Below are 288,358 nucleotides of genomic sequence, written 5' to 3' on the forward strand. Positions count from 1 at the left end.
CCTGCTTATGATCTTTCCTTTCTACTCAAAGAGTCCCTTTAACATTTCTTGTAGGGCTAGTTTAGTGCTCATGTATTCTTTAACTTTTGTTGGAGAAACTCTTTATCTCTCCTTGTATTTCAGATGATAGCCTTGCTGGATAAAGTGTTCCTGGCTGCAGGTTTTCTTCTTGTAATGCTTTGAATATATCATGCCACTCTCTTCTGGCCTGCAGAGGTTCTGCTGAAAAATCAGCTCATATCATAATGGGGCTGCCCTTGTATGTAAATGCTTTCCTTTCCCTTGCTGCTCTTAAAATTCTCTCTTATCACTACTTTTTTTGCCATTTTAATTAGTCTCTGTCTGGTGTGGACCTCCTCCAGTTGTTTTTACTGAGGACTCTCTGTGCCTCCTGGATCTGGATTTCTGTTTCCTTCCCCCAATTCAGGAAATTTTTAGCTATTATTTCTTCAAATAAATTTTTTGGATGCTGGCTTTTTTTTTTTTTTACCAAGTATAATGCCTTTCTGCCTTTCTGATTCATCCGAGTTGTTATGTGTATCAGTAGCTAATTCCTTTCATTGCTCAGTGATATTTGTTACTGTGGATATACAACCATTTGCTTAGCTGCTCACCTATTGAAAATGGCATGTGGGCTAATACTGGTTCTTGGCTATTACAAATAGATACACTATGATCAATGATGTATAGGCTTTTATGTGAGTATAAGTTTTCATTTCTCTAGGATAAATACCCAGGAGGGTAATTGCTAGGTCATAGGGTAATTGTATGTTAATTTGAAAAGAAATTGCCAAACTGTTCCTCAGATTATTTCTACTGTGTTAAATTTGTACCAATAATGTACCAGTTACATTTGTACTAGTTTTTCTGCAATCTTGCCAGAATTTGGTGTTGTCATTTTTTACTTTAGCCATTTTAATAGGTGTGTAGTGCTGTCTCATGGTTTTCATTTTGCATTTCCCTGATGATTATGAATTGGAACATCTCTGCATGATTTGTTTGCAATCTGTGTATGTTCTTTATTGAACTGTCTCTTTATGTCTTCTGCCTTTTTTCTAATTGGATTTATTACCTTAACATTGAGTTTTGGGTTTTTTCTTTAATTTAATCTAGATACTGTTCCTTTGTTGAATATGTGGTTTGCAAAAATTTTCTTGCAATCTACAGTTTATCTTTTCATCCTCTTTACATGGGCTTTCAAGGTACAAATGGCAAACACCCAACTTAACAAATTTTCTTTTTAGGGATCATGATTTTATGTCAAGTCTAAGAGCACCTCACCTAATCATAGATCTTGACATTTTTCTTCTATAATTTTTCTAAATGTTGTATGTTTTATTTTAAATCTGTAATCCATTTTGAGCTAATTTTTGTTAAAGTGTGAAGTTCAGGTCAAAGTTTGTTTTTTACTTATGGATGTCCAGTTGCTACAGCAGCATTTGGTAAAATGGTTATCTTTCCTCCACTGAATGGGCTCTTGCACTTTTGTAAAAAAAAAAAAAAAAAAAGCACATTTCTGTGAGACTATTTCTTGGTTCTTGCTTTGGTCCATTGACCTACATGTCTATCCCTCTGCCCATACTATACTGTCTTGGTTAGTATAACTATACAGTAGGTTGTAATATTGGGTAGATAGGATGAATCTTTTATTATTGTCTTAGAGGTTCTTGAGATCTGGAATGAAAAAGTTAAGGTTTATGTAGCATATCATTAGGTCTAGTTTTGTAGAAGTTTGTGATTAACTGGCAGTGTGAACCTTTTTAGACTTATTACTAGTAAGTAAAATAAAACTTTGATAAGGATTAGATACCTTTTATATACTTCTTTTTATGAGCCAGAATTTAAAGCTATACCCACATTATTCCTTTTTGTATTTTATTGTAGTAAAATATGCCTAAAATGTAACTTAACCATTTTTAAGTGTACAACTTAGTGACACATTGTATATTCACAGTGTTGTGCAACCATCACTACTATCCATTTCCAGAACTTTTTCATCATCCCAAATAGAAGCTCTGTATTCATTAAGGAATAAGTCCCCAGTCTCCCCTCCCTTCATTACCTAGTAATGACTATTGTACTTGGTGTCTCTATGAATTTGCCTATTCTAGATACCTCATAGAAGTAGAATCATACCATATTTGTCCTTTTGCGTCTTGCTTATTTCATTTAGCACAGTGTTCCAGATTCATCCATATTGAGCATGTATCAGAATTGCATTTCTTTTCATGGTTGAATAATATTCCAGTGTAGTATATACAACATTTTGTTTATCTGTTCATATGTTTATAGATGGTTGGATTATTTCCACTTTTTGGCTTTTTATATTTTTTAAAATTTTAAAATTTTACAGAAGCATTATGAGATAATTATTATATTCCTTTAATCTCTTCAACAGAGGTGAAAACAGATGCCTGAAAGTCTCATAGACATCAGGTAGCTTTGAATGAGTTTGAATTGATGTGTATCTTGCACCAAAGAGACACAAATCATTAAATAAATGATCTTTAAACATTAGGAGGTGCCTCTCAAAAATGAGGAAAGAGTCTGAGGAGCCTCTGATACCAACTCTTGAAACCCCCAAATTTAACCAGGGAAGCTCCCCCTCTATGTGATTTACATTTTGTTTGAACAAAAGATATGTATCTAAAATCAATGAAAAGAAGTGCTTTAAAAGAAATGAAGATCCTTTCTGTCTCAAAATTTAGAAATTTCTGACAATATTTATATTACTAAGGAAGAAATGCCTTAAAGTATGGAAGGTGACTGTACAACTTAGGACAAGAAAAGGGTTACAGTTATCTAATTAAGTTGGAGAATCTTTGTATGGAAAAATTGCACAGTATGCTCCAGAGATTACTCAGTCTCCTATCTTGTGCCTCTTTCTGGGTCATTTCTACCTTACATCACCTTTGAGCTATTTTACAATGACATTTGTAGAAAATTGGTGATAAAGCAAATAATTCTTATCCAAAGAAATACAAGTGAATCTCATCTGGTGGAATGCAATTAATTATTATCCTGTGGAAAGATAGTTTTTCACATTCTTATAAATGCATTTCAGAATTCTGATTGAGCTATGTAAGTGAGGTCAACATTTTACTGGTGGTAGCATCTTAATGGATCTCCCATTGATGAATAATTTAAAGTCCTTTACAAATGTTTATTTTATATTTGTGTGAGTCATGCTATTTCTCCCCCCCTTTTTTTTCCTTTTATTAGTCATTTAATTAACACATTAATTTGGAGTTTAGGTAACTAGTCCAAGGCCTGGAGGTTAGTTCTTGGCCAAGCCTGGCAGAAATTCCCAACAGAATGAAATTCCGTCTTAGGTGCCCAGAGGAGCTTATAAAAACCCTCACAGAATTCTAAGTTGCACAAGCAGCCTCAAGATGTCCTGACTTCCTTCCATATTTGTCTTCACAATGTAGAGAATGAAGTCAAAGATCATCAGCTCCACCAACATGCTCAGAGTCATCCAGCAAGGGACTTACAGACTTAGAGGCAATTCCAAGACTCAAATTATATCTCTTATCCTCACAGTAAGAGAATTCTGGCCTGGACTGGAGTTTTCCATGTAGGCGCAAAATATACAACTTTTGTAAATCTAAGCAGAGGATGTTTGGAATAGACAGAAAAGGAGTTCTGCTGAGAGAATCACGTTTTCTGAACTGCATGAACACATTGACCCAACCCAAGCAACAGTTTGCCTCCACTTTCATAAATTTTTACCTTGAGATGATTGAAATAACTTTGTGACTTTATTTCTGTCATATAAGTTATTCATGTAGTTGGTTTTGTGATAAATAAATATTGGCATCCTCAGCATTTTAGGCTAATGGTGTTGAGGCAAGTATAATCAAAATGGGCTGCACTATTTAAAATGTTAAAGTTTATTCTGTATTTTTGCCTTATAAATAACCTGGGAGGGTGTTAAAGATGAACAGAGTTAGAACTGAACCTATCAATAATGAATCAGAAGACTTTAACTTAGAAAATTCACTTTAACTGTGGAGGAAATAAATGTTTTCATCCGAGAAGGAAACAAAGATCATGGACCTAAAGTACTAGATCATTTTCTCAATAAATATGCTATAGATAGCATAAGTGACATTTTAGTAGAAATGCAAACTTGTTATTATAATTTCATCATGGGTATCAGGTAGAATACAAATACTCAAAATGAAGAAAATAAATATATGCATCTAAGTCTTGTTGGTATTGTTGCTTTCACATGGTTTCTCATTCTGGCATACAGAGTTGTTTTTATACCTTTTAATAGTCCCTCTTCCTTCTGAATACTTACCCTGAGCTCCCTCCCTCTCTCACTTTGAACCTAGATGACTTAGGCATTTGTGTCATCACTGTAGAATTCATAGCAACCTTACACTTGTTCATGTAGTTACTCATTCAACACCATGTATTGAGAACCTTTATGGACCAGGGTCTGAGCTGAGTATTATCACTTGACTTGGGTCTTGAGGGATGAAGAGTAAAGGTAGCAAGAGAATATCAGGAAATGGCAGCAGCATCTGCAAAGGCATAGGATAGTGAAAGGACATGGCATCTTTCAGAAAAGTGTTGATACTTAGAGCATAAAGAATTGAGGTTGGAGAGAGAATATGCCATGATAAATAATCTGGTAATATTGTCAGTTAAATTACCTTATATCTTTTCTTTCTAACTGGATCATATGTGCCTGGAGCCTAGAGATGACATAGTGTATTCTTGATTTTTTGGATGTTTTTATATTAATTCTTGGATGTGGCGAATGAAATAGGGTAATAATGTTGTGACAAGTATTGCTGAGGGTCTTTCAATAAACATTCTTTCCTTTCCCCCTGTAGAGAATCCCCACATTCCGGCAGGCATATGGTAAGACAATGGTCTGTAGATGGGTTTGTATGTGCGCACATGCATGAATCCACATGACCATAGTTTCTAACTCAAAGGTCTCTGCACAGCTGCAAGCCCATGAAAGCATTGACTTAATATTTTGTTCTCTGCTGTTCCTCAGGACAGTGCCAACCATGTTGCAGGTATGGAACAAACCTTCGTTGAGTTGATTAAACAATTTATTCAGTGAAGAGAGTTGGAATGATATGGCTTTGTAAAGAAAGAAAACCCTTTCCTCAAAAAATGTACAGCTTTTAATTCAGAGGACATCACTGGAAACTAAAAAAGGGAATTCAGCAAACAGGTTGAGATATTACACATTTTCCTTCACATGTGTTGGAACATGAGGGTGAAAGGTATTCTCCAAGTGACTCATTTCCTGGGTAAAATGGAAGAGAAAATGATAGATGGAAAAATGGCACAAGGAAGATAGACAAACTTGAATGTCAAAGAGAAAAATAGATTTCAACAAAGAAAACTGCAGAAAGGACCAGTTAGTTGTTAGTTGGATAATTAATCAAAGAGCACATTGTGGAAAGAAAAACTGCACCGGTAAGACTATAAAGAGGAGGATGGATCCTGACGCTCTGGAGTTTAGGGTTTTAAATCTGTATGACTGTGTGTGTAAGCGAGAGATTCATCATATTTTCCCAATGCAAAGCTAAGGTGCTGAGGATCAGGCCTCGAGTTTGGTTTCGTATGAGCATTTTTAAAAGAGACAAGGCCAGATTTGCCCTATTTTATGTTTTTACTATTATGGTGAAAACTGAATTTATTCAGATAAACTTGACAGAATGTATTATTAAAATACTCAAAATAATTAAAGGAACTCACCAGTGAGACAAAACTGTGGAAAAATATTTAATAAGGGTACTTACTGTGTACTGACACTGGGTGGTACTCTATGAAGGGGAAAAGTGATGTAGAAGACAGGAGCAGTTCTTGCCATAATGGATCTTCCATTCAAGGGAAAGAGGGAGTGAAATACACACACACACACACACACACACAAATTAACTGAAGAAATTAATAGCCACTTACTCCTGCTTGTAAAAGAAATGAACAAAAAGCAGAGGGGGAGGAAGTGATAAAGAGTGAAGGAATCCTCTTGAATAGCATGATTGTGAAAGCTTTTTGAGAAGGGGAATTTAAGCTGATACCTTAAGATAAGAAGGGAGTGGGGGAAATAGAGTTCCTGACATAGGGAATAATATGTGGAAGGTCCCTAGGGAAAGAGCTTTCTAAGTCCAGGATTGCAGAAAGCCCACATGTGCAAGTTATAGTGAATCAGGAGGAAGGTGGAAAAAGATGAGCTTGGAACAGAGGAGAGGGTAGACCATGATGGGCTCATAATCCATGACATTGGAAAGCCACTGGAGGAGAACAAAAATAGGGCAGTGAGCCCTCTTCATTGTTTGTGAAATGAATATCGGAAATTAAAATATACTTACTTGTTCAGCAATACATCCACTCATTTGAGTCCTATTTAGAAAAATGCCTCCTGGAAATGTATTCATATTTTTTGCTAAGCCAGAATAAGACTACTGTACTTCTGTATGCAGCTGGGAGCAAAATTCATAGCTGTATATAGGTTAACTATATTGTATCCCACCCCCCTTTTTCCCTGCATGCATTCATGTTTTAGGGGAAATGATTTGACCTTTGCTAACTCTGAATGCACAAGTTACACTGAAATTTTTCATTCTGCAGATTTTATATGTATTTACCTCGATCTAGAGCTGAATGTTCTGTGATATTTGCTTTCTTATAGCAGAAGGTGAAATGACAGGATAAAATGATAAAACTACTTAACTTAAGTGACTTACCCACTTTCTGTTCTTAAGGAATCAAGTTTTGGTATAAAGTAGTATTTCCAGAAATTGTTGTTTGTGCATCACAGACATAATTTTGTAGTTTCTAAGTATTATTATTTGCCTTTTCTTGAGCAATGATACGTAAGAAACCACAGGTCTAATATGCTGGTTATATACTTTTAGTGCACATTAAAATGAATGCATGACAACACCAAAAATCATTGCTTATCATTTCTCAAGTAAAATTATCTTGGGTATCACCCATGTTTCATAAAACGTAATTTAGGGAAAATTTGACATAAACAGATGAGGCTGTTTTGTCATAGAGCCCAAATGTGCACCTACACTACCCTTTGGGTGGACAGACACAGCATCTGTGCCTTCTAAAAAATCAGTAGCAACAAACCATGACAGAAGCCTAAGCAGAAATTAAGCTAGACCTATTCTAATAATCTGTACTCCCCATGAACTGCTGAAGCCTGGGGCAACTCAACACAATCTGTTGACAGTACATGAATTACTGTTGGGCACTCTCAGCCAAGAGAACCTCCAACTTCCAGTTCTGCTCAAGGTCACTGGAAATAACTCCTTAACTACACTGATCAGGAGCTCATGACTACAGAAGGCGAGGGAAGAGCAGCGTGACTCATATGGATGGGCCCTTCTCACCTCTGGCTTCTCCATGTAAAACATGCTTGGTTACACAGAAGTCTTTTGCCTACAGGCAATTAAGAAATTAGAACAATTGAGAAAGTAGGAAATAAATTCACAGTTAAGAGCAAGATTCACATTGAGCCTACTCTGGATGAGGTAGAGAGTGTCTATCATCAAGAAGGTAAGCCAAATATTAATTGTGCTGAAATTTCATCAGAAGTTCTCCTTTAACTCTCTCTCCTCAAGGGGCAGATGTACAGTTTGTCATATTAAAAGGCAGAAATTCACTTGTTAAGCCTAATGTAACCTTGAGAAACATTCTTTAAAACAAAGTGCTCCGAAGATCAATAGCATTACAAATGGGAGGCTGAGCTAAAGGTTAGGAGTAGAATGTACCATCATAAGCTCTAATGGGGCTTTCTAATAATTTACTTTTCTCTTCCTTTTTTAGTAGGAATCCTGTTTCATGGTCCTCTTTCCTTTCTCTTGTTCCCTTTTCTGTTATAGTTAGACTATATTTTAAACTAGTGCATCAGGGAATTTTAGAGATACACCATTAATGTAGAAAAAATGTCAGAGAATTACAAAGTGTCCTTGTAAAACATAAAAACATGAAAATTTTAACCTCTCTGTTTTGTCTGTGCTCATTTTAACTTAGCAAACACTTGTGGAGTGCCTAGCGTGCGCTATAGTTGTTGCTGTCAGTTTCAAGATAGAAAATGAATGACCTTGACCCTTAATCTGAAGGAGCTTCCAGTCTATAATGGGCTGTGCTGATAGGTGTAGGAGTTACCCACCAAGAGCTTAATGACATGGTGGAATGTGATGTGAGCTCTCCGGAGGTTTAGAAGAGATGTCACGCCCTTCTGTACTTGCTAGTTCTGACCTCAAGAGTATTGGTGGTAGCTTCACTGAGCTGTAACTCTTTACCTAAACTTCAAATTTGTTATACCCATTTAAGTTATATATTCACCTCTGGGCAGCCAGGGAAACAGGAACAACCCATACCTAACACTTAATAGAATTCATAAGTATACCACATTGAGCACATGCTAAGTTGTATAAACACTCCTCATTTTTTTTTCTTTTTTAAGAGAATCACCTTTGAGTCTCTATGTCACTGGATGCAGTCTTCTATCCCCATTTTGAACCCCTGATGGTCAGTTCCACATTACTGTGACTGCCCCCGTTTCAGGGTTCAGAATCATGAGACACACTCAGTGTTTTTTTTTTCCCCAATGGAATAATAGTAAGAATCTGAAGCTCAGGATATATAGGGAAATGTTGACAGCTTTCACAAGGAGCTGCAAGGAGACTGGTTCTGAGAAGACTTTTTATGGAACTCACTGTTCAGTGTTTTAAGTGTTTGATATGGGTCATCAAGATGCTAAGGGATATGGCAGTGTTCCCGGAATCATAATCTGTTCATAGTTTAATATTGTCCTGTCAAAAGTACATGCAAGACAAAATCTTTTTTGATTGGTATTTGGATTAGAAAAGACAGAAGATCAGAAAAGGTGACAGTGACTATAGAGTAGCAATATGGTAAGATAGGTCTTCCTTATTTCTGTCAGCAGCAGGCAGCCGGGCATAACCTGTGATCACTCTTTGATTTGACCTCACAACAACCTGACCCTAAGACAAGAGGAACTCTGAGAGGTTAAGAAAATTTCCCAGGAAAAGAGAATCGTAAGGCTCAAAGCCAGGACCGTGATCTGGATCCCATCTTCTAGCTCCATTTTCTTGTCGTAAAACCACAATCTCTAAGATGCAAGCTCTACCACATTAACCAAGACATTAGGTCCTGCCAAGACTGCCCTTTCTGTGAACAACAAAGACCCATCCACATCATGTAAAAGTACTTTTGCTAGTCAGACTTTCTGAGGCTCTTCTTAGCCATTATTTCCATAGTTTTGAGTGATTCATTTGATTAATTAGAAAGGAGCTGAGTCAGCCATCTTCTACTTGGTTGCCTTTTTGCCCTGGCCTAGGATCTATTTTCATTGATTGTACTTCTCAACTGTTCACTATTATGTTGTCAAATATTGTCATATTAAGTGGTTGAGTTCCATACAGTGACTTAAGCTGCACTGAAGGGAACTGCGTTAGTCAGAAATTTGTCATAATTGGACGTGAAACCGAAATGCTTACATACCATCATGAGCAACCGCTACAGTCTGTTTTATCGTTGAGTGGCCTCTGGTCTTCAGCAGTCCAGAATGTGTGCCCCTCTGTGCCACCATGTCTTTTCCCCCACTTGAGATTAATACGTGTGCGTGTGTTGATGTATGTATTATACATACGTGTGCATATGTTCTTGCGTACTGTGGATGTGCATGGATATTTCAGCTGATTTGCTACTGGTGGAAGATTCTATGAAAAGGTGCTGTTGTGAAAGAAAAATTAAATGGAAAAAGAATTTGTGCATGGTTTGAGAAAGAGAGAAATTACATGTTTTTAGTGTTAGCGACTTGACAAATGTCAAGTGTCCATATGATCAGTGAAAGAGAAAAAAGGGGAAACATTAGGGACATATCATTTCTTCCTTAGATTCTCTTTCAGAGATGAACTATTTCAATACCTCATTAGTGGATATCAAGGGTGGTACAACATTTGTCTCAACATAATGAACTGGTATCATTGTGATAGGGGTATATTCTTATCATTTTACTAGTTTAATTTGGGTGGTATTTTCTTAGCTGAAAAATGCATTGGACACAATGGTGAAAATGCCCCCAAGGGGCAAAAATTGGTTCTTAAAAGGACAAAAATCCTACTCTTTTTGTGTATCAGACATAGATATACATAGAAAACATACATAAACACATATATGTATATATGTATGCATATTAAAATTTTTATGTATATCAACGTTATCTGGGTATATCTGTGATACTAAAATTTCATAGTGGGGGCAACTTGGAAAACAATGTCTAAAAAGTCTCCTTAGGGAGTGATAATGAAAAAGTGGTTGAGAAACAACACTCTAGACATAGTGATCTTTTTTTAAAAATGTAGATCCCCAAAATAAGTCTCGTTATAATCTGTCCCTATATAGAGATATTATATTATTGAACATATTCCCTGTGTTGTACATGATATCCCCATGACTTATTTTATAGCTGGAAGTTTGAATCTCTTAATCCCCTTTACCTATTTCACCTGCCCTGCAACACTCCCCTCCCCAAGAAAAAAAAAAAAAACCACTTTCCCCTGACTGGTAACCAAAAGTACCTATGAGTCTGTTTCTGTTTTGTTTTTAGATTCCACGTACAAATGAAATCATATGGTAATATGTTTCTCTGACCACTTTTACTTAGCATTATACCTTTAGGTCCCTCTATGTTGTTGGAAATAGCAAGATTTCATTCTTTTTTATACCTGAGCAATATTCCAGTGTGTGTGTGTGTGTGTGTGTGCACGTACCCCATATCTTTTTATCTATTCATCTATCAATGGGGCATTAGGTTGCTTTTATAGCTTGGTTTTATAACTATTGCTACATAAACATAAAAATGCATATACCTCTTTGAACTGGTGTTTTTGTTCTCTTTGAAGAAGTACCTAGTAGTGTAATTGCTTGATTGTAGGGTAGTTCTATTTTTAACCTTTTGAGGAACCTCCATACTATCTTCCAGAGTTGCTTCACCAGCTTGCATTCCCACTAGCAGTGCACGAGGGTTCTCCTTTCTCCGCATCCTCACCAACACTTGTTATTTCTTATCTTTTTTGATAACAGCCGTTCTGACAGGCATGAGGTGGTAGCTCATTGTTTTGGTTCACATTTTTATGATGAGTGATGATGAGCATCTTTTCCTTGCCTGTTAGCCATCTGGATGTCTTCTTCTGGAAGATGTCTATTCAAGTCCTCTGCCCATTTTTTAATTGGCTTGGTTTTTTGATACTAAGTTGTATACGTCCTTTAAATTTTTTGGATATTAACCCCTTATCAGACACATGATTCGCAAATATTTTCTCCAAGTTTAGGTTGCCTTTCTCATTTTGTTGATGATTTCCTTTGTGTGCAAAAGCTTTTTAGTTTGATGTGGTCCCGGTTGTTTATTTTTGCTTTTGTTGCCCTTGCCTGAGGAGACTAGTCCAAAAATACTGCTAAGACTGATGTCCAAGAGCTAACTGCCTATATTTTCTCTAGGAGTTTTATGGTTTCAGGTCTTACGTTCAAGTCTTTAATCCACCGTGAATTTATTTTTGTGTATCGTATAAGGTAGTGGTCCAGTTTCGCTGTTTTGCCTGAAGCTGTCCAGTTAGACATAGCAGTTTCTAAGGTCATTTTCAGGGCTATCTTTCTATGATTATGGACTTTCACATCTTGGATGTTATTATTATTATTATGATAGGATTAAAGAAATTGAGGTAAAGAGAATATTTCAAAAACGAGCAATGCAACATCACTAGCAATACCAGCGACGCGATTTACAGGTTGTGGACTTGCTCGGTGTGGTAAGAAGTTGGGAGGAATTTAAGAAGGGTAGGCAATTTCATTCCTTTCAAATCTGAAGATGTGTTGATTTGCATGGCAGCTAGAATCTGGAGCTAGGGGTGAGGTGGAAAGTACTGGGCAGAGACCTGGGAGAATTTGTGATAGAATTCATTTGTTAACGTGCCAGGTTCTGTGTATCATTGTTAAAGTTTAAGAATATTTAATCCTAAATGTTTGTGCACTCTTATCTCATTTCTTTGATATATTACATAAGCAATTTCAAAAGGCATAAAATAAAAAAAGAAAATGACAAATTGGTAATCATTTTATATTGCCCTGGTAATTGCATGCTGCTTTATGAATATAAAATAAATAGCCATTGATTTGTATTCTTAACTTGTAGTGCAAGTCAAGTTGAAGGAGTTAAAAATGAATTTCAAGGGCATCCTTTTGGCTTTTTGAAAGGGATGGTGTGTGGCGGTATGCTCTTAGGGCTCTTCAGTTTATAACCGTAGACATACACTGTTACAGCTACACCACTTTATGATTTATAGATGCTTTCAGAAATACAGCTTACACTGTTAATGTACTTAGAAAAGGCTAGTAAAAATCAGAGTCCTGCCTCCATAAAATATAAGTTTCATTACCTGACTCAGGGAGATGAGTGTCTCTCCACTTCTGAACACAACTCTACCACTCAAGCACAAGTCACGGATCATTTATTAATGTAAAAATGACGAGAATAGATGGAAGAGGACAATCACTAGTCCAGTTAATTAGCAAACAAGGACATATACAAACATCACTGGAAAGTGTGGTTGTTTTTATTTACTTATTTAATAGAGAAAGAATTGAGTCATGAAATAAATTTAATGGGATCCTTAAGATCTAAATAACGAAAATCAGAAAAAACAGGTATGAGAATGAGTATTATTACCCTTTTTTTAAAAAAATTCCACTCCAATTATCATATGGTTTCACTTATTTGTGGAACATAAGGAATAGCATGGAGGACGTTAGGAGAAGGAAGGGAAAAATGAAGGAGGGGAAATCGGAGGGAGAGATGAACCATGAGAGACTATGGACTCTGAGAAACAAACAGGGTTTTAGAGGGGAAGGGGTGGGGGGGATTGGTTAGCCCAGTGATGGGTATTAAGGAGGGCACATACTGCATAGAGCACTGTGTGTTATACGAAAACAATGGATCATGGAACACTACATCAAAATGTGTTGTATGGTGACTAACATAACATAATAAAAAAAAATTCCATTCCTTTGATTGTCAGTAAAAATTGTAAGAATTCTTAAACTAGAATGCCTGGTATGAATTAACAGATACTGAATGAATGCAAGTCTAGATTTGGCATCTGGGACTCTTGTTCAGAACATTATCCCTGTTTCACAGTTAACTATGGCTCTCTCTTCATTTTCAGGTGACATTTAAAAATGTCATATTAGGTATATATAGGACTTTATTTAACAAATATTTGTAGAACATTTATGCTGTCACTAGGATATTTATAATTTTTTTCCAGAAACATAGAGAGTTTTTTTTTTTTTCAAAGCTCATTATGCACAAACTTCTTTTTGTTTGTTTATTTGTACTTTGGACTTCTAACTGGGGGATCGATGTACAACTTGAACAATAAATTCCTAATTTTTTATTCATTTCCTGAGAGCTAATTGTAAGAGATTGTGTGTGCACACCCATATGTATGTTCTGCCAGATACCAAGCCATATCTTAGGTATATTATTTAGCGGCACTTCAGGCTCATGAAATATATTTTCAGGCAGATTTATTTCAGATTGCAAAAAATTTTAATCCTGCTATTGAAGAAATAGTTGTTTCTATGTAAGGATGATAAATTTGTTTTTCTTTAATAATTTTATCTATTTTTGCCACCAGTAGGCCTTGTTAACTCCCCGAACTCTTAACATGAAATGCCATTCACCAGGAATAGCAGTATTTATGATAGGATCCAGAAACTGAGTTGGCTCTTTGAATTAATTTGTTTTAGAGTTCTTTATCATGCTTAGCATTGCTATGAAGTCTGACAGTCTTCAAACTGACCAAATTAATTTTGTGGGTTTGGGATTTGATCCAGATCATCTGAATCTAGATGCCTTGCCATCCATGTTATCCTTTAAAAATGGTTATTTTAGCTCAATGGACACTCCTAAAAAATTCACATATTCTACTTTTAAAATCTGAATTCTTGTAGGATCCCTTCAAAGCTGAAAAACTCGATGTATCATCCAGATGGACTACATAAAATGAGCATTTGGTATTTTGAGTAGCATTCTTACCTCTTCAATTGAACTGGCTACTTTCAGCTTCTGTGTTAGCCACAGAGAGCACACTGCTACTGGGTAAGGTGACTCTGTATGTAAGTTCATCGTGGGCAGGGGGTGGTGGGCGGTGGTGACAGTGATGGGGTTCTTTGGAGTCAAGAAATGAAAGGAAGAGGAAGAAAAGAAAGCACATAAGGGCACTTGTGTTAAATATGTGAATTCTGTTCTCTGATCAAGTTTCTCAATCGAATGTCAGATAATGGCCTTATTATTCCCTACGTTTATGTGCTATTTTTATGGTTCTCCTTTCTTCTCTGTAATATTGGGGCAGACTCTGAGAACTTCCCGGGATATTGCAAATGGAACCTGCACAGTAGTAGTTTTGTTCAAGTGAGAGGAGAAACAGAACCAGGGAGGGAAGCTTGGAAAGAAAATTGTACTCACGGGTAAAGTCATGTTATTTTTAATCTTAGAAGGCTGATTTAAAATGAAGGATTGTTATGACGACAGTAACTATGACTTGCCATATTATTTCATATCTAAACTCACTTTAGGTTAAATCTATAATTGGACCACCTGGACTAGAACCATGAGGGGCCTTGGTTGTGAATGTGTGTTTGACAGCTTAATTCTCTTTGGAAATTTTCATGTAAAAAGGCTTACATTTCCTCAGGGGACCAAAAGCAGTGGCTTAGACCTGCGAGGGCAAGAATTCCTTAGCTTTGCATCTGACTTGCTTGATCTTCCTTTGCTTCTCTGTGCTCATTTGTAAAATGTGAATTGAAGAATTAATTTACCTCTCAAGGTAATATCAATGGAACCAAGAAAAATTGTTGTAGAACGTTTTGAATATATAAAGACCTATGTAAGTGTCAAATTATAATGACAAACTGGGTAGCCCAATTATCTATTATAACACTTCCCACTGTTTGATTAACCAAACAAAGATTAACCATATTTCTTAAACAGCATCCTTCAAAAAATGTGCAGCTTGCTCCAGTAGACTGTCACACTGAAATTTTAATGGCAAAAGGTGTCACATCTTGACAACCGTTAAAGCTTGCTTATGTTTATGAATTATATTATAAAAAGTCATTTCATTTAAATTACAGGTTCTGAGTGGAGACTTGATTTTTATTCAAGACTGAAGTCTTTATATTACATTGAGCCACACTTTGCCTTAATTTGGTGACTGGAGTAGAACCCAGGTCAAAGTTGAACTTTTGTTCTATTTCTGTTGTAAAAATGCCAAACCTAATTCACTTTAGAAATGAGATTTTTCCAAAAATATGGTAGGGTGGTTTTTATGTCATTCTAGGAAAATAAATCATTCTAGGTAAAGGAGTAAATTTGTTCTTTTCTTTCTCTCTCTCTCTCTCTTTTTTTTTTACTCCAAACAAATTTGTGTTTGTTAAACTTGATGTACACATAGATAGGCACCATGCCACCTGTTTTGAGTTTATAATTTATCTTGTTTTCCAAACACAAAATTCAAATATGATTGGACCATGAATGGTCAACACGGTGACCTTCTACTTCGTAAGTAGAAATTGGTAAATGAAAATTCAACCAGACTTCAGATCAATCTCTACTGATGGGTAAGTGATTCTAGATGTTTTTAAAGCCTGTTTTAAAAGAGTCAACATCATAAATAGTTTACGCTTAGAATGTGGTCATTGATAAAGTGCTGTACCTTGCAAATCTGCATCCAAGGGCCCAGCTGCCTTCAAATTCATATACCCATCAGTATGCCATAAATAGTCTCTGCCTTTGGGCTAACATGGTTGTCTCTGCAGATAAGAGTTTCTAATGCAGTCTCTCCTGAGAAGAGACATAGAAAGATGCTATGATTCACAAATTTCCTCCTGTTCATCAATCAAAATTGTTTTTCTCCGTGGCTATGAGAGGGCACCAGGCACTTGAGGCAGAAAGTGAGAAGATAGTTTATCTCTTAGCCACCTCAGTCTTTTGTTAGAAGATCAATTCTGAGTAGAAGATAGAGTAAGTTCAAGAACACATTGATTTGTTGAAAGGTGATGGTAGATGCACGTCATTAGACATTTGTGGAAACCCATAGAGTGCACAACACGAAGAGTGAAACCTAATATAAAGTATGGACTTCAGTTAATACTTAGATATCAGTATTGGCTTATCACTTCTGACAAATGACAACTGTCGTGATGAGCTCCTTTTGTAATATATTTTAAATTGTACCTATAATGTTATTAACAAAAATCTTTGAGATTGCTTCAGTCTTATTAATACTTGAATCCTATGGTTGTCCCATCCAGGAATGTTATCACTCCACCATTTAAAAAAATAATAAATAAAAATTTCAAAAATATATACGTGATTGAAGACCTTACTTAAATCTCCCTCTTCTGGAAGAGAGGGAACAGATTAATTGCGCGTCCATTCGGTCAGAGTGATGCCAGTTGCTCATGACTTAATGCTGAATCTTCTCGTCGTTCCTGAATAACAAATAGGATCCTACTCACGTCACATATCAAAAATCAAATCCTTTTACCCAACTGGGTGACGGGTGTGAAGGAGGGCATGGGATATGATGAGCACTGGGTATTACACACAACTGATGGATCACTGAACTCTACCTCTGAAACTAATGATGTTCTACATGTTGGCTAATAGAATTTAAATTAAAAAAATCAACAGATGAATTGAACACTACACCTGAAACTAATGATGTACTATATGTTGGCTAACTGAATTTAAATTAAAAAAAAAACAAACCCTTACCTTTTTTTTTTTCATGGTTTGGATGGGAAAAATCATAAAACTATTTTAAAAATGAATATGATGAAAACAAAATGAAGATGAGTTGATTCCAAATCCAGATGGTAGACTTGAGTGCATGAATTCATCTCTCATCTCTCTTTGGACTTGATGCAAATGAAGGTATAGAAATATTTTTTAAAAATTCATAAACAAAAATGGATGTGAGTGTATTTACAGATGGAACCGTCTGGAAATATTAGTAGGTGTATACTTTATTGTTTGTGTAAACATCATTGTTTATACCTTCTTTAAAATTTAGTATATTTGGTAACTCTTACTGTATTACTACATACAGACCAGACTTCTTTGTATGCTCTCTGGTAATGTTACTCATTCCCCATCGATGGAAATTTAGCTATTTCTAGGTTTTTGTTTTGTTTTGTTTTTCACAAATAAAAGTGTTTCAATTAGCTTGAACCATAGCTCAGGTGCAAGTGAAAGAACATTTACTAAATGAATGATTAGAAGTGAATGTTGGAGTCAAAGGATATGTGCATTTTAAATTTTGATGCTGTTAATTCAGCAATGGCCTATTTTTATAAAAATCTAATGTAATATTCTATAGGTTTGGTTGACACAAATTTACGATGAGTGAATCTAATTGAATTACTAGAGAAGCCAATGTTAAGACTGTGCATTACTCCAATGCATGTGGAGTCTTAACTCAATGTACAATACGTAAATAGTTATAACAAAATGTCACAACATAACGGACAGCTTCCATCATGATTTCCCAGCTGAAACCATTGTGCCATTGTGAATCCACTTAGGAAGTTGCTTTTAATGTATGAGAATTCTGCTTTTAGATACACAGGCAGTGTTTCCAGCTTAACTGTGTTTCTGAAGATAACTAGAGTTTGATCCATAGTGGGTTTGGTTCACCTTCTCACTCCTTCCTACCTGACTGCTTCTTTATTCATTGTGATGAAACCTGATTGGAAATCCTTTTTCTGAGAAGCCAAGTCATAAATGTATTTCCTCCACCTCCATTTCCATTGGAATGGCAAAGTTAAGTTTGCAAAAAAAAAAAAAAAAAAGAAAGTAATTAAATAAAAAAAAGTCTGCCTTGTGCTGAGAAATTCCTCCATGTACCAATTTTTGCCCCCAGGCTACAAGTTTGTGTTGTGAATCAGAGCATTTTCTGGCCCATGTCATTTTGATGGCCGTTGAGGGTAATGGCTAGTGCAGTTATATGCACCAGGAACAGCAGGAAGCCCCTTCTCCTGTTGGCTCTGCTCTACAAAACTCTGAAGTAAGAAGGAGACTGTGATTATAACATGTACTTCCTAGGGGACACCATGCAGATAAAGTTGAAAACCACCATCTGGCTTCTTTAAGAGCTATGCTGAGGCATGCCTAATGATGGTAGCTCTGGTAATATACCCCATACAGTCTGGCAACAGCACAATAATTGCTTTTAATGCATGGTATGTAGGTCATACAGCTTGATTCAAGCGAACTCTAAAGATTTGCATTCTCTTGCTTTATTAAAAAACATTGAAATAGCCTACGTTTCGCTGGGAGAGTGACCCTAAAAGCACACATGGCCAAATAGTTAAGCCAAACAACATGCTTGCTTTATATATTAATGCACTTTTCTCTACAAAGAACCAACCCTTATAAAGTTTTAAGTGAACTGTGAAAAGTTTATGCTGTTATTATCCAAATGTTCTTTAACCCAAGGTTAACCGTGGTAATGTGAGAACAGACGCCACGAAGTCCTGACAGGAAGCAGTAAGTCTTTGTCTGCACAGCCAGGAGCTTGCCCGCTGTTTTCCTAATGTGACAATGTGAACTCACACAGCTCAGAGCCCTGCTTTGCCATCCAACCTCAAAGGTCTTTGATGAAAAAAAGCTGAAAATGTTCTGGAGATGCTTGGAGCTTCTCGCGACTCTTGGCTCCTTGACTTACTCCATAATGTTTAATGGGACAAGTTCTCACCTTGTCCTTTCAGATGGGGGGCCTAATCTGGGTGTGAAGTTTAAATTCAGTTCGAGCTCTAGTCCCAGATGAGCTTTGTAAAGCAGCCCAGATAGAGAAGCATTTTTTTCACTGCATGCGCAGACACCAACGTTTAATTTCAATTTATTTTTAAACTTCATTTCTTCAGGGATAAGTTTTATGCAACAGCATTTACTGAGTGCTGAGTACAGGGCAGCAAGACTTTTATTCTCTCTGTGAGCATGGATGGTGTACTAGAGGGTGATTCATACAGGCTCACACTTCAGTAGAATTTCATTCACTTACTGCTGTGATGCTCTATGTTTTTAGGGGTTCACAAGCCAAAAAATTACTAGCTGTGGGTTCCCCAATTGCCCCAAAGAATTGGAGCATGCTATTACCTTCTCATATCCACTCCATCTATTCCTAGCTTCCCAGATGTATGCTTTAATCTAAAATCTTTGGGATAGAAGGGTCTTTGCCTAATGCTGGATTACCATCTGCTGTCAGTTGTACGACCCTAGGAAGGAGAGGAGAGAGAGTTACAGTTGGCTGGGTCTTGGGTTTTCAACTCTTGTGATGTGCCTGGCATGGCTTGTGGCCCTTTTATATATACTATCTTATTCAGTCTTTACAGCCATCTTACAGTGTAGGGTTATCATCTTTGTTTTAAAGATAAGGACAGTGGTTCTTAACTGATGTACTCAGAGCATTCCAGTAGTAAGTGGCAGATCTAGAATATGACCCCAGTTTATCTGCTGCCAAAGTCTGTGCTGGGCTTTATCTGTGAAGTTCTACCACCTTCCAACATTCTATCTGTCTTGGACCAGTGTGGACAATTGGGGTGATGAGGAAGAAAGCTCAATGTATTATTTTCCATTATTGATAACATTCTAAATATACACATAATATAATTGTAGAATGAAAACCTTAAATTACACTTTCAACTGGTACCTTGTAGTTATCTCTGGATAGTGAGATCACCAAGGGTTTTCTTTCCTTGTACTTTTCTATGTATTTCTAAGTTTTATGTATGGAGGATATAATTCTTATAATTAAAAAAATACACAAGAAATTATATATTAAGATTTTCAGCCATGGGTGATAATTTAACCATTCCACGATTCCTCGAAACAGCAGCAAGTTACGTGGTATAGTTACCCAATTATGTTTTTTGGTAGTTATTTCCTATTGTATAATATTTATAGCTAGAATGAAGTGACAAACTTTGTTTCCTTAGATTAATACTTTAATTCTTCAAAGTAGTAACATTACATATATATATATGTGATTATATATAGTAATGTTACTATATATATATAGTAATGTTACTACTTTGATATATATATATGGTTATATATATATATATATATATATATTTATATAGGTATATATGTATTTATTTATTTTCCAGACATATTGATATAGGAAACTATGTGAAAAAAGTACCATGGCCCCTATCACACTGTTTCTGTGTTCCAGAAACTGAACCAATTTCTAAAGGTACAGAGAGGAGACATTTGCAGTAAAGCCACTTCTGCTTTTCTGTTTAGCACACTAGACCCCCAAAGCATATTTTCCAATATTATTGAGAGGAGAGAGTGTGCCATCTACACTCCTGGGAATAAAAACAAGTTTCCCACCTCTGTGCAATTGCAAGTCAGGGCTTAAGAACAGCATTCATGGAAAAATAAATTGTGATTTGTAGAAGATAAACACTAAGGCTTGGAAGTCTTTCATTGGACATCAAAATACTGTAATTATTGGATATCATGAAATAAAATGATATGCACCAGAGGTTAGGCTAGCTTGGTAATGGGTGAAGATTTTAGAAGTATTCTCTAAGATGTCATAGTTTGGAAGTGTTGGGGATTTTGTGAGAGTCAACAGGAAGACAGAATTAGGAAACCCATTCGAATGGGATTTTCATAAAGGCAATAGTCTGCAATCGTGTTCCTTAGCATCCTTAGAGATTTGTCTGGATTCTCCATCCAGCTACAGCTCAACTTCCCATTGCCTGCCTTGATTAGAAGTCAATCCTTTGGAGCCTGGGGAATCTCAGGCTTTCTCAGAGTTGAGGGGTTTCACTTTGGCCTGCTGTGCGTAGTGGAGGGAGGGCTCCATGCTGGTGCTGAACTTGACTTGAAGCTTCCTTCAAAGTGAAAAATGTAGGATGACTTATGAATTCTATGTTGTCACATAGAAGAAGAAACATTCCTACAGGCATCTCTCTTCCCGTGAATATTAAAGCTGACTGAGGAATCAAGCTGAGTGAGTTAGCCGTGGTTAAAAGGATCACAGTGGATGACCTGCACGGAGCGTATAGGCTGTAAGGAAATTGAAGTACCCCAGTGCCTCCCTCTGAGCTAGTTATCCATGATTCACCGTTGCATGTTTGGAATCTGTCCTCTGGACCTTAGTTTATTTTTTATCTACTATCCCTCAGATCCTCATCTTACTTTTTGACTAGTCTGCTTTTGGACCCCTGTTGCTTTCTTTTTTTTGTAAGATTTTATTTATTTATTTTAGAGAGAGAGAATGAGAGACAGAGAGCACGAGAGGGAAGAGGGTCAGAGGGAGAAGCAGACCCCCTGCTGAGCAGGGAGCCCGATGTGGGACTCGATCCCGGGACTCCAGGATCATGACCTGAGCCAAAGGCAGTCGCTCAACCAACTGAGCCACCCAGGCTCCCATTTTTTTTTTTTTTTAAGATTTTATTTATTTGACAGAGAGAGACAAAAACCATATGTCTTCTTTTATTTTAATAAATAGCTTTCATAGTGTCCTGCAGAAGATACATTTATGAAAAGGCTAAAACATAACTAGGCACCATCTTATTATGGGCAAGTCAAAATGAAATTATTGGATGAAATTAGACTCTCTAGATCATAAATGGAAGAGTTCAAACACATTCATGCTCCGAGCCACACTTGAAATAGTGGCAGGTTTAGTATTCCATTCATTAAAATATCAAGAGAAATTTTATCATTTTCTAGATAAGCTTCAAGTGTTTGCAGTTCAATAGTAAGATATCTTTTCCTTAGGTCAATTAATGGACATTCTTTAGTTCTTCTTACAGCTTCATTTTGCACACTCTCCAGTGAACGATTTAAGAAAGCCAAGGATTTTAAGTTAGAGATGATCCACAAAATATACGGAAAAAAAAAAAAAGTCAACTGAGGATATGGGACAATCAACATTAACTGGAATTCGCGCAAAAAGAAAAATGTCCAAAATCACAGTAATTGTTATAAATCTCTAACTTCCCATATTTTGAGTTATGATTCCACAGGGCCACTGATTTAATATTTGGATCAGAAATTTTGGCACAGGTCTCCCCAGAAAAGAAGTGTTTCTGGTGAAGTCACTTTGGGCTGTCCTGTGAAATAGCTATGTGTAAATGAATAGGATGGCCATTTCATCTAGAGCCTAGAGCAAAGCACTCAAACCAATTGATAGAGAAAGAAAGCAACGGGGGTGGGGGGGGTGCCTGGGTGGCTCAGTCGTTAAGCATCTGCCTTTGGCTCAGGTCATGATCCAGGGTCCTGGGATCGAGTCCCGCATCGGGCTCCCTGCTCAGCAGGAAGCCTGCTTCTCCCTCTCCCACCGCCCCTGCTTGTGTTCCCTCTCTCGCTTCCCCTCAGCATCTTCATCCTTCATGTATCTTATTACCATTTCAGGCACTCTTACAATTTAGACTATATTAAATTCCTGACATTTTAATGTTGGCCCTCCTTTTGTCTCCTTTTCTAAATTTTATGCACAGTTGCTTGTGTTTATTTCTTCATTTCAGACTGAAGACACAAGCGGTTTATTTTCATGCTTTTTTTCTCAATATAGTGTTCAGTTGCTTCTGTTGTTTAATCAAAGAATCTTAACTGAACATTATTGAGATGGCTAGTTTATGAGAGGATCCCAAAACAGTTGGGGAGATCACAAAAAATAGTCTTATTTGACTTTATGGGTCAAACATTTTGTTTCCTGTCATTTTGGTATGTTAAATTGTTGGGTCCTATTGTGTATTCAGCATACTTAATGGTGGCAGGAAAAAATGGCTCTACTGTAAGATAGTTGGACTGGTAGTATATTCAGATACTTTCTGCTATTCAATTTAATAGCTAAAGGACTTCCTGCTATGAATGTGGATCTTCTCTTTGGAATCTGATCTTACTGTTTTTGGGGTCAAAATTTCTCTCCTTTTCCAGGTGCAGTCTATGGGATGTCTACTTGGATGTAAAGTACCCTTTAGAAGTAGGTGACTCCTCATATAATACAGCTAAAAACAGTGAGTGTTTCTTTTTAGTTGGAAGGGCTTTCGAAAGGTCTCTAAAATCAGCTTTGGCTCAAAGCATGAGTGAGTTTGAACTTTTCTGTTAGTGTTTTACCCAATCTAAGTTGATCAAATAATTTTGTAATATATTGTAAAGTAATTCTTTGCTGATAATGTTAACTTTCTTTTCCTCTACATACAAGTAAACTTTAGGTACTGTGTATCGACCATTTTCTCCTGCTCTTGTTCTAATATGATTCAATTAATTGCAATTATATGACCAGTACAAAGACTCTGTTTTCACAGACTTTAAATGTTCTGTCTTCTCCTAGCCCTCTTGGTTAGATGGGCAAATTATTCCATTTCAATAGATCTGTCTTGGCTCACTTTTAGCTTCTCTCCTATTTATTTTCATCTTGCAGTTTTTTTTTTTTTCTGCTAGAAGAATGCTTTGTTCTGGCTATATTATTATTTCTCACTGAGACTTTTGTAGTTCCATTTTTATGAGATATTTTAGTTTTGACCTTTAGTCATATTTTGCATTTAGACCTCAAAAGCTAAATTTATTTAGATTTTTTCCCTCAAAGATCTTATTTCTAGGTTATTTATCAAAGGATGATACTCAAGATGGCTAAAACATGGGCCCCTCCACCCCACCTCTGTAACTGCTACTGTGAACACCTCTTTGACTTTTTTTAAGGGATATCATTGCATTACTTTCACATTTTAAAAATCCTTTTGAGTATTTCACTTCTTTCCTTTTTTAACACTCATAGTCTTATGTGAAGGGAAATATATTTCTAGGAATTTCTTCAGTTAAATTCACTTTGGTCTACTAATTATTTACTCGGAAACATTGATTGGCTCCCTGTCAGACTCCTTGGTCTGACATTCAATATGGTTTCTGCAATATGCCTTTTTATATAGTTGATTTTGTTTTTTCTCTGGTAATGAAATCTAGTTGGACTCCTTATTTTGTTTTGTTTTTGATTATGTCCTAATTTTGTAGCTTTAATAAAGCTTTCTCCCTACAGAATTTCTTCTTCCCACTTAGACCCTCTCTTCTCCTCTTTTCTTTAGTGTATCCATAATGCAAGGTCTCTGGGGCCAAGAACCACAGTGCTGAAGTCAAAGTCATGGGCCAGTTACCTTCATGCAGGGAAAAAAAAAAAAAAATTCAAAACACAGGTTTACCCTTATTCGGGCTTTCTTGGCTGTGCATGCTGTTGGTTCCTAGGGAACAGCACCACATTCTGTGGGCAGTTCAGTATTACCCACACCACCAGCCCAGACAGAGAGACAGACACCCCCTCCCCCCACACACACAATTTTCAAAAAATACTCATGTAATAATTCCTATAAACAAACCTTTGGCTTTTTGTCTATACTGTTTTGGGGTACTTTTTATGTATTTTTTATGAAAAGAACTACGTAGATGGATGTGCCATACAGAGTGCATGCCATCAGAAATACACATGCTTTGAAGTATAACTCAAGGGGATAGTGTTCAGATAAATAATCAGTAGTAATAAATAAAAGCCATGTCAAAGTTGGGGAAGAGGTGGTGGCTAAGTGTAGAAATGATGAGAAGAGTGGCCCACAGGGACAAATGGAACTGTATTAGAGCTCATCTCTCTGTCATCATGCCAGCAGCAGTGCTGAAGAGTAGCTCTGGGGGAGGTAAAGAATGTACCCCCCCACACAAAAAAATCTCCATTAGTCCTTCCTCCGTGAGTTACCATGAATGAGTCTAAAAATGCCCACATTGCCCCCAAGCTGCTACTTAAATTCTGGAGCTTTCTCTAGTGACCCATACATTGGCTACAACCACTAGAAGTAACAAAATGTTAAACAAACCAAAATGACCCAGCTCAATGGATGTTTTGTACTTTGATATTATATGAGGGCCATGTTGTTGAGCCTGTGTATGTTTCCAAATTTATTTTCCTTTGGCCATCCTCCCTTCCCCACTAACTTATGGTGAGGGAGTAGGGTGTACATCAAGTACATTGCTACATTCTTTGCTTCTGTTTTAATTCAATACAAAGAGTTTCTAGAGAGCTATATAGCTACTTAAACTTGATTTAACTAAGTTATTGGTAGAATTGTCTTTCTGCTGCCAATAGTTAGCCCATTTATCCAGTATTTATTGACTACCTACTCTGAAGTTCTTCTGAAACTGAGTGAGCCCTTTGGATCTATAAGCTTCTGTTTGTTGTTCACTCAGGAAAATTTGGAAACCCTAGACAGCCTGTATTTCTTATCTACTTGATCTTTCATACTCCCTCATTTTCATTACTTTATTTCCGTTAGAATAACACTCATGATTATCCTTAGCACAACTGATAGGACTTTTTTCAGTGTCTATTCTTACTAATTTTAATGGATTATAAATTTATTGAAGATTTCACTCTTTTTCTATTAAGTCAAATCGTTGAGTTTCCATTGTACCCTGAACATGTTCTTTTTTTGTGTCCCATGGTTCTTGATTCAAAAACTACTTGTGTTCGTTCTCTCTCTTTTGGGGTGGACTTCTGAAATCATATTTCTTGTTTATGATCTGCAGAGATAGAATGTCGTCACAGATTTGGAGGAATGTCTTGGTCTTTTTGTTGTTGTTGTTGTTGTTTTGTTTTGTTTTTCTAGTATTTCCTTTATTCTCCATAAGAAATCTATCTAATTCCAGTGCTTCCCAAAAGACTGGCAGCATAGGAGGTCCTTAGCTCCTTTCCATTGAGATCTAAACTTGAAGAAGAGGAAGATAGGCTCAATCATTCTTGAATCTCCTGCCAAGCAGTCCTTTCATGATAAAACACTGGGCTGACATGGACTTCTCTGTGTTGAGTGTTGAGGTTTCTAACTTTGTGCTACCGCAGGTGTGGCTCCCAGAATATTCCCAGTATACAAAATATTGGCTACAGGTCCACAAGAGATAATTAAGGAAATCGAAAGTAAGACTTTTGAAACTTTCATGAAAAAAAAATGACCCTTAGGGTAATTATATGTCTGTTGAGTTTAATTGTTGAAAAAGTAGTGCCTTAAATTTTGTATGATGGGTGGTGACTTGAATTTGCTAGGTAATTCGTTTTTATTTTAATTTTCTTCAGTATTATTCTGCCACAGATTGGAAATTTTAACAAAATGACTATACTGGATCCTCACACAAGATAATTTGGAGAAACACTGGTCTAAATAAGCAACAGAATACTCAGCAGTTTGCTTTTTATTCATGAATTCAGAACACTGTGTTCCTATGCTATTCCAGTCTTGAAATTCTGCTGTCATTTCTGAATGGCTATAGGAGAAACAAAGGGAAGGAGGAATGGCTCATAATATGGCTGATTCAGAAGATAAATTACATGGATTTTGAGGAAGAGCAGCTTTTCATTGGGCAGCGGTGATCTTGCATGAAGGAACTGGAACTCTGCTATCAGGGTTGTATTTCCTTGCCTTAGCAGGGTTTGGAGAATGCATTCGGTCTATGCCCTTCAGACCTAGTGGAGTGGGTTAGAGTGAAAAATGGATTTTTGAATCTATCCCCAATGAAGGTGTGAATTGATATCCAGCCCCAACCTGGGACTTTGACAAATTGTCTACTTTTATTTCTATTTCCAGGAATTTTCTCAGTTATTATGTATTTGTTTGGATTCATGGATATTTTATCAGAACCATTAGGAGGGGTCTGAGAGTCAGCTAATCTGCTCCCTTAGTTTTACAGAAAGACTCCCAGTGTAGTTTATAAAGGACACCCCTTTTTTTTCCTTTAGTCACAAAGAAAAAAATGGCTACCTTGTGTACTTTCTTTATGAACACATTTCAGGAGATGTATTGAAGTTTCAGAAAGGAGGAGTCTCTTCATGGCAGAGATTTCTAGCATGGAGACAGCTCTGTTAAGAGGAACTAATGATATATTGATTAATGTGAATTGAGCTCAGGGTTATCTCTTTTTTCTTCCTTCATCTACCATCTTACTCTGACACTTTGGGTTTTTTAGTATTGAATTTCTGCTTTGGAGCAAAATTCGACTTTCTAATAGTCCTTTCAGTTATATTTATCTGACATAGATAAGATACAGACCCTGTTGGATCATGATCTTTGTCATCCACAGTAATCCCCAGAATCAGCCGACTTCAGCGATTGATAACGTTATCCATTATGATTTAGCTTGAGAAATACGCTATTGCCTTTTACAAAAAATGTAAACCTTTTCTGAGTGTAAATAAAACTTTCCCTGAAGACCTACCAATAGGCATAAAAATAAGCCCAAGTTAATGCTCGCATACTGGAGGCTGGAGGTAGTGACAACGAAATGTCATAAAGGGCTGAATTTGAAAACCCTCGGCATGTGGAAAATTGATTGCCTTAGCTGCTCATGCATTTTTCTGGGGAATAAGAGCCTCTCTCTTTACTTTGGAATTTAACAGCCTTTCAGTACACCTGCTGTCTCTCGCTCCCAAACACAGATGCAACCAAATATTAAACAAGAAGCCAATAAAATTAAGTTTAATCTAATATTATGAATGTGTCATACTTGCCAACCTATTTTTTTGAATTGATTGCCTGATTCCTGAACACTTGGAGGTTTTTAGATGTCCTGAGTATCCCTGCTCCGCCCCCGCCTCTGAGCAGCTGTCCCTGCTGATATTCTTGAACCCCTTACCTGACATTGCACTATCAAACTCTGTTCAGCACACTGGAAGGTGGAGAAAACTTCCAACTCTTCTAGATGATGCAACAGAATAGCAATGAATGGTAAGAGCACAATGGTGTGCTAAAGTAAAGGTAAATTCCCTTCAGGCTTCAAACTTTGAGGAACTGATTTTGTGTATTCACCTAAACTCTAAGTGTGTATGATCTTAACTGAAAGAAAAGAAATTAAATGAAAAATAACCTTTGATAGGACTTAAGTTGATCACCTCATTTTGACATTATTCATCACTGTCAAAACATGATTTGAAAGCAACCAAAAATGGTGTCACCAAAATGTTCTCATTTTAGTCATACTAGTAGATATTAAATTTTGATTTGTAAGATACTTAAACTTCATTCATCTCAGCATCTGTGTCAGTGTATCTCTAACAGACAACTCTCATTTTGTCCAAACAAAATTGTAGACGAGAGAGGGAGGAAAACTGAGGGTGGGATCTTACAGTATGGTGGAAACAAATAGTTTTATTTCAGTGTAAAATCGGCCCCTTGATTTTAGGGTAGATTTGTGATGTGGAAAACACTGAAACAGAATCCTAGCATGAACAACCATAGCCCCATGTGGTCGGAAACAAGAAGAGAACAGGAAGCTTAGTGCTTGCCAAAAAAGTTGCCTGTGATGTTTTAATTTTAAAAGGCATGCATGATGCATGTGAATGAGAGTGGTATCATCTAAACTTTAGGGCTTCTTGGCAGTCATCAGCTCTATCAATATTAACCTTGTCTGTGCATTGACATCAGGAATGGAAGATGTTGTCCATGAGGGTGGGTGGCCCCAAACCATTGAAAACAACTGGGTCACGTATTCAAAGCTTCAGCATTGCCATTTCTGTAGCTCAGCAGGGTTTTCCAGAATGCTTGGATTTCTAGTGCCTTTATTGTACTGCCTCCTCAAAAGTTTGCCAACTTTTAAAAAAATGCAAGTCCCAGAAGGGCTTCTATCCCCCCAAGTGGTGGTCTTTGCAATTTTGTGGCAGTCCATTCACAAAGAATTGGTTTCGTCTCTTAGGTTATTTTATTTAAAGTCACAGATCGGTACGCTTCAAGAGTTCACTTTTTTGGTTTGTTAGTTTTTAGTTTAAAATCAACTGAGTATATCTCTAGGTCTTCCTTCTGTGCTCCAAGTCAACCTGATGAACAAGGGCTTACTGTAACATCTACACATTGTATCTTCTTTTTTTTAAAAGATTTTATTTATTTATTTATTTATTTATGAGAGAGAGAAAGAGAGAGTGAGCAGGGGAGAGGCAGAGAGAGAGTGAGACAGAATCTCATGCAGACTCTATGCTGAGTGTGCAGCCTGATGTGGGGTTCGATCTCACAACTGTCTGATCACGACATGAGCCGAAATCAAGAGTCGGACATTTAAGTGACTGAGTCACCCAGGTGCTCCTACACATCAGATCTTCTTAGTAGTTAAGTTGCTAAGTGATTCAGGCAAAATGCATTCTTGTGACATGAACCACATCGGCACCTACCCTGTGTAGGTATTCAAGATCTTCTGAATTAAGTTGATGCATGGAGCCATAAAACTCCTATTACTCTCATATGTCAATTTGAAAGTATAATTTATTCATTAAAAGAAAAATAGATGTTTTATTATTTTTTTAAACGTTAGACCATAGATTAGTTCCTTGTTCTGAAATGCACATATTTTTAAATGCAGGAATGTAGCTTTTAAAAATATACATTTTAACATAAAATGCTAAATCAAGAAAAGACTTTATGAATAGAAGTCTGAACAGAAGTATACATTTTACTCATTGATTACAATATTCTGGAGTCAAGAGTGATCTTAGGTAAGTCAAACAGAAAGCTCACAAAAATACAGTGATTAATTTTTGTCACTTTATCCTATCACGTAGTCAAAATACTAACTGAATATGTTAAGTAGTATAGATTTAGCCTGCATTGCACTTCTAAAGTGCCAAAATAATAGTTCATTTTAAGAAAAGAAAGTCTCTTAAGTAGAGTCCAGCAAATAGGATGAAATTTTAATTCATTGTGTCACTAATGTTTAGGAAATGATTTTATAATTTTTGACTTGCTTAGCTATAAATTCTGACAGAGAGCTACATGAAAATATATGCAATTGCAAATAATAGAGTGTTGCATTTATAGATTTTAGGTTGTAATTTTGAACATGGATATTTTATCCTATGGAAACTATGCTGTATATATTGTATTTGGCTACTAGAAGAGTCTAGAGAATCTTAATTTAAAAGGTACCTAAAATTGCTTGAGGTACCAGTAATAACACCAACACCAAACTGTCACTTCTGACAGCACTTGACTCTGAAATAGTCACATTTCCCCTAGAGTTCAGGAGCCAATCCCCTTTGTAGAAAGTGTGAGCTGAAAGTTGACCTGTCATCCAATTTTACTTGATAAATGAGAAAAGTGGACCTCAGAGAGGTAAGCCTTACTTAAGAGAAATGGTTAATAGTGACGAAAACCTAAGTTTGCCAGCATCTAGTCTAGTCCTTTTGTTACTGTATTATTTAGCTAAGACTACCAGATCCGGGTTACATGTGAAAATTTTTTGCACAACATTTTGAATGGTAAAAATCATGATTTTCCTTGGAAATATAAACTACCTACAGGACTAGAGTATATCAAAGCTGTATTCTAATTAACAAATATTTCTTTGAAAACATTTATTTATTGCCTGTTTTGTGCCAGGCTCTGTGATGGATAGAAATAAAAGTAAGACCCGCTCCTATGATGTCTAGTGGAAAATTACGTCTTGAGATTTGATAACAATTAATAAACTACCTACTGCATACTCTACATCAGGAAATGATGTTTTTTATCCCTTTAAATTTTGTACGCAGTTAAAGATAAAATATATTCTCATATCTTGCTCATTATAGTAGCCAAGATAGGGAAGCAACCTGAGTCCATCAGCAGATGAGTGGGTAAAGACAATGTGGTGTATGTATGTGTGTGTGTGTATGTACACACAATGGAATATTATTTGGCCATAAAAAAGAATGGAATTTTGTCCAGGATGGATCTAGAAGGTGTTATGCCAAGTGTAATACATCAGCCAAAGGAAGACAAATACCGTGTGATTTCACTGATATGTGGAATTTAAAAAAACAAAACAAATGAACAAACAAAAGAGAAATAGACTGATACAGAGAACAAACTGGTGGGTTGCCAGATGAGAGGAGGGTTGGGGGATGGGCAAAATAGGTGAAGGAGATTAAGAGGTCTAAGGTTGCAGCTATAAAATGAATGTCATAGCGATGAAAAGGATAGTATAGGGAATACAGTCAATAATATTACAGTAACGTTGTGACAAACGATGAATAGACTTACCATGGTGATCATTTCACAATATACATAAACACTGAATCACTAGGTTGTACACCTGAAACTGCTATAACAACTATATTTCAATACAAAAAGCTAGAATATGTTTTCAAAGGTGATTTCTTTCTCTTCCTCTTAGATCCCCTTTATTATTTGGACCTGATTTGTAAAATAATGAAATAGAATAGTTGTACCCCTTTACATAGTTCTTTTGACCATTTTCTGGAAGCTGGCAAGATGGTTTAGATGGTGCAGCACTGTGGGATAATATTTTAAAATAAGCAGGAATATTTTGTCAATCATATTAGGTTATCCCTTACCTTTGCATATTTAATCATTGCATCTTTTGCAATATATAAAAATTTAAATCAATTCAATTCCAATGACCATCTGCCCACTCCCTTCTGGGATTTTCCTTTCGTAGAAAATAACAACTAATAGGAATTCATTTGGAAATGGGAAACAGAAAAGACTCACTGATATTCTCAACCAAACCCAAACTGATTTTTGAACAAGGACTCTGAGAAAAAAGAGTTAAAAAATCAGTAGTTCTTCTGTCCCTGATTGTGGATAAACAGGTTGGGATAATCATTAGGACCCTATCTTAATGTTGTGCTAATTTTAAAAAGGCATATCTAGTGATGATAATTATCTTTTAAATTATTCACCTAAAATGTTTTTCAAACTCCACCAAGAACAAGTGACAGTTGAAATAAATGCTTAGCTCTATTCCATGTTAAAATCTTCACTTTAGTAATGTTCTTCTAGATGTACTTATTCTTCTCTAATGACAACTGTGAATTTATCTTAACTTAAAAAATTTAGTGACTCTTTCTATAGACATCAACTCACTTGTCCATATTAATTAACTGACTAGTTTTTACTCAGGCACAAATGAGTTGTTTCAATTAACCATAATAAGTTGAGAAAAGAAACTATAGAGTTAGAAGGCAAAACTAGATGGATTCCCCTACACCCAACTGTCAACTAAAATTTAACTTTGGTGGGAACCAGAACACACTTGACACCAGAAGTATGGAATTATGATCTGTTTGTTGTAATTTTACTATTAGAATCTGTTGGAAAAGTGGAATATTTATCATCCACCTATAGCTAATAGATCAAGTTAAGTCCCCAAAGAGGACACTAAGATAGCCTGTTCCTCCACCAAGGGAAACCACCACCACCATGTTGAGGGATTAGTAACACCTGGAATGCAGCAAACGTCCTGAATAATAAAGTAATACTGTTTACAGGTGGTTTAAGGCATGTGTTCCCACATGGGTTGGAATGCACAGAACCGTGATGGGGACTGTGCACATTTTACGTTGTAACAGTTCAGAATTGGTGGACACGGCCAGGAGAAAGTTTTAAAATACCGATTGAAAATTAAACAGTTGTTGGAAAAGCCCAGATGAACAGTCTTTTGTTCTACAAAGAGGTGATTATTCTGATGGAGCCTCCTTGAATAGGTTAGGTAAATGGATTTTCAGAAAGTTCCTGAAACAGACAATAAAGTTATTTGTAATTTCATCTTCCTGGGACAGATCGTTCTTGGATAATAATAGTAAATTTATGGAAATGTAGACAGAAGCTCTGTGGCCGTTTATAGATCCAGTTCTCAAGTATTTATGGCTGTAAATATTATTAAAATACCTATCAATAAACTTGAAGTTCTATTTTCTAATTAGCTGATTACTATGTAATAGTTGTCATTACTAATAAAGATTACCCAAGAGGATTGATACCAGATCTGTGCCCTGAGCCACGTTTAGCCAGTGGAAGTCTGGGAGTAACCCTGTGAGGGCACGGGGACTTCATGATGGTTCTCTCTATAGATATTCATATATGGTTTCGGTGGAACAATGCGATCACATCCTTCACAAGACAAAGAACGTAAGGTTTTTACCACCCGTTTAGAATCTTCTAGTCTGTAGAAAATTAAAAAAGAAGGATTATCTTCGTTCACTGCTTGAGAAATCAAGTGATTTTCTTTTCCCCAGGCTGAAAGACTGAAGACGGGCAGGTGGCAGAATAAGAAGTGGGTATAATATCAGTCTCCAGTTTTTATTCTAAGGAGGTAGTGGCCATACTTCTTTACCTGTAGCAACTTGGACGTGTTTGTTTAGAGGCTGATAGAGAGCTGTGACCCTTTCTCTTCTCTCCTGCTCTCTGCTCACAGTTATAGTGATGTATTAGGTGTTCCTTGGCATAGCAAAAGCTTTCAAAAACCTACTTGCTTTTTGTTTTTTTTTGGTCAGAGTTTGAGTGCCTTTACAAAACAAAACAAAAGACCTCCTCTGGCCATTTATATTCCTGCTGTTGAAATTGCAATAGTGCTTTCCAGTTTCTTTCTGTGGCTTGCTCCTGACTGCCCATGCAGGGAGAATGTTGCTTTCAAACCTTATTAATATTTTTTACTTACATTATCTCAAGTAGCCAGCCAGAGGATAGCCGCGGCTCAGATGCATAAGCTGCATGCACGCACGGAAAGTGAATTGAAAGGCTGAGGGCATGTTTGAGATTAAATAATGTAAGCCAGTGTGCCCCTCCTTCTTCCAAATGTGCATGGCCCTCGTGTTTGCTTCAGGATCGGCTACTTGCTTCAGTCTCTCACTCTGCATGTGTGGGTACCATTATATTGTCACTTGAAGCTCTGATTTCTAAGAATGATTATCAATGTAGAAAAAATTACAATAGGGAAAAAATGATTAACTCACATCCCTGTTCATGCATTCACTCCTATATTTTTTTAATGTTCTGTAACAGAATTAATAGCATGTTGACCCTGGAGAAGCAGAAAGTGAAACTCATCCCCAAACTGGGTTCCTAATGAAAAAAAAAAAATCATAGGATTTTATTCTGTTTATCCGGTCAAGAACCTCACATACCTTCATTATATTTTATATAATGGAAGTATTCCTATTTACTTCTAGTGCACAGCAGCATTGTTTCTTTCTCTCTTTCTTTCTTTCTTTCTTTCTTTCTTCTCTTTTCTTTTCTTTTCTTTTCTTTTCAACTATAACCAGATGGAAGCAGCTTCCCTGGATTGAAAAAGCATATACTTCCAAATCTCTAAATTTCAGTCCCAGCTCTGTTACTTATCAGATATGTGAGGTCGAGCAAGTTACTTAACTACTTAAAGATGGCGTTTCCTCATAGGGCAGCTGGAATGGTTGCATCTACTTAACTGGGTTGTTACGAGGTTCAAATGAGGTGGTGCTGGTGGTGGTCCTTCAGTCTTGTAGATCTGATCCCTTAACCGTGTCTGGCATGTAGTAGGTACTCAATTAAGGGTGAGCAGACAGAAAACGTGCTGCCCGTGATCCACAGAAACTTCCTCATGGCAGATGTGTTGAATGTCAGGGGAACAGGGTTTCAGAGTTTGCATCTTGTGACTCCCACATTTAACTAGTAGGGAAAGTGGAGTCCAGGGAAATCGAGATGCTTGCTCAGAGGAATTCATCCTGGTGAGATGGAGAAACAGGACTTTTCTCCCGATGTTGGGGGGCTGGTGCCATTTATATTAACCATCTGGCTGTGTGATCCATGAAAGTCGTATTTTATTTTGAATGTCATTAGGACTGCTCTGAAAAAAACATTCATCTCATCATTTGTTAGTTTCACTGTGGGCCAACATCCGTTGTGTAGTAACGCATGTTAACATTAGTCCAAGTAGTACAGATAATGAAGACTCCACTCAGACACTGGTTCCCTGAGTCATTTACACAAAGTGCACTTACTGAGTACTTGAGTGCCAGCCATGTGTGTAGCTATAATAACTTTGATGCGGGCCCAGGGAACACCCTAAGGAAAGCACCAGACCCCTGGTGGATGGATGTGAAAACAAATGACTTCACATCCTAGCAAGGGCTCTAAAAGGAGGACAGGGTGTTCTAGGGGACAGAAGTCAGATTGTAAAAGAGAAATAGGAATCTTCCAGATGGATGGGGCGAAGGACAACCTTTCAGTTACAAGGAGTAAGTAGCAGGGGCCCAAGCAGAAGAATCCATCAATATAAAATAATGAATAAACTAAGTAACTTTGGTTGGGTGGAGCTTCACCTTCAAAGGAACCAGCAGTGGGATACAAAGCTGCCTGAATCACAGGAGGCAGATCCTGGGGAGCGCCTAACATTCCGTGCTGACGCGTTTGGCCTTTATTAGAGAGCTTTACATTTCAACATATTATTTCAACAGTTAAGTTGTGGAAAATAGCCATCAAGTCCTCTAACAGGAATTCAGGACATTTACAAGATAGTTGTTAATGTAGTCACCAAACATTTATTATGCATTGGCTTGGTAATTTGAAGGGAATCTCTCCAGAATGATAGGACTCAGAGGAAAAAAATTATTAGCCTGAGGACAGCGAAAAAGCTATTGAGAAATGAACTTTTGACCTCAGCGACCACCATTAGTGCCCACAAGGAAAACTTACTGGAGAAGTGTTTAAATGTGATGGAAGCATGCATTATTCAGTGAAGTCTAACAATGCAAGAATCCTTGTTTTTCACTTGGTCAGACATAGGAGTGGTAAGGTTCTATGTGTTCTTTTTGGGTTGGGGAAAGGTACTCTTCCTTGAATATATTATTCCCTCAGGGTATCCACAGTGAGCCCAAGGTGATAAACCCACAGAACCCAGGAACGGGAGGAAAAGGGCCCAAATATTGTCACACTCCCTTCCATGCAGCACAGCATGGATTTTCCTCTCTGTTTTCCACTCTGCAGAGAAGATTATGAAAACCAATATCCTGTCATGATTTAAATTAATACTCGCTTCTAGTACATGGCTGAAAGTGGTACCCAGGAGTTTGCCGCCTAAGGAGAGAAGGAAAGACATTTGAAAATTAATGACATCATTGTCTAGTAGAAAGGTAACTGAGAAGCAAAGTTGTTTACATAAAAATGGGTATTTTTAAGGGAAGAAAAACATTAAGTAGTAATAAAAGCAGAGATGCATCTGTTCTGTATTTTTCCTTTTGAATGTGTTCTCCCCATCAATTTCAACAAAGAAGGGAAATTTTTCAAGTATGTTTATCCCCCCACCCCCAATCCCAACAGGACTTTAACTGGCAATATAGAAATGCTAACAAAGAGAAAAAAACAACAACAAAAAACAGGGCTTTAAAAAAATGGTTAGAAACCAGAGATGGTTGCCTAAGAGGTCTGTCTTTGAAAGTCTGGCTTCAGATAATGAGAAGAAAAACTCCAATAAACCTTGTTGAGTTTCACATGCACATTTAGAGCAATTCATGGGAGGGGAAAGTAGATAATCAGGCTGTTTCACATACAGATTAAATCTGGTAATTACTGATGTGGTAATAACATACGATCTAGAATTTTTTTTTTTTCAGTAAACCTTTCAAAATTATTTCAAATGGGGTGGGACCTTCATTTCTCAATCTTATCTGGGCACAATAAAGAGCAAAGAATAATACTGGGTCCGTGATCGTGGGTTTTGCTTCCCTGCTCTGCTTCTGGATGCATTTGATCAAGCCTCTACTCCCATGGGTGCCTTTCTGGTTCTAGAAGTTGGTGTCACAGAAACCTGTTTTATTAGCAAGGGTGCACTGCTGGAGATTTTCACAGTGGGATTGCAGGAAGCCAGAGGCTGTTCCGGTCTCCCTCCAATGGAATGGAGACAGAGGGGCGCGGGGGTGACTTGTTTTCCCCAAAAGTCCTCCAGCCTCATTAGTCAGGAAACCAGAGCTGCTGTGTGTCTCCCTTTGACACTACAAACGTCATCTCTCCGATTCCAGACCCACCCTGGGAAAATCTCCCTCACAGAGTTGTCCTAAGGATGACCTGAGGTCATATGGTGAGAGCAATCTTTAAAATTACACGTTTGGTTATTTCCCAAATGGGCTCAGATCCTCCCAAGGATCGGGAGCAGAAAGGGTTTGGCAGTTAAAAATAAACAAAAGCAGAACACAGTCTTTGATTGCCCAGAGACAAGAAGTGAACCAGGGACTAAAGAGAAAAGAATTCCGATTCACACCTTTAGTTTTAATCTTAGGATCCAATGACCTGGGTGGCTTTTCCAGGAAAGAGTGGGGCCAACAGACTTCTGCATCCCAGAATTGGTGTGGGTTTAGGCAGGTATTTGCACTCTAGCCAACATCTTTACTTCATGGGTTTCAAGGTTCTAGTCCCACTTCAATGCAAGAATCACAGAAGCCTAGAAAAATGATTTCATTCCTTCTGTGAACCAGAAACATCTATGATTTTCTGTGTTTCTTTGCTACCTATAAAGCAGTGGCTCGTGTTAACAAGATTGAGGCTGAGTCTTTGTAAAAGCCCTTTTGTCCTTGTAGTACTCATCATAGCTAGGTAGTTCCCATACCAACTTCCTGAAGCATGGTACCTTGCAGCCTTTGATGTATGGTCTTTCAACATGGAGGCTTATGGGGAACATTCTTGAATCTATTTGTGTTATTTTGCAAGCAAGGAGGCAAAGGGAGGGAGAAGGAAGGTCAAAGTGGCAAATAAATGAGTAAATGACTAGTTTGTCAATTGTGATTTTGGTATCTGCCAGTTTGGCTAATGTCTCAACTTTTGAAAACACTTGGTGGAAACTTCTTTGTTTTTAATCAGTCATGAGAAATGAAAGAAGAGGAAATGGTTATCTACAAAGTGTAAAGCACATTTTCCTTGGTGCTGAATTTTAGTCTGGAATGAATTTTTATGACCACATTATAAACCTCTGAAAATAGAGTTTAGTGGAAGTGCCGAAACTGCCTTAAATATATTTTACTGGCAAATGTGCTCCTGGAATGATTTTTGTAAAGGTAAAGGTATTAATTTTATGCAATCCATATGTATGCATGTTTTAAAACATTTGAAGGGTTACTTATTTTCAGCATAACTAACACATAATCAAAGATGGAACAGAATGATGTGAAGAGTTTTTCAAGAAGAAATTACACATGCTGTCTGTCAAAGGTCCTGCATAATTCATTTTATTCTAATACTGTGGTGCATTTAGCTCCTTACAATGTAAGCACTGGGGAAGATAGATCAGTCTGGTATGATTCCAGAATTTCCTCCTTAGAGACCAATACCCATTTCATTTCTGATGAGAGTATTCAATCAAAGTGTGAAAAAAAAGTCTCTTTTCCCATCAGGGTGTATGTGGTTCTAAATTTAATGATTGATTTGAGAATTCAGAAACAACAAAAATGGATTTTTCCACTAAACAATATCATGTGTATTGAGTGATAGTTGAAAGAATAATAAAAAGTTACGATCTGTATATGCAGTATTTTAACACAGGACTCTGCAGACAAATTCTGATAATCAAGTTTAATTAAAGTTTGAAGGAAAACCATATCTCCCATAATAGACGTCAGATTTTCCTCCATTTTAAGGTGGTTGAGACTGATTTGGCCATGTTGCTATGGGGAAAAAAACTTTAAGCTTTTGCAAGTTCTCTTGCTGCCAAGGCAAGAAATACCAACTGAGAAAACGTACAGACCAGAAGTAATTCATAAGCAATTTTTGTAGGAACTTTTAAAGCAAATGTTGATTTTGGCTATTTCTGAACTTAGATGCAAAAGCAAAGAAAGAAGGAAAAAGAATAAAAAAGAAATCCACTGTTTAGGTAGATTATGGACAAAGTGTTTAAGTGGAAACTTATTAGGAGAAGTAAAAGTGAACTCTTTTTGATAGAAGTCTCACATAGACTGTGGTCTCAGTGACTGAACCCTCATCATCTGTACCACGCTTTGTTTTGTATTTGTTTTGGGCATTGTCCTTGAGGAGAGAAGAGGACATAGTGGGTTATGTTGAAGGAGAGGTGAGTTATCTTAGGTGTCTCAAGGTAGTAGCTGAGGAGCTATGAAAATGAATTTACTCAAGCTCATGAAATGACTTCAGTATTACTGAAAATAGGATTTATTCTGGGTGGTTCTGAGGAGGAAGTATGAGTACCAGTGGTTCTAGGTAAGCCAGGTGGATTTTGCCTCAAAACAAGCTAGAACTGTTTAATAGTTAGAGCTCTTTGAAGCTGGAAAATGTCACTTCATGAACTAGTGTGTTCGTTTTCTGTCCCTGGAGGCTGGAAAGAGAAGCTCAGGGGCTTAGTAAGAATTAATGAATCCTGTGGAGTGCTAAATCGAATGCTACCTTGGAGTCTTTCTGACTGTGATGACCTAGGTATCTTTGAGGTGGCTCTTTGCAGAACCCCTCCTTACTGGGGAGAGTGTGTTGGTAGAATACGTCAACACTGATCCATCCTGATTTACTTCCTTTGCTAAGGGTTTGAGCTTTGCACGCAGCTGAACAGGTCCTTGGAGTATAAGAAAGTAGGGGCTTTGCCCTTTGCAGAAAATCACTCAAGGAAATCTAAAGTATCCTTGCACCTCAGATTCTACTCTACTCTTCTTTGGGAGAAAGGGGAATATTAAGATAGACAAAATGGTAGAAAAGAAATAGTGCAACTTACAATAATGGATAGTTGATTCCTAGGATTATCTGGGTCACTAGCTCTTACTGTTTTAGTTACATCTTAATAAAGGTTCTAGATGTCAAGCCTGCCTGTTGTAAACCTGAGGCTCCATAGATTTGCACCTCCGCTTTGACCTAGGGTACTCCCTGGTGCATGGGCAATGAGTTTCCAGAAACAGTTTGTCCCTTTGATGAGCAGGACTGGTATGAGAATTTGGTGTGATAATGAAGATAATGGCTTATTGTAGCCACTTTATACATTCTATTTCTGTTGTTATAAAGGTTATTATTACTCAGCTCCAGAAGCTATAAGCAAATACCTCCCTTTTACAGTGGATATCAACACTGACTGCACCGTCCATTAAGCTGGGTGCTTTGTACTTTTTTTCATTGATCTATAAATTCCTACCACTTGAGAGTTCTCTGAAATGATATACAGATAGGTTTGTCTGTTAATCATAGGTATCCAAATTCAGATCTGTACCGTATTCTCTTTGGAATGTGTCTTCGCCTTTGGTGCAGGTTGCAGACGTGAGCTTTCTCTAAGACTCTTCGACCCAAGATTCATCACCTTTGTGAGTTTTTGAGTCTGTATCTCTCTCTCGTCTAAACAGTTACATTAATCTTATCAGTTGATAGTAAGGCAATTCATGTTGATACAGTGTCAAAGATGTTACTTTAGGCAGTAAAACCATTTTAAACTTCCTTTATTCCTTTTCATTGTGTGATTAAAAGAGTGGCCCTGTAGTTGGGGGAGAAGAACATACATTCACAAGTGAATTTCAGTAAAACTTTGTGTTTCCCGCTATTTCTTTTTAGTTCTAAAAAGTGTGTATCAGTAAGGTGGATTATATAATTCTGAGTATATTGACACACAGAAACTTGACAGTGACAAGTCTTATGAAGATTATATTTGAATTTCTTGAAACAGCGTTTTTTTTTTTCTTTGAAAATTATGTTGGTTAACTATTAAAACCAATAGTTTTGGGCGCCTGGGTGGCTCAGATGGTTAAGCATCTGCCTTCGGCTCAGGTCATGATCTCAGGGTCCTGGGATCGAGTCCCGCATCGGGTTCCCTGCTCAGTGCAGAGCCTGCTTCTCCCTCTCCCTCTGCCACTCCCTCTGCTTGTGCTCTTCTGTCTATCTCTCTGTCAAATAAATAAATAAAATCTTTAAAAAAATAAAAAAATAAAAAAAAAAACAATAGTTTTAGTTTGGTCCCTTGTTTATACTGAGCTAGGAAATATTTTTTCTTTTTTTTTTTATTGAGGTAAAATTGGTATATGACATTATGTAAGCTTCAGGCATATCACATTGTAATTCAGTATGTGTATACACTGCAAAGTGATCACCACCGTAAGTGTAGTTACCATCCATTACCATACAGTTGAGTACCATCACCATCACCATACATTTAAAACATTTTGGGCCTGGGTCCTACTCTATACCAATTGCATCAGAATCTTTGGAGAGAGAGCCCCAGGCATTAGCATTAATTTTTCTGGGTAATTCTCACACGAAGTATCAAGGTTCATGGTACTATGTTATTGGATGCACCATACATAAAGCCAAATATATAATTGTAGAATAAAGACTATTTGATTTAATGTGAAGTTAGCCAGAAATCGCTGATCACTAATTTAAGTCAGTACAAGAGATCAATAAGAAGAACGAGCAAGCAGAGTGATTTCCTGGTTTCCCTTCTTCCTGGGATGTATACATTTAGAAGTGAAACCCAGTGGTGGCTCTCCTGAACTGAACATAATCCAGTAAACCAGAATGTTCCAAGAAACAAGATCAACACTCTTGGAATTAGGAATTTATTGGGTTAATTTGTGATTTGGGCCAAGAGAAGATGCTTCCTATGAAGTATAATTCTCCTGAATATATATAAAATATCAACCTAAAACTATTTGTTAATGTGTAACAAGAAGGGATCCTCAGGAAGGTGACACCTTCTCTCAAGCCATTCAGTTTTTGTCCCATAACTTGGCCCCATAATAATCAAAAGGAGTTGTGGGCGCCTGGGTGGCTCAGTTGGTTAAGCGACTGCCTTCGGCTCAGGTCATGATCCTGGAGTCCCGGGATCGAGTCCCGCATCGGGCTCCCTGCTCAGCAGGGAGTCTGCTTCTCCCTCTCCCGCTCCCCCCTCTTGTGCTCTCTCTCTCTCTCAAATAAATAAATAAATAAAATCTTTAAAAAAAAAAAAAGGAGTTGTAATATGACAATGTTGGTTTGTTCAAAAGGAACGATTTTATGAGAAGAGATGTGATCCTAATACTGACAGCCAGAAAGGGGTGTATTTGCTATATACTGTAAGCTAATAAAGAATTTATTATAACCAACTATGATATCAGTAGTGAAGCAGTCCCTCTTGGAAATAAAGCTGACAATGTATCGTAGTATGACTGATACTTAGAATATTTCATTGGTATCTGACACATGTCCCTATGTCAGAATTGTGATATTCTTTCATAAGTTAGAATGTCACCTGGTTGTGTAGTCTGCTTTGCTGTGCCTCCCTGTTATCCACTCCCCCAAATAATAGGGCTTGCTACTAGACATGGGTAATGAGGAATAGGGATTTTGTGGTTTGAAGCAGGCTCCCTGTGGAATTCCTTTGAACTACAGAAACCCTGCTACTTGCTGTCTTTCTTGTTTTTACCAGTTTAGCACAAACGTTGCTTTTCAATGAGACTACATGTTCAAAGCAAAACATAAAATTGTGTTAGTTTAAAGGACTCATTAATTTCCTTTGTACTCCAAATCCTCCGTATTAACAAATGCAATATGCTGATTCTATATTCAAACTTATTCCATTTTGGCTGCTATTAACTTCAAAGGAAATCGGAAAAAGTGTAAGAGTATTAAATTCCTGTGTTGAAAAATTAATACATTACTGACAACTGACCCACTTTTCAGTTCCTCTATTTTATGAAATTTTAAAGTTTTTCTATTTGTAAGACAGATCTGTGCTTAAACTTGTACCAGGATCTTGCTCCCTTTAAGATGAAATCTCCTGCCATACCAAGTCAGTGTTCTGGAAATGCTTGTGGCATGGTTGTTTTAATAGCACCCTCAAAATCTGATTGCCATCCTGGGTGTGTGTGTGTGTGTGTGTGTGTGTGTAAGTATTAAGCATAAAGGTATTTGATATCTAAAATGATAAACTAGAAACAATAGTTAATTTAAAAAAAAGGACTTGGTTTTTTGTTGCTGCTCTTAAAAATTACCCATTACTTTAAATAATTTGTTACCATTCACCTTATTGGGAATTGTCAAATATTGAGAATGAACTAATATTATTTAAACATTATATCGATACTGAACTAATATAATTTAAATATTAATAACATACAAGTATAAATATATGTGTCATGCAAGATTATCTCTTAGTGGTGGAATTAACCAGATTATCAGTTTAGAAAAACAAATCCAAATAGTTGGCCCCAAATTAGTACAACTCTAATGAATCCATTTCAACGAATTTTCCCTATGATGAACTAAGTTTGGTCTTTTACAGTGACAAATGATAAAGGATAAAAGGAAATGCAGTTGCTAGGTGATATCAATAATTCATTCATTTGATACTAAGCAGAAAGTTTAAATCCCAAGATGATATGACAGTTTCTGAAGAATATCTGTATCTAACATAAAGTAGACGTCAATTTCTTAGGATGTCTTTCTTCTGTATGAATGTAAAATAAATACCTTTTCTATAAAACACATTTAAAAAAATCTGTTTTCTAGTTTCCTCTTGTAATTTATCATTTTACTTTTACATTTGTATAAACAAACAAACCAAAATCATACCTAGGCAAAAACTCAAATTATCGCAACAATTTTTCTGTCATTTCTCATGGTGCTCCTGGCAGAGTTGAAGCTCATGATTGTGTTTTCAGAATCATTTCACTTGAAAATTGGTACATCTTTCCTAACTCTAAGTGTCTAGACGATTACTTTCGGTGGTGGGGGGGGGGGGGGGGTTGAATATGCTGTAAAATCTGAAAGGTTTTTCTCCTTAAAAATAATGGAGACTAAAAAAACAAAATAAACAGAAAACAAAAAAAAAAAAGTAAAAAAACAACAACAACCGAGACTGTGCTGATGGTTCAGAAGGCTGGTGAAGCCCCCGTGTGCCACATCCTCTACTGGGATTCAGGGACAATGCTCTTGGGAGCTCTGTCTTCATTAATAATGTGGTCTGTCTTACCCTTCAATTAATGAGTAGAATCAACTAAAATGTTTACATTAGGTCTCAATGGCATTTCTACTTTCTCTCTTGCCCCATTACTTCCTGACTAGATATCACCTGTGAAGTTAGGCATGCTGGCTCTTTCCCTTCTCTTTATGTTGCTTTTTCATGACTTTTTTCTCCCCATCAGCTGAAAACACTGCAGCCCCCAAGAAGGGTGTGACCCTGAATAAATTAAAGCATTCCTGAAGCGCTTAACGAAGCAGACATTCAAATATGGTAGAGATACAGCAAACTTGAACCCTGGTCTGGTGAGCTGAAAAATATTAGGGGTCACGTGGAAACCTCAGGCTGCATTAATGGGATAGTCACTAATTACCTCCAAGAGATGATTTTCATGTAGAAAAGACAGCCCTAAGTCACCAGACCTGCTTATTTTTCAAAAGAAGCCCATGTGCTGGTATTTTATGTAAAATTTCCCAACATTTATATTTTGGCTTAATTTTTAAATATTCAGGTTAAAAATTTTTCTGTGGGCAGGATTTGGCTCGGAGCATGAAAACTTCCTCTAGAAACCAGGAAATGTTCATCAGTGGATTATTCTCGTATATGTTAGAATACATAGTGATGACTGGCATCTCTATAATTTTTTTCCCCTCCTTAGAGCATGAGTATATCTTGGAAGTAGTAGGACTAGCTTTTGCCATCATTCAAGTTGGTCCATGACTATATTCTTACCCGCTGCATGAATCTAGTCAGGTTCTTTCTTTAAATTCTCTTACAGTTTGTTTACACACAGGAGACTAAGGATGTAGCTAGATAATAGATCACCTGTCAGCACCACAGAGTTTCTTGCATTTAAATACTTGTTTTTATTTTTGTTTTGTGTTTTTATTGTTTTCCTTGAGTAAAACCACAGAATCAAGAGCTTTCTTTGTTTGTACATGACAGCACAGGTTAAGGGCTGAGTTGCAGACTTCTAAGTATCTCTTCTGTTGGAATCTGAGGACAACACCTCTGTCTAAGCAGTACTGATCTTAGCAGTTCAAACTCAAGTTAGGCTCAATTTTCATTGTGTCACATTATATGCAGACATTGGCTTTTTAGCTTCTATATCTCTCCCCTCTTGCTCCAGCAAGATGAGCAATGATTTATGATCCCTAGGCCTAATGAAAGGTTTCTTGGGACATCACTTGACCAGTTTTCCAGTTGTGTTTTAGAGGTAGGGACAATGGTGGGGAAATAGGAATTCAGGAGCTTTTAAAGTGGTCACCATTACCAGATTGTCCTATTTCCAATGGTTTCTTCCAAATTCTTACTTGTCTCTTAGTAATACTTCAGTCTGCTCATAATCGTTGAGAACAGCTGGATTTGATGTTGGAACAGATTTCCTCAAACAGATTTTTCAACACAGTCGTAATTCAGTTAGTGGCTGGGAGTTAGACAGCCACCACTCTGGTCAGAATTTTCTAAGATATTTGAGTTATTAAAAAAAAATGTTAGAAAGTGTGTTATTTTTTCCTCCCTCTTGAAAGGATTCTCCAGTCTCCCCACCCCCACAGACATTCTTGCTTCTCCTGAATCTTTCTCTTATGATTTTGGTCATTTATATTCCTTTTATTCTGCCATTTCCTGGTTTCTTGTCATGTTAATAATTTATGGAAAAGTGAAAAAAAGGCCTGCTCTCAATTTTAAATCAATCTTAGGAGACTCTAAAATTCTCTGTAGGGAACTCCACTCAGGGCACACTACTATGCCACATTGTCATGCCCAGAGCTTGCCTAAATGTGACAGGTGAAACTAACATCAGTACCAAGTAACAAAGGCCAACACAGGCTAGGTTACCTGGATTCTAACAGAAGACAAAGAGAAAGCTGGTTGCTCAGTCTCATGTCTACCATCAAGGTGGTAAAGAGAGGAGAGATCATCTCCTCACTTTCTCAACTCAAAGAAGCAGTGATAGATATGATTGGGTATAATCTCAGCACTGACTGGCTGACAAAAAGATCAGATATTTGACTGACTTTTCCTTCTCTTTCATCAGAAGAGTTTGTGAGTAAGAGCAAGGTTGGAGTTAGGAACACCAGTCAGTTTATTAGCCCAAGTGGAAGGTGATGATGTGGGAGATTAAGGCAGCATGAAATAGGGCTAAATCGATGCCAAGGAATGGAGAAATAGCTAGAGGTAAACTCTGCTTCAATATGTGGAGAAAAATGAGTTAAAGCAGATTGTCTAGGATGACTTGTGAGTCTCTAACTTTAGAGACAGGACTGCTGGTTATGACAATCCTGAAATAGTGAATACTCTTTGGGGGTTCTAAAGGTTTGGTGGGGGAAGAATGAGTTACATTATAATGTACTGAATTTGAGATATCGGTGATGCTACATCCAGGTAGAAGCAGCCAGGAAAAGGTTAAATCTCAGAAAAGAGGTTTAGGAGGATATATACTATGGAATTACCAGAAGAGGACAGGAAATTGAGGCCATGACCAGTGTATGCACGGAAAATGTTGCATTCCAAGGATCACAAACCTTAGAGGAGTTGATAAGAGGGAGGGGGGCTTGTAGGGAACCTGAGCAGTAGCCCGTGAGATGAAAAAATAATCACCAAAGAATGCTGTCTTAGGAAAACATTTTACAGTGAAGACTGTGGTTTTAGGGTTATGAGAAAGAAAGAACTGGAAACTCAACAGAATTAAGAGGGATTTTTCATTTTCCTTATTCACTTGATGGTGTGTGCATGTTTTAAGATGGGAGCAATTCACACAGTGTTTATAGGGTATGGGGATGGGAAGCAAGGGAGACAGAAGAGAGGGAAAGCATGAAGTTACAGGAGAGGAAAGAAGTAGCCAAGAGCAAGTCTCAGAGGATGACTGAGTAGAGGTGAAATGAACCATCACGAGGCATAGCAGGCACTGACAAGAAGGGGGTTTGCAAGAGTGGGGATGATGACCTGCTTTGGTGTAGGAGAAAGAAGTGGGGGCCATTTCTTGATAAGTAGAAAACAGTGTTTGCTGATTGGCTGGGCTCAAGGAGATTCATGATGACTTGGAACGAGCATTATGGGAAATGGGAGAAGCTACAGAATGTGGTCATTTAAAAAGAATGGTGAGTGATCCTAGGGAGTATTTCTGTTATTTCATATTAAAATTAAGGGAGGTGATAAGGAGAAAAAAAAAAGAGGTAAGGAGCCCATTGGTGTTGAAGAGCTGGTGCAGGGTGAAGTGCTCACTAGTAGTGCTCAGACCATGGGCTTGCAGAAGCCTGAATGGAGCTCCCAGTAACTGTGTCTATAGGGTCCTGAATGTCTCTTGGGAGATACAGACCAATTCTAGGACTCTGTTTAAGATGGTGATTTCCTGCAGAGTTCCAACTGCTTTGAGCCTTGGGTGCAGTTTGAAAAGCTCATGACCAATAAAGAAAGACCTTCAACAAGGAAAGAAATGGGAAAACCATTTATATCAACAAATTGGTAACATTGCCCTCTAACATATCCATTAAGTAATTAGGCACAATTTCAATGCAGGGAATTTGTCTCGGTGTCTTTGTTCACTTGGAACTGATGAAAAGTGCTTTTATTCTGTTTGCTTATAACTTCAGCAAGTCACTTTTGTTCTGGGGACTTCACCACATCTTTCTGGCTCACTCATCTGTGGCTGAATTTAATGAGACCTACATCTTGCTGTGAAGTAGGTTGTGGAAATTATTGTAATGATTATTAAATCATTTCCCCCAGTCCTTTTAATCTTTGAAATGTTTAATTTTCCAAATCCCAAGTCATCTGGTAAAATGAAAAGACTGCACAAGCAGCAGAGCTCCCCTACTTTGGCCTAAGGTGCAGATTTTCCCTCCCATCTCCTTGATATTTACCGACATCCATTATGGAAATTAAAAAGCATCAGTAACCCACGTCATGAGGCTCTTGCTATTTGTGTGGAGATATGAGTTTGAAAGTTGAGAAGGGAAATCAACACAACACATCAAGTTTGTCAAGGCAAAACGGTGAGATGGTGTATAAGGAAAATATTTTGAAAGTCCACAGTTTTATTACTTGGAAATTCATATATAAGGAAAAATATATATTATATATTTTTGCGGAATCCTGAAGATACTTATTTTTGAGTATATTACTGACAGCTTGGGAGTTGTTGTTGGAAGACATTTGGAAACTTACTTATAGCCTGTCAATGTTATATTTGACCTAAGATAGCAAGTGACAAAGTAAACTCTACTTGTGAATTTGGAAAATCTATTCAGTTAAGTTTTTCTGGAAGGACCTATTTGTTGTGAAGTGACCCTGATACACACCCTTGCTCTCTTAGAAATGGTGTGAATGCCTGCATTTATGCAACTTCTCAAAATATAGGAAAATGTGAATACCATTGCAGCTCATTGCCAAATTTATATTTTACTTTAAATGTAAGAGCTTGAAAACATTGTCAAAAGCAGATCTTGAAAATGCTACATATTTCCTTCCGTAAGTAAGGCTAAGTGAGGAATGATTCATTCCTGCCTGTAAAGTTGCAAAAAATAAATATTTGATGATATGACAGTCATCTTTGAAACAGGCTGCTTTTGAGAAATTCATTAGATTCTTTTATCACTTTTACTTAGAGAATATTGAAATTGCTTCTGTAACTATCAGTGGTTACTACCAAAGGCAGGGGAAACGTGTTATGTCAGTGTGAAACCAAAGTGCAATTAAGGTGTGGGACTGTGTACATAATTTAATAATTTTTCTTGGCTTTCAAGAACTTCCAGTCATTGCCATGTCAATTCCAAAGGATTAGAAAAATAGCAGTGCAAAAACCTTATTATGAGAAGTTTGCCAATTACAGCTGTCTTTGACTGAGCAGTGAGACTGAACTGATGGGAAATAAGCAGAAACCAAATTGATTATTCTCTGCTACTCCCTGTTAAAACCTAACCCTAAGCAAATAAACTTCTTTTGCTAAATAATCCTTTTCTTGCCCCTGGGTGAAATCAGGTGTATCACAAAGTGTTTATGAACTTTATTAGATAAAAATTCTCCACTTCCTCTTAGACTCAAAAATGGTTTTATTTGGATTATGATGTCCCTGGCAGAATTAATCACATAATTCCAATCTTGAGTGGGCTTTTGGAAAGGGGGAAGGTGATAGCTTTTTGTCTGTTTCTTCCTCTCTTCCTTCCCTACACTTCTCTGCAGGGAGAGGGATTTAGGGGAAAGAGGCACAAGCTTAGGTAGCAGTCATAGTTATAATCTGTCCTTGGTTTTCTCTTAGCTACAAGCTCATGGGATAGTCAGGGTTTTCTAAACCATTTCTGCTGTGGGACCCTTGACTGTAGGTTCCTTGGGGCAGGCAATACATTAGGTTCTGTCTTCTGTCAGGCAATACATTAGGTTCCAAGTCTTTCCAGTTGGCCACAGATACCTGATCCCTTAGCTTGTATGTGTGAACTCCACACAGATTTTCTTAGTTTGGATCTCTTTACTCCTTTGGGCAATCTTATTGGGTGATGTCCCCTTTAAAATAAATGTAGGCTGGTCCCTCTCTTGGGCCAAGCAAAAACTCACACATTCTTTCTTTTCCACAGAAGGAAGGGCAGCAGCCTACTAGTACAGCTCTGATTCACTTTGCCACCTGAAGCCAAAACTTCAAGGTACAAGGTACTCCAGGTATAAGGAAGAACCCCTGCCTCCCTCGATGTTGGGTATGGTATGGAAATTAACATAGAATACATTTTCCCCCATCTTGTCAACTCTCTCTCATTTATATATTCTGGAATTGGAACATCAAAAATGCTGTTAAAATGTATTTTATAATCTCTTAGCATGTCCTATATAGCTGATCCAGCACCTCTTTCTGGAATAGAGGTTAGCAAACTTTGACCTCCTGGCCAAATCTATCTTGGTACTAATTTTTTGTATGACTGGTGCTCTGAGAATGACTTTTATAATTTTAAACAGCAGGGAAAAGAATCAAAAGAAGAATATTCTGAGACATGTGAAAGTCAGGAGCAATCCAAATTTCAGTGTCTATAAAGTTTTATTGGAAAACAGCCATGGCCATTCATTTGCACGTTGTCTGTGTTGCTTTCCACATACAATGGCACACTGGAGTGATTAAACTTGATGGACTGAAAAGTTGAAAATATTTACTATCTAGTACTTTTCAGAAAGGGTGTGCTGATCCCTGCTTTAGAATGTGGTATACTTTCCATCTGTTTTATTGTTCTTGACTATCAAGTTTCAGATGAAAGAGTAAAAGTTCCATTTTAACATCCTGTTACTCTTCATATGAAAACCGTCAAAATGCTATTACTCTCGTAACTTACAATTCTTGAATCTTACCATTATCCACCGAGATAGAGATGTTTAAGAAGACCGACAAAATGCTATGCTTTATCATCAGGAATATTCTGGGCTGGAAATGTGTACAACAGACTTACAGAATCATTCATAACATACTACATTAACTTGTATGGCAACCCAAAGCTTAGGATCAAAGCATAAGTTACTCTGAGCCTCAAAATTGGCAATGCCTATGGGATGAGTATGCTAGACCTGCTTGCTTGGTTTCAGTTGGGTTTGATTTCTTCTTAAAGTTATAAAAGGGTAGAAATTTATGACCATGATGTCTCAGCAGTTTAGATTTGAGTATGTGATCTATATAAAGAAACAAAACAGAAATCACAAAATGATAACAGATGAAAGGAAATGTTAATTTGGGGTGTCATAAGATGGGTAGAAATTACCAGCAGCCCTACTGGTAATTCCACAAAATAATTTAAATGATTGTTTCCAGAATTTGAAGTTTGACATAACTGGCTATTAACTATATGAAAACTCTTTATAATTTAGGCCAAAGATAGAAATATAACTTTGTTCTGGCTCACATAGACTACTTGATAGTTTCAGAGTGTATCCCTCATTTTACGTTCTTTGTATATTTGCCCAGAAGCTTTCCTTAGACCAGAGGCACATTGGCCACCCTGGTTTCTGCCTGTTAAAATCCTGCCTGGTCTTTAAGACTGAACTCAACTTATCTCTGCTGTGATGTTAATTGTGCCCTCTCTTTTTCTCTCATAGCACTTTATTGTTACTTCTCTTGTTTCAAAGTCATATTTTGATTTGCTATATAGTTAGTTTGCATATGTATCTCTTCCTCTTGTTTCTGAGGGCAGGAACCCTATATTAAATGTTTTGCTCTTCACCACAATACTGGTAATTAGTAGGTTTCATAAAAACTAACTACAGAAAAAAAGGCAGACTTGGGGCACCTGGGTGGCTTAGTGGGTTGAGCGACCAACTCTTGATTTTGGCTCAGGTCTTGGTCTCGGGGTCGTGGGATCAAGGCCCACGTCAGGCTTTGAGCTCAGGCTTTGCGTGGAGTCTACTTGAGATTCTCTCTTTCCTTCTCCCTCTTCCCCTCCCCCCACTTGCTCACTGGTGTGTGCTCTCTCTCAAATAAATAGATAAAATCTTTAAAAAAAAGAAAAGGCAGACTTTTAAGGTTAATAAGCTATTTAAGTTTAATAAAATTTAAGCATAAGTCAAAAAAGTGACTATTCATGTATGTTTCTATGCAACGTTATGGTTTATATTTTCTGTTTTTTTTCCAGAAAAATCAATTTTGCCATGTGCAATTAGCTACTATGTATAATACAGTTACTGTGCAATGAAAGCTTTACTACCCTGTGGATTCTCTCTCTCATTATTTATTTATTTTTAATATTGGAAGGTAAATCTGAGGGAGAATCTTGAAGAGTTTGGGGGATAAAAGGAAAGAGTCTCCTGTATGCATCTATATGAGTTGAACTGATTCAGAAAGTCCAGACGTCATTCATACAGATGAGCATGCAGAGTACTTTCAGATGACGTGATGTTTCTAGAAACAATGATCTATCTACTTTCAGTGGGGTTTGAGTTGTTGCTGGGCTTGGTTTGGCTAAGTAAGCTTTGCTAGAGTACTCTTTTGCAAGACATTGTAGAATTTCCTTTATGGAGTTCTTTCAAGATTTAAATATCTACATTCTGCTCAGGATAGTTAGAGGCCCAGAGTCCTGCATAAAAAAGTAAAATTGGCTATGTAGTTGGTAATTGAGTTCCATTTAGCCAGTGCGTACAATCTGACTTGATTTTATTTGTCATCTTTATTCCAAAAAATGCCTCTATTAAAATGGCACCAAATTGTTATATAAGGACACTAGTCCTAAAAAAAGAGAATTTTTTTAAGAGACCATGATAGCATTTCCTGACCAGGTATTTAAGCCATATATTGTGGACTGGTTGAATGCTAGTTGAGTAAGTAAAACGACAACAAAGTAGAGAAATAACAGCCTTGTGAAAGTTTAGGATGTTTGCTCAAATCTCTTTATTAGTATCTATTCACATCAAATTACCCATATTTCCTTATTGTAGGCGTGTTACAAAAAGAAAAAAATGAAAAACATAGGAAGCCTTTTTATCTTCTTTTTATTGACTTCACATTGAATATGGTCATTATGCAGACTTATTTGGGATTTTCTCCGTCTCATACTCCAAGAATAGCCAAATGATTTAATACAAACAGTCATTGGTTTTGAAACTTTACTTTCAACACTGTTCTCTAGACAAGTCATTTAATTTTCATACTTTAATTTTTTCATTTTCCCAATGCTAGGACTATGACTGTTTTATGGGAATAAGTGAAAGTCCCATCAAATTTTATTCAAAATAGATTTGAATTTTTTAAATGAAAGTATGAAGGCTATATTACTAGAGCGTCGTTTTATGTAATGACAACATGACTTATTATACTCGTCTCTTCCAGTGTGTAAATCATATTGTTATTTGTCTCATCCCCTGCAATGACATGCTTGGAGGAAAGTAGGCATTTTACTCAGCATAGTCCTATTCACGTGTTTGTGGACAGTCTGGAAGACCTAACACCCATCCATCTTGCTATGTATTAGTTTGTGTGTGGAAATGGCTTGTCTGAAACAATGCATTTTGGAGAGCGATGATTTGCTCCCTTTCTCTGAGGGATACAATGGGGGTGGGAAGCATCTGTGTGAGAAATACACTTTCTTTGTTGTGATGCAAAGATTTAAGATAGAAGGTGGAATTTAATATGATATAAATGTTATGATATGAATAATGATGTAAAGTTTCTGTGGATTACTTGAGGGGTTTTGTGTGTGTGTGTGTGTGTGTGTGTGTTACATTCCATTTTTGTCCCTTGCCCTTTCCTCATTTCATGTTACACATGAGCAATCCTTTGTTTTAGGGAAGTTTATCATTATATAACCAGCGAAGTGAGGTATCAGATTTTGGCTTTTAATTCTAAAGCTGTGGTTCAGGTGTAAGATAGGAAGATTGGAAGGCTATGCATCCAAGCAGAACAACCTTCCCTCTCAGGAGAGATGAAGATCCTCTGAATTTAGGAGAGGGAGGGAAGATGAGAAGGAATAGAAGAGTAAGACACTGAAAAAAGTCTCTTGGAAGGAGATGCTGGAAAGCAGAGATCTTTCCTCATAGTTGCTGAGGGGATTTCTTCTTGCAGGCTTGCCACTCCATGAGCACACTTACTGAGATGCTGCCCTGGGGAGATGAAGAGGAAAGGAAATGAAAGGTGAACAAACTGAGTTTACTCTGCAGGGTTCAAGTTCAGCACAATCTAGAAATATTATATTTTACATTTGTAAATGGAGTGGGACTTCCAGCTAGAGAGTAAATGCACTTTTTACAAAATGTAAGAAGTGAAATTTCTTGCACCCCTCTTTGGGTTTCACATGCTATTAAGACTTAACTGTCAGAGTCCATTGAAGGACAAATAGCAAAGGTGACTCCTCAATATTTTTTGCTTTTATTGCCTGTCCTTTGAGTAACACCATGCTTCTGACTTTCTTCCACCGGCTCATTTAGCTGTCATATTGAACTGAACACGTAGCTCACACAATGGCCATCACGATCATGGTACATTCCACCCTATATGTATACACGTGCTATGCAGTGTCCTTCCATATGTTTTCCTTTCTTGGTAAGCAAAATGTGTTGACCTTTCTTGTGTATAATTCCCTTAAGGCATTATAAGGTCATCTCATAAGCCAGGCAGGTTCAACTTGTATTTTTCTGTTTTGACATACATGAGGAATCATGTATTTTCATATCTGTCATAATAGCTGACTAGGGCATGATTCTTAATTCTTGAGTTCAAGGGTAAGTATATCAAACTTGATGGTGTAAATGTAGAACATAGTCTGGGTGGGGGGAATATTTCCACACTGGCTTTTGATCTCACATACCACCACCCATGACCTTGAATCCTTAGCAAGGCATTTCTCATTATGGGATACATGGGGAACAATTACATACTGTGGAACAATTACTTGAGCATTTGCATTTTAATTGGGGATTTTTAAAATGCTGTGTAATTTGTGGAAAAAAGTTGATGTGATTATATATTAAAAAAAGATTTTTTTTCAATAAAGGGGAGGTATAAAATTAACGGCCTAATGATCAACTGAGACAAGAAATGTGTAACATCTAAAAGTAATAAGGACATCCCTTTGAGTGTAACCTTTTTAAAATTTTGCATTCTTATTTAATACTTCAGTTATATACCTTCAGACAGTATATAATTCAATGTTAGATGGATGATATATACATCTGTATGTGTGTATAATTATACAAATATGTACAACATATACCTTATTATATACTATATATACAATGTATATAAAGATGCACACACACTATATATATACACTTATATATATATCAAGGGCCATTGCTTATTATTCCCTGAGTTCTCCATTATCATCCATGGTAAGGTTCTTGTTTTTGAATCACTTGTTATATGATTAGAATCCTTTCTTAGTTGTTTTTCTTAGATTCTTCAATAACCATCACATTTTCCTTTTTCCTGGATAGGTGAATGATATATTGGCCAAGTATGGAATTCCAAAGTTTCAGCTCCCTTTTTATGACTTGTAGATATATTTACACTCTCTTCTAGCTTCGTGGACTACAGAAGAATAGTCTAATATCAGTCTTTTAGCACCATTTTGGTATGTTGGAAGTGAAGGATATGGGCCATTAAGATCTAATAATAGAAGGCCAATCTCAAATACCCCCTGGCATGCACACATCTCATAATACTCAATTTTTCCCAGTGCTCAGGTTTTAAGGTTCTTAGCCAGGGGCTCCAAGCCTGGTCTCAGGTAGCCTTTCTCAGAACCAAGTCATCTCTTATATTCCAGCAGCCAGTAGACCTAGGCAAGGAAGATAGATTGGAATTATTAATGGACAAAAATGGAACTGCATATGATCGCCATTTTCATCCTCTGTTCTATTTCTTTATTAATTCTGTCTTCAATTTTAAAGAGATCAAACTGTTTTACTTAGTCACTGCAAACTTAGACTTATTGCTGAGTTAATCACTTCTGTGTTCCATAAGTTAGTTGTTGGGTAGAATGTAGTCTAGACTCATGCTGTTCTACTGAAATCTCCAACTACTTCTAACCTGGCTATGGACATATAGGCATAGCTAAACCTAGTTTCACCTAAGCAGGTCATAAGTCTCAAGTGAACACTTCTCAAAATAGGGAAAATAATAATGCACTGAGGGTAGGAAGAAATTGAAGAGCAGTTCTAAAAGGCCCTTAGAAGTAGTTTTCCTTTGAGTGGGCGTGACGCTAATGGAGCAGATAATAAACTCTCTTTAGGTGCCAGAGAAGCGCTGTTTTCTATTTATCAGGTATTTTGAACCAGGGTAGTTCCCAGGCATACTGAAGAGCATACCAAACTTGGCTGTTACATTTTCAACACTAGAAATAGGGCAGAGTTGCCCATACAGATGCACAGTATTGTTTACACAACTAAAACAACCATTACATTACGATTTTCATTCTCAGTCTTATCAGATTAAGATACAGAAATAGTTGTGGAAGTTTTCTTCTCCAAGGGAAATGATTTTAGAACAACAAAATAAGGAATATGATTTTGTGGACATGCTCCTTAACACATTTTATTCAAATGCTGACTATCTGAAAAATGGGGAGTATGTGAAGAAGGAAACACCTCACGCCCATGGGATGCTCAAATACTAAATTCTACTGCTTCTCACTTTAGCGCTGGTGAGCACTGCTTTGTTTAGTATATTGACTCCAGATGTTGTGAAGTACCCAATTCTTTTAGGAGAGCTCAAATTTCCTGCACAATGGCACATGGTTACACTTTCTATGTAATACACATGACCCGGCACCATAATTAATGGCTACAACATGTATATCTGAAACAGTACTTGTGGTTTTTCCCAAATAGGTACCACTCAAGCTACTGGGGACTGAAAACCTCAGTGATGTAAAATTAGAGGTAATACACTGAAATATTTGAACTATACCCCCACACATATACATTGAATATTTCCATTCTCCCCCTCATTTAATCCTTGTGAAAATCCTTTAAGTGTTGTTATTACCTGTCACATGCCTAAGATTACACAACAGGTGCCAGATCTGGGATATGAGCTCAGTAACCTGATTCCAGAATCAATGCTCTTCACTACCTCACAAGCTTTGAAGCTTTCCTAAAATTAACCTGCATCCCAGTTTTCTCAATACTGAAACAGGGATAGGTAAACTAAGGTCAATAAAGCACTGAGAACCCGGTACATATGAAGCATTCAGTAAATAGCTGTTGTTGTTATTACAATAATTATTAAGTATATATTATGTCAGGTATGAAGCTAAGCATCTTATTTAAATATATTAGAAGATATTAATTAAGGAATTACAAGAGTGCTCTGTGCTAGCAAGAAGTGTAAGGTACCTTGAAAAAAATATGATGAGGGCTTAATGTAATCTTTAGGTCTGGGAAAGTTTCCCCCTGGAGGCAACACTTCAGCTGTTTACTGTAAAGTCAACAGGAATTGGTGGACTGGAGAAGACCAGAGAGAAGAGTAATATATAAAAATACTATAGGGGGGCGGAGCAAGATGGCGGCAGAGGAGGAGACCTAAATTTCATCTGGTCCCAGGTATTCAGCTAGATAGGGATCAAACCATTCTGAACACCTACAAACTCAACAGGAGATCGAAGAAGAGAATAGCAACAACTCTCTGAACAGAAAAGCGACCACTTTCTGGAAGGTAGGACGTGCGGAGAAGTGAATCCGAGGCGATATTCGGGAGGATAGACGGCGGGGGAGGGGCCTCCGTCGGCCGCTTCTGGCAAGTGATAGAGCCGCGGAGCACAAAATCGGAACTTTTAGAAGTCGGCTCCGCTGAGGGACGTCACTCCGGTGGCGAAGTGGGGGGTGGAACCCTCGCGGGACAGTGTGGTCTCAGGACCCTCGGGGTCACAGAAAGACCGGGGGTGCCTGAGTGCGGCAGAGCTCCCAGGTATCGGAGCAGGGAAGCCGGCTGCAGAGACGGAGCCCAGGCGCGGGCTCTCAGCTCGGGGTTGTCATAAACCGTGATCCGCGGCACAGTCGGGCCACTGCTCCTCCAGCAGGGACCCAACAAGCGGCAGATCCGGGGAGACTCCCCTTCCTCCCCTGGGAGGAGCGGCGTGGGAGCGCACCACAGGGATCTGCTGGGTTTGGAGACTCCACCCGGGGTCGGGTGCCAGAGATAGAAACGCGCGGTCACAGGCCGGGTGAGCACGGAGTGCGGCCGGAGACCGGGGAGACGGGAGTGACTGACTGCTTTTCTCTGGGGGCTCACTGAGGAGCGGGACCCCGAGTTCTCGGCTCTGCCGGGGCGGAGACTGGGAGGCCGCCATTTTCACTCTCCGCCTCCAAAGCTGAACGGAAAGCTTGCAGGGAACAAAAGCTCCCGAGAGCAAACCCGAGCAGATTACTTAGCCCGGACCGGCAAGGGCGGGGCAATTCCGCCTCCGGCAAAGACATTTGGGAACCACGGCAACAGGCCCCTCCCCCAGAAGATCAGCGAGAACAGCCAGCCAAGACCAAGTTTACCGATCAATGAGAATGGCAGAACTCCAGCGCTAGGGGAATACTGCACATAGAATTCATGGCTTTTTTACCATGATTCTTTAGTGTTTCAAAGTAAATTTTTTTTTGAATTTTTCTTTTTCCTGTTTTCAACCAACATCTTATCAATCACTTTTTTAAAAATATTTTTTATTTTTCATTTTTAGAGTCATATTCTATCCCTTCAGAGTAGCTAACCTTATTTTTGGTATATATATAAGTTGTTTCTCTTTAAAATTTTGGGATACAGTTTCTTCTAACAGACAAAAATATACCCTCAATCTCTAGTGTATGGCTTTGTTCTAGTCTCCTGCCTGATCACATTCTCTCCCTCCTTTTTTTTTTTTTTGTAAATCCTCTTCTTTCTTTTTTCAACCAACTTCTTATCAATTCCTTTTACAAAATCTTTTATAATTTTCATCTTTACAGTCATATTCCATCCCTTCATCAATTTGCCCTCATTTTTGTATCTATATAAGCTTTTCTTTCTTTAAAATTTTGAGAGGCAGTTTCTTCTAACAGAAGAAAATACGCCCCAAATCTAGTGTGTGGCACTGATCTATTCACCAGCCTGATCATATCTGAACATATTCTTTTATTTTTTTTTAAATCTTTTTCTTTATCTTTTTTTTTCTTTCCCTTTCTTTTCCCCCAGTTTCAGGTCTCTTCTGATTTGTTTAGTGTATATTTTTCTGGGGTCGTTGTTACCCTGTTAGCATTTTGTTCTCTCATTCATCTATTCTCCTCTGGACAAAATGACAAGACAGAAAAAATCACCTCAAAAAAAAGAACAAGAGGCAGTACCAACTGCCAGGGACCTAATCAATATGGACATTAGTAAGACGTCAGAACTAGAGTTCAGAATGACGATTATAAAGATACTAGCAGGGCTTGAAAAAAGCATGAAAGATATTAGAGAAACCCAAAGAACTAAAATCTAACCAAGTTGAAATAAAAAAGGCTATTAATGAGGTGCAATCAAAAATGGAGGCTCTAACTGCTAGGATAAATGAGGCAGAAGAGAGAATTAATGATATAGGAGACCAAATGATGGGAAAAAAAGAAGTTGAGAAAAAGAGAGATAAACAACTACTGGATCACGAGGGTAGAATTCGAGAGATAGGTGACACCATAAGACTAAACAATATTAGAATAATTGGGATCCCAGAAGAAGAAGAAAGAGAGAGGGGGGCAGAAGGTATATGGGAGCAAATTATAGCAGAGAACTTCCCTAATTTGGGGAAGGAAAAAGGCATCAAAATCCAGGAGGCACAGAGAACCCCTCTCAAAATCAATAAAAATAGGTCAACACCCCGACATCTAATAGTAAGTCTCAGAGACAAAGAGAAAATCCTGAAAGCTGCTCAGAAGAGATCTGTAACCTACAATGGTAGAAACATTAGATTGGCAACAGACGTCTCCACAGAGACCTGGCAGGCCAGAAAGGACTGGCATGATATATTCAGAGCACTAAACGAGAAAAATAGGCAGCCAAGAATACTATATCCAGCTAGGCTGTCATTGAAAATAGAAGGAGAGATAAAAACTTCCAGGACAAACAAAAACTAAAGGAATTTGCAAATACAAAACCATCTCTACAAGAAATATTGAAAGGGGTCCTCTAAGCAAAGAGAGAGCCTAAAAGCAACATAGTCCAGAAAGGAACACAGACAATATACAGTAACAGTCACCTTACAGGCAATAAAATGGCACTAAATTCATACCTTTCAATAGTTACCCTGGATGTAAATGGGCTAAATGCCCCAAACAAAAGACACAAGGTATCACATTGGATAAAAAAACAAAACCCATCAATATGCTGTCTGCAAGAGACTCATTTTAGACCCAAAGACACCCCCAGATGGAAAGTGAGGGGGTGGAAAACATGCTAATGGACACCGAAAGAAAGTTGGGATGGCAATCCTTATATCAGACAAATTAGATTTTAAACCAAAGCCTGTAATAAGACAATAATAAGAGTTGAGGAAGGACACTATATCCTACTTAAAGGGTCTATCCAACAAGAAGATCTAACAGTTGTAAATATCTATGCCCCTAACATGGGAGCAGCCAATTATATAAGCCAATTAATAACAAAAGCAAAGAAACACATCGACAACAACACAATAATAGTAGGGGACTTTAACACCCTCCTCACTGAAATGGACAGATCATCTAAGCAAAAGATCAATAAGGAAATAAAGATTTTAAATGACACACTGGACCAAATGGACTTCACAGATATATTCAGAACATTCCATCCCAAAGCAACGGAATACACATTCTACTCTAGTGCCCGTGGAACATTCTCCCGAATAGATCACATCCTAGGTCACAAATCATGTCTCAACCGGCACCAAAAGATTGGGATCATTCCCTGCATATTTTCAGACCCCAGTGCTTTAAAACTAGAACTCAATCACAAGAGGAAAGTCAGAAAGAACTCAAATACATGGAGGCTAAAGAGCATCCTACTAAAGAATGAATGGGTCAACCAGGAAATTAAAGAAGGATTAAAAAAATTCATGGAAACCAATGAAAATGAAAACACAACTATTCAAAATCTTTGGGATGCAGCAAAGGCAGTCCTGAGAGGAAAGTATATAGCAATACAAGCCTTTCTCAAGAAACGAGAAATGTCTCAAATACACAACCTTACCCTACACCTAAAGGAGCTGGAGAAAGAACAGCTAATAAAGCCTAAACCCAGCAGGAGAAGAGAAATATTAAAGATCAGAGCAGAAATCAATGAAATAGAAACCAAAAGAACAGTAGAACAGATCAACGAAACTAGGAGCTGGTTCTTTGAAAAAATTAACAAGATCGATAAATCCCTGGCCAGACTTATCAAAAAGAAAAGAGAAAGGACCCAAATAAATAAAATCATGAATGAAAGAGGAGAGATCACAACCAACACCAAGGAAATACAAACAATTATAAGAACATATTATGAGCAACTATATGCCAGCAAATTAGGTAATCTGGAAGAAATGGATGCATTCCTAGAGATGTATAAACTACCAAAACTGAACCAGGAAGAAATAGAAAACCTGAACAGACCTATAACCACTAAGGAAATTGAAGTAGTCATCAAAAATCTTCCAACAAACAAAAGCCCAGGGCCAGATGGCTTCCCAGGGGAATTCTACCAAACATTTAAAGAAGAATTAATACCTATTCTTCTGAAACCATTGCAAAAAATAGAAATGGAAGGAAAACTTCCAAACGCGTTTTATGAGGCCACCATTACCTTGATCCCAAAACTAGACAAAGACCCCATCAGAAAGGAGAATTACAGACCAATATCCCTGATGAACATGGATGCAAAAATTCTCACCCAAATACTAGCCAATAGGATCCAACAGTACATTAAAAGGATTATTCACCACGACCAATTGGGAATTATTCCTGGGCTGCAAGATTGGTTCAACATCCCCAAATCAATCAATGTGATGCAATACATTAATAAAAGAAAGAGCAAGAAACATATGATCTTCTCAATAGATGCAGAAAAAGCATTTGATAAAGTATAGCATCCTTTCTTGATCAAAACTCTTCAGAGTATAGGGATAGAGGGTACATAATATCATAAAACCATCTGTGAAAAACCCACAGCGAATATCATTCTCAATGGGGAAAAACTGAGAGCTTTCCCCCTAAGTCAGGAACACGGCAGGGATGTCCACTATCACCACTGCTATTCAACATGGTATTAGAAGTCCTAGCCACAACAATCAGACAACAAAAAGAAATCAAAGGCACCCAAATTGGCAAAGAAGTCAAACTCTCACTCTTTGCAGATGATATGATACTTTATGTGGAAAACCCAAAAGACTCCACCCCAAAACTGCTAGAACTCATACAGGAATTCAGTCAAGTGGCAGGATATAAAATCAATGCACAGAAATCAGTGGCATTCCTATACACCAACAACAAGACAGAAGAAAGAGAAATTAAGGAGTTGATCCCATTTGCAATTGTACCCAAAACCATAAGATACCTAGAAATAAATCTAACCAAAGAGGCAAAGAATCTGTACTCAGAAAACTGTAAAATACTCATGAAAGAAATTGAGGAAGACACAAAGAAATGGAAAAATGTTCCATGCTCATGGATTGGAAGAACAAATATTGTGAAGATGTCAATGCTACCTAGAGCAATCTACACATTCAGTGCAATCCCCATCAAAATACCATCCACTTTTTTCAAAGAAATGGAACAAATAATCCTAAAATTTGTATGGAACCAGAAAAGTCCCCAAATAGCCAGAGGAATGTTGAAAAAGAAAAGCAAAGCTGGTGGCATCACAATTCCGGACTTCCAGCTCTATTACAAAGCTGTCATCATCAAGACAGTATGGTACTGGCACAAAAACCAACACATAGATCAGTGGAACAGAATAGAGAGCCCAGAAATGGACCCTCAACTCTATGGTCAGCTAATCTTCAACAAAGCAGGAAAGAATGTCCAATGGAAAAAAGACAGTCTCTTCAACAAATGGTGTTGGGAAAATTGGACAGCCACATGCAGAAGAATGAAACTGGACCATTTCCTTACACCACACACAAAAACAGACTCCAAATGGTTGAAAGACCTCAATGTGAGACAGGGGTCCATTAAAATCCTAAAGGAGTACACAGGCAGCAACCTCTTTGCCCTTAGCTGCAGCAACTTCTTCCTAGAAACATCGCCAAAGGCAAAAGGAAGCAAGGGCAAAAATGAACTATTGGGACTTCATCAAGATAAAAAGCTTTTGCACAGCAAAATAAACAGTCAACAAAACCAAAAGCCAACCAACAGAATGGGAGAAGATATTTGCAAATGACATATCAGATAAAGGTCTAGTATCCAAAATCTATAAAGAACTCATCAAACTCAACACCCAAAGAACAAAGAATCCCATCAAGAAATGGGCAGAAGACATGAACAGACATTTTTCCAAAGAAGACATCCAAATGGCCAACACACACATAAAAAAGTGCTCAACATCGCTCAGCATCAGGGAAATCCAAATCAAAACCTCAATGAGATACCACCTCACACCAGTCAGAATGGCTAAAATTAACAAGTCAGGGAACGACAGATGTTGGCAGGGATGTGGAGAAAGGGAACCCTCCTACACTGTTGGTGGGAATGCAAGGTGGTGCAGCCACTCTGGAAAACAGTATGGAGGTTCCTCAAAAAGTTGAAAATAGAGCTACCATACAATCCAGCAATTGCGCTACTGGGTATTTACCCCAAAGATACAAATGTAGGGATCCGAAGGGGTACGTGCACCCCGATGTTTATAGCTGCAATGTCCACAATAGCCAAACCATGGAAAGAGCCAAGATGTCCATCGACAGATGAATGGATAAAGAAGAGGTGGTATATATATACAATGGAATATTATGCAGCCATCAAAAGGAATGAAATCTTGCCATTTGCAACGACGTGGATGGAACTGGAGGGTATTATGCTGAGCAAAATAAGTCAATCAGAGAAAGACATGTATCATGTGATCTCACTGATATGAGGAATTCTTAATCACAGGAAACAAACTGAGGGTTGCTGGAGTGGTGTGGGTGGTAGGGATGCGGTGGCTGGGTGATAGATACTGGGGAGGGTATGTGCTCTGGTAAGCGCTGTGAATTGTGCAAGACTGTTGAATCTCAGATCTGTACCTCTGAAATAAATAATGCAATATATGTTAAGAAGAATAAAAAAAAGAAGGTAGCAGGAGGGGAAGAATGAAGGGGGGGAAATCGGAGGGGTAGACGAACCATGAGAGACGATGGACTCTGAAAAACAAACTGAGGGTTCTAGAGGGGAGGGGGGTGAGAGGATGGGTTAGCCTGGTGATGGGTATTGAGGAGGGCACGTTCTGCATGGAGCACTGGGTGTTATGCACAAACAATGAATCATGGAACACTACATCTACAACTAATGATGTAATGTATGGGGATTAACATAACAATTAAAAAAAAAGAAGAACATAGGAGGAAGGGAAAAATGAAGGGGGGGAATTGGAGGGGGAGACAAATCATGAGAGACGATGGACTCTGAGAAACAAACTGAGGGTTCTGGAGGGGACGGGGGTGGGGGGATGGGTTAGCCTGGTGATGGTTATTAAAGAGGGCACGTACTGCATGGAGCACTGGGTGTTATACTCAAACAATGAATCATGGAACAGTACATCAAAAACTAATGATGTAATGTATGGTGATTAACATAACATAATAAAATTTTAAAAAAGTAAAAAAAAATACTATAGATTCATTCTGGGGGTGGAAGATGGAGGGTTTCCTGGTCCTGGTTAAGGACTCTGGGTTTATTCCATGAGTAACTAAATGTGCTTACAGGATTTCAGCAGGAGAGTAACCGATACGGATTTTTAAGAGCTGTGTAAAGAATCGATAGAGCTAGACAAGAGTGGTTATGTAGAGGTCAACTAGGAGTGTATTTCAGCAGCTGTTATGAGAGATAATAGTGTTGTAAATAAGGGTGGTGACACTAGGGAGGGAGATTCTTTGTGGATTCAAGAACCATCTAGCACGATGGTAAAGAATGGATTGGCAAATTGCATCCTCATGTCTAGTTGTTTTTTTTTTTTCTTCCTGCTTGCAAGTAAAATAGGACTCATGTAGTTACTAATCCTGGGCTGTATTTATTTCTTGGTTATACCTGCCTCTGTAGCTTCCAACCCATCTTTCTTGTTGTCTCCTTTTGCATTCACATTTCCACACTCAGCTTTAAACCTTCCCCCATTGCCATTGCCCTACCCTTTACTTACTTCCACCTTCCCACTTATACAAGGAGATTCTGGTATTATTTTGGGCAAGTATTTTACTTGATAAAAATTAGGACACCTGAGTGGTTCAGTCAGTGAAGCGTCTGCCTTCAGTCAGGTCATGATCCCAGGGTCCTGGGACTGAGCCCTGTGTCAGGCTCCTTGCTCCCTTTCCCTCTGATCTCTCCCCTCCTCCCCCAACTCATGCTCTCTCTCTCTCTCTCAAATGAATGAATAAAAAATCTTTAAAAAATAATTAAAATTTTTGAATGAAAAAAATTAAAATTTTTGAATGAACACACACTCTGCATCCTAACATTAGAAAAAGGCCTTTTCAACAAAAAACAGTTGTCCTTAGTCTTTTTGCATAAAGAGAACTCAATAATCTGGTCCCATTCACTGACTGAATAAGCATATGAGAATATTCTACTCATTTCTACCAGTAAGGTAGAAGTCATATTTTTTTTTATAGGTTGAATTAATATTCACAAGAGCCTTTTCTACTAGACTGATACCTTTACTCTTTCTCATTTATCATTAAAGGGTCAGAATGGTTTTAGAGCAAGAGTACACAATTAGGCCATACTTAGGAAGACCAACTTGCATTGGTAAGAAGGATGACTTGGAGTGCAAAATAGTTTTGAAAGTCTACACTAACAGAGAAATATTGTGGTAAACAGAAAAAAACTTAAATTCAAGGTTATGCAAATTTGTATTTGAATTTTGCCATGGTCATTTATTTGACAGATATATGAGTTTATATTAGCTATGATAGATGAGGTAGATTTGCAGAGGTTGTCAAGGGCCAAATTATTTTCAACCTTTGAGCCATGGTGTGAAATACAGCCTTTATTTGAAGTACGGCAGGATGATACTAGAAGGCTTTAACAGGGAAAAAGCATTATTTAAGTTCTAAAAGATCACTGCAGTATTTAGAGTTAAAGATGATGGATTGGTAGAAACCAAGACTTTGTAAAAAGAAAAAACGTTGGGAAACCTGATCTTCAATTAGATACTAGAAGGTACTGTGACTAATAACCCCAAAATGTGATCACATAAAGTAAACAAAGTAGAGCTCTTATAACATTAAAACATGAAACTGGAATAGAATGCCAACTAAAAGGATTGGATAATTTAATGGAGAAAAGCTACTGGGGGAATAGCACAAAAAAAGTCAAAGGCATACAAAACTGGAGGTAAAAGACAAGGAAATCAGAAGGCTGTTTCAGCAGGTCCATTCTCAAATTATTGGCATTCTAAAAAGAGAAAATGGAAGAATAGAGATTGTCAAGGACCCAAATGTCTCAGAGCTAAATGTTCTGAATTGCCAGACTTAAAGGATTTACCAAGTAACCAGCACAACAGATGAAAATGATACATACCAAGGCACATTCTGTAAAGTTTCAGAACACTTGAGACACATCTTCCAGAATTAACCAGAGTTTCATGCAAATTATGAGGATTGCAGTGGCTTCAGACTTCTTAGCAGCAATATGTAAACTAGACAGTGGAACAATTCTTGAAAAATTCTGAGTGAAATGTTTTCCGTTCTAGAAGCTAGAATATTTTACTCTAAATTACCAATCAAGACTCAAGATAGATAAATAGATTTTCAGATATGCAAGTTATTAAAATTTACCTCTCCTGCTTTCTTTCTCAAGAAAGTTACTAGAGGATACCCTCCATGAAAATGCGGAGTAAATCAAGAAAGAGGAAGCATGGGGTCCATGACACAGAGCACAAATAATAAAGAGTAGCAACAAGAATCTTCCAGATGATAATGAAGGGGGATGCCAGAATGCTATCTGTGTATGAGGTTCAAAGTCCAGCTGGTCCAGATAGAATAGGTGAGAAGAAAGAAGTGATAGAGATTTCTTTAAGAAAAGAAGTTACAATTGAGAAAGCATAAAATGTGTGTGAATGTATTGAAGGAAAATCTCACAGCTGGGGAAGAGTGGGGGTTAAATTTATTGTGAGTGTGTAAAATAACCAAACATCCATGGCTTGGCTATGAGTAGCATTCATGCAGTCAAAATGATATAAATTATATATATATATATATATATATATACACACACACACACACACACACATAACCAAAATTATGATAAAAATATGTCAGAAGGATGAAGGTATAGAAAGTAAATGTGTGGTTTCTGGAGGGGAAGAGCCAAATCCTCATTCTCTTCAGATGGGAGTAAATACATAATACCTCAAAATGAAAAATCAAGAAGTAGTATGAGTATCATGATTGCCCTTGTCTATAGCTAGACTTACTATTCTACTTTGTGAAAGAAGTTTATTGGGGATCCAAGGTATGAGAAAGTTTGCTCCCCACATTTAGGACTCTCATGACCACCCACAGAGGAAAAAACTGAGTAACATAGTGGTTAGTGGCCACGTTAATGCTCAGTCAAGAATTACATAATTTTCAGTGAATGGTTTAGAAACAATAATAATCAAGCAGTGTCTCTCCTTCTCTGCTCACAACCCTACTAATATGATAGCTAACTTTATAAAATAAAGTTCATTATAGTGTTTATCAAAATGTGTTTTGAATTCCTCAGTACCATGTTTCTTAAAAAAAAGCAAAATATATTCCCTTTGGGAGAAAAGAAGTAGCATGTTATATACATATTTATATGTAAACACACACACAAAGGTAAATAACAGATGAATTGAAAGTGATTATGTCTGAGGAGTGTGATATGATTATGAATTAGGGAACTTCTTTTCTAATGAAACCGGTGGAATTAATTTCTTTCTTTTACCCACTTACTTATGTGTACAACTGATAAAAGTTACAACTGCATTTTTCCAACTATGACTCTTCCTATTTTGTTAAAAGTGGATTGGGGTAGACAGAGACAAAGAATGGGAGAATGGATGGTTTTGCAGTCTTCAGGGGGATGACAATGCTGTTAATCCTAAATAACACCAGGGCACTGGAGCAGTAGATGTGGGAAAGTTTCCAATTTTCTCTGATTACCCAACTCTTAGAATGGATGATGGTGATAAAATGCGAGTGGCATCAAGAGAGTGGTAGAAATGAATTTGTTGAGAATCGATCTTGGATTGCACTTGCAGATGAGGGAAGGGGGAGAAAAGGAAAAACAAGGGGTGACTGGCAGTTTGGTGGCCTGACCAACTGCGGGGATCATAGTCCTGTACTGAGATGAGAATAACGAAAAAAGAAGTGGTTGTAAGAGACAATCAGGGATTTTGTTTTGGACACCGTGTGCAGATGGCATTGACAGCTAGACGTCCTAGTCTAGATGAAGTAGGCACTAACCTTCCCTTCTTCCCTGTGAGGTCCCGAGCTCCTGAGTGCCAGGACTCACTCATTTTCATTCCTTTTTTACAGCCAGCACTGTTAGGGAGATAGCAGCATTAGATCTAAAGTTCATAGTTGTCTGTAACTCAGTAGTGATAATGGATTCTTGTTGTTTCAATCTTTCCCCCATCCTAGAAGACACATAATAATTCTTGTCACCTAAGTTCCCTGAAGGAATATTGCGAGCATCAATAAGATATCTGTAAAGCATATTGAGCTTTTGGGGGAAGAAAGCTGTTTTATAAATTATGAAGTATTAGAGTGTTGACAGGCTGTGAGGTGCTGGCTGGTAATATTCACTGCCTGTCCAATCAAAAGAAAAATGTAAAACATTAGATAAAAAGGTGGACCTGTCTTAATGTTGTGAGGCTCTTTTCTTGGTCCTCTTCTCCCCCTTGGCCTTGCCTTTTCCCAGGAGTAGCACTCTTAGATAAAACGCTAATACTCATGTGTCTAGGGAGGTGGGAGGTGGGAGGGAGGGATTTAATTTACAAAGTGACTTGAATGGAGATACTGTAATACTCGACAGTTGCCAAAGGTGCAGAGCTAAAAAAAAAAAAAAAAAAAAGGAAAAGAAAAAGCAAGGAATGCATAAAAATTTGATGAGGAGACTGCCATTAACTGCCTTTTTTTCTTCTGCTCTGTTTTAGCCTCTCTGCGTTTGCCCTATTTCTCTTCTCTGTGTCTTTCATGGGCTTCCCTCACTCCAGCAATACACAAGCAGATTAGGAAGTTCGTCACTCAGGTCAGCGTGTTTAAATTTTCCTGATATTTCATATTCTGTGACTATTCCCCTTGATGCAAAAACTCGGGGGCGCTGGACAGCTTCGACGGACATATTCTCAGAATCTGATACTGCAGCAAGCAGTGGGTTTACAGGACAGTGTTTAAAATGACCTAATTTATACAGAAGTTCCTTTTCATTCATTTGCCAGTGAAAAACTAAAAATGAGAGGGTGATTTGCAATTTTATAAATGTCAAAAAAAAATAGAAAGCTTTTTCAACTCAGAGCATAAAGGAATCCCTACTCTCTGCTTAGTAGTTTGGCCAAGTTAACTAATCTAAGTATAATTTTCTCATTTATCGTGTACCAATAAAATGGAACCTATGCATAAGCTTTTTATGAGGGTTAAATGAGATAATTACTAAAATGTACTAAGTATAGTTCTTGTTGCTTTCTGTTTATACTGCTTTTTAATTTTTATTACTTGTCTTAAGGATGTTTTCGGCTTATATATTTATTTGGTATTTATCTCTGACTTAAGAGTAAACTGTGCTATGCAGTGTGTGTGCGTGTGTGTGTGTGTGTGTGTGTGAAATTTATGGGAGGAAGAATATGAGCTGTTTGCATTGGTGTACATGAGGTGAGATTGGTCAAGAGAGAGGCAATTCAGTTAGCTAAGGGTGAACACTTTTTAACCTTACCCTCAATTGAAAGTAAGTGTAAAAGAAAAAACCATGTAAGTTATAAATACCTTCATAGAGTCATATAATGACAGCTGAAAAGTTCTTTCCAAATGGTCTGATCAAACCTCTACATGTATTTTGGAAACCCTGAGATGTTAAATCCCCTTCTAGGAGTACCAGTTAAGGGAATTTTCACTGCACCAGCATTTTATAAACAAATTCTGCTCAAACTTAGTCTATGTGTGTTATTGTGGAGTTTAGTTTTGTTTTAATACATTTTTCCTAGAAAATACATAAAATACATGTGGGAAAGTAGAACATTGAATGATCAGAGTAAATGCAGATTTTAAAACAAACCTACCAAATAATCCAATCTTAAATTGGCATTTATCCCTAGAATCTCTGACTGCCCATTGAGTCAATGTAACTTCTGTTCTAAACATTTAAAGTTTAATGCAAACCCGTTGTAAAGTTAATTTCATGTGTTGCAATAAAGAGGATATAAAGCCAATAAAAATGAGGTCCAAACACTTCCCCAATCATATTCAAACTATTTAAAGGGGAAGATTTGGTAGAATAAGACTAGTCAATAATAACAAAGGTACAGAAAATAAGTAAATAATGGATAAGTTTTCTTTAAAAAATAGATCTCAAATAAGTAATATAACATTGTACCTTAAAAAAACTAGGGAAAGAAGAACCTATCAGACTCAAAGCACATTGAAGGAAGAAAATAATAAAGATAAAACAGGAATCAATGAAATTGAAAACAGAAAGTAACAAGAAAATCTTTGAAGCCAAAAACTACTTATCTGAAAAGGTTGATATTTTGCTATCTTTTAAGGGTTAGTCTTTCTGAAGCCTGTAGTCTTCTAAGGGTACTATCTGTACTTGTCCCCCTGAGTGAGCGCTTCTCTAAATTTTACACCCTGAGGACCTGACTCACTTTATTACTATCTGACCACCATTCACTTTGAGCTAGAACCCCAAATGTCTAATGCTTTCCAAATGATAATAAACTGTTTACTAGACCTCAGAAGAACTTGAAGTTTGGTTTCTCATCACCTGGGTATTGAGGGAAACTTCAATCTAATAGTGGAGTGATGTGGTTCTGAATTAGCAGCTCCTCTAAGTGCAGGGCAGAAAGAGATATACTCCAGAAGATAAGGCTATAGTCCTGGACTTTAAATTATTTCTGCAAACATTGTTTCCAATATAATGTGTGGTAAGTAGTCTAAGTCACATACAATAAGGAAACAAGGGAAACTACTTTTAAGAACTGTCAGAAATAACAGGCAGCAGAAACAAATTCTCTAACCTATGGATACATCTTAGAAATATAATGTTCAATGAAAACAGAGCACCTAGAAAAATACATGAAAATAACGGAAGAGTACAGAAGCAAGCAAAATTTAAAAGTAAAATTTAAGCATACCTACAGGGGTGATTAAAGAACATTTTTAAAAAGTAAGGGAATGTGACACACAAGAGACGTAGCCTTGGAGAAGAGGATAGGATAATGGGATAGGGGAAAGGGATGTAGACATTGAGAGTGTTCTGGTAGTGAATTCACAGGTGGTTATTAAACTTTTATGTTTCACAATTAACATATAGGCTACTTAAAATAGTATGTGTATATTTAAATATATAAAGGAGGTTGAAAAATAATAAACTTGAAGGACAGTTAATCTGGAACAAATTATTATTAATACATTCACAGGCAAGGAATTGTATTCTAAATTAATAATGGCTTTTATAAATCAATAAGACAAAAAGTACAACAGTGGAAGGTTATATAATAATTTTAGACAAATTTTATAGAAGTAAACATTAGTGTTTATGCAGATTAGAATAAAGAGATACCATTTCAAACCCATCAGAGTTGCAAATATTTAAAAGGGTGATAAAATATCAAGCCTTGGTGAGTATTTGGATGATAGGAATTATCTTACCCTGATGACAGAGCAATAAACTGTTATAGTCATCTTAGAGAGATATTTGCCAAAATCAAAGTCAAAATGTCAAGATTTTATGACAGTAAACATATTAGCAATCCTAGATCTGAATGTGTATCTTACAGATACTTGTGTAAAGATATTTATTTCTACATTAGCAAACATAAATAATTGTGGAATATTCATGTAATGGGATGTTATATATATGTTGAAATAAACTAAATTTATGTATTAATAGAGATAGATCTCAAAAGTAATGTTAAGTTTAAGAGTAAGTTACAGAAATACATAAACAACATAAACATTTATACAAAGATGTAACAAGAACACTGACATGATATATATTTTATGAATCTATTCATATTAAATGTATACAAACCAAGAAAGATTTTGTCTATCATGTTTTATTTGTTATAAAATATATCTGAGGGAAATAGAGCAAAATTTTAGTATTTGTTAAGTCTGGGATGTGGTTCATGCCTCTTTGTAGAATTTCTTAATTTTCTGTACTTTTAAAAATGTTAAATATATATTAAAGAAGCCTTTAAGAGATTGATAAAATGTTCACATGTATGTTGAAAAGCCCTCCTCTTTATATCTATGCTGTGAAAGTCAAAAGTTAGGTGAAAGCTACTTGTCATGCATCACGCATAAATCTTACTAGAAAAATGTATGTAAGGAAGAACAATAGATGTGAAATATTCTTTGCTTTCCTTTAAGTAAATAATTGTAGTTACAAATGAAATGTTGTTCATTATTGATAAATCATAGTTTAATATAGTTTTAGTTTTTTCAAGGTAAAATCACAAACTTAAAATATTTACTATGAACTTTTGATCCTGTTTGAGGTTGATTTAAGTGTCCTTTTTTAAGACTCATTTTTTTGAAGCAAATAAAGGCTTTCTGTAAACTTCAAATTTCTCTGGACATTCTAGATGGGTAAAATAATTTTCTCATAGATTCAGGAGTTAAACTGATGAGATGTTTAAAATAACATTTTCAAAGACCAATTTTCTATTAGCCTCTAAAATATTTCTTCTCTTTCTCTTATCTCCCTAACCACCGTCAAGACTGACTAGTAAGATTCACCCATATAATAAAGAACTAATCCACATAGTAAAGAATGTGAGTGTGTGTGTGTGTGTGTGTGTGTGTGTGTGTGTGTTTATGTGATGGTGATTGTGAGGAGTAGTAGGGGGTCTGGAAACTCCCATATTACACTGTCTTTATAACAAAGAGATTACATAACTACTAGCTAAGTGACAAACAGTAAAATGACAAACTATTTTTTATTTATTTTTTTAAAGATTTTATTTATTTGATAGAGAGAGAGCACAAGCATGGGGAGGAGGAGGGAGACAGAGAAGCAGGCTCTCTGCTGAGCAGGGAGCCCGACATGGGCCTTGATCCCAGGACCCCGGCATAATGACCTGAGCTGAAGGCAGATGCTTAACTGACTGAGCCACCCAGGTGCACCAAAAATGATAAACTTTAAATAAAAGTTTATAAAAGCAAATACACTTTTTTTTTTTATTCCAAGAAAAACACACCAATTAAGATTAATAGAAAGTAGCTTGGCTATTGCAAATATGGAGATCAGATTTATACAAATTTAATCTGATAATTGGGAAATACAGGTGCCTATCTAGGCATAACCTGCTCCCCACCCCCAATGTAATAATGGATCTCCTTTGGAGCAGTGGTCCAGCTGGAAGATACTTCCTCACCTCAGTTGCCATGAGGAGTGACTAATGAGATACATATGAAAACCATTGGGTGGGGTTTCCAGAATAGCTCTTTAAAGGGCTCTCACTTGAACGCAAGAACAGTTGTTCCCCTTACTTTGCTGGAAAATGAATGTGATAGCTAGAAAATCAGCAGCCACTCTAAGACCTTGAGAGTGGAAGATGTATGCTTAAGTTGGTGGTAGAGAAGAATGATAATAGAAGCTTGATTCTGTAATGACTTTGTAGAACTGCCCTACCAGGACTGGACTATTTTACGTGAGAAAATAAACCATTATTTTCATAAAAACAAACAAAACCCCAAACAACAACTGTAGTCATCAGGACTTGGTTACTAACAATTTTATCCAATTCCTAATTAATACACAGTCTGAAAAATTCATAGTAATCAAGATATAACCCTCATATGACTGCATCTTCATTTGTGAGAAACCTGGTGGGGAGAAGATAAGGAATGGGATTTTATCTGGAAGTTAAAGTGTTCTAGAAGAAAATCAGGTGATTATGATAAAATATAAAATTCCTCGCATAGTTGATATGATGAGAATTAGGAAAGACGTTGAATAAGCTGATAAAGGTAAATGAACCTTTGGAAGTTCAAGTTTTTGAAGAATGAAGACCTTTGGTGCTCAAAATCCCCAATTTTGTAGAATTTTCAGGAATACAGGGCAGATGAGCAAACCATTGAAAATAAGCTAGAGGAGAGAAATGTCAATGATAAGGATAAAACTTTTAAAGTTCAGAGAACACAGGCAAAGCGATTTTCAACTGCTGAAATTTGCAAGCAGAATTTTTGGAGGATAACAACTTTTATTTATGTGTCATGAAGAAATAATTTACTTTAGAAATATGCTGACTACACATCATTATGAAAGCATACTGTGTGCTATATCAATAAAGAATAGGGAAAATCATAAAGATCATACTAATAAGAGAATTGAGACCCCGTAATAATTTCCCACAACTAATTATTATAGCAACTAGGAATAGAATTGACTTCTAATAACCATATGTCATAGAATTTATGTATTTTCTAAAATATCTCTTTAACATATTTTGTTTTGGTAAAAATACAGTCTTATGTTTAAATGCAATTTTTAAAATTTTACTTAATTGTCCCAATTCTCTAGCAATGTAAGAATAATTTTATATTTAATGGAGACTTCACTATTATTTGAGATATGTATATCATATGTTAATTTCAATTCTAAAAAATTTCAAAATTATAAACTGAATATAAGATAATTAAAGAAGTCATAGCTTTATGATATTCAAGTTTACTTATGACACTAAGGAGAGAAAACACAAAATGTCTGCTCAAAAATTTCTTAACCATTTGTCATAATCAAAACCAAAGCAATGAGAAAAAATCTTCTAAAACTTAAAGATATTTTTACATAGTTTGGATATAGCATTAAAGGCAAATCAGTCTTTTTCAGAGACCAACTAAGTAATGAGTAACTTTTAGGTCAATTATGCCCTTACACAAAGAGGAAACAAGCTAATTTACAGCAAGTCTAAACAAATGTCTCTAGCATTAACCTTCACTGCAGTTTTAGCTCAGGAAAATTGCAGAATGTACAGAAACAACCAAACAAGCAATATCTATTGAATTCTGGCAGAAATGGTATAACATTTAGTCAGAAAATTCTAAACTTTGTCAAATTCTGATATACCCAAAGATCTTTGGGGGCTTATTTAATAGGTACTTCTGCCGTTGTTGATACTCTCGTAAATTCTATACTGTTTTAAAACAGATCACCCTTTTTGTGCTCTAGAACAATTTCTATAACAGAGATTTTTCTATTTCTTAAAAGTTTGAATATACCACTGATAAAACAATTAGGGATCAAATACTTTTTGGACGTAATTCTTTGAAAAACATTCTATATTTTTCCATGGTCACTGGAATATTGATATTTTATTTTCTTTTAGGATCAGTTTTAATCTATGTTAAACCATATGTTAAAGTTTTCTCCTCTCTATCAATTGATGTCTTATTTAGAGTGCTCTGACCTATGAAAAAAACAACTCACTAGTATAAATCCAAACAAGTGATGAATCAAAATTATGAATTAAAGAGTATGGTTTTTTTTGTTACAAGAATTGTGGTGAGCATGAAATCTACTTAATTATAGAATTAAAATAATAGAGATTACAGTTACAGACAAGAATATAAATATTATAAATCTTTAAAAAGTAAAAATAATTTGAGAAACAAGATGATAGAAATGCAACCAAGAAAATCAGATATATGATACATTTGATTGATTTGAATTTATCTCCCAAGGCTTAAAATGTTCCAGAGTTTCAAAAACAAAAGCAATAAGAACAAAAACAAAAATTAAAATTACACAAATACAACATAACCCATTAGAACAAACAAGCTAACAAAGAAGCAAACAAATAATCCTTCACCCAGATTAAAAAATAAATGTGGCCATTAGTTCAGAAGTTTGTTTCTACCTTTTGAGTATTACAGAGAATGCTACTATGAAGGTTTGTGTACAAATCATTGTGTGGTGACACATTTTTATTTCTCTCAGGTATAAAGGATTGTAATTACTAGGTCATATGGTAGTTCTGTGTTTAACATTTGGAAACTGCTAAGCTTTTCCAATGTGACTACACCATTTTATAATCTCACCAGTGGTATATAAAAGTTTCACCTTCTCTACATCCTCACCAACACTTGTTATTGTCTATGCTTGTATTTATAGCCATTCTAACGGATGTAAAGTGGTTTTAACTCTTTGTGGATGTAGATCTCATTGTGGTTTTGATTTACATTTTCCTAGTAAATATTGATGTTGTGTATCTTTGCATGTGTTTATTAGCCATTCCAGTATTGTCTCTGGTGAACTGTCTCTTCAAATCTCTTGCCCATTTTTGAATTATATCTCTTCTCCACTTTGTGAATTTTCTTTTGACTTTCTTAATGGTTTCTCTTGAAGTGTGAAAATTTAAAATTTTGATGTGGACTTATTTATTTTTTCTTTTAGTATTTATGCTTTTGGTCTTATATCTGGGAAACCATTTCCTAACCAAAGATCAGGAAGATTTATTGCTATGGTTTCTTCTAAGAGTTTTATAGTTTTAGATCTTACATTTAAGTATATGATTCATTTTGTGTTCATTTTTGAGTATGGTGTGAGGTAGGGGTTAAATTCATGGTTTTGCATGACATATCCAATCATTCGAGTACCATTTATTGAAAGGCGCTTTTTCTTCTTCATTGAATTTTCTTGGCAGATTTGTTACAGTTCAGTTGACCATAAATGTAAGGGCTTGTTTCTGACTCTGAATTCAATTCCGTTTATTTATGCCCATCCCCTGCTGTCTTGATTATTATTGCTTTGTAGCAAGTTTTGACATAAGGAATTCTAAGTTCTCAAATTTTCTTCTTTCTCAATTGTTTTAGCTATGCTAAGTCCTTTCATTTTTATATGAGTTTTCACATCAGTTTGTCAACTTCTTCAAAAAACGCAGCTATGACTTTTGACAGGATTGTGTTAAATCTGTAGATCAATTCAGGGAATTTTGCCATTTCATATTAAGTGTTTTGATCCATGAACATGGGATGGCTTTCCATTTATTTGGATCATCTTTAAAATTTGTCAACAAGGTTGCCTAAGTACAAATCCTGCACTTAACTGGGTTAAAATTATTCCTGAGTATTTTATTCTTTTTGATGCCATTTGAAATGGAAACTGGTTTCTTCATTTTATGTTTAGATTGTTCATTGATAATATGTAGAAATCCAGTTAACTTTTGTATATTGGTCTTCTGTGACATTGCTGAGTTTATTAATTTTAGGATCCTTAGGATTTTCCATATAAATGTTATGTTATTTACAAATAAAGATAGTTTTCTGTCTTCCCTTTAAATCTGGATGCATTTTATTTCTGTTTATTGGCCATTTATTCTCAAAACAATTTTTAACAACAACAACAAAATTCTACTCAGTTACTTAGGTCCTATTTGTCCTTTACCTCCCCTTTCTGTTTTGTGAAGGGGGTGATATTGGTGGATATTTTTTGTTCTGCTTTTGAATACTTACAGCCGGCCAATACATCAATATAGAAATCCTCTTCTAACTTTATGAGGTCATTATTACTATTTTGTTATTGTGAAAAAGGGACCAATGATCAGGAGTTATAGAATTTGATATTTAAAGTCATTATTGTTACTTTGTTATTGTAAATAAAGAACCAGTGATCAGGAGTTATAGAATTTGATATTTAGGTGGTAAATTTGAAATTTTGACCCGGTCTCCTTCAAGCTATGAGCCATGCTCTTCTCAGTACACTACACAAATTTGCTTTATAGTTGCTTAATAGGTATTTATTTATTTTCTGAAACAAAAATAAGTCTCTGCCATGAAATTAATATAAAATAATTTTGTGCAATATAAATTTTTCAGTGTATCAAATTAATTTTGACTGAGTTTTCCCTGTTCTTTTTTTTCTTTCAAAGGAAAAAAATGTCCAAATTTTAGTATCCTGACCTTGTTTACGTTACTTGGTTGTCAGAAGTAACTGTTTTTTTCCTTCATGCTTGAGCAGATTCATTGCTGCTTTATACTTCACTGAAGCACTACAGCTATAAGAACATTTTGATGAGGAAATAAAATCCGTTGAATTGAGTTAACCATTGCCGCAGTCACAAAGTCTCAGGGCAAAAAAAAAGCAATAATCATCTGGCACCCTTTCATGAATGAAAGAGCCCAGGAAAGTGTAGAATAATAAATTCAACAATTTGAAATTAAACTAATAGATAGTTTAGTGTTAGCCTTCAAATGAAAGCGTCTCAAGATTTTACAAATCTATTCTAAGTCCTTACCTCGTACCAAAATGATTGCCTTTGTATTATGCCACATAATTTGTATAACTGTTGACCTTAAAAAAAAAAAGACAAAACAAATGGGGAATAAAACTATAAACAATACAATAACATTAAATATATGAGGATTAAATAAATATTCTTGAAACAAGGATCAAAGTATCCTATTCTTTTGTACCATTTATATTCTCTTCAGAGAATATTTGTCAAAAATGTTATCTATAGATATTGTTGCTGTACACTATAATATGAGTAGGCTAAAGGTAGTATAATGTGGTTTCTGGTGGTTCTTTTTTTTTTTTTTGTTAGAGGGGAAAGTGGGGAAGGGGCAGAGGGAGAGGGAGAGAGAAAATCCCAAGAAGGCTCCACCCTCAGTGAGGAGCCTGATGTGGGGCTTGATCTCATAACCCTGAGATCATGACCTGAGCCAAAATCAAGAGTGGGGTGCTTAACTGACTGAACCACCTGGGCGCCCTTCTGGTGGCTCTTTATGGACTTTAGGTATTACCTGCTATCATTAGAATTCTTTGCTATAATTGTGAAGTTGTACTTTTATTTAACTTGAAATTATCTTACTTTTTACTTAAATAGGTAAATTTTAATCAGTGTAAATGTATATATTTAGCCATATATTTATATACACGTATATATATATGTATATATATACACTCATACACAGATACATATTGCTAATGTCATATCATAGCTGTCACATAAAAAATAACTCAGCACTTGCTTAAAGTGAAAGTTTTGCTTTTGGTAGACTCAGGACCATTTATCACCAGTAACATGCATTCAGTACTTTGGATAAACACTATTGTAGATCTACCCTTTTGTCCAAATAGCTACACTGGCAAGGAGCAGGAAATCCCAGCATGGCAGTCATGAAACATTTTTGTGTAATGAGGGTAATATTTTAAGCAATAGATTAATGAATAGGTTTGTGGAATTATGATGGTGGGACCAAATGTCAAAGAAAGGTCTTGCAGTAGGAGAATAAGGAAAATGGAGAATGGCACAGAAAAACCTAGTCTAGGAACGTGCCAGAGTTTACCAGTGGATTTTTTTTTTTTTAAGATTTATTTATTTATTTATTTGAGAGAGAGAGAGAGAGAGAGCAAGAACCAGGAGGGGGAGGGGGAGAGGGGGAATCCCAAGCAGACTCCAAGCTGAGTGTGGAGTCAGACTCAGGGCTCGATCCCAGGACCCTGGGATCATGACCTGAGCTGAAGACAGATGCTTAATGACTGAGCCACCCAGGCTCCCCAAGCCTGTGTTACTTTGAAAGTTCTAAATGGATAGCAGTGTTTCCACTGCCCTTAGGTTTGGGTTATCTATAGTTTTAAATGTCTGCTAATGTTAAAGAATTTTTCAGTTCTGTTCATCGTGTCTCATTAGGACATAGGTGACTTTATTTTAAAATTAAACTGGGCTTTTAAAGACTATTTTTCTGACAATATACAAGTTGTACATAGCATACCAACCCTGCTGGCTATTGCATTTATAAAACATCATTATATGATAGTTCAAGGGCTGGGCAAAATACTGCTGCAAGGATTATATACTCTTATTACATTTAATGTAATGTAAAAATATGTTATATTTCAAGTAGCATTTATCATGTCATGAGTAATTTTCAATGCCATTAACAACCTTAAAACAGGTAAAGTCATGCTGTGGTGCCCATATGAGATGTCCAATAGAAAAAAATCAAATTATGATCGATGTTTGCAATCTTTATACCCCAAATAGCATTTATTATGTGCAGCCCAAAGATACACACTATTGAATTTAAAATAGATGAAAGACTACCTTGTTTTCAACAGTGCTGGAAGATTCATATGTACAACCCTAGTTGAGGCCACTGGTGGAGATTGATATTTGTCATTATTATAGTAATTTGAATTCAAGTTCACAGCCAAATATAAAGGGAATTTTTTTCTTCCTTTGAAGATTTGCAACCTTACAATAGCAAACAAGCAAACCCATCTGTTATGATATGGAAAATACTTAGTATTGTAGATCTCAGAAAGGACAGATGAAATAATACAGTTTTTCAGAGCTTATCCAAAGTACTGTGAAACTTTTCTGACCTACAGCTCTACACCATATAATAAGAGATGCAGCATGACTTTTTAGGACAAAATGTGCCTGGGTACTCGGGCCCTGAGGAGGCAGTTGGTTACAGGTGAGGTCCTAGAGTCAAAATTCTTGGAGCGCATCCTCGTTTGACCACTTACTAAGCTGTAACCCTGAGCAAGTTACTCAGTGACTTTACACTTCAGTATCTAATTTTTAGATTTGTTTAAAATTAAATGTCATTATAGTTGCAAAGTACTTATAAATAGTGTAAATAATAAATGATGACATTTATAGACATTTTTACTTTAAAGTTTCAGGTTATTTTTCTGCTCGGTATTGTGCTGAATATTCCATCGGTATTCACTGATCAACTGATTGTAGCCTAGGTTGGCCCAGTGGGTTTGCTTTGTGATGGTTCGTTTCCAAACAGATTGCTAACGTGTAGGGTGGTTTGGATGATGACTGCAGCTTTCTTCTCATTAAGCTGCTACTTTTCACTGGGAGGAAGACATGGAAGAAGGAGAATAGGTGTTGAGTCTAGAGGGTATGCAGTAGGGGCTGTAAAGCTACTGAATATCTCAGTCCCGATTACCTGGAACAGTTGGTCTTACGGACATCAGCTTGGGACACGAATTAAAAACACGCTTCTACATTAGTCAGGTAATTATGTAATTGGCTGTCTTCAGAAAATGACTTCAGGTAATTTTCAGGATTTTGCACTGGTAAAAAGACTTCGCCTCCCCTGTACCCAGCCTCTGAGAAAGAACAAATTCGTGAACGTGAAATACTCATCTAATAGGCTGTACTACATTGTTATCAATGGGTTGTAATTGCAAAAAGCACACTCATTTGTGAATAAACTTTCACGCCTATCGCCAAAATAAATCGTTAGCTCATGCATCATTGCCAATCCCTCTTTGTAATTTCTGAGCAGATATTTGAAATTATAGGGAAGCAAATCCAAAGGAACATTTCAGGGGTATTTTAATGAAACGGCATCACTAAGTCTGCTGATGTATCAGGCACTGGAAATACAGAGAGAAGCACAAGAGATTTTCTTTCCTTGGAGGAAGATAGCACCCACAATATTTTATGATGAGGTCTGAGACACCTTATCTTCCACACCATGACCAGTGCTCCAGCATTGCTACGTGTATATATATGGGCCAAGATTACCCTGGATCTGCTGCTGAGCCTGCGCCTGCTTGAGGGGCATTAACTCATTCTCTTCCCACAGTAACACTGGAGAGAAGTACCATTTTGTCCCTATTTTATTTTTATTTTTATTTTTTTTTAAAGATTTTATTTATTTATTTATTAGAGAGCGAGTGAGAGAGAAACAGCATGAGAGGGGAGAGGGTCAGAGGGAGAAGCAGGCTCCCCGCTGAGCCGGGAGCCCGATGTGGGACTCGATCCCAGGACCCTGGGATCATGACCTGAGCCGAAGGCAGTCGCTCAACCAACTGAGCCACCCAGGCGCCCCTGTCCCTATTTTACACAAGAAAGAATGCTATAGGAGACAAAGGAACTCTGAACCAAATTTGTTATCTATATTTAGCAACTGAATAGCTCCATAAACAACTCCATAAAATGAAAAATGACCTCCTCCCAGAGTTACGTTATTTTCTCATCCGTGTGTTATTCTGACTCAATTTACTTTTATTTTCACTTAATCCTGTTTCTTCAAAAATGCACCTTTAAACCATCTCACATCTTATTTATGAGGTAGGAAATGTATACAGTTTTCTCCATTGGTTTTTGTGATGCAGTAGCCTCCTGGGCTTCCCACCTCCAGCCCCTCCCCCACCAACTTTTAAGGACTTCTTTAAGATATTCTGCAGATTCCTAACTATCCATTGAATACAGATTTTCACATGGCTGGAGACAGTCTCCACTTTCTGCCCTATATGCAATTTTGTCCTTAATTTCTAGCAATACACAACTGAGTCATACTTTATTATCTCTTGTTCTGTTCTCGCTTTGGAGTGCAAAGCTAATATGTTTATCCATCTTTTAGAAATCTCATGGTGGAACTTTACCAATTTACTCATTATTTCTATCCCTGTCTTCCAGTGAAAGAAAACAAAAGTATGATTGTCTTTCAGTAAATAATGCCACCATTGAGCCACTTTGTCAGCCTGTTAGAAGATGCCTATCTTTCCTTCACTGTACTTTCCATCTCCATCTCCGGAGCATTCCCAGATCCATCTACTTTTCTTGATGCCCATCGCCAACACTCTAGTTCAAGGTACCTAGCACACTTTCCTTGCACTTCTGAAAATACCTCCTAACTAGCTGACCTACAAACATAAGCTCTGACACTGAATTCTAGTACACTGAAGTCAAAGTGACCTTTTCAGTGATAAGAATCTTCTCAGTGGCTTCTGGTACCGCCATTGATAAGGAGAGAAGACTCCTTAAAATGGCCCACAGGGTCCAGCATTGTCTGGGTCCTAACAGCCACTGTTAGTTTCATTTCCTTATAGTTATTACGATCCTCCCTGCCCCAGGACATTTCCACATGCTCTTCCCTCTGCCTGGAATGCTTTCTCCCCAACGCTCTATCCCTCTTTGATTAATGTAAGTCTGTTTCATCCTTTATGTTTCTTCTGCCTGGATCAATTTCCCAGTTATAGACTGCTATGGTATCATGAACCTTTAAGTCATAACTTTTTTTGTAGTAGCAAATTTGATATGTACATGTTTTTATATATCTTTAAGATTTTATTTATTTGAGAGAGTGTGTGTGTAAGACAGAGCACAAGCAGGGGGAGTTGCAGAGGGAGAGGGACAAGCAGACTTCCTGCTGAGCAGGGAGCTAGACGCAGGGCTCAATCCCAGGACCCTGAGATCATGACCTGAGTCGAAGGCAGATGCTTAACTTACTGAGCCACCCAGGTGCCCCGATATATATACATATATATTTTTAATTTAATGTTTTACTAGATAGATGAGAAGTAATTGTACAATACAAAAGTTTTTTCCTGGATTTATAAGTAATTTGGTGGCAAGTTGGTTATATAAATTTATGTTATCTATAGCAGAATACACATTATGTATTTAAATAAAGTTACCTCTGATTATTTTTGAAAGTAGATAGGGGTAAAAATAAATCCTTCTAGAGTATGCTACATATGATACACAATACTTCTCATTTGAAGAGCTCCTGTTTCTTTATCAGTTTGGAAAATGATACCCAAAGGTGACATCTGACTACAGTTTAGAAGTTTGGAGAAAGAGTATATGCTAGATCTGTGCTGTTCAGTATGATAACCAATAGTCACACATGGTTATTTATATGTAAATTTAAATTTTTTTAAGTTAAATAATTTAAACATACAGTTTTTTGGCTACTGTAGCCAGAGTTCAAGGACTTAACAGCCACAACTAATTAGACAGCGTAGATATAGAATATCACTGTCATCCCGGAAAACAGTCACTCACAGTATTGCCCTAGACAGCTCCTACTCAGGATAGAAATGTTAAGTGAAATTAGAAAAAAACATAACTGAAGGATTTCTGAGGTAAAATTAATTGCTTTCGAAGCAAGAGCTCTTAGAGAAGTTAGAAATAAATTTTAATGAATTTCCCTTAAGCAGTTTGTGCTGGCTTGTAAAATACAGTCGTATCTTTCTGAAAACCCCTTTCTCCTCAGAGAATTCTATTTACAGATATGTGAAATTTTCCTGATGATTTCTACAAGGTAAATTGAATAACAAATTCAAAACCTACCATTACACTGAAGAATGCAGTTATAATAAAATTGGACTTAAAAAATGCTAGGTTCTAAGCTTTATCTTGAAAGTATGTTCTTGTTTAGAATTTAGGGTTTTCTATTAAAAATGTGTTACACAGATAAGACCTCTATCCCTTTCGTCCCTGTTTATTTTTATAAGGGACTCTTTTCACATCTTTTCTTGTTACTAGTTGGGATATTGGAAGTCAAAGTCAGAAGGTACACTTTAATTTCCCACAGAATAAAGTTGAAACTCCACATGAAAACTTTTAATGATATGAAATCATTCATTTGACGTTTTCACCAATCCTGTCCTTTGTGTTAAATCTAGTGCGAGATTCTAATGGGAAGGAGGAGGAAGCATTATCTGGGAGAAGGAAGGCACTGCACAAGACAAAGTGTTATAGGGTAGAGGTAATAGTTTGAGCAAAGGACGGAGAGGAGAAATGTATGTAGAACTTCACATGACTCAGTCTGGCTGAATTATGACATAATTAGCCCTATGTGTATTTTATGCATAGAGAAATGGATGCAGAGTAGAAACATGCTCATGCTGTTGTGAAGAGTTACTATCAGAGAACAGAAAAGCAGAAACAAAATTCCTTGAGTGTGAACCCACTGTTTATCCCAGTAAAACTTCATTTCCCTAAAAGACGGGAAGCCACTAGAGACGACACTCATCAATATTACCTCTGAGAAGTGGGAGATAGAGAAATTCTTTGGCACATCAGATTAATGACTTGGATTCAAGAGTATGACAGTTGGGTTGGAAAAGGTTGCACAGGATGGGGCACTGAATTTGAAATTGGAGCAACTGTGCCCAAGTTCTCGCTCTGCCTCTAGCAGCCGTGAAACCGCAGACTGGTCTTCAGTCTCTGGGTCTAAGTAATTTAGTCTGTAAAGTAGTCCTAAAAACAGCAATATCCAGCTCATACAGAGGCCCTAGATGAACTGGATTTTCAGAGGTTCCATATAATCTAGAGTTTTATGATATTCCCTAGGGGCTAAAAGTGGATATATCCCAAAAGATGGAACCATGTATGAATAGATGAAGAATCAGGAAGGAGTATTTGGGGACAGATGAGAATGTTAGTGTGGTGGGAAAATAGGATGTGGATACCTGTGTGCCTACCAGGTCAGTGGGAGTTGGTGGAGTGGTGAGAGATGAAGCTGAAGAACTATTTTGAGGTCACTGAACCGAGTACACCCAAGGATGGAAACTTGCTATGATCTCTGTGTTGTTGGTGGCCTAGCAGTGAGCCCACACACTTACAGCCATGCTTTTGAAATACATAGATGGATGGATGGATAGATGAGTGAAAGAGTGGATAGATGGATATTGAATACATTTAGCTGAAGTAAGAGCGTTATGTCTAAGGCTCCTAGTTTTAGTTTTACTCTTGGGCTAGTTAAGGTACTAGGAGTGTTTTAAAGCAGGAAAATCATGTGGCCAAATTTGTATTTTTCAGAATATAGATGTCCGTGTTACAGAGACCTGGCTAGAGAAAGGGGAGAACATAGGCAGGGCAATGAGAGGGAGGTTTTTATATATTCTAGACAAGAGATGTTGAGTCCTATAAGTGGGAAAGTAGAGAAGAAATGGAATTTAAGACCGTTTTACGCAGAGGGAATAAAATGTGTAAAGATGTTTTTATGGGGCAGGAGACAGATATGTGTGAGCCATATGAATCTCTTCATCTGGAAAAATGATGAGACTTTGTCTAAATCATTTCTAAATGTATTCTGATGTTAAAATACGTGACCAAATGTTATCACGGCAGCAACATTTTTTTTCAGGTAATTCTCTAATAATCTGTCCTTTTCCACTAAAACTGTGTTCTGTCTGCTCCCTTAACCCTCTTTGGGTTGTAATTGACTGTTCACTTGCTTATACTCCTTGCTAAGCTGCGTACTCTTTAAAGGTAACCACTATATCTTGTTCATTCTTTTATCCCCAGTATCTAAAATAGTGCCTAGCATTTAGTTGTTTCTCAAAAATATTTCTGAAATAATACATGAATAAATGAATGAATGAACTTCTAACTAGGGGAAGCTTTGGGATCCTGTGGCTCTCTCAGGAATTTATAGCTGCAACCCAAAGTGCTGAATACCTTGAGTTTGGTCTCCATTTTGGCATCATCTCTACGTTTTCTGTTGTGCCGGATTCTGGGGGACTAAGACCCTTTGGAATGACTGGAATCTTCTGGCACCGACTTTTTTCCTAGGATACTGTCTTTTCCTCCAAAGAGGTGTCTGAGAAAAAGGAATATGCTAGGCTAGTTCCTTCTCTGAACCATCCTTTTCTGGGGGTAGGTAGACAGGAGAGGGATTTTCCTGAGATCTGAGGACTGTGAGGGCGCCCCAGGTTCAGGGTGCATATCAACTCTTCATCATAACAAAAATATTATGGAAAGCAAAGCGAACAAAAAGCAAAGCCTAATGAACTTGGTGCTTTGTAAGTTATACTTCAGGATTACTTTCCAATGAGATGATGTTCTTGGGTGATTATGGGTAAGTCAGGAAATACACAGTCACATTGGCAGTACCAATTCATCTCTGTTGCAATAATTGAATTGGGGGTTAATGAATACTATGTTGTAAACATCATGTGGTGCTTTACATCTTTTTAATAGCCAAGTTTCCTGGTTTCAAATAAATGAAGTACATTGCCTTGAATGTTGAAATAAAAATATTTCAAGACAGATTCTCTACTACATGCTTTAATGAATTATTTCACACTAGGGATCCATAAAATAAGTACCTTTAAGAAATAGCAGTTTTGTTTTAATGGAATTTTATATAATTTTTTACTGAATAAAAACTTACTTCTTTTCAAATTTACATTTGAGATTTATCTATTTGAGTTTGTCCATTTATTTAAATTCTCTGGTACTGCTGTGAATATGACATTTATTAATATTACACTTTATTTTTGTTTGTTTTGCTTTGTTTTGATTTCAGAGATGATGTGTCTAAAATGAGAACTTAGGATGGATGCTTTAATATTACCAGTGATGATACTTAGTATCCCAGCAGAATGGCTCTCAAACTCTGAGGGTTAAGGCACAAAATTAGCATATGATACATGAAGTTAGAGATTTGACAGGGCAAGATTAGGTTATTTCAAAGTTTAAGCATTCTCTAGACCAGAAGCAAGATTCAGTAGTAGAATTTGCCTCTGTTCTAATGAGTGACCATATTAACAACCAAAGAAAGAATTAATACACAAAGAGGGAACAGTCAATTGCAATGTAAGAAAGATGACTCCAAAGATGAATGTGTTGACTTGCTCTTCCAGTAACGTGCACAAGAATGGGTCACTGACAAACTGCCTCAACTTGCACGCTCTGATAGCAGAGATGTGTGATGCAGCCATTATGTACTCATGGTCATAGCCTGATGCCATGGGCCATTAAAATAGTGCTGTGAATTTTCACTGTTCTGATTCAGTGTGTACAGAGAAAAATTGGATTAAAATTTGGTTCTCTATTACTGCATGATAAACTACATCAAAATTTAGTAGCTTAGAATAACAACTAATTTTCATGGTTTTACTGGCTGACCAGGAACAGAGGGGAAGTTTTCACTTGAAGTTTCTTATGGTAGTTGGGGTTGGGGACATTTGAAAGCTCACCTGGACCAGACGTCATGATACTCTCTTCATTCACACGTCTGTCTTACACTTCAGTTGAGGGACTGGCTGAGCATGTCTTTCTCCTTGTGGCTTTGCTGCATGTCTTGCTTGGCTTTCTTCACAGCATGGTAATCTGAGGTAAGTCAGATAGTTTATATAATTTTTGACTTCCCAGAGATAGAATTTCCATAGATCTAGGCAGAAGTTGTAAGACTTTTCATGACTTAGCCATGGAAGTCATATGACCTCACTTCTGTCAGGTTCTGTTAGAGAGAAGTCAAAGGGCAAAACCAGCAAGTCCCTTGGAAGCCATCTTTGGAGATTAGATACAACAGAGGGTTAAAACCTAGAGGAATTTCTTGAGGTATTTAGGAAATAACACCCACTTTTTCTGTTTATTTATTTTCAGATTAATTATAAAAAAATACAGAGACATGTACAAAAACAATACAAGCATTTTAGAGCAGTGTTGAGTGAAAAGTAAATCTTACCACTGCTAGATTTCCTAATTTCATCTCCACATCACTCATAAGCATCTTTGATTGCATTTTTCATCATAATTATAAAACAAAATAATGTATTCATAGTTCTGTTGCTCGATTTATCACTTTAGAAAATATATTCAAAGTCCTGTCTTCAGAGATGGATAAAATGATGTCCTTTATGTGTTTTTTCATCTCCCTTCCACACAAATCTTATTGTAGTTTTATTTTGTTTATTGTTCTCTTCATCATTTTTCACAATATATTTGACATGCTTAATTAAAAGTATAGGTATTTCTTGGTTCACCACTATTAAAATAAAGAAAATTATTATACTTTATAATTTCTAACTTTATGCTTTATAGCAATGACTTTTTATATTTCAAGTTTAGTAATATCTAAAATATGTCTAGAAATATGAAGTCTGGAGTTTTTAATATATATTGATTTTAAAATTTGTGAGGGGAGGTGTATAAATTTTTTTGACATATTATAATTTGTAAATGTTAGTCTTCAGAACAATATGGTATAATTGGCCCTGTATGAAAAAAAATAAAAGTAATCATGTGTCATTAAACTTGTACCACCTGACGGAGAATATTTCAAGGTCAAGATCAAACAGATGTCTTTTCTTTAAACCCCATATTTTTTCAAAATTATAATCTGTTTATTATTTGGACTCTTTGTTATATGATATTTTTACTGTTTTTTAAAAGATTATTTATTTGAGAGAGAGAGAGAGCATAAGTGGGGGAGAGAGAGGGAGAATCTCAAGCAGACTCCGCACTGAGCTCAGACCCCAACGTGGGGCTCAAATCATGACCCTAAGATCATGATCTGAGCCAAAATCAAGAGCTAGATCCTTAATCAACTATGCCACCCAGGCACCCCTGGTATTTTTCATGTTTTATAATGCTTTTCTTTTTGACTCATTTTGCTATTATGCAGCTCTTCAAACCTCATGTTGATGGTATTAGTTGAATTAAGATATATATCCACTTCTCGGTGAAAAAACTATTTCTGAAGCTCTCTGACTTCTTGTAGTAGGTAGCCTCTAAGATGGCCCCAAATGATCGCTATCCCCTGGCATTACTCCTTATGTAATTCTTTCTTCTTATGTGTGTATTGCACTTGTTTGCTTCTGATGGATAAATTATGGTGAAAGTGATGGGAAGTCATTTCTAAGATTAGGTTATAAAAATTGTAGCTTCTATTTTGGGTATTCTTTCTTGGGTTGCATATCTTGGAAAAAAAATCACCTGCCATTCATGAGGGAGCTGTCTAGAGAGGCAAGCCAATAGCTGTGTAAGCAAGAAGGTCTCCCATTTGAGCCTTCAGATGAGACCGCAGCCAAAACCAACAGCAACCCTGAGTGAGTGACCTCATGAGTGACCCTGAGCCAGGAATCCTCAGCTAAACTGCATCCAGATTCCTGGCCCACAGAGTTAATAAATATTTGTTTTAAATTACTAAATTCGTGGAATAATTTGTTTTACATAGAAATAGATCATTCAAACAGATGTTGTTACATCGGAATACTGGTTCTTGGACTAGGGAAGCCAGAGGGGTAGTCCTCGTTTAAAACCTATTAGTTACAGTTTAGTTCTATTTATAAGGGATTGACATTACCCTTTCACATATATTAGTTCATTTGGTCCATCCAACCAGGTGTTATTACTTTTCTTTTATGAAAAGAGATAGTTAAGCCCATATATAAAATACTAAGTCATTTATTATTCAGGGCTTCTCAGACTGAAATGTCACTAGAACATGGGTTGTTTTACTCCTGATCCATTTGGTACATACAGTGCCTGGAATAATGTTTTATAACACTTTGAAAACATTTGATAAATATATCAAAATTAGTAAAATGAAATATTGCTGTTCAACATCAGCAACAACAAACAAAAAACCCACCAGATTTTTGTACCTGGAAGTGAGGTACTATTAAAACAAAAACTTGAAATGTGGGAGTGTTTTCAAAACAGGAACAGGCAGTAGGCTTGTAGGAGAGTGTTAGTGAAGGTATAACGTGAATTAAAGAAGTTTTTAATAGAAGACTCATGCTCTTGGGTGTTTGCAGCAGGGGGTACATGTGATCGGAAAATGGAGGAAAGGGTTACTTGTTATCTAGTGGCAGAAATTTAACATTATTGTCTGCAGTAACATGGAAAGTAGAAAATATGCCTGATGAACTGAATGATCTAGCAAAGGTGATTTCCAGGCAATATGGTAAAAGTGATGTCTGATTTCTTGCTGATGTTGGTAAAATCCAAGAGGCAAGAAGTAAACTGAGGGAATGATGTAAGGAGTCAGAAATTGATGTTTTGAAATTTTTTTGCTTTATAGATGACAATGCTTAATTAAGAAATGGCTTCCAAGCAAAGACCAATTCCAGGGAATAGCCAGAAATGCACATTCCAAAGACGAAGTCAAAGGTACAACTATAAAATAATTTTTTTTAATCTCCAAAAGAGCTAAGTTGGTATATCAGTATAGGCAAAAGGCTCTGGAAGGAGAATAAAGGTGTCACTTACAGATCTCAAACAACACAGATGTCATGAAGGGCTTCTCTCAAAAATATTTTTGAGTGTGGTTTTTAATAGACTGCAGCCCAAGAGAATTCCAAGGAGGCCCTACTCTTCCTTAAGAAATGCTGTTGAAGTGCCCACCAGTTTGGATTGAAGGGGACAAAATGTTAAGAATGAGGAAAGATCCTTGGACTCCAGAATTCTACTGGCAAGAAGTGGGCTGAGAAAGTAGGTTAGTCACCAGTGCATGATTCTTTTCATGAAAAAGGAAAGATGGCACAGTGACAGAAAGGAAAGTCCAGCAGGTAGAACTAAGAGCTATGGAAAATAATTTCTAGATCTTGAGACCTAATCAAGGAACTTCTAACATTTGCCAGGCTGGTTTTCAGAATTTCTATGGAGTAGTACCAGCCCTCTGCCTTCCACATTCTCCCTCTTTGAACAAGAGTGTGTAGAGCAGTTATCCTTCTCTTGTCCCTATATTGTTCGTTGGTGTGTGTGTGGGAAGACAATATATCTTTCTGGTTGAACAGTTCTACAGATGGGAGAAGCTATACGTAAGGAACACCACCCAAGAAGCCTCTTGACACATGTCACTGATTTAGATGCTGCTGCTGAATTTTTAGCTGATGCTGTAATAGGATGTAACTTCCAAGATAAGGTCATAGAATATCTGTGGCTTCCATCTTGAGTGTTTTCTCTTGTTCTTTCATGGATTTCTCACCCTGGGGGGAGGCACCTGCAATTTCGAGGGGCAGTTCTGTGGAGACGCCCATGAAACGAGGGACTGTGACCTGCCATTAAAAGTGTAAATGAACACCCAGTGAAGGTGGAAGTCAAGCTGTTGGCCAGGGCTGCAATCTTATTTGGAGGCTCAATTTACGAGGTTCAGAGGAAATCTACTTCCATGCCATGAATGTACTCCTGACCCTAAGAAACTGTGTAATGTAATACGTATTTATTGTTTCAGGGTAGTTTCTTATGTAGCAATGGACAAGTACCATAGGTATGAGGATGCTAACTGACTGAGGTGGTAGATGTCAAAGAAACTCTTATTTCATGGAGAAAAATAAGTCCTCTGTTTTCAGCATATAAATCTCTATGGAGGAGGTTGGCCAAATTGTACATGGAAATCAGGGCTTATCTAGGAGGAAAGGGAACGACATTACATATCTCATCTCTTCTCCTTGAGATCTAGAGTTAGAAGACTTAATCTAGATGCACTTGTATTATTCTGTCCATGTCCCAGTGGCATTATGTGCAACAGAATCGCTGAATGTTTGGATAAGAGTTAGAGAGAATAAAGGCCTGTAGAGTGACACTGGTACTGGGTTGGATGAGATGAATGGGAATCAGTATGTCTGGCTTACTAAAATGGTAAGCACCGAAAAGAGCTACAAATCACCTCTTCTGGGAGAATATAAGAGAAATAAGTTCCACAGTAAGCCTAACTTGGGCTGTAATATTCTGCCATTCCTCATAATACCAGGAACAAGGGATTGAATCCTAGTTGTTATGTTCTGGAAGCAGCTTTTGTAGAGAGCCACCCTGTTTGCAACACTGTTCATTAGAGACACATTCTGAGGATAGAGCACAGTCTGAGGGCCTTACATGTCAAATTCTTCCTTCCTTCCTCCCAAATATTTGAATGTTGGTCTTACAGTTTCTGGTTTATTTGCAGTCTCACAGTTTCTGGTTTATTTGCAGAAGTTAAGCAAAGAGCAGAACAGATCCAGTCCTTATCTTCATGAGGTTCTCTTACCTGTTCATGGATCTTATGCTCTAGCCCTTTCTAAAAGAATCAGCTTGGATCTCATGGCCACCCTTGACTTGAGAGAATGGCTAAAGGAAGAAATCTTAAGACCTTTCATCCTGAGTGCCACAGTCAGTTGGCCCAAGTTTAATTTTCACTGAATTGAAAGCTGAACGACTGCTACTTCTCTCGGTGAAATCGTGCTCTGGCACAAGAGCAAAAACAGAGGCAGGGGATTGGGGGTTAGCTGCTGTTCTTCAGCCGTGGTTTGCTAAGACCAGCTTCCACTCAGTAGCCAATGGCCGCTCTCATAGTCAGGGCACTGAGACAGGACAGAGTAGGGCTGCTCTCTCTGCTCAGGACTCTCTCAAGCACATAGGAATTCTTTAACATAAAAAGCACAGGAAATGGGGGCTTGGAAGGAAGGCAGACTCTTTGTGCTTACATTTCTGTCTAGGGGGCTTCTGCATCTCATATTGCAAACCGAAAGTTGCAGATCAAACTGCAAAGTAGTCCATCCTGGTTATATATAAAAGTTATTGGGCATATTAAATTCTGATTCTAAAGTTAGATCAATTTAATTTATTAAAATGCCCTCAAGAAACATATTCCTGATTAAATGAAAACCTGCTTTAATGAGCCTAAGTGAAACATTCTTTGTGAGTAAACATTTATTTTACAAGTACGTTCACACACACACACACACACACACACACACGCATGCACACACACAAAGAGCTTATTCAGCCCAGGTAAGGTTTAAAAAAAAAAAGACTGTATTTGCAATTTCAGAGCAAAATATTTTAAAAATGTATACAAGCGCATTCATAACCTTTTGAGTCAAATCCATATGACAAATAATATTGCAAGGCAAATATTTTGCAAATGTTTATGCCCTTCTCCCTGCAGTTAAGTGCTAGCTAAGATTTAGCAACTGGCAGTGGTTTATGGAAGTGTTAGCCAAGCAAGCACTTTGCTATTACTGGCCACAGTAGAGGCAGGTTTCATTGTCAGTGGTTCAGACTAAGATTTCCATAAAGTTACATTTACCAGGGAGTAAATATCTGCAGTTGGAACGTAAGGCATGCCCATGGCTGGATAAAATAGATGCTTGTTATTTTTGTCCTTGTGTGAATTACAGTCGTATTTTCTTCCTGCATAAAAAGAGTGCATATAAAACCTTGTTATATAGCATGAGTATTTGTTAACAACTCACTTTCCCTTGGATATCATAGATTAAAACAGTACCTTTGCTTGGTTCATAGACTTTATGGTTAGTTGTCCTTAAGGAACTACACCTCAAACATGTCTCACTTTAATCATCATCTAGCATGCTAGACTATTTGAGTATAATTTCTGCAAATAAGTATTTTTAATTTTCGGGGCACCTGGGTGGCTCAGTCGGTTAAGCATCTGCCTTCAGCTCAGGTCATAATCTCAGGGTCCTGGGATGGAGCCCTGCACTGGGCTCCATGCTCAGCAGGAGAGCCTGCTTCTCCTTCTCCCTCTGCCCCCCCACCCCAACTCATGCTCTCTCTCTCAAATAAAGAAATAAAATCTTAAAAATATAAGTGTTAGTTTTCAAAGTTGTCTTGAAAGTTTGGGTAAAATATGCCAATTTTGCACCATTTCATAATTCATCTAAATCTTGTCCAGAGGAGGAAATAATTCTGTGATTTCTTTGTTACCACTTTTGAAACAAGAACAGGATAGTAAGATTTAATAGCTAGTATATTTAGTAAATACAACACTTTCTTAAGTTTTTATGTGCTCTAATATGAAGATTGGACTCAAGCAATTTCATTTTCTTCCCTCACTAACCAAATTATGAGATATTTTAAATATTAAAATGCAATACTTTATAAGGTATATAACCTATTTAAATCTCTGATAGTTCATTTTCCTAATATATATGTTAAAAAGAAGAGAAAATAGTTCAGGGTTAATCACATCTCATGAATTTCTAAGTATAATACAAAGAGAAAATAGTACATTAGGATAGAAAGGCCAATGCTATTTTAAGGCCATGACAATTTTAGGAAAGGTACATCACTTTGCAGTTTAGATATTCTTGTTCCATTTCTATAGCAAAGTAGTTAATGAGTTAAAATTGAGTCTAAAAAGAAGATTATCAATCTCTTGGCTGTGAAATTTCCACATATCTGGATGTGGAGATCTTTTTTTTTTTTTTTTTTTCTATCTTAAAAGCACTTTCTGTGCCCCAGAGATAGAGAATCTGTGATTTTGTTAGTGGATTATCTACATTTATAATTATTGAGTCACTTAGCAATGTTTCCTGCTTGGGGGGAATACTTTGCCTAGCTCTGAGGGAGGGGAGGAGCTTTCCCTCAGAAATAAATTTATCTTAAAGTATGCATTAAGTCTGTTGGTGTTAATGCCTCTCTTGGTCCTAATAAATTATAACCTAAAAGGATGTAGTCCCTTTCAATTCATTCTAGTCCTTTATTTCTTCCAGTGTATTGAGAAATAATTGACATAGATTACTGTAGAAGTTTAAGGCATAGAGCATGATGATTTGATTTACATATATTGTGAAATCTTCAATTTCTCTTTTAACTCAGATAGCGTAGGCGTAGTGCATGTAGCTTATGTAATGCTACTGAAACTCAGTGAAGGGTCAGGACTGAGAGGGAGCACTACTGGATTAATGTGTCAGTAATTGCTTATCACCAGCTGACGTGAAAAATGGTTGGGCTGACAGTGGGTTGGCAGTTGAGCCTCTAGCTAAAGAAGCTTTCAGCTAAAAAGTATCAGAGCTGGGATGACACCCGAAAACCCTCCACTATGTCAGATTTGAAATGAACAAGGAATCTACAGATTCTCTGTGTATGTGTGGAATGCTTTCTGCTCATGCCTTCTTTATTTTGATGAGTTCAAGCCTTCTTTTCTTGTCTTTGGGAAGGTATAGACTAATGATGCTCACCTACCATGCCTGAATAGAATGTGAACACATCCATCTCATGTATGTGAAGTAGCAAGAGAAATCTCGTTCCATTGAACTCAAACTGACAATGACTAGAATCCCTTATAGCAGTATTTCTCCTGGGGGACAGACATCACAATAGGTATTTTCTTCCTTGTACATAGCTAAGACATGGACAAATCTGCATTTATGCTCAGTTTCCCTGAATTCATTCTATCATGATCATTATCACACTGAGAACAATGACGTTAATGCAAAAGAGCAATTTTTCCACAAACTAGTGCCAGAAAAATTTGACTGAGGAAGTGTTTCTTATTTGATCACCAATGGAGTGATAATAGAGGGAGGGAGGGAGGGAGGGAAGGAAGGAAGGGCGGAAGGGTGAGAGAGAGATAGAGAAAGAAAAGAAAAGAAAAGAAAAGAAAAGAAAAGAAGAGATGGAAAGGAAGGAAATTCTTCTTTCTTTAAAGAGTATGGCTTCGTGTTCTAAGTTGAGATACACCATTTTTGAAGGTCTGGCTAAGTCATACCTGGGCAGTTAGTCTTCGTGTTACCTAAGAAAGAGAAGAAAAAAGATATGTTATAATGGAAAAATGTGTTCCTTTCTGTAGGTGGCTTCTATCAGAATGGGAAAAGGACAGTTTGTAGGATTATTCAGGTGGCATAGACCAGAGCTCTGGCTGAATACCGCACCTTGGAGATGCATGACCAGGTGTGCCGAGTGCGCACTGTGGCAGGACTCAGGGAGATAGTGTCCAGGAGGTGGTGATGGACAAGAGTGAAAGGGAGGCACTGCATTGCAGGACCTCATGTAATGCAGTGATGTTCACCTGAGGCCAGAACCCTCCTCTTTTAATCTTGTAGGATATCCTAAGCCTGGGCATTCTGTGTGATCTCATAGAGAAAGAAAGGAGCCCAAGTAGTTCCTGACTTTAGGCCTTGTGACAATTTTGGTATGTAAGTTTTTAGAGCCAGAGTTGTTTTACTTTAGAAAGTTAGAGACCATTGGTATTTGTTGCTTTTTGAGTATCATGGACACAACTAATAACTATTATATTAACAAAAATTTCCTTAGTTTCCTGTTATGTGCTCATGTATATTTTATTTCTAATCCTTGCAAAAACCATCTTAGGTAAGTCTCCTCTTGATGGTCTTACATGTCTTTATGTGGCCATTATAATAATCAATATGTCAGTACAATAGCTATTCAATCCTGCCTTAGTTGATTCAGTATTTTTTTGCCCACTATGTGTCAAGCGCTGCTCTAAGTGTTGAGAATAAATAAGAGAAACAAAGTATCTGCTGTCTAAAAATGGAAGACACTAAACCAGAGGCATCTTGAGGTCAAGGACTATATACTATTCAGCCTCTTATTCCCAGATGCCCAGAGGTAGAATAAGGTAACTAACATTGGTTATGCACTTCCTTTTGCTTTGGTAAGGATTTCTATATTATATTAGTTAGAATTCAAATTACAAAAAATATAGCTTTAGCCAGAAGGGAGATTATTGGAAGATCTGCAAGATAGCCCTAGGAACCTAGGGACCAGAACTGAGGGAATTCAGTCTCTCTCCAACCATCAATTATATTAGCTTTATTCTCTCCTGCTACACATAGTCTGTCTCTACTTGGTTTGGCATTTTTACCAACATCTACTGATTGGTTCTCTTCCAGTTTGATGATCTGGTAGGCAAAGAGGCATTTGCCCCAGCTATAGTTGTAATAAGCCTGGGACTGTCTTGACTTCAGACAAATGCTCAACCTTGGAAATTTACCAGGAAGATGAGGTCACTCTAAGTGGTCCAGACGGGACCTATCAATCACCTCTATGTTCAGCACGCAGGACTAGCTTTTAGTGGGAGGTGGAGCCTGAAGGGGATATATGCCAAGCAGACTCACACAGCTACCAGACATAATTCTTACAACAAATCAGAGAAAAACCTTCATATTTCTGCATTTTACAAAAAATTTAATTTTGTCTGAAAGGCATTAAGTAACTTATCTATATTCACTCGGCTTCTGGAGGTGGGATTCAAACCCTGTTCTAACTGCTAGAAATCTGGTGCTCTTTTTGCTGTGCCATGTGATTACCATGATGCCTGGAACATGATTGCTCCTAAGAAATATTCACTGAATAAATACATGAGTATGAAACTATATGTAGCTAGGATAATCCAAAAAGAAAAAAAAAAGCTATGCAATTTTTACCCAGAATTTAAATTGGAATATATATAAGCCTATGAATTTTTAGATTTGAGATGAGAATACTTAACAAGATTTATGTATAAATATGTATATGAACACACTGTGATATCCTTGGGGAACTATGAATACAAAAGTACAAAAATAATTACTTCAGTTCCCATGTAGAAAGTGCTATTTTCAATTTCTTAGAGAAGACTTTTTAAAAAAAAGTTTTGAAGTTGCCAAAATCACTTGTATTTTGACAGAATGAATCAGCAAAATGTACTCTGCTGGCATATGGGGAATAATTTTCTCACTAAAATGGCTTGTAATGGTTAATTGGGACATTTTCCATGTTGTCTGGACTGTTCTGCACCTTCTTAGCTTGTATCTTACGGTGGTGAAACTTAACGCATTAGTTCTGACTGGCAGTTCTTGCTTGTCAGTGGCCATATGTGAGGATGAGCAGATGTTCTAAATATTGACTGCAGAAGCTTACCTGTGGTGTCTCAGTATAAGTGCCTTTAGAAAGGTGTGCTCCTGAGAAACACTTGACAAAAACCCAGCTTCCGCTGGCTTAGCCAAGGATAGCCCTACTTGGAGAATGGCGGATATGCCGCAATTCATGGGAAGGTAGTGACAGGAAGGAAGCAAAATCAGGAGTGGATGCTCCTTGTGGAATCTCTTCAGGCACTCAAACAAAGTTCATTTTTTCCTGCCTTCCTTCATCACCTCTATTGGAAGTCAGCAAACTTTTTCGGTAAAGGGCCTTTTCTATAAAGGCTAATATTTTAATCTTTGTGCACCATAGAGTTGCTGTGGTGGCTCCCTCACTCTGCTTTTGTAGTGCAAATATAGGCAACACAGAAACAAGTACACATGACTGTGTGCCCCCAAAAATTAATTTGCAAAAACTGGTGGGGGAGAACCTTTTTGGCCTGTGGGCCCCACTTTGTTGACCCCTGGCTTATATGGAGGCTGTTGTTACATCCATGTCACCTTTCTACATCTATTGGACTGTTTGCTCTATGAGGTGCTCTGTACTGGATAAGGAAAAGACTGTGATGATATCATTTGCTTTGGGGGTTATACATCTAACATGAAAGACTGGGCAAAAGGCCATAATGTTGCGTATGGAATGCAAATATAAAGGTTTTTCAGAGTTTATGGGAGAGACCTCATCTTACCTCATCATGTGAGAAAACAGGATCTAAACAAAAACTTGAAGGACAGATTGTAAAGCAAGAGCTTAGAAAGTTTTAAATATACGGGAGATAGCAAAGAACTCAAGCACAAAAGAGCAAAAGTAAGGACCTGACTAAGTGAAAGTCTTCATGACTTGTATCTTAAACAGTATGAAGAAGCTTGGGTTCAGATCGTGGAGGGCCTTGAGTGCTGGAATAATGAGTCTGGGTTTTATTTTTAAGCAGCGAGGGGCTGGGAGGGCTTGGAAAAAAGGGGAATGATGTAAGCTTTACATCAAGAAGCTGGATGTTTAACATGTAAGTACTTTGGATTGGCATGCAGAGAGCTTGGAAGTAAGGAGATGAGGAAGTAATTAATTGGAATTGTCCAAATAGATGGAGTAAAAACTTGATTAAAGTGTTGCAAAGTGGTATCTATCTATCTCTCTATCTATAGAATGTGAATATTATAATATGTCTTATATTGAATATTATACAAGTGATATAACATCATGGATATTATATGAATATGAATATTATATGAATGTGACTATTATATGAATGAATATGAATATTATATGAATATTGTATGATATGAATATTATATGTCTTATATTAATATATAATATGAATATGAATTGATAATAAGAATTGAATATGAATGTTACAGTATGTCATATTAATATATAATATAAATATATAATTAAAATAAATATTATATATTATATACAAAAGAAAAAAAAAGAAATTGGCAGGAAAGACAAGAGTTAGCATGATTAATTATCAAGGAAAGACAGAAGTCAAGCAAGACTTTTAGGGGCCAAACCTGGAAACGAGGAGAAAAGTACTTATATTTAGAGAAATAGAGATGTCATGGGGTAAGGCCAATTTGGGGAGAAATGTGATTAATGTAGCCTTGAATCTATGACACATAATGGAAAAAAGATAAAAAAGGCTGAGTCCAATGACATGAGGCATTCTGTGCACATAGAAATCTTCTTATCTTTGAGAGTTACATAATGGGAATGTATAACTGAAATTGCCTTACTCTTTTACAATAAATTATTAGATCAATGACTTAAATTACATTACCAATCTTATGGGATCAGCCATCAGTCTCAAAGAGTAGTAAATTCTCTTATTTATTTTATAAGAAAAAGTACACAGGTGAATGGATGTGATAGGCAGAACTGGAAGTTGAATTAAGGCATGCTCTTCACATAATATATTTTATTAACTGTCAGTGATCATTGTTTTAAAGATTAATGGCTATCTCCTGGTTTAAATTACAGTACATTTCATTACTAATAGCGATCAAATGATATAAAATTGTAAAAGCTACATCAGTCTAAATCACGTCTAATAAATTGAGGCATATGTTTTGATAAAGAACAAAAAAGAGAAATGGAGCTAAATCATGAATTTTGTAATTACTGGATGACATGGGAATAAAATGCTAGGTTGGATTTTCAGACCTATGTTTTTAATTAGAAGTCATTGGTAATGTCATTTGGTAATCAAATTCTAAATTGAGATGTGGGGACACTTGTATTTTTCAAGTGACAAAGGACATTGGTTATTGAGGGGTAACATTACAAAAATGACATTTTAAAAGCTTTAACTGCTTAATAATTGATAGCATTTCAATAGAATGTGTTTTCCCTTTCCAAAAGGTTTGGAGATTATCCCAGATGTTGTAAAAATTAATTCTAAGATCACTTCTGTGTTGTGATTGAGAACCAATAGAATCTATATTTTGTAGAGTTAGGCCTTGATACAGATTATTTTAATAAATAGGGTGCCTGATTTTCCCCCCAAATCCCAAAAAAGCAGGATTTGAAGTACACAAGGGAAACTTTGTATCCATCCCTCAGTTTTGGTGCTTTTTTCTGTGACTCTTCAGGTTTGCAGAAGATGCAATACACATGGGAGGTGTAAAGATTTGTACTTTGCATCTGAAGATTGGCAAACAATGCATTGGTGGAAATAGAATTTTCTTTGGAATTCAGTAATAAGTTCTAAGAAAATGAAATCAAATCAACAGATCTGTTATAAAGGAAAAGGGGCAAGAATAATACCACGAGTCTCCTTTCTTCTCAGTTGAGATAACGGACAGACACCAACTCAGAGTTGTTTTTCTTCATATATATAGATAGAAAATTGGATTCATGAATATTCTTAAGTAGCGTACTTTAAGTATTTTGAAGAGATATGTTTTGAAAGTTCTGGGTATGTGAAGGTTGGATTCAAGGATAAGACACTGACAGTCTCATAAAGTAACAAATGGAGTGGAGTTTAGTTGCACTGTGTCATAAGTGGGAAACCAGAAGGACAAGGGCAGAAGGCTAAATTCTATGCACATGAAAAGTATGTGGAAGTAAAAGAAAATCCATGACCAAGTAAGGACCTCCATTAAGGGGAAAGCAGACTTATTTAATACAGATTTGAATTAAAACACTCCTATGATTCTACAGTTAAAAAGACTATTAAAATCACAACATGCTTGATGGGTTAGATTTCTTATCAAAATGAAAGGGTATATCTTTTCTGCAGGTTGGTGTAGGGCCTGGCAGGGGTCACCAAGCATTCACGAGTGGATGGATGATAACCCCAACTTACATTAACTACTAACTTATTTGTTCTCTACTCAACATGAATTTGTGGAAAAACTAAAATGTCTTCCTAGATTAAAAACCCAAGTATGGGATGCTAAACAGAGGTAAGTACAGTCCTAATTCTCCAAACTGAATGAAATCATATCAGTCAACACATGAAACATGACCACTTAACAGTACAAGAACTGCATTTGATATTTCCTATTATTGAGTTAGTAAGGAGGAGGTTTCACCCTTTTCAGATATTTCTGACCTTAGTTCCTAATGAAAAAGAAGCTTCTCCATTTGGGCAAATAGAAGATGGTTTCAGAGGTCATCCACTGTGATCCTTCCAAGTTAGGGGAAGCTCCTAGCTTGTCTTCCTATTGTGACTCAAACTTCTGAATTTGATTCTTGCTAAGGTTAATCAGATCTTTAAACCAGTCTTGTGTGCAACACTGTCAGGGAATTTTCCATAGTGCTTAGTAAAATCCTTCTTCCTTGAGAGCCAAAGATTCAGCCATTTTGGGAACAGAGTACTTGAATAATCATAATTGTGAGCTCCAACTACTTAAGCCAGGGCTAGAAGTTATGATTTTGGAGGAGGTGGGCATGGAGAAGAAAGAAAAAAAAAAAAGAAAGAAAAAATTTTCTAATCAATCCTGAGTGGATTTTGCCTCTGAAACCTAACTGCTAGATTGGATGGGGTGTTCAGATTTAAGGAAACATTCAAAGGTAAAGGGATGGGTTTGTCAAAATAGAAACTGATCAGAAATAGATGGATGTATGTCTTTATTGGTGGAGATGGAATGGAATCAAGGCAAGAGCACAATGAGGGAAGGAAATTAGCTACTGATTTATCAGGCTGTGGAGATAGGACTGGGAATACAGGAATAAGGATGGTAAGAGAGACTCTGGAAACAAACAAGTTCAGGTTTGGGCTGAACGATTTTCAAGATACAGGAAGTTGTGTCACTTGTATATATTAACTGAAAAGTCCTGTGGTGTCTGGTGTCAGAAAGAAAATACTGTACATTTCCTCAGAGAATCATGCACAGTCCCAGGCAAGTCTGCAGGGGGGTTCCTGAGGTGCCATGGGCCTACAAACCAACAATTTGTATGCTACGACTTAGCCAATCAAATTTCCCAAGCTTACTACAAGGCACAACCTAGTTAAAATATATGTGTGTATTGGTGGGAATTTTTCTTTTCTTTTTCAGTTTTTAAAAGATTTTATTTATTTGAGAGAGAGAGAGAGCGAGTGAGCATGAGGAGAGGCAGAGGGAGAGGCAGACTCCATGCTGAGCAGGGAGCCTAATGCAGGACTCGATCCCAGGACCCTGAGATCATGACCTGAGCTGAAGGTAGATGCTTAACCAACTGAGCCACCCAGGCACCCCCAGTGGGAGTTTTTCAAATGACAAAAGGACAGTGATGACATCACAGCCAAATTTGTGCCCAGCAACAGGCAATAGTCGGCCATCTCCACTTTAGCTTTCACTGTTCATTTGGGCTTTGTATTGGTGGTATCATAAAGACTAGCCAGTGACCCTAGAGACAAGGAGATGAAAACACCCAAGCAACATATTCAAAGTACTGACTTACCGTGGGAGAGCAGAAGACTTGCATATTTCCCAGCCTAACCTGAAAAGCAGTCACTGTTTTCAAGTGCAAGCCCTTTTACTACTTCTATCCTAGTTTATCAAATATGGCAAGTGCGGAGTCTGAGCTCAGATGATGTTCAGCCTCTTGAATTTTTCCTAGAGAGTAATTTGAGTGAGCATCACATTAAGAGCAGCTTCATTAATAACTGTGGCAGTCAGTGTGGTCTCTAGGGTAGTTACACTAAATGTATTTACATATAAAAGTGATTATTCTTTAGTCTCTATGGAGATATGGAAATGTGCATGGCTGATTCCAACTATTAAGACCTGCACTGGATTGTTGAGATAATATGATACCGAAATATTTCAGGACTCAGAAAGAAACTTGGAATTTACATTTTAGTGTTGACATGTAAATGCTACCATTACTCCACCTTTGACAATACTTTTAACAAATGTGGACCTAATGACTACACCAAAATATGCTCTCTTATAATTTGGGCAATGGAAAATATCACTTTGACATTTCCCCAGCTCCCAATGCATTTTATTTAAGAGGAGGCAACATGAAGAATTATGTAATTGATTAGGCCAGTGAGTAACTGGCACTTGAATAGAAGTGGCCTCTTTCTGTCAAGAATGGAGTTCGTTATTTGCCACTGTTAGAAGAATGACATGAAGTCAATAAAGCACTTGGTGCAATTTCTCAGTCGCTCTTTAACAAGTGTATAGTTGCTGTATGTGATCCAGTGTCAAAAGATTGTGATTGTCAGGGTATATGTGCTATTTGGAACTGTATTAGATGTGAAAATATTTTTATTTTTCTAATTCATGCTTACTCTTCTTTACCTTTTGGTCTTTGTTTTGGAAGTCTGAGCTAACAAAGACACCCAAGTCAGTAGCATTTCTATCACTCTGTGAAAACTGATGCATCACACACAAAAATTACTACTAGATTTGGACAAAGTTAAGACATTATTTATGCTGTTCAAAAGAGCCAGTTTTGGGGTTCCTCTTCTAGTAGTGACCCTAACCCTTTTGGTCTTTGGAATGGTAGATAAATCCCATGCCACTCTGTGTCCCTAAAAGTCTCTGGGCTGTTTTATTTTACTTTCTTGGGGTCTATAACGTCTTTCTGAATTTTGCTTATTGACAGTAAGAAAAAGTGTATATCATGGATTATTTTGTCCAGTAACACAATCAGATTTGCTGAGCTTTTATTTATGTATGTTTTTTAGTGGGTAGGAAGTAACTTGTGCCACGTAAAAAGTGAGAGTAGCTTATATTAAGTAACTATCATATGCTATATCACGTTTTGGTAGTTTGTTCAACTTTATTTTTTGTTTTCTGCATAGCATTTGAAAATTGTATGGAGCCAATTCATCAGATTAGGGAAAAAGGGCCACTTTGGTATATCACTGACATTGATCTAGTAAGTTGATTATCTCATGACACATTTGAAGTACATTGATGATGATGAAATCCCACTGATCAAACAGGTATAATAACAGAAGCAGAGTAATAAAATTTAATCAGCCTGTTGACATCAATAGTTATTGTGCACATGGATTTAAAAACAAGAAAATTAAAAATAAATAAATAAATAAATAAATATAAATAAATAAATAAAAACAAGAAAATTTGCACAATGCAGGTTTAACACTACTGAGAAAAATTCTTCTATATCAAAAGTACTATTCACTCCAAACAAAAAATGAATACTTACACACAGGTATCACACTCACGTGCATCCTCACATGTACACAAATTGATTAACAGTCATTCAAATTATGTTTCAGTAGTTTCACTGGAGATTTGAAAGGATGTTCATTGAAGAAGGTCGTGAGAAAGGCTGCAGCTGGAAGAAGCTGGTAGAAGTGTAAAGAAAAAGACCAAATCTCCTTGAGATCCTGTGAGAGTCAGGATCCTTCTGAGGTCCTGTTTACTTTAATGAATGTGATCTCTTAATTTTGATTCCCGGGCAAACATTACTGTGATATTTAGTTCTTTGATTTCTTTCATTAGAGTTATCTTCTTTTTTATGGATGGAGGTCCTGTACATATTTGTTTGATTTATACCTGAGTATTTCTTTTTTGAGTGCTATTGTAAAGGAGTAAGTAAAAATGTATCTATGTAAAAGTATGTAAAAAAAGGGTTTTTTAAATTTCAAATTCTATTTTTTTATTGCTGGCTTATATAATAGTACAAAAGTAATTGACTTTTATCCTCAGTAATTTCAGAAAGATTTTTTTAAAATCTTTTTTGGAAATGTCTACATAGACCCTAATGTCATCTGCAGACAAAGATAGTTTTATTTCTTCTTTCCTTCTTAACCTGTAAATCACTTATTTCCTTTCCTTGTCTTTGTCACTAGCTAGGACTTAACAGTAGTACAGTGTTTGGTAAGAGCAGTAACAGAGGACAGGTTTGTGATAGGTTTCAGATGCTTCCTTTCATATGTTGCTGAATTCAGGTTTTTTTGTGTGTTTTGTTGAGGCTTTTGGCATCAGATGTTCATAAGGCATGTTGGGCTCTGGTTTTCTTATAGTGTCTTTGTCTTTGGTTTCAGGATAAAGTGGCCTCATATAATGAGTTACAAAGTGTTCCCTCTTCACTTTTCGGAAAAGTTTTAGAAGAAAAGGTTATTATTCCCTAAATGTTGGTAGAATTCACCAGTGAAGCCACCTGGTTCAGGGCTTTGCTTTGTGGGGAGATTTTTAATTACCTATTCAATTTCCTTACTCGTTATAAGTCTATTCAGATTTAGTTTTGGTAGATTTTTGCTTCAAGGCAATTTTCCATTTTATTTAGGTTATCTAGTTGGTTCACCTATAGCTGTTAACAGTATTCTTTTATCCTTTTTACTTCCATAGAATTGGTGGTAATGTCCCCACTTTTATTTCTGATTTTAGTAACAGTGGATCTCTGCTTAAATCTAACATAAAGAATAAAAAAATTACTTAAAGAAAAAATAGGCTGCATTAGTTTCCTATCACTGCTCTAACAAGTTACCACAAATTTAATGGCTCAAAACCATGCAAATGTATTACTTTATAGTTCTGGAGGTCAGAAGTCTGAAAAGCATCTCACTGGGCTAAAATCCACATGTTGGCCAGGTTCTCTCCTTTCTAGAGACTCTAGGGGAGAATCCATGTTCTTGCCTCTCCCAGCTTCTAAAAGCTGTTCTCATTTCTTGCGTTGTGGCTCCCTTCCATCTTCAAAGCCAGCAAGAGCTAGTGAAGTCTCTCTCACATTGTAGCTCTCTGATAGGAACGCTTCTTCTTCCCACTTTGACTGTTAAGGACCTTGTAATTACCCAGTAATTTGATAAATCTCTCTTTTTAAAGATTATTTTCTAGTTAGCAACCTTAATTGAGCCTGCAACCTCATTTCCTCCCTGTTATATCACATCACATATTCATACGTGGATATCTTTGCCTGGACCATGATTTTGCCTACTGGACAGGCCATCTGGATTTTTGTTGGAGGTAACTTCTTTACATGTTTAATTTTCATTCAATTTGGAGGTTAAATGTGGAGAGTAGGGGCTGTGAAGTACTGGGTAAGGATTATCCTAGCATCTAATCTTTTCTTCCTTTTGATTGAAACTTGGCAATTAATTGGTTGGAGGTGTCCATGTAAAGGGAGTAGTCAATGATTCCCTCAGAATTCTGACTTGGCTAACAGAATGGAGGGAGTGGTACTCATAAAGAGGAGGAGCCTCTTAGGAGCTATAGGATTGGTTGAGGGGGCATGAAGAGTTCAGTTTCACATTAAATTACATTACCAAGTATACTTTTCTTCTGTAGTTAGGAACATGGAGTTTAGGAGGAAAATTTGTGGTGAAGATAAAACTTGAGGAGTTGTTCTCATAGGGGTGGTAATTAAAATTAGGAAAGTGGCTAATGTCTTCCTAGGAGTACTTACAGAATAAAAAGAGAAGAGTGCCTGACCTAGAAATTGAAACATGAACATTAAAGGGCCAGACTCAGACTGATTCTTCTGCCATTAAGATTGAGAAAGTGGATAGACAGGTAGGGCAACATCCTAAGAGGATCAGAAGAGGAGAGTATCTCTGGAAGGTGGGAACAATCAGAAGTAATAAATGATACAGAAAGCTAATCTAAGTATTTATTATTTTGATAATAATTATTAAGCTAATTAAGTGCCTGAAAAGAGGAAGTTGAAATTAGCTTTAAGCACATCACCTTGACAAAAGTTGGGCCAGTGCCTTAGTGAAAATAGTAGCCATATTCAAGTGTATTGAGGAAAGAGAAAGGTATGAGTAGCTACCTGGAGAGCAATTATAACCTGTGGGGGACAAGGAGAGAACATGGGAGAAATGACATTTGACACGTCATGACAGAGTCATCAAAGTGACTTGTGTAGAGGGTACAGGGAAAGAAAGAAATGAGAAGTCAAGACTTGAGTAGAAAAGAAGGATGTTTCAGCAAGCAAATACCCTGAATATCTCTTTCTTTGACATCAAAATAAAAAGAAAAGGATGAGTAAAAACATAGTCATGTTTTTTCTTCTGACAGTCTACAGTTCGGAAAGTCTCATTTGGTTGTTTGCATTTTCTCTGTGAATCAGGAGGAACGTTCCTGTAAGGAATATTTTCTCTGTGAGCAAGGTACTGAATATGAAGGTAGAAGTGATGGGTTGGAGAGATTTGTGAAGAGCAAGTTTAAGGTAGCTGCCCCTAATAAGGATGGGACAAATTTTTTTTTACATTTGACAATTGCTGTGAGTCAAGCAAATGAGCTTTCACAATTCAGCCTTTATTTCCTTAAAATTTCAATCCCCTTTGGAAGCTTGATTCATACATACATTGTGGTGATCAGATTTATAAGCTGGCTCTCGATGATCCCCACTTCCTGATACCCATGCTCTAAGTAGTCTTCTCAACTGAAGTGTGGGCTGGACTTGGTGACTGGCTTCTAATAAATAGAATATGGCAAAAGTGATGGAATGTTACTTCTGAGGTTAGGTTGTAATAGACTGTGACTTCTAGCTTGCTAGCATTTTCTCTTGCTGTTCATTCACTTACTCTGATGAAACTAGTTGCCATATTGTAAGCCACTCTTTGGAGAGATCCACATGGCAAGGAGCCAGGGAAGGAGGCTTCTGGCTAATAGCTGGTGGAAAATTTAGCCCTTTAGTTCAACAGTTCGTAAGTAACTGAATCTTGGAATAACCAGGTGAGCAAGCTTGGAAATGGACCTTCTCCCTGTTAAACATTAAAATGACACCAGCTCTAGCCGACTCCTTTACTGTAAGCTTGTGAGAGACCAGAGTCAGAGGACCCAGCTAACCTGAGCTTAGATTCCAGACAGGCTGTGACATAAGGAATATTATTGTTTTAAGCTACTAAGGTTTGATGTCATGTGTTATGCAACTAATGATAACTGATACAGACATCATGTCCTATGTTAGGGATTAATCTTGGATTGCTATCAATAGAGAAAAAGCTGTAAGTCAAGTGGGTGGTGACTTTAAAAGGAGGTGTCTAAGTAGGAAGAACCTCAGTAAAATGTAGGTGCTTCAGTTGATTAATCCCAGTCTTATTTGGAGCTTTGGAAGATTAACCAAAAATCTTATTCTCCCATCTTCAAGAGAGATTTCTGTTGGGCAGGGTGGTCTTTTTCACCTTTTATTATCAATGAAATGAAGAATCTCAGACTGTTAAGGCAAATTGAACTGAGGCTTCTTATTCTCAATTAAGGACTTGAAGAGAGCCTATTTAAAGCAAATTTTATCCTAATGGAAACAAAGGGATTAAGTATGAGATTGACAGAAATATATATATTTTTTGCAAGAAAATCCTGGAATGCAGAAAGTTCTTCCTCTGCATGCACAAGGGCTCATTAAATTCTTGACCAGATCACAGGGAACATTTTTGCTTCACTCAATGTGGCTTACCCTTCCTGACAAATCCAAGATGGGCACATCCTCAGGAGAAGACACAGTGAACAGAAAATGAATTCAGTCTCACTAGGTCTCATGCCTATTTCATTTCCATATTTCAGTTCAACATTAAGAGTCAGCAATGTTGAACTGCAAAATTGGTCAAGGATTTTGAATAAAGGGACTCTGTGGTTGTAAAGAGCATCGGTCAGCTTAGGCCATTACTATTAAGAATTTATAAACAAGATTGGACATTTTAGGGAGATTTATGCATTTAGAAAAGAGTAGAGGTATTTGGGCGCTGCTTTTTCAGATAAGAATAAGAATGTACTATCACAGGACTAATTCTTTAAATTCTTGTATACTACGTAGATCTGCATCCTAGGGTGAAAATGTTGGGTCAGCTCGTTCAAGCTCCTTTGTTCCCTTTATTGAGAGTCTACCGTAAGCCAGATCCTGGCTAAAAAGTTGGGACTTAAAGAGGAACATGAGGCCTTTCTGAATCGAACTAACAAAAGAGATAAACTGTATAGCTATGTAAATTTCAATTAGCAGCTAATGGAAGTCTAAAAATGCAAAACATGAAACACTGATTATCAAGGCTGTGATGTATCCATATACAAGGGTATGATGTATCCATATGCCATTAATCACAACCCTCTGTGCTATTATGGTGAAGACCTAATCACACAATGGCTAACGTGTTGTCTCTGTCTTGGTATTGATTGATAGAGACCTGTCTTTGATTAGTCTGTCTTCAGTTGTTTCTACAAGCATTTGCTACTTTTAGGGAGGAGTATTTATGTTCATTGCAAAAATCACGTAGTTTCTCCATGTCACTCAAAGTCGGTCAGATATTTAAATAGTACACAGATTTCAGTTCTGTTAGTTTTTCTTCTCTGCTTGTATTTTTCATTGTCATACTTGATGTTAGTCAGGACTCTTTTTGTTGTAAGTAAAGGAAGACACAATTCCCGTGGCTTAAGTGAAAACAAAGTCAAGCAAAATAAAAACAAAGCAGAAATAATTTATAGTCTGAAACTGAAAAGCCTAGGCGTAGCAATAGTTTCAGATGCTGGCAGTATTCAGGGCTCAGACTCTCACCATGCCACACCATGCTTTGTGCTAAGCTGATACAAGCCCAGCATTTTCCCAGAGGGGAGGTGATTGCAGCACAGGGGCCAGCAGACTTTTCTATAAAGGACCAGATAGTGAATATTTTTATCTGTGTAGACGCATGGCCTTGGTCACAACTACACACGTCTGACACTGAAGTCCCACAGCAGCCCCAACTATTATACAAACGAATGGGTGTGCTGTGTTCCTGATTCCCTATGTCAGTAGTTAAATAAAAGTCATGGACCTCAGACTTAGGTACTCAGTGCCAGCCCTAAACACAAAGTGATGAAACAGTGTTTAGCATAAAGCAACTAGAAGGCGAGGAGAGATTGGCCAAAGTGGTTCTCTATACTCAGGAGGGGGTCGAGGCCAGGGAGAGCTCCGATCCATTGTTGCCCTGCACCATTCATCGCAACCTCCTTGACATGCTGCTGACAGCTCTTGGCTGGTACGGTGGGTTTTATGATGTCATGCAAACACCTGTTCCCCTAAGGATTTTCCTATGATTTCACTACTCTTCCATGACCCATCAGTGTCAAGAATTCCAGTGTGTTATGCATGGGAAAACCCTCCTACATGCCCGCGATCTTGACATTGTATTTAGACTGCCTTGGAGTCTATGTCTTTTTTGGAGTTCTGTATCTCATATTTGCTATACATTTATGATCGTATGAATCATCTGAGGTAAGTGTTAAGGTGCAGATTGCTGGTTCTCACTGCAGACCTTCTAAGTCTGAAGTAAATCAGAAGGTTTTCTGAATCAGGAGGGGGCTGGGGGAGTTGACATTTTCAACCACTGCCCTGGACGGTTCCCATGAATAGGCAAGTTTGGTGAATATTACTTTAAATAATACTGTTTTCACATCCATCATGTTTCACTTGCATTATATGTGGGATGAAAGTTTAGGCCTGACTTTCTTTTTCTTTCTTTCTTTCTTTCTTTCTTTCTTTCTTTCTTTCTTTCTTTCTTTCTTTCTTTCTTTCTAATATGGTTGACACACAATGTGACATTAATTTTGGTGACTTAATAAGTGATTTAATAAGTCTATACATTATGTTATGCTCACCAAACTTGTAGCTACCGCATGTCACCATACAACACTACTACAATCCCATTGACTCTATTCCCTATGCTATACCTTTCATCCTTGTGACTTACTCATTCTATAACTGGAAGTCTCTATCTTTCACTCCCCTTCACCTGTTTTGTCCATCCCCCCAACCTCCTCCTCTTTGGTCACCATCAGTTTATTCTCTGTATTTATGGGTCTCTTTCTGCTTTTGTTTGCTTGCTTTGCTTTTTAGATTACACATATAAGCGAATCATTTGGTATTTGGTTTTCTCTGACTTATTTCACTTAGTGTCCATTCATGTTGTCACAAACGGGAAGATCTTATCCTTTCTTAGAGTTTTGTAATACTCCTTTTAAAATATGTACCGCATCTTCTTTGTCTATTCTTCTATTGATGGACCCTTAGGTTGCTTCCATATCTTGGCTATTGTAAATAATGCTGCAATAAACATAGGGTGCATATATCTTTCAAATTAGTGTTTCTTTGGATAAGTACCCAGTAATGGAATTACTTGGTCATAATGTATTTCTATTTCTAATTTTTTGAGGAACCTCCATACTGTTCTCCATAGTCATTGCACCAATTCACATTCCTACTATTAGGGCGTGAGGTTTTTTATTTTTTTTCCTCCATATCCTTGCCAACATTTATTTCTTATCTTATTGATACTAGCCATGCTGACTCATATTAGGTGATATTTCATTGTGTGTTTTTTTTTTTTTTAATTTCCCTGACTGTTAGTGATGTTAAGCATCTTTTTGTATGTCTTTTTGCCATTTTTATGTTGTCTTTGTAAAAAAAAAAGTCTATTCAGGTCGTCTGTCCATTTTTTAAATCAGATTATTTGGGTTTTTTTGGTGTTGCGTTGTGTAAGTTTTTCGTTTATTTTGGATATTAGCCCCTTATTGGATATATCATTTGCAAATACCTTCTTCCATTTGGTAGGTTGTCTTTTTGTTTTGTCAGTGGTTTCTTTCATTGTGCAAAAGTTTTTTATTTTGGTGTAGTCCCAATAGTTTATTTTTGCTTTCATTTATCTTGCCTGAAGAGACATATCTAGAAAAATTTTGCTGAGGCCAATGTCAAAGAGATTACTATGTTGTCTTCTAGGAATATTATGGTTTCAGTAGGTCTGGTCTTTTTTATTGCGATGCAAGTGTGACATTCTTTGCGTTATACCAGAGAGTAGTCTTCCATTATGGCTGTATAGTAGAATCACCTGAGATGTTTTAAAAACATACTCACTACTGTGGTCCAACCATCTTCCCCAAGATACTAACCTACTACATGGTTGACAATCACTGGTATAGGATATGGCTATGTGAAAACTTACATGTAAATTGTTCTTTGCTTTTGTTCCCCAGAACAGTACTTATCCAGCACTGACATAATGTCACTGAAAAATCCTGCAATATCCTTTACCACTCTAGTTTTGGAAACTTTTTCATGTAATTATTTAGGTCAAGCTGTGGAAGGTATAAGATTCCAATTAAACACACCTATTTGTGTGATACAGGAAATTTTCAAATGTTAAATAAAGGGTTTTCCAAACCCTTACTGTTATTTCTTATCCCAAAATAATGTCACCAGTATACTTTCATGGGTTGCCATTTATTCAAAATAACAGGAAACAGGCTTATCCTAAAATGATTAACTCTGATTTTATAAGACAAATTATAGTATACATTTTCACCAGTCTTCAGTGATTAAAATGGCATGGTGTTTAGAAGCAGCTGTTTAGAACTTAAGTCCTTTTAAGATGGGAACAATATCCACAATCTCCAACACCAAGCTAAGTTCTCAGGCCAGGGTCACACACTCAAAATCTTAGCAGCAAATTTAGTGATTTGAATGGGATTGACACAAGCATACTCATGACAGAAGAGTCAGGTACTATGGAGACCCAAAATGAATATCTGGATTATTCTAGGCACTGATAATGTGTAATCTCCAATAATTCTCAAGAACCATCTGAGGTAGTAATACTATTTTCTCCCTTCTTGGGTGGAAGAACAAACAGTCTACGATAGTTACAGAATGGGTATTTATTAGAGCCTTGAGGCTACCCAAAATCATACCCAGCCCCCTTCATTCTCCCTCACAAAGGAGAACACAACAGGGCTAAAGGTCTAGAAGATTAGAATTGGGGAGGAGACAGTGAAGATTGTTAGAAATGGGGCTTTAATGTTGTTTCAGATAATTCCTCATCCTCACAATATATCATCTGTGTTCCATCTCAGAACTGTGTATAAATTGACCTGTATTATGTTTATGGGTCTAGATAAGTCTTAGAAAGTAATGATCAGAAGATGGCAACAGAGTGTTCAGGTGGGTTGGCAAGCACAGTGCTTAAAGAACACAACCACGGGTCACTGTGAATGTTGACAGGGAGGCTGACAATGGGGGAGCTGTGTGTGCCAACAGTAGGAGCAAAAGGTGTGGAATCCTAGGCTGCTGATTCACAGGCAGACAGGTCACATCAGGCAGAATGGCCCAGCAGATTCACAGATGTCCAGCCTCTGAGAAGGAGGTGTCAAGCAGAACAGAGCCCCACCCCTGTCTGGATCCGGAGAGAACGCACAGCCAAGCAGAAAGGATTTGTGGAGAGGGATAATTACAGAGGTCACGTAGGACTCGATCAAATAGCAGCCCAGAGCTGGACCAGCAGAGGTTGTGGCATTACTGACTGTTGGAATTTGGAGTCCATGCATTTCCTCCTGTCTCATGTTGAATTGGTTCTAAGAAGTGAGAGTAGAGCTGAGACTAAAGGAGACTCTGTGGCCCCAGGCTGTTGGGAGAAGTCAGCTTACTCTCTTTTAAAATCAGGCTTCGCCAGCCTTTTCTGCAAATATTGGCTCATGAGGTGACCTCTTTGTATTCAGAATAAGTGGCTCTCTTCTGGTCCTAGCATCTACCTCACATAAAACAAAAGCTGGATTTGGTGACCTTAATGGGATATAGTCCATCACAGGGTGAAACTCTTGATGTAACTCACCTCTCAGTTGTATATGGATTCTCTAGTTATCATCAAAACAGTCTATTCGGGGAAGACTTTCTTCAGGTCAAATTTAAATTATAACAGGTAAATGTTAAGAATGAAACCTTGATTCCTCTGACTCCAGATGGCACAATAAACATACTTAAATGGTCTCCCTTCATCTAAAACCCAATAAATATAATAGCAGAGAAAAAAATTTTAAGGGAATAAATCCAAACTAATAAAGAAATTATGATAGAAAAATGTTCTTGGTGAATGATCGATTTCAACAGCTTTCTGGAAGACAGAAATCAGATGGTTGTGTTTATCTTTTTAATTTTTTAAGATTTTATTTATTTATTTATTTATTTATTTATTTATTTATTTGACAGAGAGAGAAAGAGACAGCGATAGAGGGAACACAAGCAGAGGGAGTGAGAGAGGGAGAAGCAGGCTTCTCGTGGAGCAGGGAGCCCAATGTGGGGCCTGATCCCAGGACCCTGGGATCATGACCTGAGCCGAAGGCAGATGCTCAACGACTGAGCCACCCAGGCGTCCCAGATGGTTGTGTTTAAACAAATAAAGCAGAGAGAAGGGAGTCATAGCCCAGAATACCCAAAGGGACACCCACAGAGAAAGGAAACAGATGATCTCTCCTTGCAGCGGCAAGAGAAGTTCCAGTTTTGGGTTCAGATGGTAACAGGAGAAGGGGCTAACAATAGGTGATTAATTGAAAGTGTATTTATGGAGCATATAGCATATGCCCTGGAGATGCAGTCCCTCTCTTATCTCCTTCTTCCATACTAGCTTATCAGCATCTTAATGTGTTTCTGCCTGGTAGAAAGGAAGGCTCTTTTCTAAGGAGATTAACTGATCAAATGCAACTGGGGCTACAAGGATGGATGTTAGTCTCCAAAGTGATGCCCTCCTTGTTCTGATATTTTGAAAATCCCAACTTAGTGAAAAACCACTCATCTGTTTGTAGGTAAATCAAAACCTCCAAGTCCTCAGAACCCTCAGTGAAGTTTTCTACCACCTCATTTTTAACCTTAAAAGGAAAACTGGATCACCAAACACTTGAAGAAAATAACCAACATGAAAAAGAAAGCAAAATGAACAAACAGATGTGATCCCAGAGGAAAATGTGAAAATTCAGAGGATGGGAGAGGAAAAAAGTCATCAATATCCTCAGAGTAATCCAGTAGGACCATGAACAGGAGGATGTTAAGGGAAAGGAGGATTAAGAAAAAGTAAAAAGAATATGGAAATTAAAAATTATATTTATTCAATAGAAGATTTAGCAAAGGTTAAGAGAATTTAGAATATATTATTTATAATATATAATACAAATTTTGAAATATGGGAAATATGTTTAAATTGTTTTTGGAATAAATGAATTAGTTTTGTAATAGCAAAGAAACACATCATACTCACTCACCAGCCACATTAGAAGGTAGAATAAAGTAGAACAATATCAAGTTTTCAAGGAAAAAATGTTTTGAACCTAAAAATCTGTATGTAGTCAAATTATGAATTCAGTATAAAGGTAAGGTAGAATTAAAACATTATCAGACGTACAGTGACTAAAAATGGATGCCCATAAACCATTTCTCCCATCCAAGTACTAACCAGGCCCGACCCTGCTTAGCTTCCGAGATCAGACGAGATCAGGCGCGTTCAGGGTGGTATGGCCGTAGACACCCATAAACCATTTCTAAGGAACAGACTTAAGGTATATTCCAGCAAAACCACAAGAGGAAAGCATGACTTAGGTGCAATTGTGGAACTGAACTAATAGTTCATGAAAAGAAATTCTAGGATAATAGTAATGAATAGGTCTAGAAAGTGATTCATTCAAATTAAAACAGGAAGTCATCTATGATCTCTAAGGAAATAAGGTCTTCTGATACCTATGGACTCTCAAGAGCGTCTAGAGGGGAGGGGGGTGGGGGGATAGGTTAACCTGGTGATAGGTATTAAGGAGGGCACGTATTGAATGGAGCACTGGGTGTTATACGCAAACAATGAATCATGGAACACTACATCAAAAACTAATAATGTAATGTATGGTGATTAACATAACATAATAATAAAACAAATTTTTAAAAATGGAATCTGCTAATACAAAGGGCTAGTAAGACTTAGAAAATATTGTTAATGTGATGGTTCTTCTGTGAACAAATAAAAAGACAATTAGAGACTTGGGGTGGATGTGGTGGGAGTGGGCAGAGGAGAAAACTGTCTAGTGAAGTCATGGTTTATATGGGTGCTTCTTCTTAACTTTGGCTACACATTAAGATCACCTGGGGAACTATCAAGATCTCAGTGCTCAGTCCACACCCCAATTATGCCAGAATCTGGTGGTTGGGATCCAGGCAATTTTTTCCTTCTTTTTCAAGTTTTTTTAAAATTCTAGGTTGTTAACATACAATGTAATATTAGATTTGAGTGTAGAATTGAGTGATTCACCACTTACATACAACACCCAGTACTCATCACAACAAGTGCCCTCCTTAATCCCCATCACCCATTTAACCCATCACTCCCTTTACCTCCCTTCCAGCAACCCTCAGTTAGCTCTCTATAGTTAAGAGTCTGTTTTATGGTTTGCCTCTCTCTTTTTTTTTCCCTTTATGTTCATCTGTTTTGTTTCTTAAATTCCACATATAAGTGAAATCATATGGTATTTGTCTTTCTCTGGCTTATTTCACTTAGCATAATACCTCATTGCAAATGACAAGATTTCATTCTTTTTGATGGCTGAGTAATATTCCATTGTGTGTGTGTGTTTGTGTGTGTGTGTGTGTTCACCTGTTCTTTATCCATTCATCAGTTTGGGCTCTTTCCAGAGTTAGCTATTGTTGATAATGCTGCTATAAATATTGGGGTGCACATATATCCCTTTGAATCACTATTTTTATATCCTTAGGGTAAATACCTAGTAGTAACAATTGCTGGATCATAGGGTAGTTCTATTTTTAACTTTTTGAGGAATCTCCATGCTGTTTTCCAGAGTGACTGTACCAGTTTGCATTTCCACCAACAGTGCAAGAGGGTTCCCCTTTCTCCACATCCTTGCCAACATCTGTTGTTTCTTGTGTTAATTTTAGCCATTCTGACAGGTATGAGGACATCTCATTGCAGTTTTCATTTGTATTTCCCTGATGATGAGTGATGTTGAGCATCTTTTCCTGTGTCTTTTGGCCATCTGTAAGTCTTCTGGGAAAAATATCTGTTCATGTCTTCTCCTGATTTTTTAATTAGAGTATTCATATTTTGGGTGTTGAGTTTTATAAGTTCTTTGTATATTTTGGATATTAACCCTTTATAAGATGTTATTTGCAAGTATCTTCTCCCATGCCATATGTTGCCTTTTAGTTTTGTTGTTGATTGTTTACTGTGCAGAAGCTTTTGGTTTTGATGAAGTCCCTATAGTTTATTTTTGCTTTTGTTTCCCTTGCTTCAGAAGACATAGCAAGAATTTGTTTCAGCCAATGTTGAAGAGGTTACTACCTGTGTTCTCTAAGACTTTAATGGTTTCCTGTCTTACATTTAGGTCTTTCATCCATTTTGAATTTATTTTTGTGTATGGTGTAAGAAAGTGGTCCCATTTCATTTTTTTTTTTTTTTTTTTGCATGTTGCTATCTAGCTTTCCCAACAACATTTGAAGAAACTTTTTCCCATTGCATATTCTTTCCTGCTTTGTCAAAGATTAATTGACTATATAATTATGGGTTCATTTCTGGGTTTTCTATTCTGTTCTATTGATCTCTCTCTTTTTTTTTTGTACCAGTACCATACTGTTTTGATCACTACAAAGGGATACATGCATCCCAATGTTTATAGCAGCATTATCTACAATGGCCAAATTAGGAAAACGGCCCAAATGTCCATCAATTGATGAATGGATAAAGAACAGGTGCTGTATATACATACAAAGGAATATTACTCAGCCACAGAAAAAAAATGAATTTTTGCCATTTGCAATGATGTGGATCATGCTAGAGAGTATTATGCTAAGCAAAATAAGTCAAAGAAGACAAATACCATATGGTTTCACTCATATATGGAATTTGAGAAACAAATGAGCATAAGAGAAAAAGAGAGAGAAGCAAACCAAGAAATGAACTCCTAACTATAGAGAACAAACTGATGGTCACTGGAGGGGATGGGGGAATGTGTTAATCAGTGATGGGGATTAAGAAGGGCACTTTTTGTGATGAGCACCAGGTATTGTGTGGAAGTGTTGAATCACTATATTGTACACTTGAAACTAACATAACATTGTATGCTGACTACCTGGAATTTAAATAAAAAGTTAGAAAAAAATAAAGAAGTAGGGGGACTTCAAGATGGAAGGATCAGGGGCGGAGCAAGATGGCGGAGGAGTAGGAGACCTGGATTTCGTCTCCTCTCAGGAATTCAGCTGGATAGGGATCAAACCATTCTGAACACCTACAAACTCAACAGGAGATCAAAGAAAAGAAGAGCAACAACTCTCTGAACAGAAAAGCGACCACTTTCTGGAAGGTAGGACGTGCGGAGAAGTGAATCCGAGGCAATATTCGGGAGGATAGACGGCGGGGGAGGGGCCTCCGTCGGCCGCTTCTGGCAAGTGATAGAGCCACGGAGCACAAAGTCGGAACTCTTAGAAGTCTGCTCCGCTGAGGGACGTCACTCTGGTGGCGAAGTGGGGGGTGGAACCCTCGCGGGACAGTGTGGTCTCAGGACCCTCGGGGTCACAGAAAGACCGGGGGTGCCTGAGTGCGGCAGAGCTCCCAGGTATCGGAGCAGGGAAGCCGGCTGCAGAGACGGAGCCCAGGCGCGGGCTCTCAGCTCGGGGTTGCTATAAACCGTGATCCGCGGCACAGTCGGGCCACTGCTCCTCCAGCAGGGACCCAAGAAGCGGCAGATCCGGGGAGACTCACCTTCTTCCCCGGGGAGGAGAGGTGCGGGAGTGCACCGTGGGGATCTGCTGGGTTTGGAGACTCCACCCGGGGTCAGGTGCCAGATAGAAAGGCGCGGTCACAGGCCGGGTGAGCGCGGAGTGCGGCCGGAGACCGGGGAGACGGGAGTGACTGACGGCTTTTCTCTGGGGGCTCGCTGAGGAGCGGGACCCCGAGTTCTCGGCTCCGCCGGGGCGGAGACTGGGAGGCCACCATTTTCACTCTCCGCCTCCAAAGCTGTACGGAAAGCTCGCAGGGAACAAAAGCTCCGGAGAGCAAACCCGAGCAGATTACTTAGCCCGGACCGGCAAGGGCGGGGCAATTTTGCCTCCGGCAAAGACATTTGGGAACCACGGCAACAGGCCCCTCCCCCAGAAGATCAGCAAGAACAGCCAGCCAAGACCAAGTTTACCGATCAATGAGAACGGCAGAACTCCAGCGCTAGGGGAACACTGCACATAGAATTCATGGCTTTTTTACCATGATTCTTTAGTTTTTCAAAGTTAATTATTTTTTTTAACTGTCTTTTTTTCTTTTTTCCTTTTTTCTTTTTTTTTGAATTTTTCTTTTTCCCTTTTTCAACCAACATCTTATCAATCCCTTTTTAAAAAAAAAAACATTTTTATTTTTCATTTTTAAAGTCATATTCTATCCCTTCATAGTAGTTACCCATATTTTTGGCATATATATATAAGTTGTTCTCTCTTTAAAATCTTGAGATAGTTTCTTCTAACAGATCAAAATATACTCTAAATCTCTAGTGTATGGTTTTGTTCTACTCCCCTGCCTGATCACATTCTCTCCCTTTTTTCTTTCTTTCTTTTTTTTTTTTTTAAACCTCTTCTTTCTTTTTTCAAACAACTTATCAAATCCTTTTTTAAAATTTTTTATACTTTCCATCTTTACAGTCATATTCCATCCCTTCATCATATCAACCCTTATTTTTGTACATATATAAGTTTTTCTTTCTTTAAAATTTTGGGAGGGACTTTCTTTTAACAGACCAAAATACACCCAAAATCTAGTATGTGGCACTGATCTATAATCCAGCCTGATCATATTTGATCACATTCTGTTTTTGTTTTTTTTTGTTTTGTTCTGCTTTTGTTTGTTTTTATCTTTATCTTTTTCTTTTTTCTTTTTTTCTTTCCTTTTCCTTTTTCTCTCTTTCCCTTTCTTTTCCCACTGCTTCAGGTCTTTTCTGATTTGTTTAGAGTATATTTTCTGGGGACGTTGTTACCCTGCTAGCATTTTGTTCTCTCATTAATCTATTCTCCTCTGCACAAAATGACAAGACGGAAAAAATCACCTCAACAAAAAGAACAAGAGGTAGTACCGACTGCCAGGGACCTACTCAATACGGACATTAGTACGATGTCAGATCTAGAGTTCAGAATCATCACTTTAAAGATACTAGCTGGGCTAGAAAAAAACATGGAAGTTATTAGAGAAACCCTTTCTGGAGAAGTAAAAGAACTAAAATCGAACCAAGTAGAAATCAAAAAGGCTATTAATGAGGTGCAATCAAATATGGGGGCGCTAACTGCTAGGCTAAATGAGGCAGAAGAAAGAATCAGTGAGATAGAAGACCAAATGATGGAAAATAAAGAAGCTGAGAAAAAGAGAGATAAACAACTACTGGATCACGAGGGCAGAATTCGAGAGATAAACGATACCATAAGACGAAACAACATTAGAATAATTGGGATCCCAGAAGAAGAAGAAAGAGAGAGAGGGGCAGAAGGTATAATGGAGCAAATTATAGCAGAGAACTTCCCTAATTTGGGGAAGGAAACAGGCATCAAAATCCAGGAAGCACAGAGAACCCCTCTCAAAATCAATAAAAATAGGTCAACACCCCGACATCTAATAGTAAAACTTACGAGTCTCAGAGACAAAGAGAAAATTCTGAAAGCAGCTCGGGAGAAGAGATATGTAACCTACAATGGTAGAAACATTAGATTGGCAACAGACTTATCCACAGAGACCTGGCAGGCCAGAAAGGACTGGCAGGACATATTCAGAGCACTAAATGAGAAAAATATGTAGCCAAGAATACTATATCCAGCTAGGCTGTCATTGAAAATTGAAGGAGAGATAAAAAGCTTCCAGGACAAACAAAAACTAAAGGAATTTGCAAACACGAAACCAGCCCTACAACAAATATTGAAAGGGGTCCTCTAAGCAAAGAGAGAGCCTAAAAGCAACATAGACCAGAAAGGAACACAAACAATATACAGTAATAGTCACTTTACAGGCAATACAATGGCACTGAACTCCTATCTTTCAATAGTTACCCTGAATGTAAATGGGCTAAATGCCCCAATCAAAAGACACAGGCTATCAGATTGGATTAAAAAACAAGACCCATCGATATGCTGTCTGCAAGAGACTCATTTTAGACCCAAAGACACCCCCAGATTGAAAGTGAGGGGGTGGAAAACCATTTACCATGCTAATGGACACCAAAAGAAAGCTGGGGTGGCAATCCTTATATCAGACAAATTAGATTTTAAACCAAAGACTGTAATAAGAGATGAGGAAGGACACTATATCCTACTTAAAGGGTCTATCCAACAAGAAGATCTAACAATTGTAAATATCTATGCCCCTAACATGGGAGCAGCCAATTATATAAGGCAATTAATAATAAAAGCAAAGAAACACATCGACAACAATACAATAATAGTAGGGGACTTTAACACCCCCCTCACTGAAATGGACAGATCGTCTAAGCAAAAGATCAACAAGGAAATAAAGACTTTAAATGACACACTGGACCAAATGGACTTCACAGACATATTCAGAACATTCCATCCCAAAGCAACGGAATACACATTCTTCTCTAGTGCCCATGGAACATTCTCCAGAATAGATCACATCCTAGGTCATAAATCAGGTCTCAACCAGTACCAGAAGATTGGGATCATCCCCTGCCTATTTTCAGACCACAATGCTTTGAAACTAGAACTCAATCACAAGAGGAAAGTTGGAAAGAACTCAAATACATGGAGGCTAAAGAGCATCCTACTGAAGAATGAATGGGTCAACCAGGAAATTAAAGAAGAATTAAAAAAATTCATGGAAACCAATGAAAATGAAAACACAACTATTCAAAATCTTTGGGATACAGCAAAGGCAGTCCTAAGAGGAAAGTATATAGCAATACAAGCCTTTCTCAAGAAACAAGAAAGGTCTCAAGTACACAACCTAACCCTACACCTAAAGGAGCTGGAGAAAGAACAGCAAATAAAGCCTAAACCCAGCAGGAGAAGAGAAATAATAAAGATCAGAGCAGAAATCAATGAAATAGAAACCAAAAGAACAGTAGAACAGATCAACGAAACTAGGAGCTGGTTCTTTGAAAGAATTAACAAGATTGATAAGCCCCTGGCCAGACTTATCAAAAAGAAAAGAGAAATGACCCAAATCAACAAAATCATGAATGAAAGAGGAGAAATCACAACCAACACCAAAGAAATACAAACAATTATAAGAACATATTATGAGCAACTCTATGCCAACAAATTAGATAACCTGGAAGTAATGGATGCATTCCTAGAGATGTATCAACTACCAAAACTGAACCAGGAAGAAATAGAAAACCTGAACAGACCTATAACCACTAAGGAAATAGAAGCAGTCATCAAAAATCTCCCAAAACACAAAAGCCCAGGGCCAGATGGCTTCCCAGGGGAATTCTACCAAACATTTCAAGAAGAATTAATACCTATCCTTCTGAAACTGTTCCAAAAAATAGAAATGGAAGGAAAACTTGCAAACTCATTTTATGAGGCCAGCATTACCTTGATCCCAAAACCAGACAAAGACCCCATCAAAAAGGAGAATTACAGACCAATATCCCTGATGAACATGGATGCAAAAATTCTCACCAAAATACTAGCCAATAGGATCCAACAGTACATTAAAAGGATTATTCACCACGACCAAGTGGGATTTATCCCTGGGCTGCAAGGTTGGTTCAACATCCGCAAATCAATCAACGTGATACAATACATTAACAAAAGAAAAAACAAGAATCACATGATCCTCTCAATAGATGCAGAAAAAGCATTTGACAAAGTACAGCATCCTTTCTTGATCAAAACTCTTCAGAGTATAGGGATAGAGGGTACATACCTCAATATCATAAAAGCCATCTATGAAAAACCTACAGCGAATATCATTCTCAATGGGGAAAAACTGAGAGCTTTCCCCCTAAGGTCAGGAACGCGGCAGGGATGTCCACTATCACCACTGCTATTCAACATAGTATTGAAAGTCCTAGCCACAGCAATCAGACAACAAAAAGAAATCAAAGGCATCCAAATCGGCAAAGAAGAAGTCAAACTCTCACTCTTTGCAGATGATATGATACTTTATGTGGAAAATCCCAAAGACTCCACCCCAAAACTGCTAGAACTCATACAGGAATTCAGTCAAGTGGCAGGATATAAAATCAATGCACAGAAGTCAGTGGCATTCCTATACACCAACAACAAGTCAGAAGAAAGAGAAATTAAGGAGTCGATCCCATTTACAATTGCACCCAAAACCACAAGATACCTAGGAATAAATCTAACCAAAGAGGCAAAGGATCTGTACTCCGAAAACTATAAAATACTCATGAAAGAAATTGAGGAAGACACAAAGAAATGGAAAAACATTCCATGCTCATGGATTGGAAGAACAAATATTGTGAAGATGTCAATCCTACCTAGAGCAATCTACACATTCAATGCAATCCCCATCAAAATACCATCCACTTTCTTCAAAGAAATGGAACAAATAATCCTAAAATTTGTATGGAACCAGAAAAGACCCCGCATAGCCAGAGGAATGTTGAAAAAGAAAAGCAAAGCTGGCGGCATCACAATTCCAGACTTCCAGCTCTACTACAAAGCTGTCATCATCAAGACAGTATGGTACTGGCACAAAAACAGACACATAGATCAATGGAACAGAATAGAGAGCCCAGAAATGGACCCTCAACTCTATGGTCAACTAATCGTTGACAAAGCAGGGAAGAATGTCCAATGGAAAAAAGACAGTCTCTTCAACAAATGGTGTTGGGAAAATTGGACAGCCACATGCAGAAGAATGAAACTGGACCATTTCCTTATACCACACACAAAAATAGACTCCAAATGGTTGAAAGACCTCAATGTGAGACAGGAGTCCATCAAAATCCTAAAGGAGAACACAGGCAGCAACCTCTTCGACCTCAGCCGCAGCAACTTCTTCCTAGAAACATCGCCAAAGGCAAGGGAAGCAAGGGCAAAAATGAACTATTGGGACTTCATCAAGATAAAAAGCTTTTGCAAAGCAAAGGAAGCAGTCAACAAAACCAAAAGACAACTGACAGAATGGGAGAAGATATTTGCAAATGACATATCAGAGAAAGGGCTAGTATCCAAAATCTATAAAGAACTCATCAAACTCAACACCCAAAGAACAAAGAATCCAATCAAGAAATGGGCAGAAGACATGAACAGACATTTTTCCAAAGAAGACATCCAAATGGCCAACAGACACATGAAAAAGTGTTCAATATCGCTCGGCATCAGGGAAATCCAAATCAAAACCTCAATGAGATACCACCTCACACCAGTCAGAATGGCTAAAATTAACAAGTCAGGAAATGACAGATGTTGGCGGGGATGCGGAGAAAGGGGAACCCTCCTACACTGTTGGTGGGAATGCAAGCTGGTGCAGCCACTCTGGAAAACAGTATGGAGGTTCCTCAAAAAGTTGAAAATAGAGCTACCATATGATCCAGCAATTGCACTACTGGGTATTTACCCCAAAGATACAAAAGTAGGGACCCGAAAGGCTACGTGCACCCCGATGTTTATAGCAGCAATGTCCACAATAGCCAAACTGTGGAAAGAGCCAAGATGTCCATCAACAGATGAATGGATAAAGAAGAGGTGGTATATATATACAATGGAATATTATGCAGCCATCAAAAGGAATAAGATCTTGCCATTTGCAACGACATGGATGGAACTGGAGGGTATTATGCTGAGCGAAATAAGTCAAACAGAGAAAGACATGTATCATATGACGTCACTGATATGAGGAATTCTTAATCTCAGGAAACAAACTGAGGGTTGCTGGAGTGGGGGGTGGGGTGGGAGGGATGGGGTGACTGGGTGGGATGGACACTGGGGAGGGTATGTGTTCTGGTAAGCGCTGTGAATTGTGCAAGACTGTTGAATCTCAGATCTGTACCTCTGAAACAAATAATGCAATATATGTTAAGAAAGAAAAAAAGAAGAAGAATGTAGCAGGAGGGGAAGAATGAAGGGGGGGAAATCGGAGGGGGAGAAGAACCATGAGAGACGATGGACTCTGAAAAACAAACTGAGGGTTCTAGAGGGGAGGGGGTTGGGAGGATGGGTTAGCCTGGTGATGGGTATTGAGGAGGGCACGTTCTGCATGGAGCACTGGGTGTTATGCACAAACAATGAATCATGGAACACTAAATCTAAAACGAATGATGTAATGTATGGGGATTAACATAACAATAAAAAAATTAAAAAAAAAAAAAGATGGAAGGATCAGCCCTCAACCCTGGGTGTATCAGAGCCCAAGACAATAGAATTCAACAAAAGGTGATGATTGAAGTCATCTCCAGACAAACACCCCAAAAGAGAAGCTTAATACTCTCTAGCACCTTGATAGAGCATGTTCTTGTGGCCTGTGGTCTTATACTAATTAATGGTCACTGGCATACTAGGCAATTATATACAAGTAGATATAAATGACTGCCTTTATTTTGAAGAAGGAGAAACACTATATGCTTTGCACGATTGTTCTTCTGAGAAGCTGAGAATACTTTCAGATGTTTTACCCATCACCTCCCTTGGTGAAGTGAGGCAAATGTAATTAAATAAAATTTATTTCCATCGCTTTTAAAGTGAGATGACTTTTGACACTGTTTCCAAAATACTCATGTTTTGTATTATCTTTGCTTTTTCACAATCATTTTCTTCTTCTTTTTTTTTTTTTAAAGATTTTATTTATTCATTTGAGAGAGACAGAGATAGTGACAGAGGTCACGAGAAGAGAGCATGAGCGGGGAGGAGAGGGAGAAGCAGGCTCCCGCCAAGCAGGGAGCCCAACATGGGGCTTGATTCCAGGACCCTGGGATCATGACCCGAGCCGAAGGCAGATGCTTAACTGATGAGCCACCCAGGCGCCCCTCATTTTCTTCTTCTTAAAACAAGTATATTTTTCCACCACACCATTTAGGGATTAGTCTGTGTTCAGAGAAATAAAATAACCATAACTTGGAAATAAGACAAAAAGAAGAGTTATATTTTTCAAAATGTTATACTAGAACATTGTCCAACAAGATGCCTGAGGGTCATCTGATTCTCTCATGGAATAAAATTTTGATTTACTATTCACAGTTGATTAGGGCTCACATGTCTTGTAACCATAAATGAGAGGTTGATTTATAGAAAATGAACAAGGTGTGATTTTTTTTTTCTGTTTGAGAGAGAAGATATCCCCCAAAGGTTACAGCTTATTGCCCTGTAGGATATTAATGAGTCTGTATCAGACTAAGCAATCTTATTCCAAATTTCTTTTTCCACTGACCTTATAAATCTGAGATTCTCATATCCTCATTTAATAACCTATGTCATTCTCTATTAATGAATTAAGTAAAATTTTGACATGTGCTAACTACTCATCTGAATATTATTTTTTAACGATTTGAAAATCACACATTTTCATGTATATTGGATGACTCCATGTTCAGAACTTTTACCTACATTTTTCCATCTCTCATTTTAAACAGTGGCATATCAGCAACAAGACTTACACGTCTTGCTACCTTATCCAGACCTTTGAAAATTATAGGATATTAATAAATATTTTTTACATAAGAATTTAAGAAGTCTTAGATCAGTTAAATCAACTAAACTGCTCCCTTGCAGGAGACCTATACTCTGTCTTACCATGGACTTGTGAATATTTGTAGCTTGGTTCAGCAAACATTGATTTATAATGGGGAAAAAGAAGAGGAATAAAGCATAGTCCATGCTCTTGCAGACACTATTATAGTTTAATTCACTCATTGATTTATTTCATATGCATTTATAGAGGGCCTTCTAAGTATCCACCCTTGCTTGATAAAAGCAGTAAACATTTTTTTTCTGCTTTTTACTGAACATACTTTTCAGAAAAGTGGGAAAGAGAGACAAAAATAGATGCACAGAACAGCCAGGTGTTGATAAGTGCTATAAAGAAAACTCAAGGGAAGTTAGAGCTATTTCATATGTGGTTGGGGTGTGTGTATGTGGTGGAGGGGTTTTCTCTGAGGAATTTTACATGTGAGCCAGGAACAGAATCAACTGAGGGGATAGTGTTACTCTTAATTTATATTGATCCAAAACAAATGATGTTATAAATATTCATTGTCTATGTTACAAAAACATTCTAAGAAAATATTTTAAATATGTAAACCTCTGCCAAGTGATGAGTGAGAAATATTGTAGCCAAAATAGGATTTCTATTATAACATCATCTATAAATTGATTCTAAAACATAAAAACAAAATGAATTTTTGTCTTTATATAAATACAGTTAACTACACAACAAAGGATAATAGAATTTCTATTTTTCACATCAGAATCTCTTTGATCCCTAGCGTCAAAGTAAAAATAATTACCTCTTCTTATCTTCCTGCAATTCCTCAAAATCATGTCATAATTTATCTTGCTTATATTAAAAATAATAGTCCCTAACCTTGGCTGCACACTAGAATTGCTGGAGGAATTTTAAATATATAGAAATTGCTTGGATTCCCAATACCTGACACCTAGCAGCTTCCTGACACACCTTTGTTCTTAAGGGCCTTTGGTGTGTACCTTCTGCTTTCTCTGGAGAGTACTTTAATCTCTGGACCTCTTATAGTACAATCTCCCTTTAGAAATAAGTTATTTACTTACGTGGTTACACCTCTTAAGAGAATTTGTATTTATATTAAGGAAAATGTGAAGTTTCACACTACTTTAGGGGTTTGAAGAAGGTTTATTATTTTAATAGTATTTAAAAATTTGTATTTGAATTTTCAGTCTTGTATTTTAAGATATGAAGTGCCTTGCTTAGCATTGTTAAGTGAATCAGATTGGTACAATGGCTTCTGTTCCTAACCCAGGGTTAGTTTTGTAAAAAAAAAAAAAAAAAAGAAAAAGAAAAAGAAAATGTGTATTTAATAGGAAATATGTGGGATTTGTAGTGCAAATTCTCATACCCACTTCATATTTTCTAGTTAATAAACTCTTGGAGTAGAACCTTATGTACTATGCTTTAGCAAGTTCTCCAAGTGTTCCTTCACGCTGAAGTTTGAGAACCATTGGACTACACTATTTGTGTGAGCCTGAATTCCTCATTGGTAAAAAGGAGTTAATAATATCATCTTTCCTCATGCAGGAGTCCTAAGAATTAAATGAAAAAAATCCACATTAATAGCCCAATACAGAGCTTGGCACAGAGGAACTATTCAATAAATCTTATTCTTACTAGCTGTTACACTCTGACCCTTCAGCTACTTATTATTGATTGCCTAGAACCTCATACTGGCTTTGTACCTCTTTCGAACTCTGTCTCCTTTAATTTTTTTTTTTTTTTTTTTTTTTTAGATTTTATTTATTTATTTGACAGAGAGAGACACAGCGAGAGAGGGAACACAAGCAGGGGGAGTCGGAGAGGGAGAAGCAGGCTTCCCGCGGAGCAGGGAGCCGGATGCGGGGCTCGATCCCAGGACCCTGGGATCACAACCTGAGCCGAAGGCAGATGCTTAACGACTGAGCCACCCAGGTGCCCCTGTCTCCTTTAATTTTTATTCTTAGAAATAGAAGAAGAGGTTTTAGAGAGAATTCCGTCAGTCAGTTTGTGGTTCCAGGAATAGAGATAGCACTAGTTGTATGTTGCTAAATTTCTCTAATTTTCCCTAATTTTAGTTTCTTTGCTATGCAACTGAGATAATAATTTCTTGATGTGCTTGTTGAGAATAAAATATGACTAAATGTGTAAAGCCTCTGTAGGAGAGCCCATATTAGATGTCCAACATAAATAGCTTCTATTCCTGCTTCTTTATTTATTCTGTTTGGCTTCTGACTCTCTTTCTCTCATACTGTTACCATTTGTGTTCTGTTCTACAAGATTCTAAGGCATAATACTGGGTGGCACCCAAGAGTTTCAAAAATAGCTATTTCCCTTCTTTTTAATACATCTGATTTAGATGCTTCTTATCTAGCACTGTCTTTGTTTAGGTTCCTCAAGTAACAGACAGAGACAAGAATTTGTGTGCAGGAAATGTATGGGAGAGAGCTCTCCTGTGAGGGAGAGAGGGAACAAAGAATGGCAGAGGGAGAAGTTAAACTGCCAAGGAAATGCAACAGAAGCCTAAGCCAATCCCGAGGGTAATCCCAAATTTCTATGGTTCTTCCTAAACTGAGACCAGATGTCCTGTCCTTTGTATCCTCACAGCCACTAATCAAGAAATCCCTTCATTCTGTGATCCATCAGTCACTAGTCCATTAGCACTTAGCAAAGGTGGGAGAATAAGGGTTCCTAATGAAGTTCTAGGTGGCTGTAACACTGTTACTTACCTACTCCATATAGTAAGTCTAACTTCTCCAGGAAAGCTCCTCCAGGATTCTGGTTGTTCATTTTATCTGGAGAATCTCAACCTTGATGCTACAGCCAGTCTCAGATCTGTAACTGACACTTACCGTCTCCCTTCCCTACTATTCATTCTAAATTGTTCCCCCCATCAGCATTGCCTCTGCCTGACTAGGTGGCTTACACAGTAAAATAGATTCTGATCTCTCAGGCACCTAGGACTCTGCTGTTTTACTTGTGCATTTATTATCAAATTCAAACAGTGGAATTCCTAAAGATGTCCTTATGGACCACCTGCTCCACTGGATAACAGTAACCTTATGTCCTACTGATGATCAGAGATAACCATCCTACTGAAGTGATCAAACTTTCCCTTACCTTCTGGTCTCTTGGCAAAAGGAACCAGGTGGAGTCATAACCTAACATTTAATGGACTGCTTATTGTATCCACTGTCTAAAGTAATTCCCCAGGGAACAAAGACCTCTAAATCCATACAGCGTAAGGTGAAAGGATGGGAAACAAAGAATCCTAGTTGGTTACGTGGAGTAATGGTAAATGGGTCATTGCTGCTTGGAACACTTGGTTCCTGAACCAATAGTTATTCTCCCTGTTGGAGACAGAGCACCTAATAATTATCTTTGATTTGAAGAATAGACTGCATCATGTAGGTTGTTGCTTTATCTTTGCAGTGTCTTTTCTCTATGCTGATACTTCCGACATGACTTCAAATTGCTGTTCCATTGCTTTTTCATTCTGGCACCTTTGGGTGGTATAGTATTTTATGAGATGAGTAGATCTCATGGTCATGGTAATACTCCTGTACTGATTGCTATAATATAGATCCCTTCATTTAAGATAAGATAATGTTAGACATACTATATGGGTGGATCAAGAACTCTGTAAGACCTTGGGTAGCATTACTGGCTCAGGCAAACCATATCCATTATATATCTCAACCCCACCAATATGAATAGATGCCCCTCTTAGGAAAGAGGGGGTCCAATGTAGTCAACTTGCCACCAAGTGTCTAATTGTTCTCTTCAAAGAATGCTGTTATATCTGGGACTCAATATTAGTCTCTGTCGCTGGAAGGTTTGGCATTCAGTAGCAGCAGTAGGTAGATCAGCCTTGGTGTGGAGTATATTCAGTTGGGCCCATGCATAGCCTCCATCCCTGCCGCCATGGCTACTATGTTCACAAGCCCATTGTGCAAGCAGTAGGGTGACCAATGACAGAGGCTGACTGACATCACTTGGTTCGGTCAGTCTTCACTGGTAGTGTTAACATGGGACACAATAATCTTCACCCTCACACACTCTCCTATAGGTACATCCACATGCTCTTTCCCAGAGATCCTTTTCTCTAACATTCAAATCTTTTCTTCCCAGGATTCTGGTCATCTAGCTAAGCAGTCACTGCTGCCCAATAGTCTAAATGCATTAACATTCTTATCACTGCCCAGTGGAGGATTTCTCCTCACCACTGTCCTTGAAAGACATCCTGAGTTGAGCTGCAGTTTGGTATTAGTCATTTTGGGGGCTTACACATAAATACTGTGCTAGCCTACTCATGACACAAGTTTGGCCTTTTTCTTCTATCATCCTTGCCCACCATGCTGGTGGGTCCATCTGACCTTATACTTGGACCATCTAAAAGAACTCTGCTTCTTTCTCCACATCCTTGCCAACATCTGTCACTTCCTGAGTGGTTAATTTTAGCCATTCTGACTGGTGTGAAATGGTACCTCATTGTGGTTTTGATTTGTATTTCCCTGATGCCAAGTGATGTTGAGCATTTTTTCATGTGTCTGTTGGCTATGTGTATGTCTTCTTTGGAGAAATGTCTGTTCATGTCTTCTGCCCATTTCTTGATTGGATTATTTGTTCTTTGGGTATTGAATTTGATAAGTTCTTTATAGATTTTGGATACTAGCCCTTTATCTGATAAGACATTAGCAAATACCTTCTCCCATTCTGTCGGTTGTCTTTTGGTTTTGTTGACTGTTTCTTTTGCTGTGCAAAAGCTTTTTATCTTGATGATGTCCCAATAGTTCATTTTGTTTTTGTTTCCCTTGTCTGTAGAGATGGGCCTAGTTAGAAGTTGCTGTGGCCAAAGTCAAAGAGGTTGCTACCTGTGTTCTTCTCTAGGATTTTGATGGATTCCTATCTCACATGTAAGTCTTTCATTCATTTTGAGTGTATTTTTATGTATGGTGTGAGAAAGTAGTCCAGTTTCATTCTTCTGCATGTAGCTGTCTAGTTTTCCTAACACCATTTGTTGAAGAAACTGTCTTTTTTTCCATTGGATGTTCTTTCCTGCTTTGTCAAAGATTAGTTGACCATAGAGTTGAGGGTCCATTTCTGGGGTCTCTATTCTGTTCCATTGATCTATGTGTCTGTTTTTGTGCCAGTACCATACTGTCTTGATTACAGCTTTGCAATATAGCTTGAAGTCTGGAATTGTAATGCCACCAGCTTTGGTTTTCATTTTCAACATTCCTTTGACTATTTGGGATCTTCTCTGGTTCCATACAAATTTTAGGATTGTTTGTTCCAGCTCTGTGAAAAATGGTGATGGTATTTTGATAGGGATTACTTAGAATGTATAGATTGTTCTATGTAGCATAGACATTTTCACAATATTTGTTCTTCCAATCCATGAGCATGGAACGTTTTTCCATTTCTTTGTGTCTTCCTCAATTTCTTTCATGAGGGTTCTATAGTTTTCAGAGTAAAGATCCCTTTGCCTCTTTGGTTAGGTTTATTCCTAGGTATCTTATGGTTTTTGGTGTAATTGTAAGTGGGATCGATTCCTTGATTTCTCTTTCTTCTGCCTGATGGTTTGTGTATAGAAATGCAACTGTCTTCTGTGCATTGATTTTTGTATCCTGCCACTGCCACATTTCTGTGTCAGTTCTAGCAATTTTTGGGTGGACTCTTTTGGGTTTTCTACCTAGGATATCATGTCATCTGCAAAGAGTGAAAGTTTGACTTCTTTGCCAATTTGGATGCCTTTTATTTCTTTTTGTTGTCTGATTGCTGAGGCTAGGATTTACAGTACTTTGTTGAACAAAAGTGGTAAGAGTGGACATTCCTGCCATGTTCCTGACCTTAGGGGAAAAGCTCCCAGTTTTTCCCCATTGAGGATGATATTTGCTGTGGGTTTTTCATATACGTCTTTTATGCAACTGATGACTCACTGAATTCTACCTCTGAAACTAATAGTACAGTATAAGTTAATTAAGTTGAATTTAAATTTAAAAAAATCTTGCTCCTGATAATTTTTTTTTTTCCAAATGTCACAGAAGTTCTCTACTGCCTAGTACACCAATGTGATGTTCTGTAAGATAGTCAGCTAGTTCAAATCCTTTTGTAGTCTATTGTTATTTAGGATGGGAGCGTTGACATAGCCCTTGGGTTGCATTATAGTACTTTACTTGTGTCTCTGACTTTCACACTTATACTTAAATTAATAATTAATCACCCTCAGCTTTCCCCTGTATTCAGTGCAGTCATAGTATTTACCAACAGCTATCCAATTCCAATATACTTGTAATTATTACCTCTGAATTTCTCCAGTGCCTGAGACAGTGCATCTACCAGCAATTTTCTTTTCCTTCACAAAGCATCCCAGTTTGACTTCAGTGGAAGTTTAGCAGTGTCATTTTTGCAGCCTGCCAGGAGCTGTTGGTATTCCCCTATTCCTAGCAATTTTATCCTCATTGTGTATAGTCTGGAAGGTATCAGAATTCCAAAATCTCATTTTATGTAATTTAAATTTCTTTAAAATTTTTTTGGAATAAAAAGTTCAAGAACAAGAAAAAGAAACTTTTGGGAGCAAACTGCCAACAGAATATCTCATTACCCCTAAATATTTTGCACATTTTTTTAAAGAAAAGGGCATTCTCCTATATGACCTTAATACAACCATCCAAATCAGGAAATTAGCATTGAAACATTGTTACAATCTAATCCAAGACTCCACCCAAATTTTACCAGCTGTCCCAGTAATGGCCTTTAGAAGTGGTATTCAGTGCAATAAAATTCAATTCAATTAGATTTTACTGTCATGTCTCTTTAGTTTTTCAAATCTGGAATAGTTCTTTACTCTTTTTTCTACCTTCATGATATTGATACTTTTGAAGATTACAGGTGATTTATTTTATAGGATGTTTCTCAATTTGAGTTTATCTGATGTTTCTTTATTGTTAGATTTAGGTTTTACAGTGTGCGTCTTTGGCAGGAATATCAAAGAAGTGATGCTGTTATTCATCCTATCAATATCAAGTAGCATACATATTTGATTTTTCCTATTGCTATTTGACCAATTTGATATTAGAAAAGCTTCTCCCCTGTAAAGTTACTCTTTCTCTGTTTGGTGTTAATATTTTGTTGGGAGACTCTTTGAGTCTAAATAGCCTATTTTTAATGTAATCTTCAATTTTTAATTCATTTATTTGTATCAGTGTATACTCAGAAGCTCCTATTTTATTCACTGGTTTCTTTACCATCACTCTTCATGTTGATGATCAAATTGTTCTAGATGTGGCCAGTGGAATTCCTTCCAGATGACTTCTGTGTTCTTTTGATATGTCCCGTCTTCTTGAGTATTTGCTTATTTTATCTCAGAAAGATGTTCTAGGCTCACCTTGTATTTTCTCTTCCCCAGCCCTTGAATCAGTCATTTCTCTAAGTAGTTCTCGTTCCTCTAAGTTGAGAATGAAATCTGGAAGCCAAAATATGGGTATTAAGTATGCACATTGCTTTTGGGGTATAACTGCTATCAGGCCTTCTCACTGAACAGAGCTAGAGAATATACGTATGTAAATAGGTATATAATATATTTTATACACACGTTTTATTGAGGAATGCTCCTGGGAATAATACTTGCAAAGGAGTAAGAAAAACATCCAAGCTCGAAGGAAGCTCTATGGCTATTATTCCTTCAGTTATTCCACATCAGGATATGCATATGAAGTCTTCGTCCTCTGACATCAACCAGTCATTGAATGTGGCCTGTACTCAGGGAGTTGGTAGCTATGGGAGGGTTGACTCTTCATGAAGGGAGAATCTAGGCAAGAAACCACAGCATCCACTTGATTTGGCTTCTCAAGCTAGATAACAATAGAATCAAATGAGTTCACTTTCCAAAAATACAGATTCATAGACTACATCCCCAGAGAGTATATTTCAGTGACACTTGGACAGGGCCTACAGAATCTGTTTCTTTTAAAAGTCCCCAGATGATTCAGTGTTTATCCTATTCAGCCACAGTTGGCCTTTAGGTAAGCATAATGATATTGCTCTCAGAGAGTAGGCAGAAGGCACTTGAAATTTACAACTTTCAATTTCAACTTTCAACTCTTCTCTTTGGTGGCACTTTATATATCATCTCTCCTGATGGTTGATCAAAGTGAAAAGAGTTTTTGTTTTGTTGTCCGTGGTCAAATCATATTACTTCCATTGTGACCACACTTGTCATTACCATTACACAAAAGAAGCCCAATTTTATGTTGTAATGTTTTTGTGTCTCCTTTAACATATTTCATAAAATATTCTTCAGTTGTTAAAAAAAGAAGCTCTGGATTGTTTGTTGTATGATCCTTACTTTCACATATGTTGAAAATAATGTATATGGCCCTTTCAGTTCTATGTTTTCAGATCAGCACAAAGTGGGTTTTTGATGACCTGTCCTGCCCTGGAAAGACGGTTATAAATGTCAGTCAGATGGGCATAATCTTAGAACGACCAGCCACAATCCCACAGCATGAATGCCAAGACATCTCCAAGTTTCTTAAATGGAGAAACAGTAGGGGGATGTAGTTGTCTTTTGACTTTTCAGAAGTTCTTTGCAGGGAGAGTGGGTGTGCATGACAGCTCTGTAGGTAGATACCTTACGCTCAGAAAAATTCACTTAGTAAGATGAACAAGGCAAGAGAGTCAGGCCTCTGCTGGTGGATCCAATTCTGCCACAATATGGATGTCTGAAGATGTGGCAAGTCCAGGGAAACTGGAGGTCTTAGAGCAAATGGTTCTAAACAGCATGAGCGAGTATAGATCTTTCCAGATTATTACTCTATCCAAGTACACCTCATGCTCTCTCTACAGTGAAGATAGTCCATAGCCCATTATCTTAATAGTGTCAGAGACGTATTTCAAGTTTTATGACACTTCAAAACACTTGAAAACATTCTGAATGTATCCATAAGGATAGCCCTTCCTCTTTACTATCTCCTTCACTTTGTAGCACATTATAGATTTGACAGAGAAATTTGAGAGTCCTATAGAAACATGAGGGAAATCTCATGTAGTATGTAGCTATATTTATCAGTCTTTTGTTAAGGCTTTCAGAGAAGGATTTGCAAACCAAATCAGAAGCTCTTTCTTTTATTAAATAATTACCTGTGTATAGCATGGGGAGTATACAGCTTTCTAGAAATAAGGAATGACCTGTGTGTCTCCATTTTATAAAGAGATGTCTCTTCTGTGTATTTGCTGTTCAGTGCTTCTTGTGCTATCCTTTGGTATAAAATTGTGGAAATCCAAAGTATAAAAGTATACCATTCATTTATTATGCTGACAATATAAATGACAATTGACATTTTATACACATTAAAGTTTCTTATTTATATTCATGCAGCCAGCCATTGTTTATTCGGTACTTACTATACCTGAGGCACTGTGTGATGTGCTGGGAAAGGTAAAGGTGTTTAGAGTCAAGGCTAACTGCTGATCGACTTTCTGGATCTCCTTTGGGAAGTGTTTATCTAGCTGTGGTTTGAATACCTTCATTGTTGGGGAACTCTGCCTAATTAAGTACCATACTGGACAGTTCTGTTGATGCCTCCATCTAACTTCATACATTGTCTCGATTCTCTTTCTTGGCATCACACAATGACACCGTAATTTCTTTTTCTCATACTAGTATTTACAATATTTGAAAACAACTATCATGATTTAGCAGTCAACATACCTGGAATGATTCATTTACTGTTTCAAGTGGTAAAATCATGTCCTGTGGTGATCATGTTGGGCATTTGAAGCTCTAGCACTAGTAGAATGTGGGAAATAGGTATTACTATGAGCTGGACTCTATGGAGTAATATCCCTCCTGAACTAGCTGTAGTCTAGGATGTGAGCTTGAGGTGGCAAGGCATTTTTGGTGGGAAATACTTTGCAGTCTGCTTCATCCTTGACTAGGTACCATCAGAGGAAATCAATGAAGTGAATAAATTGCCAAAATATTGGATATTTTTTTTTTAAATCTTGTGTTTCTGGGTTTATAATTTTTGTGCGTATATTTACACATTTGTGCCACCATATGTCATTACAAGTCTATGAAATGTAAAATCTGGTATTTGGCTTTGAATCCAAAGCATACCGGAAGATAGGAATGTGGAATTGAGCCTAAGTATCTGCCATCCTATTGCATAGTGTGAGGCACATTAGGGAAGAATCTTTGCCAAGATAAGAAAGAAAAGAAAACTCAGAGAAGCCTATGGAGCACCTAGCTTGTCTTTACTTTCCCCAGGGCTACTCCTTTCCTTCCCAGAGTGGTACGTTCTGCTATTCACTGACCTGGCCTAATTTGACCTTTACCTAGACAATATTATGAATTTTTTTGTTGTTGTTGTTCAAAACAATGGAGATCAGTAGTTAGGAACCAGATGGTGAAGTGCCATTCTCCTTATTGTTGCTATCATTTGTTGTATAAGTGATAGATTATGTCATAATCATATCATCCTTATAATGTTGTGTTATGAAGATTGAATATAATAATGTATCCATATTACCAGCAGAGTGCTTCTCACATTTGAGAGTTCAACAATTACTGATTATTATTAGATTACTTTTATTATTAAGTCAGTTTGTCTGAGATATAAGTGATACAAGTTAACAGTTCTTTGCACAGTATAAAAAACTTCATGAGATTTACCTATGAATACTCTAAACATTTTCTTAAAAGATTACCAACATATATATTCTTCTTATCAGTCTTTCCATTTCTGGATTGAATTTAATTGGTCCCTTTCTTGCTGGGTTTATCGGATAAGAAAGAAGATACAGGTCTTAAGCCATTGACTCCATTTTTCTATCAATAAGTCAATTTGTGCTTGAAGTCTTGTGTTAAAAACTCTGAATTTTACCTTTAACTGTCATTAAACATAAAACCTACATCTTTAATTTTTTTCTAAAATGAAATAAGATTAACTATTTAAGTTGTAAATTATAACACAGATGTAATTGTTATTTATTATTTTTTTTAAAAAGATTTATTTATTTTAGAAAGAGTGTGAGTAGGGGGAGGGGCAAAGAAAGAAGGAGACAAACAGACACCCCACTGAGCATGGAGCCTGATGCAGGGCTCCAACCCAGGACCCTGAGATCATGACCCGAGCGGAGATCCAGAGTCGGTGCTTAACTGATTGAGCCACCTAGGTGCCTCTGTTACTGTTTTTAAAATTGTATGTGTTTTTCCTTAATAGTTAGGAAAAGAAAAAGCTGATTGAAATCAGTTGAACAAAAAAACCATGATCTTTTCTGGTTTTTCTTTAGAATGTAGGGGGAATTTTATATAAAGACAGAAAAATGAAAATTGAACCAGAGGAGTTGAAATGTTGTGATTTTACAGTTTATCTGAAAAGTCAGGCTTTTGTAGTGATATCTGGGTCGTGACAGATGGAACTGAGTGAGAATTAGAACCAAGATTTAATTTGGATTCAGTCAGGTAAATTGAATAAAGAATACTATTGACCAAGGGGAAAGCATCACATGTGCAGAACTATGTTCAAGATGTAAGAAATTCTCTTCAAAGAGCTCAGTTTTGAACATCAGATCTGTTAATTTTCTATCTCTGTGTGACAAATTACCACAAATTTTGTACCTTAAAACAACACAAGTATATAATTTCTCACAGTTTCTGTGGGTTGGGAGTTTGGGCAGGGTGAGATGGGTCTTCTGCTCAAGTGCTCACCAGACTGGAGTCCAGGTGTCATCCTGGGGCTGGGGGCTCAAGGGGGCTGGGAATCCTCTTGTAGGTTCATCTGGTTGTTGGCAGACTTCATTTCCTTGCAGGTCTAGGACTCAGGATGTTGGCCTCTTCAAGGCCAGAGGAGCTGGCTCTTCTATTTCTCTTGTTTAAGGGCTCACCAGATCGGTTATGTCTACCCAGGATGGTCTTCATTTCAGTTAACTCGAAGCTAACTTGTTAACAGGTTATCATATCTGTGATTAAGTTATCATATTCATACGTTCTGCCCACACTCAAGGGAAGGGTGTTAGCCAGGATGTGTATGCCAGGGGTTGGGGAATCTTAGAATTCTCCCTATCACAATATCAGGAACATATTTTTAAAGAGAAAAACTATCATACAAGTTAGATAAATAAGGGATACATTATTTGGGATTTCACACTCGGCCACTTTTATTCATTTGACGTCTTGACTCTTTTCACCCCAAGCAACCAGCTCAAAATGTGATCAATCCAGCTTCCGTTTTAGCTGGTGTTCCTCATCTAGGTGTATCTGTTTTCTGTCTATGAACCATAGACAATATCCAGAGAGTTTTCTCTAAGGGCTGGTTTCCCTTCAGAGTAATGAGAAGCCCAGGAGGAAACACAGCACACAATTAGCAGACGCTGACCGATAGACTCATTCTGTGAGTGATTCAGTGCACATCCTGTGTTTCTGTCTTCATACCCTCTGACAGATGATCCATGAACTACAGAGTAAACCTGTCAGGAAATCAGAATACAGTGACTTTTCTTCATGCATGGACTATTGCCATATGTTGCCATAGAAATCAATTGAAAATTCATTTTTTCCCCCATATTCCTGCAATCCTTCCTCTGACAATTAACAATGGGCAAACATGGCTGCAAGTCTTTAGAGAGCTCTCTCCTCTAGGCATTCAGCTACAGGTATCCCAGCTAAAGGAGAAATAACAATGTTTATGTCTCCTTTGGCCACTTGCTTTCTTCTTCCTGATATTGTTGACCCTTTGCATATTTTTAATCCCTTTTTTCTACCTCCTTCTTCACTTGACTAATTTCTTGGCATGGGCAAAACCTCATCATGTGATGAAATCAAACTTACTTCTTTTTTTTTTTTTTTAAGATTTTATTTATTTATTTGACACAGAGAGAGAGAGAGAGAGAGAGCAGGAACACAAGCAGAGGGAGTGGGAGAGGGAGAAGCAGGCTTTCCGCTGAGCAGGGAGCCCAATGCGGGGCTCAATCCCAGGACCCTGGGATCATGACCTGAGCCGAAGGCAGATGCTTAACTGACTGAGCCACCCAGGTGCCCCGAAATCAAACTTACTTCTAACTGACCCTCAGCTACACTGCTGCCAGGCTGCTGCTAAAGGACATTTTGCACTGTTCTATAAGATTACTGGACTGACTAGTATTTCCATAGCTCAGCTTCAGCATAACCTGATGTGTTTTCAGGCTGCAATATCACCATGTCAAATATGGAGATCAGGCAGAATTCCAGGAGTCGCGGTCATAGCACCTGCAGGCTGGCTGTTTTGCCAGAGCACCGAAAGGAATGATGGAATTAAGAAGTGCTATAGTCAGCTCACATAATGAAGATAAAAATGATAATTAGCCTCGTGGTAATTTGAATTACTCAACTAAATCTTTGTTGTGCTGTAAGATGTTCTAGCAATAGATTGTGAATAATTTAATCTGTTGGGATTTTGTCATTTTAAGAAATGGGGGGTAATGGCAATTTTTTCAAATGAAAATAAATTGACATAGTTTTACATGTAGAAATAGCAGTGTGTGTAGAACCTGAGCATTGGGCACAGCCCCAAGTAAAATTCAGTAGAAATGATCAAACTATATCTTGTAAGCACTCTGACCACGTCTTGTCTTAACTTTCTTGCAGCAAAATTAGCTCATATATTCATCTGTACATTAAGGTCAGCTGACTTAAGAAAGTGGCCATCTTAAGCTTTGATAATTTTTTAAAAAGATTTTATTTATTTATTTGAGAGAGAGAGAGAGAGCATGAGCAGGGGGAGGGGCAGAGGGAGAAGCAGACTCCCCACTGAGCATGGAGCCTGTCGCATGCTTGATCCCAGGAGGACTCCGGGATCATGACCTGAGCCAAAGGCAGACACCTCAACAACTGAGTCACCCAGGCACCCCCAATTAATGCAGTTTTTGAAACACATTAATATTTGTTTTTTTCTGAGCAGTAAGTGTTAAAGAATCCGATGAGGACTTGTTGCTTTGGCACACTGTTAAATATGAGTTCTGATTTGTCACACAGCGATTGATCACCAATTCAAAATCTCTGAACAAATTTTCAGTGTCTTTAGGATTTTGGTGTGAGGCTGAAGCTCCAAAAAAGGATTTTTAGTAAGCCAAAAAATGGAACCGAATCTTCATTAGGAAATTGTTGACCCAGGCCTCTAAAATGAGTTTGAGTAAATCCTTGAGTAAAATGACTGAGTTTAATTGCTGAGAGTAGGTCAACAATACATGATTTGGGGAGGAAATTCTGCATATAAAATATATTCTGTGTAGAACAAAAATGCCATGTATTTGCCAATATATGAGAAGAAGAGTACAGACAAAGTCAAATACTTGGAAAGTAAAAGTTATCTGAAAGTAATTATTCTTAGTATTTCCACGAATTGTGAGTTTACGTAATTTTATGACTAGGGGCCCAGGTCTTAACATAGGCTGACATCCTGTCTTGGCTCTACTTTTTGCTAATTGTGTATCTTAGGCGAGTTTCCTAAACTTTCTGTGCCTCGTTCCTTACTGTATAGTGATGGAGATGCTGATATCTGCACTATCAGAATACGTGTGAGATGCTAAACACAATGTCTGAAACATTATGATAAAAGTTCACTATTATCTTCATGATTTGTAGGCACTATTTTTCTTCTACTGAGCCTTCAAGGACCCTGTACTGTGTTCCAGGCATGATGCCAGGATTCAGGGATACAGCAGTGAATGAGAAAAGACCATGTCCCTGCAGACCTTACCTTCTCTAGGGAAAGCAGTCAGTCTGTGCTTTCAAGCTAGCACACGTCAGAATCACCCCAGGGTGTATGCCGGTCTCTTGCTGGGCCTGCCCATGGAGTTCTGGAGTTAGGACCTCTGGGCTGGAGCCTGAGAACATGCATTTCTAACTAGTTCCTCTGTGGTGTTGATACCACTGGACTGGAGACCCTACTTGGGGAATCCTAGCCTAATGGATAATTTGAACTATGAGGTAATTTCTTTTATAGGGATATAGACAGGGTGGCCCAGCAACAGAGCCATTGGGTCCAGCACAGGGATTTCAGTGACCCTTTCTAGAGACAATGCCTGAGGTGATAGTTGAAGGATTAATATTAACCAGGTGGGCATTTACAAAAGTGGAAAAACACAAAACACTGCCACAGGTAGGAAGCTTTCTTGAGCTCCTTTAGCAATGTTCCTGCCCATTTAGTCCATATATGATTTGCTCTCTTTTTAAAAGTATTAAAAATAGTTGCAATGTTTATACTGTTTTTAAGGCAATCTAATATGAAATACATATTTGCTTTGAAAAGTGAGTTCCAAAATAAAGTGTTAAAATTATTGCTAATCCTAAATTTTGATATAGTTGATTCAGTTCCGATACCAGTATCTCTCATTCAGATTCTTTTCTTAATAGTTGGTGTAAAATTAGGTAGATAAATATTTTTATAAGTGTTATAATTTTGTGTAACTGTGAAACATGAAGTAAAAAATCTTATTGCCCATGATATGTTTCTGTGATCAAACATAGTGTAAAGTAAGTATTCAAAAATAGCTGCTCAATTTTTTATGATTAATAATTTTATTGTTTTGTAAAAATAGTCTCTATTTTGTAACATTTTGTTTCTTTTCAACTCCTCTGGTTCAATTTCCATTTTTTTCGACATTTTTTCTGTTAGATTGTGCGTGTGATTTTTTTGTGTGTGTTATTTTGAGTATTGCCTTTATTCAGGCAAAGTAGAAAAATGAAAGTAGAATCCACAACAGATTTTCACTATGCAGGAATAACTAGTATTAATATTTGGTGTCCTAAAATTCAGATATTTTTGTATAAAAACTGAAGAATAGAAAAATAAAAATATTAAAAAAAATATTAGCTCATGCTATATATTGTTTTCCTTAAAGTGATTACATTAATTTCTTCTGAATTTAAGAGAATAAAATATCAGAAGTGAAACTTAAAAATTGCTAACATTTTGGTGTGCCTGGGTAGCTTGGTCAGTTAAGTGTCTGTGTTCTGCTCAGGTTGTGATCCCATGGTCCCTGCTCAATGGAGAGCCTGCTTCTCCCTCTCCTCCCTGTTCTTGTTCTCTCTCACTCTCTCTCTCTCTCCCCCAAATAAATAAATAAAGTCTTTTTAAAAAATTACTAACATTTTGATAAAATATTTATTTCTTCACTGTAAGAAATAGTAATTTTTGGAGGAGTCCCATAATGTTAGGAAAAGAAAAAAAACCGCAATTTTGGGATTGGAATGAATAATTATTTCAACTCTAGATTGTGCTCATTGAATTTTAGGTATGAAAGATAGGGAAGTTACTAGAGTTAAACTTTCTCCAACTTCTTTTATCTTTATCCTCATACCTTGATTTGTGTTACTTGCATTAGTATTTTTACATGGTTGAATTGTATAATATTTATATCCTCTTCACATCAAGAAGTAGACAGCTTTCAACACGTAACCAAACTGGAATGACAGTGGCTTAAGCAATAAGAAAAGATTATCATTCAGATGGAATGGAGGGGTTCAGAATTGACTGAAAATATCATCAGCTTTTCCCACTGGGGTGGATTTATCCTTTTGGCTCCATCCTTGGTCCCAAAATGGGGTTACAATTCCAAATTGCACATTCAGAGGACACCACTGGGCCAAGAACTGTTTGCTCCTGTCTCTGGTTTTGGGGGGGTTGTGAAGAAGGCTGAGGTCAACTTGTTTTTCTCCCCTTGCTTAGGACTTCTTTTCTGTTAGATTGTGCATGTAATTTTTTTTATTCATCTCCAATTTGAACGCCTTCCTGAGGATGTAGTTTCTTTTTTTTTTTTTTTAAGATTTTATTTATTTATTTGGCAGAGACAGACAAAGCAAGAGCAGGAACACAAGCAGGGGGAGTGGGAGAGGGAGAAGCAGGCTTCTCGTGGGGCTTGATCCCAGGACCCTGGGATCATGACCTGAGCCGAAGGCAGACGCTTAACGACTGAGCCACCCAGGCGCCCTGAGGATGTATTTTCTTATGTGTTCTCTGTGAATTTTTCCATGGTGTGTCATTCAAGTCTTTATCTTCTGTGTTTTAGGGACAAGAAGTATGTTTGCTGGGTATTTGTTTCCATATCAGTGCCTATATTTTCAGTTATGTTTGTTCTATTTTTTAATTTGTGTAATACAGGATACCCATATGCACTATGTTTTTCTTTTCCATCTCTTTTCTAACTTTAATTTCTTTTGTGAATTGAAATCTCTTCTCTAAAGAATTGTCTCATTTTATTTTTCTAGAGAAACCAAATGCCTGTTATTTCAATTGAGTTGAGAGAAATCTATGTCCTTGAATTCATTTTTTTTTTTTTATTTTTTAAGGTACTCTTCTTACGTTGTAGATCATTCATCTACTTTTTATGTATGTTCTTTTGCTTTTTTCAGCATTTTTTTTCTTTGTGTTTGTTTAGTACTTCTTATATGCAAACATGATGCTTTTTTTTTTTTTAATCCTTGAATCGGGCCAACTACCTCTGAACGTTAACGTGGGTAGAAGTAGGGGACTAAGTTGGAACAGTGGGAATCTTCCATTTAATCTCCATGTACAGAATATTTTCTCATCAATTCTGTCATTTCCTTTGACTTGTCACCTCAATTTTTATTGAATTTCTTGAATATTTTTTCTGTGTTGTGTGAGAATCTGAATCCATTGCACATGGGTCACAAAGGGAAAAATAGGACTTTAATGCTATAAGAAGGTTATGTAGAGATAGGATCAACTATATAAGGCTCGTTTTATAGAAATGGGGCAACATAGCATGATAGATGTTTTGAAATAATACTTAAAAAGTCCAGGGTGTCATTGTTTTTATGGGAGCTCAATCTTACACAAAGTAGGAAAATTTAGAGTAAAAGGAAATAAAATATAAAATTAGATATGAATGTGAACATTTACTTTGGATGAGAAAATACATTGTAACAAATTAAAATTTAAAAAACTGGCAAAACCAGTAAAATTACAAAACCTAGAAGAAAATCATTACATATTAATTAATTAATTGCCTGATACAACTCTATACTATTTCCTTCTTATTTGTTTTTGGCTTCAAACTTTGATTGCCATTTCATGACTATGATTTAATATGATTTTCTATTGAGACTATAGAGATAATTCAGCCTTTTGGTTGAAATTTGTTTTTTTTATATTACTGATAATTTAAAATTTCCTTTTAGTTTCATAACTCACTAGTATCATGTCAGGTAGATGTTGTACTATTTTTTTTTTTTTTTTTAAAGATTTTATTTATTTATTTGATAGAGAATGAGAGACAGAGAGCATGAGAGGGAGGAGGGTCAGAGGGAGAAGCAGACTCCCTGCCGAGCAGGGAGCCCGATGCGGGACTCGATCCCGGGACTCCAGGATCATGACCTGAGCTGAAGGCAGTTGCTTAACCAACTGAGCCACCCAGGCGCCCCTAGATGTTGTACTATTGCTATCAAATATGGGGGGATAGTTATATCAAAAGTTCTTTTTTTTAATGAGATGTAGGATTTGGAGGACTTTTTCACAAGCTGGCTTCTCATGCTATCTATTTCAAGCCTTTTTTTTTTCTTCCATTATCCTTACCTCTTTAGTGCAAACCTCAATAGGACATGTTAATTGATCTACAAAACCTGTGCTTTGTTAACTCATCTTTGCAAGTTAATAATGAGGGGAGTTAATATAGTAGGCTGTGAGAATTTCCTGGAACCCATTCCTACCCCAGGATGAATGGGGATAACTAAACCAAATATAGACATGACTGCAATTGACATGCATAGACCTAATTAAATCAAACTCTGTTGTCCCCAGCTCAGCAATTTCATAGCCACTCCACATGTGATCTTACATTTGGAGAGGGTAACATGGAGTAGGAAGAACCCATGGTCTTAACCAACTTTGCTTCAAGTGTCCTTTTGCAAATCCTACAAAAGCATGTAGAGTGCGTTGTGAGGAGGGGCCCAGGCAAGGAAGAGGCTCTGACATTGAAACTTAATTAGCGTGATGGTTAATTCACATCTGAAATAAAGGCAGACATGACAGAGATTTGATATTTGACTTGGTATTTGAACCAATTCAAGCAAGTGGTAAATGCTATAAAAGACTGAAAGATCATCATTACCACTGGTATTAAGATAAGCAGATGTCCTGAGAATCCACAAGATGAATCTGTAGGGAAAAGTACTGTTCTACATTGCATTTTGTAAATTGCATAATACCCTTATGGAGTTTACAGTAATCTTCATAATTTTATATGAGAGCTATTTACAACTAATTATCTTTGATAGTAGGAGCAGGAGTAAGAGAAGGAATTATTCTTTCATTTCCAAGTGATTTTGAGTATCAGCTCTTGAAACTTCCTATAGACTAAAATTTTTAGTTATTTTATTTTTTAAAATTTGTTAAAATAAAATCTAATATCTAACTTTTATTTCCTACATTTGTTTTTCTTCCATTTAATTTTAAGGGCCTCAAGGGAGTGGACAAAATTTTATCTTTTATTTGTTTGTTTTTTATCTCCATTGCTAGGCTCACAATGGTCACTTAAAATTAGTTGCCTGATGACCTGGTACTTCTGCAATCATTTTATCTTTATCTTTCTTTCTTTCTTTCCTTTCTCCTAAATCTAATGACTTCACTTAATCCTGTGCTTACCCTATCCATTATACACCTTTTCTGTTGATACTCATTTTAGAAAGTTTTGGAAGATTTAAAGTATAAAGACACCATTGACAGTCATGTAGAATTTTTCTTGCCAGAAGTAGTCACTGTAAATATTTTAGAATATTTTCTTCCTGTGTTTATCCTATGACACTTGCATTGTAGAAATCATGTTATATACAAGTGTTGGCTAGTTCTCATCAAATTAAAACCTGTGCATAATTTAAAAATAAAATAAAACTAAAATAATTGCAATGAAAACCAGCACTTCCTTCTGTATCTCTAATTCCATTCCTCAGAAACATTTGAAACTCTTGGTCCATTTCTTAGGGCATTTGGTATTTGCTTCTGTATTTCTAAAACAAAGAAAAATCTTACACAACTATTGATTTTTTTCTATTTTTGACATTATATAGTAAATCTGTGGTCTGGTTGATCTGATGGGGTTTATCTCTTAATATCTGTCTCTTTTTCTCTCACCCCAGTACTTTGATGGAATTGTAACATAGTCTTTATTGAAAACAGTGTTTACTATGACTACATAAATATCTTTCAGTATTGAACCAAAGACCAGACAATGATTATTTTTCTTCTTACATAAGCTTGAACATAATTTCTTCTTTTCCACTGGCTTGATTTCTATGGAATTATCAATTCCATTAAAATAGTAAGCTTACTTGTCACATGACAGTACTTTTATTTTTTCAAACAAAGCATTTGTTAGTTGCACTTTTTGTTTGGAGCACCCTCTTGTTGCCTTCTTTTCTCCTCTGGTCTGGGCTCTTAGGTAGTAAGAATCTGCAAATGCCATTAACATTTCATTTTTGTTAATTAAAAAAAAATCTAAATTAATTTTCTTTTGTTTTTGTGTCTTTTCCTTCGTAATGTCTTTCAGTGCTTTTTGGCTTCTGAATAAATTTTGTAGGGCATTGCGAAAATGGATGGGATTCCTTTAAACTGTTTTTTAAGTGAATACAGTTGGAAGATACCTCAGTAGAAAGTGTTGGAAGGACATTGTAGGAGGAAAGAGCTTCTCTTGCAGGTTTAGCAGCTACATCATTGATCAGCAGTGTATTCCCCACCAGCTGTAGCTCTCCTGTGCTCCATGCCTGTTTCCTGCTTGTCCAGTGACTGTGGTCCAGCTCTGAGCTGGTCCTCCCAGTGAACTTTGCCATCTTGTGGGCTGCAACCATGCCTCCTCCAATGAGGTCTGATCTTAAGCCTTGGAGACAGAATCTCCTTTCCAAGTTTCCTTTTCTTGGATACTCTCTCTCACTAATATAGTACCCTTCAGCATTCTTTTTTCATCTTACAGTTACTCTATAATCATAGTTTAATAGGTAAAACCTCCCCTCTTTAAATCACTGAGCATTTTCTGTATCCTGGTTGGATCTAGATTGATATACCTCCCCGTTTTCCTGTCAGGTCCTTCAAGGAAACGAAAAGCTCCCAAGAACAGTTTGTAATGTGCAATCTAAACAACATACATGAGTTCATATGAATTAGGGCATATTCATAGAACAAACAAAATTTTTAATGGCCAATTCAACTCAGTTTTTCTACAGTGAAGTAATCCTTTGGTTCAATCCAATTGACATGGCGGGGAATTTGAACTGTTTATTTGAAACTCGTTTTTCTGTACCAAAAATAGTAATATACTAAACAGGCGCTCAGCAGACTGAACTTCTTGTCCTATCTGCACTATGAGAATAGGGCAAATTGCTGAATGTTCCTGAGCTTCATTTTCTAAATCTGTAATATGAAGAACTTGTGCTTGGTTTTTATGGCCCTTAGAATTCTTAATCTTTATCCTTGAAAGTGTTTATAATGGTTCCATTACAATCTTCAACTGTTCTAAAAGGTAGTTCACTCCCATCTTTGTGAACTATTTTACACTTTTTTACAGAAAAACGACTCTAGGCTAAGACTCTTATCATCACAGAAGATGACTCCTTACAGCCCCAGGAAACATGTGAAATTAGTATTACCAAAAGAGTAAAAATCCCGCTGCTGCTCCCAAAGTTGGTGGAAGGACGAAGTGGACTTTTTTTTATTATTTTTTTTTCCTGAGCTTTTAATCTTCATCTGTGGACTTCCCTAGGGGATTGCCCACTGATGGTGCCGTGGCCTCAAAGGGATGAAAGAGAGCAGGGCTGAAAAGATCGTGGAGATTTTTACAGGGTCCCTATCATAATGCTTCAAAAATTAGAAAATAATTTTTAAATGACCTTTTTCTGACCTTAAAAAGAGAATTTAAGCAATAAAAGCATAAGGTAACAATTAAATGTCACCCTCAACTCTGCTGTCCAGAAAGAGGCACTGTTAACATTTTGAAATAGGTTCTTTCATTTATCCCTATGCATTTATATTTGCATATAGCATATACTGTAGGCTAGGTACTATTTTTTTTAAGATTATTATTTGTCAGAAAGAGGGGGAGAGAGAGAGAGAACACAAAGCAGGGGGGAGCAGCAGGCAGAGGGAGAAGCAGTCTCCCAGCCCAGCAGGGAGCCCAAGGTGGGACTCGATCCCAGAACCCTGGGATCATGACCTGGGCCAAAGGCGGATGCTTAACCGACTGAGCCACCTAGGTCCTGGCTAGGTACTATTTTAGATGCTGAAAATACACAAGTGAATAGTCAAAACTCCCATCTACAGTATACTCATATATTGTATAGACAGTTTCGTTTCCTGCCTTTTCAAGTTCACAATTTTGGAAAGTTTTCCATGTCATTAGATAATTTCTATAGAACATGCATAATATTTAATGATGTGGTTTTTACTTAATGTTGAAATATTATTTCAAATATTTTATAATAAATCTCCAGTAAGTGTAATCATATAGAGATTGTTGTGTACATTCTTTCCTTAGGAAAAAAAGTCCTAGAAATAGAAACACTAGGCCAAAGAAAATATTTTTAAGGCTCGTCATGTGGATTATCATATCACCTTGTGAAGGGTTTTGAAAACTACACCAATCCCCCACCCTTTCTTGCAGGTGCATTCACTTGTGTGGATGTCCTCTCCCCTCTGGCCTCTATCTGAGTTCAACCAAAGGAAAGCACCCACTGGAGATCAGTGGGAAAGAGGAAAATGAAGTGAAGTGCTTATTCCCTTCTTTTTTTTCCTGCTGGATTGTTAATGGTTGTGGAATAATGGCCATGGGTTCTGTCACTTGGCCTGTGTCACATAGCCCTCCTTCTTCCCTAGGGATTTTAGCAACTTCTCACTTCCCTTGCTCCTGCAAGCCTCGAAGTGAAAACGGCTCCGCTATTCCTATTGTAGGGGTGTTTTCTCTCTTGGTCTTCATAAGCTCTGCCCATACCTTTTGTAAATGGTCTCTATTCAACTCCTTTCAATTACCCACTTACAGTATGCTTTTTCTTGCTAGAACTCTGACTGACACACTGCCCATTTAAATGTTCTTCTTAAAAAATTGTAATATTACAAATATATATATATTTAACATATTCATTATCTCAGGGGCATGAAATTGTATTTTAATTTCATTTTTTGGTTACTCTCGAGATGAATATCTTTTCATGTGTTTATTGGGCAATTTTTTTTTTTTTCCTGTTGGAGATTGTGAATCATCTTATTTCCAGTTTTTGTTGGAGTTGTGAAGATTTTTTAAGAGTTCTTTACATATTAAAAACAGTAATAGTTTGGTATATTCAAATATGTAGTGTTTTTCAGTTTATCATTTGGCATCAATTGGTAAAATGGTATTTTTATAATAGCAAAGTTTAGGGTTACTTTTGAGTTAGATCTGTCAACTTTTATAGTGATCTTTTTCAAAATAAGCACTTTCAAGCATAGAAATTTTGTTAATGCCTGAATTATTTAGACTATATGGATATTTTCTGGTTGTGAAAATAGTGTCTCAGAAAGTTTAGAATACTTACCTGGGTTTCACTTGCTCTTCTTTTTCTATGTTGTGAGCTATTACTCTCTATTATACCCTATTTACTAATTGTATTTGTCCTGTTATTTTGGTCCTCTTTCTATTGCATTATTGACTGGTTCAGGTTTCCATTGTTAAGATAAATCTTACAGTGAAATGAACATATCCTGAGTGCACAATTCAAGTTTGACATATGTAAAGAATGTGTAATCAACAATCCCATGAAATCTTACATATCCTTACTGATCTACCTGGTCTATCAGTATGAAGAAGAGTTGTTAATATCTCCAATTATAAATGTGTTTTTTTTTCTGTTTCTCCATTAGGATCTGTCAGTATATACTTCGTGTATTTTGAAACTCTCTTATTAAGTGTCGACACAATCATAATTTTTAATATTCCATACGAATTTTTAAAGTTTATTGAATCACGGTTTATTTTTTAAAAAGATTTTATTTATTTTGAGAGAGTGTGCATGCACATGCATGAGTGGGGGGAGGGGCAGAGGGAGAGAGAGAATCTCAAGCAGACTCCATGCTGAGCCCAGAGCCTGACATGGGGCTCGACCCCACCATGGTGAGATCATGACCTGAGCCAAACTCAAGAGTCAGACGCTTAACCAACTGAGCCACCCAAGCACCCTGAAGCATAATTTAAATGCCATAAAAACCATGCATTTTGAGGTGCCTGCATGGCTCAGTCAGTTAAGCATCTGCCTTTGGCTCAGGTCATGATCCCAGAGTCCTGGGATCAATTCTCACATTGGGATCCCTGCTCAAAGGGGGGGGGGGGGGCTGCTTCTCCCCCCCTCCCTCTGCTATTTCTCCTGCTTATACTCTCTCTCTGTCAAATAAATAAATAAAATCTTTAAAAAATCATCCATTTTATGTGCACAGTAAATTTTAGTGAACACATACAGTAATGCAGCTATCCAGATTTGGAATATTCCTATCAACCTAAATCTTCCCTCATGCCCCAGTCCTCCTCTTCTCCCACTACTGATCTCAAACAACCTCTGATTTGTCTTCTATCACTCTAATTTTGCCATTTCCAGAAATTTTATATAAATGCAATCATACCATATATAGTTTTTAACATCTGATTTCTTTTGCTTCACATGATGATTTGAGATTCTTACATGCTGTTATGTACATCACTATTTCATTATTTTCTGTTGGTGAGTAGTATTCCATTGTTTGGATGTACCATAGTTCATTCATTTACCAGTTGGTGGATGTTTGGATTGTTTCCAATTTTTAACTGTTATCTCTATTTCTGCCATGAATACTCACTTATAAAACTTTGTGTGGATTTATATGTATTCATTTCTTTTGGGTAGGTACCAGGGAGTAGAATTGCTGGATTGTATGTTAGATGCTTGTTTAACTTTAAATAAAAATCCTAGGGGGGAGGAGCAAGATGGCAGAGGAATAGGAGACATAAATTTCGTCTGGTCCCAGGAATTCAGCTAGATAGGGATCAAACCATTCTGAACACCTACGAACTCAACAGGAGATCAAAGAAAAGAATAGCAGCAACTCTCTGAACAGAAAAGTGACAACTTTCTGGAAGCTCTCTTCTGATTTGTTTAGTGTATATTTTTCTGGGGTCATTGTTACCCTGTTAGCATTTTGTTCTCTCATTCATCTACTCTCTGGACAAAATGGTAAGACAAAAAAATCACCTCAAAAAAAAGAAAAAGAGGCAGTACTGACTGCCAGGGACCTAATAAATGCAGACATTAATAAGATGTCAGAACTAGAGTTCAGTTCAGAATGACGATTATAAACATACTAGCGGGGCCTGAAAAAAGCATGGAAGATACTAGAGAAACCCTTTCTGGAGAAATAAAAGAACTAAAATCTAACCAAGTCGAAATCAAAAAAGCTGTTAATGAGGTGCAATAAAAAATGGAGGCTCTAACTGCTAGGATAAATGAGGCAGAAGAGAAAATTAGTGATATAGAAGACCAAATGATGGAAAATAAAGAAGCTGAGAAATAGAGAGATAAACAACTACCGGATCACGGGGGCAGAATTCAAGAGATAAGTGATACCATAAGATGAAACAACATTGGAATAATTGGGATCCCAGAAGAAGAAGAAAGAGAAAGAGGGGCAGAAAGTATATTGGAGCAAATTATAGCAGAGAACTTCCCTAATTTGGGGAAGGAAACAGGCATCAAAATCCAGGAGGCACAGAGAACCCCCCTCAAAATCAATAAAAATAGGTCAACACCCTGACATCTAATAGTAAAACTCACGAGTCTCAGAGACAAAGAGAAAATCCTGAAAGCTGCTCAGGAGAAGAGATCTGTAACCTACAATGGTAGAAACATTAGATTGGCAACAGACGTCTCCACAGAGACCTGGCAGGCCAGAAAGGACTGGCATGATATATTCAGAGCACTAAACGAGAAAAATATGCAGCCAAGAATACTATATCAAGGTAAGCTGTCACTGAAAATAGAAGAAGAGATAAAAAGCTTCCAGGACAAACAAAAACTAAAGGAGTTTGCAAACACAAAACCAGCCCTAAAAGAAATATTGAAAGGGGTCCTCTAAGCAAAGAGAGAGCCTAAAAGTAACATAGACCAGAAAGGAACACAGACAATATAGAGTCTGTGTCACCTTACAGGCAATACAATGGCACTAAATTCCTATCTTTCAATAGTTACCCTGAATGTAAATGGGCTAAATACCCCAATCAAAAGACACAAGGTGTCACATTGGATAAAAAAACAAGACCCATCGATATGCTGTCCACAAGAGACTCATTTTAGACCCAAAGACACCTCCAGATTGAAAGTGATGGGGTGGAAAACCATTTACCATGCTAATGGACACCAAAAGAAAGCTGGGGTGGCAATCCTTATATCAGACAAATTAGATTTTAAACCAAAGGCTATAATAAGACTATAATAAGAGATGAGGAAGGACACTATATCCTACTTAAAGGGTCTATCCAACAAGAAGATCTAACAATTGTAAATATCTATGCCTCTAACATGGGAGCAGCCAATTATATAAGCCAATTAATAACAAAAGCAAAGAAATACATCAACAACAATACAATAATAGTAGGGGACTTTAACACCCTCCTCACTGAAATGGACAGATCATCTAAGCAAAAGATCAACAAGGAAATAAAGATTTTAAATGACACACTGGACCAAATGGACTTCACAGACATATTCAGAACATTCCATCCCAAAGCAACAGAATACACATTCTTCTCTAGTGCCCATGGAACATTCTCCAGAATAGATCACATCCTAGGTCACAAATCAGGTCTCAAACAGCACCAAAAGACTGGGATCATTCCATGCATATTTTCGGACCCCAGTGCTTTAAAACTAGAACTCAATCACAAGAGGAAAGTCGGAAAGAACTCAAAAACATGGAGGCTAAAGAGCATCCTACTAAAGAATGAATGGGTCAACCAGGAAATTAAAGAAGGATTAAAAAATTTCATGGAAACCAATGAAAATGAAAACACAACTGTTCAAAATCTTTGGGATGCAGCAAAGGCAGTCCTGAGAGGAAAGTATATAGCAATACAAGCCTTTCTCAAGAAACGAGAAATGTCTCAAATACACAACCTTACCCTACACCTAAAGGAGCTGGAGAAAGAACAGCAAATAAAGCCTAAACCCAGCAGGAGAAGAGAAATATTAAAGATCAGAGCAGAAATCAATGAAATAGAAGCCAAAAGAACAGTGGAACAGATCAACGAAACTAGGAGCTGGTTCTTTGAAAGAATTAACAAGATTGATAAACCTCTGTCCAGACTTATCAAAAAGAAAAGAGAAAGGACCCAAATAAATAAAATCATGAATGAAAGAGGAGAGATCACAACCAACACCAAGAAAATACAAACAATTATAAGAACATATTGTGAGCAACTATATGCCAGCAAATTAGATAATCTGGAAGATATGGATGCATTCCTAGAGATGTATAAACTACCAAAACTGAACCTGGAAGAAATAGAAAACCTGAACAGACCTATAACCACTAAGGAAATTGAAGTAGTCATCAAAAATCTCCCAACAAACAAAAGCCCAGGGCCAGATGGCTTCCCAGGGGAATTCTACCAAACATTTAAGGAAGAATTAACACCTATTCTTCTGAAACCGTTGCAAAAAATAGAAATGGAAGGAAAACTTCCAAACTCGTTTTATGAGGCCACCATTACCTTGATCCCCAAACCAAAGACCCCATCAAGAAGAATTACAGACCAATATCCCTGATGAACATGGATGCAAAAATTCTCACCAAAATACTAGCCAATATGATCCAACAGTACATTAAAAGTATTATTCACCATGACCAAGTGGGATTTATCCCTGGGCTGCAAGTTTGGTTCAACATCCGCAAATCAATCAATGTGATACAATATATTAATAAAAGAAAGAACAAGAACCATATGATCCTCTCAATAGATGCAGAAAAAGCATTTGACAAAGTACAGCATCCTTTCTTGATCAAAACTCTTCAGAGTATAGGGATAGAGGGTACATACCTCAATATCATAAAAGCCATCTATGAAAAACCTACAGCGAACAGATGTTCGCTGTAGGTTTTTCATAGATGGCTCTCAGCTTTCCCCATTGAGAATGCTCTCAGCTTTCCCCCTAAGGTCAGGAACATGGCAGGGATGTCCACTATCACCACTGCTATTCAACATAGTATTAGAAGTCCTAGCCACAGCAGTCAGACAACAAAAAGAAATAAAAGGCACTCGAATTGGCAAAGAAGTAGTTAAACTCTCACTCTTTGCAGATGATATGATACTTTTTGTGGAAAACCCGAAAGACTCCACTCCAAAACTGCTAGAACTCATACAGGAATTCAGTAAAGTGGCAGGATATAAAATCAATGCACAGAAGTCAGTGGCATTCCTATACACCAACAACAAGACAGAAGAAAGAGAAATTAAGGAGTCGATCCCATTTGCAATTGTACCCAAACCATAAGATACCTAGGAATAAATCTAACCAAAGAGGCAAAGAATCTGTACTCAGAAAACTATAAAATACTCATGAAACAAACTGAGAAAGACACAAAGAAATGGAAAAACCTTCCGTGCTCATGGATTGGAAGAACAAATATTGTAAAGATGTCAATGCTACCTAGAGCAATCTACACATTTAATGCAATCCCTATCAAAATACCATCCACTTTTTTCAAAGAAATGGAACAAATAATCCTAAAATTTGTATGGAACCAGAGAAGTCCCCAAGTAGCCAGAGGAATGTTGAAAAAGAAAAGCAAAGCTGGTGGCATCACAATTCCGGACTTCCAGCTCTATTACAAAGCTGTCATCATCAAGACAGTATGGTACTGGCACAAAAACAGACACATAGATCAATGGAACAGAATAGAGAGCCCAGAAATGGACCCTCAACTCTAGGTCAACTAATCTTTGACAAAGCAGGAAAGAATGTCCAATGGAAAAAAGACAGTCTCTTCAACAAATGGTGTTGGGAAAATTGGACAGCCACATGCAGAAGAATGAAACTGGACCATTTCCTTACACCACACTCAAAAATAGACTCAAAACGGTTGAAAGATCTAAATGTGAGACAGGAGTCCATCAAAATCCTAAAGGAGAACACAGGCAGCAACCTCTTTGACCTCAGCTGCAGCAACTTCTTCCTAGAAACATCGCCAAAGGCAAGGGAAGCAAGGGCAAAAATGAACTATTGGGACTTCATCAAGATGAAAAGCTTTTGCAAAGCAAAGGAAACAGTCAACAAAACCAAAAGACAGCCAACAAAATGGGAGAAGATATTTGCAAATGACATATCAGATAAAGGTCTAGTATCCAAAATCTATAAAGAACTTATCAAACTCAACACCCAAAGAACAAAGAATCCAATCAAGAAATGGGCAGAAGACATGAACAGACATTTTTCCAAAGAAGACATCCAAATGGCCAACAGACACATGAAAAAGTGCTCAACAGCACTTGGCATCAGGGAAATCCAAATCAAAACCTCAGTGAGGTACCACCTCACACCAGTCAGAATGGCTAAAATTAACAAGTCAGGAAATGACAGATGTTGGTGGGGATGCAGAGAAAGGGGAACCCTCCTACACTGTTGGTGGGAATGCAAGCTGGTGCAGCCACTCTGGAAGACATTATGGAAGTTCCTCAAAAAGTTGAAAATAGAGCTACCATATGACCCAGCAATTGCACTACTGGGTATTTACCCCAAAGATACAAATGTAGTGATCCGACAGGGTACGTGCACCCCGATGTTTATAGCAGCAATGTCCACAATAGCCAAACTATGGAAAGAGCCAAGATGTCCATTGACAGATGAATGGATAAAGAAGATTAGTATATATATATACAATGGAATATTATGCAGCGATCTAAAGGAATGAAATCTTGCCATTTGCAACGACGTGGATGGAACTGGAGGGTATTATGCTGAGCGAAATAAGTCAATCAGAGAAAGACATGTATCATATGATCTCACTGATATGAGGAATTCCTAATCTCAGGAAACAAACTGAGGGTTGCTGGAGTGGTGTGGGTGGGAGGGATGGGGTGGCTGGGTGATGGACACTGGGGAGGGTATGTGCTATGGTGAGCACTGTGAATTGTGTAAGACTGTTAAATCACAGACCTGTACCTCTGAAACAAATAATACATTATATGTTAAAAAAAAAAAGACGAAGAAGATAATAAGAAGGGAAAAATGAAGGGGGGAAAATCGGAGGGGAGATGAACCATGAGAGACTATGGACTCTGAGAATCAAACTGAGGGTTCCAGTAGGAGGGGGGTGGGGGGATGGGTTAGCCTGGTGATTGGTATTAAAGAGGGCATGTATTGAATGGAGCACTGGGTGTTCTACGCAAACAATGAATCATGGAACACTACATCAAAAACTAATGATGTAATGTATGGTGATTAACATAACATAATAAAAAAAACTAAAAAAAAAATAAATAAAAATCCTAGAATACTTTCCTAAGTGATCCATCATTTACATTGTGAACTTAATTGTACAGGTATAACAGTTTTTCAACATCTTTGCCAATGCTTGATATGAGTCTTTTTTTTATTAACATATAATGTATTATTTGTTTCAGGGGTACAGGTCTGTGATTCATCAGTCTTACACAATACACAGCACTCACCACAACATACGCCCTCCCCACTGTCCATCCCCCAGCCACCCCATCCCCCCCATACCCCTCCACTCCAACAACCCTCAGTTTGTTTCCTGAGATCAAGAGTCTTTTATGGTTTGTCTCCCTCTCTGGTTTCATCTTTTTTCATTTTTTCCTTTCTTCCCCTATGATCTTCTGCCTCATGCGTCTTTAATTTTGGCCATTCTAGTAAGTTATAGTAATATCTCACTGTGCTTTTTTTTTTTAATATTTTATTTATTTACTTATTTTAGAGAGAGAGCATGAGCTGGGGGAGAAGCAAAGGGAGAGAATCTGAAGCAGACTCCATGCTGAGCTTGGAGCCTGATGTGGGGCTTGATCTCATGACTTTAAGATCATGACCTGAGCTGAAACCAAAAGTCAGACACTTAACGGACTGAGCCATCCAGGAGCCCCTCTCATTGTGATTTTAATTCACATCCCCTTAATGACTAATGATGTGGAGTATGTTTTCATGTGCTTTTTTTTTTCTTGCTATTTGTGTATATTCTTTAGTGGAATATCTATTCAGATCATTTGTCCGTTTTTTACTGGTACTGTGGGTCTTGTTAATATTCACTTGTATGTGTTCTCTTTATGATAAACTGCTCGATTGAATATATTTTTGGAAAATATTTACAGTCAGTCTGTGGCCCACCTCTTCATTTAGTTCATTGTGCTTTTTCAAGAACAAAAATTTCTAATTTTGTAATCTTGAAATAATATAAATGATCACTTTAATGATTCTTTTAAAAACTCATACCTTTATGTACCATTTGAGAAGTCTTCACCTAATTGAGTTATACAATTTTATACTAAGTCTTCTTCTACAAATATTATAGTTTTAGGCTTTACAACTAAGTCTGTGATCCATTTTAAGGATATTTTGGTTATGCCCTGAAGTTAAAATTGAGGTTATTTTTTATTTGGTTTGTTTTGTTTATTCATATGAATATCTAGTTTTTCCACCACCGTTTTTGAAAATACTGTTGTTTCCCATTGAATTATCTTGGCCCCTCCTTTAAAAATTATTGATCATATATGTGTGGGTCTACCTAGGATCTCTGTGTTCCCTTCCATTCATTTATATGTCTTTCCATAAGCCAATACCATATGGTTTGGATTTTTGTAGCTTTATAATGGTTTTGACATCAGTAATATAAGTCCCCTAACTTTTGTTTTTCAAAATTATTTTGTCTATACTTGATACTTTGGCTTTCCATACACATTTCAGAGTCTGCATTTCAATTTTTACAAAAATAATCCTACTAGGATATAGTTTGAAGTTGCATTGAATCTATCAATTCACATGAAATTGTGATATTAATAATATTTGATCTTTTGACCCATTAAAATGGTAAAATTTTTATCTGTCTGGCTTATTTCATTTAGCATAATGTCTTCCAGGTTTATCGATGTTTTCTCAAATGGCAGGATTTCCTTCTTTCTTCATGGCTGAGTAATATTCCATTGTATATATGTACCATAATGTCGTGATCCATTTATTTGTCAACATTTAGGTTGTTTACATGTCTTGGCTACTGCAGATGATGCTGTGGTGAACATGAGAATGCAGATATCTTTTCAAGATAGTGATTTCATTTCCTTTGGATATATACTCAGTTGTGAGATTGGTAGATTATATGGTAGTTCATTTTTGAATTTTTTGAAGAAGCTTCACATTGTTTTCCATAATGGCTGTATCTCATTTTTGCTTTGCACCATGCATTATTTGGAAACATATTCCTTAGTTTCCTATATTTTAGAATTTCTTAGACTTTTTTTTAAATTTCTAATTTAATTCTGGTATGGTCAGAAAAATACAGATTGCAGTTCTCTTAAATATATTGAGTCTCTTTTTATATTCAAATGTATGATTTATCCTCACATAGCCTATATTTATATTTATACTTGAAAAAAACTCTCCTGCCATTGTTGAGTAGAGTGTTCTATATATGTCAGCAAGGTCATATTGGTTGATAGAGTTATTTCATTCTATATCTGAACTGACTTTCTGCCTACTTGTTCTTTCAATTACTAAAATAGAAATCTTGAAATTAACTATAATTGTTGCTTTGTACTTCTTTTAATTCTTTAAGTTTTGCCTCTTGTCTTTTGGGGTTTGTTGGTAGGTGCATATACAATTATGAATGTTTATTGATATGATGACATATATCCCATTACAAAATGGCCTTCTTTGTATCTAGTAATAGTCCTTATTTTTATGTCTATTTTATATGATAGCCACTTCACCTTCGCATTGGTTGTTGTTTTTTTTGTTATGTTTTCCTCTGTCCTTTTATTTTCAACCTATTTGTATTAGAATTGCATTTGAAGGGGGGGATATCGGAGGGGGAGATCAACCATGAGAGATGATGGACTCTGAAAAACAAACTGAGAGTTCTAGAGGGGAGGGGGCTGGGAGGATGGGTTAGCCTGGTGATGGGTATTAAAGAGGGCACGTTCTGCATGGAGCACTGGGTGTTATACGCAAACAATGAATCATGGAACACTACATCAAAAACTAATGATGTAATGTATGGTGATTAACATAACATAATAATAAATAAAAAATAGAATTGCATTTGATTTGGATTTGTATTGAGTTCAAAGTCCATCTTTTGTAGAAAGCATATGGTTGGATATTGCTTCTTTTTCCCAATCCAGTTTTACAATCTCTGACTTTTAATTTGAATGTTTAATCAATTTACACTTAATGTAATCATTAATATGGTTCAGACTAGGTCTGACATGTTGCTCTTTTCCCCAATTTGTCTCATATCTATCTTCTACTTAATTTGTTTTAAAGAAATTTTATTGAACAGAGTATTTAAAAATGTAAAGATGAGGGGCATCTGGTGGCTCAGTTGGTTAAGTGTCCAACTCTTGATTTTGGCTCAGGTCATGATTTTAGGGTCCTGGAATTGAGCCACACATTGGGCTCCCTGCTCAGAGGGGAGTCTGCTTCTCCTTCCCCCTCTGTTGCTGCCCCTGCTCACACTCTCTCTCTAAAAAATAAATAAATAAATCTTTAAAAAAAGACATGTAAGATGATTTACACTTAGAAACATTTTTATTAAAAGTGTATTAAATAATATTATTAGAATATCATCTTAATCTCTTTAACATTTAGCAATATTTTTAATATTTAAAAAACTAACATTTTAGTGGTTGCTCTAGGGATTTTAATGTGTATTTAAATTATTACTACCTTCTTCAAATTAATACTGATGTAATTCCTGTAAAATAATCTTTTTCCCAACAACATAGTTCACTTTCTTTCCTCACCTATATGTGATGAACCTGACAATGCAATATTATAGCTGGGCTTTAAACGGTCATATATTTATTAAAAGCAGATTATTAAGAGCAGATTATTAAAAGCAGAAGAGAAGAAAATATATACGCACAGAAACATTTGTACATAGGCATTTTTAGGAACGTATTCACTTTTTTAAAGGATAGTTTTGTTTTGTTTTTTTTAAAGGATAGTTTCACTAGATAGGTATTCTTGGTTGATAGTGTTCTTCTTCCAAAACACTGAATATGTTATTTGTGCCTTTTTGTGTGCAATGTTTCTAATGGACAAGTTGACTATTAATTGTATTGTCATTCCTCTGTATGTAATGTGTGGTGCTTTTTTTCTTGCTGCTTTCAGGATTCTTCCATTGTTTGGGGATTGGACAATTGTAATGATTTTTACTGGAGTTCACTGTTTTTGCTCTTGACATCTCAAATCTATCACTGGACCCATCTAGTGAAACTTTCACTTCAGTTACTTTGCTTTTACTCTCTTGAATTTTCCTTTGGTTCTTTGTGTAGTGTCAATTTCTAATATATCCCCTATTTTTTGACTCTGTGACAGCATGTTCTTTGAACATATTTAGAGTAGCTTCTTATCCAACATGGTTTCACTGACCTGAGGAAGCAGAGATCGGTCCAGTTTCTAAGGACTGCTTTGTTTTCTGAGTGTGGATATGGGTTGCATTTATTACTTTTCGATTGAGAACCAGGAGCTGTAAATAGTATGTTGCAGCAACTCTGGATTCTGTTTTTATTTTTCTGAAAGTTGTTGTTTGTTTCACTAACTTGCCTTAACTGGCAGAATTTACCTCCCCGTAGTGGTGTATAGATTCTGATATCTCTATTCAGTTTTTTTCCCTGTCTTCCTAGTGATAACTCCTGCATCTGTGTGGTTTAGTGCTTAGCCACTGATTTGGGCTCAGACACCTTAAGTCCATAATGCTGTTCCTTTATGCTACCCAGTCTGTGTGTGAGCTGAGGAACATTTGGGAAGTCTCTACAAGTTCTCAAGTCTCTCCTGGCTTTCAATTTAATTGGGCTTTCTTGAATTTCCCACACTCATGTGTTATGTTAGTGGTCAGAAAGATGTGTGGCAAACTTATTTCCTGAGCTCTTCTATTGATCTCTATTCCCATGACCTCCTGGTTGGTTCACCACCTGCCCCAAACCAAAATGGTGACATCTAATTTCTGCTTCCTCAGCTCAGTACCCTGAGTTGATGGTGTTTAGGCTCTAACTCCCTGCTTCCTGGCAAAGAACGAAAATGCTTGTGAGGATCCACTTTGTGTTCTCATCTTTTCCTCAAGTATCACAAATCTGTGTTGCCTGTTGTTTAGTGTTTTAAGACATTTGCTTCACACATATTGTCTGTTACTGTTTAAAGTGGGGGGCAAATCCACTATGAGTAACTGTCAATAGTATGTTGCAGCAATCTGGCACAATGTGGAAATCTAATTCATCAGGTTTTCTGTTTAAACTTCTAAGGCCATAGAAAGTTAATTTTATTTTAGACATTTGAAGTCGTCTCAATATTTTAAATATTATAATGCTTTGTATAGTTTAAGTATATTTTATATTCTCAAATGAGCATTACTTTTCCCTACTTGTCCCTTTTCTAAAGTCCCCCTACTGCTAGGTAGTGTTGATATTCCTATCACCTCAAGACCCTGGAAAAATGGGTAGAGATGACTGATGGATAAATAGAGTTGCATCACTAATGGTCACCACCAGTTAATAGTATCATCAGAACATTTCTTGTTTTTTTTTTTTTAAGACTATTTATTTATTTGAGAGAGAGAGAGAGAAGAGTGAGTGGGAGGGAGAGAGAATCTGAAGCAGGCTCTGCACTGAGCACAAACCCTGACACTGGGCTTGATCCCACAACCCTGAGATCATAACCTGAGCCGAAACCAAGAGTTGGATGCTCAACTCTCTGAGCCACCCAGGAATCCCTCATCAGAACTTTTCTTAAGGATCAAATGTATTCTGGACATTCTTTGGAATTTGGGGATACGTGTATCTGAAAGGCATAATTCTTCTTCTCCTAGTACTTATAGTTTATTGGGAGAGAGAAAAATGTACACATTATAAGACACAGGATGATACACGTCAGCCAGGGTTAAAGATTTTTTCAGTGGTGAAAACATTAAGTGGTCATACAGAAGTTTGCATGGATCTCATGGGAAGAGATTGAACAGAGGTCTTAAATACCTCTCATAGGGAGTAAATAGTAATATAAATGAGTAGAGTGAGGAGATTTTAAGGTCCGAAATACAACATCCAAGACACAATCAATAGTAACTGATACTTAACCTTCATAATTGAAAGGCAATGGAGAATGGTGGTAAGTGTAGTGTACTGGAGAGTAAATGACCATGGACAAGGTGAGCCACTGCTTGGCTTCTGCTACTTATTGTCTAAAGTAATGAAAATCCACATACCACCAGACCTCCCAACTTTTCAAAAAGTTTAGAAATCTAAATTTTTTTCTCCCAATTTTTATTTATTTTTACATTTTTAAAATTAAAAATTTTTTTTTCAGAATCTCTCTTTTTTTTTAAGATTTTATTTATTTATTAGAGAGATAGTGAGAGCAGGAACACAAGCAGGGGGAGTGGGAGAGGGAGAAGCAGACTTCCCGCTGAGCAGAGAGCCCGATGCGGGGCTCGATCCCAGGACCCTGGGATCATGACCTGAGCCGAAGGCAGACGCTTAACGACTGAGCCACCCAGGCACTCCAAGAATCTCTCTATTTTTAAATGTAGGCAACCAACAAAGTATTTTATCACCATGGAGGCCAAAGAAATTATGTCTGGGAATGAATTTGGCATACAGGGTACCAGTCTGTCCACCTCCAAGTTGACACGTTCTGAAAGATAAGTCTGTGGCAGGAAAAATTGTCTTAAACATATTCTGTACCAGAAATAATTCCTTAATGGCTTAGCATAGTCAGCTGTGCTACTTCCCTGTAGCATTTGATGCTTGCTTGATATTGCAACTTAATAAGCATAAAATAATGGGAACACCTTTATATCCTTTAGAAAACAGATGCACTTGAATTTTATTTAGAAATTCATGGCTAAAAGTTGTAAACAGAATCATTATTTTTATGTACTTAAGTGTTGGGATTCGGTGCTCTTCATGTTTGTAAAATTAACATTTTTTAAAAAGGAGGGAAAAAAACTCCCCTGCAAATACCAACTCAGTGTTGCACAACAGATTGCCGCATCTCCACAGGGGCCGCAAGCTCATCAGTGTGCATCATACCCAAATATTTAACCAATTTAAAATGCATGTTATTTACCAGTTAGATTGCAACATCTTTGGTAAGCCATTAAATCTATAGTCTCAGTATCTGTTCCAACATCTTTAAAGTATGCATTATCCTTGGTTAACCTCATGGAGAATAAATTCTTTAACAGCAATAATGTCCTAGAGAAATAGATGTTCCCTTTGAATGGCCTTACTGCTCAATTTAGACCTGAGTGCAAAGCTTTTGAGATTCAAGTTGGCTTTCTTATACCGAAATGTAGTTTTCAACTGTTAAAAAAAAAAGGAGTTAGAGAAAATTATCAGTTTCTCACATATCTAGAAGAATATTTAATGGAACATTTTGATGAGGTTAAGTGTAAGTGAAATGGTACTACATAAATATTGCTTCCTTCAATAAATAGGGAATTAAAGTAGATACAGGGTAAGATTTAATGAAGAAATGAAGTGCTCCTGCTGAACCCAAACTATCTAAATACTGGTGAAGTCCCTTCCCTAAGTGAATACAGTGATCATTCCAGGACATTTCACTCTTGCATGAGTATGTATATTCATATGCACATTTGTGTGTTTTGTGTCTGTGTGTGTATTCTGTTGCAGCAACTTATCTAGTGAATGGGCTAAATCAATTTTGTTAACTGTTTTTGCTAACATTTCTGTGGTTGTTAACATTTTACCAGATGTTGGTCTTGACTTCATTTCCATTGAGCTTACAAACTAGGTTGCATAGAGTCTAAGTTCACATACAAGTAATTAGTGTAACTTTGACTTCCAGTTCTGTCATTACAAGCTTTTAAACCTTAATCTCTTCTTAATTGTATCATGTTTAATCAAAGCCCTCAATAGCTAATCATATTTTCAGTGAATTTGTTTTCAAACAAATCACAAATCCGTTTGTTGGAGATTTCCTTTTTGCTTTATTCTCTTGATTTTTTTTCCTCTTCTCTTTTTTTTCTTTGTTCCATTTACAAGTGTTTTGGAGAAAAAATATAGAAATCACATTAAGATTGCATTTAAAAAGAAGAGGTAATGATTCTCGATTTGGTTTAAAATGTAACACTTTATTTTGTCCCAAGACACCTCAATCTCTATTTAAAATCAATTAAAATATATTATTTATGAATGTGAAGTGAGGTGAAGAGTCCATTTATTGTGTTATTGGCTTAATTTTGCTAACTCTGAATATAGTTAGGGATGATCTGTGTAGCTGAAGATTTCCGGGGAAAAATTTTGAGAAGTATATATGCAGTTAAACACTATATAACAAATCTTAACTTCTCATTGATTTCCATCAAATACTTCCTGAATGTGTGTTTAAAAATATTTGAGAAGACCAAAGATAAATCAGAACTTGAGTTCATGGTGTTTTCTTCTGTGTAGATTCTTTTTTGTTGCTTAAAATATTCTTGGCTGTTTGGATGGTTCCTTGTCTTATTTAAATGGAATGAAACATATCGCAGTTGTGACTAATGAAGAAAGTTTCATTAGCACAAGTCCACATACCACTCTCTATCTTAATCTGTGAGTTTTTCGTGGTTTGATTTTGTTTTGTTTCTGGTTGGAAGTCTTTACTCTTTGCACTTTGGTTTGTTTGTACTGTATTTTCTCACCACAAATCCATATTTTTACCTTCCATCCATCTAAGAGTCAAGGTCTTTGCCTTGTAAGAAGTTTTTCTTTGTCCCTGATTTTGCTGGGGCTAACTGGACTGTTTGGGGGGTATTCTTTTATACCATACTTCTAAGTCATGGGAAAGTTTTCTGGTTCCAAATTTTCAGTGTATCTAGAAATTCTGTTTAAGTCTGTATACATGAATTTAACTGTAACTATTGAATTTGTACTTTGATTTAAAAATTCATTGTCGGTGATATTATTTGTTAAATGCTCATATAAGGGTAAATTTGATTAACTTTGGGTATTTGGAATCTTGTTTCTTGTAACTATGATACACAAAGTGGTTTTCAAATCATCTGTGATGGGAGGTAAAGTTTTTTTTTTTTAAGAATTTATTTATTTACTTGAGATATATATATATATATATATAGAGAGAGAGAGAGAGAGAGAGAGCATGAGCAAGGGGAAGGGCAGAGGAAGAGGGAGGGGCTTGATTCAAGGACCTTGGGATTATAATCTGAGCCAAAGGCAGACGCTTAACCAGCTAAGCCACCCAGGTGCCCCAGAGGTAGAGTTTTTTTTTTTCAGAAGTATATTGAGAGGTGTGCAATTGAGATGGTTGGCAGGGCCCTGGACAGTCATGGCTCATAAATAGTTAGAATGTAATTTTATTAATATCTTCCATTGTCTTTAAGCTTGGTTCAGTGGGATAATTCCCTTCCCTTGCCCCTAGATGGCAACTCTAGCTGATCTGATGACTTTTCTTCTAGATAAAAAGTAGGTCAGTCCTAATACTATTTCAAGTTGCAAACACAGTCTCAACTTAATTTTTAGAATGTAACATTTAAGATACTGATGAAACCACTAAATTGGGTTTCCAAGATGGTTAAAGCTGGAGTTCTTAGCTGCCTTGATGGAAAATTAAACCTGAATTTTTTGGGGGTGTATTCATAGATTCTTCATGGATTCCCTTCTAGGATCCTTGAGATGGCTGGCACTATATTTGACTCAGTACCCTGTGTTATCTGGGTTAAATTCTAGCTCTTGGTGTTTGGTGGTAGACATCTGGGTTGTTGTTGCTGAGATCTTTGGCTGTTTTACTCATCCTCTGGCTTTCATCTTTTCAATGGGGAGTTCACATGCTTCCTCAGACTAACTCCAAACTGACAGCAATGCAGCAGCAAATTGCAATATAGACCATACACTCCTGGCTCTATCACTGGGGGCAGTGGTCAGCTCCTCTCTTCTCGTCTAGATTTTCTTGTTTGAGAGTCAAATGCAAATTCTTCGCTGCTTTAGTTTATATATGATAGTCAGACTTTTCCTGTTCCCCTCAAAATTTCAGAATATACAAGGCCAAGATCTCTCAATTATTCCCCTGAAGCTTTCATAGCTTACCTTAATGTGAACGGCCAAGAAGTGCACTCCTTGATGTCCTCCATAGAGAAGGAGATTATAGGCAAGGCACTATGAAAGATCTTTCTCTACAGAAGTCCTCTTTCTTCAGTAACACTGACTCCTTATGTATTCATGAACTTTGTACAAGGTTCTGGGGACATTTGATTGTAAATCTGTCTGGGGTGTGTAGTCGTCTGTCACACATATTCCATTACCATTTTTTTAAAAATATAAAACTTGAATATTTTTTAAAGAAAGGCTTTATAGTTTTCAAAATTTGCAAGCCACTGATCAGATAGTATAGGTTCAATTAAAAAATAAGAGACAGCCTAGCTAGAAAGACTTAACTTTTTAAAATTAAGAATTTAAAGATAATTTTTTTAAAAATGTTTTTCTACTCATTAATTTCAGAGAGTTGACCTTGAGTTCAAACCATAAGTAAAATTCATGCCTTTATTGAAGGGGAAATTACCTTTCAAATGACCTATGGAAATAACCTTCATCTTCTTATAATCAAGAAGAAATTCAAATCAGATTCTGTACTCAGGTTGAATATTAATATTCAGAATATTTTCTGTGATATGGAATATATCGTCTATTTAGTGATTTGTATAAGGTAATTGTTCTTGTGTCTGCTTATGTTTGAAATTAGTTGAAATAATGGAAAATAGTGCTGTTGCTATTTCAATAAACGGTTATAGACTTTAAGGTAGATATAACCTCAAAAGTCATTTAGTTCAACATTCTAACCTTATAGATAAATATATAGTAATAACAATACTCATATTTACATAGAACTTTTCAAATATGAGAACTCAGAGAAGTTACTAACTAGCTATGTTCAAAGTCTAAGAGACTTGAACTAAACCCCACATTCCGAAGTTCTCAGCCTACTTCTTTATATTGCATGGTGATTGGGACGCTTAATTCAACTTGGGAAACTGAGTGGTAAAATTGAAATATTTTTCCTACAAAGTGAAATAAATCAAAAAAGAATTATATTTTTGCTCTAGACCCCAAAGAGGCAACTACAAAGATACTGGTTATTAGTATTATGAAAAATATCATGACAATTTTCTTTTGATTCCGGGAGCAAACCAGATCTACACAAATGAAAGGACAAGGCATATAATATAATGGAATGTGTATACATGGGCTTCCAAAATATTTAGGTAATGCGATTTGTCAATTCTAAGGAAAATGAATATGTCATTTTCAATTAAAGACCTAATAGATCATTTGGAAATAGATTCTTTCCCATAATTTTCAGTTTCCTATTTATGACATTGCCATAAAAAATAGTTATTCATTGATAATCAGGGAGTTGAAAATAAACAGGTTTTTTTTTTTTTTTTTTGATCATTTGGATTCTTCTCTTACTTTGATTTTGCTTACCTGTTCAGGATATAATGCAAATCATTCTGCATCAAATCTTTTGTCATTACTGATGCTCTTAAGGCAGCTTTTGAATCATACTGCTTAATAGGTGTAGAGAGGTGGCGCCTGGGTGGCTCAGTCGTTAAGCGTCTGCCTTCGGCTCAGGTCATGATCCCGGGTCCTGGGATCGAGCCCCGCATCGGGCTCCCTGCTCCGCGGGGAGCCTGCTTCTCCCTTTCCCACTCCCCCTGCTTGTGTTCCCTCTCTCGCTGTGTCTCTCTCTGTCAAATAAATAAATAAAATCTTTAAAAAAAAAAAATAGGTGTAGAGAATAAAAAGGAAACATAAAATAGCTAGAGATAAACATGCTGTAAATACCTGGGGAATTAAAAAAAAAGTGTAAGCTACGTATGTGTAAATGAAGGCGTTTAATTGTAATGTGTCTTCTGTGATAAATGGGGGGGAAAATCTTGAATAAATTTCCCATTATAAAATGAGAAATTGTCATGCCTTGCCCTTTTCATTTGCTCCTTGAGAAAGATGAATGTATCTAAAAAAAAAAATTATACCAGTAGAGCTGCTTTTATTCAGCTAATGAACTACAGTAACTTGGGAAAAGGTGCTGTGTTGGATGGTTTTAGAGAGCAGGAATAGTAACAGGTTTACATTATCAAATTAATAGTGGGATTTTTAAAAGACCAATTGTATTCTGAATTGTGCATAGAAGTTCATGAGTGGCATTTGAGAGGGTGCACAACACTGGGGAGGGTCCAGCATAGGCCTGGACAACCACATAGCGTCTCATCAAGGATCACAGGTCCTTCGGGCAAGTAGGCACTTTCAGATCAAAAGTTTGCTTTTTGAGTTCAGGGTTAAGGACCCGCTAATGTACAAGAAGCTGTTTTCTGAAGTGTCAGCATAGCAGATACTGCTTTTTGGAAAAGAAACAATTCATTAAGGGCCTGCCTTGTCTTAAGCCGTCGTAGACAGGATGTAAAATTGGTATATTAGAGTCAGAAATGGGATTTTTCTTAGAGTGCTGAAGTTATGCCTCCTGCTCATACACAAGAAAGTTCTTTACAGGAAAAAGAGAGAAATTAAGTGTGACACAAACATGCAGCACTTGGCAAACAACGGAAGAGTCAAGGGCACAAACACAGTTATCAGGGAAAAAAATTCTGTTTCCTATCCTATATTCTAATATTTCAGTTAATTCCATATCCACATTTTTCTTTAATAATTCATATATTTGCATTGCTATAAAATCACTTTTATCATTATCAATTTTTTTTTGCTATGATCAGCATTGAAAATGCACAGCTATTTCTTTTTACTGATGATTTTAACTGCGAGATTCATTTCCAGAAAGAGTTTCAGCACCACCTTTAATCAGGGAATCAGTTTTCTTCTAAGAATGCATATTGCAGATAATCTTTAAATTTACTCAGACCCCTTGACTATGGAGTGTAATAAAAATCAATTGTTTCAAAAGAATTTAACTGCTGCATTTCATAAAAGTGGCTTGGCTTTACCAAGTAGAGGCTTTATTGTTTTGCTCTAGGCTAAGGTTGATGTTGGACAGTGCAAAATTGTTTTTTCTACCACAGTAGTCTAGTTTAACATACATGAACCCAAAGAATGGTATCTCTGAGGAGGTGGTATGAGTTTAAGTAAAACCACAAAAACTTTTTTTTTCTGTGTGAGAAAAAGATTTGAATGGGCCACACAATGTTAATATTAAGTTTTCTGTTGTCTACCTCATTACTTTGGTGGATGACTTGCATTAAAGGCAGTGAAGCAAAGAATCAGTAACCTGGGCATCTTGGCCATTTCTGCAGTGCCACAGATATACATTTCATACAGTATATATGGAAATTATGCTTAGTGCATTTTCTTAGAACATCTGTGCACTGGACTAGAAATTATGCCTTTATTATGATTCCTCAAGGTGTTGCTATTTCAAATTACGAAAGGAAACCATAGTTATTAATAAGCAAAGCCAGAAAACCAGCAAATACTAAATAGTCTTTGGTTATCTATTACACAGAATATTTGCTTGTGTGTACAAATACAGGTACAAAATTTCTTCTTCCTTTGAAAATTCTGGGAAAAAATCATGAGGTACCATTCATTACTCTGGAAATCAACTGAGAGTTTGTCAGCTTATGTAAATCAGTGATAAGTTTCCCTTTCGAAACAGAAAGAGGTTTGTGCTCCTCCCTCAGAGAAGATAAAATGTTTCTTTTATGTCGTGAGAAAATGCATTTCAGATGGCTCTTTCAGACATTTTTAGGGGCCTCACGTGCTTCCTACACTCTTATTCATGGGCCTTAACCCTGGGTGTCTTTAATTCTGAAGGGGTTGAATTTGAAGTCACTTGGTACACAGGAAGTTGAACCTGACCCACGGCTATGACATTTCTCTGTAGCTCACTTTAACTATATAGAATGTATTACTGTTTATCCTCTGAATGGGAAAATCTCTAATAACACTCATCTCTGTAAATATTGTTAATTGGCTCATTGATGAAATCATGTGATGCACCCTCGCAGTGCTGAGGAATCAGGAGTAATTAATCTACAGGGGTTTAAAGCTAAGAATTTACTCAGTTGTGTAATGGGTGTGGTAAGCAGATACCCAAAACAAACTAATATCATACCATCAGCAACATAATGGCTTTTTAAGGTTAGCTCAAATTACCTTTTCTTGATCCAGTGTAGAACCTCATTGCAATGTGGTGATGTATAAAAAATATATAGTTGGTCATTCACATGGCTAAAATAAGTTTCTCATATATATTTTATCTTCTTCCATGTTTCCTGGCTCACAGGTCCCCAAACCCTTAGCATTTCCTAAGTACTGAGAGTGATAAAGATGTCTTTTGTTCTATCAATGAGGTGACTTTTGGAAAGCACCTAAGGATGGAGGCTGGTTGCCATAGAAGCCAACCACTTGATTAGTTTCAGTCCTCCCCACCCCTCACCCACCTCCGAGGAGAGGAGAGGGGCTGGAGGTTGAATCAGTCATTAATAGGCAATAATTTAATCAATCATGCCTATATAATGAAGTCTCCATAAAACCCCAAAAGGAATTGGGTTCGCCGAGCTTCTGGGTTGGTGAATACATGGAGATCAGGGACAGGGACTTCTAGAGAGGGCATGGAAGCTCAGAGCCCTTTACCCATACCCTGCCTTATGCATCTTGACCATCTGGCCATTCCTGAATTTTCTTCTTTAAAATAAACTGCAAATCTAGTAAGTAAAATGTTTTTCTGGGTTCTGTGAGCTGCTCTAGCAAATTAATCAAATCCAAGGAGGAGATCATGGGAACCTCTGATTTCTAGCTGCTTGGTCACAAATACAGATAACAACTTGGGCTTGTGCTTGGCTTGCTGAGTAGGAATCATTCATTGCAACCTCCAGTCTATAGCTGGTTGTTCAGAAGCATTGTTGTCAACCTGGTCTTGCAACCAGCAACTGAAGAGGATGGGGGGCACAGGGTGCACGTAGTCTTGTAGGACTGAACCCTTAACCTGTGGAATCTGATGCTATCTCCAGATAGTGTCAGAATTGCTGGTGTCCAAGAATTGTTCATTAATATGGAGGAACACCACCCTCACCCCCTGCCATCACATTGGAATTTGAGTCTCAGAACATGCAAAGTAGACACCAAAGTTGATGTCCCTTTTCAAATCTGTTCTGGAGGAAATTTTACACCAAGTGAGGTGATTTGCTGAAATTTCAGATGCCGCTTATTGTGCTTATTCCATTAAATTAGGACTATATTTCTGGTTCATGGAGGCACTAGTTTATTGGCCACCATTTTGTGCCCATATTGTCTTTGAACTAACATTCTCTTTGGATACTGCTGGTCAAGAACTCACAGGGTAGTTTGCACATTGAAGTGAATCCGTGCACATTCATAGTGGCTGGATTAATATCAATGAATATCATCAGTGCAGCTTGGGAGCAATCATACTTATTCCTACAAATCTCCAATGTTATGAAACTGTCTTTATGATTGGAACCATTGAAAATAACCCAAAGTCGCAACTACACTTAAAAAAAAAAAAAAAAAAAACTCTAGGTCTTAGATTCCGGACTTAAAAGTAAGTGCCATTTATTGAGGTCTTCTTGTGGTAAGAAATTTCACATAGCCTTTTTTTTTTTTTCTTATTGTCTGAGGTTATTTTGACACACTGAAACTCTAGCAGTGTAATTTTGACTTTATATAATTTTAAGAATTCCTATTTGTTTCTTTTAAGTTCTTTTGCTGAAAACAATACTTTTTATATAAGTCTTGATACCTGCTCAAGCAATATTTTTGCTGACCCATATCAGGGAAAACAACTTGTCTACTCCAGGCACTCTTAAAAATCTCTTAAAAATGAGAGGAATTAATAAAAGAAGACTAAAAATTCATCTATAAAGACTAAAAACTGGGGCGCCTGGGTGGCTCAGTTGGTTAAGTGTCTGCCTTCAGCTCAGGTTATGACCCCAGGGTCCTGGGATCGAGACCAAGTCAGGCTCCCTGCTCAGTAAGGAGCCTGCTTCTCCCTCTGCCTCTGCCTCTCCCTGTGCTTGTGCTTTCTCTGTCCCTCTCTTTCTCTTTCTGTCAAATAAATAAATAAAATCTTTAAAAACAAACACACAAAAAAGATTAAAAACTAACTGAACAGAAAAATACAAATCTGAAAAACAGAAACAAAAAAATAGACCACATAAGTCATCCAGAACCAACCCTAGGGCTTTGAGCAAGGCTGAACCATGGAAACAGTAGATGGTATATATATCTAAAAATCTGGGTCAAGAGCTAAAAAGTTTACTTTATTATTAGGGTGTTGAATTCCCCAAAGTAAACATTCCTCATTTGTCTTCCATAAGCATTTCTTTGTTATTCAGGGCCTCATTAAGAGCTCATATGTGTTTTTCAGACAACTTTTTCTCTGTGATTTGGCCCTCAGAAAGCCATTGTTTGTCTAAGTGATAATTTCATTTCCTTTCCAATCCTTGGCTGTGAGACCCTATAATGGATTCCAGAGTATCCAAGATCAGGCACAATAATGAGCATGGAGATGGCTGTAAGAAATGCTGGAACATCTGATGAAGGTCTAGTGGGGTGGGAGAGAGAGCAAGGACCATCTGGTGAAATTATTTCCAAAGAGAATTGTTTGTAAGTTCTAAATTAAGGCAAAGCTTGGTTTAAACAGAAATTGATAACTCAGAGGTTCTGCTTGGTTACTGGGGCTGTGACTGAAATACAAGGCTTTGGTGCTGTGGATCTAGGCAAATTGTCTTTTGGAGAGAGGACCAAAGTGATTAGCCTTGTACAAGAGGAAAGATGCACAAATGACTTGGTGAAGTCAAACTCAGGGTTTCCAGAGAGATGCTATGTAAAGTAGAAATTGGAGTTTGCCAGAAGCTCAGTCATTACTGTTAGTGACACATGGATACCCAGAGTCCAGCAGGCAAACTGGGGTATTGGATGGGATTATGGATTCAGGGGTCAAGTTACTGGGGTTCAAATGCACGTTCTGAACTCAGCGGTTAACTTTGTGCAAGTTATTTAACTCTCTGAGTTGTCATTTCTTATCTTTAAAGTACGGATTATTGAATTATAGAAGAAAGTGGAAGTACCTGTACCATAAACAGTCAAGTTTGGAAAATATTATTTAAATATTGCTTTGGTAAAATTGTTTTTGCGTGTGGTTTAGGGTTCAGGTGTTGGCCTTAAGTGATTATAGTTGAAGAGTCATGAGAAATCTGATGATCTTGGAGGTCTTCTATCACAGTGGAGTTTCTCACTCTGACAAAAGGGCAGGTGATAATAACTAGGACAAGATGACAACCATGAACATTTTGCCCCAAATCTTCTTTTCTGCATCAGTATAAATGTATCGTGTACTCCTACTGCCCTCTTAGTGATGCTTCCATTCCCTCTCCCCTTTCGTGTTCGCCTTGTTCCATTTCCATATCTCTTTTCTGTCAGCTTAAGTTCCTTAGTTATGCTCCTCATCTCATGGGCAAGTCCTCTGTTGTGTATGAGTGTATACAGGACTACAGATGCATTCATGATGGAAAGGAAGAAGAGACTCCTAGTGAATAGACTTTTTAAAGACGATTTTTATGTTTAGGGGAAAAATGAGCAGAAAGTATAGAGAGTTCCCATATACTCCCATATCCTTCCCTACTCCCACTGTTTTCCCTCTCACTTATATCTTGCATTAATAAGGTACATTTATTACAACTGATGAACAATGCTGATTACTTAATGCTAACCAAAGTGTGTAAGTTTTGACGTTTATGAATAAGACTGCTATAAACATCAGTGTGCAGGTTTTTCTGTGGATATAAGTCTTCAACTCCTTTGGGTAAATAGAAAGGAGAACTATTGCTGGATTGTAGGGTAAGAGGGTGTTTAGTTTTTTAAGAAACTGCCAAAGTGCCCTCCAAAGTCATGGTACCACTTTGCATTCCCACCAGCAAAGAATGAGAGTCCTTGTTACTCCACATCCTCACCAGTATTAGGTGCTATCGGTGTTTATGGATTCTTTTAAACAGTCCACTTTCTTGAAGTTTTAATAAGTGCAGTACTAGTTGCTATACCAAAAAGACCTGAAATGTTTAGTGACTTAGTTTATTTCTCTCTTGTATAATCATCTATTGTGGTATTACAGGTAGAACTGTTCGCCGCACTCATTCAGGAACCCAGGCCAAAATTGGCTCCATCATCTTCAGCAGATCTCCTTCTGAGGTCATTCTTGTCATCAACATTCCAGGGAGCAAAAGGGGGAAAAGTAGGTTGGGGCAGTTCAACCCCTTTTAAAAGGCTTCAGCCCAGAAGTGGTACGAACCACTTCTGCACCTCTTCCAGTGATGAAAACTAGTCACATGACTATACCTACCTGCAAAGTCAGCTGGGAAATGTAGTCCCCGTCTGGCTCTAAGGCAACAACTCTGTTATTACTGTGTAAGGTCAGGGCACATTTTGGAGAATGTCTAGTGATCCTCTACGCATTTGCTGAGACAGTTCATTGTATCATTTGTGATCAAATAGCTTCTATTATTCTGTCACTTCAGGTACAGATGGCAATGCTGTTAAGATGGAAAAACAACAAGGACGTCCTGGAACCAGTGATGATTGGGTGTAGTTCTGTCTATGATGTCCTTGGAAGGTTGGCCTTTAACATCGGACCCCTTTGTAATACTTTCCCCAGTGCTTCGACAAGATGACTATCCAATAAGATGAGTACCCAGTTCTCCTATCTTCTAGAAAGTTGTGGTTCTGAGGAGGAGAAAGCTAGTCTGATTTAATTGGCAAATGAGAAGCCTACAATACAATTTGCACCATATTGATTCTGGTCGGGGGTTGAAGGGGATAGTAAGAAAACAATCACAGACTTCAAAATCCAATCATCTCTGTGTACTCTTGTTGCTATTCCCCTCCTTATGCACACAGTAATTTCAGTTTTGTTTTGACAGGAACATAGAGATATTCGTAAACTGAGAGGCAGTGTTTCGAGATTTAGTGAATATCTTATCAGAAATAAATAATAAGTGCCCTACATTTTTGAAAGCTTGGTAAGGCAATATACTCATCTTCATTAGTTGACTACAATCATGAGGGCTTTTTACAAATAAAGGTTAAATAAACTCATGCCTTTAAAAGTAATCCAAATATGTATTTAATTGACCAGTCTTTCCAATTTGTTTAGACTGCTATTAAACCAAAAAAAAAAAAAAAAAAAAAACCAAGAAAACAAAACAAAAAAATTCTCTGGTTATCTGACCATACCAGTAGATTAGCAGGTATCAGCAATTTTATTGTCATCTGCCCTTTTTAACATAAAATGTTCTCAGTTGGTACATTCCATCTTCCCATTTGGAAGCGTAGGTGGGTGGGAGGGAGAGGGGAAGGAGAGTAGAAGGGAGGGTGGTAGAAATAGCTTTAAACTAGATACATGAGTTTTATTTTAAAAAAATTTTTTTAAAGATTTTATTTCTTTGACAGAGACCGACACAGCGAGAGAGGGAAGGCAAGCAGGGGGAGTGGGGAAAGGGCGAAGCAGGCTCCTCCCTGAGCAGGGAGCCTGATACTGGGCGTGATCCCAGGACCCTGGGATCATGACCTGAGCCGAAGGCAGACACTTAACGACTGAGCCACTGAGGTGCCCCTAGATACATGAGTTTTAAAATAGCAAGAGAACACTTGTTAGTTGTCACCAATATAATAATTGCTCATCAACATGCTAGCAGTTCCCTAAAAGCAGAGAACTATAGGCAGATGCTGTGTATTCAATTTACAGTCTGCAGTTGGTTTATGTCAAAACTCCAACAGGATTTAAAAACCTGCCTTTTTGAGACTCCTCTCTCCTTTAGGATCATTGGAAGATACCATGAATACACACCTTAATTTTTTTTTTTAAAGCAAAATTATCTCTGACTGCCAGACTATTTTTTGTTTTCTTGTTGGAACTAAAACCAGTTTCTGAAATGAATGATTCTAAAGGCCACATCTGTGAACCAGATCCTTCAGCTCTAGCAAAATTTAATCTATGTACGAGTTTGTGAACAATTTGTTAATGTTAAATAAGCAACTGTCCATATATTTTACAAAAGACAGGTGTCCTATTCATGTGTGTTTACGCACTTCACTTTTTAAAAGGATCTAGGGAAGAGATTTTTTAAAAGTGCTCCATAACTGTTCTCTCAGTGAGAAAACATTTCTCATCGCAGAAGAACCAGTCAAAAGAAATATGTTTTGACCTTGCATTTATTCTTGAGCTATAATTGGTTCTTGAAACCACAAATGTTGACAGCTCCCTTTTCTTTTATTCTGAGCATGTCTTTTTAACTCTTGTCTCTTTAAGGGCTACTTAACTTTAAGACTGTATGAGAATATAAGGGGGAGGAAGCACAGCAGGAAAACAGTTACATAGTTATAGACAACATCCTTCTTCACTGTGGGACTATCTGCCCAGAACCCTGTTTATTGGTTTTTCTCTGTGTACCTATTAGTGGACTCACTCTCAACGTCTTCCTTCTTAGCAACAACAAGGCAGATTGAAGATACTTTAGGAGTGCAGCATTTTTGGTGTTACATTGAAAACTAAAGAGAAACTCTCCATAAATGAGGCCAGTTTGAAATTGACCCGTTTGTTTTATAAAGCTGCTCTGAGTAACCAACTTGTAAGTGTTCCCTGTTCTCCTTGAATCTAGATGGCAGATCCTGATTTCAGTCATCTCTGTTGTCTTGATTCCAGTATTCTCCTCCATAGATCAGGAGGTGACAAGAGTTCTTGTTTATGGGACCAGGACATTTCAGAGATGGCATCTATCATTGTTATTGTCCAGTGAAAACTCACGTGTTACCTGGGTCAACTGCTTTCTTTTCAGAAAAAAAAAAGTAGTATTTAAACTTATTGGTATATGTTTGAAAATTTCATACACAACATAATTATTTTTAATACTGTGATTCAGATTATGTGCTAAATGCATTGATCAAGAAGAAAAACCAAATTACAGACTTTCCAGTTTCTTAAAAATGGCCATTTCAAATTAATCTTCTTATCTGGTATATAGTGTTCTTATTAGATGGGTAAATAGTAGCTCCTCCCACACACAGGAGGGGGATATTTGACATTCATTTCTAACCTAAATTGCAATTATTTTTTGTTTATTAATATAATAACACAAGATGAAAAAGCTCAACAATGTGATGTTTTTTCAGTAAGTCTAGGAATTTACAAGCAATGGTAGAGAGAGCTATATCCCACAATGATACATTTTTTATACATTACTACATGTACTCATCAAATACCCATTAACCAAAACAAGAGAATAAGGGTATTATAGATTGCTTTTAAAAATCATGTTGTTTAATTATATTTTCTGTTTATGTGTAAAATGGAGATAAAAATAATGTATTAGAAGTATTCAGTCTTTTAGACTTTTCCAAAATATTTTCATTAAAAAAACTTATAATTTGATCCTCACAATAACCCCATGGGAAAGCAAATATAAATAGGATTAGCTCCTTTCAAAGATGAGCTAACCAGGGCCCAGAGAAATGATGTGACAAGTGTGAATTACATAGAGAATACGTGGCAGAGCAGAAATTGAATTTAAGACTTGTGATTGAACTCACATGTCCTAGTAGCATCCTATTTAAAACACATAAGCAAAACATATCCCTATGACTGAGTTTAACTCTGGTCTTTTCCCCTCATCCCCCAGACTTGTGTGAAAACAGTCTACACTGAAGACCTGTTTCTTCATATCCTGCTTGACTCTTGAACCCTTTTAGAACTTATTTTACTCATTCTACTGAAACTCTTTTCTTCATGGTTATCACTGATATTCAAATACACTCATGCAAGCTAATTTCATTTTTTTAAGATGTTATTTTTAAGTAATCTGTACACCCAATGTGTGGCTTGAACCCACAACCCCGAGATCAAGAGTTGCATGCTCCACTGACTGAGCTAACCGGTCACCCCTAATTTCTTTCTTTATCCACTTTGAATATCATCCTCTATCCTCTTCTTTCTGTCCATCCATCCACCCATCCATCCATCCATCCACCCACCCACCCACTCACCTGTCCATCCGTCCATCCATCCATCCACCCACCCATCCACCCATCCACACATCCACCCATCCATCCATCCACCCACCCACCCACCCATCCATCCATGCATCCATCCATTCTTCCATTCATCCCTTGTTCTCCAAAACAATATACTCTTCTGTTTATTCTGTCTCTCTCAGATTACTTCTCCGTTTCCTTCATTAACCATCCTAGAAAAAAACAACAACAAAAATATTTATCAGACTGTAGTCCTTCATAGGGCAACTGCTCTGTGTCAGAGTCCCCAAGGCCACCCTTAGTCTCAACAGTTTGCTGAAAAGACAGGACTCAGCAAAGCTGTTAGATGCACAATTGCAGTTGATTACAGAGAAAGATTCCAGTGTTAAATCCACAAAGGGCAAAGGCACAGTGGAGAGAGAAGTCCAGGGGAAACCAGGCACCATCTTCCAGTTATTCCTTCCTAGTGGAATTTCAGGGCAACTCGCTTCATTCCCCCAACAATAATGTGTGAAAACACATGCACAGTGTTACCCACTGGGAAATTTCACTCAAGTCTTGATGTCCAAGGTTTTTATCGAGGGTGAGTGATATAGGCATGCAGCAGCAACAATGTTACTGACCTCAGGTACTCAGTCACCAGCCCACAGAGCTAAAAAAAAAAGGTGTTCATCATAAATCATCTGATCAAACTGGTACTGCATGGCTCAAGGCCTAAGGCATACAAGAACACTTTCATCCTGCAGAACGTTCCAAGGTCATCTCCAGTGGCTGGTAATGGACCAGTCCTAAATACAAGCCTTTCTTTGGAAGGGGCTACATTTGAGCAAGCCAACCTGCTGAATTAACCCCTTCCTGTCCATACCGCACTCACAGACACTTCTGTTTCATGCCCTGACTCTGAAAATTTTTGCTTGGACCAAGAGAGGCCACACCTAGCCTAATGGTAGGTTATTTTTGAGGCAATTTGGAATATAGAGAGAGGGATAGGGAAAACATGGCATCAGAGAGATCAGATTGAGCTTTGTACATTTTGTGTGCCCATGAGCCCATTAGATCTTTCATAAATATACACATTCAAAAAGTATTAGTTCTCTCACTTCTCCTACAGTGTTCAAATTCTCAGATACGATTCTCCCCTTTCCATAGTTACCAAAGTGGTCCTTGCTATCTCTTGCCCAGATTATTGTAACTGCTTTGTAATTGATCTTTCTGACTCCAAATTGAACAGCTGTGTGCACAGCACTCCCTTCCCGACCTGGCTAGCCACTGCAGTTTTAATTCATCTTTTATATGGCTGAACAAGTTCCTTTGTTAAAAGGCATCTTTGATCATTCTACTCTCCTTGTCAAAAACCTTTTATGGTTCCCAGTTGCTCACAGATGAAAATTCACTGTGCTTAGCCCAGCAATCAATCCCTTCCTCAATCTGTTTCTCCCCTATATTTCAAGATTTGTCTTCCTTTATTTTGCTTCTGATGTATATTTTATTTTGAAATAATTTAAAAGTTTTTACATAGAAAAAAACTACCAATCTTTTCCTTTATGGGTACTGGGTTTTGTTTTTGTGTTGTGTTGTTTTAGTTTTCATGGTTTATTTGTTTGCTTTTGGGGGGGTTTTATGTAGAAAGGTGCTTTCAAATCAAGATAATAAAAATGCTGCCCATTGAAAAGTATTTTTTATTCTATTTTTAAATTTATACTTTGGTTTTGGTAATATACCTGGAATTTCTTTGGGGGCATGGTTTTTGATAGACACGTAACTTTGTTTTCCCCCCAGTTTTTCCAAAACTCCTTATTGAAACTCCTTACTTCATTACCTTTCAATGGTACAAGTATCATGAAATTAATTTTGTGAATACGGGAGTCTGCTTATTGACCGTCCATTGTTTTCCATTAATATATTTACACATTTTTACAATAAAAGCACTCTTAAAATTTCTCACTTTATATATATTAATACATTGCCTTTCAAGTACCTTGAAATTATCCTTCGAAAAATATTTTTAGCTCTTGTATCACACATTTTTTCCCATATACCTTTAAAATAAGCTTAACCTATTTAATTAAAATTTATTGAGATTTTAATTGGGATTACATCAAGATTATGCATTATTTTACAGAAAATGGACATTTTAACATATTTTGTCTTTCCATATAGAAATACAGTGTGTCACTTTGGATAATTAAATCGTACTTTATGTCCTTAGGTAAAGTTTTATAATTTTACCCTTCTGGTTTTTTCACATACTTGTTAGCTTTAATCCTAGGTAGTTTTTTTTAATCAATTTTATTTATTTAAGAATGGTATCAATATAAGTTATATCTTGCTGGTATACAGAAAGACTTGCTTTTTTTCACATTAATCTTGTATCAGAAATATGTCATCTAAGATTGCATTCATATTTGTGCAGCATCTAAGGAAAGACAATTTATTTGAAAAATTTACTGGAAGCCTTCCAAACCAGACTCAGTGAGAGCAGAATGTGTATATCTCTGAGGGTTGAGGTAGCTGGAACAATTGATAGTCTTTTCAGAGAGGATATTTTGGAGTCAGTGATCCCCAATTTATTTATTTGTTTTCAGTTTTTGTTACTCTGTTCAACAGTAAAGGTAAAAAGAAAGAGTTTGAACAGGGAACTTAATTTGGCATGATCCCAACCATTAGGATTTGGGCAAGAGGGGATGTCCTGCAATAAAATAAGGGTGTTGTCAGCAAAATTGACATTGAATATTACTCCTGGTGGGATAAATTGTGTCCATGATAAAGTTGGTTGTTTCTTTTGATTAAAGAGAATGCCACAATGAACATTGGTGCTCACGTCACCTTAAACCCATGAGCAAGTGTTGCTTTAGAAGATATAACAAACGTAGAATTTCTGAATCCTAAAGAATGTATTGGTTTTCATTTTAATGGAGATTATTAGTTTTCCCTTTAGAGAGGATATAAGGAACTAGTTTTTATTTAAGTATCATTATACAAATATATCCTTTATTCCATCCTTTTTGACTTGATTTCATTAGTTAAGTTTTCTTTTCCAGTGTTCTGATTAAAACTTAGTAGTGTTTTATATTAAAAATGAAGTTTTATATCTCCTTTGTATACTCTCTTTCTTTGTATTAAAATTAGTTTTGCACATGTTTTTCCCACTCACTGGGCTGTATGTTCCTTGAGTGTAGGAAAAATCCAGGTACCTCTCACAAACACCCAGTGCAAGCTTTCCTGTTTGGTGCTTAAAAATACTACTAGAATTTTCTTATTTGTCCTCTACCTCCTAGTTTGGTGCTTTATTGACTACGAATAATGTCCCAGGCTCATGTGAATTTCTAGGATAACATGACAAGTTGATTAAGGCAAACTCATTCTTGGTTTTCCAGGCATCTTTGTTTTTTAGTAATGCTTCACGTTGTAGAATAAAGTTGCCCTACATAGAATCTAGAATAAGTAAACATCCCTGGCCAGTTGTTCTTTACCTTGTACCTTGTCACACTGTATTTGATCATGATCCACTATTTCTCAGTATGTAATCTATACTTTTGCTGATAGATATGTATATAGATGTATAGACACTTTTCTAGGTCTAATAAACCAAATAAAAAGAACAGAAGATACAAAATTAACTTTTCTGTATCTTTGGGAAGTTGTTTCACAATTAACATTTCTAAACAACAAGATTAAACTCTTCACAGAAATATATCTAAAGGGCTATCATTGAGGAATGCCTGGGTGGCATAGACAGTTACGTGTCCAACTCGTGGTTTCAGCTCAGGTCATGATTTCAGGGTCCTGGGATCAAGCTCCACATCAGGCTCTGTACTCAGCCCAGAGATTCCTTGAGATCCTCTGTCCCTCTCCTCAGTCCCTCCAGCTCATGCTCTCTCTCTGTCAAATAAACAAATAAATCTTAAAAAAAAAAAAAAAGACTGTCATTGAAATTTTAACCTTGACCCCATCATATGAAACAACCTTATTGAAGACAGGAAACTATTTTCACCGGGAAAGGGAAACTAGATATCAAAACTGTGAATCTCTTTTGGCTTTGGATTGTTACACTCTGAAACATTTAAGTTGGATAAATCATCCCAATGCTACATTCACTTTTGTACTCCTGTACACTGAATTGCAAAGTATGCGGAAATGGTTCACCAAGGGGCCAATGTGTTATGCCTAAAATTATGTAATTTTAGCATCTTTAAATGATAATATTTTCTAATTTTTCCAGTGTGCTACACAAGTGTTGCTTAAAAAAATATTTTCCCAAATGTTTATATGCCATTTTCATTTAAACTGTATTCATGGGTAGCTCTTTGGTACATAGGTTGTTTTTACTTAGTTATCTGTATTCTTTGAATGAAGTGTTCCCTACCCAGTTACCCACTCACCTGACAAAGACAGTGTTCAGAGCTCTTATCTTTCAGAGCTATCCCATGAATCAGAACTGGAAAATAAATGTTTAAGAACAAAGCAAGTTGAGCTGGGTAAATATTACCTACTCTCCATCAACAACTGATTCAGGTAGACATTTTTAGATGCAAATTCCTCATGTTAGAGGCACTCTGGCCTGAAGAGTCTGGCTTATTGTTGAATAATTACATACTTCTGAGGTAGCTTCACTCTTTACCCAGATTTTTTGTAGGATAATCTATTTCCTTTTTTGAAAGTGATCTGATCAGATTATTAGAAGACAGAGGAACTGACTGAAGCAATATAATATTTCATTATGTTTCTTAAAGGATATAATGCCTATGAAGGGCCTGTTCAAAGAGAAAAGACAGGGTCCTTCTCTCTTTTTTTTTTTTTTTTTGAGAGGGAGAGAGAGAGGGGCAGGGTGTGGGGAGGGGCAAAGGGAAAGGGAGAGAGAGAGAATCTTAAGCAGGCTTCACGCCCAGCACAGACCGTCTCTACATGGGGCTCGATCTCATGACCCTGAGATCATGACCTAAGCTGAAATCAAAATGCTTAACTGACTGAGCCACCCAGTCACCCCGATAGTGCACTTCTCAACAGTAGGCCATTGAGTTGCCACTATTCTAGTTTTTATTAATTCCTTTTAGTCAGGATCTAGTAAGAATAAAGCTGTTTCACCATGGTCTGCCAACCTGCTTTCTTCTGATTCTGTTTTATTGTATCCCATCTTTCCATCTGATCCCCGGCATGCTGACACCTTGGTCTTCCCCAGCTGCTGCTTCTATACTTTACAGCAGTTAACTTTAAGAGAAAAACATCTCCCTTTTTTTGGAAGTTACAGAATTCCCAATCATTGGATCTTAGAGCTTAGGGTACAACCAGCTTATCCACCAGAGGGAGAGAGAGGCGAGGAAAAGAGGTGAGGAAAAATTCTTGGTTTGGGCAAATTTGGATATGAAAGACTTTTCAAAGAGCTCATCTCCATCTGGTCTGGGAGGAATTCCTCACCTCTACCTCATGGTACTAGATCAGAAAATGCAAGCTACCAATACAAGACCTGGACAACTAGAAGCATGCGAGTGATGAGAAGTGGAGTGGAGAGAACACTGGAAATTGATGAATTTTCACTTGAAATCATCAGGTAGTTACAGCTTTCTAGACATGGCACCCCACTTTAGGAAAGATGGTGAAAAATGAACCCCCTTTTAAATTAGAAAATTGGGCTTCTAATTTCTGTGTCTTATCAAAGTTCTAACATTAATCCATAATACTAATTTGCTCAATATTTTTCTCTTAACATTTTATACAGGTGCATTTTTTCTAAAAGATTTATTTATTTTAGAGAGAGAGAGAAAGCATGAGAAGGAGGGGCCGAGGGAGAGGTAGAGGAAGAGAACCTCAAGCAGACTCTGTGTTGAGCATGGAGGCCAATGTGGGTCTGGATCCCAGGACCCTGAGATCCTGACCTGACCTGAAACCAAGAGTCAGATGCTTAACTGACTGCACCACACAGGTGTCCCTATATATATGCATTTTAAATTCACTGAGTGAGAGCATGCACAAAATAGGTGAAGAGAGACGTAAGCTTTACCACCTACCACCATTATTACAAATACTACTAATATAGTTACTACTAATACTAATAACAATAACTTATACTTTTGAGTACTTATTATGCACTAGGCATTATGGTAAGTGTGGTGTCTAAATGGGGGGGGTCTGTCCTGATCAGATGAGAGCCCCCAAATATGGGACAACGATTGGTGGATGCTGGTGGTATGGGCAGTGAAAGGATTCACCTGACGCAGAACAAAGGAGATTAAAGTTTTTTGAATACACTGTAAGGGGGCAGAGGGCTGGGCAGCAGAGTAGAGCCTGTCTGCAATGAGGCAGTTGGTAGGGGCTGTTTTGAAAGGGGGAAGGTGAGGTGGTACGGTGACATGTGGAATTTTCCTTGTTTGGGGTACTGTGCCTGGTTGTAAGTAGCGCATTGGTCAGTTAGGTCCTATGGATATTTCAGGATGTTTCTCCCAATGAGCCTGTCTATGTTCCATCGCTGAAGTCTGTTTGCCTAAAAGCAGCCTCTACAGTAAGCACTTGATATGCATAAATTTATTAAATTTCTCAACACATGGAGGGTACTGTTAATATTTTTTTTGATGATTACTCTGTGAGCTCAATAGCTGTGGTTATCAGGTGCAAAGCATGGCTTATTATTAAGTTACCACCAAGTGTTTGTGTGTAACTCTCCCATTCAACAATGATTCAGTGTGTTACTGCTGTGTGACAGCCCTGGGCTTGATCCTTTGGACATCTCCAAGCCATAGATAAAATATAGTACAAAAGTGCCAGGGCCAGGCAAATCCCCGGCCCTTGGTCAATTACAGCTTGTCATTTCAAGGTATGCCAAAATGAAGCTTGTGGTCTAAAAGACTGAAATAATTTTCAACTGCAGACAGAGGAAATAAAAAAAAAAGTTCTCTGGAAGAGATGACATTTGATTAGAGAAGTCTGTAACATATGAGTAGAATTCAGATAGGGATAAAGGAGATTAAATGGGCCTTCGTTCTATGCTGAGGCAATGACCCAGGGGGGCGGGACCACGCGGCGCGTGCAGATCCCCACAGTGCAGCGGGAAGGAGGAGGAACCTGGAGACAGGCTTGGCTGCGATGAATTCACTGAGGGCCTTTTGCACCGAGCAAAATTTTCACAACTTGCTTCATGGGATTCAGAAAAACTTTGAGGAGTTTTGGCAAGAGGAAGTCCATCACTAGAGAGGTTTTACCCTGGAAGTGCTAGGTAGAAAGAGTCAGATGGAGAAACAGGTTAAAAACAGATCCGTTAGGAGGCCCCAATCAGAATTCAGGTACAAGAGATGGGGTTTGTGTCAGGATGGTGCCTGTGAAATTAAAAGGAAGGGATTTATGTATTAAAGGCAGTGAGTAAGACCACCTGTGCTTGATGTCTGGGGGAATGTCTTTGCAGATGTGAAATCTACAAACGGAGAGCCGGCTATTGTAATGAAGATGGTCCTGTACAGTCTGTCTGTCATTCTTGCCCTCAGGGCCCGATGGATCTTCTATAAGGCATTGAGGTGCTGCATGGTCGTCCCTTTCAGAGCACTTTCCCCCATTTCCACTTTTAAATGAATTAAATGAACTCCTTTGCTCTAACTCATAAGTAGTCTAATAGTTTAATATTCTGCATTTGACTTTCATTGAGATGGTTTTATGAACAAATATTAGCTTTCTGTACTTTAATGCTTGCACAGCACCTCATGAATTTTTATTTTTAATTAAACACTGACTCACTGATTGCTAATCCTTTTATATTATTCTTCAGTCTATTTGCATAGTCTAAGCATCTTTCTTTCTACCAATTTACTCCTTTCTCTCCATCTAAACCTTCAATGTGGTGCTATGGTGGAATCCATCATTAATCACATTCTTTCAAAAACCAGCAAATATTTCTTTGCATCAGACATTTTCTTGGAAGTTAAAAACAAAAGGCATTCTGTTCAAAATGTATGGTTAACCTAGTAAGCGACAAATGCTTTCTTTAGAAAGTTTTTAGGCTTCATTGAGACAGAAGAGATTGAAATTAATTTTCTATGATTTAAGAGGTCTTGCAGTAGAGAAATGGTATTATCTCTGTTTAGAAATTAGTTGTTTTGGTCCCAAGTGAAACAAGATACTTGGGAAAAATGTGAACATTAGAAAATTAGAAAGTCCTTCTCATGAAATGTTCCAAGTGAGAGAGAACCAGGATTGACTGGTGAACTCAAGAGAAATTTTTGATGGAAGCTGCTTTTGATGACTTTTGCTGGGAAGTTGTCCAGAAGCCTTGAAGAGTTGTGTGTGACACATGCCATTCCTTGAAAACCCTGGTTAGTCATAGAAGAGGTAGGTCTAATTAACAAAGTTAATAGGACAAATGATAGACAATATAATTATTCAAAAAAGAAAATATCCTGGAATACAGGAAATGTTGACATGTAGAGATATGGCGAGTATGTTATACAGTATGAGATATGAGGTGGGAATTATTCCAGATTAATCAGCCATTTATAATGAAATGTCCTCAGATTATGCATACATCGTATAGATTTAAAAATATAGTGTTCTATACTATTTACACACAGTCTCTTTTAAAATTAGTTCCCATTCTTATAAAAGGTGTGTAATTGATGGTGTTGAACGATCTGTTTCTTATTTATTTTGGAGATTACTATGGGGTTTTGGGCCATTTAGACCACAAGGAGTACTTGATTTGCAAATGCCAAACTAAGAACAAAATTATGGCAGACAGCTTGGAATGTATCTTTATAATTCATTGAGATGAAAAGTGATGAGAAAGAACTTTTTCTGACCACAAATAATTGCTCTGAACAACTTCTGGTGGCTCTCTTTCCAGTGATTCATGGTGACCAAGCTGGGTTCTGATTGTTTGCATGGCAGAATGGAAGTTCTTGTCCTCTGAATACCTTTTTTCCAATTCTGTTCCTCCTGATCTTCATCCATTTGGCAGGAGACAGTTCCATCCCATTCACCCTTGTTTGTCAATCACTAGTTCTGCTGGGGGAGAAGACATTTCAGGCAGTGATGCAAAAGAGAGTCTTTTACACAAGAGATACTATTACTTGTCTTTTGGGTACTCTACTCTTCAGAATTGAGCATCCAAGTTAAATGAGACTTGCTGGTTCCCTTCCCTGAGTGAGCAGCAATGACAGGACTTGTTGACTTGATGACAAGGGGGTGTGTAACCATAGAGCATCAACTGTTGGGTGGGGAAGCTGGCAGGGTAGATGGGAGAGACGAGAAATAAGAGAGGTTGTCAGGCATCTGTGTGACATAGGCCATGCGTAAACATATTTCCACTGCCCGAGGATGGCAAGAGTGTCCATGATTGACAGAAGAGTGGGTCTTCCAGGTGTTAGAATGAGCCAGCTTATCTGTGCAGATAGGAATAATGCAGGGCCACATCTGGATAATACTGTTCTCGCCATAGGTGTCTAAATAAAATTTTCCTTGCTGAGTTTGCAAGAGACAGCTACTCCTCCCCATACATTTGAGTTTATTATTCGGAAATGACCATGGAGCACTTGAACATTTAATTGTGTGCCAATAATGTTCAATTCTCTTTCTTTCTCTCTCTCTTTCTCATGCACATATAGACACACCCATACATACATACACACATACACACGTGTGAATATCACACACATATTTTGAACCCAATTATAATGTTGCTAGTTCCTAAAAGCAGTGTCTATAAGAAACTTATATGAGAAATTATATATATATAGTATATATATTATATATTATATAAGAGATTATCCTTTAGTTTATTAGCATTATTAGTTACCCTAGTAAGAGCAGGCAGAAAGAAAAAAAAAACATGGCTTCACAATTTTCTTAATAAGGTGGAGGTGAGAGGGGGGAGAAGCTGTGGGTATTTTACTCAGCAAAGTGATCATTGTGCTAGCCAGAAACCATTGTGCTAGTCACACTGAACCATGATACATTCCAAAGGGACTGAAACGTTTTCGTGAATGACAACTTATTCTTAAATATTTTTTTCCTTGAATTTTTATAATCATGGTACCAAGAGAGTAGACATAATTAAGGTTGAAATGAGATTTCTATTAGGAAACTGATGGCTGAGATTTAATATTTATCCTAGTTATATGGCATGAAACTCTATCATATCCCAAGTCCCTTAGGGTTGCTTCAGATTTTTCCATAATAAAATTTGACTCTTGTTTTCATGCCATTTAAAAAAAAATTATTATTTTGGCATGAAAGACATTTGTTAGCACATAATTCAGAGTTTATTTGGAAAAGTATAGCTGGACTAATTTACAAAGTTATTGAAATTCTTATTTTGTCCATCACTTTATTAAGACAAGTAACATGTGGAAGCATTTTTAGATTTGTATACTGTGGTATTTTGAACAGTTTAGCAGTTTTCTTATAATAGAAACAAATACTTTCACCTTCATATGTAGTCATCCAACCTCCTCCACCCAGTTTTTCGTTCCTTCTCTGCTACCCTCCAATCCAAGGAGCTGAATTTAAAAAATTGCAGTTGGGCAGACAGCTGGTCTTTGTAGAAGATTTAACACTTTGGGTATTTTGAATACAGTTTTGTAGCTGCTGGAAACTGAAATATAAATAAAACGAAAAAAAATGTGAGAGAGAAAAATACCCATAGCTAAGCCAGTTCTTTAAGGATTCTTTTTGAAGTGAAGACATGCTTTTCCTCTTGGTTTTATGGCACAAACCTGGAATACCATTCATGAATCATATCAAACTGATAGAGTTCAACTATGAGAAGGTATAGGTGATAAGATATGATCAGTAGAGAACCCACTGTGTATTATAACTCAGTGGGAACATCTTGTGAATGTTTTTAACATTTCTGTTGTTAAGAATTTCAATAGTAAATTCCATACAAATTTTAGGATTGTTTGTTCCAGCTCTGTGAAAAATGTCGATGGTATTTTGATACATATTGCACTGAATGTGTAGGCTGGGACAAGCAATCCTAAAATTTGTATGGAATCTGAAAGACCCCAAATCACCAGGGGAATGTTGAAAAAGAAAACCAAAGCTGGGGGCATCACACTGCCTGACTTCAATCTATATTACAAAGCTGTGATCATTAAGACAGCATGGTACTGGCACAAAAACAGACACATAGATCAATGGAACATAATAGAGAGCCCAGAAATGGACCCTCAACTCTGTGGTCAACTAAACTTCGACAAAGCAGGAAAGAATATCCAATGGAAAAAAGACAGTCTCTTCAATAAATGGTGCTGGGAAAATTGGACAGCCACACGCAGAAAAATGAAACTGGACCATTCTCTCACACCATACACAAAGATAAACTCAAAATGGATGAAAGATCTAAATGTGAGACAGGAATCCATCAAAATCCTAGAGGAGAACACAGGCAGGAACCTGTTCAACCTTGGACAAAGCAACTTTTTGCAAGACACATCCCTAAAGGCAAGGGAAACAAAAGCAAAAATGAACTATTGGAACTTCATCAAGATAAAAAGCTTTTGCACAGAAAAGGATACAGTCAACAAAACCAAAAGACAATTGACAATGGGAGAAGATATTTACAAATGACATTACAGATAAAGGGCTGGTATCCAAGATCTATAAAGAACTTCTCAAACTCAACACCCAAAAAACAAATAATCCAGTCACAACATGGGCAGAAGACATGAACAGACATTTCTCCAAAGAAGACATCCAAATGGCCAATAGACACATGAAAAAATGTTCCACATAAATTGCCATCAGGGAAACACAAATCAAAACCACAGTGAAATGCCACCTTACACCAGTCAGAATGGCTAAAATTAACAAGACAACAAACAACAAATGTTGGTGAGGATGTGGAGAAAGGGGAACCCTCTTACACTGTTGGTGAGAATGCAAGTTGGTACAGCCACTCTGGAAAACAGTATGGAGATTCCTCAAGATGTTAAAAATAAAGCTACCTTACGACCCAGCAATTGCACTACTGGGTATTTACCCCAAGATACAGATGTAGTGAAAAGAAGGGGCACCTGCACCCCAATGTTCATAGCAGCAATGTCCACAACAGCCAAACTGTGGAAGGAGCCGAGATGTCCTTCAACAGTAAATGGATAAAGAAGATGTGATTCATATAAGCAATGGAAAATTACTCAGCCATCAGAAAGGATGAGTATCTACCATTTACACTGACATGAATGGAACTGGAGGGTGTTATGCTAAGTGAAACAAGTCAATCAGAGAAACACAATTATCATAGGGTTTCACTTATATGTGGAACATAAGGAATAGTGCAGAGGACAATAGGGGAAAGGAGGGAAAACTGAATGGGAAGAAATCATTGAGGGAGACAGACCATATGAGACTCTTGACTCCAGGAAACAAACTGAAGGTTGTGGTAAAGGAGGGGGATGGGGTAACTGGGAGATGGGAATTAAAGATGGCACATGATATGATGAGCACTGTATGTTATATTCAACTAATGAATCATTGAACATTATATCAAAAACTAATGATGTACTGTACCTTGGCTAACTGAATTTAAATAAAAAAGGATTGCTTTATAAGAACACAATTTAAAGTAAAAAAAAAAAAAAAAAGGATTTCAATAGTAAATGGTTCAGAGTTGACTTAGGATGTACTTTTACCAAAGATAGAGCAGTAGAAACAAGCAGACTCATGAAGTATCATCCCACAAATGTACAGAATAATAAAATCAGCAAAATTCTGGTAACCCAAGCTTCTACCTTGACCCAAAACTTCTGCCAATCAAGTCTCCACTGTTTAAGTTAAATGTGGCCCTGATGTCTGAGTCTGGAATTGAGAATTGATTTTCCCATAGAAAAATTAACAAAACAGGAAACAACAAATGTTGGCGAGGATGTGAAGAAAAGGGAACCCTCTTATACTGTTGGTGGGAATGCGAGTTGGTACAGCCACTCTGGAAAACAGTATGGAGATTCTTCAAGATGTTAAAAATAGAGCTACCCTACGACCCAGCAATTTTTCTACTGGGTATTTACCCCAAAGATACAGATGTAGTAAAAAGAAGGAGCACATGCACCCCAATATTCATAGCAGCAATATCCACAACAGCCAAACTGTGGAAGGAGCTGACATGCCCTTCAACAGATGTATGGATAAAGAAGATGTGGTACATATACACAATGGAATATTATTCAGCCATCAGAAATAATGAATACTCACCATTTGCAACAACATGGATGGAGCTGGAGGGGGTTATGTTAAGTGAAGTAAGTCCACTCACATGTGGAACATAAGCAATAGCACGGAGGACCATAGGGGAGGGGAGGGAAATCCAAAGGGGGAGAAATCAGAGAGGGAGATGAACCATGAGAGACTATGGACCCAGAGAAACAATCCGGGGGTTTCAGAGGGGAGGAGGGTGGGAGGAGGGACTAACAGGGTGATGGGTATTGAGGAGGGCACGTGCTGTGATGAGCACTGGGTATTATACTTAACTAATGAATCATTGAACACTACATCAAAAACTAATTATGTACTATACAGTGGTTAACTGAACATAATAAAAAAAATTTAAAAAACTGTAAAATGTGATGGGTAGCTTTCACAGAGTTAGCACAATTAATATATTAATTTAAGGGTATATGAGCAAAAGTTTAATTATAACTGGCATTAATTGAATATATCAGACAGTTTTTTAAGTACTTTATGTGGACTTTACCATTAAGCATTTGCAGTAGTGCTATAAGGAAGGTAATACTATTATCCCAATTATATAGTTGAAGAAATCAATAGAACAAGAAGTTAAGTAACCCATCCAAGTTTATGCCATTTGCAAGAGGGAGAGACAGACTGTAATGCCAAGCAGGTTAATTCCAAAGGCCAATCTTGAATAGGTACTATACCATCACCATGAGTTACAGAGGCTTTTCTTGGTGTTTTTCTGGGTACATATCATTTATTCATGACATTGTTTCTGTGGGAAAATATTTTTTGAAATTTTTGTGAAAAGCCCATATGTTAGAGCAGTAAGAGAGACGTATATTGCTAAGTGATTATTTGGAATTATACTGAGTAAGCATGCAGAAAAGTGGATTGTCAACTTTCTTGGAACTCGTCAGTGTCATGATCAGTGGTTTCTCTTAGATCTACCCATGCACTGTCTTGTCTAATAAATGGAGTGGTTGTCAGTCCTTATGAGTTTTATCCAATTGCTTATTCCTGTTGCCAGAGAAGAGCCAGTCTGTATTGCTGTGTTTATTTAGGCTGCACTATTTTCAAGGAATATCTGGAAAGTGAGAAGCATGGCATAGTGGTTACCACCACAGGTTATTGAGCTAGATTCTCTTGGTTTAAACCCTGCGTTTCCTAGTTACTAGCCATGTGATTTAGGGCAAGCTGGTTAACCTCTCTATGCCTGTTTCTTTATCTGTCCATGGGATCATTTGTAGTTCATTAGTCAATAGTAGCTCATATTGATAGGATTTTTAGGATTAAATAAGATGCTATTTTTTAAAGCATCTTAGACCAGTGCCTGGTTCATAGAAAGCAAAATATTGTTTGTTTAAAACAGACTTATTTTGATAACATTTAACACCAGTTTGTTATAAAAAGTTCTCAGCTGGGACACCTGGGTGGCTCAGTCGGTAAGCATCCAACTCTTGGTTTCAGCTGGGGTCATGATCTCAGTGTAGTGAAATTGAGCCCTGTGTTGGGCTCCATGCTCGGTATGGAGTCTGCTTGTCCCTCTCTCTCCCCCTCTGTTCCTCCACCTTCTCACTTACTCTCTCTCTCTAAAATAGATAAATAAATAAAATCTTAAAAAAAAGCTCTCAGCTAATAAAGAACAGAACATCCATAAAATGTAAAAGGATGAGTACAAAAAAACAGCTGAAATCATACTTAATGGTGAAACAGTGATTTTCTCCCTAAGTCTGAGAATAGTACAAGTATATAAACTCTTGTTGTTTCTACTTAAAATTATAGCCAGTAAGAAAATAAATAAAATGTATCCAGTTTGGAAAGGATGAAGTAAAACTATTTGTAGATGAGATAGTCATACATGAAGAAAATCCAAAAAAAGACTACCCAACGCTGCTAAAACTAGTAAATGAATTTAGCAAATTTGTAAGACTTAAGGGTAATAACTTATTATAAAGCTACACCAAGCATTGCTGTATTAATAATGCTACAGTAATAATGCTAGCATAAGGCTAGTCTTATAGACCAAAGGAATAGAATTGAGAGTCCAGAAATAAATCTTCACATTTATGGTCAATTGATTTTTAACAAGAGAACCAAGAAAATTCAATAGAGAAAATAGTCTTTTCAACAGATGGTGCTGAGACATTGCATATCCAAATGCAAAAGAATGAAGTTGGGCCCCTACCTCACATCATACATCAAAATTAATTCCAAATGGATCAAAGACCTAAATATGAGAGTTAAAACTCTAAAAGTCTTAGAGGAAAATACAGGCATAAATATTTATGACCTTGTATAAGGTAACAGTTTCTTAGATATGGCAAGAGCCCATGCAACCAAAGAAAAAAAATAAATAATTTCGACATCACCAAAGTGAAAAGCTTTGAGGATTCAAGGGTCACCATCAAGAAAGTAAAATTACACTTCACAGAATGGGAGAAAACTTTTGCAAATCATATATCTGATAAGGGTCTAGTATCCCGAATATATGAACAACTCCTATAACTCAATACTAAAGAGAAATAACCCAATTTAAAAAATGGGCAAAAGATCTTAATAGTTTTTTTCCAAAGAAGCAGTATAAATGGCAATAAGTACGTAAATATATTCTCAACATCATTAGCTCTGAGGGAATTGCAAATCAAAACCACAGTGAGATTCCACTTCACAACCACTAGAATGACTATTAAAAAAAAAAAACAAAAGACAGTGACATATTTTGGCCAGAATATGGATGAATCAGAGTCCTCGTAAACTGTTGGTGGGAATGTCAAGTGGTGCAGTGACTGAAAAGGTTGAACATAGAGTTATCATGTGACCTAGCAATTCTAGGTATATGACGAAACGAACAAGCAAACAAAAAAACATCTATTTACCCCAAAACTATGGATGTTCAGAGTGCCATTATTCATATCCATAAAGTGGAAATAATCCAAATATACAGTTGATGAATCGAAAAACAAAGTGTGCCATATCCATACAAGGAAATATTATTCAGCAATAAAAAGCAATGAAGTACTCATACAAGCCACAATATGGGTGAATCTTGGAAACATAAGGCTATGTAAAAGAAAGCTGTTACAAGAGACTACATACTATATGTTTTCATTGAAATGAAATGTCCAGAATAAATTATGATAGTAGACCACATTTTTACTATCTACAGGTAAATAGGAACAAAATAACACTTGCAATCATATCAAAAACATCATATACTTAGAGATGTATTTAATCAAATACATGCAAAACCTGTCCTCAGAAAACCATGAAATGGTGCTGAAAGAAATTTAAGATCTAAAAATAAAATAAAAAAAAAAGAAAGAATATGCCATGTTTCTTAATCAGAGGACTCAGTCTTATTGAAATGCCAGTTCTTCCCAAATCAATGTATAGATTTGACTCAACATCAAACACAATAGCGCTGTACTTTGTTTTGGTAGAAATTGACAAACCAATTCTAAAATGTGTATGAAATAATATTTAATATTCAAAGCAGCTTTGAAGAAGAACTAGGACAGAGCACTTACACTACTGATTAAAGGAATTACTATAAAGCTGTGATAATCAAGACAGTGTGACACTGGCCTAAGGATTGACATAGATCATCAGAATGGAATAGGGAGTCCAGAGATAGACCCAGACATATCAGTCAATTGATTTTCAAAAACAGTGCTGAGATAAATTAGTGGGGAAGGAATGGTGTTTTCAGTGACTGGTCCTGGACCAGAGGTGTAAATGTATGGAAAGTAATGTACTTTGACCTGTGCCTCACAGTATGCCAAAAACAAACACAAAATGGATAGTATACCGAAACATGAAATCCAAACTATAAAACTCCGAGAGGGAAGCAAAAAAAAAAAAAAAAAAAAAAATCATAACAACATTGTGAGAGGCAAAAAAGTCTTAGGACACAAAAAGCACTAACTATAAAGGAAAAATGATAAACTTAAAACTTGTGCTCTTGAAAAGCCATAGATTAGAAAACAAAAAGGTAAAACATAGACTGGGAAAAATACTCATAATGCATATTGGACGAAAAGCATATCTAGAATATATACAAAAGCTCTTAAAACTCAATAGTAAAAATAAATCAATCCAATTTTTGAAAAATGAGCCACAGATTTTAGCACACTCTTCACAAGATATACCATTATGTTGACTAATGGTAAGTCCAAGAAAAGATGTTCAATATCAACAGTGATTAGGGAACTGCAAATTAAAACCACAGCTAGCTACTCTACATCCTCTAGAATGGCCCAAATTAAAAAGATCACCAATACCATGTCTTAGTAAAGATGGGGAGTCACCAAAGCTCTTCCACATTGCAGGGAGACGTTAAAATGTACATTCCTTTTGGAACACTGGCAATTTATTTTAATGTTAAATGTATACTTATCATTAGGACTCAGAAATTCTACTCCTAGTTATTTATTAAAGATAAATGAAAATATATGTCCACAAAAGAACTATATATGGCCATAAGTGTTCATGGCAGCTTGATTCAAATGGACAAAAACTTCACATAACCCAAATGTCCGCCAACAGGTGATTGGATAAACAAAATACGGTAAATATATGAAAAAGAATACAACTCTTCAATAAAAAGAAATAAAATGCTGGTATCTATAAGAATTACAGGTAGATATATCTCAGAACCATTATGCTGAGTATAAAAAGTCAGACAGGAGGAGGGCAAGCTCAATGACTGCGTATGCATGCTGAGCTAGAATGGGCAAAAAGCAAATCAGTGCATGATTGCCAGCAGGCAGGTGTAAGGGGGGGGCGGTGACTGAAAAAGACCCCACGGGCACTTTCAGAGAAGTTGGAAATACCTCTTCTTTTGCTTGGAATGTTATTTAGGTGGGCATATATATCTGTCCAAATTCATGAAAGGCATGCTTAAAATTGGTACTTTTTCAATCTGTAAAAGTAGACTTTAATAAAGTTGATTTAAAAACTAAGCCAAGGCACACAAAGAAACAATGAAAAGGCTTATAATCTGTGAGAGCAGGAATTGCTATATCTGGATTTAGAATACAGCTTTTAAAATCCTCTTATTTAATATTTCAGGAGACTCAGGCCTGGAGATGTATTTTAAGATGTTTATTAAAGTCAACCTAGCTGGTCAGGGGCAGACGCCACACTAGAACTGAATTCTCCTGACACTTTCCATTGCTTGGTAGAAAATCCAGAGGATATGGCTAGGTTGTAGTTCAGACAGTATTTCCTTAAGACCTAAGTGTTATGGTGGGGGGAGCGGGGATCAAAGTAGAATTAGAGTTTCTTTCCATAAGAATTAATTTAATTCAGCCTTTGTTTTGGTGTTATGATATAGTTTATAAACCGACGGTATCAGACAAATGTCTACAACAGTTTTATAACTAAAGCTCCTTAAAAGATAGGATGCTTTCCTGTTTTAGAGGATGATTTTCTTTGACATATGTATATAATTAGCCCCCCAGTTCTCAAAATATTTATAAGCTCTTTCTAATTTGATCTCATCCAAAAATAAGACAATTTAAATTTTAGAAGCAGGAAGTAAGAATAAATATGCCTGCAGGGTGTGTTTAGTGAAAAGGAGAAAGCAAAGGAGGGAAGAAAGGGGGGAGGGGAAGAAAGAAAATCAAGTTTTTCTTAGTTCATTGCACTTCCTAAAATACACCAAAATAAGCATGCATTATTTATAATTTAAGGAGATGAATTAATATATTGAGAGGAAATAAGATAGCATGGCTGATGGAGCTGAAAACTAGAAGATGGTTGAAAATGCCTTTTTGCCCTGAATGACGATCTGGTTTCAGGACATCGGGTGGAATTAATAAGGTTGCTACCAATGACCACAGTCTTGTCCTAGCGCATTTTCACTGGATTCCTACCTGCTCGCAGGGATGTGCTGAACAGGAGGCAGAAGAGGAAACAAAGCCACGATAAAGAAGACAGTGTGTTTCAAACTCTGCTTCTGTTCTCCGCCTCACTACACTGGCCCAAGGCACTATGTGCACATAGCTTATAAGAAAACCAGGGACCCACTACCAGGAGCAGAACAGTACTGTTTGTGGGTAGTATCTATCCTCGGGGAAAAGAAGTGGTGTGGCCCACTGAGGTAGCTTCTATCCTACAACGTTTGGAAATTACTGATTGAATACGTGATCACTGGCCAAAAATCTGTTTATATAAACTCTATAGTAAATTCTCTGTGACTGTGAAAGTCTCGAATGTTTCTGCCCACGTTCCCTGGGGAAGTCAGGCTGAATAATATTTTTATTTGCTTTACTCGTTGTAAAATACATCTAGAACTAGGGCAGATCATGATCTATAGTGTAAGTGGCATTTTTGAAAAACAAACAAAAAAATCTCTGGAACATAAGCTTTGTTTTTCACTGTATCTTTCATAGAGTTAGGGAACAAATTAGGATTGTAAGATGGAGGGAAGAAAACTTGTTTGGGGAATTACAAATAAAATGGTAGTTGTCGTGGAAAAGAACCTTACATTTTACACTCTCTCTCTTTCCTTTTGCCGACTCACAGCTTGTTAAGCCCAGGAATGGCTTGGCTCATGCCAGCTAGCTACCTAAATATAATCCGATGCAAGACAGAGACTGCTGGCTTCTTCTGTTTTCTTTTTTCCCTTTGAATTAGAACTACTGAGAGTCTCAAAATATCACACTGATTTATTTTGTTTAAGCAAATCTATAATGTTTACTCCAAATGTCATGCACTTTCATTTTCGGGTTTCTGGAGCCAAGAGCTGCTGGCTGAGTTTACTTCTAAACTGGGTCACTTTGCTGCAAGTTTGCTAGCTAGGTCACAAGGGGAGGAAAAAAAACTCCAATCGTGACAAAATCATCACGGGGTTGGAGGCACGGCCAATGCAAGAACCCTGTTTTGTTATTCTCGTTTCAAGGGGCTGAGCCAAGTGCTTACGCTGCCTGGAGCCTGCTTGTTTTGCAAACTGTCACATACTCTTTTAGATGACGTTACATACTCAATCTAGCAGTTTATTGGCTTCCAGTTTTCCTCCCAGCAGTATCAATCTATGGCTGAATATTTGAAATATAATCCCTTTGGATGTTCGATAACATGCGGTAGCCCTCATCATTTAATTTGTCTGGCATTTTTAGGGGAGAAAAAAGGCTCATGCCGTACAGGAAATGCTAGAGGAGGGACACCATTGAAGTCGTTTGCCTATTGCTATCAGCAAATGAGACTTTGCTCCCCTTTCTGGGTGCACTTTGGATGATAGGGTCTTTTTGATGTCATTACCAGGGAAGGAGGGCAGGAGATACATATGTTTTTCCAGCTTCAAAATCACTAGGAAAAATTAAGTTGTAAATAAAAATCAGACTTGTATTTTATTCTGCCTAGATTTTGAGCCTCTGATGAATTAAAAACATATGCTTTTCCTAAAGTTGTTTGCTTGGCATGAGAGATGTGTTTATTTACTTAGAAATTAAGACTCTATTTGAGCTGTTTGGAGTATGATATTTAAGTAGTCTGTTTGGAACCCAAAGTCACATCCCATCAAAATGTTTTAAATGATGATGAAATTCATAGATCAGCCTATAAGGATATATTTAACCCATAACAGACATTATGGATAGAATCTTTTTATCATATCTTAAACCTCACTGTAAAAATATTGTATTTTCCTAGAAAAATGCAGTCATAGATCCAAATTGGGTTGACAAGAAAGCTTCCCTTTTGCTAAGGCCCTGGATATGGGAGCAGTGACTAACAGGTCACTAGTAGCTCCCGCGGGTTGAGGCAGAGTCTTTGGCTTACCACAGGGACTGATGGCTGGAATTTGGTGGAAGGCATGGGTAAAAGAAGAATCTGTCTGAAGATAGACAGTGCTGGGAGGGTGCCCAGTCCAGCTCCAATCCCAAATCTCAGATTTCTGTTCTTAAGAATTGGCTGTATACTCAGGCTCAGATCAGCATAGATGTACAGCTTCTCCCCAGCCTCCTGGTTCCTATAACAAAACCAGTGTTATTTAGCTTTTGCACAGATTTTTTAAAAGTTTCAAAATGCTTCTTTTTATGATTCTGTCTATGAAAGTTCTTCCTTTAGAGCTCTCCTGCAGTGATAGTCCAAACACACTTTGGAGGTAAGTATACGAAGATTAAGTTGCCAAGTTACAATAACATGAAAATTCACTGGTTCATCAAGGCATTCAATCACAGGGACTGGAGTGGAACTAAGGAATTGAAGGAAATGGGTTAAATATCAGGAACACTGATAAACATCCATTTATTTCTTCACTTAATCACTCAACAAATATTTACTAGCTGTCTAGTCTACAAGATACTGTGCTAAGTAATAAGGACTTAGAGGTTAATATGCTCTGATCATGGTGACTGGGAAGTTTACATCCTGCTAACAAGGAGATACATATAAACAAAGACACATATTAGTGTATTAATGTATTTCTAGACATTTTGAGAGGAAAGACCACAGGCTCTTTTATCCATTTTCTGTCACTGCTATAACAAACAACCACAAATTTAGTGACTTAATGCAACACAAATTTATTCTCTTACAAGTCTGAAGATCAGGAATCTAAAATCAAAGTGTTGGCAGGTTGTATTCTTTCTGGCAGTCTAGGGGAGAATCCATCTTCTTGCCTTTCTTAACTTGTAGAAGTTGCCTGCATTCCTTCCCTCATGGCCCCACTGTGTATCTTCAAAGCCAGTATCTTCCAATTCCCCCCACCTCCACCCCACCTGTTTCCATGATCACATTGTCTTTTCTGACTGACTCTCCCATCTCCCTCTTCTAAGGACTCTTGTGATTAAATTGGAATCACCTGGATCATCAAGGCTCATCCCCTTGTTTTGAGATTCTCAATTACCTATTCCCTTTTACTGTGTAAGGTAACATGGTTATAGGTTCTGAGGATTTGGACATGGATAATTTGTGGGAGACATTATTCAGTCTACCACAGCTCTAGTGGAGTCCCATGGAAGGAAATTTTGGGTTCTCATCAGGAGTGGGGGTAGGAGGTCAGAAATGGTTTCTTTGAGGTTGTGGTGCTTGAGTCAAGATTTGGTTTTTGAGTAAGCATTCAGTAGGGGAACACCAAGATATCCAGAGGGGAGCAGTGTGCACACTTTTCATAGTAGAAGGTAAAGACAAAGATATGCTCAGAAAGGGGCACCTGGGTGGCTCAGTTAGTTAAGTGTCTGCCTTCAGCTCAGGTCATGATCCCGGGGTCCTGGGATCAAGCCCCGCATTGGGCTCCCTGCTCAGTGGAGAGTCTCTCTTTCTCACTCTCCCTTTCCTTCTGCCCCTCCCCCTGCTTGTGCTCTCTCTCTCTCTGTCTCTCTCTAATAAATAAATAAAATATTTAAAAAAAAGATATGCTCAGAAAACTCCAAGTAGTTTGACTTGCCTAAAAGATAATTTTGAGAGAGGATTCCCAAAGGGATAAAACTAGAGGTAGGTAATTGGATCAAATCATACAGAACCTTACATACCACTCTAAGGGGTTTCGGTTAGTATTCGTACTCTGCCTTGCAAACTTTAGCCACCTTGGATTCATGGAGCTCTTAGTCATGTTTCCTAAATCAGAGAAACCACGGAATTCTGCCTGTGTTCCCTCTGCTTGTGTTGCAACCTTGAAATTTCTCCAGGTACAGAGCTGTTAGAATCATTCTATCTCCTATCTCTTGTTTATTCTCTGTCTCTCAGGGATCACTATCCTTCATTAGCTTATGTCCAATATATTGAGTTTTGTTGTTTAGTATAGTTAAGAAACAAACACAATGTCTCTTCCAGATGAAACTGAACCTCCTAGTCCTCATTTTAAAAAATGAGGCTAGAGATATGGTTGACTTCACCTTTGAGGGCAGACTTCCTTTACTGTAAGAAAACCAGCTCCGTGGACATTTTCATTATGCTAATTAAAGCAGAGGAATTGACCATTTCAAGAAAATGAAGATACAAAAAGGTATTTGTGTTGCATCTCTAAATAATCTAAGTTGAAAGAACAGATATCTGTCCTCTGTGAAAGCCTCAGCATGGTTGAGAGTTGGGATTCTGGGGTGATGGAGAATGTGGAGTCATATCCCCAAGTTTGGATGGAAGTGAACCCTATAAAATGTAACAAACCAGGGGTTATGAAGTGAGATATGAATGGAGTGTCTTGGCCTGTGGATTCTGGTCATAACCTCATTTTATTACATATATTTTTTCTTTTCTGAGTTTCAGTTTTGTCCTTTTATCTTGAAACTTCAGGAAAGTTTAATTAAACTTCGCAATTTAGTTTTATTTGAAACCTAGACTGACATTGAGGGAGAGGCCTCTGTCTAAATTTGGGTAAAGTGATACAGAGAGATGGTGGCAGCCCAGGATGACTGGTATGTGGTGGGAAAATGTAGTTGACCGAGAATCTCTCAGTAGGTGTCTAGAGTGAGACAGGAGGCTGAGCAGACAAAGGACAGGCCCCTTGTTTTCGTGGAGTGTTTGGTAATTTTCATGAGGATTCCCAGAGGTAGGTTGACAGGGAAATCCAATAAAGTTGGATTTCCTATGATGAAATCTGATGGGCGCTTACCATAACTTTATTAAGATTTTAAAGGAAAATGCCTGAAGACCTATAGGCTATATATTTGTATTAACATAGCCATCGAATTGTAAGTAAGGTGGTTTAGATATGATTCCAGTGTTTCTCTCTAGTTAGTCTGTTGGTGAGAGCATAGTACATATGACTAAAGGAAAAGTCTGTCCTCGATATATCCGGATCCCATTTTTTGTTTATCTTTATTTTTTTTTTCAGGTCATCACCTAATTTTCTTTATCCTATGTTACTGTACTTCTCTTAATAGTCAGTCAGAATTATCACCTTCTTGATTTATAGTGTTTTTAGTAACAGTAGAAGCTCCTTAATCTCCCTACATAAATTATTCAGAGATCAGACTTTAAATAGGGAGTCTTTATAAACTGTGTATTTATGGTTACGGCAACTGGTAGACCTAAATTTGTTATTGTACAGATGTGTATGGTTTTGGAATTTAATGAGATTCCCTCTTCTTGGTCATTATCTATAAATATTTGTTGTAGCTCAGCCAGAGAGGACTGATTTTTGCTCTGTGACAATGGAAGCAGTTCTACAGAATTTTTTATATTATAGCATACAGAGAATGTCTTCCAGGATTAGTATTATTATCATTATTATTTTTTTTGGTGGGAAAAGAATCATTAATTCCACATTACTTTGTTGCAACAGTATCTTCACATCCAATAACTCCAATGTAATGCTTAAATGAGATTTGCAATGTCTTCTAGCTAACAGAATCACTGGTTTTAATACTAGCAATAGCTATAGAAGGATGATGTCTCTAATAAGCTTTGCATAATTTTTAAATGCCACTGCTGTTTTATGTCAAAAAGGCATGCTGACAGTGAGATTTCTCTTCAGGGTGAAAATGCCAGTGACCTCTTTCCCTTCCAAGTAATGTCCTTTATAAGAGGAATTTATAATCTTTTCTACTTTGCAACCTCTCTGACACTGCTTAACATACTGCAGGTTGCTTTCTGACACCTCCATCCACAGAAAGAGCTCCCAACAATATCAGCCATAACAGACTCATTGCAAAATCTGTCACTGTCTAGTCCTCTCAGTATTTGTCATCTAGACCATATCTGATGCCGTTTTACACTTTGTCCCTCTTGTAATTCTCCCCCACCCTTAACTGCCATTGAGCCATTCTTTTATTTTTCTTCTATATTTTGGGTAATTCCTTGTCAATCTCTGCCTAGATCTTAAAGATTTATAGTCCATAAACATTTTGTCTTCTTACCCTTTCTTAGTCCTTTTGGGCTGCTATAACAAAATTCCACAGACTGGATAACTTATAAATGACAGAAATTTATTTCTCACCGTTCTGGAGGCTGGGAGTCTGAAATCAGGGCACCAGCAGGTCAGGTTTTCTCTTCCAGGTCACAGACTTCTCATTGTATCCTCCCATGGCAGAGAGGGCTAGGGAGCTATCTGGCATCTCTTTTTAAGATTTTTAAAAAAATATTTATTTGACGGATTTGGCAGAGAGAGAGAGAGTGAAAGAGCATGCACACAGGTAGGCAGAGGGAGAGGAAGAAGCAGGCTCCCCACTGAGCAGAGAGTCCAATGCAGGGCTTGATCCCAGGACCTTGAGATCATGACCTGAGCTGAAGGCAGATGCTTAACTGACTGAGCCACCCAGGTGCCCCTGGGGTCTCTTTTATAAAGGCATTAGTCCCATTTGTGAGGGCAGAGCCTCATGATTAAGCATCTCTCAAAAGCCCTACCCCTTTACACCATCACGTTGGACATTATGAGTTTTGGAGGGACACCTACATTTAAACCATAGCAAACCCTACACGTGAGGCTCTACCAAACCCTTTATGCTCATGATTTCCAGATCTGTACCTCTTATTCAGACATTTTTCCTTGAACTCCAGAGCAGGTGACACAATATTTATTTGTGCGTTTCTCTGGCACTGCTTAACACAGTCAGTATGGGATTATTAACCTACTCCCTAAACCCAAATGGAACCACCATTCACCCAGTCTCCAACTTAAAGCATTAGAATTTATGTGCTTTGGCATGGGGGCTGTAGAGAGCAGATCCTAAGATAAGGACTGAAGTATTAACACCTTATTTGAGAAATGCAAGCCCAGGATGTGAAGATGTGGATAGAAAGAATACAAGGCAAGAAAGATGTAAGCCATGTGATATGATACATTACTATGTTAGTCCCAGCTTTACAACAAACTATAAAGGGGCAAGACTTTCATAAGAGATGTTCTCTGTGCATGGAGAACTCTGACCATGTTATAGGATAAAATGATCTACAGAAGAAAGAATAGAGGAGGAATTTATCGGCCTGATTCTCTCCATAGAGCCACATTTCCCCACTGCTCATTAGTCACACCGTGAGGAATTAATTTCTAGGTTGTATCATTCAAGTTCTTCATGGCCATTCAGGAACTCAGGCTGCCTCCCTAGGTAAAGCACCAACCCAGGGAGTGAGATTAGTAGGTTACTGAGGAAATCTGAGCAGTCACAAGGTCAGTGTCATCCCGATTCATTATCGTAAATTTATTACTGTATCTCAATCTCTGTATTGGATTAGTTACCAAGTAGTAGTATTTTTACCTCATAAATATGTCTTAAACATGTCCTCTTCTTTTATGCTCTTTGCATTTTTATCAATGACAACTGCAAACAATTTCTTAATTATTCACCCTAACTTAACCTTGCTTCCCTCCCCTGCATCCTCCATCATCCTGTTAGAGTAATTTTTCTAAAATGTGACTCTTGCAATTTCACCCTACTACCTAAAAGTCCTTTGATGGCCCCCACTGACTCCAGAGTAAAATCCCTGTCCTTAGCATGGACAGAGACAAAAAGTCCTCATAATCTAGGCTCTGCTTAAATCTTCAGCTTCCTTCCTCATCACTGTTCAAACAGTATTTTATGATCAGACAGTGATCATCTATTGTCATGTTTCCCAAATATAACATGCTGCCTTTTTCATTCATACATTTTGTGTCATGTTGTTGTCCATCTTCTGTCCTTTACCAGGCTAGGTTCTGTTCAATCTTCAAGCTCAGTTCAAGATGAAAAACCAATAAAAAAATATTTAATTGTTTATTCACAAGAAATATTTATTGAATTACTCTTACATACCATACACGACACCATGTTCTGATGGTGCAGAAGTTAACAAAGCAAGCAAAAATCTCCCTCCTAGAGCTTATATTCTAGTGGAAGAGATGGACAATAAAGTAAATAAGTAAAAGGAAGGCTAGAATAGTGAATGAAGGGAGAATAGTAGAAAATAAGTTTAAAAACATAATGGGAGACTCCCTTGTATAGGGGTGATGTGGAGACCATCTTACAACTGGCTTTGTAATTTTTTAATTTTTAATTTTTTTGAGTGAAAGGAAGCCATTGAATGACTTTAAAGGGACAGTGGAGAATGGCCGGGCTATTCTTTTTTTTTTTTTTTTTTTTTTTTAAAGATTTTATTTATTTATTTGAGAGAGAGAATGAGAGAGAGAAAGAGCACAAGAGCGGGGAGCGGGAGAGGGAGAAGCAGACTCCCTGCTGAGCAGGTAGCCCGACGCGGGACTCGATCCTGGGACTCCAGAATCATGACCTGAGCCGAAGGCAGTCGCTTAACCAACTGAGCCACCCAGGCGCCCTGGCCGGGCTATTCTGTTGAAAGTAGATAGCAAGAGGGAAAAGGCTGAAGTTAGGAGATGACTCAGCAGGCTTCTGCAATAATCCAGTGTGAGATGATAGTGACCTGTCCCAGATGGTAGTGACGGAAGTGATGAGCCATAGTTAAATTCTGCATATATTTTGAAGATGTAGCAGAGTTGACATGTAGAGTAAGTGAATTTGGCATAAGCAATTGAGATGGAAATGTGGAGCAAAGGGAGGTTGGGGAAGGGGTGTAAGGAGCCCCATGTCGGGCATGTTGTGTATGAGATGGCCATGAGTCATCCAAGGAGGGATGTCAAGTGTGCAGTGGGATAATTGAGGCAGCATTTGAGTGTTTGCTAGAGGCCCTTTAAAGGATCATCATCATAGAGATGGTACTTGAATGCATGCAGTTGGGTGGCTTTCTTTCTCACTCAGAGTGAAAGCCAAAATCTTATAATCACTGAGGAGGAGGTTATCAGTAGAAAATAGGAGATGTTCAAAGTCAACTCAGGGACATTGTGACATATAAGGATTAAGGATTTGATGGAAGCAGAAAAGAGACTGAGAAGGAACTGCCCGTCAAGGAGAAAGAAAACCAGTAGATCACAGTGTCCTGGGTTAGTGATTGAGGTGATTTAGGCTAATTGTAATAAATCGACACAATTATTTAATGATTTAAACACAACAGACATTTATTTTTTCCCTCACTTAACAATTTGAGCCAGATATTCTGGGATAAGGGGTATGTGCCTTTCATATAGTGAGACATGTGTTCATGTTTTCTCTAACTTATGCCTGTTTCTACCATTCCCTATTGGCTTCATGATTATTTGAATTTATCAGTTAAAAGGAGAAAAATTGTTGGAGGGAGTCTATCCACTTCTTAATTTATTTGACTTGCACATGGTACCTGTCACTTCCACTTAATGTTTCTATAAACTCCGACTCAGTCATCTCCTAACTTCAGGTGTCATAAGGTCACACCTATTTACAGGTGAGGCTTGGAAGTGTGGTCTAGCTGAGTGTACCGTAAGAAGAAGAAATAAGATTTTTAAAAAGTGTATGAGTAGTCTGTGTCATACCAAATGAAGACATTTTCCATACTGCCTCCCTCTGAATTTTAATTTTCCTTTTCTTGCTGTTTTTCCCTTAATGGATTTGTTGACAGCATTTATTTCTGTGTCCCTGATGGTTTTCACATTGACTGGCACTTAGATGTTCAATAAATATTGTGAAATAAAAAGATGAAAGCAGTTAAAGTTATAAGATGTTTTATGGCTTACAAAATAAACGGAGTAGTACAGGTACAATCCCATTTCTTTGATGGGTAGCAGGAGGCTCAGAAAGGTTAAGTGTCTTGCTAAAAAACCACATAGCTAGTAAGTAATGGCTCTGACCCTTGAACCCAGATTTCCTGGTTTGAATATGAATGTAAATAGCCTTGATCATTCTCTATTTTCATTTACTTACAGAAGACCGAAAGTGAAAATGAAATATTTAAACAGCTAACTCTGATGTGTAATTTACTGAGAGTTTTACTATAACCTCTACTTAAGTATTGATCTTGGATTATGACACAGACAATGAGCTATTTCGGTTCTCTAATGACATTATGTTGGATGGAGAGTCTGGTAGCAGAGACATTGGCATTCAAATTTAAAATTACTGAGGCAAGCTGGAAAAGAAAACAAACAAAATTCAGCAGGGACAATTCAATTAGGGGACTACAGTGTAGAAGAAGGATGAATATAAACATAGAAATAATCTTAAAACAGAGTAGAATGCAAGGCTTAATAAGAGAGTTTCATGAGAAGTGTCAGGCAAGTTCATTGGTGCGCAGGCAGATCTTACCTTGCTTCAGGTCAAGGTGACAGCACTGTGCCTACATTCCATTTTCAGTCTGCGAGCCCGGGAGCACCTTTCACATGGAACGTACAGGGGACTATTGGAGGGATCAGGAGCATTTTAAAGATGGCCCTTGAGGTATCAATAATAGTTTACAAGGCAAGGAGAATTTATCAGTTACGGTTTCTGTTTGTAAGTGACAGAAAACCTCCCTCAAAGTGATTTAAACACCAAAAACAAATAATGTGTTCATGTGATTAAAATGTCTTAAAGGAAAAGCATCTTCAGACTCTCCAACTAGGCTCTTGTGGTTTTGCTTTTGTAGATCAACTTTGGCCAACAGGTCAGCAGGCTCGTTTCCTGAAATCAGAGTCATTGAAGGAACCACAGTCCTGGGATTTTTGTTGGGTGGCCTGGCCTGGATCACAGGCTCGACTCCTAGACCTCAGGAAGGAGCCATGTGTCAGGAGCCACATGGGTACCATGTGGAAATTAGTCAAGTTTGAAAAAGAGAAGAGATGCCCCCAAGAGACCAGAGCAGAAGGTGAGGCCATTTCAGGAATAGGAAGCTGTTTTAGAAAAGGAAGGTATCAGGGCAATATTGAGGTATATTTTGTTTATTATTCTGTGTTTGGTGCCTAGAATAATGATTGGCAGCTAGTGCTCACTAGATTTTTATTAAACAAATGAATGAATAAATTAATGAATGGATCAATACATTGATGGAAAGCATTGTCCAGTTTGGCTGGAGCATGTGATGTACATATAGGAAAGTGCCATCTGCATATCGATGGCAGACCAGCACGAACAAAATTTAATAAAGCACATAAAGTAGCTCTCGTTTTCAACTCATCGCCGTGCACTTCTGCTATTGACTCGCCCTTACCCACTGAGGCAGCCGCTCCTCACTGCCCTGTCGGCTCTCGGATGACTTTGTGCTGCTCAGGCGGTGCCTATAAGACCACACATGCCTATTTGACCATAGCCAAAGCCAGCTGTAAACATGAAGCTGTAGCCTCTGCAAAATTACACATACACTTATCCAAAACCAAAACGTGAAGTGGGTTTGTGTCAACTGCTATGTGAGATTATTTGTACCACTGCTCTCCTCCCTTAGCATGGATAATTGGGCGAAGACTATACAAATGCAAACTGGAGAATCACTGGCTATGGGAGGGTACTGTGTAAGGGATCTATATGAGTTATGGCTGATCAGTAGGTGAATTAGTCAGAGGTGGTGTCTTTTCTTAACAACAAAACTAACCAAACTCTCCTTCATAACTCTTTACCAGTAATTGTAATGGATGAGGTTTAGATATACAATAATGACAATGGTACAACGTGTACATCCAAATAAAAGCTGACTTTCAAAATAGCCAATTTGGCACAATGCACAGTTTTTGAACTAAGCTGCCCTTACTCATTTTTGGGGAACTCTCTTTTTAGGATAGGCTTCAATTTATGATTATGTAAGAAGACCCATTTCGTTATTTTACTCTACTTACTTTTGTTCTGTTAAATGGAAAAGATAATGCACTCATTACTCACCAAACTATTAATTTCAAAAGACTCGGTTGTTTCCAAAACTTAAACCCCTTTCAACATTAATTATGAGTCCATACTGTGGATATTCAAAAGAATGTGCTGTACTATCAGAAGAATTCCAAAGAAGGATTCTAAATCCACTTTGACCAAAAGAAGATCATCTGAGAAAGAAGACATCTTCTTGGATAAATGAAAAGGTTGCTCAACGTCATTAATCATTAGGGAAACATAAATCAAAACCACAAGGAGCTAGCACCTTATACCTGTCAGAATGACTAGAATAAAGAAGACAAGAAATAGCAAGTATTGGCAAGGATGTAGGGAAGAGGGAACCCTCGTACACTGTTGGTAGGAATGCATATTGATGCAACCACTGTGGAAAACAATTTGAAGGTTCCTCAAAATATTAAAAATAGAACAACCATATGATTCAACAGTTCCACTTCTGGGTATTTATCTGAAGAAACCAAAAATAGTAACTCGAAAAGATATATGTAGCCCCATGTTGATTGCAGCATTATTTCCAATAGCCAAGATATGGAAGCAACCTATGTGTCCATTGCTGGGTAAATGGATAAAGAAATTATGGTATGTGTAGACATGGCATATTGCTTAGCCATAGAAAAAGAATGAAATCGTGCCATTTGTGACAACATGGGTGGGACCTGAGGACATTATACTAGGTGAAATAAGTCAGACAGAAAAAGACAAGTACTGTATGATCTCTCATATATGGAATCTAAAAAAAATGTCATAGATAAAAAGAGCAAGAAATAGGGGCTGAGATGTGGGAGAAATGGGTGAAAAAATATATATGTCTGATTATGTTTTCATGATTATATAAATCATTAAATTTCAGAAGATTTTGCTTGAACCTTCAAACCAACTTCTGGAACACTAAAAAATCTACTCAGAAACAAAAAAAAACAGCACTAATAACAGTGCTTGACACCCAAAACTCTTTCCCATTTTGTCTTGCACCTTCTACAGAGCTAGTTCCTGAAATCCTGGCCCCATTCCTAAGCTTGGATCCTGGCTTTCAGACTCTCCAGACAAGCCAGATTTCTTCCATCTGATATCTTAATCGCAGCCTTTCCATTCTCTTGAATACCCCCTCCCCCAGATGGCTTGCACAATCACTGCTTCTAGGCTGTTCTTCAGAACCTCACCTTTCCCTGGCTCATTCTTTTACTCTCCACAGTTTGAACAGATTTGTGAGCTTTTGACAAGTAAATACAATTGCAAAATCACCACTGTACTCAATTTATAGGACAGTTCCATCATGTGGAAAATTCCCTCATGCCTCTTGTAGACCAGCTCTCCTCTGCCCCAGGTCTTTGGCAACTACTAATCTGTATTCAGTTCTTAGAGTTGTGGTTTTCTGGGATATCACTTAAATAGAATTGTACAATAGGTATTCTTGGAGTCTAGCTTCTCTTGGCTAACCTAATGCATTTGAGATTCACTCATGTTGTTGTGAGGATCAAAAATTCATACAGTTGTTGCATTGAATTCATTGTGTGGATGGACCATAGTTTGTTTATCCGTTCACCTATTGAGTGGTGTATCCGTTCTTTCCAGATATTGTTAATTATGGATAAAACTGCTACACTGTTCATGTCTAGGTTAAGAATGAATACAAGTTTTCATTTCATGTGGGTAAATATCTAGGCAATTTCTGGGTCATATCAATTGCTGGGTCATATTATATATATATATATATATATATATATATATATATATATATATATATATGTTTAACCTTAAAGGCAAGTGGTGACTTATTGTCCAAAGTGGATATAATATTGTTCAGTCTCACCAGCAAAGTAGGATTGTTTCAGGTGCTCCCTATCCTCCTAAGCACATGGTCTTGTCAGTACTTTTTTTTATTAAAGCCATTCTAGTATGTGTACAGGGTACATCATTGTGATTTAAATTTATATTTGCCTCACGACTAACGTTGAGCATATTTTCCATATGCATATTGGCTAATCATGTATCTTATTTAGTGACATAGCTGTTCGAATCTTTTGACCCCTTTCAAGGGGTTGTTTGTTCTCTTACTAATGAGTTTTGAGAGTTAGTCTGGAAAAAAAGTCCTTTACCAGATATGAGTATTATAAACATTTTCTCACAATCTGTGCTTTATTTTTTGTTTTCTTAACTGAGAAGTTTTCAATTTTGATGAAATCAAATCAACCATTTTTTTTCATATTTGGTTCATGATTAGGGTCCTAAAGAAATTTTTGTCTAACCAAAAGTCACAGTAATTTCACCTTTGTTCTCTTTGGGACTTTCTATTCTCTTCACTTGGATCTCTGTGTCTGTTTTCACTAGTAAGATAATTTCTTGATTGGCATAGCTTCATAGTAAGTCTGGATTACACAGTTTGCATTTTCCATGATTACTCTTCTCTTTCAAACTAGTTTTAGCTATTCTAAATTATTTCCTTTTCCCAATAAATTTTAGAATCTGTATTCTAACTTTGAGAGGAAAAAAAACTCATTTAGATATTAACTGATATTGCACTGAATGTGTAGTTGAGATTGGAAAGAAGCGACTTAATACTGGAGACTTCACATGTGTCCTATAGGTGACCGTTTTGCTGCCCTTTCCCCATTTGCCGAAGGTTTTTGCTCCTAAAGGAAGAAAGTTCCAGACCAGGCTTCATGCCTTTCCCCAAGTGTTTGCTGTTCTCTCTCAGATAGTACATCCAGGGAGGCTTCTGCTCTGTCCCGTTTTGTTTTGTTTTGTTTGTTTTTTGAACATCCTTTGAGGTCTGGGGATAAGAGCTTGCAAGTGGCTATAAACTTCCCTAGTGTCAACAGTTCTCTGATTTCCTATTGACTCTCGTTTCCTATGAATTTAGAAATTCAAGTGAAATAAGTCAATCAGAGAAAGACAAGTATCATATGATCTCACTGATATGAGGAATTTGAGAAACAAGACAGAGGATCATAGGGGAAGGGAGGGAAAAATGAAACAAGACAAAACCAGAGAGGGAGACAAACCATAAGAGACTCTTAATCTCAGAAAACAAACTGGGGGTTGCTGGAGTGGAGGGGGGTGGGAGGGATGGGGTGGCTGGGTGATGGACATTGGGGAGGGTATGTACTATGGTGAGCGCTGTGAATTGTATAAGACTGATGAATCGCAAACCTGTAGCCCTGAAACAAATAATAAATACGTTATATGTTAATAAAAAAAAAAAAAGAAATTCATATTGTAGCAGAAGTCTTCCTACTTGCTTACAATGTAAGGCAATGCTCTCTTACTCCAGATCTCTGCCCCAGGTAAGCCAGGGCTAAGCCCTTCTCTCATGAAGATGCCTGTCTTTTTTTTAGATTTTAGTCTACTTGGTTGTTCTGTGACCTGAGGTCTGATGGGTTCAAGAAGAGTTGATATGTAGATTTTCATGTTTCTTCTTGATAGAGTGGGAGCGGTACGTTTCTACTTTTGTATATACTAAGTGGAAGCCAGAACTCTGTTTTAGTCTTATCCTTAATTTTTCTGCCAGTAAATAAGCCAGTCGAATTTCAGTTTTTAGTGCCTGGCACAAAATAATGGGGAGACAGTAATTTAATATGGGCAATGCATTTTTTCTTCTTATATTGAACTGTCTAAAGAATATTCATACCCATTCTACCCCCACCCCAACGATGTAATTGTCAATCCCGAGACCCTCTTAGGTAGACATTCTCTGGAGCTGCAATTTTTATTTGGGTAGACTAGAGTTACACAATATTACATTCTTTAAGTAATAAAATTGTGGGAAATAATACCATTCTTTTTTTTCTCTCTCTCTCTAAATATTATTTCTCCTATCTGTTGGCTAAGGAAGTCTCTTTTATGTTCTCTTATAAAAGATTTTCCTTAATATGTCTTTTGAGTACTTCTCATTTCCTACAAGTTATTACTTCTCTTGACTCAACGTCATTTTGAAAGGCGCTGCATAAGCTCTGGAGTATTTTTTTCATTGCAGACAAATTGTTATTCCTGAATGTCATGAGCTCCCAGATCTCTTCATAGGTGAAAAATACTGGTATCTATTTCAAGATCATTTTTAATGCAGCCTCCTCCTTTTATTTCAAGCCTATTTTTTTTTTAATGAAAATATCAAGTGTGTGCTTAGCAAGATTGACTTTTGTTCTCCACTCCAAACTATCCTGACGTTCAAAATGCTGTTTTCTGTGGAAGACTCTTACTTTCTTTTCACAGACTTGCACCACCTGTCCATCCTCATTTTCCATTGATCGTGTGTGGTGAAAGGAACTTTGAACTTGAGGTGGGAGACTGCATTTTAATCTGAGTGTGGCTACTCTCTAGTGGTGGCTTTTTTTTTTAAATTAAAGATTTTCTTTGTTTATTGCTCTGTTAATAAGCAGTGCCCTATTTAAACCTTGACATATGAAAGATATTTTTTTTATCTTCTTTGGGATTTGATTAATATATGCTGTTTGGATATTTTCATCTTAGAAAATTATCTTTGATTATTAATTCTGTTATATTTTCAAATAAGAGAAAAAATCAGTCTTTTTTTTTAACTGAAAAACAGATATGTATTTAATGTTTGAACAACTACAGTTCTTGCTAGAATTCTTAATCCAAAGCTGCCAATAACCTTAAGATACAATTTCATAATATTATCTGCTAGTGGGTTATTGTCTTTACCAGCACTGTTTTTAAAAAATTCACTTTAATGGGGCACCTGGATGGCTCAGTAGGTTAAGTGGCTGACTCTAGTTTTCTGCTCAGGGTTGTGAGATCTATCCTTCTGTCTGACTCTGTGCTCAGGGGGAGTCTGCTTGAGATTCTCGCCCCCCCCCACTCTGCTCTTCTCTCTGCTCTCTTTCTCTTTCTCTCTGTCCTAAATAAATAAATAAATAAAATCTTTAAAAAACTCACATTAGGGGCACCTGTGTGGCTCAGTTGTTAAGCGTCTGCCTTCGGCTCAGGTCATGATCCTGGGGTCCTGGGATCGAGTGCCGCATCGGGCTCCCTGCTCGGTGGGAAGCTTGCTTCTCCCTCTGCCACTCCCCCTGCTTGTGTTCTCTCTCTCGCTGTGTCTCTCTCTGTAAAATAAATAAAATATTTTAAAAAAATAAAAAACTCATATTAATTACACGATTCAGTTCTTTTTATTAAGAACCTTGGACCTATAGAAAAAGTTTTTAGTGACATTTTTCATAGACTTCATTTTGTCTTTTGTATTTCCCTTCTGCTCACAATATATTTGTCCCTGTCTCCTTCCTTCATTTTAAAATTAATAGACCATTTTCAGAAAAGTTTTATAAAATTGGTCAGAAAGTACAGAGTCCTCACCTACCCTTTCACTCCCCCTACCAACTTCCTTTTAATATTAACATCTTGCAGTAGTGTGATACATTTGTTGCAATTGATGAGCCAATGTTGATATATTATTATTGACTAAAGTCTATAGTTTACATTAGGGTTCACTCTGGGTGTTGTACATTCTGTGAGTTTGGACAAATGTATAATGACAGGACCTTCAATATATCATGCAGAACAGTTTAACTGATTGAAAATCCTCTGCACTCTGCCTACTTGTCTTTCTCTTCATCCCCCTAAGTCCCTGGCAGCCCTTGGTGTTTTTACTGTCTTCATAGTTTGCTTTTCCAGAAGGTCATATACGTGGAATTATTCAGTATATAGCCTTTTCAGATTGGCTTCCTCACTTAGCAATATATTTTTTAAGATTTTATTTATCTATTCATGAGGGGGGAGGCGCAGAGGCAGAGGGAGAAGCAGGCTCCCCGCAGAACAGAAAGCCCAGTGTGGAACTCAATCCCAGGACCCCAGGATCGCGACCTGAGCTGAAGGGAGACACTTAACTGACTGAGCCACCCAGGCGCCCCTCACTTAGCAACATTCATATACGTTTTCTTCATGACTTTTCATGGCTTGATAGCTTATTTCTTTTTAACCCTGAATTTTTATTTATTCCTAGGTATGGATATACTGTAGTTTTTTGTTTTGTTTCATTTATCCATTCATCTATTGAAGGATATCTTGATGGCTTTCGAGTCTTGACAATTATGAATGAAGTTGCTCCAAAAATACCTTCCTTCATCTTTGTAACAATAGTAATCGCTAGGCTCATTCTGATCTGTGCCCTACCATGCCATAGCTGAAAAGATTAAAGACAGCATATGAACCTAGGAGGACATGTATTTGCGTTGTTCCCTGAGATGACCAATAGTCTGTATGCGGGATTTATGTTGGATGTCTGTACAATGGCCACAGCGTACACGAGCAATCACAACCCATCAAAACCTCTCTTTTTGGAGGAGTCTGTATTTGAAATATTCAGGAACACAATTGATTGGTCTAAAGTTCTACTTTAAAGAGAAATGGATGTAGGCTGCCAGAGAGGACCGTTGAACTAAATTGTTCAACCTTGGAGGACGAAGGGACCACAGAAGAGAGGAGGCAATTAAATTAGAAGACACTTGTGCCCAAGATAAATTTCAGGAGATTTGCAGCCGTGTCTGGAGTTGCCCAGGACTAGTGCTTTAGGGACAAGAGCCTCACTGAAAACAAACTTGAGGGATAGTGGATAGGAAAGACCAGGTTTAAAATCTCAAGTCTGATATACACTTGGTGATGCTGGAGGAAATTTCTCCTTTAATTCCTGTGTGCCTTTGTCTGGAACTCCATTCTTTTCTCTTGCTTTCTTAAAAACTAGCCTCTTAGCTCCTGCTGAAGGGTGTGCAAACAAGAATTGCTGATACCAATGATTGCTTCATCCTATTGAGAAAATATGAGAGGTAAATCAAAGGAACATAAAAACAGTGAAAGGGAGGCTATTTCTGCAAGGAGATGCTTTGCTATCACAATATGACACTGCTTTCTGTAAAAAGTATCTCAGTTTTATTTTCCACTTAATTCTGTGGAAAATATTTTGATGTATTTTGTCCAGGATATGCTGTTTGCTATTCCTACTTTTCCCCACTTCCCCCACGAGACTCCGTTGTCCCAAATAATTTATTGGTAGATAAACCTAATTGGACATCAGTATTTATGTAACTTAATGGATGGAACTGATACTAATATTTTCAATAATATAATATAAAGAATATTGTAAAGGGAGGAGGAATAAGAAGACTTCTATTGATGATGATGATGATGATGATGAAGAAGAGAAGGAGGAGGAGGAAGAGGGGGTAGAAGAGGAGGGGGGGAAGGAGGGAGGAGAAGAGGAAGAGGGAAGAAGAAGGGTAGGAGGAGGAGGAGGAAGAAGGGGAGGAGGGGGAGGAGGAGGAGCATTTTCTTATCCTTTACCCTGGTGCTGGGACCAATGGCTTACATGCACTTTTTCATTTAATCTTAACCAAATATATGTGGACCCAAGGCAAAGAAGGATGAAGAAGTCCTGATGAGGTAATGATTTGAAGTTGGAACAACAACAAAAAAGTGGATGAGAGAAATGGCAGCCAGTGAGAAGTTCAGGCATAACCAAGAGGGGAGCTTGTGTAGAAGGGAAGGGTGCATAAATACACCATTGTACAGATGCCTCGTGCGGGTCCCCCAAGGAAGATGCAAAGTGATGCCCCATTGAAACAGGGCTTATGCTCTAGAGATTCAGGAGAGCTGCTTCCTATTGGACATTTTTGTGATTGCAAAGAAAGTACATCTTCTCCATTCCAGCCTCCTCTACTCCTAATCTCTTTCTCTACCAATCATCATAAATGCCAAAATCTCAGTCTCAAAGGATCCAATTGCATTATTTCTAAGTTCTTCTTTCTCGCATATTCTAAATTTCAGAATTATTTCCAACTATAAGGTTTCTCTGATACCAGGACTCATGCCTAATCTCCAACTATAATAAATTAACTTGACATGACTTAGGATCTCTTAATTCTTCTAGACTCCTTCCTTAGCCCCCAGTGAAGCGGGTAGACATGGGGAAGGATGAGGCAACTCCAGGTACCCTGTGTGAACAGCCTGTAAGGAGTTCATGGCCATGGGTTTCCAATACCTAAATGCAACTTAAGTACCCCTTCAGAGAAGCTAGAGAGAGCTGTTTGCCTTTGTCAATCTGCTTATGAGAAGAAGATTTTCACAGTTTTTGTTACTATCAGCAATGGAGAGAGTCTGATACTAGAAACATTTTTACATGTTACAAACATGTTTATTCTTACATATTTATGTTTCCATAGCTCATGTTGCTTATAATTCCTTTGTTAAGATCACTTGTATCCTTCCCTGAGCAGGGCAGTTCGGCATCATTTTGTGGGAAATCTTTGGAACTAACCACATCCTCGAGTAATTTCAAATAATAATGTTAAATGAGGTACAAATTACAGGGAAATGCAGTTTGAAAATGTTGCCTAATGAATAGGAAAAAAATATTTGAAACATCAACAAGAGATTAAAAATTCAGATTCAAAGATGAAACTTGGAATGATTTTAAATGTTGCATCAAAGGAAGTACAAAGGAACTCCTACTCTCAGGAAGCCTATGGTTTTAAAGGAGCAATCAGTGCTATTCTGGAAGAGTTTGAGGGCAGAATGGATCATGGCCCTTTAGTTGACATCTCCTTCCTGACATCTATTTGGGAAAGAAATGGCTGGTAGGGAAAAAAAAAAAAAAAAGATTTTACTACTGGTTGCCTGTTGGGATAAAATTCACTCTGAACCCCTAATAACCATTAGTCCTTCTTTCCTACTAAATCCAGAAGTAAAACTAAACCAAATGGAACAAAAACCAAGATCATAAACCATATATATATATATATATATATATATATATATATATATATATATACACACACACACACACACACACATACACACATACAAACAAAACTAGTGGAGCTAGAAAGAGTGAATTAACTGGAATTTCACACTTCTACTTAAAAAGAACCTTGCATATTTAAATACACTGATTCTGAGAGTTTGGATGTTGAAATTATTCCTGTGTTCTAACATTTTCACTCTCGAGCCATCCCTTAAAACTTGCACTGTTCCATTGGGCTCATTAAATAGTACCAGCATTTATAAGGATAATTCAGGACATAGGGCTCCTTTGCAAAACTTGCTTAGCAATTGATGCTGACACAATGCATTTTCTTTTTTTTAAGATTTTATTTATTTGTTTGAGAGAGAGAGAGCGCACAAGCCGGCAGTGGGGAGGGGAGGCAGTGGGAGAAGCAGGCTCCCCGCTGAGTGGGGAGCCCAATTTGGGACCCGATCCCAGGACCCTGGGATCATGACCTGAGCTGAAGGCAGATGCTTGACTGACTGAGCCACCCAGGCATCCCTGTTTTTGTTTTTTGTTCAAGTTCAGTAGAAGATTTACAAAGAAAGTCAGACAATGGTTAAATTAGGGTGGCTGCCAAATAGTTGTACATAAAACTCAGAGAGGTTGACCTGCCTGTGAGAGGTCAGCAACTCCCTGGCAAGTGTCTTTCCTCCACGTCACTCAGTAATGGAGGTATTGATTTTGAGAGTTTATTCTTGAGACTCTACCCTGTTGGAGATGCTTGTCTTTATTATCTGTTTTTATCTGGCAGCTATTTGGCATGATTACAGTTCTATCTCTGGGAGCTGAATTTTATAATTACCGACCCTTAGGGTTAGAAGGCATTTTGCAGACCAATAACTGCTATCCATTATTAATTCATTAACAAAATGAGTCCATTTTGTAGGATGTGGGACCTACTGATGTCCATTCTCTGCTGACATACCTCTTGAAATGGGCTCACGACTCCATTGTGGGGTGGGGGGGTGCTTTAGTTGTTAACAAGTCATTTTTTAGAACTGAACTCCGTCTTTTTAGAGCTAACTAGTTGTGAGAATTTAAATGATCTGGCCAGGTCAGGCTGCTTCCCCAGGAACTTGTTAAATTTTCAGGTGATCACATTAAATGGTGAGTCAGAGTAGAGTGGCCTTCCCATCTTCTATTCCACTGTCATAGTTTCTGTGATGGGGGAAACTAGATTTAGGGGTCAGGTGGATTCAGAATCTCGATGTCTTGAACTCCACTGCTGTCCCATCAACCCTTCTTCCACCTAACTACACACCCTAGGTTCATAAGGGAGAGAGATACATGCACAGACACACACATACATATACATATGTCCATACCTATGCATATGCTCAAACACACACACAGACAAAATGGTACCCATTTGTCTCAGGGATCTTGTGGTCTTAACCCCATTGTCATCTCCTCACGAGCTGCCTGAACCCAATGAAGGACTCTTCTGCTTCTAGAAGGCGGCCACTTTCCACTGCAGTCCATATACATGTATGTCCTTATAAATGGGGGAATCAAAACTACTCCTATAAATTTAGAAGAAAGAGAGATTTGCCTGCTAAAATTTAGGAATTAATCTGCTCCTATCAGCTAGACCTTCTAGGGAGGGGGTAGTTCTTAGTTTCTAAGCAAAATATCTTCCAAGGTAAGGGCAAATGACAGGACAATTCCAGAACAGACCACATCCTAGGAAAGCAAGAGACAGTTTCCCTAGCCTGGTTGCTGTTGATCCTTCCTCATCTTGTGGCTATGATCCTACAAATCTACCAGGTGTTAGTTCCTTATCTACTCTTTGGGGCTTTTATATGAGGTACTATATATATAAAGAGAGAGAGAGAGGCACTGAAAAGTAATGAATCAGTTTGTGTTTGTTTTTTTTTTTTGGCACAAGTCTTTTCAGTCATGCTCAGGTAATTCATTTGAATTCCTTGCCTCACAGTTGAACTTTGTTAGGTAATTTTTGAATTGAGTTACCAGTGAACATTATCAATTGATAAGGGCTTTGTTGGAAACTGCCCCATTATAATATTCAATAGAAGTCCCATTTGGCTATTCAGTTTGCTGTGTGTAGCTAAAGTAAGATAATTTTCATGTTGTTCAACAGAGCAATTCAATTTGAATGAATAATGAATAGTTATCCTTAGAAAACACAAAGAGGACACAGTATCTTTAGTATTAAGTTTGGAGAACCTGATATCTGTGCCTAAATCTGGTTCCTCTTTAGCGTTTTGGTGTGTGGACTTTGAGAAGGCAGTTTAAATTTAATAAAACTAAAACTGTCTATAAACTGTAGTTAGTTTAATAAGCATGCTAATTACCAAAGTAATCTGTATGAGACTTTGGAATATACAAACTAGAAGAAATAAACTTTGAAGGGTGGAGAGTGTTGATTGCAAGTGAAGGGCTTTTGGAAAGTGGATGGTTTTCCTTGTGTCTTATAGGAGAAATCTGTCCACTTCTTGAGCTTTCAGCCATTCAGTTATTTTCTTTATTTGATAAACTGCCTACCATGTAAGTCATTTTGGGGAGCAGGGTCCACTCCCACTCTATACACTGGAAAACACAGATCTTCAATAATTTAGGCAGAGAAAATAGGTTCCAACAATTGGAAGCTGAACCTGGAGCTAATTATAGAGAAAGGCAACAACAGGAGAGAATTTGTTGTGGTGCATTGAGGTGTGGAAACCAATTCCGGCTTCCAAGGCGGTGGTGTGGGAGCATGAGCAGCAGGCTGCATCCGACGCAAGGACAACACCAGTGCAGGTCTGTGTTACCCCAAAGTATTTGTATATTTTAATTTTTGTATAGCTTAAATTCTTTTTCTGTTTAAAATAGCCAGATTTAGTTTCTGTTGCTTATAGTCAGAAGTCCTAACAAATTCAGCCATAGACAAACTATGCATGATTGAAGTCAGCCCCTCCAGTGACATGATACATCAAGAATTATATCCACCTTCATTTATCCTCACAATAAACCATCATTCTCCACTCCTTTCCCATACCAATCCTCCAGGGCAGGAACGGGGGAAATGGGTTCACTGAATGTAAGATGCTGAAAAATTGAAATTTGACTATTCCAAATGGGTGGTTCTATGTTTAGAAAATAAACATTGTTGAATTTTAAGTGATTTAATACTTAAAAGTATTAGGTTTCACTTAGCGAAAGAGTCCATTTAGTATATCTTTCTACATATCACAATAGGGTGGGAATAATTTAGAACTCCCTATTTAAAGGGCAGGCTCTCCATTTTGAGGGCTTATATCAAAGAAAAGACCAGTGTTACATCAATTCATTGTATTTTCAGTTTTGTCCACTATCTGACTGATGGTTGATTTTAGTACTGGTCTGGCATTAATATCTTATTTTCCTTTTAGCTTCTCCCATTTACCATCAACTGATACTCCTTGACAACCAGTGGACTCTACTTATAATACATACTAGACTTTATATCATTCCATGGTACTGGTTTTCGTCCATGCTGTGATTTATATCTGCAAGAAGGTATTGTGACATTATCTTTGGATGACAAATAACATTCAGTATGTGTGCAAATTTGTATCTTGATGTTCTTTCTCCCTGAAACTTAGACATTTTTTTTTTTTTTCAATCCTGACCCTGCCTATGCTCTGCTCTGGCTCCTGAGGACTTACCAGACATTAAAGTAAGTGTTGCTAGAAGTAGGGTGGGAACAATAAGAGCAGCAAAAGTTACTCTCAACATCTAGTGTGTACGTGCTTGTTGCCAGGTACCATACTAGATGCAGCTCCTACTGAAGTCTGGATAAATTTATCCACAGTTCCAGGAGGCAGACTCATATTCTCATCCCCCACGAAGAGTCTGAAACTTAGTAAGATTAAGGAGTTGTCCATGTTCACATAATGAGTGAGAAAGCTGGGATTTTTATCCTGAAATTCCAGACCCAAGTACCTGAGCTCTCTTCCTTTTTATATAGTTATGTTCCATTCTCAGAGATGTGTATCCACCAAGAGAATCTCAGTAACAATATCTTGACTGAAGTGGAGAGCCATGAGGCAGAGATCATAATACTTTTCCTTGTAACTCTTGATCTTAAACTTTTTTACATCACAGAAAGTTAGAATCTAATGAAATTTGTTTGTGTGTGTGTGTGTGTGTGTGTGTGTGTGTGACTGTGTTTGCAAGTGTATATATACACATATACAAGAACTTTGTAACTGTATGTGTATACAGTTTTGACCTTACTGATAAACTCTAGTTTAGGATCCTACTTTAGATGCCTGCATATTACCTGATACCCTGCAGGAGTCCCCTAAATGGGTGATTTAGTATTGTTGATTATAAGGTATAGGTCATATTTTAAATGTCATCATTTTATAAATTTATATTGCATGTGGACACAGAGGATTTGAGAGCAGTTGTAGGATTCTATTCCCAATGCTATCCATTATTATTGAGAACAGATGACTTCCTAAGAGAGCAGGGTTTTGTGATCAACCAACGTTTATCCAAGTCCCCTGAACTATATAGCACGGCACACTGTAATTCTCACTACTGCTAAATAATGCTATTGATGTCAACATTATTCAATCAATCTGAAATTCCTAATATCACGTGATTCACTGATACAGTGTATTCTTCTTTATCAACATGCTATTTCCTCTTGGTATTTTGGGGGAACTTGGCTTGTCCATCATTCAGAAACAAGGTCTCCAACTTTTAGGACACCAAGTATTGCCAAAAGACAACATTCATGGGATTTTAACTATTATTTAAAAACATATTCAACACTGTCTAAATTGAGAAGTGAAAGCATCCAGGGAGAGAGAGATATATCAGCACTGGCTATATTTTCCAGTAGTTCAGATATCCTGTGCAGAGGACACTATGGAGGACCATCCCATCCATCCTTGGGGACCTGGACACTTGTTTTCCCCAGCTGTAAGTGAAGGATATTAGCTGCTGATGGCTCACAGCTGAGTTTCTCTTCAAGCCTTTCCCTTAGCCAGAGACAGCTGCCTTCCCCAAAGTTAAGCCCTCATCCGATGCCAGGCGGATGAAGGTACTAAAGGCTTGTTGTCTTGCCTAGGTTTGGGACAGTTCTGAAAGGCCATACCGGTTCCAGGGGTCCCTGGACAATTGGGTGAGACCTGTGTTGGAAAAATGAATCAAATTCAACTTCTCTCTCTGCCTAGTCCTACTTCCCTCACTTCCATAAAATTATGCCCTAAACCACTCCTCAGCAAGCTTCTGGCTGCCAATACCTATATCAGAATATGTTTCCCAGGAAACCAACACAAAATACATTAAGAAAGGTCTTAAGACTATGGAGTAGTAGGACAATATCTTTCCTAGACTGGAAGCCTCTCCAAGCAATTGTCACTTGATAATAGAACTTTCTTTCCTTGGTGGCCAGGCACTAAGCTTTTATGGCTTGGAAATACAGATTCCTGGTGTAATGTGTTTTCATGCTCCAGTTGAAATTAAAAATATGTTTGAATGTTACCTTTGAAATGTGAGAGTATTCTTGGTTTATCGAACATTTTAGAAGGTTGGATGGGTGACTTGTCCTTGGGGAGACCAAATCCTAAGTGATTGACACACTCCATGCTTTCTTGTTCATTCTTATTGATAGTGCTCCAATCCAAAATTCCTTTTAATGAAAGTGTCTAGTGGCCAATTCTTAGACAGACTATGGCAACAAAATACATACTCAGTTGATGCTGTTATATTGCATTCTCTGTGGCTACAGGAGGAAACATTCCTGCATTGACTGGACCAGGACAGAGACCCTTAAGGAAGTACTCATCCCTCCTCACCCAAATTCTGACTAAGGTGGTAAAAAGTTAACCTCATGTGTTAATTAATGATTCTCCCTCTATTCACCACTGGAAAGCAGGGCATGGGAATAGATAGTGCTTGTATTATTTTTTCATTTATTTTGAATCTTTTTCTCCATAGAAACCCCTTACTCATTTAGGAAAGTCTTGTTGAGAATCTAGAGCTAGAAATGATCATAATCAGTCTAATCCAAGAGACCTTGGTATATTGATTTCATTTTAATATTCTTAAAATATTCACAGTACTTTAAAATGTCTTGAAAAGAAAAAAAAAATATGCCATCGTATGGGTAATTATCAAACAAAGAGTGAAATGTTGCTCTCCATATCCCAAGTCCGTCTCACTAAAGGTAACTAGTGTTGATATTTTAGGAGGGATCTTTCCGGAGGACAAAACCATGTACATATGTGTTATGTGCTCACATGCACCCCCACACAGGTAGAAGCTTCCCCCAGTCAGTTGACCGTGGAATTTGGATATCCTACATCCAGAGGGCAGGAAAAGAGACTTCAAAGAACCCTCTGCCGAGTGTGTCTCTTCAGTTGGGTTGTTAAGTTTTCCTAGAATTAACTCACCAGAGTCTCAGTGTGAGATGCTGCCTTATGCACAGGTGAATTCCATGAGTGGTTTCCATCTACCTTTCTTTCCTTGTGTTTTCACAGTATGTGACTCCAGCCATGAGGAACAAAGCTGTTGCCTGCAGATAAAATGCCACATAAACAAGTTGACAAGGGTAGAAAACATATGGCAAAGTTGGTGCATGCTGTTAAATGTAAATACCATTTGAAATCATCTTTTTAATTACTGTACACTTGGCTGTGATGATGTAAAATCAAAATATCTAGTCATTCCATTAAACAGTCAAAAAAGAGAAGAGAAAGGAAAAAGACAGCTGATTTAGTATATTTGTATATATGTGTGGGATGAGGAATAGAACTTCTTTGATGATTTAGGCACAACTCAGGGTTGACTGAAATGTTCACTTTTTAATCAGTTACTTATCATAACAAACAGCATTAGAGATGAGTAGGAATAAAAAAATAACTCAATGTGTAACTTCCTTATTGGTATGGAACTTTATTTGGATTCTTCTTTAATACTTATTTAACACTTTATTTATTTAAGTATCTGTGAGATTTGACCTTGTACAAGGTTGGGTTTGGGATGCTGAAGGTATAGGGGTAAAGAATTCAGACAAAGTTCTTTCCCTCTTCTGCTAACATTTAGTGAGGATTCAGAGTCATTCACTTAAAAATATATCTTGAACTGGTTTATTGGATGGTCTGTACATCATGGGCTTTATTTTCCTCAAATGATTGACATTTAACCCTAGACACTAATCATGAAAATAGATAAATATGCTGCTCCAGCCAGCACAATGCGTTCTCCAGGTGAGAAGCAAATATTCGTCACTGAGTGCCAATCTAGCTCAGAATCTTGGTGACACAAGTCATGTTCTTCCAAGAATTCTCTCACCGGTCTTCATTCCTGTGCTCGCTCACTTGGGGATGGGTCTGAGTTCTGCAGCTTTCAGCCTGGGAAGAAAATGCTAATCTCTCCTTTTAGAGTCTACCTCTGTGACTATTTTTCTTGGAGTGGACATGCTCCCCCTGTGTTTTATCTCTTTCAGATAAAACAGAATCACTCTTTTATTATTTCCCTTCACAAAATTCCATCTCAAATTTCTAGTCCTCTTTTAAGTAGCTTGGATAGAGTGGTGGTGACTGGTCGACTTTCACTGTCACTGACACAGTCCTACAAAGGTTTCTAGTTCCTCTCTTTAGGGTGTCTTGTTGCTTGTCTAGAATTGCCCTCATCCCCGTGGCTTTAGTGAAAATGTCCAAACAACAGGAAATGTCCATTCAGTATCTTGTTACCTCTAATATAATTATGGGCAATTGTAAGTGCTATGTGAAAAAAATCAAGTTCATAAGGAAAAAGAAAGTAACTATCTTTCCCAAGTAGAGAGGGAGGGGAAAATGTCCTTCTCTCTCCCCCCACAGCCCCTAGTGTCCTGCCAGGCCCAGCCAGAGGCTAAATGCAGGCAGTTGCCCCCTAATGGTGAAGTCTGAGATGTGCAGCTTGGAGGTCAATGTCCTAAGGTTCCAAGACATTTACTTGTTTGCTTCAGAAGAAAATCTGACTCCTAGATGATGGCATTCCAGCTCACAGCTTCACCAAGCATTAGGAGAATTGCTCCAGCGATCTCTGTAGGAAGACCCTTCAAACAGAAGACAGCATGCTCTGGAGAACAGAAAGAGAACATACAGCAACCTCTTACAATCCCTATGTGTTTGTAAAACCCTGTGTTTCAAGTTTTTACTGGCATTTATTTAATCCATGAACAACTGTTTTTAAGATATAAAAACAGGGGTGCCTGGGTGGCTCAGCTGGTTAAGCATCTGACTCTTGATCTCAGCTCAGGTCTTGAAATCAGGGTTGTGAGTTTAAGCCCCAAACGACACGGAGCCTAGTTATAAAAATAAGAAGAAGAAGAATAAAATATAAAAACAGGTTTTACTTTTTTTCACTCTAATACCCTGTTATTCATAAACAAGCTGCATATGCTTAAACATGGTATGGGTCTCTGTAAACTAAAGAGGAGTCTCTAATAACATTACAAAGTAAAACAAAAACAAAACAGATGTTTTATGTTTAATGGGTTTATTGCTTTACTATAATTCAATTATTTTGGAATAAAATATAAATTTAATTATACATAACTCATTACAATTTTAGGATTTTATACTCATTAATAAAGCATCATTTTGTATCCTGGTGTTTTTACATACCACATAACATTGCTCACATCAAATATTTTTAATAACTTAGATGAGATTGCTCTTTTGTGTGGTAAAAATATTTTATAAAACTTGATGATCTTCAGAGAAGCCAGTTGCCCTGCCTTCTTCACTGTGAATTTTATGCACAGTCATTTCTAAGTCATTCTGATCAGATTAAAATTGATTTTCATATTATTATTTAAATCATCAGAGAAATAACTGTCAAGCTTGTCATCAGTTTTCCAGTCTATGGAAATCTCATGGGACATATGTCCAATCATTTTACCTTACATTTTTAGACCTTTTTATTTATTCCATTCCCTGGGAAGAACACTTTTTTCTTTGTATAGATTCTTCTATATAGACTTCAACTTTCTTTGCATTTTGGCCCATAAATTCCAGTTTCTTTGGTCTTTTATTAAAAATATATGTTTTTTTTTCTTTTTTAAAAAAGATTTATTTATTTGAGAGAGAGTAGGGGGAGGGGCAGAGGGAGAAGGAGAAAGCAAATCTCAAGCAGAATTCCTGCTCAGCAGGGAGCCCCACATGGAGTGTGATCTCACTACCCTGAGATCATGACCTGAGTAGAAATCAAGAGTTGGATGCTTAACCAACTGAGCCCCCCAGGCACCCCAAAGCAAGTGAGATCAAGCCCTGCGTCGGGCCCCACTCTCAGCATGGAGTCTGAGATTCTCTCTCCCTTTGCTCCTCCCTCTCATGCTCTCTCTCTCTAAGATAAAATAAATACATCTTTAAAAAAATGTGTATGTTAAAAATCCACTCATGCAGCTCATGTAACTTAAATTGCACCCACCCTCATCCCCTTCTCACCTAAAAGAAGAGGAAAGACAAGTTTCATAGAAGATGCTTATTTTGTAGGTCAAATAGTCATTACCTAAGAAATTACATTCTGGGTCCAGTTTTAGCTATTGGGGGTATAAGAAAGTAACACACGGTTCTTATGTCAAAGAGTTCGTAAGAGTTAAAGAGAAAAAAAAAAGTAGGGTATTTTGTTTGTTCAAAAGCTAATTTCAGGGTCCAGAGTTGCATTTATCAATGTTAATCACAGGTCTGATTTTCAAATTTGTCTCACCAGTGAATTCACTTCTAGTTGTCCTTATGCTGGATTAGTTGTAGAGCATAGATGTGTTATAAAGCAATAATTTGGAGACAGTGAATCTTTACCTTCTCATTTGTGTTGGGCCCTTGTATGAACAAGTACATTGACTTGAGTCTAGGTACTCTAATGGGTCTCACATGATGAATAACTATCACAGATATAAAATGCTATGGATTTCCTTATTGATCATCATTTCTTTTTTATTTGTTTAAATTAAAATCTGAAGATAGAATTAATTCAAAGTTTTGGGTGGTAGTTAAGTCTTGTTTCCAGGGTTACAAAAAGTTGTCTTTTAAAGGTAATTTACTGTAATGATCATCATATAAAGAGCCTGCATATATATGGTTGAGCTTATGAGATTCTCTCTCTCTTTTTTTTTATGGTATGTGTTTTTCTCTTTTTTTTTAAATTTTATTATGTTATGTTAATCACCATACATTATATCATTAGTTTCTGATGTAGTGTTCCATGATTCATTGTTTGCTCATACCACCCAGTGCTCCATGCAGAATGTGCCCTCCTTAATACCCATCACTAGGCTAACCCATCCCCCCAGCCCCCTCCCCTCTAGAACCCTCAGTTTGTTAAAAAAAGATTTTATTTGTTTATTTGAGAGAGAAAGAAAGTGTGAGATAGTAAAAACAGGGGGATCAACAGAGGGACAGGGAGAAGCAGACTCTCCCACTGAGCAGGGAGCCCAACATGGGGCTCGATCCCAGGACCCTGAGATCAGGACCTGAGCCCAAAGCAGCTGCTTAACCAACTGAGCCACCCAGACACCCCTGAGCTGAGATTCTCTTTCAATAAACATTTTTCTCATCTGGCTATCATATTTGTAAAAATGCTTCTGAACTTTGCCCCAGGAGACACTGTATGTGTGTGTGTATTTGTGCGTGTATGTGTGTGTGCATATGCATATGCTTTTTTTGTTTTGTTTTGTTCAAGAACTTCAAACTGTGGACCCTCTTCTCAGAAAAGCTGGGATTTGAGGGACACCTGGATGACTCAGTAGGTTAAGCATCTGCCTTCGGCTCAGGTCATGATCCCAGGGTCCTGGGATCGAGTCCCGCATCGGGCTGCCCGCTCAATGAGGCATCTACTTCTCCCTCTCCCTGCTGCTCCCCCTGCTTGTGCTCTCGCGCTCTCTCTCCCTCTGCCCCTCCCCCTTGCTCGTGCTCTCTCTCTCTCTCTCTCAAATAAATAAAATCTTTTTAAAAAGGAAAAATTGACATTTGAAAAACACTTATTTTGGGTGTTCGTGATTCCCACACATGAGTAAACACTGCCCCATAATATCAGAGGGGTAAGAGAATACGGGTAGTGACACCATTAATGTATGAGTTTGCAGGTGCTAGTTTAACCAGCACCATTAAATATCACTTTAGAAATTAAAAATCTGTTCTCAGGAAAATAGGCTTCCAGACATATATCTTTGTGAAGATAGTGGGGAAGAGAAAATGGTCAGTTTGAGATGTTCAACCTAGACATGATCCCGGCTGGACCGCATAAGAGCCTGGTGCAGAATGATGTGCTTCTGTCTCAGTAGAAACGGTATGGATTTGTGAGGCCATCTGACTCTTCCAGCGGCAAAGAAGAATCTCTAAACTTTTAAAAAAACCACATAATGTAAAATTTACTATTTTAATCATTTTTAAGTGTACAGTTAAGTGGTATTTTACACATTCACATTATTGTCCTGCAATCACCAACATGCATCCATAGAATTTGTTTCACAAAACTGGAAGTCCGTACTGATTAATAACTCCCCATTGACCCTCCCCCAGTCCCTGACAGCCATCATCCTATTTTTGTTTCTATGCATTTGGCTACTCTAGGTACCTCAGAGAAGGGGGATCATATAGTATTTGTCCATTTATGACTGACTTATTTCACTTGGCATAATGTCCTTAAGCTTCATCCATGTTGTAGTATGTGTCAAAATTTCCTTCCCTTTTAAAACTAAATAATAGTCCATGGTATGTATATACCATGTTTTGATTATCCATTCAATCTGTTGATGGATACTTGGGTTGCTTCTACATTTGGCTGTTGCAAATCATGTTATGAACATGCATATACAGGTATCTTTTTGAGAACCCACTTGCAGTTCTTTTGACTATATACCCAGAAGGGAAATTGCTGGATCATATGGAAATTCTGTTTTAACTTTGGAGGGACCACCATGCTGTTTTCCATAAGAGCTGCGCCATTTCTGTTGCATTTCTCCCAACAGGGCACAAGTTCCCATGTCTTCACATCTCGCCAACATGTATATTGTATATTTTTTGATGGTAGGCATCCTAATGAATGTGAGATGGTATCTCATTGTGGTTTTGATTTGCAGTTGTCTAAGGATTAGTGTTGTTGAACATTTTTCATGCTGATTGACCATTTACATATCTTTTTGGATAAGTATCGCTCCTAGTCCTTTGCCCATTTTTAAAATTGAATTGTCTGCTTGTTTGTTGTTGAGTTGTAGGTTTTTAAACATTTTCAGTTAATTATAGTTCACCCTTGAACAATGTACAAGTTAGGGATGCTGACCCCACCCAGAGTCAAAAATCCACATGTAACTTGCGAGTAGTAGCCCACTGTTGACCAGTACACAGTCAAGTGACACCTGTTTTGTCTGTTATATGTATTACACACTGTATTCTTAGAATAAAGTAAGCTAGAGAACAGGATATGTTAAAAATCATAAGGAGGATAAAAATACATTTATAGTCCTATACTATATTTACTGAAAAAAAAAAAACCTGTATGTAAGTGGACCCATATAGGTCAAATCTATGTTGTTCAAGGGTCAACTGTAATTAATTCATTCTTTCAGACAAAATTGATTGAGCACTATTTATAAGTTGAGTGTTAATTATATTGAGATATTTTAATTAGGAAATTTATTTCAGCATGAAAAATGGAACTTCACTTTATTCTGACTTCTTCTATATTGTTAGAGTTAAAAATAGTGAAGGAATTACTTTTATGAGACAAGAGGGGAACTTAGAATTTTTTCCTTGTAATTGATTAAGGTGCCACCTGGAAACCTTATGGTGCTCTAGTGTTTTAATTTCACTGTTTAATTGTGGTGGATGAATTATAGTTAAGTATAAATAACTTTCTTACACAGAGTGATTTCCAAGCAATATTCCCTCAATCTTATAATAGCAGAATTTAATATTTATGTGGGATTGTAACTTTCTGGGAATCTGCTTATGTTCATTTTTGGAGTCTCTTGCATGTTTGGAGAAATAGAATGAGAAAAACCCTCTTCCAAAGGTTATACGTCAAGCTTGATGAAACTATTCTTAATTAAAAGTAAAAGATCAAATACATTTACAAATATCTCTATTAATACCAAATACCAAAATATCTTTATTAATAACAATTACCAAAATATCTTTTTAAATCATTGTCACTTACATTTTTGATAGAATTAAATTATTAGCTCTTTGCTCTTTCTTTCCTTTAAGTTGGGGAAGAAAAGATGCTGTAATTTATCTTGGACACAATTGGAAAATTGTGTCTTGGAAATTTTTAAGTCATCTAGTCCAGTAGCTTTCAAACTTCAATGCTCACATATTCACCTGGAGAGCTTACTTAAGATGGTGAGCCCCACCATCAGGGATTTTTGATTTAACATATAGGCTAAGTCCTAAATATCTATAGTTTTAGCTAACACCCTGAAAGGACTGTGATAAAGCCTGCCCATGAACAGCATTTGGGATAATAATTAGTCCACCTCCTTAATTTATAAGATTAGGATAGTGAAGCTTAGCATAACAAAGTGACCTGGCCAAGAGCACATTGATAGTAAGTGAAAAGAGCTTGCAGGGGTGGTTCAATATCCACAAATTAGTCAACGTGATACACCACATTAATAAAAGAAAGGACAAGAATCATATGATCCTCTCAGTAGATGCAGAAAAAGCATTTGAGAAAATAAACATCCTTTCTTGATAAAAAACCCTCAAGAAAGTAGGGATAGAAAGAACATATGTCAACATCATAAAGGCCATATATGAAAGACCCACAGCTCATATCATCCTAGAGTTTTCCCCCTAAGATTAGGAACATGACAAATGTCCACTCTGACCACTGTTGTTCAACATAGTACAGCAATCAGACAACAAAAAGAAATAAAAGACATCCAATTGGCAAGGAAGAAGTCAAACTTTCACTCTTCACAGATGACATAATACTCTATGTGGAAAAGCCAAAAAACTCCACCCAGAAATTGCTAGAATTGATACAGAAATTCAGCCGAGTCACAAGATATAAAATCAATGTACAGAAATCTGTTGCATTTCTATACACCAATAATGAAGCTGCAGAAAGAGAAATCAATGATTCAATCCCATTTACAATTGCACCAAAAACCATAAGATACCTGGGAATAAACCTAACCAAAGAGGTTAAAGATCTATATGCTGAAAGCTATAGAACACTTATGAAAGAAATTGAAGAAGACACAAAGAAATGGAAAAATATTCCATGCTCATGGATGGAAGAACAAATATTGTTGAAATGTCTATACGACCTAAAGCAATCTACACATTCAATGCAATCCCAATCAGAATAACATGAGCATTTTTCACAGACCTAGAACAAACAATCCTAACATTTGTGTGGAATCAGAAAAGACCCCAAATAGCCAAAGTAATGTTGAAAAAAAAAAGCAAAGCAGAAGGCATCACAATCCCAGACTTCAAGCTATATTGCAAAGCTGTAGTCATCAAGAAATATGATACTGGCACAAAAACAGACGCATAGATCAATGGAACAGAATAGAGAGCCCAGAAATGGACCCTCAACTCTATGGTCAAGTAATCTTGGACAAAGCAGGAAAGAGTATCCAATGGAAAAAAGACAATCTCTTCAACAAATGGTGCCGGGGAAATTGGACAGCCACATGCAGAAGAACGAAACTGGACCATTTCCTTACACCACACACACAAATAAATTCAAAGTGGATGAAAGACTTAAATGTAACCCAGGAAACTGTCAAAATCCTGGAGGAAGCAAACTCTTTGACCTCAGCTGCAGCAACTTCTTGCTAGACACATCTCTGGAGACAAGGGAAACAAAAGCAAAAATGAATTATTGGTACTTCATCAAGATAAAAAGCTTCTGCACAGCAAAGGAAACAGTCAACAAAACTAAAAAGCAATTGACATAATAGGAGAAGATATTTGCAAATGTCTTACCAGATAAACGACTGCTTTCCAGAATCTATAAAGAACTCATCAAAATCAACAGCCCCAAAAATAAATAATCCATTTTCAACTTAGCTAATTATTTATAAGAAATGGGCAGAAGACATAAACAGACATTTCTCCAAAGAAGACATAGAAATGGCAAGAGATATATGAAAAAGTGCTCAACATCACTCATGATCAGGGAAATAAAAATCAAAACCACAATGAGATACCACCTCACAACAGTCAGAATGCCTAAAATGAACAACACAGGAAACAACAGATGTTGGTGAAGATGTGGAGAAAGGGGAAATTTCCTACACTCTTGGTGGGAATGCAAACTGGTGCAGGCACTCAGGAAAACAGTATGGAGGGTCCTCAAAAAGTTAAAAATAGAGCTACACTATGACCCAGAAATTGCACTACTAGGTATTTATCCAAATAATACAAAAATGCTGATTGGAAGGGGCACATGCACCCCAGAATTTCTAGCAGCACTATCCACAATAGCCAAATTATGGAAAGAGCCCAAATGTCCATTGACAGATGATTGGATAAAGAAGATGTGGTACACACACACACACACACACACACACACACACACACACACAATGGAATACTACTCAGCCATCAAAAAGAATGAAATCTTGCCATTTGCAACAACGCGAATGGAACGAGAGGGTATTATGCTAAGTGAAGTAAGTCAGTCAGAGAAAGACATATATATGATTTCACTCATATATGGAGTTTAAGAAACAAAACAGATGAACATAGGGGAAAAGAAGGAAAAATAGAATAAGATAAAAACGGAGGTAAACCGTAAGAGACTCTTAAACAGAGAACTGAAGGTTGCTGGAGGTGAGGTGAGTGGGGGGATGTGCCAAATGGGGGATGGGCATTAAGAAGGGCACGTGATGTAATGAGCACTGGGTGTTATATGTAAGTGATGAAGCACTAAATTCTGTTCCCCAAACCAATACTACACTATATGTTAACTAACTTCAAAAATTAGTACGGGACTGAGCTTGGATTTGAACCAGTCTTATTCTAAAACCATATATGAATGGCCAATTTTCAAGGAATTAAGTAAAATATGTAACAATTAGTCACATATCATTTATACTGAAGCCATTTCTATTCTTTCATGTTTGAAAATAAACTTGATTATCTGCCGGAGATTCAGCTCTGAGAGTATACACTTTGATCCTCATTGTAGATGTAGATGCTGGAAGTGGGGCCACATAGAATTAAGATGGAATCTATGCTTTGGACGTAACTTATTGAATTCATCTGCTATAAGCATTTTGGTAAAACTTGGCATTTATTCTCTTAAAATAATGAAGTGTCCCCATTGGAGACATTTGTGTTGATTTGGATACCAGATACATACCAGTGCCCAAGTGCTTGTTATTTCTCTTAGTGTAGTGTAGCGGTTAATATTTCCTGGGATCAAATCCTGAACCTACTATTTACTCTCTCTGTGACTTGGGTAACTTTCCTATCCTTTCTGGGCCTTGGTTTTCTTATTTGTAAGATACTCATAAGGCATATCTCACAGAATTGTTATGAGAATTAAATTAGATGAATCATGTAAATAATTAGATCAGTACTAGCAGCATAACTAACCATATAATTTATCCATGCACTCATGGGTCAAAAATCTCTTGTTGAATATTGTGCTTGAAATACAGGAGTAATAATTCTAGGTGACAGGGTCAGGAAATTTTTGTGAGCATTACTGGCATTTGAAATGCAAGAACACATAAAAAATAAAGCAGTATTTCTGAAAGACATGTGGGATGAAAGAAAAGGAAGTTCTGTTTCTAATAACATTTCTTTTCTGCTGGATCTTAGAGAGATTCATCCAAGGTGCTAAACCTGGTCTGGGAAGAATCCTCTTTTTTCTCGCCTTAGAAAAATTGCATGTGAAATTTCCAATTGAGTCTCATGTATTTTTGGTCCTTGGCCTCCTTGGCCTTCATAAATCGTGTCTCTCAGGTTCAGGCAGAGAGATTAATTGGTAATTAAATTGAAGGTAGAACTTGAATTATCTGAGCCCTTATTTTTATGTGTCTAAAACACTAGGTGAAGAGTTGCTTTATAAAACAATCTTTCAACAATTTCTGTCTTGCCTCAAAGGTCTGAAAACTCACGAGTGATTTCAAGATTGGGTAATTTGTCCTTTAAATCCTCTGAATCTGCTTTAATCTAACAATCTGTTGTTAGTGTTTAGTAATTCTGTTTTTTGTTATTTGATGATTCCTGAAATTGATTTTCCATTGTTTTTTTTTTTTTTTTCTGCTGCTGCTGTTACTTAATTCATCAGTTACAGATGGGATCCATTCTGTTTTCTTCACTTCGTTGTCATTTTCAATCATATTCAGAAACTGGAAAGCTGGTTGGCTTTCCTTGGAATTTTGCGTAACAGGGTTGTCTGCATATGCTAGGTGTCAAGGTTTATATACGATTACCACTAACTGGGAGTCTTTAAATCAGTGTTTCTAAAGCATTACTGTCTTTAAAATCCACATGGGATGTTGGTTAAAACTGCTTTGTAGGTCCCCAACCCCGCAAGACTGATTTAATAGATAGGGGTTGGGCCTAGAAACCCACATTTTTAATAAAATCCAGACAATTTTTATGGAAGTGGACCAGGAATGATGCTTAGAAAAACTGCACGACTAAGCTTAATGTCCTATTAGGAAACCAGTTATGACTGTCTTCTCTCATAGGGAGAGTTTCAGAAGCTTACTTTAGAGACACTTTCTCTTTCTATTATAAGATACATTGGTCTGACTTGGGTCTTTACACTTGAGTCTTTAGCACGGGGTAGTTCAAAGTACATCCTCTTTGTTGCCTTAAACTTGACTTTTATCAGCTGAGTAACCCTTGGGAAGGCCACTTAGGTTCCCTGAGCCTCAGTTCCTTTTCTATAAATAACAGCATAAGTGACTGTCAGAGGCAGTTGGGAGGATTAAGAGAAATAAAAGCTGTCGGAAACGATGTTGCCCTAGTGCCTGGTATATCTTGAGAAATCGATACATGTTAGTTCTTTTCCCATCTATCTGCCTCATTTCTGCTACTTATCTGTCTTGACCTGAATCTTCATGACCTCTGCTTCTGGAATAGTTACTTGGATTTAAAGCTACTTCTTTGCCTTGATCTCCTGCTTCACTGTGACCTTGGCTGTTAGGTTCAGAAACTTTCTTTTTGCCCCAGTAGCATAAATCAACTCACTGGTTTCCCATCTCAGGGCTGCTTTCGTAGAGTATGGATCTCAAGTTCTGATTTAATTATCTGACTGTATGCATATGTGTCAATTATGAATTCTTAAAGTGGTATTATCCAAAAATATCAAAGTAGCAAAACTGTTATTTACTAAGAATCCTTCATTTATTCTGTAAACTATTTCAACGTTGTCTCAAATAGGTTTCCTACCTTATGTACTCTGAATTCAGGGGAACTAAAATGTAATTTGATACCTACCTTTATTTTTTCTTAGTGACTGTTTAAGAAAGGCATCTTTTGCATAAAGGGAGGGGCACTTATATTAGTCACAGTATCAAGCCAGTCCACTTTTCCCAAAGCCCAGGTCACTACTACCTTAAAATAATGTCTTTGACATTTATAACCCCTTTACTATCTAAGGATTAAGTGGCTTCTCAATAGAACTTGTTTCCAGGGAATACTTTGTGTTCAGAGAAGCTAGTTCTTTAGTTTGAAAAGAAAGCTTACATTTCAAAGCATAGAGACATCATAAATCTATTTTTGGTGTAGTTGAGTACACCTAATAAAAGTTATTATAGAGATGCTACACTGATCTTAAGATTTAAAATACAAGTGTATATTCTGGAAAATGCCAAAAAGCATTGCATGACTCAGTTCCCTCTGCTCAGAAGCCAGAAATTATATTTAACTAAACAATCACAATTTACTGAAGCATGGAGAATTTCATATCTCAAATCTGCTAAATATATCTATTTGGAATGCTCTTTGAACCTGAGGTATGGAATATGACATTTATAAAGATACATGTGCATATCCATGTGCCTATATACATTGATAACTGTGTAAATAAACTATTTGATCATTTAACATTAGTGCTTTTATTCACTCACTGAGCAAATACCACATGCTGATTATGTGCCAAGAACTATGATAGGTTCTTCAGGGACTACAAGGAAAAAAGAAAGTTTCCAGACATGAGCACTCTCAAACACTGTTGGTGAGAATGTAAATTGGTACGTTTTTGCAGGGCGCTTGGATAGAACCTATTAAAATCTGAAATTTGTATACCTTTGATCCTTCATTGTCATTCCCACTTCTGGAAGTTTCTCCTAAAGGAAAATGTGTGTGTGTATGCAAAGAAATCTCTGAATGAATTTTAATTGCATTATCATTTATAATAAGAAATGAGACTCAAGGCAAATATCCCTCAGGAGAGCAGTGGTTAAATACACAGGACACAAGAACATTGTGGAATACTGTCCATAATGAAGTAATCCCATTATGAATGTAGTCTGACAAAGTAAAACAAGAGTTGCTGAATAATAGTGTATCATGAGCCCATTTTGTGTTTAAAAAGTAAAACAATCACGGGGCACTTGGGTGGCTCAATCGGTTGGGCATCTGTCTTCGGCTCAGGTCATGATCCCAGGGTCCGTGGATTGAGCCTTGCGTAGGGTTCCCTGCTCACTGGGGAGCCTGCTTCTCCCTCTCCTCCCCACTCATATCCTCTCTCTATCTCTGTCTCTCTCTCAAGTAAATAAATAAAAATCTTAAAAAAATAAAATAAAAAGTAAAACAATCACAATAAAAATGGTATCAATCTATGAAATAGGTAGAGAAATATTGAAATACTGAAGAAATACTAAAACTTTCAAAAGCAATTTTCTCTAGAGGATGAGGTAATACGTAATACTCTCTGTATTATGTATTTCTGTAAGATTTAATTTTGCAAAATTTCTAATACCCTTTTGTCCAGAAAAATAATAAAGTTGGAATATTTTTTGTTTTATTTTTTTTCAAAACATTCCTTTCCTGTCCTGCAGGCGCACATGGGAAGCAGAAGTGTATATTAGGTTTCATGTATCAAAGTCACTTGTTCAAAGTCAGATGCTCATCAGAGCTGGTCAGACCAGAAACCAGATTCCAAGTGTGTAGGCACCTGCACTGGTATCTTGTCAAAATATGTGTCCTTCCTGGCTGCTTAGGCACTTACGAACTCTTGACTATTGAGATGACATTCTGGAAGTATCAAAGTACAGCCTTTAATTAAAGAGAAGCTAGACTAGAAAAGACAAAAGTTGACAACTACTTAAATTTTTCTGAAATTATTTAGTCACATCTATAAAAGTTATTTTTTCTGTCATTCATGCAGCAGAATTATCAAGTTAGAAGCCAAAGAGATGCCATGGCTCTTCAAAAAAAAATGCTCAAAATGTTTGTGTGATTTTTAAAAAGTAACTATTTTATTTTTAACTTAACATAATGGGTTGGAACAATCAAGATTCAGAGAAAGAAAATCATAGATATAAGGTTTCAAAAATGGCACAGGATATAGGTCTCTCTTGCTCTAATGCATCCAAATACTTAATTTTTCTTTATCAACATCGTTACAAATGCATCTGTCAGGTAACTTAAATGTATCCAGGCATTGCGTTTCATTTTCAGCTTGATTGAAGGAGATCAAAAAACTCAATGTGTTTATTGGAAAAGACTACATTTACTTTTCTTCTTCTTCTTCTTTTCTTAAGGATTTTATTTATTCGAGAGAGCGAGAGAAAGCATGAGCAGGGGGAAGGGGCAGAGGGAGAAGCAGGCTCCCCGCTGAGCAGGGAGCCCGATGCGGGGCTTGGTGCCAGAACCCCAGGATCATGACCTGAGCCAAAGGCAGACGCTTAACCCACTGAGCCAACCAGGTGCCCCATTTACTCTTATTTTCAACAACCTTTTTAACCTGTCAGTGGATTGTGGTCAGATCCTTGCCTGTTTTTAGGGTTAAATTTCCATGTGGATGTAGCTGGAAGCCTACCTACACTTCCATATTTGTGGCTCCCATGACTGTGTCTAAAAGTTTCCCATATTTCTGTGACTTTCAGAGTAAACCCCAGAAGGTCAGAAGCTGCCATTCTCTGCTCTATCCCCTCCTGTCTCTATCATCTTGAATCTTTTTATCTGCTGCTTGGGGTTCACTGCCAGGCTGGAGACTTACGTTTCTGTGACCATAAGTGATGATCTAGTAATTTGCCCATTTTCCTAAGCAGGCGTGTGGAAACTATTTCTGTTGTAAATGGTGGCTGTAATAAATAATAGGATTTATTCAACTAAATCCTCTTTATATCCTGCAGAGTAAAGCAGAACTATCTTAATGGCAGGCAATAAGGGGGTAATTTTGTTGGCAGAACCTTGATTTTATTACCTTGCACTCTCCTTAGATTCCCTGAGCCACATCCAGCTGAAAAATAACCTTTTTGGTTCAGAGCTTGCACAATCTCAGCATGCCATGTTGGCGCGGCAGCTCTGAGGGGCAGGATGAGGATGCCTGCTGCTTGGGTCTTGCACAGGGGTCAAAGGCCCAGCAGATATTGATATAGAAGGTGGCCCCTTTTGATTGGTGATAGAGATACGTAGCAGGACTATGGGAGTGAGGAGCAGCCCTCCTTGACTTTCCTCAGGGGTCCTTCAGAACCCATGCATCTCCCAAGACAGTTTCTCTATCCCTGCCTCTGAAAGGGCTTCTACTCTGGCAGGGTCTAAAGGAAATGCACATGGAAGCACACATATACATGCTTGTGCGCACACACACACACACACACACGGCATATACACGTGTGCATAACACACACACCTTCCAGTCATCTTGTAAAATACTGAAGTCTTGAGCACAGTTCCTACTTGATTGATGTGTGGTTTCACTTCACAGATCCCTTGTCTTGACATCACGAGCTCTTAGGGTAAAATGGGAATGAACTAATATCTATTGATGAATTATACACCAAATGTAGATTATATTCCTTATCTCTTTAAATAAGGCTATGCAGTAGCTAATATTATCTGCATTATCTAAGGAAAGAAATGGAGATTCATGGAGTTGAAGAATCCTGTTGAGTTCCATTGAAGAGCTAGAATTCAGACATCTGGATTTTCCAGTTCCAGAATGTATGCACTTTCTATTCCCCAGCACTGACTCTCATGATTTAATGTTGAGTGACTAAAGCAGGATTTTGAATTATGATACAATGATAAAAATATGAGGGGAAAAGGGGCCCTGTGTTTTCAAGGAGTGGTAGGGTATTCTTTGTTACACTGTATTTATTTTGTGAAACAAGCATATACATTTTACATTCAGGAAAGGCACACCAGGCTCCCAGTTATGTTTACATTGAATGAGCCAGTATTTTTCACAGTAAATTTGCCACATAGATTTTGCCATCTTCTTCTTACCAAGGAGGCTGAGGTTCAGAAAAGATACTTGGTTTGCCCAGTGTGATAGAGCTTATTGATAACAGCATTGGGAACAAGCCCTTATCTGCAGGAACAAAGTCCTTAACTTGCTACATTAACTGCGTGAGTGTGTCTTACCGTGCTCACCTTGTATAGTGATGTAATGCCTGGGCCAATAAACTCTGTCCTACCTATGATATGTATATTCAGCTTCATCATCGTTCTACTTCCTGCCGAAGTTTTAAAGTTACCTATTTATGTTTTTGTCAGTTTTTAATTTTAGCAAACATTGGGTCTTCTAGACTTTGGGTAGGATTCTTGATCCCCAGAATCCCACTAGAGAATTTTGCATTTAATTTTTTCTAGTTGTTAAGCTGCAATTTGGTTTTGAGGTATGTTTTAAAATACTAGGTAAAGTATTTTATTATATTCATTATCTCTGTGATAATGACATTCTCTGCGCAATGAGAAATGAGGTGTATCTGACTACATGATACAGAGAATTATGTAAATTCTTTCTCTGATTCTTGACTTCTGTGTAGCTGGTAAGTATCTGGAATAATGCAGGGCTCTGCTCTGCAAAGGAAGGTTGACTGGTTTCTTCTAGCTCCCCGGCAGCATTGCTTGGTCATGGGTTTAGATAAGCTGCTCTGTGTCTCAGGCATCACTAGACATTTGTTCTACTACCATGTAGAGATTTTCTAGTCTGTGTTACTTTCTTTTTTAAAGATATTTTATTTATTTATTTGTCAGAAAGAGAGAGAGAGCACAAGCAGAGGGAACAGCAGACAGAGGGAGAAGCAGACTCCCCACTGAGCAGGGAGCTGGATGCCGGACTCGATCCCAGGACCTGAGTGGAAGGCAGACACTTAATGGACTGAGCCCCCAGGTGTCCCTAGTTTGTGTTTACTTTCTGTTACTGGATATAGCAACTAGATTTGGAAGTCACTTTTGAGGTACCACTGAGGATAATTATGGGAAACCATTTCTAAACTGTCAACCTTATACCTTAATCCTGTTTGATTGTTCAGACTGTTTCCCCCCTTTTGATATGTGAATAACTGCAGAAGGGGCAAGTAGAAGCCATTATTGGTTAACACCTTGGTTATTAGAGATTAATTGACATCCAGCTGAGAGCCAGGGATAGACCATGGGCTCAGAAAGTGGAAAGGAATAAGGAGAATCAGGGTTAGAGCAGTAGGGGCAGTTAGAGGAAAAGAGATGGTTAGGCAGCTGGTAGTGGCTCTGAAGACACCATATTAAGGCTATTTTCAAAGCAAGGTGTCTAGATCTCCCAGGTGATGTTGTGAGCCTGAGCTGGTTTAGTTGCTGTGACCACCATGTAAAGACAGCTCTCTGGCAGGACCTTCTATCTGGTTAAAATCAGTGCCAGAAAGACTCATCTGATAGAATATGGACAGTGATGCCTCTCCCTTGTTAGCAACCCTTGAAAAATATCTGGGTAAATAATAACCATAAGTTTAACTCTTGTGTGACTTTATTTTAGAAATAGTCCACTTCAAAGTTGTAAGCTGAAGTGCAATATAGTAGGGTGTTGAGCGACTATTCTTGGTCCTGTGTATGTAACATAAATTTCATCTTTATTGCCTTTTATTTTCTGTATCTTATGCATGGGAAAATGGAGGAAGTTGTGCGGGCAGAAATACAGAGGCAGCTGAAATGCTGTTCAGGTGATCATGAAGAATTCCATTTTATCTGCACAAGACAAGGACTCCCAAAAGAGGGTCCAAACCCTCCTTACAGTCTTTGTAGGCGAGCTGCACACTTTTCCCCAGAGCTCCTGATAGGTTCTCCTGTACTCACTGTCAAAGAAAAACCCAACAAGGTAAAACTCAGCCTGAGAGTTAATTAGGTCAGTGTTGACCTTCTTGTCTCTCATGTTCATGTAAAGGTCATACATTGAGACAAGTATAAATAAAAATACAGAAGGTACGTTTTGTGTGGAGGTAGAAGAGAAACCAAACTTACCTGATTTAATATATCAGACCATGGTTCATGGCAGAGGAAGAATGGAAAGGAAGCAATGAACAAGGCTGTACAAGTATTCTTCTGACCCCCACCCCTTGGAAAGTTTCCATCTTGTCTTTTACAAAAACCTGCACTAGTGCCTGTTTTTGCTGACCGAAAGAAATCAAAGAGGATTTTCGCTTTTATAAAAAAAAAAAAGGCAGAAAGCAAAAATAGCATTCGGTGTGTTTTGCCGCCAGCCGCTGGGTATGGAGGCAGTGCTCGCTCGGAGCAGGAGGGTGGCACCCCCAAGCACCTTCCCCGGGTACTACAGTGAGCGAGTCAGCGTCAAGCGCCTTAGCTTCAAACTGTGCTGTAGCGTCTGTGCTTTATCTTGGTTTACTTTTTGCATCCCTTAGGAGGATGTGTCCTAAGGGACTATGATGAAAAGTCTAGGTGGTTATTTTTGGGATCCGAGAACACTCAAAAATTGTCCACATAAATGAAGGATAATTGCTTCTTCCACTGTCTGCCATTTTGACTTACAAACGGTTCCATAGGAATGCTCCACTGTAGGATAGTGGGGGAAATATATAAACAGGAGAGGACAAACATAAATTTGATGTAGTGCAAGACATTTTAGCAGGTGCAAATATTTAAACTATGCATTTTGATCACTCTCTACATTTTTAAATATTATCCTCTCTTGTGAGAGATCTGCTCATTCCACACCCAATCATGACTGTTCACCTAAAGGAAATCCATGGGGTAGGAGGAGATCCTGTTGAGGCTCTATATATCAAGAGACCATCTTGAATCATTTAAGATTTCTTTTTTTTTTTCTATTAAATCCAGGTGACACAATTGCTAATCTTATGATACAGGCATGTTTTAACACATTAATGAATAAAGAAATAGGTGGCATTGGCCACACACAAGAAGAAACCACTATTTCTTCACTGAGCTAAACATAGTCGATTGCTTTATGAGGAATCCATTTTGTGATTGTATTCACCTTGTCTATTACTATAATTTTACCCACCTCAACGTCAATGCTTTACTATTTCGAGATAGCAAAGGAGTGCTAGGGTGGATAATGTAAATGGAATTTTGAATTATCATGGTTTTAGTTCATTAGCACTGTTTTTCTCTAGGGAGCACTGCAATCTATGATTTAGTCCTATTAGAGAATTGTGGAATAGCCCCAACTATATATGTACAACCAGTGTCTTCAGATGATGGTTACTTAATTTTCCCATCTGTGCCTTTTTTCTTGTCTTTCCTTCTGGATAAATTATAGCACTTAAGCAGGAGGTACTTTCAGGAAAGAAACAGAATGCCATTTTAAGCTGCCAGTTTGGAATCCTTAGGGAGAGTTCAAATTTAAAAATAAATAACTAAAACTCTTCACTACATAAAGATCATGAGAGTTTTGTGGATATCAGCTCATATCATGTTTATTTTCCATGACCAAATATTTGGAAATCCAGTTAGGTACAAGGGGTGTATTGAATTTGTGAACTTAGCAACAAGTTATTTTTATTAAGTTTGTCATTTGGGGGAGATGATGCCAAAGACTGTTTTCTACACAGAAGGACTTAATATGAAGTTTTTGTCTGTGACCTTCCACATTGCACACTGTTTGAAATCCCACTGAGATCCCACATTAGATGAGACCTTTAAATGTTTCTTACTCTGCTCCGAGGACTTCTGTTTCATTGCCCCTCCAGACCTAGAGTCATTAACCACACAGAAGCAACAGACTTATAGTTCTTGAGTGGTTTCTGTTTCTTGACAGAATGAAAACCCACAGAATTTCTCTCTGTGCGAAAAATAAATCATCCATCATAGTTAAAATATATCTAATGGTTTACATTCCCTGCAAGTAACTTCTCTGGTTTGTGCGTTGCATGATAAGGTCATTATACATACAGTGCTGGTATTTATAACAAGTAGTTTACAAGAACGTGACATGTAATGGCCACATCCTCAGAAGGATCCAAAAATAGATACATCAGTTAGTGATGTGTGAGCTATGGAGCTTATTTATTATCATTAATTTCTTAAGTGAACTGACTAAATGATATTTACATATAAGGATAATGAAGACTTATTGCAAAATAGTCTTTATTAATACCTCTTTTCTTAGGGTTGCAAATAAAGTTGCTCAAGGATAAATTAAATTTTGGAAAGATTTTCATTTACTTTTCTGTATGATTTTAAAGTTAAATTATAATAATGAATATGCTGGTAAAGACTATACCCCAACATAGAACATTATATTGGAAAATTATTTTTAAAAACCTAATTTGTGTATGGTCCTCATAAATATCAATCAATACCTTTTCTTCTGAGAATATTGGAATTAATGTGAATTTCAACTGAATCTTACATAGCAGATTAAATATCTTGCAAAATGTTGCAATATATCAGATCATGTAAGTTTTGTATATTACAAAACTAAAATGAGCCAAAATAAAAATTCATTGAATAAACTATAATTTGTCAATTCAGACAACTTTTACATTAATGTAACATAATATATCATTTTTAGTATCTTGTTTTGTATTTTGGGTAGTAGATGATATGAAAAAAATTATATTTCAAACATTTTAGAAAAGATGGAGGTGATTCTGGGGGAAAAAAAATTCTCTAACCTTACAAGGCTTTCAGAATTTTGGGGTTGATTATAGAAAAACATCAATGAAGAAGAGAATATGAATGTAGTGAAAAAAATCCAGTGTGGATCCATGAACACTTATATTTGAGCTTTAGATGGTAAGATAAAAATGATAGAGAAAAAAGATAAACATATAAGAATTGTACAAAGCTTGTTATAATCCTGAAAGCCAATGTGTAAAGTGAAGCAAGGTTTACTAAAACTTAAAGGTAATGAAAATAATTTAATTTCAGACTTCATATGGAAATGTAACTCATGACCAGTTAGGCAGCAACGAGGATAGCTCAGTGAAAGCAGAATTATTCACTTTGATGTTTGTACTTAATACCAAAAAGAAAGATATTTAGGGGAAAAATCCATGCTGATTTATGTTTTAAGCTAGACACATACTCATTACCTTTCTGAATGATCTAAAATCAAACATGTAATGGATATTTTTTCCAGTTTTACAACTGACAAATGAAATTGTAGAATATTTAAAGTATACAATGTGATGATTTGATGTACATACACTTTCTGAAAAGATTCCCCCCATTCAGTTAATTAATACATCTTTAATATATATTTTAAATGAAATATAATGTAATGTTTTCAAAGGACTCAACTGGTGTCAGTTTTGATTAGAGATGAATGAAAAGATATTCTGTTCCATTTGAATGGAGGATAGATCACCATGGTTGAGAGTGAGTAGACACTAAAACCAACTTCAAGGATCTAGAAATCTCAAGATGTAGAAGAGGGGAGAAATTTTGTGAGAAGAACTTTTGGAGAGAGCTGATGAGTACTTCAAGAGGGCACTTTGAGGGAGGAGGGCATTTAGCCCTTACATCCAGAATTGTAGAAGTGTCCGTTGCAAGACTAGTCAAGGTCTTCTCTTCGGTAGGCACATTGTACTGGCATTAGACTTATGCTTGAGAAATTAAGACAGTAAAATGACTAAAATAGTATTTCATCTTTAGGCTAAGATGCAGTAGCTTATATCTTGCTAGGATGTCCACCCAAAATAGTTGAACAAAATACAAAAAAACAAAAAACATACAAAACTTTATTTTTAAAAATGTATCAGAAAGACCCACAGTCTGTAGAGAAAGAAAATGCACTGTGGTACACTCTAAGTACAGTTTTTTAGCTCAGGGCATTTTTCAGTTACTGGTACTAGGAAGAAAGGCCAAGGAAAAAGTAGCAGCTCAGAGCCTATGCCATGACATTGGGCTAGAGAAAAAAGAAACAGTGTTCAGGCCACCAGGGAAGACAACACTTGATGGAACAAGATCCTGGAGAAAAGAGTTGTGTATCCATGCAATGAGACACAGCAAAGTAAAAGGAAATCAGCTACTAAAAAAGCTAAAATGGCAGCCAAAGATTTATGGAATCTCCCAATGCCATGGAAACAAAATAATATAATTTTAGGCTCCATTAAGGAAGAAGAGCCATGTTGAACACCTCAGGCTTTCAGTTGAAATCCCTAATGGCTTATCACAAATGAAGTAAGAGCACATCAGAAATAGATGACTGAAAGCTGAGAAAGAAAACAAACAGTAGAAGTGGACTGACAACTAATCCAGATAGTGGAGTCATAAGATAGAGGCTTCCATAGGTAAAAACAAAACAAAACAAAACAAAAACAAATACAAACAAAACAAAACAAAACAAAAAAACCCACCTGAGCTAAAGTGTATAAAAATTAGTAAATGAAGCAAAAAAATTAATGACTGATATAATAGCTCATTAGGTCTAGCTGAAGAGAGGATTAAAAACCTGGAGTAGGTCTGTAGAAAATAGATTGATGCATAAGAGAAAAAAAATTAGTGAAAATACAGAAAAGAGCACAGGAAATGTGTGGAATATTGTGCACAAGTCTCTCTGGATTCACAGAGGGAGAATGGAGGGCAAAGGCAGGATTTGGGAGAATTCTTAGCATATATCTCTTCAAATTGATGAAATAGATCAAGCTGCAGATAGAACTGTAATGATATCATCATCATTGATGCAATTAAAGTTCAATCTTTGCTTGTATAACCTCCTTTTAATCATGAGAAAACATCAAACAAATTAAGGGATAGCCTACAAAACAATTTTCCAGTACTTTTCAAAAGTGTCATGAAGGACAAGGGAAAGACTGAGGAAGTGAACTTTTGGATGACTAACAACAAAATGCAATTTAAGATCCTGGGTTGGATCCTATAAATGGAAAAAGGATGTCAGTGAAAAAACTGTTGAAATTTAAATGAGGTTTATAGTTTAGTTTATAGTCTTGTACCAATGTTAATTTCCTATTTTTGATATGGCTCTATGGTTATAAAATATGTTAACATTAGGATGAGCTGGCTAAAAGACCTATGGGGATTCTGAACTATTTTTACAACTTTTCTGTAAGTCTAAAATCATTTCAAACTAAAAAGTTTTTAAATTATAATATATATGATTGAATGTGTTACACTATATTTTTACCATGTTGAATACCACAGTTTTTTTTTTTTGCACAGTCTACCAGATTAATTCATTTTGTGCATATCTTTAAATAAAGCTTCTCTTTTTATCTCTGTTTACATGAAGAGTATCCTGAATTTGTAATAATAAGTAAATAACTGCTACCCTTTGCAAATAATTCCTGAATAAATAGGGTTTTTTAATATGGTATAACTAAAATATATGACAGAAATAAATACTGCAGAGACTAAGCTGATATCATCACCATAATATAAAAATTTTAAAAATGAGAACACCATCATTATTCTTATTAGTTTTATAAATAACATTCTATAAGTTTATATTTATAAAATAAATTTATACTAATACAGTGACAGTTATATTAATTTTAATTTTATATTTACCAGGATTTCATTAGCAAAAGGCAATTTACTTCTATAAAAATTGGTAAAGCACTGCACAAAACTAGGAGTACGTTTATGACAGGGATTCTATATACAGTTCCTGAAAGAGTGCTTGATAATGTTTATTTGATCAGTAAGTGGATAGACTAATCTGTGTAGTTAACAGGCATAGATAATCCTGGCCTGTATTTGGTTCTATTAAATTTTTTGAGGAATAGCACTCTTCCTACTCACATATTAAAATAAATAAGCGATTTTGTAAAATGCTATATAACTTCTTGGTTATAAAACCAAAACATGTATAAAATCATCTCAGTTTCAGCTATCATTTTGGCACAGATGTGAGACTAATATCTGCTTCAAATTAGGATGATCTTATTAAGAGCTAAAGTGGAATGCTACCGACCTCTGTTACAGAACACTTAAAAATATGGAGAAGAATAGCCAGACTTACTGCAACTACTGAATCAGCGTCATCTTCAAAAGTTGGCAGTGCTATATCCTGGAATGAAATAAATACAGATTTTGGAATGTTACTGGAGGAAGATAACTTGAATATTTGAAGGTGCAAAGCATGCACTTGGTGGAACAGTTATACCAAGGATGGAAGAAGTGAAAGGCAGCTACCTGGAACTGAATTTTTTTTTTCTAGAAACTGAGTCTGACAGTAAGATGCTTGTCTGACATGTGATATGCCTCAGTCATGCAAAAATACACAAAGGTCATTTTTCCCAGCATGTGTCTAGTCTACAGGACAATCCACAAATGCACTGAGGTCTGCTAGCAAAAGGAAGGAAGAAAGGAAAACGTTTTCAGTGTTTAGTCTCCTAGCAAAAGCCTTGCAGTGACTTGAAGTGTGGGTCCTTTGATAAACATGACTGCATTATGTCAATAATGAACGTGAGCAAACCCAGAGTTTGGTTGTGGATTCTTCTTGTTGATAAGGACTTTTTGGGTCCCCAAGAAAGGTATGGTATATACCGTAATACCTAACCCATTATTTCACTACTGCTTTTTAGTAATTTTCAGATAGCACTTCAAGTAACTTTTCAGGACATAAAGGAAATATCTTTGCTGGTATGATTGTGGTAACTACATGGAATGCAATTTCTCTTTGATAAGAAGCTTCACACAAAAAATGTTTCTTTTAAAAATCTTCCCTCTTAACCTATAACCATAGGTATTTTTGTTTTTCTTAAAGAAGCACACTGATGGACATGAAAGAGAAATAGTCTGTCCAGAAATCACAGTGTCAGTTTTTCTTTCTAATAATTCATTCATGGAGAAATGATTAATCACTGATAACCAAAAGTACTCCCCATGGAAAATTCTCCTTCCTTCCTGCCTTTCTTCTTTCCTTTCTTTCTTTCTCTCTTTTCTTTCTTTTTTGTCTGATCAATAAAAAGGGATTATTTCCCATTTTATTCAAATTAGTCCAAATTGGTAAGGACAATACAAGCCCAAGTTATTTTCCAAGACATAGATATTTTTAGATCTGTTGTTGTTGCTAAACTTTACTATAATGAGTCTTAAAGGAAATAATATACTGAAGTGACTTTGCTGGCTCTCTATGGCCCCAGCCTGAAGACTACCTGCTAACTTACCACTGTCCCATTTAGAATCACTTCTTTTGCAACTGCTGGTCAGCTGTGGGGGTAAAAAAAAACCCCTGAGTCTACCCTAGACTCTGTGTTCAGGACAGCGGGAATTTGACAAGGTCAGTTGGACACAAAGCTATGTGATTTCCAAATAGAGTAGAGTAAAGCAGCAAGCTGAGTCTTCTCCTGGCCACCCTCTGTGCCTTCCTGCTAGGAATGAAATTGACTGGCAAGTACCAGTTTGGGCTCCAGAAGTAACTCTAATGTTTAAGAGATGAGTCTGATCATTTAACCTTTTTTCTTTTTTTTTAGGTAATTTTTAGACTTTTTTTTAATTGTTATGTTAATCCCCATACATTACATCATTAGTTTTAGATGTAGTGTTCCATGATTCATTGTTTGTGCATAACACCCAGTGCTCCATGCAGAACGTGCCCTCTTTAATACCCATCACCAGGCTAACCCATCCTCACACCCCCTCCCCTCTAGAACCCTCAGTTTGTTTTTCAGAGTCCATCGTCTCTCATGGTTCGTCTCCCCCTCCGATTTCCCCCCCTTCATTCTTCCCCTCCTGCTATCTTCTTCTTCTTCTTTTTTTTTCTTAACATATATTGTGTTATTTGTTTCAGAGGTACAGATCTGTGATTCAACAGTCTTCCACAATTCACAGCACTCACCATAGCACATACCCTCCCCGATGTCTATCACCCAGCCACCCCATCCCTCCCACCCCACCCCCCACTCCAGCAACCCTCAGTTTATTTCCTGAGATTAAGAATTCCTCATATCAGTGAGGTCCTATGATACATGTCTTTCCCTGATTGACTTATTTTGCTCAGCATAACACCCTCCAGTTTCATCCACGTCATTGCAAATGGCAAGATCTCATTCCTTTTGCTGGCTGCATAATATTCCATTGTATGTATATACCACATCTTCTTTATCCATTCATCTGTCAATAGACATCTTAGCTCTTTCCACAGTTTGCCTATTGTGGACATTGCTGCTATAAACATCGGGGTGCATGTACCCCTTCGGATCCCTACATTTGTATCTTTGGGGTAAATACCCAGGAGTGCAGTTGCTGGATCATATGGTAGCTCTATTTTCAACTTTTTGAGGAACCTCCACACTGTTTTCCAGAGTGCTTGCAATAGCTTGCATTCCCACCAACAGGGTAGGAGGGTTGCCCTTTCTCCTCATCCCCGCCAACATCTGTCATTTCCTGACTTGTTAATTTTAGCTATTCTGACTGGTGTGAGGTGATATCCCATTGAGGTTTTGATTTGGATTTCCCTGATGCCGAGTGATGTTGAGCACTTTTTCATGTGTCTGTTGGCCGTTTGGATGTCTTCTTTGGAAAAATGACTGTTCATGTCTTCTGCCCATTTCTTGATTGGATTATTTGTTCTTTGGGTGTTGAGTTTGATAAGTTCTTTATAGATTTTGGATACTAGCCCTTTATCTGATATGTCATTTGCAAATATCTTCTCCCATTCTGTCGGTTGTCTTTTGGTTTTGTGGACTGTTTCCTTTGCTGTGCAAAAGCTTTTTATCTTGATGATGTCCCAAGAGTTCATTTTTGCCCTTGCTTCCCTTGCCTTTGGCGATGTTTCTAGGAAGAAGTTGCTGCGGCTGAGGTCGAAGAGGTTGCTGCCTGTGTTCTCCTTTAGGATTTGGATGGACTCCTGTCTCACATTGAGGTCTTTCAACCATTTGGAGTCTATTTTTGTGTGTGGTATAAGGAAATGGTCCAGTTTCATTCTTCTGCATGTGGCTATCCAATTTTCCCAACACCATTTGTTGAAGAGACTGTCTTTTTTCCATTGGACATTCTTTCCTGCTTTGTCAAAGATTAGTTGACCATAGAGTTGAGGGTCCATTTCTGGGCTCTCTATTCTGTTCCATTGATCTATGTGTCTGTTTTTGTGCCAGTACCACACTGTCTTGATGATGACAGCTTTGTAATAGAGCTGGAAGTCCGGAATTGTGATGCCACCAGCTTTGCTTTTCGTTTTCAACATTCCTCTGGCTATGTGGGGTCTTCTCTGGTACCATACAGATTTTAGGATTATTTGTTCCATTTCTTTGAAAAAAGTGGATGGTATTTTGATGGGGATTGCATTGAATGTGTAGATTGCTCTAGGTAGCATTGACATCTTCACAATATTTGTTCTTCCAATGCTTGAGCATGGAACATTTTTCCATTTCTTTGTGTCTTCCTCAATTTCTTTCATGAGTATTTTACAGTTTTCTGAGTACAGATTCTTTGCCTCTTTGGTTAGATTTATTCCTAGGGATCTTATGGTTTTGGGTGCAATTGTAAATGGGATCGAGGCCTTAATTTCTCTTTCTTCTGTCTTGTTGTTGGTGTATAGGAATGCCACTGATTTCTGTGCATTGATTTTATATCCTGCCACTTTACTGAATTCCTGTATGAGTTCCAGCAGTTTTGGGGTGGAGTCTTTTGGGTTTTCCACATAAAGTATCATATCATCTGCAAAGAGTGAGAGTTTGACTACTTCTTTGCTGATTTGGATGCCTTTGATTTCTTTTTGTTGTCTGATTGCTGTGGCTAGGACTTCCAATACTATGTTGAATAGCAGTGGTGATAGTGGACATCCCTGCCATGTTCCTGACCTTAGGGGGAAAGCTCTCAGTTTTTCCCCATTGAGAATGATATTCGCTGTAGGTTTTTCATAGATGGCTTTTATGATATTGAGGTATGTACCCTCTATCCCTATACTCTGAAGAGTTTTGATCAAGAAAGGATGTTGTACTTTGTCAAATGCTTTTTCTGCACCTATTGAGAGGATCATATGATTCTTGTTCTTTCTTTTGTTAATGTATTGTATCACGTTGATTGATTTGCGGATGTTGAACCAACCTTGCAGCCCAGGGATAAATCCCACTTGGTCGTGGTGAATAATCCTTTTAATGTACTGTTGGATCCTATTGGCTAGTATTTTGGTGAGAATTTTTGCATCCATGTTCATCAGGGATATTGGTCTGTAATTCTCCTTTTTGATGGGGTCTTCGTCTGGTTTGGGGATCAAGGTAATGGTAGCCTCATAAAGCGAGTTTGGAAGTTTTCCTTCCATTTCTATTTTTTGGAACAGTTTCAGAATACGTATTAAGTCTTCTTCAAATGTTTGGTAGAATTCCCCTGGGAAGCCATCTGGCCCTGGGCTTTTGTTAGTTGGGAGATTTTTGATGACTGCTTCAATTTCCTTAGTGGTTATAGGTCTGTTCAGGTTTTCTATTTCTTCCTGGTTCAGTTTTGGTAGTTGATACATCTCTAGGAATGCATACATTTCTTCCAGGTTATCTAATTTGTTGGCATATAGTTGCTCATAATATGTTCTTATAATTGTTTGTATTTCCTTGGTGTTGGTTGTGATCTCTCCTCTTTCATTCATGATTTTATTTATTTGGGTCCTTTCTCTTTTCTTTTTGATAAGTCTGGCCAGGGGTTTATCAATCTTGTTAATTCTTTCAAAGAACCAGCTCCTAGTTTCATTGATCTGTTCTACTGTTCTTTTGGCTTCCATTTCATTGATTTCTGCTCTGATCTTTAATATTTCTCTTCTCCTGCTGGGTTTAGGCTTTATTTGCTGTTCTTTTTCCAGCTCCTTGAGGTGTAGGGTTAGGTTGTGTACTTGAGACCTTTCTTGTTTCTTGAGAAAGGCTTGTATTGCTATATACTTTCCTCTCAGGACTGCCTTTGCTGCATCCCAAAGATTTTGAACAGTTGTGTTTTCATTTTCATATGTTTCCATGAATTTTTTTAAATTCTTCCTTAATTTCCTGGTTGACCCATTCATTCTTTAGTAGGATGCTCTTTAGCCTCCATGTATTTGAGTTCTTTCTGACTTTCCTTTTGTGATTGAGTTGTAGTTTCAAAGCATTGTGGTTTGAAAATAGGCAAGGAATGATCCCAATCTTTTGGTACCGGTTGATACCTGATTTGTGACCTAGGATGTGATCTATTCTGGAGAATGTTCCATGGGCACTAGAGAAGAATGTGTATACTGTTGCTTTGGGATGGAATGTTCTGAATATATCTGTGAAGTCCATCTGGTCCAGTGTGTCATTTAAAGTTTTTATTTCCTTCTTGATCTTTTGCTTAGATGATCTGTCCATTTCAGTGAGGGGGGTGTTTAAGTCCCTCACTATTATTGTATTGTTGCCAATGTGTTTCTTTGCTTTTGTTATTAATTGCCTTATATAATTGGCTGCTCCCATGTTAGGGGCATAGATATTTACAATTATTAGATCTTCTTGTTGGATAGACCCTTTAAGTAGGATATAGTGTCCCTCCTCATCTCTTATTACACTCTTTGGTTTAAAATCTAATTTGTCTAATATAAGGATTGCCACCCCAGCTTTCTTTTCGTGTCCCTTAGCATGGTAAATGGTTTTCCACCTCATCACTTTCAATCTGGAGGTATCTTTGGGTCTAAAATGAGTCTCTTGCAGACAGCATATCGATGGGTCTTGTTTTTTAGTCCAATCTGATAGCCTGTGTCTTTTGATTGGGGCATTTAGCCCATTTACATTCAGGGTACCTATTGAAAGATATGAATTTAGTGCCATTGTATTGCCTGCAAGGTGACTGTTACTGTATATTGTCTGTGTTCCTTTCTGGTCTATGTTGCTTTTAGGCTGTCTCTTTGCTTAGAGGACCCCTTTCAAGATTTCTTGTAGGGCTGGTTTTGTGTTTCCAAACTCCTTTAGTTTTTGTTTGTCCTGGAAGCTTTTTATCTCTCCTTCTATTTTCAATGACAGCCTAGCTGGATAAAGTATTCTTGGCTGCATGTTTTTCTCGTTTAGTGCTCTGAATATATCATGCCAGTCCTTTCTGGCCTGCCAGGTCTCTGTGGATAGGTCTGTTGCCAATCTAATGTTTCTACCCATTGTAGGTTACAGATCTCTTCTCCTGAGCTGCTTTCAGGATTTTCTCTTTGTCTCTGAGACTCGTGAGTTTTACTATTAGATGTTGGGGTGTTGACCTATTTTTATTGATTTTGAGGGGGGTTCTCTGTGCCTCCTGGATTTTGATGCCTGTTTCCTTCCCCAAATTAGGGAAGTTCTCTGCTATAATTTGCTCCAATATACCTTCTGCCCCTCTCTCTCTTTCTTCTTCTTCTGGGATCCCAATTATTCTAATGTTGTTTCCTCTTATGGTATCGCTTATCTCTCGAATTCTGCCCTCGTGATCCAGTAGTTGTTTATCTCTCTTTTTCTCAGCTTCTTTATTTCCCATCATTTGGTCTTCTATATCATTAATTCTCTCTTCTGCCTCATTTATCCTAGCAGTTACCAGCCCCACATTTGATTTCACCTCATTAATAGCCTTTTTGATTTCCACTTGGTTAGATTTTAGTTCTTTTATTTCTCCAGAAAGGGTTTCTCTAATAACTTCCATGCTTTTTTCAAGCCCAGCTAGTATCTTTAAAGTGTTGATTCTGAACTCTACATCTGACATCGTACTAATGTCTGTATTGAGTAGGTCCCTGGCAGTAAGTACTACCTCTTGTTCTTTTTGTTGAGTTGATTTTTTCCATCTTGTCATTTTGTCCAGAGGAGAATAGATGAATGAGAGAACAAAATGCTAACAGGGTAACAACATCCCCAGAAAATATACTCTAAACAAATCATAAAAGACCTGAAACCAGGGGAAAAGAAAGGGAAAGAAAGAAAAAAAGAAAAAGATAAAAGCAAACAAAAGCAGACCAAAACAAAACAAAAAAACAGAATATGATAAAATATGATCAGGCTGGTGCATAGATCAGTGCCACACACTAGATTTTGGGTGTATTTTTGTGTGTTAGAAGAAAGTGCCTCTCAAAATTTTAAAGAAAGAAAAACTTATATATGTACAAAAAATAAGGGTTGATATGATGAAGGGATGGAATATGACTGTAAAGATGAAAATTACATAAAATTTTATAAAAGGAATTGAAGAAGTTGTTTGAAAATAGAAAGAAGAGGATTTAAAAAAAAAAAGGGAGAGAATGTGATCAGGCAGGAGACTAGAATAAAGCCATACACTAGAGATTTAGGGTATATTTTGATCTGTTAGAAGAAACTGTATCTCAAAATTTTAAACAGAGAACAACTTATATATATATGCCAAAAATAAGGGTAACTACTATGAAGGGATAGAATATGACTCTAAAAATGAAAAATAAAAAAATTTTTTTTTAAAAAAAGGCATTGATAAGATGTTAGTTGAAAAGGGGAAAAAGAAAAATTCAAAAAAAAAAAGTTAAAAAAAATTAACTTTGAAAGACTAAAGAATCATGGTAAAAAAGCCATGGATTCTATGTGCAGTATTCCCCTAGCGCTGGAGTTCTGCCGTTCTCATTGATCGGTAGACTTGGTCTTGGGTGGCTGTTCTCCCTGATCTTCTGGGGGAGGGGCCTGTTGCCGTGGTTCCCAAATGTCTTTGCCGGAGGCGGAATTGCCCCGCCCTTGCCGGTCTGGGCTAAGTAATCTGCTCGGGTTTGCTCTCCGGAGCTTTTGTTCCCTGCAAGCTTTCCATACAGCTTTGGAGGACGAGAGTGAAAATGGCAGCCTCCCAATCTCTGCCCTGGAGGAGCCGAGAACTCAGGGCCCCGCTCCTCAGTGCGCCCCCAGAGAAAAGCAGTCAGTCACTCCCGTCTCCCCAGTCTCCGGCCGCACTCCGTGCTCACCTGGCCTGTGACCGCGCATTTCTATCTCTGGCACCCGACCCCGTGTGGAGTCTCCAAACCCAGCAGATCCCTGCGGTGCGCTCCCCCGCTTCTCCTCCCCGGGGAGGAAGGGGAGTCTCCCCGGATCTGCCGCTTGTTGGGTCCCTGCTGGAGGAGCAGGGGCCTGACTGGGCCCCGGATCACGGTTTATGACAACCCCGAACTGAGAGCCCGCGCCTTGGCTCCGTCTCTGCAGCCCGCTTCCCCTCTCTGATACCTGGGAGCTCTGCCGCACTCAGGCACCCCCGGTCTTTCTGTGACCCCGAGGGTCCTGAGACCACACTGTCCCGCGAGGGTTCCACCCCCCGCTTAGCCACTGGAGTGACGTCCCTCAGGGGAGCAGACTCTAAAAGTTCCGATTTTGTGCTCCGCGGCTCTATCACTTGCCAGAAGCGGCCGAAGGAGGCCCCCTCCCCTGCCGTCTATCCTCCTGAATATCGCCTCGGATTCACTTCTCCGCACATCCTACCTTCCAGAAAGTGGTCGCTTTTCTGTTCAGAGAGTTATTGCTATTCTTTTCTTCGATCTCCTGTTGAGTTTGTAGGTGTTCAGAATGGTTTGATCCCTCTCCAGCTGAATTCCTGCATCCAGACGAAATCCAGGTCTCCTACTCCTCCGCCATCTTGCTCAGCTCCCCAGTAATTTGTCCTTTCTAAATAACATCCTCACAAGACTTTGGGTCAAAAATTATTATTTTACCAGGGGTGTTGACTAAGCAAACACTGTTGTTAATGACATTGAAAATTGTCACATGCTTACCTACCCAAGCTTATAATGGCTTTTTTGGGGGAAAAATAGCAGACGATAGATGTCTCAGTCACTTTATACTCAGCAGTACCCATCAGGAGGGAAAGATTTGCTGATATAAATTAGAGCGTGTTGGTAAATTACGTATATGTCTTTACAAATTTGTTTTGTAGCTTTCATTTCACTACCTTCATATTCAATTCCGCCCTATACATGGTCTGTAGGGATGGATTTCACAGTAATTAGGTGGGTTGATGGTTTCAGGATTTGCATCATGGCATATTTCACAAGCCTATCAAGTCTTGCAGTGTTTCATTGATATCTGCCATCACCCCACAAAGCTGACCCCACTGACCTGCTCCTTTCATCAGATGCCCAGTGAAATGCAGGAAGCATTGTGTCTGTTTAGGGTGCCACCAGTATATTTGTTTAGAGTAGCACCAGTATATTTGTAAGAGAGATTCATAGATTTAGGAGAGAAGGAACTACATGTCCTTGAAGAGCTTGCTTATATAATATTCTACTAATTGTATGCATTTATTGTTATTTTGCTTTTTCTCCCACCAGAAAAAAGATTTTCATCATTTTGAAGAAATGTATAAATGACACTACCCTCAAAGTCTCCAACAAATGTTTTATTATGCGGGCGCCTGGGTGGCTCAGTTGGTTAAGCGACTGCCTTCGGCTCAGGTCATGATCCTGGAGTCCCTGGATCGAGTCCCGCATCGGGCTCCCTGCTCAGCAGGGAGTCTGCTTCTCTCTCTGACCCTCCCCCCCTCATGTACTCGCTCTCTCTCATTCTCTCTCTCTCAAATAAATAAATAAAATCTTTAAAAAAAAATGTTTTATTATGCAATTTGTAAAAAGGTTTACCTAGTAAATCACAATGAGTTACTGATAGATTACTATATCAGAGCCTTAACTACTTGAAGGGATATAGGCAAGCCAAAAAGTAGAAGGAATCATGGGCAAATCCATCTTTTGGTTGACCTTGGGATCATGTGCTGTACCACACAATTTGACACTTGATTGTAAGCTACCTCTCATATTACCTAATTGTTGGATGTATGTTTGTTTTATCTCAAAAAATCCCGCTTTCTAAACAGTCTATGTTTTTAGTATGGTGTTAGTTAACCACTTAAGCTCTTGCTTGTGGCAAAAGAAAAATAAATTTTGGTCTGGAAGAAATTTTGGTCTGGAATTGGCTGGCTGGCTGGCTGGGTATCTATCCATCCACTGACCCATCCATCAACCCATCAATCCATTGATCCATCGATCTATCCATCCACCCATCCACCTGTCCATCCATCCATCCATCCATCCATCCGTCCCTACACCCATGAATGAACTATGGCATCTGAAAACCAGACAAAAGCAAAAAAACAAAACCCCCCAAAACAAAAAAAAAAACACAAAAAAACAAAACAAAACAGTTTTTATATATTTGAAGACAGAATAATTGGGAAGTTTAATAAAAAAAGCTTAATTCCCAGTTCTTACTTAAAAATTATAATTTGGTAGGTCTGACGTAGTACCCAAGAATCTACATTTATTAAATTTCTCTGCGATTTCATTGCAAGTACTTTTTCTACCCATGTTGGAAAACACTGACTTGGAGAGTCTGTATTAAAGATGATTCTGGTTTTCCGAGTTTATCAATTTCTTAGCTATTCAACTGATACTTCCAGAACTGGTGGTCTATAATTAAGTATTTGCAACTTAAATATTTGATTCTGGTGATTTGAAACCCAAGTTTATCCCAGAAGGGCATTATTAGCCTGCTATGAACCCAACATTCATTCCTGCTTTCTTTTTTATTGACTCTTGCTTGACCTACTCAGAAATAACTATTATTTGGGTCCAGTGAGGCCCCAGGCTGTTACGTATTTAGCACTTCCTTCTCCAACTCTAAGCCATTCAGCTTGGTTGAGCTATATAAAAAGCACTTGCACAGCAGTGTTTCTTTCTGGTTGTTTATTTAACTGCATATCAGTTCACTGTTGCTTGTTGAATTGTTTTTTTTTTTGCCTAACAGAAATGTTAAGGTACCTGCCTCTATTTCTCCATATTGTCTACAACCTTCAATCAAAATTATTAAGCATATTTTGTTCAGTGAACCTTCATTTTAACAACATTCTTTACCTGTAAACATTTGTGTTTTTTAGGATTTTACTCTGATTTGCCTGAGATTTCTGTTTTGTCTGTTTTAGTTATAATTTACCAAATAGTATATGGGAAAGTGATTTATAAAGTCCTATAGAAATTTGAATGGTTGGGGAGCCTGGGTGGCTCAGTCGGTTAGGTGTCCAACTCTTGATCTCAGCTCAGGTGTTGATGTCAGGTGTTGATCTCAGGGTTGTGAGTTCAAGCCCCATATTGGACTCTATGCTGGGTGGGAAGCATACTTAAAAAAAATAAATAATCTGAATGGTTTACAGGATTTAGTGTTCCTCCCACCCTGACATGTATTTCTTTTTCTGTAATGTGTGTGTGTGTGTGTGTATACATGTGTGTGCTTGCCTGCTTTCATTTCCTGTCAGTTTCTGAAAGAGAAATAACACCATTAAATTACTGGCCATTTAAGTCAGTGGTAACTTTTGGTTTGTAGTAGCCATATAAACTGACAGCACAGTTATTATTTCAAATGCATTATTCCATTTTCCCCATGAATGTATTTATATTTGTCAGAGCAGGAGTGAATCCTGAATCTTGGGTGAGAGTTTATGTGAACCCATTGCCTATTTCCAACAATTTGTGTTGATTTTACCACCTAACTATCTCTCAAATTCATACTCTACTTTCTATTCCAATTGCAAATGCCTCAAAAAAGCTATTAAATAGGGACGCCTGGGTGGCTCAGTTGGTTAAGCCTCTGCCTTCAGCTCAGGTCATGATCCCAGGGTCCTGGCATCGAGTCCCACATCGGGCTCCTTGCTGAGCAAGGAGCGTGCTTCTCCCTCTGCTTGCCTCTGTCTCTCTCTCTCTCTGATAAATAAATAAAATCTTAAAATATATATATATTTTTAAAAAAAGCTATTAAATAGTCTAAGGAGAAATAAATGGAGACCTGAACCCCCACTTCTGTTTGCCCTCCAGATAATCCAGTTTAGATTCTTACACTACAATAAAGTGAATCTCAAAATGCAATTCTGATCATGCTGCTCATGTCTTCAAATTCCTTCAATGGCACCACATTGATTGTAAGATGGGAAACGCCAACATGACGAACTTTCCATGTCTTCCTGATCTTATTGCTCCTTATTTACTGAGCCTCACATCCTGCTATCCCCACAAACTATACTTAGCCCCTAACAGTCTGTTTTGATGTCTCTTTGTGCTTGCCCAGGATCTTCCCTTGGCCTGAAAGGCACTCCCCAGCTTACCCACCTGGTAATTCCCAAGCATTATTTAAGAAAGTCAAAGTGTGAGCTCTTCTGAGGAGCTTGGAAACTCTTCTTTTTTTTTAGGTGGATGACTGTATTCCTGGCTCTCATGATTTCTCTGTGTCTTCCTTTGTCATAAAAGTTGTTTCATGGCTTTAAAATACTTAGTTTTCTCATCTGTTCCTTCTTTTGGAAAAAAAATGACTTCATTTTGCTCATTTAAAAAATCTTTGTGCCTAGCCAAGTATCTTATGGGAAATAAATGTTGATTTAAGAGATAGATATTTGCATATGGTAAGGAAGACAGAATATAACACGTTGCCCTATTTATCTTCATTGGCCTCAATTATCTTTGATGTAAACCCTATTTCATTTGCCAAATTATTTGATGCTAAAGATTTTGTGTTTCTATGTCTTGTTGAAGAGTCAAGGTCCAAATTCTATCTGTTAAATATATCTTATATTAACATTCTCTTACCTATCTCTTGCCATTACCTCAGCAGGCAATTTAAATATAATCTCCTAAATTAAACTTGACCTCACCTTACCACAAACCTCAAGTATAAGACAGTTAAATCAATGGAAAAATCATGTATGTTTATCCTCTTTCCCCATGTGGGAATTGCAATTTGAGTCTGCTTTGATCATTTTTTTTTTATCCTGGTGTTTCCTAGGATTTCAAAATGTTGTTAAATTTTGATATTCCTGATGCGAGATGACATACTGTTCTTTCTATCTTGATCTTTTCCTGCCTACTTCCCTTTGGCTAACCTTGCCTTTGCTTGCCTAACCCAAAGGCTTAGTTCACATCTCAGCTGAAATAGCACTTTTTGTTTTTTTATTTTAAAGAATTTATTTCTTTATTTGAGAGAGAGTATGAGAGAGAAAGAGCATGAATGGGGGCGGGGGGCAGAGGGAGAAGCAGACTCCCCACTGAGCAGGGAGCCCAATGTGGGGCTTGATCCCAGGACACTGGGATCATGATCTGAGCCAAAGGCAGATGCTTAACTGACTGAGCCACCCAGATGCCCTTGAAATAACACTTTCTGAAGGAAGATTTTCTTGATTCAAGGCAGAGTCTAATGATTTTAACTTAAGCCTTGCATTTGCCCCATCAGAGCACTTACTGATTTGTAACATACTAGTATATACACACCTCTGTATTTGTCCCTGAATGATAAAATTGTTGAGAAAGAGACTGTTAAATCCATCCACCTAGAAATGTGCCAGAATAATAAATATTTATCAAGTTAAAACATATCTATGTTAAAGAGAACTGAAATTGTTTTGAAAATTAAGCTTACGTTTCTTGAAATACCCATCTATGAAGATAAAACTTAGAACCCTGAAAAATAAGTTTGGAATTATTGTTTTACAATTCAGTATAAACTTTGTGATGGGTAAAACAAAGCTAAGCTCTGTTATCTTCATACATCTCATAGGACACTGTTAAGTTGCTTTTTTATGCCAGGAAGCTTCAACAGTGTTATTCTTTGCTTCTTTTGAGAGCTCCTGAATCAGAAGATGTTCAGGGAAGGTCACTGGCAGGTTCCTGGTGAGCCACGGATTGCTGGTGTGCTGATGAATGAGGGCACAGCTATGTTTGTGTGAGAGGCATAGCCCAGTGGATAGGTAGCCATCTGGCCATAGAACAGGCAGGAGAAATCACAAGTAAAATATTGACAGAAGTCAGATTGAACCCTTTATGAGTGTATGACGGATTCACTCATAGTTAATTAAGGATGACAGGAGAGACACAGTCTGAGTCCATGTCTAATGTAGCACTTGGCCTTATTGCGCTGTATGTCAGATGCTCTGGCTCTTGGCTCGCCGTTACTTGAGGACACTCAGATCTTCCCTTTCGATATATGGGGAGCTATGCAATCAGGGAGCAGCAGAGTCTGAATGTACTCTGCTCCCATGAACACCTTGGATATTGGGAGTTTGGTCCTCCATCCCCAAACTTTTCTAAAATCTCTGAATCCCACATCAACACGGAACCTGTGTAGTTACCTGAAGGATTTTATTCAGTGACTTGTGAGTTAGTTGCTCACTGATCTGACAGATTCTGAAATTACAGAAGCATGCTTCTCTCCTTTTAGAATAAGTGAGTAAGTAGCTATTTAACTAATTGCTACTTCAGGAAATCTAAATTCTCACATTTCAGTATATGCCTCTTAAAATGGTTTTCCTAATAACCTTCTCATATGTACTCTTTTTGTAAATGATATTTAGAAAATACGCTCATGAAAATGACATAGTGCACACCATGCCAGTCCTTGCCATAGCCGTTTGCTGATGTTTAATGAACTCACATTTATTTATAGCCCATCCGTCTCTTCTCCTTGCCAGGACATACTGTTGTTTTCGTTTTATCCAGGTGCTTTTCCTTTTAATGTTCAGCGCGTTGTCAACCCTACCTTATCTGAAGTAAATGATGTTACTGGCTGTCCTGGGGGAACACAGTAAATATCAGTAGGTAAATAGAAGCTCTGGTAACTTCTGCAATGTCAACTTTATCTCTGTCACCATTATGGTGATGGAAAGCATGCAAAGCCTGCTGGTCCCTTCCATCTCTCTGACTATATCCCTTGTACTTGGGGGAATGTGACTCATGTTTAGCTGCACATGAGTTTTAATTACTTTTGAAATACTGTAGCAGCAAGTGAAGATATACTTTCAGTACTCAGATGTACCCAGAGGCCTGATAACCATAAGCAATATCATTGATATTCTTTCTTCTGTTTATTCATTCATGAAAGCCTCAAGCTTAAATAAGGAGAGTCCATGTTTTAGGGAGTCCAGCAAGTGTTTCCATGTGGAAAGGCCTCTTTTTCTAACGTATGAATGACGAGTGGAAATTAAGTTGGGCAAGAGGAAAGAGGAACCTTCCAAATGGTGGACACACCAAAACTATTTTATTGTGATGGAATATGTCAGGTACAGAGGCAGAGAGAAGGTTGTGTGGCTAGTGTGAACAGGCTGAGTGGGGAGCATTTGAGATGATGCTAGACAGATAGGGTAAGGCTGTATTGTGCAAAAGCTTATTAACAACGTCAGAGATCCTTTTTTTTTTTTTTTAATCACCAAAACAAGGAGAAGTCTCTGAATGTTTTAAGGAGTTTGAGTGTGTTTCTTCATGAAGCATGTGTATCTTTCTGGGTGTGTCCATGTGATATCTTTATACGTATCACATGTCTCTGCCTACATCTATGTTTCCCTGAGCCTATGTGTTTGGATGAGGGGTATAATCACATTTTATTAATCTATTTAACAAATACTTGGCACTTATTAAATTTTGATTACTGTTCTATGTACTAGCATGAGATCTGTATAAGACATGTAAGATCTTTGATTTCATGGAAACATACACTCTCATAGGAAATACCAAGAAAAAATAGACAGTTATGAAATGATACAATGTCACGTAATGACATGTGTTATAAAGAAGATTAATAGAGTGAGGGGATAGAGGATGACCAGTCAAAGTGATCAGGAAAACCAAAGTTGGCAGATTAGCTATGGGAAGAGCATTCCAGCCTGGGAAGGGTAGGTGAAAGGCTTCAAGGAAGGTATGAGCTTAGGGTGTTTGAGGAATAGCAAAAATATCCTATGGAAAAGGCACCATGATGGCACAGGAGTTGAAATGGGTTAATAAGGTGGTCTAGGCTTAGAACTAGAGGCCTTACTTGGTGTATTTATTAGTATCTTCCCACCATGAAGCATGGGTCAGGGATTATGGCTAGCAGGGAAGGATATAAGGATAGATGCAAAGATAGAAGGATAGTAGTTTGTGGAGGAGGATCAGATTCTAGACAGATTTTTGAAGGGAGAACCAATAAAGTTTGCTGATGGATTAGCTATAGAAGGTGGATGGAGTGAAGATGGGGAGAAAAACTGTCATTTTTTGGACCTGTGTAACTGGGTGAATGGTGGGGATACATGCTGAGATAAAGAAGATGGAGAGAAGAATGGGTCTGAGGAGGGGCACCTGGGTGGCTCAGTCAGTTAAGTGTCCGACTCTTGGTTTCAGCTCAGGTCCTGATCTCAGGGTTGTGAGATCAAGCTGCATATCTGGTTCCAGGCTCAGCAGGGAGTCTGCTTGAGAGTCTCTCCCTCTGCCCCTCCCCTAACTTGCACACGTGCTCTGTCTCTCTAAAATAAATTAATCTTTTTTTTGAAAAAGAAGAATGGGTCTGTGGAGAAATTAAGTATTCTATCATATTGTATGTTGGGTATTTTATCACATTAGAATAGGCATTCAGACACGCCTTTGTGACATCCAAGTAGAGATTAGATTATGAAATTGTATGTGAGTATGGTTTGCATTTAGAAAATATCACTCTGCCTTTGATATAGAACAGATTGTAAGGGAAGTGTTCTTCCTTCCCATCCTACTCTTAGTAACCATACTGTAGTCAAAGTGTGATTTAAATACACATACTTAAAAGGGGAGGTGGTAGAAGGCGGTGATGTAGTAATAGTGAAGAGTTCCAAACATAACTTGGGTTTCATAGTGGAGTGGTATTGGTTGTCAGCCAGACTAATTTGGTCCTGATTTCCTGATGGAGGAAGAAAATGAGACATCCTCCTCTTTCCATTCAGCTGTGTAACTCCTTCACAGCACAGCATGTCAGGCTGCTGACTGTGGCATATACACTTCTGGTCAGATACACCTACAATGCAAGGTGGGTGATGTCGTTCGGAGTTGGGCAAACTGAGCATTTTGCTCCTACCCTCCTGATTAATAAAAAGTGTGCTGTCCAATACAATAGCCACTAGCCACATACAGGTATTTAAATTTAATTTAGATCAAAATTAAATGTTAAAAATTCAATTCTTTAGTAACACATTTTATGTGCCCAATAGCTATATGAGACTAGTGGGCTACATACTGGACAAGGCAGACATATATTATTTTTATCATCATAGAAAGTTCTTTGGACCACTCTGGTGTTGAGAGAAATAGATTGGAGAATAGACTGATTTCTGTCTTTTCAGTTCAACTGTCTACCCACACTACATGCAAATATTTCTTTTGCGTGTGGAATCCAGTCTGGATCCAGACTTAAGTGGGAGTTTATGATAGGGACTATCCAGTAAACTGGAGCCATATATTCCTGTATTTTTCCTATAGGGCTTTTACCTTTAAGGTACTAACTACACACGCACACACACACACACACACACACACACACACACACGTCATGTCATATAATAAAACACCAAAGCATTGCTCTTCCAAACTGAGGCCTGGGAACATGGGTCCTACATCAGTTCAAAGAAACACAGTGAAAGCTAGAGCTGGTCAAAGCTTGTCCATTCTATTTAGGTTCTCAGAAATGTACTTTCTATTCCTTTTGTCCCAGTTTCATGAAGTTTTGCCGCTACAGCAAATTATGTAAGTTGTAAACAAAGAACTACATCATTATGAGCAGAACCTAATGTAATATCAGCCTTTACTGGTCTTTTATAAACCTTGTATGAACAGCAGTGCCTTATAGAAAACCAGCACAATTGTTCTAAAGAAAACTTTCATTCTGCACACTAACTAGTACCAGAATAAAGGACACCCTAGCCCACAGTGAATTGTATTGAAATAGAAAAATATGTGAAGCGAGGCTGCCAAATTATTTATCTTTCATTAAAGGAGAAAATCATGCGTAATTATCTCTGGTAAATGAACATGTTTGTGAAAGTTTGCACTGGGCTCAGAAATAATAACCATAAAAAATTCTCCATTTAATCAAGTTAAAATAACTGTCTGTTTTTATGTAAATTTTAGGAAAGGGAATTCTGAGCAAAGAATGCATTGAAAGGGAAGTGTAAATAGCCCTCTGAGCCCTGCTTGATCATCAGTAGGGATGGCTCAACATGGATCTCCACAACCAAGTGGAATAGCTCATCCAGGCTGAAGGTAGTTTTCAATCCCTGTAACTTCATTACTGAGCAATTACAATGTGTAGCTTTATAATTCATGCATAAGCAAGTACCAATCGAATGCTTTTTATCTAGAGAGACTTGGAATCCCATGCCCAGAGAGGAAGCAGATATGCAACACTTAGTGGTTTTACTCATTTGTGTTTGTGTGTGCGCGCATGTGTGTGTGTGCATGTTTTGCAAAATTAAATAGGACGTGCCAGACAAAGATCCCAAAGAAGAATTTGCATTTCAGCCTGGAGATAATGTGCAGGTGTCATCTCAGATTTTGTAGTCAGGAGCAAAAGTCTCAGCCAACCAACCTGAGAACTTTCAAATTTTAGTATAGAATTGCTTTCGGTTCTAAAGATAAGCTTATGAGTATTCAGGAAGCAAGGGCATGCCAAATCAAGTTTCCTGTGCTGTTTTAGAGAAACTCCCAAGTTTTTGTTTGTTTTGTTTTGTTTTTAGTTTTTAGTTTTTCAGGAGCAAACTGCTCAGTCTGTAAAACATTCCTGGCAGAACTTCTGAATAGACATCTCCTGATATTTTCATTGACGAATCTTGTCACCCTACAAAGAATGAAAATAGGCTCCATGTCTTAGCTATTCTAGGAGAGACTTGGTATAGAATGGAAGATTTCTTGTTATTCTAGTGTGATCTAGTGGAAGTTTTTACAGACTCGGAGACTTAGAAACTCACCTTAGAAACAACCTGGCTGCCTCTGGTCACTGAATTCTTTTCTATTATTCATCGTTGCTTTAAGACCTCATACAAATTTTTACAAGTACTATTGTGTTAGTTAATGATGAAGTCACCTCCATCCTCTTCTCCTTCTGAACAGAGGTCCAGATGACCTTTATATAGACAGCATTTTTTTAAAGATTTTTATTTATTTATTTGAGAGAGAGAGAGAAAAAGAGAGCATGAGAGGGGGGAGGGTCAGAGGGAGAAGCAGACTCCCTGCTGAGCAGGAAGCCCGATGTGGGACTCGATCACAGGATTCCGGGATCATGACCTGAGCTGAAGGCAGTCGCTTAACCAACTGAGCCACCCAGGCGCCCCTAGACAGTATTTTTTAAGAACATGTGTGCATTGTTTTACAAAATCATATCTCAGGGTTCTATTTCATTCATCTTATTTATTTGTTTGGCTTGGGAGATCTTTTAGACCTTCCTCCTATTTTCACTGCTTTTCAACTTACAGAGATCACCTGAGTTCATGGTTATTGTTTGTCAAAAGGAGAGAGAATTTTGGGAGCCACATTGGTACACTATGAGCTCTCACTTATTTTGCCCCCGTAGATTATTTAGATTTACAGGTTCTTCTTCACTCTGTTATCAAAGGTCTAAAAATACCAATTACCAATACCAAAGATTTAGAAGTACAAATTTCTTCATAGAACTGTAGAATGCCAGAGCTGGAAAGAAAAAAAAAACAACAAAAAACTGAAAGATAATCAAGTCTGTCTCCTTATGTTCTAAAGATGAAGAAATGATGATTTACACACAGATGGAATTTGTGTTCCTCAAAAGTGAGTCCAAGTTTTGGGTGTCTGAATTGGGTCCTCTTTGTCCATATCCTGAACCCCCCGATGTGATTTTCCTGCAGTGTTTAGTGTCTGACTTAATTTCTCTCTTCCTAGGTGGAGTTGCAAACATTACCCAGCGGGGTATGATGCTTTTCTTGTGTGCCCCGCACTCATCCCTGAACCTTACTGGCTCTTCGTGGCTACCTCCCCCTAAGAGTGTGACAGCCCATTCCCTTCTGTGAGCCTCTGTGACATCTGTTTTCCCAGCCATCATTTTCCTTCTTCTGTCTCTGCGCCTGGGAGTTTATCTGAAATCTGTTCTCAGGATAAACTAGTCAGGCTATAAATTCCCCTTATAGGAATTTTGGACAGGAACAGCCTGACTTATCTTAGAACTTTGTCACATCAGAGAATTAGAAAATGTGCTTCATCTTCTCACAGGAGGTATTCCTCAGCATTTTTAGCAGGAAAAAATAAATAAGTTTTTAGTGTTTCTCAGGCACTTTTTCTGCTTTCTCTTCTAACTTTTTAGTAAGTGATCCACTTCCTAGATTATCATGAACATACAGGATTAGTAATAATAAGTCACAATGAGGAGGAGGATTTGGAATGATTTTGGATGATACCTCATGAAGAGAATCAAGGAGCCCAACTAGGACCTAGGATCTAAATGAATAATTATTGCTGGTAAAGATGGATTGGGTAATGCTCTTTGAACCATCTTCCACCTTGAATTGATCTTACCTTCTCAGAACCTGCCTGGCTACAAGCAGAAGTTGGAAAGCAGAGGGGCTTCCTGTCCGTGATCCGTGAGGTGAGCAGTAGGAGAGGGGGCGCAAACCCAAGGGGGGGTCCTCCTGCAAGCAGTTATTCTGCCCCACCAACAGCTGTACACTAATGGAATGAGGCTCCTCCTAGTCATCCCGGCCAGGCAAGTCTCCCTTCTCAGGAGGAATGAGTAAGGCCCATAAGGAATGTCAACAGATTTATTTGGGGTATTTAAGAGGAGTAGGAAATAATGATGGAGCTATCCATCGATGTGTGGAATCAGGGATATAGAAAACAAATTTTTCTAAAAAAAAAAAAAAAAAGCTTCTTTCTAAATACTAATTAGTAAAAACTGAAGTTGAAGAGAAGATAAGAAACTTCTCTTTAAGTAGCATCTCTCGTGCAGTGTCAAAATCTTTCTTTCTGGGAGGTTGTAAACAAGGGAAGTGTCCAGGGCGATTTTTGTTTCTTCTTATGGATGGGAATGGATGCAGCACATGTATGGAATCTCTTAGTGTATGATTTCAATGTCACACCACAAGCCAGGTACCTAAATGCAGGAAATTATGGGTCATGTGTTTTTTTAATTGTGAATTTATGCTTATGCTGGCAGAGTTGAAGTGAGAGCTTTTTCCTTCCCACCCCCCAAAAAGATCATTATTATTATTTTTTTTTCTGGAAGAATAGACTTGGAAGAGCTGAGCTATACAACTGTGTCACTACATCAGTCTTGTGTCAGTGTACTAAAACATGCACAACCCTTCCTTTAAACAATGCTTGTATGGGCTTGCATTTAAGTGTGCCCACCATGCTTATTTATCTGCTAATTTGAAAGGAGGTAGCCTGAGTGTTTGTCAAACTTTAAGGTCCATACAAATACCTGGGTGTCAACAACTGTGAAGAGTCTAAGATTTTATCTTACTTTCAGGCAAAGAAGTTAGCCTTGCCCAGTTTCATTTATGCTGGCAGAAGACATGAGGCTCATGGTCCAGAGACAAAAGAATTTATTACTCACTATCCAGCAGGCAGCATGAGGTTTATGTTCACACTGGTTTCCCTTGCTCTTCAGGTTCTGTGGGGCAATGCAGAGTGGTCCAGGGGAGGCTGCTGTGAAGGCTCTGAGTTTACATCAACGCTGAGTAACCTGAAATGTAGGAAATCTTAATCTTTGGAAGAGAAGCAAACAAATCTGCTCTACTCTTGCCCTGAAGGGAGACATTACCTTTATTAACCTCAACAGCAAACATATTTACCCTTCTACTCTGGAGGGAGATACCATCTCTGTCTTCCAAGATTGCGTGCTATAAAAGATCCTTGAAAACAAAACCTCTCAATGCTTCTGCTCAGAAGACATGATGTATGAGATACCCGTGGAGAAAAATCTCCCAACACTGGGGTCTTGTTTAAATAAAAATTCTGGTTCAGTTGATCTGGGGTGGTATCTGAAATTCTGCATTGGTCACAAGCTCCCAGGTAATGCCAGTGAGGTAGTAGGCACATTTATTGGCCTCTCTAACCTAGCATAGGGTCTTGATTTTAATATGTAGCAAAACAAACAAAAAAAGACTCTGTCATGATGATGCCCTGGAACAAAACTAACTGACACCTCTCCTCTCCTAAGGTACAATGGCACACTGCAGGTTAGCCATTCCCATCCCTTCCAACCCCTGCCCTCTCTGTGTCACATCCATTGTATAGCTATACAGAAATCCTAACCACACACACAGACACACACATAAATAGACACAAACACACATGAAATAGCACATTTAAAGTAGTAAACTTAGAACATTGTAGAATGCCCACGTATTTCTCCCATCATAACAACTCTTTGTTATTTGGGATTTAAGGAGAAAATTTTGTCCTATGGTTAAAAGCATAGTCTCCAGAGCCAAACTACCAGACTATCATCAAATTTGGATGTTGCCATTTAGTAGATTTGTGAACTTCGGCTAGTTACTAATCTTCTTTATGGCTTGATTTCTGCATTTGAAAAATGGAAATGATATAATCAGGTGTCAAGGGTGTGGAAAAAATGCTGACCCCCTAATAATAGCTACGTAAATATTATTAATACTGCTAGTTCCACTAACACTCTTTTTAGTTTGCTGTATTCCTTCAAACTAAATTATGCAAGGAACTGGCAAAAGAATGTAGTCTTTTGCAGAACAATACTAAAATCGAAGTTTATGATATTAAGAATTTCTTATCTGATAAATTATAGTTCTCACCAATATCATGTTATGTTATTGAAGACCCAGCAGCTCCACATTTCTAGTCACTATAAAAGTAGAATAATGCTCTACATTACAGAAATTGGGAATATATTCATTATATGAAATATCACAGTCTAAATATAAAATTAATGTACCTTCAGTACCATACCTTAAGTTTAATGCTTTAGAGTACCATAAATACACATACACATAATGCATACAATTATTCTATGTCCTAACATTGATCTAAAGTTAATATACAATTGAGCTGAATAAACATTTAATATTTTTACTGTCCCTTAATTAATTTTCTGTACAATTCATTTCAACTTAGCAAATATAAATGAATGTCTCTTACTTGGCAGTTGTATTACTAGGCACTAGAGATAGAGAAACAGGTAAGATCTAGCCCTTAATGACCTCATACCCTAATGGAGGGAAAAAGTACACATTATAATATGATTATTTAATTACTATATCTATAATATAACTCTCAGAACCCTGGGCCAAGATCAATAACCTTTGGTTTCCTAATACATGAAGCACATCAGGATTTGAAATAACTGTGGCTCTGTTTTTCTCTCAAAAACATCCTCTAAAGGAAATATGCCTTTCCTTTTTGCTATTTGCTCTATGCAGGGTATAAATGAATCATTCATTAATTCACAAGAACGTATTAAGTATTCTCCTGTGTGTCAGGTATCTAGAGGAGGTATCAAAAACAAATAAATAAATAAATTATGGTTTACGCCCTCAAAGAACCGCAATATACAGGCAAGGAAGACAAATAAACAATAGGTTGCAATGATGTTTGATGCATCAGTGACAGAGGTAATGCCCAGGTGGCACGGGAGGTATGCCTTTTAGACCATGCTGAGGCTTGCTGCTACTTTTTTCTTTTCTTTCATTTTATTTTTGAGGTAGGAGAATGATTGAAAATATATTTGCCTTTATTATCCATTTTTATTTTATTTTCAGTAACTGTTTATTTCTGTCTATTGCTCTCTTCAGTTTCTACTGCATTATTCCTCTTTGCTTACTGATTTCCAAGGTTTTTATCTTGATCACACTGCAGTGTCATTGAAGAATTTAATAAAAGAGATAGGGATAGCGTTTATGGGTAGACATGACCTTTTGGTAATTTATCATTAGTTTATCATGTTTTCCTATACTACAAATGAATGCTTGTCTCAAAAAAACATGAAGCAATTCAGAGGTATAGAGTAAGAAACCAAGTCCCCTCCTGTTTGACCCCCGCAGTCCCACTCTCCAGATGAAAGCATTTTACATTTTTTGTGTTTGTTTCAAGAATTTTTATAAGCATAATCAAGAATATATACAGAGAGCTATAAGTATATAAAGTGGAATACTAACTCTTTAGTACCAATTGATTGCTTTTTCTGTTTAATGAAATCTTAGGTTTCTTATATCACTACACATAAATTTATATCATTCATTCTATTTTTTTAAAAAATACATATTGCTTTACAAGCATCAGTGATCTGTACAGAAAACATTGCTCATGATTGTCAGTGTTTTATAAGATGAATTTTTGGAAGTGATATTGATGGTTCAAAGGATATGTACATTTAAAATTTTATTAGATTAGACTAAAATATCTTCCAAAAAGATAGTGCCAATTTATGTTCCCAATAAAAATGTTATGAAAGTTCTCCTTTCCACCCATGCTTATAACACTGTCCATATTAAACTTTCTTTTACTCAACTGAAAGATGAAAATTGGTATCGCAAGTTGTTGATGTGCAAGGCTGTGTGTGTGTTGTGTTGACTGGAGTGCTGCCTAATCGTATCCTTAACCCCCTTTTTAAGTTGAATTGTTTGTTTAATTTTATATTTATTTATTCATATTTGTGATAATCCACTTTTAAGGACCAGCCTGTGGTCCTTCAAAAATCCATAGATGGTTTAGGGGATGGAATTAAGGTTTTCAATGTTTTTCAGATAAGGAGATTTAGAGTAGAGCACTTGGGTAAGAAATAGAGGAGAAGCCACATGAGGTAATGGCTATACTTAATGGCAACATTCTTTCACTTTTGCCAGACAGTTAAGGCCCTACTCATTCAGTCAAGAACATCTTTTTAAAGAAGTAATAAAGTTGAAACTCATTTTCCTTTTAAAGCTTAATAGGATACTCTTTTTCACCTTTTGAGTACTTTATATTTGGGTATTTGGACTTTTTTTTTCTTCCTGTCCCTGTATGTAGCTTTCCTGCTGTGTTATACAAGATCAGCAAAACACATTGAGGATATTTAAAGATATTCAGGCTTGTGACCTCTGGACATATGAATAGATCATTTTTATGTATTTATGGATAGCTCTCTCTTCCAAAATAAAGTTCTGCATTTTCAGATTTGTTGAAGTAGTTAATTCAGGGGTACTAACAAGTTTCAGTAAAAATATTATGCTTGTTTATATGTGTTCATTCTGGAATATATTGAACAATATAAACTGTCTTTGAGACAATAACATTATATAACTATAAACATTATGTATAGTGATTATCATGTAAAGACAGATATTTAATAGATATATTAAAGCTGTGAATAATTTTATTCCAGAATATTTGGCAGAGATGAATTTAAACTGAAAATTTTAGTGCAAATTAACTAATTAGAAAGTAACCTTTACAACATATATTTAGAAATTAAAATGTTTTCTTTTAAGAAATTTAGCTTGACTTAGTATTTTGCAGAACAGTTATTTTAGACACTGTCTTCGTTGATTGATATGATCCTCTCTTTAAAGGTATCAGATATGCATATTGTTTTGAAGTTCTCAGAAGAAATTTACTCAAGTCTAGTAGATGAATCTCCCTGTATAGAGAGATATTTCTGGTCTAGCATTGGTAAGCTTATCTTAACTTGCTACTCGAGAAATAATGTTAGTTTAAAATGTAAGCCCCTTAAAGGCAGAGACTTTGTCTATTTTCTCTTATTTCCCCAACATTTATATTTGGTACTTCAGAGCTCAATAAATCTGTTGAATAAAAAAAAGAAAAAAGAAAAAAAAATGATGACAATAAGTTTGAAGAAATAGACTCACATGATCAGAATACAATTCCCTTTAATGAAATAAACTATCAGATTTTTGCAAAGGCACCATTATTTTTAAAGAAGAGAGATCAGGGGGGTGGAGCAAGATGGCGGAGGAGTAGGAGACCTGGATTTCGTCTCCTCTCAGGAATTCAGCTGGATAGGGATCAAACCATTCTGAACACCTACTAACTCAACAGGAGATCGAAGAAAAGAATAGCAACAACTCTCTGAACAGAAAAGCGACCACTTTCTGGAAGGTAGGACGTGCGGAGAAGTGAATCCGAGGCGATATTCGGGAGGATAGACGGCGGGGGAGGGGCCTCCGTCGGCGGCTTCTGGCAAGTGATAGAGCCGCGGAGCACAAAAATCGGAACTTTTAGAAGTCGGCTCCGCTGAGGGACGTCACTCTGGTGGCGAAGTGGGGGGTGGAACCCTCGTGGGACAGTGTGGTCTCAGGACCCTCGGGGTCACAGAAAGACCGGGGGTGCCTGAGTGCAGCAGAGCTCCCAGGTATCGGAGCAGGGAAGCCGGCTGCAGAGACGGAGCCGAGGGGCGGGCTCTCAGCTCGGGGTTGCCATAAACCATGATCCGCGGCACAGTCGGGCCACTGCTCCTCCAGCAGGGACCCAACAAGCGGCAGATCCGGGGAGACTCACCTTCTTCCCCCGGGAGGAGAGGTGCGGGAGCGCACCGCGGGGATCTGCTGGGTTTGGAGACTCCACCCAGGGTCGGGTGCCAGATAGAAAGGCGTGGTCACAGGCCGGGTGAGCGCGGAGTGTGGCCGGAGACCGGGGACACGGGAGTGACTGACTGCTTTTCTCTGGGGGCTTGCTGAGGAGCGGGACCCCGAGTTCACGGCTCCTCCGGGGCGGAGACTGGGAGGCCGCCATTTTCACTCTCTGCCTCCAAAGCTGCAGGGAAAGCTTGCAGGGAACAAAAGCTCCCGAGACCAAACCTGAGCAGATTACTTAGCCCAGACCGGCAAGGGCGGGGCAATTCCGCCTCCGGCAAAGACATTTGGGAACCACGGCAACAGGCCCCTCCCCCAGAAGATCAGCGAGAACAGCCAGCCAAGACCAGGTTTACCGATCAATGAGAACGGCAGAACTCCAGTGCTAGGGGAATACTGCACATAGAATTCATGGCTTTTTTACCATGATTCTTTAGTCTTTCAAAGTTAATTATTTTTTTTAACTGTCTTTTTTTCATTTTTCTTTTTTTCTTTTTTTTTGAATTTTTCTTTTTCCCTTTTTCAACCAACATCTTATCAATCCCTTTTTAAAAAAAAAAAAAACATTTTTATTTTTCATTTTTAAAGTTATATTCTATCCCTTCATAGTAGTTACCCGTATTTTTGGCATATATATATAAGTTGTTCTCTCTTTAAAATCTTGAGATAGTTTCTTCTAACAGATCAAAATATACTCTAAATCTCTAGTGTATGGTTTTTTTCTACTCCCCTGCCTGATCACATTCTCTCCCTTTTTTCTTTCTTTCTTTTTTTTTTAATCCTCTTCTTTCTTTTTTCAAACAACTTATCAAATCCTTTTTAAAAATTTTTTATAATTTCCATCTTTACAGTCATATTCCATCCCTTCATCATATCAACCCTTATTTTTGTACATAAATAAGTTTTTCTTTCTTTAAAATTTTGGGAGGGACTTTCTTTTAACAGACCAAAATACACCCAAAATCTAGTGTGTGGCACTGATCTATAATCCAGCCTGATCATATTTGATCACATTCTGTTTTTGTTTTGTTTTGTTTTGTTCTGCTTTTGTTTGTTTTTATCTTTATCTTTTTCTTTTTTCTTTTTTTCTTTCCTTTTCTTTTTTCTCTCTTTCCCTTTCTTTTCCCACTGCTTCAGGTCTTTTCTGATTTGTTTAGAGTATATTTTCTGGGGACGTTGTTACCCTGCTAGCATTTTGTTCTCTCATTCATCTATTCTCCTCTGCACAAAATGACAAGATGGAAAAAATCACCTCAACAAAAAGAACAAGAGGTAGTACCGACTGCCGGGGACCTACTCAATACGGACATTAGTACGATGTCAGATCTACAGTTCAGAATCATCACTTTAAAGATACTAGCTGGGCTTGAAAAAAGCATGGAAGTTATTAGAGAAACCCTTTCTGGAGAAGTAAAAGAACTAAAATCTAACCAAGTAGAAATCAAAAAGGCTATTAATGAGGTGCAATCAAATATGGGGGCGCTAACTGCTAGGATAAATGAGGCAGAAGAAAGAATCAGTGAGATAGAAGACCAAATGATGGAAAATAAAGAAGCTGAGAAAAAGAGAGATAAACAACTACTGGATCACGAGGGCAGAATTCGAGAGATAAACGATACCATAAGACGAAACAACATTAGAATAATTGGGATCCCAGAAGAAGAAGAAAGAGAGAGAGGGGCAGAAGGTATAATGGAGCAAATTATAGCAGAGAACTTCCCTAATTTGGGGAAGGAAACAGGCATCAAAATCCAGGAGGCACAGAGAACCCCTCTCAAAATCAATAAAAATAGGTCAACACCCCGACATCTAAAAGTAAAACTTACGAGTCTCAGAGACAAAGAGAAAATCCTGAAAGCAGCTCGGGAGAAGAGATATGTAACCTACAATGGTAGAAACATTAGATTGGCAACAGACCTATCCACAGAGACCTGGCAGGCCAGAAAGGACTGGCAGGACATATTCAGAGCACTAAATGAGAAAAATATGCAGCCAAGAATACTATATCCAGCTAGGTTGTCATTGAAAATTGAAGGAGAGATAAAAAGCTTCCAGGACAAACAAAAACTAAAGGAATTTGCAAACACGAAACCAGCCCTACAAGAAATATTGAAAGGGGTCCTCTAAGAAAAGAGAGAGCCTAAAAGCAACATAGACCACAAAGGAACACAAACAATATACAGTAACAGTCACTTTACAGGCAATACAATGGTACTGAATTCCTATCTTTCAATAGTTACCCTGAATGTAAATGGGCTAAATGCCCCAATCAAAAGACACAGGCTATCAGATTGGATTAAAAAACAAGACCCATCGATATGCTGTATGCAAGAGACTCATTTTAGACCCAAAGACACCCCCAGATTGAAAGTGAGGGGGTGGAAAACCATTTACCATGCTAATGGACACCAAAAGAAAGCTGGGATGGCAATCCTTATATCAGACAAATTAGATTTTAAACCAAAGACTGTAATAAGAGATGAGGAAGGACACTATATCCTACTTAAAGGGTCTATCCAACAAGAAGATCTAACAATTGTAAATATCTATGCCCCTAACATGGGAGCAGCCAATTATATAAGGCAATTAATAACAAAAGCAAAGAAACACATCGACAACAATACAATAATAGTGGGGGACTTTAACACCCCCCTCACTGAAATGGACAGATCGTCTAAGCAAAAGATCAACAAGGAAATAAAGACTTTAAATGACACACTGGACCAAATGGACTTCACAGACATATTCAGAACATTCCATCCAAAAGCAACGGAATACACATTCTTCTCTAGTGCCCATGGAACATTCTCCAGAATAGATCACATCCTAGGTCATAAATCAGGTCTCAACCGGTACCAGAAGATTGGGATCATCCCCTGCATATTTTCAGACCACAATGCTTTGAAACTAGAACTCAATCACAAGAGGAAAGTCGGAAAGAACTCAAATACATGGAGGCTAAAGAGCATCCTACTGAAGAATGAATGGGTCAACCAAGAAATTAAAGAAGAATTAAGAAAATTCATGAAAACCAATGAAAATGAAAACACAACTATTCAAAATCTTTGGGATACAGCAAAGGCAGTCCTAAGAGAAAAGTATATAGCAATACAAGCCTTTCTCAAGAAACAAGAAAGGTCTCAAGTACACAACCTAACCCTACACCTAAAGGAGCTGGAGAAAGAACAGCAAATAAACCCTAAACCCAGCAGGAGAAGAGAAATAATAAAGATCAGAGCAGAAATCAATGAAATAGAAACCAAAAGAACAGTAGAACAGATCAACGAAACTAGGAGCTGGTTCTTTGAAAGAATTAACAAGATTGATAAGCCCCTGGCCAGACTTATCAAAAAGAAAAGAGAAATGACCCAAATCAACAAAATCATGAATGAAAGAGGAGAAATCACAACCAACACCAAAGAAATACAAACAATTATAAGAACATATTATGAGCAACTCTATGCCAGCAAATTAGATAACCTGGAAGTAATGGATGCATTCCTAGAGATGTATCAACTACCAAAACTGAACCAGGAAGAAATAGAAAACCTGAACAGACCTATAACCACTAAGGAAATAGAGCAGTCATCAAAAATCTCCCAAAACACAAAAGCCCAGGGCCAGATGGCTTCCCAGGGGAATTCTACCAAACATTTCAAGAAGAATTAATACCTATCCTTCTGAAACTGTTCCAAAAAATAGAAATGGAAGGAAAACTTCCAAACTCATTTTATGAGGCCAGCATTACCTTGATCCCCAAACCAGACAAAGACCCCATCAAAAAGGAGAATTACAGACCAATATCCTTGATGAACATGGATGCAAAAATTCTCACCAAAATACTAGCCAATAGGATCCAACAGTACATTAAAAGGATTATTCACCACGACCAAGTGGGATTTATCCCTGGGCTGCAAGGTTGGTTCAACATCCGCAAATCAATCAACGTGATACAATACATTAACAAAAGAAAGAACAAGAATCATATGATCCTCTCAATAGATGCAGAAAAAGCATTTGATAAAGTACAGCATCCTTTCTTGATCAAAACTCTTCAGAGTATAGGGATAGAGGGTACATACCTCAATATCATAAAAGCCATCTATGAAAAACCTACAGCGAATATCATTCTCAATGGGGAAAAACTGAGAGCTTTCCCCCTAAGGTCAGGAACATGGCAGGGATGTCCACTATCACCACTGCTATTCAACATAGTATTGGAAGTCCTAGCCACAGCAATCAGACAACAAAAAGAAATCAAAGGCATCCAAATTGGCAAAGAAGAAGTCAAACTCTCACTCTTTGCAGATGATATGATACTTTATGTGGAAAATCCCAAAGACTCCACCCCAAAACTGCTAGAACTCATACAGGAATTCAGTCAAGTGGCAGGATATAAAATCAATGCACGGAAGTCAGTGGCATTCCTATACACCAACAACAAGTCAGAAGAAAGAGAAATTAAGGAGTCGATCCCATTTACAATTGCACCCAAAACCATAAGATACCTAGGAATAAATCTAACCAAAGAGGCAAAGGATCTGTACTCAGAAAACTATAAAATACTCATGAAAGAAATTGAGGAAGACACAAAGAAATGGAAAAACGTTCCATGCTCATGGATTGGAAGAACAAATATTGTGAAGATGTCAATCCTACCTAGAGCAATCTACACATTCAATGCAATCCCCATCAAAATACCATCCACTTTCTTCAAAGAAATGGAACAAATCATCCTAAAATTTGTATGGAACCAGAAAAGACCCCGCATAGCCAGAGGAATGTTGAAAAAGAAAAGCAAAGCTGGCGGCATCACAATTCCGGACTTCCAGCTCTACTACAAAGCTGTCATCAAGACAGTATGGTACTGGCACAAAAACAGACACATAGATCAATGGAACAGAATAGAGAGCCCAGAAATGGACCCTCAACTCTATGGTCAACTAATCTTTGACAAAGCAGGAAAGAATGTCCAATGGAAAAAAGACAGTCTCTTCAACAAATGGTGTTGGGAAAATTGGACAGCCACATGCAGAAGAATGAAACTGGACCATTTCCTTACACCACACACAAAAATAGACTCCAAATGGTTGAAAGACCTCAATGTGAGACAGGAGTCCATCCAAATCCTAAAGGAGAACACAGGCAGCAACCTCTTCGACCTCAGCCGCAGCAACTTCTTCCTAGAAACATCGCCAAAGGCAAGGGAAGCAAGGGCAAAAATGAACTATTGGGACTTCATCAAGATAAAAAGCTTTTGCACAGCAAAGGAAACAGTCCACAAAACCAAAAGACAACTGACAGAATGGGAGAAGATATTTGCAAATGACATATCAGATAAAGGGCTAGTATCCAAAATCTATAAAGAACTCATCAAACTCAACACCAAAAGAACAAAGAATCCAATCAAGAAATGGGCAGAAGACATGAACAGACATTTTTCCAAAGAAGACATCCAAACGGCCAACAGACACATGAAAAAGTGTTCAATATCGCTCGGCATCAGGGAAATCCAAATCAAAACCTCAATGAGATACCACCTCACACCAGTCAGAATGGCTAAAATTAACAAGTCAGGAAATGACAGATGTTGGCGGGGATGCGGAGAAAGGGGAACCCTCCTATACTGTTGGTGGGAATGCAAGCTGGTGCAGCCACTCTGGAAAACAGTATGGAGGTTCCTCAAAAAGTTGAAAATAGAGCTACCATATGATCCAGCAATTGCACTACTGGGTATTTACCCCAAAGATACAAAAGTAGGGACCCGAAAGGGTACGTGCACCCCGATGTTTATAGCAGCAATGTCCACAATAGCCAAACTGTGGAAAGAGCCAAGATGTCCATCAACAGATGAATGGATAAAGAAGAAGTGGTATATATATACAATGGAATATTATGCAGCCATCAAAAGGAATGAGATCTTGCCATTTGCAACGGCATGGATGGAACTGGAGGGTATTATGCTGAGCGAAATAAGTCAAACAGAGAAAGACATGTATCATATGACCTCACTGATATGAGGAATTCTTAATCTCAGGAAACAAACTGAGGGTTGCTGGAGTGGAGGGTGGGGTGGGAGGGATGGGGTGACTGGGTGATGGACACTGGGGAGGGTATGTGTTCTGGTAAGCGCTGTGAATTGTGCAAGACTGTTGAATCTCAGATCTGTACCTCTGAAACAAATAATGCAATATATGTTAAGAAAGAAAAAAAGAAGAAGAAGAATGTAGCAGGAGGGGAAGAATGAAGGGGGGGAAATCGGAGGGGGAGAAGAACCATGAGAGACAATGGACTCTGAAAAACAAACTGAGGGTTCTAGAGGGGAGGGGGGTGGGAGGATGGGTTAGCCTGGTGATGGGTATTGAGGAGGGCACATTCTGCATGGAGCACTGGGTGTTATGCACAAACAATGAATCATGGAACACTAAATCTAAAACTAATGATGTAATGTATGGGGATTAACATAACAATAAAAAAAATAAAAAAAAATAAAGAAGAGAGATCATATACTAAATATAGTTTTTACTAGTTGTTTAGTGGCGACAGATTGGATATATGCATTTTATTTTCAGTGTTTCTTCGTAAACAAAGGATATTTTAATACAAATGCAGAAAAGTGAAAGAAAAACTTATTTTTTTTCTTATCCCTCATTTAAAATGCATTCTGTCTTATGAAAAACAGTATGTGTCTTCCTTGAGCTGATTGATGCAGAAAATATTTTGATGGTTTATATCAATAAATGGAGAGAACTCATTGTAGTCTCAATTTTTAATTTGTATAACAGACAATCGCTATAATCAAAACTGAGAAATACCACTCTGTCACTGAGTAGAGTCAGAAAATTACTTTCATCCTCATTTGTCTTCATTAGTCAATATAGTACAAGAGAGTTATTCTGAGTTTGGAGACACACATAATTTCAAGGTAACTATAAGACACCAAATATTATTTCTGGTGCATATTCTTTGTTTTTGAGTTAGAAGGTTTAGAAATGCAGGACAATAGGGTATGGTGGTTTAGCTGAATCCTTCTCAAACTTTAATACACTTATAAATCACCATCTGCGAGTAGGTTTAGAGGGCCAGAGCTGAGATTCTTTAATTCTGACAAGCTTTCAGCAGATGCTGTTGCTGTCAGATTGTGAACTATACTCTGAGTAGCAAACCTTTGGACTACTTTTTACACTGGCACCCAACTATGTACTCTAACACTTGCCCAAATGGGAACCTGGATAAATTAGACCATGCCTCATTTTCCAATCTGTAAAATGGATGTATTTCCCTCATAGGGTTATTGTAAGGGTTGCATGAATGAAGATACAAGAAAAAAATTCTTGTAACAGTCCCTGAGAGGTGTTAAAAAACAAAACAAAACAAAACAAAATTCAAGTATATTTGAAGATCTAATTGGCTTTAATAAGCAATTCATGAATTGGGCAACATCCCATCTACCAAGTAGAAGGGAACTCGGAGAAGTTGTACAAAATGGAAGGTGTTTTTAGGAAGGAAGGTGAGGCAAGAAGTTACTAACAAAAGAAATGAAAGGATTGTTTCAGGCAAGATCACCTTCCCTTAGGGGGAAGGGCAGGGAGTCTCATTAGGTGGATTACATCATCTTCCTTTGAGGGATAGAGAGGGCCCATGCAACACACTACCTAGGGGTGCTGACCAGAAAATTCTAGATTGATTGGTTTTAAAAGTCCACTCCTGGAGAGATTGAAACTGCAGTTAAGTCTTTTTTTGCCGTCCTGTAGGCAACTAACTCTGCCTTGGGCCTGTGGCTTTCTTTTTAACACAGGCAGTAGAAATTCTTGCAGTTGTTTTAATTTTTATTTATTCCTACATAAGCAATAATATGTTATCAGATACAGAAATCATCATCAGAGACTTGGGAAATAATCTCAGGGAAGTTTTACAGTGTCAGCATCCAGATTGGCTACATGACAGAGGAAAGAGCATTTATCCTGGTAGGTATACTGGTGTTTTGTGCCACCATGCCATTGTGCCCTATAATTGATCTTTTAACTATACAAGTGTCTCTACAGATGTATAAAAACATCTTTTTTTGAAGGCAAATAATACTTTGTCAGCTAGAAACCCCTGATTTCCTTCCCCATGACGTAAGAGCAATTTGTTATCATGCTATTATTTGCTACAATAGCAAAGCATGGCTACCCTTAAAAGAATAAGCAATGTCTCTTCCACTGAATTTTCTTTGCACAAGGTGGAGGAAAAAAAAAAAAAAAGATGGATGGGATTCAACTTCAACCTCCTGCAGCTCATGCATTGATGCTCTTTGCTGGCAGGAATGTTGTTGAACATGAATGAAGCATGCATGGGAAGATAGAAAAAGTGGCTTAGGAAAAACATAGCTCCTTTGCAGCCAGATGCTACTCTGGCTCAGGGATATATCATGTCACTGTTGGAAAAAGCATTTGTGTTCAAGGGCCTGAATAAATCTAAAGACCATATAGAACAAAAGCTACTTAAAAAAAAAAAAAAAAAAAAGCTCTTTGTAACACCAACTGGTGTTGCTCTCCAGAAAAGATTATTGTAGCTGTTCCTATCCTAGGGATTTTTCTTTTTTATAGCCTGGATAATGATTTAACAGTTACTAAATAATTATCCTGGGTCGGGTACTATATTTGTCATTGAGGGAGCTCCAGATACAGATAAAGCAAAGATCATCTTGCCAGGAACTCATAATTTAGAAGAGAGTGTAAGGTTGATCACATATAGTCAAATCCAAGGGGTCTACAATGAGATCTATATTACAAATGAAAAGTTACTGGTATTCTGAGAAGGGAGACATTCCTGTTAGTGGATTCTCCTTTAAGGAAGTTAGACTTAAACTCTGCCTAGAAGATTAGAAAGGATTTTAATATACAAGCAGAAAAAGGCTTATCAGATAGGCGTGGACGTATAGAAGAGCAAATAGTGGGGAAACTCTCACCAGTCAAGACATTCACTTTTGACCTCAGTGTAAGTTGTATAATCGATAATGGTGGAAAGGGAGAGGGTGTTTTAGGGCCGGTCATGAGGGACTTGACTAGCTGTGCTAAAGAATTTGGACTGTTTCTCTTCTGGAGGAAATGGGGAGACCCTGAAGATTTGTACACAGAGAAGTGACATATCAGAATTGTGTTTCCTGGACATGGCCATGATAAACTGGGTAGATCTGGGACAAAGATAAGTGGAAACACAAGAGAGAAAAGCAGGATAATCGTGGCTGGAGGCTTCTTCCTGCTTGATGATGTGTCAGAAGGCTGAGATGAAATAAGCCCCAGTTACCACATAAATCTACTTTCCATGTAACCTAGATGTCATATCTATTCAACTCTATGATTAAAATCTATTTTCTCCACTTGTCAGCACCATAGACTAAATAGGTAGCCACAGAAGCTATGGTGTGAATGCCACATGAGAAATGATAATGCTGTATTCTGAACACAGACAGAAGCTTGACTTTTGGCCAGATCTCAAGAATGAAGAACATTGACTTTGACACAACACATTGTGTTTCTAATGATAACAACTGCAAGGGAAATTATTTCAATTAACCAAAATTGGTGGAAGCCAGAGGGAAGATTGAAAACAAAATAGTGAACAGATAAGAAAATTTAAGGAACAGTTAGGACATTGAAAACCTAACTTTTTTTGTTTTGGTATCATCAACCCAATATTAACCTAAAGTATAGAGATATTTGTTTACTTCCTCAAAAAAAAAGGTTTGTTCTAAATTTGGAATCAGAGAAATTATCAATGAAATATATATAATTGCCAAAAAGCATTCAGGGATGTCTTCCAGTTGGTCCTCAACACAATTCTATTTCATAGTTGTAATTGTCTTTGTATTTACAAGTGGAAAACAGTCCCAGAGAGATGATTTATTTTCCATGTTCATACAGTTAGAAAACAGCAGAGCCAAAGCTAGAACCAATATCTATGTGATGTAAATCCCATCTTTAAACTCTTCACTGATGTTACTGTTAAGTTCCATTAAGATATTTTATAAAAGAATTACAAAGCAGGGTTCTTTCAGTCATTGAATTTGAAGTCAGGAAACCCAAGTTTATGTTTAGGCTCTGCTCCTGAACTAACTTGGTGTGATCATATATGAATTGCTGATTATTTTTGGACTTTGTTGTAAGATCTCGATATTTGTTACCTGCCTTGTGGCTGTTACTAGAGTAATAGAAAATCTCAACATGATGTAAACTGATCTTGCAGTCTTGAAGCAATGTGTAAGGTATGCTTAATATTACTTAATATCAATTTTTAGAAATTAATTAAAAGTTAATGATGATGGTAATAATATTAGTTGGGCTTTGTGAGCCTTATATTTTGCTCTTGGCACATTCCTCTTAGTTCTTATGTTTAAATGAACATGGTTATTTTCATCTGTCCATAATATACACAGTGTTAGCTTAGAAGTAGAAGACCAACTGTAAATCGTACCTAAGAAGCAGGTTAGGATAATGGCAGATATTTGGGTTTTAAGTTCCACAGACCTGGTTTGATTTTCCACCCAGACACCCCCACCTCACCCCTGGCTGTATGTATGGATGCAAATTACTTAACTTGAAATATTTCCATAATTACAAAATGACGATATTAAAAATATAAAATATGTACTTAACATTATTATGAGGATCTGAGATCCTGTACATAAAACACCTGGCAGATAGTGAGTGCCCAGTGAAAGACAGATACTATAATAGATTATTAAACTAATTTTTCCATTTGATTCTTTTGTGTAGATGAAAACCTCACAGTGACATAGGAAAGGAGATTGTTTTGGCAAATAATAATTTATTTTCCTTCTGAAAATTCAGCAACAACAAAGGTGATCACCAGGGTGGAAAAAGAAAATCACAAAATCCACATTCTCAGGTCATTTCTCTCACTCTTCTGTGAGTGTGGGGGGACATGAAATTATATACTTCCAAGAAAATGGGCAGTGAGCTCCTGTGATTGAAGTCCTTACTATAAAACCCTCTTATATTCAGGTACACAAGATGATAAGATGTTATTGCTCATTGTCTATTAAACTCAGAGGTAGTTAGGAAGTTTGTATATTGGTTAAGTTGTAGTCTATAATGGGATTCATACTCAAAAATAATGTGAAAGGAAGCAATTAACAATAAAACTATAGCAAAAGATAATCTTCTTTTGATGATTGCTCATCAAAGCAATCAGGGTCTGAGAATCCTAAACTGAATAGTCTGAGGTCAGACCACTCAGTTTCATTCTGGCTTTTTCTGTGCTAGCTGCATGAAGTAGGACCATTTGACGACTTCAGCTTCTTCATCTGGTTAAAAAATAATAAAAGTTACTAGTAGCTGCCTCCCATGTCTGTAAAGATTAGTAAGATCATTTATGTAAAGTGTATCTTACAATGGCCAGCACAGAATAAGCATGTCAAAGTGCCATATGCCTACTGTAGTCAGGGATACCAGCCATCATTGTGGGGTCTGTTGTCCTGTCGAAGACACAAGGCCCTGGCTGACTCTGCTCTGACTTAAATATTCCTTTCTGCATGATTCACAGCTGTTGGCTTCTTTGCCATTTTTAAAATCCTTCTTTCCAAGATGGACTAGAATCCATCCTGGTTATTTGAAATTTCTTGTTCTTCGATTGCAAATGAATGACAGTTTTCTACTTTGGTCTCTAAATGCCTCAGCTTGTTTTCAGTAACAAATTTAGGACATTTAACCAGTGGAAGCCAGTTTACAAAAGCAACATCAACTTCGCTTTTGAGATGGACCTTAAAGTTTTCACCTGTGGTTTCTCTGCATGCCAGAGTGCATACTTCTCTGGGCAAATCTCATTTTCTTTTGACAATCCAAAGGCATAAATTTGCAAGCCGCTTTCAAAATTTTGCTTCATTACACTTAATCCTTTTTGGAATCATACTAAACTATTGGCTATGATAATTTCCTCTGGGACCTAGTTCCGTGGGCTAATTTGGCTTTATGCAGAGAAGTATTTCTTTTTATCTGTTCTTAATTTCTTGCTTTTTAATGCTTTTGTGTCTTCTTAAAATAGAGCATCTAATTTATATTCTCTGTACCACCGATTCATCTTACAATGAAACCTTGATGTGACTAAAGGGACATAAACATTGATATCTGCATTACTTTTTAATATTGATATTCTATCAATATATTAACAAAACATGTGAAAATAGCATATTCTACAATTTATTCATAAATTGGACACTAGACACTCGTTGGTAAGTTTGTTATTTGGAATATGGGATGGAATTTCCATAATAATGATTTAAGAGATAGTGATTAAAAATAGTTCAGTTGAATTAAATACATGGTTATGTCTCTGTATCAGGCTCTGTGTCCTGTTCACTATTTTGAGGACATAATCGCAGGTGTCATGAACTCTACAATATACCTGTTAATAACAATATAAATAATAGCTACCATTGACTGAGAACTTAGGCTAAATACCCTTCTAAACATTATATATACATTATCTCATTTATCCTTCACAAGTGACTGGTGAAATAGATACAGTTGTTACACTTATTTATAAACAAAGAACCAAGGCTTACAGATACTTAGTGTCTTGCTTGAATTCAGAAAGCCAGAGAGTGGCAGGGTCATTTGAAACCAGGCCGGCCACACCTCAAAATTCATGAATTTTTTCATCTTACTACATTTAAGTGGTACTGTTTATGTCTTATGTTCCCACTTATAAACAACCCTATTGGCTACGTGGATATATGTAGGCTAAGTAACTAATTACCATGGGCATTATTACTTTCTTCAACTGTGTCCTTCAATAACATATCAACTCCACATTGTAGAAGTCAGCAAGGGCTCCTTCCAACCTCAGACCTAAAAATAAGCCTGCTGACCTCAGTACCAACAGTGATGGCAAGAACAGGCATGCCAGTGGAGGGGGCAAGTTGTTGATGTCCCATTTAAAATCGGTCCCTTCGCTCTAAAAGGAGGCTTGTCCTCTGCATACAAATAGATGGAAGGAGTCTGGGCCTTCAGACATGGATTGGCTCACCCTCTTCCTCTATATTGAGGTTAAATTGAAATTTTAGGAAGGAAATTATAAATGGGAAAGGATTTTAAAGAAGAAAAGGCTAACCAAAGAAAAACTACAATGGACAGAAATTATGAGAATAGAGGAGGAATTTCTGAAAAGATCAGCAAACATTAAAGCAAAACAAAAGAAACTTTCCTACAAATATCCCCCAGCCAGATGGATTTGTGTTTTTTATTGAGAAGGCATTAGCATTGCAAGTAATGGCTTTCTAATTTTGACTCAGATTCAAGGTGTTTAAAGATGAGAAGACAAGCATGATGGGACAGATTCTAAGAGATTAAGTTATTCTTCACATACATAGGGTGGCATGGTGAATAGACTGTTGAGGCTAAGGAGTGCTCTACACCTCTGTTTTGGAAGCTTCAGGAGTCGAACAGGATGGAACCATTTTCCAAGCAAAGCTTGATAACTACATACATTTTAGCAGAACAAATCGAATATTTTCCTGATGTGGTGTGAATAGGCTAATCTGTGGAACCTTTTATTTATGTCTAGATTATACAAACCTATGATTCTATCATTAGAAATTGTCT

General features: G+C 37.4%; 1 long non-coding RNA gene across 1 annotated transcript; it reads right to left on the reverse strand.

The window, feature by feature from the left end:
• Positions 1–53,176: 53,176 nt before the first annotated feature.
• On the reverse strand, positions 53,177–197,808 carry LOC144380989 (uncharacterized). The gene is made up of 3 exons (XR_013445379.1): positions 197,733–197,808; positions 95,476–95,499; positions 53,177–53,335 (listed from the first exon to the last, which is right to left on the reverse strand). It is a non-coding gene; the product is annotated as an uncharacterized LOC144380989 (long non-coding RNA).
• Positions 197,809–288,358: the final 90,550 nt, after the last annotated feature.

Source organism: Halichoerus grypus, chromosome 2, assembly GCF_964656455.1.
Source record: "Halichoerus grypus chromosome 2, mHalGry1.hap1.1, whole genome shotgun sequence".
Taxonomy (NCBI): Eukaryota; Metazoa; Chordata; class Mammalia; order Carnivora; family Phocidae; genus Halichoerus; species Halichoerus grypus.